General features: G+C 41.8%; 7 protein-coding genes and 2 non-coding genes across 17 annotated transcripts; 4 read left to right on the forward strand and 5 right to left on the reverse strand.

The window, feature by feature from the left end:
• Positions 1-8,497: 8,497 nt before the first annotated feature.
• On the reverse strand, positions 8,498-43,305 carry PPIL4 (peptidylprolyl isomerase like 4). 2 transcript variants are annotated; one of them, XM_066247918.1, is made up of 13 exons: positions 43,162-43,305; positions 39,155-39,222; positions 39,009-39,073; positions 38,643-38,760; positions 37,834-37,976; positions 36,532-36,628; positions 35,656-35,772; positions 30,931-31,055; positions 28,283-28,349; positions 24,697-24,808; positions 20,427-20,523; positions 15,594-15,741; positions 8,498-8,960 (listed from the first exon to the last, which is right to left on the reverse strand). In XM_066247918.1, exons 1-13 carry the CDS (start codon positions 43,229-43,231, stop codon positions 8,697-8,699), a joined length of 1,491 nt encoding a protein of 496 aa, XP_066104015.1. In that variant the 5' UTR covers positions 43,232-43,305; the 3' UTR covers positions 8,498-8,696. The 2 variants fall into 2 exon arrangements, with proteins under 2 accessions (XP_066104015.1, XP_066104014.1); XM_066247917.1 differs by lacking the exon at positions 43,162-43,305 and adding an exon at positions 43,022-43,138.
• On the forward strand, positions 22,874-22,948 carry TRNAL-UAG (transfer RNA leucine (anticodon UAG)). The gene has a single exon. It is a non-coding gene; the product is annotated as a tRNA-Leu (tRNA).
• A 914-nt stretch (positions 43,306-44,219) lies between the features above and the next one.
• On the forward strand, positions 44,220-64,303 carry GINM1 (glycosylated integral membrane protein 1). 2 transcript variants are annotated; one of them, XM_066248585.1, is made up of 8 exons: positions 44,220-44,377; positions 51,749-51,808; positions 51,961-52,057; positions 55,349-55,500; positions 56,012-56,168; positions 56,723-56,856; positions 58,241-58,404; positions 63,977-64,303. In XM_066248585.1, the coding sequence occupies exons 1-8, from the start codon at positions 44,261-44,263 to the stop codon at positions 64,086-64,088; spliced, it is 993 nt and encodes a 330-aa protein (XP_066104682.1). In that variant the 5' UTR covers positions 44,220-44,260; the 3' UTR covers positions 64,089-64,303. The 2 variants fall into 2 exon arrangements, with proteins under 2 accessions (XP_066104682.1, XP_066104683.1); XM_066248586.1 differs by lacking the exon at positions 63,977-64,303 and adding an exon at positions 63,759-63,862.
• Positions 64,304-66,478: 2,175 nt separating this feature from the next.
• Positions 66,479-105,370, reverse strand: KATNA1 (katanin catalytic subunit A1). Its single transcript, XM_066248584.1, has 11 exons — positions 105,122-105,370; positions 91,142-91,316; positions 90,113-90,270; positions 85,247-85,427; positions 76,214-76,335; positions 74,509-74,614; positions 73,083-73,241; positions 69,899-70,025; positions 68,558-68,692; positions 68,132-68,258; positions 66,479-66,745 (listed from the first exon to the last, which is right to left on the reverse strand). Exons 2-11 carry the CDS (start codon positions 91,301-91,303, stop codon positions 66,547-66,549), a joined length of 1,476 nt encoding a protein of 491 aa, XP_066104681.1. The 5' UTR covers positions 91,304-91,316; positions 105,122-105,370; the 3' UTR covers positions 66,479-66,546.
• On the reverse strand, positions 98,416-98,491 carry TRNAS-GGA (transfer RNA serine (anticodon GGA)). Its single transcript has one exon. It is a non-coding gene; the product is annotated as a tRNA-Ser (tRNA).
• Positions 105,371-111,376: 6,006 nt separating the features above from the next.
• LATS1 (large tumor suppressor kinase 1) lies at positions 111,377-160,791 on the reverse strand. Of its 3 annotated transcripts, none has more exons than XM_066247739.1 (9): positions 160,206-160,791; positions 154,148-154,285; positions 150,093-150,579; positions 142,346-142,493; positions 132,224-133,734; positions 129,686-130,268; positions 116,780-116,962; positions 116,509-116,615; positions 111,377-114,483 (listed from the first exon to the last, which is right to left on the reverse strand). In XM_066247739.1, the coding sequence occupies exons 3-9, from the start codon at positions 150,432-150,434 to the stop codon at positions 113,974-113,976; spliced, it is 3,384 nt and encodes a 1,127-aa protein (XP_066103836.1). In that variant the 5' UTR covers positions 150,435-150,579; positions 154,148-154,285; positions 160,206-160,791; the 3' UTR covers positions 111,377-113,973. The 3 variants fall into 3 exon arrangements, with proteins under 3 accessions (XP_066103836.1, XP_066103837.1, XP_066103835.1); XM_066247740.1 differs by lacking the exon at positions 154,148-154,285 and adding an exon at positions 154,863-154,939; XM_066247738.1 differs by lacking the exon at positions 154,148-154,285.
• An 8,137-nt stretch (positions 160,792-168,928) lies between these two features.
• On the reverse strand, positions 168,929-190,158 carry NUP43 (nucleoporin 43). 2 transcript variants are annotated; one of them, XR_010727669.1, is made up of 10 exons: positions 190,075-190,158; positions 187,906-188,099; positions 187,450-187,572; positions 186,082-186,159; positions 183,052-183,232; positions 182,326-182,461; positions 180,986-181,137; positions 176,221-176,343; positions 172,003-172,972; positions 168,929-171,574 (listed from the first exon to the last, which is right to left on the reverse strand). XR_010727669.1 is itself a non-coding variant. In XM_066248044.1 (9 exons), exons 2-9 carry the CDS (start codon positions 188,023-188,025, stop codon positions 172,743-172,745), a joined length of 1,143 nt encoding a protein of 380 aa, XP_066104141.1. In that variant the 5' UTR covers positions 188,026-188,099; positions 190,075-190,158; the 3' UTR covers positions 168,929-172,742. The 2 variants fall into 2 exon arrangements, 1 of the variants encoding a protein (XP_066104141.1); XM_066248044.1 differs by having other exon boundaries at positions 168,929-172,972.
• Positions 190,159-190,235: 77 nt separating this feature from the next.
• Positions 190,236-239,455, forward strand: PCMT1 (protein-L-isoaspartate (D-aspartate) O-methyltransferase). Of its 4 annotated transcripts, none has more exons than XM_066248049.1 (9): positions 190,236-190,342; positions 204,847-204,951; positions 206,531-206,562; positions 215,299-215,403; positions 217,621-217,741; positions 220,619-220,704; positions 224,508-224,677; positions 236,899-237,042; positions 238,664-239,455. In XM_066248049.1, exons 1-9 carry the CDS (start codon positions 190,291-190,293, stop codon positions 238,674-238,676), a joined length of 828 nt encoding a protein of 275 aa, XP_066104146.1. In that variant the 5' UTR covers positions 190,236-190,290; the 3' UTR covers positions 238,677-239,455. The 4 variants fall into 4 exon arrangements, with proteins under 4 accessions (XP_066104146.1, XP_066104142.1, XP_066104145.1 ...); XM_066248045.1 differs by having other exon boundaries at positions 190,289-190,534; XM_066248048.1 differs by lacking the exon at positions 236,899-237,042 and having other exon boundaries at positions 190,289-190,534; positions 224,508-224,724.
• Positions 228,272-230,309, forward strand: LOC136316289 (ornithine decarboxylase). Its single transcript, XM_066248260.1, has one exon. It carries the CDS (start codon positions 228,590-228,592, stop codon positions 229,973-229,975), a length of 1,386 nt encoding a protein of 461 aa, XP_066104357.1. The 5' UTR covers positions 228,272-228,589; the 3' UTR covers positions 229,976-230,309.
• Positions 239,456-245,772: the final 6,317 nt, after the last annotated feature.

The following is a 245,772-nucleotide window of genomic DNA, read 5'->3' on the forward strand; positions in this document are numbered from 1 at the left end:
TGGGTTATACAGCAGATTGACCTATATGAAGAAAGACTGGTGAATGGAATACCGACCTCAATACTCTTACAGTGTGTGTGGTAAAATTCAAAGGCAATTCCCCCCAAACAAAAAAAGATGGGAGAAGGATGGAATATCCTTTTAACGTTTTGTTAGAAAGAAAAATTGAGGCAGAAAAAAGAACCAAAAAGAATACATCCAAATATATCAGTAAACAATTAGGACTAAATCCCTCAATTAAAGTTAAGATTAGGTTTAAAAATAATCCAGCTATATGTGGTTTCTGAGACACACTAAAACCTAAGGACCAATATAAAATTTTAAAAATAGTAAATAATCTACCAGATATACCATAAGCAACTTCATGTCACTAAGTTAAAAACTTCAATGAAAATGACAAATTCCCCCCAAAGTGCAATCACAAAAATGACTAAACACTTGAAACAGAAAGGCTAATTTTTCTATACTCATTGAAATCTAATCAACAGCTTAATTTCCTCACAAAGGAAAGGCAAGTTTAGATAATTTTATAGGCAAGCTCTAACCAATTTTCAAGGAACTAGTAATTTAAATATTTTTATTCTTTCAAGATAATAGGGGGGAAAAAGAGAGACAGAACACTCACTTATTCCAATACCTGGACATCAAAACTAGACAAGAGCAACACATAAAAAAAGAAAAATTCAGGCCAAATTCACCACTGTACCAAAAAGTTTAGCCAGCCAGCACTAAAAGACCACGACCACTCCAAAGAAGTGTGTGTGTATGTGTGTGTGTGTGTATATTATTTTTTATTTTTTGCTTTATTGATTTTATAGAGAGAAGAAGGGGGAGAGAGAGAGACAGGAACATCAATCTCTTTCTCTATGTGCCCTGACCAGGGATCGAACCATCAACCTCTGTGCTTTGGGACGCTTTAAACAACCAAGGTATCCAGCTAGGGTGAGAAGTGTATACATATTTTTTAAAATAAATTTTAAAAAAAGAATAGAGAAAAACAATTACTACTTGTAGATATTATCCATGTAAAAGACCCCCATACACACACACACACACACACACACACACTGCAGTTCTTACTTCAGCAAATATTAAAATTGGAATGATATAAAAATGATTAGTATGGCTTTGCACAGGATGTTACACACATTTTTATTTTTGCAACCCTTCAGTAAATCTAAAACTATCTTGAAATAAATCGTTGAAAAAATATGTGTCACTTTTTAGGTCAAGAAACAGAAAATCATGTTTTTAAAAGATACTGTATATAACAGAACATTAGGATAAGAAAACCAGGAATAAATTTAACAAAAAAGTTCAAAAGCTTTATAAGAAAAGTTCTAAGAATGCAAAGAACTAAATAGAGGGATATGCTATCTTTATGAACAGGAAAACTCAAAATTATGATTTTTTTTTCACCTACAAAATGATCTACTGTTTAAATGCAAAGCCAATTAAAGTCCCAACTGAATTCTTTAGAAAACCTGAGACGTTGTTTCCAAAACTGCTGAGAACAAAAGGCGACGTCATTCCTACAGAAGCAGGCGGGAGACTTGCTTAAATACTCTCTATAAAGCTACAGAAATGTAGATGTTTGGTTTTGGTGGCAGGATAAACAATAAACCAATGAAAGAGAGTCGGTGAAATAAGACCCACACATATCTGGAAACTTATATGACAGAAATGTAACTGTAGTTCAACAAGGAATAGATGCATCATTCATTAGTGGGTTTTGGACAGCTGGACATATCCACCTGTAAAAGAAAGCAAATTTGGATCCTGGTATCACACCATACACACACACATACAATTCAATGTGGGTTAAAGATTTAAATGTAAAAAACAAAGCTTTATTTATAACTTTAGGAATATAGAATATCTTTATTAAGGATTCCTTAAAGTACAAAAGGCACAAAACACACAGAGAAAGGCTAATAACTTTGACATTAAACTTAAGACTAGACATTTCTACCTAAAATACAAAACCTAATTCTAATTACACACCCAGTCAGTCCTAACTTCCAGTCTACAGGAAATAGGTTAGAGCAGTGGTCCCCAACCTTTTTTGGGCCACGGACCGGTTTAATGTCAGAAAATATTTTCACGGACCGGCCTTTAGGGTGGGACGGATAAATGTATCACGTGACCGAGACAAGTGTCAAGAGTGAGTCTTAGACAGATGTAACAGAGGGAATCTGGTCATTTTTAAAAAATAAAACATCATTCAGACTTAAATATAAATAAAACAGAAATAATGTAAGTTATTTATTCTTTCTCTATGGACCGGTACCAAATGGCCCACAGACCAGTACCGGTCCGCAGCCCGGGGGTTAGGGACCACTGGGTTAGAGGACACCATAATGATACAATCAAATAATTCTAGAATGTGGAACATTTTACAACTTGCCTGAACTCTTCAAAACATTTTAAAAACGGGAGGTAGAGATAGGATGGGTAAGAAAGTCTTCTAGATTAAGAGGCCCTGGCAGGTTGGCTCAGTGGTAGAGCGTCGGCCTGGCGTGCGGAAGTCCCGGGTTCGATTCCCCGCCAGGGCACATAAGAGAAGCGCCCATCTGCTCCTCCACCCCTCCCCCTCTCCTTCCTCTCTGTCTCTCTTCCCCTCCCGCAGCAAGGCTCCATTGGAGCAAAGATGGCCCGGGCGCTGGGGATGGCTCTGTGGCCTCTGCCTCAGGCGCTAGAGTGGCTCTGGTCGCGACAGAGCGACGCCCCGGAGGGGCAGAGCATCGCCCCCTGGTGGGCAGAGCGTCGCCCCCTGGTGGGCGTGCCGGGTGGATCCTGGTCGGGTGCATGCAGGAGTCTGTCTGACTGTCTCTCCCCGTTTCCAGTTTCAGAAAAATACAAAAAAAAAAAAAAAGAAAGTCTTCCAGATTAAGAGAATAAACTGAAAACATGCAGTGTATAAACCTGATTGAGTTTGGATTTAAATCAACAAACCAACACCTTCAAGTGATGACACAATAAGGGATATTTGAATATAGACTATACATTATGGGGTTATTGTTCATTTTTTCAAGTTTGATTGTATTGTGGTTATATAGGACACTTGCTTTGTAAGTAATGCATGGTGAAATACTGAGAGGTGAAATGCCAACTTTCAAATTGTTCAACAACAAAATGTTATTAGCCGATACAGCTGGGTGGAAGGCATGTGGATGTCATGTTGTTTGTGTGTTTCTATAAATGTGTAACACTCTTCATATTGAAAAGTTGAGCAGACACTAGTGGGAAGAGCCCACATGAAGGAGGCACCACACCAGTCCAGGCCTGGGACACTAAATGGCTAACAAAATTTTTTAAATGTATAATCTCTGAGAATAAAACTGATCTTGACTGCAACACCCTTCCCCAAATGGTCTTGTTCTTTTAAGGTTTTGTTTCATCTTAACTATTGGAAGCCTAGATTTTTTTTCTTTGACTTAAAGTACTCATGATTTCATTGAGTTTAAACACACTGTTGGAAGCAGGATGGTAACCTATTGGTTCTCAGTTCCTTAATTTTTCTTGTGTGTGTGACAGAGAGAGAGAGAGAGAGATAGGGACAGACAGGAAGAGAGAAATGAGAAGCATCAATTCTTCATTGCAGCACCCTAGTTGTTCATTGATTGATTTCTCATATGTGCCTTGAGTGGGGGGTTACAGACTGAGTGACCCCTTGCTCAAGCCAGTGACCTTGGGTTCAAGCTGGTGAGCCTTGCTCAAATCAGATGAGCCCTCACTCAAGCTGGTAACCTTGAGGTTTCGAACCTGGGTCCTCCACGTCCTAGTCCGATGCTCTATCCATAGCGCCACTGCCTGGTCAAGGCCTCTCAGTTCCTTGATTTTTTTAAAAAAAATTTTTATTCACCCCCAACTAGATAGGCTGCTCTCTAAAACTTGCTTAACTCCTGTATATACAAAAATTACACATCCAGTCTGAAGCTGTTAGCCATAAATGATCTCAGAGAAAAGTGTAAGGGATAAATGGAACAAAATTAATATTGATAAATAGTGGTAACTGTTAAACTTGAGTGACGGTTACATGGGGACACAATATATTATTCTCTCTACCTCTGTGTAGTTTGAAAATTGTAATAAAAGATTCAACAACAAAAAAATTGAGCAAAATTTAAAACTTGTGCTCTGCCACAGGCATCAAAATAGGTGAAAAAATAAGCTACCAAATGAAAGTTTGCTACATCTAATAGTAAAAATATCCACAATCTATATTTTAAAAATAAAACTTAAGTCCTTAAAGAAATCTATGACAACTTAACATATAATGGGCAAAAGACATGAGAAAAGTGTGCCCCAGAGAGCAACGGGAATGAAGATAACATATATGAAAAGGTGCTCAAACGCGTTAGCGTCCAGGAAATGTGAATGAGACTTCTACTCTTGCCAAAATGGATTAACAGCAGTGGGATCTACCCTCCCCCAAACCTGTATAATAGACAGACAACAAAGTTTTTCAGACACTGGACAATAGCCAGAGCAGGATTGTTACTCTTAAAATAAGAAAGAAAATTAAAAAAACAAAAACAAAAAGAATGCAAGTTCTGCAATTGCCCGAGCTGACTGCATGGTTTCCAGGCTGTAGCGCTAGGATAAGAACTTGAATCTAGGCCTGACCTGTGGTGGCGCAGTGGGTAAAGTGTCGACCTGGAAATGCTGAGGTCGCCGGTTCGAAACCCTGGGCTTGCCTGGTCAAGGCACATATGGGAGTTGATGCTTCCAGCTCCTCCCCCCTTCTCTCTCTCTGTCTCTCTCTCCTCTCTCTCCTTCTCTCTCTCCTCTCTAAAAATGAATAAATAAAATTAATTAAAAAAAAGAACTTGAATCTAAAGAGTCTGCAGTCTCCCGGGGCAGAGAACTCAGGAGACCCAAGGTAAAGTCAGTAGGGCACAGCACTGAAGAAGAGAGAGCTCTAGAGGGAGAGGCCGGATCCACAGAGGGTTCCCCCGAGTCTTAGCTGAAGAACAGTCAGTGCATGCGTGTGAGGACACTATCCAAGGGTGGGAAAGAGCCACCAGGTAAGAACGGGTGCTACAGTTTAGGAGTTCTTATTGGGTTTAGAATATTTTCATTACCAACAGCCAGAGAGAAGACATCTCATTGGAGACCAGGCATAGGAAGGTTCCTTAGAAGGATATACTTAACCAGAGGCCAAATTAACCCTAGTTAAAGGCTGTTCTGCTCCTACCTCATAAAGCTTAAAAGAAAGCTTTGAAAAGATCAAACTGCTTTCATGTAACTTATGTCCCAGAACAAAGCTCAACATATTTAAAGAAATATAAAAAAACTCCAGCACCCAAAAACGTAAAATTGAAAAATTACCCGGTATGCAAAGAAGAAAACGACAACCCAGTAACGAGGGTGGAAAAATCAACCAACAGAAACAAAATAGAAGTGACACCAACGACAGGATGGTCAAGAACACTAAAACAGCTATTATAAATAAACTCTAGTTGCTCAGAAAAGAAAAAGAAACCCAGAAAAATATAACAGCATGTTAAGGAAAGACATGATAGATAGAAAAGACCAAAATGAAACTTCTAAAGATTAGAAAGATAATGTCTGAGGTAAAAAATACACTGAATGGGCTCTGGCCGGTTGGCTCAGCGGTAGAGCGTCGGCCTAGCGTGCGGAGGACCTGGGTTCGATTCCCGGCCAGGGCACACAGGAGAAGCGCCCATTTGCTTCTCCACCCCTCCGCCGCGCCTTCCTCTCTGTCTCTCTCTTCCCCTCCTGCAGCCAAGGCTCCATTGGAGCAAAGATGGCCCGGGCGCTGGGGATGGCTCTGTGGCCTCTGCCCCAGGCGCTAGAGTGGCTCTGGTCGCAACATGGCAACACCCAGGAGGGTCGCAAAATGGCGACGCCCAGGATGGGCAGAGCATCGCCCCCTGGTGGGCAGAGCGTCGCCCCCTGGTGGGCGTGCCGGGTGGATCCCGGTCGGGCGCATGCGGGAGTCTGTCTGACTGTCTCTCCCTGTTTCCAGCTTCAGAAAAATGCAAAAAAAAAAAAAAAAAAATACACTGAATGGGGCCCAGGCCAGGTAGCTCAATTGATTAGAGCAGGGGTCCCCAAACTTTTTATACAGGGGGCCAGTTCACTGTCCTTCAGACCACTGGAGGGCCGGACTATAAAAAAAACTATGAACAAATCCCTATGCACACTGCATATATTTTAAAGTAAAAAAACAAAATGGGAACAAATACAATATTTAAAATGAACAAGTAAATTTAAATCAACAAACTGACCAGTATTTCAATGGGAACTATGGGCCTGCTTTTGGCTAATGAGATGGTCAATGTGCTTCTCTCTCTGACCACCAATGAAAGAGGTGCCCCTTCCGGAACTGCGGAGGGGGGCCGGATAAATGGCCTCAGGGGGCCGCATGCGGCCCACAGGCCATAGTTTGGGGATGCTCGGATTAGAGCATCATCTTGACAAACCAAAGTTGCAGGTTCGGTTCCTGGTCAGGGCATATACAAGATTGGTTTGGCAAACCATGCCATCCCAATAAATTAAACATAAATGAAAAACAAAAGAAAAAGAATCAACTAATGAATGCATAAATAAATGGAATGACAAATAGATATTTCTCTCTTCTCTAAAATCAATTTAAATTTTTTATTTTTTGTGGCAGAGACAGACAGAGTCAGAGACACAGATAGCGACATATAGAGACAGACAGGAAGGGAGAGAGATGAGAAACATCAATTCTTTGTTGCGGTTCCTTAGTTATTCATTGATTTCTCATTCGTGCCTTGATGGGGGGGGGGGAGCTACAGCAGACCGAGTGACTCTGTGCTCGAGCCAGCAACCTTGGGTCCAAGCTGGTGAGCTTTGCTCAAACCAGATAAGCCCGCGTTCAAGCTGGCGACCTCGGGGTTTCAAACCTGGGTCCTCTCTATCCCAGTCCGATGCTCTATCTACTGAGCCACCGTCTGGTCAGGCTAAAAATATTTTTAAAAATTAAAAATATACTGAATTGGATTAACAGGAGATTAGATATATCAGAAGAAAAGGTTAATGAACTTGAGGACATAACAATAAAAACTTTCCAGTTTGGCATACAATGCGAAAAAAAAACTGAAAAACAAAACAAAACAAAAAAACCCACCCCAGATTGTGAGATAATTTAACGTGGCATAACACACAAATGGAGTCCCGGAGGGAAAGGAGTGAGAGGAGGGAAGCTAAAAAAAATAACTGAATAAATAATAGCCCCAAACTTTCCAAATCTGATGAACCATAAAACCACAGGTAAATAACCCCAGCAAAAGAAACATGAAAAACACTACACCAAGCACTTCATGATCAAATTGCTTAAAAATCAAAAACTCAAAAGCAGCCAGAGAAAAAGAACACGTTACATATAGAAGAACAAAGATAAGAATAACGGTCTTCTTGCTGGAAACCACAATAAGATACCACTTAACATGCACTAGACTGGCCAAATTAAAAAGTGTTGGCGATAACGTGAGACAAAGGGACCTCATGCAGTACTGGCAGGGTGTACACTGCAGTGTCACTGGCATTATCCTGTAAAATGAAGACATCCGTACCCCATGACCAAGCAATATCACTTCCTGACATACAGTGTCCGTAGCAGCATTGTTTGCTTTAGCAAAAACAAAACAAGGCCACATGTCCATCCAAGAAGAACGGATAAACTGGTCTATTCATAAAACTATATAGCAATAAAAATAAGTGACTCTCAAAAATAAGCACTAAGTTGGCCCTGGCCGGTTGGCTCAGCGGTAGAGCATCGGCCTGTCCCGGCCAGGGCACATGGGAGAGGCACTCATTTGCTTCTCCACCCTCCCCCCCTTCCTCTCTGTCTCTCTCTTCCCCTCCCACAGCCAAGGCTCCATTGGAGCAAAGATGGCCCGGGCGCTGGGGATGGCTCCTTGGCCTCTGCCCTAGGCGCTAGAGTGGCTCTGGTCGCGACGGAGTGACGCCCCAGAGGGGCAGAGCATCGCCCGCTGGTGGGCAGAGCGTCGCCCCCTGGTGGGCGTGCCGGGTGGATCCCGGTCGGGCGCATGCGGGAGTCTGTCTGACTGTCTCTCCCCGTTTCCAGCTTCAGAAAAATACAAAAAAAAATAAAATAAAATAATAAGCACTAAGTTGAAAAGAGCAAGTTACAGAAGTGAGCATATATTATGCCATTTATATAAAATTCAAAAACATAAAAAACTTAACACTTCACTTAGGGATACATGTTATAAAACTATAACAAGCGAGAGAATAACAAACACAAAATTCCTAATAATAATTACTTGAAAAGAAGAGGGCGCAGACTGAACTTCTGAAATGCAGGTAATATTCATTTCATAAGCTGGATGATGCGTACACAGATATTATTTTTTATATCTCATATATATGTGCTTTTGTAGCTAGGATATACTGCATTTTTAAAAAGTGGAAAATGTGAAAGATTTGAAAAATGAAGACTACTATTTATGTATAACAATACAATCAGTATAAAAACGTATACAAAGAAAATGTCCAATTCTTTATTGTCTTTCTCTGCCCTATACAATCAATGAGTATTAATCTAAAAGGGGCACTTTTAGAATGTGGAAAAAAAGCAAGCAGAGTTTTTAACTGCTTTGACACAAAATCTGAACATCTATTACACTAAGTTGGACAAAGGTAAATATTTGAGCCACTTAGATCTGAATCTTCCTCTTTCATCTGTACTTAGATTTTTCTTTATCTTTGGATTTCCTGGGACTCCTGCTTCGGTCTCTCTTTTTACTCTTTTCTCTTTCGTAAGGATCTGTTTGGTATTTGGATTTGTGACTATTACTATAGCGGCCATCCCGTTCCCGTTCCCGTTCTCGAGATCGGCTACGACTTCGGTTTTGTGGTCGGTCTTTCTTGTCACTCTTTTGTTTCTCCCGACAGCTTTCTTCTTCTTCATAGTGACCAAACCCCATTTCTCTGTAGATATCCTGTTCAAAGAATAGAGAGAGAATTACAAGTGAATCCATAAAAATTAATTCCAAGTAATAAAACTTAGGCAAGTCCATCATTAGCAAGCAATTGTAACGGCTCAAATTTGAACATTACCACTAATGCCAGAAATCTTGTACATGAAGAAGCAAATATAACTCAGAAAAAGATATGACCATTTTTCTTATCGATCTCATTGCTTTGTATCTACTATTTCAGCTGAACTGAAGAATGAGATCCAAAAACAAGGAACTAAAATCGCCCAGTTGAAATCAGAACAGGTATTTAGAGCAAAATTGCAATACCAGGAGTTCTGGTTTCCACCACCCCCTTCGCCACTCCTCCCAAACGTGGACCCACCACTGAGCTGAAAACTTTCCACAAAAATCCTATTAAGAAGACATCATTTAAATAACAAAACCAGAAGAGATTTTAGACAAGTCATTCTAAAAAGAAAACAGATACTGCATTCTTTGGTCTGAGTGAATTAAAGTGTTTTATAACATCTCTTCTCCAAATCTTCAAATAAAATTTCCTTGTTTAGACTAGGTTAATATGTTTGTATCAAAATCATTAAAAAAAAAATCATTATTTGCATATTTCTTTTTTTTTACTTTTTTGCTGCAAGGTTCTCCCTCCCCCCCCTTTTTTTAAGAGATTTTATTTATTGATTCTACAGAGAGGGGAGGGGGAAGCGAGAAGTATGAACTCATAGTTGCTTTACTTTGGATGTTCAATGACTGCTTGATGTATGTGCCTTGACCGGGCAAGCCCAGGGTTTTGAACCAGCAACCTCAGCATTCCAGGTCAATGCTTTATCCACTGCACCACCACAGGTCCGGGGGCCTGAGTGACGCCACGTGAGAACAGACCCTCAGTCCGGGGCCTGGGTGACACTATAGGAGAACAGACCCTCAGTCCAGGGGCCTGGGTGACGCCACGTGAGAACAGACCCTCAGTCCGGGGCCTGGGTGACGCCACGTGAGAACAGACCCTCAGTCCGGGGCCTGGGTGACGCCACGTGAGAACAGACCCTCAGTCCGGGGCCTGGGTGACGCCACGTGAGAACAGACCCTCAGTCCGGGGCCTGGGTGACGCCACGTGAGAACAGACCCTCAGTCCGGGGCCTGGGTGACGCCACGTGAGAACAGACCCTCAGTCCGGGGCCTGGGTGACGCCACGTGAGAACAGACCCTCAGTCCGGGGGCCTGGGTGACGCCATGTGAGAAGAGACCCTCAGTCCGGGGCCTGGGTGACGCCACGTGAGAACAGACCCTCAGTCCGGGGCCTGGGTGACGCCACGTGAGAACAGACCCTCAGTCCAGGGCCTGGGTGACACTATATGAGAACAGACCCTCAGTCCGGGGCCTGGGTGACACTATAGGAGAACAGACCCTCAGTCCAGGGGCCTGGGTGACGCTATAGGAGAACAGACCCTCAGTCCGGGGCCTGGATGACGCTATATGAGAACAGACCCTCAGTCCGGGGCCTGGGTGATCCTATATAAGGATAGCCTTCAGTCCAGGCTGGCACAGGGCTCAGTACCTTCAGAGCACAATATCATCCTCATTCTAGAAATAAGAAAACTGGAACTCGAAAGAGCTCTGGCCTTTGGGACTAAGTCAAAGAATTAGTTAAATCTAAGTCACTAAATTAACATTTAAGGATGAAATGACAGCAAAAATAGAGTCCCAAATGACAAGACCACTGAACACCAATGAAACCGCAGAGGACCGATGACCAGCACGAGCACACCTCAGCCAGGCAGCCCACGGAGAGGACTCACTTCCTGTCACCTCAGTAAAGCCAAACCTCAGCGACATAGAAACCACCTTGGGAATTAAGACCTGAGGTGGAAAAATTAAATAGAGAAGTTTTTGAATAGAACAGTAAGACAGTCACTCAATAAAAAACAAGGAACTTGAAGATATAAAACATTCTTAGGAAACAGGCTGACTAAACAAAATGCCAACAAATAGAAAAACTTTAGCTATACCCGAAAATGACCTAATATTGAAAATTCCCTTTAACGATTGTGTTTTTGAGACCAAATCAAAAGGATAAAAATCAGAATAATAGAAAAAATGTGGGCCCACTGAGATCTTAACTATGAATGCTGTTTTATTATAAAGAAAAGTAAGAGAAAATTAGTATAGTTATATTATTAAATGAAAGTATAGAAAAAGACATTTGCTTTACTCACAGACAACAGATTGGTGGTTATCACAGGGGTACGGGCCAGGGGGCAAAATGGGTAAAGGGGCCAAATGTATGGTGATGAATGGAACCTAGACTTTGGATGGTGAGCTCACTATAGTGTGCACAGACGTCAAATTATAATGTTATACACCTGACACTTATATACCAGTTTCATACCTATTCAGTGCAGATCGATGTGGGCTCACGCACAGATTTTTTAGGGCTCCTTAGGTAGCTATCCCGTATAGCCTCTACAGACTCGTCACTGACTGATGGCCTACCAGAACGGGGTTTCTCCACCAAACTGCCGGTTTCCTTCCACTGCTTATCCCACCGAGTAATGTTATTCCTATGTGGTGGCGCTTCATTATAAATGCGCCAATATTCATGTTGCATTTTGGTCACGGATTTGAATTTAGCGAGTCACAGAACACACTGAACGTTCCTCTGTACCATCCACATCTCAACTGGCATGGCTGTGGGCTGCTCTGCTGTATACACAGTGTTACATCATCATCTGCGCATGCGCATATGCTGCCACATCATCCTACAGAAACTGGGAGGATTTTCCTTCTATTTGGTGCAGATTTCACATTTCTATCATCTTTTGTTGCTTTCCTGTGACCGGTCAAAAGTGTACCATGACTTTACGGACACACTGTATAATGTTATTTACCAACATTACTTCAGTAAAAATACCCATTTGCTTTAATACACTTTGAGAGGAGAAATAAAGTTTGGAGATTATTAAATAGAATTTAAAAATTTTATAGTCACTTAAAATTCTCTAAAAAATACGAACAGTATCCCCCCAAAATATCACTTAATGCTTTTTACTCTGTGCCAAACAAGGCTATTTGCAACTCTAAAGTTTTAAGTAAGCAAACAACAGGAAAGACGTTTTCATAAAAAGGGGAGGAAACAAGAGACTTAAAATGCAGCCAGTTGGGACTGTCTTTAAACCTCTCATCTCAGACACACACGCACACGTCAAGCCTAGATGCAGTGACGGTCCCTGTACAAGTGCTGGCTGGTGAGCTGCAGCTGAAGGACACATGGGGGCGGGGGGAGTGAAGGGTTTTTAGTGGAAAACAAAATATTCATAGAACCGTGATAATAGCAACCATTAAAAAGCTAAATTTATAAGAGACTACAGACATTGGAGGGAGATGTTCCTATCAGGTCACTAGAGTATTACACTATGGGCCAAACTGAAGCCTGAGTTTAAGCGGCGCCTGCGCTAGTTTGCAGCTGCGTCAGACTGCGGGCCAGCGCCTCACTCATTCGCTTTCACTTTCTCTGTTGTGAACCGGGGACAGCAGTGTCGACCTCACTGTGCAGACTCTGCAGGTGTTAGCTATTACTGATTCATGTGTGGGTCACTCAAAAAACTGACACAAGTGTCACCTAAAACTGAGATCAGAGCACGAGGGACGGCAAGCTTTCAATAGCTGACAGGCTGTGGACAATAGCAAGGAGCAGGAAAATATGCCATCCAGAAAACAGGAGGCTAAGAATATATATAAAATAGTACTGGCTAAAATTATTTAAGTGAACAATAAATCATAAAATATATGAAATGGTTAATTAACTACAGGGGGGAAAAAAGAAGGTGGAGACAACAGGAATACACACTTGGTTCTCTGTACATATCATTCTGTAGCTTTTATTTTGGAATCACAGAAATGGTTTTTAAAAAATGATTTTTAAAACTACAAAACAAAAAAATTTTAAGCAATCCTTAAACAACAAAAAGAAATTAACTGGGCCCTGGCCGGTTGGCTCAGCGGTAGAGCATCGGCCTGGCGTGCGGGGGACCTGGGTTCGATTCCCGGCCAGGGCACATAGGAGAAGCGCCCATTTGCTTCTCCACCCCCACCCCCTCCTTCCTCTCTGTCTCTCTCTTCCCCTCCCGTAGCCAAGGCTCCATTGGAGCAAAGATGGCCCGGGCGCTGGGGATGACTCCTTGGCCTCTGCCCCAGGCGCTAGAGTGGCTCTGGTCGCAACACAGCGACGCCCCAGAGGGGTAGAGCATTGCCCCCTGGTGGGCAGAGCGTAGCCCCTGGTGGGCGTGCCGGGTGGATCCCGGTCTGGCGCATGCGGGAGTCTGTCTGACTGTCTCTCCCCATTTCCAGCTTTAGAAAAATACAAAAAAAGAAAAAAAAGAAATTAACTGAAATATTAACCCAATTAATGGCATTACCACAGAAAGTACTCTAATTCACTTAAAATACAGTAATGTGACTGTAATAGTGAAAGCAGTAACAAAGGCAGTTTGGAAAATGATTGCACACACATTTTTTGTTCACTTAGTCTGAATAACAGGCCTGGGCAATAAGTGTTATCTCAATGTCACGGAGGAGGAAACTGGCTCAGAAAGCTGAGGTCACATCGGAGACTAGCAGGGTGGAAATGGAAGCCCGGCTCCCTGACAGCACACTCTTCCCTTCGCCCACCTGCTGCACCTGTCCCCTGGTGTCTCTGATATCCTCACTGCCCCGGCTCCTTGTCACCTCTGCCTACTGACTCTCCTCCTCCGCCCGCGCCCAGTTCAAATGTCTTCGTGTGGTGACACAGAAGCAAGGAGCTGTAATGTGGTGTAACCTGGTTTTCATTTAACTGAGAGCCAAAGTGCAGCCTGGGAATGCTTCTAATCATAATCAACTTTCGGGAATTTTTACTACTATTGTCTTATAAAACGTATCGTTCAAAACGCCTGCGGGACGATCAAGCTAATTATGAGTGCCCCTTTCCTACATACAACCCAGCAGGGATCAAGGCTGTACAGGTCTCAGCCTATGAGCGCCGCTCTCCTACACACCGCACAGCAGGGATCAAGGCTGTACAGGTCCCAGTCGATGAGCGCCGCTCTCCTACACACCGCACAGCAGGGATCAAGGCTGTACGGGTCCCAGCCTATGAGCGCCGCTCTCCTACACACCGCACAGCAGGGATCAAGGCTGTACAGGTCCCAGCCTATGAGCACCGCTCTCCTATACACCACACAGCAGGGATCAAGGCTGTACGGGTCCCAGCCTATGAGCGCCGCTCTCCTACACACCGCACAGCAGGGATCAAGGCTGTACGGGTCCCAGCCGATGAGCGCCGCTCTCCTACACACCGCACAGCAGGGATCAAGGCTGTACAGGTCCCAGCCTATGAGCGCCGCTCTCCTACACACCGCACAGCAGGGATCAAGGCTGTACAGGTCCCAGCCGATGAGCACCGCTCTCCTACACACCGCACAGCAGGGATCAAGGCTGTACGGGTCCCAGCCTATGAGCACCGCTCTCCTACACACCGCACAGCAGGGATCAAGGCTGTACGGGTCCCAGCCGATGAGCGCCGCTCTCCTACACACCGCACAAGAGGGATCAAGGCTGTACAGGTCCCAGCCGATGAGCGCCGCTCTCCTACACACCGCACAGCAGGGATCAAGGCTGTACGGGTCCCAGCCGATGAGCGCCGCTCTCCTACACACCGCACAGCAGGGATCAAGGCTGTACCGGTCCCAGCCTATGAGCACCGCTCTCCTACACACCGCACAGCAGGGATCAAGGCTGTACAGGTCCCAGCCGATGAGCGCCGCTCTCCTACACACCGCACAGCAGGGATCAAGGCTGTACAGGTCCTAGCCCCTCAGGAGCTCTATGTGCTATACACACACTTGGAGATGAAACGGTGAGCGGAAGACCTGCGTTAGCATAACCACACCGGTTTCTGACAGGGACAGATGAGTGCCCACAGGTGGCACGGAGACCACTTGCCTCACAATGTGATCTATATTCTTGAAAATTAAAATTCATTACCCCAGTGAAACCATTCTACATTTCAGACTTAGAACATGCCCATCATTAGGATGTAATTTACAAAGGGATAAAATATTTCTCTGCACAGCTGAGACTGGACATTAGAAGTACCTGATTGGGGGGGGGCAGGGAGTAAAAGGCACAAATATACAGTGATGGAAAATTTGGATGATGGACACACAATACAATCAACAGTCCAAACGCTATAGAAATGTTTACCTGAAACCTATGTACTACTTTTTTTTTTTTTTTTTTAAGTGAGAGACAGGAAGGGAAAGAGATGAGAAGCATCAACATGTAGTTGCAGCACCTTAGTTATTCACTGATTGCTTTCTAGATTTGTGCCTTGACCAGGGGGCTCCAACTGAGCCAGTGACCCCTTGCTTAAGCCAGCAACCTGGGGGTCATGTCTATGATTCCACGCTCAAGCCTGCAACCCTGAGCTCAAGCTGGTGAGCCCACACTCAAGCTGGAGACCTCGGGGTTTCAAACCTGGGTCCTCAGCGTACCAGGTTGATGCTCTATCTACTGCACCACCACCTGGTCAGGCACCTATGTACTACTCTACTTGATCAATTTCACCCCATTAAATTTAATATCTAAATAAAAAGAAAAAAGAAGTACCTGATTAGTATTTTTGATTGGCATGTAGTCCTCATCTTCTTTTTCTTCAGAGCAATGATGGGTTTTCTTCTTGTGCTTTTTACTTGTGTGTGAGTGACTTGATTTCGAGTCTTCTGCCTGCTCTTCTAGTATAAGATCATATTTTGCACTATAGCAGCTAGTTAAGGACAAACGTGAGAACTAACACTGGTAGTACATCAAAACCTAAGAATCTGGTAAACAAAGGAAGCCAAGAAATTAAAGGTAACTTTTCAAAGCAAGAGCATCTTACAAGCATACTTTATTTCTAAAACAAAATGGACTCACATTTTTTTCCATTACATAGTCAGAAAAAATGGAAAGGCCCCTGTTTTGAATATAGGCAGTTAACTATTGGTAAGTGGGTATAAAACATAGAGGGGAGAAAAACTATATCCACAAATGAAAATATAAGGAGCTAAAAAATAAGAAACATTTATTTGTCAATAATGAAATAAAACTTAAATTTGGAAAATGAGGCGCAGGGTTTAACTAGAAAAAATTAAGACAATACAAACGCCAATGCCAGAAAAGCTATATAAGATAAAAGGTACATACATGTGACTCTTGTTCGAAAGAAAAAATTAGTTCATCCCTGTATGAAGAATTTAGCTATGTCTATCAATAGTTACTTTTAAATTCAAATAAGAATTTATTAAAAATTAACGTTAAATGAATAAAGCTATATGTAATAGGATTATTTTAATTATAAACTGGGAACAAAATATTATATATATTTATTCATTTATATTCTAGTACTTCAACATCATATATTATTTTATAAAGGAAGTTATTAACAATGATAAATGAATGCTATAAAAAACCCTGGGAAGGTGTTTATGAAAACCTAAAAGTGAAAATAGCTTGAAGCAAAAGTCAAATACACCATGTGGTGATTATAAATTTACAAAACTTTACAGAAGATGAAAGCTGGAAAGAAACAAGGAGGAAAAATATCACTTGTCAACATGGTAAAATGATGAGTGAATTTTAAAAACTTCACATAAATGTTATAAAAACTGTCATAATGTTTTAATTCAGAGATAAAGATTTTTTTCTAATATAAATGAACTAACCCATGTCTAAGAATAAGATAAAATGTAAAACTACCACAACCTCTGCTGAAAATAATCTCAATCTCTAAGAGACTTTGAGGAAGGCTGGCACAGTGGTTTTCAGCGGAAAGCCTATGCAGAAGCCGAGCGTGCCATGCTGTTTTGGTGACACGTGGGCTAGAGTAATCGCAGACACACTTCCCTCAGGGCCCGAGTTTCACGTCTGTTTTCACGCCACAGTCCGTGCTTTCCTCAGGGTGACTCACGTCTGCCTACGATCAACCAGGAGCACTGCACCTTGTCCCTTTCTATAAGACGGCCAGTCAGCCGCGACCACCCCATGAGTCCTCCATTGTCCTGACCTCTTTTCTCCTCTATACAATCTCAGTGTCCAGAGAACCTTCTGGGTCTTCTTTTTCAGATACAGATTCGACAGCCCTTGCTTATGATTTCACCTTAGTGTGTTGCCTTTCACATGCTTTGCCCTCTGTCCAAAACGCTTTAGAGGTGTTTTTCAAAATGCTGATCATATCCATCAATGGAGGGCCAAGTCCATTTAGTGGGCCACCGTCAGCATTTTTTAAGAGTAGAGAATAGAAAACAGAGTGCATGGCACCTAAGAAAAATACTATGACATACTTGTTTCAATTATGTGTACGTGTGAATGATTCCACTTGGGTTGTGCTGGGGCGACATAAACTAAATCTTAAATGACAGCTCTCAGTAAACAGCACCCACCCCAGCTCTCCTATTTGCCATATTCAAGTTGCAGCATTAATGTAACTTTTTCTACTCTTACTTCAGGGTCTTCCCTGATCCTTCACCTCTATTAAAGACCCTATATCCCACAAATGAACTTCTTTGCAACACTCTCTAGATTTATTTAATTCATGGTAATTATTTGTTCTTCTCGCCACCCCCTGCAACTCCAACAATTAAACGTAAGCAGGAGCTATGTTTCACTGCTAAACTAAATACGTAATAGATGCCAAACAAGTATCTGCTGATTGTGATGCTTCCAAGACACCTGTCTACCTCTTCTTCCTCATTTATCCAGTCTCCTACTCACCACTACAACCAGCACTTCCAGAAGATGTCAAATCTCTACGAAACCATTTGAATTAAACACAGTAGTGTGATCTCCCCGACCTCCTCCCCCAATTTCTTCTTCAAGGTCTAGTCTAGTCGAGTTAAACTTGTTTCCACTTATACTTCCATGTTTTAATCTTCTTATTAGCAGTCTACAATTACAGCAAATTTGTTTTCTCTCAAGATCCATAAAGTATGTCCCCACCATGCCTTTTTAACCAACCAAAGACAATTTATCTGCACATTAGATTATCCTCTGAATCCCCTTTCCTTGCCAGAGTAACAAAGAAACATACTATTATATAATATGATGTGGAAAGAAATATATATTTACCTTACATACATAAACACGTTCCTTTTAAAAAAAAAACGTTGATTTTAGAGAAAGAGGAAGGGGGGTAGGGGAAGATGGGGAGGAGGAAGAGAGAAAGAGAGAGAGAGGTGGGAGAGAGAGAGAGAGAGAGAGAGAGAAACATTGTTTTGTTGTTCCATTTATTTATGCACACATTGATTGACTCTTGCATGTGCCCTGACCAGGGATCAAACCTGTAACCTTGGTTTACACTCTAACCACCTGAATACCAGCCAGGGCTATAAACACATGTTCTATCCCTCTATTATTTCCCAAGATCATACAGTCTGTACCAATATAAAACCTATTAATTACCCAGAACATAAGGACTATCTTACTGGGTCAGACTCATGAATTTCTTTTTTCTTGTTCAACAGGCTGCTCAAGAGTAATTAAAAGTGGTTTATACCAGGACATGTCTGTCTTTTCCATCAACTTCAAGACACTAAAGCAGGCACTGTTCAATATTGGCTACATGTGATTGTTTAAATTTAAATTAAACAAAATTTTTAATTCAGTTTCTCAGTACATTTCACGTGGCCAGTCAACACACGTATCAGTAGCTATACAAGACAATAGAGATATAATAGATTTCCATCACTGCATTGAACAGTACTGGGCTAGAGAGTTATTCTCAAACATGCCTAGTTTCCCTTCTTCATTCTTAGTAATCCATCACCTTGAATTTAAAACACTGTAACACTTCACACTCTTTCTGCTCAGCCTAGATTACTTCTGTGGGGGAAAAGTACAGAGTATCCTTCAACTTGATACACTACGACTACAGGTCCTTTTATCTGTCCTGCACGCTCCCTTTCTTCCAGCTACATCACTAGTGGTTCTCCTAAATCGAATTTTTTTTTTTTTTTTCATTTTTTCTGAAGCTGGAAATGGGGAGAGACAGTCAGACAGACTCCCGCATGCGCCTGACCCGGATCCACCCGGCACGCCCACCAGGGGTGACGCTCTGCCCACCAGGGGGCGATAATCTGCCCATCCTGGGCGTCGCCATGTTGCAACCAGAGCCACTCTAGCGCCTGGGGCAGAGGCCACAGAGCCATCCCCAGCGCCCGGGCCATCTTTGCTCCAATGGAGCCTTGGCTGCGGGAGGAGAAGAGAGAGACAGAGAGGAAAGCGCGGCGGAGGGGTGGAGAAGCAAATGGGCGCTTCTCCTGTGTGCCCTGGCCGGGAATCGAACCCGGATCCTCCGCACGCTAGTCCGACGCTCTACCGCTGAGCCAACCGGCCAGGGCCCTAAATCGAATTTTAAAGATTTGGTAAGTAAATTTCAAGTGTATTCCACCCACATTTTATGATTTTAAGATGTGAATCATACCCCCTCCGATGTTCATCTTTTTCAGACCCAATCTTAGTTCATGGTTCAGTCTGTTTGCAAGGGAAAGCCTCCCTCCGCCGATTCCATCGCACACTGCGGGTTCCACCCACTCTAACACCGGACAATGCTTTCTGGACTGCAGGCAGACAACACATTTTTTGAAAGTGAGCATTAACAGGTCAACCTGATAATCATCTTTCCCTGATGACTACTTGGAAGAGAAATGTCTACACAGTATGGCAAAAGAGAATCCCTAGAATACCAAAAGAAACTAGAAACAAATAAACCATTTACAGAAAGAACCATAAAAGAAATTAGCTTTGCAATATGTGGAGTGATAGATTTATAATGAGAACAGCAATGAAAAACTAAAATGATATAATATGAACAGTGCATTTCATTGCTTCTTACTTATCTCAACCTAAATAAAACGGTTAAGTCAATGCATTTCTTTAATCCCAAAAAAGTCAACTCCTACACACAATAGAAGCCCAACAAATACTTGTTGCTAGACAATTTCACCCTGGTCAGATAGTTCTGTTGGTTAGAGCGCCATCCCGAAGTATAGAGGATGCTGGTTTGATCCCTGGTCAGGGCACATACAAGAACAGATCTGTTCCTCTCTCTCCCTCTTCCCCCACCCCTCATCTTACTAAAATCAGTAATAAAGAGAAAAAAAATTAAAGCATTACACAGAGAATATGAATCTTACCTAAGATCTGAGAATAAGTGTTAACGTCAACCTAAGAATAGAGAGGGAAAAGTACGCTAAAAAGTTATTTCAACCCTAACTCTGCCCATATAATGGAGAATATACTGAAAAAACATACAAAAGAGATAAACATAAACTAAATGACTCCTTCACAAACCATCTGGCTCCAGAAACTTCTTCTACAGCCTTTGTGACTTTTTATAGCACATCACACAGTACTCGATACAGAGCGGACGGTCAACACACATCAACTGCTTGTGGTGAAGGATACTCCTGTTTGGGCTTTACTTTGTCTTTCAGAACCAAGTTAGATGGTTTATCCTGTTCCTTTTCATACTCCTTGAAATCACTCTTCGTATATTTTCCACCTATTTATTTAAAAAAAATAACTTAGTCAAAAAACTGATTAACAAGAACAAAAATTACTTTCTAAGAGGTATAATGTATAGGAGCTACTTTATAAATGGCATATATATATCAGTGGATACAAAAAGGCTGGAGAACAAAAGAACCATAATAATTCATTCTCCATCACTATTCTAACTTAGCTATATGCCGCCACCTAATGAAATAAGTGAATATTACAGCACCACACTTTCAGTCCTGAAAGACACCGTGCAGACACTCACTGGAAAACGAGGCAGTGTGTAAGAGCCACTGCGTCCACGAGAACACGAGGTCCAAAGAAAGCTAAAGGTTTGGGCCCGAAGTCTGAGATCTGAGGGGCTTACAAGTTTGGAAGAAGTGAGGCTTTAAAGACGTGGGATCTGTCAAAAGAGCCACTGCTCCAAATCTCAGCAGGGCACCGAGCAGACAAGGGACAGAGGATGTGTGAAGTTCACTGTGAGATGCAAGATGGCTGGTGAGAGTACCAAAGATAAAGTCTCTGCTTTGAAATTCTGGCTTCACAGCACCTTTATTCCTCCTGGGTGCCAAGAATAAAATCAACAACCCTTTCAGAAAAACAGGACCTACTGTTAAATCTTGACCAGCCTACAGTGGCAGAGCCAGTCTCCTACCAGATGAGGATCCGGCTCCTATCCATGACCCAGACCTGCTGGCCACCCTGCCTTTCCTGTCCCCTCAACCACCACAAGTCAATGGTGCTAGAGAGAGGGCTTCCTACAGAAGGGGCCAAGATTGAAGGCACAAGTAAACTGGAATAACATAGAGCGATGTTTTGACTGTAAATCCTATATACACCTTCACTGTCATCAGGATCTTTAAACAAAGGAGAAAACAAAAAAGGAGGGGAGAGTAAAGCATCAAAAACAACATGAATCCACTTGGTAATTCCAGAGGCTCCTGAGACAGAAATGGCCAGTAGATAATATTTGATATAACTCTGAAATAGACAACTTTAAGAGTTAAAATTCAGATACATAACTAACAAACAAGTATCATTTCATCACTGAAAAAGACTGGCCACATCAGGAGTTTCACTATGGATGAGGCAGTTATGGTAAAATAAAAAGAGCAATGGATTAAAAAGTGAGACATTCTATACTCATATCCTGACTCTACTGAGAGGTCTAGGTAAGACACTTGATTTCTCTGAAATTCATTCTCACTTATAAACTAAAAATAATACGAACATTTCACAGAGCTGTTGGAATTATTAAGGAAGGTTACAAGGGAAAGTATTTAGCACTGTGAATGGCACACAGTATACATTCAATTTATTAAATGTGCATCCATAATATATAAAACTATCTCAAAATTAACTGAGACTAACAGAAAACTATACGTTTATAATCATATGTGCAACTAAAGCATCTGTCATCTATGTAATATTTCACTTCAGAAAAAGAAACATGAAGAAATTCATTTAAAAGTCATCTAGTCAATCAGCTACATAGAAACTTCTTAGGAAGGCAGTGCCATTTCTTCAGTGAGTGGGTAAGTTAGGAAGAAAATAGAATTGAGGGCCTGCTCAAATTATCAGTTTATGGGACCCTGGATAAATCACCTCACAAGATTATATATACCTCAAGTTTCTTTTCTGTAATAAAGAATTATAATACTTGTTTCATATATAACCCAAATGAAAGAATTAAATTAGCTCGGGGTGTGGGGAGGGAAAAGCACACAGAAGACCTAGCTGGCAGTTCTGTTGTTCCAGAATACACTGGATTAGGCCAACATCTATAGTTCCTGAATATCTTATTTGATTCTTTCATTCACAAAGCTGAAATATCACGTGAAAAACACACCATCTTCATGCCTCAATTTAATTTTCACAAATCACTCAAAATAGACAGGGGTGTACAATATTTTAGTAGTAGGAAGGCTTCATGGGAGAAGCTAATAGTACCAGGAACCCCGATCCAAGTCACTCTTTCCTACCAAGGAGAGCATGGCTTCCATCGGGCATGCTTTGCCTATTCCAGTCCTTAATAATTTTGTTTTCTTGAATTCCCATAAGGTAACACACCCATCAAACAATTCAGCAGGTTATTCCCAAGTAGTGCTATTTCTTTCTTACAAAATAAAATAAAAAAATTAAATTAAATATAAAATAAAATTAAAATTAAAAATCATGGGAAATAAAGAAAAAGAAAAGTGTTATAGAAAAAAAGTAATCCTAGAATTCTTAGTAAAATTTAGCATTGGCATGATAAATAACTGCCAAAATGAACTCATTCACACACACCACAACTTTTATCCACTCAAAGTAAAATCCTGGAAAAATACTGCATCAAAAATCAAAGCCCCTAGGCCCTGGCTGGTTGGCTCAGTGGTAGAGCGTCACCTAGCGTGCGGAGGACCCGGGTTCGATTCCCGGCCAGGGCACATAGGAGAAGCGCCCATTTGCTTCTCCACCCCTCCGCCGTGCCTTCCTCTCTGTCTCTCTCTTCCCCTCCCGCAGCCAAGGCTCCATTGGAGCAAAGATGGCCCGGGCGCTGGGGATGGCTCTGTGGCCTCTGCCCCAGGCGCTAGAGTGGCTCTGGTCGCAACATGGCGACGCCCAGGATGGGCAGAGCATCGCCCCCTGGTGGGCAGAGCGTCGCCCCCTGGTGGGTGTGCCGGGTGGATCCCGGTCGGGCGCATGCGGGAGTCTGTCTGACTGTCTCTCCCTGTTTCCAGCTTCAGAAAAATGCAAAAAAATAAAAATAAAATAAAATAAAGAAAAAAAAAATAATCAAAGCCCCTAAAAAAAAAAAAAATCAAAGCCCCTTGTTATTCCAGCATACCACAGGTTCAATCTTAAGTCTGACATGCCAAATTTACTTGACATATATAGATACAGACATGTATGTGTATATGTAGAATGTCGTATGTACAGGGGTAATATAAAGTATACAGAATAAAAGATTAGAAACTTGGCTGCCCACTAGTAGGACTGGTGCAATAAAATATGTTACATACGTTCAACAGAATACTGCAGTGACTGAAGGAATAGGCTGCCATTTTATACTCAGATTTGAACTGATCTCTTAGATACGTTAAATGAAAAATGCAGCATATAGAAACAGTACATATAGTCTGCATCCTTTTGTGTTTTCCTTTTCTAAAAGAGAAAATTGTATATACAGAAAATGCATATTTCTTCCCATTTCTTTTTTTTTAGTGAGAGAGAAAGAGAGAGAAAGGGAAAGAGAGATGAGAAGCATCAAGTCATAGGTCACTTTAGTTGTTCACTGATCACTTCTCATATGTGCCACAGGGGGTTGGGGGGTGACTCCAGCAGAGCCAGCAACCCCTTGCTCAAGCCAATGACCTTGTGCTTCAAGCCAGCAAACTTTCAGCTCAAGCCAGCAACTATGGGACATTATCCTTCACTCAAGCTGGCAACCTCGGGGTTTCAAATCTGGGACTTTGGCATCCCAGGTGGATGCTCTATAAACTGTGCCACCACTGGTCAGGCTATTTCTTTCCATTTTAAAAGAGAAAATGACATATATACATACACACACACACACACACACACACACACACACACATACACACACCATATATAAAATATATACAGGGAGACATGAAATGAAAAATAATTCTAAACATAAAAATAAATGCATATATATGTATGTATATCTATTCAAAGACTGTACGTTAAAGGTTATAAAAGAAACCAGTAACAGTAGTTCTGGGGGAGAAAAATGGGTAGATGAGGGGCAGGAGTGGAAGAAAGACTTTTTTTCCATGACAGTTTCATGAACATTCTCAATTTTGGACCACATGACAACTAAAACAAAATTTAGGCAAAAAATATTGAATTTGCATCAGGATGAACTAAACCATCACAAACATCATAATTACTTTGGAAAAATGTTATGTCTGCATGGATAATTTTAAATAATTGATAATATAACCAAACATAGGAAATATATTAATCATTAGTTTAAAATACACACACACACACACCCCAATCTCAGATTCCAGATAACAGCTATATAAAGTCATAAATAGAAGCAGTTATATCAAAAAGCATTCTCCTAATTAACAGCATTAAATCAAAGGAGACACACACACACACACACACACACACACACAGCAAAATACAGAACACAGAACAGAAACAAACAAATAAAACAACATACCTTTTCCTTTCCATTTAACCTTTGCCACAGACTGGCTAAAATCCACATGTATTCTTCTGTCATCTATAAGTACATTGTCCATTTTGAAGAATGCTTTCTCACAATCTTCTTCCTGATAATAGTTATAAAAACTTAAGCCTAATCTTTATGAAAAAGATTTCTGCAGCTAGAACAAATATTGAAAATACAAAAAGTTTGTTGTTATTAAAACAAAGATTTGAAAGCTTATTATGCACCAAATGGTGTTAAATGCTTTGTACCTCTTACCTCAATTAACTCTCGTAACAACTGTATGTGGCATTATCTATTATTTTCTTAAATTTTCTCAAAGAGAAAAGAGAAGTTCAGAAAGGTATACAAGCTGCTCAAGGCCACAAAATTGGCAAAGGTGAAGCCAAGGTTTGAACCAAGCCAGTCTGACTGCAATGGACATACATACACTTAACAATCATAACAGACAAGTCCATAATCCCTCTTAATCAACACCCACAAATATTCTGAAAATTGAAAGTTGTTTTATAATTTTGGTGTTAAAACCCATTTGACAGCAAAACATGACTTAATGGGAGGCCGTGGCCTTAAGTTATCCCACTTTGTATTCATTTGTTTCAGTGAAGAAATATTTTTGTGACTGATTATGGAATGCTGACCCAGAAGAGTACTCTGTAATTGCATGAAGAGTATTACGTAATTTGTACGCGCACGTGCACACACACACAGAATACCATATGTCAATGAAAATGAACAGAAAAAGTTAACAGAAGCTACATGCAGTAACAAGTATAAATCTTACAAATAGAGGCAATGAAGCTAGATACAAAAATACACCTACATGTGTTTACATTTATACAAGTTAAAATTAGACAAAACCAATGTATGATGTCAGAAGTAGCAGTGATGGAGAAATTATCTGAGGGGACACAAAGAGGGCTTCTGGGGTCCTAATAATTTTTTCCTGCTAATATTTTATTTCTTGACCTAGGTGATGGTTCACATGGATTTATTAACTGTGGTAACTTGTCAAGCTCTTTACTCATGATTTATATATTTTCTGTATGTCTTTTTTTGTTTTTAAAGTTTGTTTTTTTATATTTATTTATTTATTTATTTATTACAGAGACAGAGAGTGAGTCAGAGAGAGAGAGAGACAGGCACAGACAGACAGGAACAGAGAGAGATGAGAAGCATCAATCATTAGTTTTTCATTGCGACACCTTAGTTGTTCATTGATTGCTTTCTCATATGTGCCTTGACCGCGGGCTTTCAGCAGACCGAGTAACCCCTTGCTGGAGCCAGCGACCTTGGGTTCAAGCTGGTGGGCTTTTCCTCAAACCAGATGAGCCCTCACTCAAGCTGGCAATCTCGGGGTCTTGAACCCGGGTCCTCTGCATCCCAGTCTGACGCTCCATCCACTGCGTCACCGCCTGGTCAGGCTATTTTCTGTATGTCTTTTACTCTTTAGTTTAAAAACTTTTTGGACCAGATTACCCAAAACATATAGAATTTGCCACACATGCAAAAAATACAGACTAAATGATTAGCACGTACAGAGAGGCTACCGGCCATGAAAATGATGAATCAGAATGATGTAGGCTTAGTCTGATTTTCACATAATAATAAAGGTCACAAACAATCCATCTCAGAAACTGAAATGCTGAACAAAAAACTCACAGATTCTATAAAGTTGAACTGAACTACCTATTCATGGAAAACGGTGTACCTGCAGAAGACTGGGACACACAGGCAGTCAATGTGCTCTCTATAGTCTATGTGCTATAAAACAAATGAAATCATAATAACATAGCCTATGGTGTCAACGATGGACTGACACTGTCAGGGTTATAAGAAGTAGTCAGAGGCCCTGGCCGGTTGGCTCAGCGGTGGAGCGTCGGCCTGGCGTGCGGGGAACCCGGGTTCGATTCCTGGCCGGGGCACATAGGAGAGGTGCCCATTTGCTTCTCCACCCCCCCCCCTTCCTCTCTGTCTCTCTCTTCTCTTCCCGCAGCCGGGGCTCCATTGGAGCAGGGATGGCCCGGGCGCTGGGGATGGCTCCTTGGCCTCTGCCCCGGGCGCTGGAGTGGCTCTGGTTGCGGTGGAGCGACGCCCTGGAGGGGCAGAGCGTTGACCCCTGGTGGGCAGAGCATCGCCCCCTGGTGGGCGAGCCGGGTGGATCCTGGTCGGGCGCATGCGGGAGTCTGACTGTCTCTCCCTGTTTCCAGCTTCGGAAAGACACACACACACACACACACACAAAAAAAAAAAAAAAAAAAAAAGAAGTAGTCAGAGCAGACCAAAGGCAGAGATGCCCTTCTGGTACCCCTGACAGTATCTAGGTAAAATTTGTTAGGTATCTGCTTCCCAACTCTCCATTATTCATCTTGTAGACTTAGGGTTTATTACACTGAAATATAAAGGGGGTTCAATGAATAACTATACTTTGAGCTAGAATGAGCTACTACTAGACACACATTAGTCCAAAGCTCCATAAAGCAACAGCATAGACTAGCACAGTGGCAAAAAGCAATGTGAACTGAATCAGACATATGTAAATTCAAATCCCAACTATGATATTCACAAAGTGCATAACTTTAAATGTCACAATACTGCTATGTGCCTTACTTTACTTATTTGGAAAAGGAGGACGGTACCTATTTCACAGAGTTGTGAAGATTAAACGTGTGTCAATTAACCTAATGCCTGGCTTAAAGAAAGTTATTTGAGTAAAACTATCATTATTATTTTAGACCAAAAGGTACCATCTAATCCAATACTCAAGTTTTACTTATAAGGAAATTAATGCCTGGAAAGAGGAGTTCTAAACTGCTAAATGTCGTATAGTAGCTCGTCAGTGACAAAGCTCAGATTGATTGCTATCTAGAACTTAACACCCAGTACAGTTCTCTTTCCTTTCTCAGTTATATGTATCTAACACTGAGAAATCACTTATAGAATGTGAAGGACTTTACCTAAAACTTTAAAGTTTTAAAGATAAGGCCCTGGCCAGTTGGCTCAGTGGTAGAGCATTGGCCCAGAGTGCAGATGTCCTGGGTTCGATTCCTGGTCAGGGCACACAGGACAGGCAAACATCTGCTTCTTCACTCCTCCCCCTCCCCTCTCTTTCTCTTCCCTTCCTACAGCCATGGATCAATTGGTTCAAGAGCATCACCCCAGGCACTGAGGATGGCTCTGTGGAGCCTCCGCCACAGGTGCTAAAAATGGCTCAGCTGTAAGTGGTCCCAGATGGGCAGAGCATCGACCCCAGATGGGGGTTGCCGGGTGGATCCTGGTCAGGGGGGCATGTGGGAGTCTGTCTCTCTATCTCCCTTCCTCTCACTTGGAAAAGAATAAATAAAAAAATGTTTTGAAGATACATGAACATAGATGTAAAGGTACATATATTAACACCCAAAGAGATGTTAAATTTATCCCCTATATGACTATAATAAAGATTTTCCGTTGGTGCCTAGAAAATGGCACAGTAAGTTTCTAATCTTAGAGACTAGAAAAAGTGCTATAATTACCACATTTTAAAACCATATGAGAACAAGAACAATATCAAACTTAATGGATCTATACTATGACCTACCTTTTCAAATTCAATAAAAGCATAACAGAGGGATTCTCCTGTCTTCCAATCTCGAATAACTTCACAACTAAAAGAATGTTTGGAAAAAATGATTACAATAAAATAAATTCTCACTCTTCAAAGGTGAAGAACAAAACAAGACAGTTATTAAAAGGCAAAGTTAAACTCACAGAACTCTATTTTCCCATATTTCTTCAATAACAATTTAAAAAAAAAAAAAAAATAGTTCACCGGTCTAGTAATTCTATTATCTAATTCTACTTTAAATGCCCAATATAGGCCTACAATCCTAAACTCCTGAAGCACTGAAGGAAAAATAAGATAAAAATATTTAATTTTCCTGTGGCAAAAGTAAACTACTGTTAAAATTTTTTTTAATTATAATTCACTTCTACTCCCTAAATGTAGATAAATTATAGTCTATCTAATAATATTGTTATTATTTATGTATGTGCACATTCATACATACACATGTTTAGTAAGTCTATGCTTTGGAGTTTTTGAATTTTAATATAACCCAAGCTCATCGATTTAACCCCATAAGTGTAGCTATTCTATAGAACTAATCCATGTAACAACCAAGAGAAAGGGCCAATAAGGTGGAGTAGAACTGCCTGGCTTTTCCTCACGTGTCCTGTCTCATCTTACACTAAATGAAACAGGAAAATAAAACACTGGGGGGAAAAGGAAAGGTAATCACATTACAGCATATGGTTCAACTGTTACAGTATTTATATATACATTAAAATGCAAATACTGAATAATGGCCTAACTAAAATTATGACATTACCAAAGAAGTAAAAGGAAACAATGAACACAGGAGGTTAGTAACAGAAGGACAATCCTCACCTTCCTTAGCAGGAAGTCAGCATATAATGTCTAAAATTGAAAAATAAAACGTAGCAGTATAGGAATAGTTTTTATAAATATAATATATTGTAAATGAGTGAAGAAATAAAATTGAATAGTTGTTTCCAAAAAGATTTTTCTTGGCCCTGGCCGGTTGGCTCAGCGGTAGAGCATCGGCCTGGCGGGCGGGGGACCCGGGTTCGATTCCCGGCCAGGGTACATAGGAGAAGCGCCCATCTGCTTCTCCACCCCCCCCTCCTTCCTCTCTGTCTCTCTCTTCCTCTCCCACAGCCGAGGCTCCATTGGAGCAAAGATGGCCCGGGCGCTGGGGATGGCTCCTTGGCCTCTGCCCAAGGCGCTAGAGTGGCTCTGGTCGCGGCAGAGCGACGCCCTGGAAGGGCAGAGCATCGCCCCTGGTGGGCGTGCCGGGTGGATCCCGGTCGGGCGCATGTGGGAGTCTGTCTGACTGTCTCTCTCCGGTTCCAGCTTCAGAAAAATACAAAAACAAAACAAAACAAAAAGATTTTTCTTTCAACAGGAATAATCAAGAATGGCTTTATGAAAAAAAATTCTAGCCCTGGCCGGTTGGCTCAGTGGTAAAGCGTTGGCCTGGCGTGTAGGAGTCCTGGGTTCGATTCCCGGCCAGGGCACGCAGGAGAAGTGCCCATCTGCTTCTCCACCCCTCCCCCTCTCCTTCCTCTCTGTCTCTCTCTTCCCCTCCCGCAGCCAAGCCTCCACTGGAGCAAAGTTGGTCTGGGCACTGAGGATGGCTCCATGGTCTCTGCCTCAGACACTAGAATGGCTCTGGTTGCGACAGAGCAATGCCCCAGATGGGCAGAGCACCGCCCCCTGGTGGGCATGCCGGGTGGATCGCGGTCGGGCGCATGCGCGAGTCTGTCTGACTGCCTCCCGTTTCTAGCTTAGAATAAAAAAAAACAAAAAAGAAAAGAAAAAAATTTTAAACATAAAAAAGTACTTTTTAAGTAATTATAAAATATTACTCTTTCTTACAGAAATATAAGCAAGCTTCATAGACTTTTGCATTAATAATGAAGAGAAAATTAGTCAAAAGAAAAATTTGGGAAAACTTACATTCAAATTAATCTTGATATAGATTACTGGTATTTTTAGGAAGAACGTAAATACAATAAATATTTTCATCATTAAAGAAAGGTATTGAGCCTGACCGGGCGGTGGCGCAGTGGATAAAGTGTCAGACTGGGATGCAAAAGACCCAGGTTCGAGACCCCAACGTCACCAGCTTGAGCGCGGGCTTATCTGGTTTGAGCAAAGCTCACCAGCTTGAGCCCAAGGTCGCTGGCTCCAGCAAGGGGTTACTCGGTCTGCTGAAAGCCCGCAGTCAAGGCACATATGAGAAAGCAATCAACGCGCAACGAAAAACTAATGATTGATGCTTCTCATCTCTCCGTTCCTGTCTGTCTGTCCCTATCTATCCCTCTCTCTGACTCTGTCTCTGTAAAAAAAAAAAGAAAAAAAAAAGAACGGTATTGAGAATACTAAAGAACTAGATTTAAACTGTTCCATTCACCTCCAGTGAAAATATGTTGAAAGTGGGAGAATCATTCAATTACATATACATAATATGCATATATTTTTATAAGTACTTATACACATATACATACATATTTTCCTTCCCTACTGTCCCAAAGACTCATCTGTAAAATTCACACCAGTATAAAAATCACCTAGAGTTCATAAATTCATCAGAAATATGTCATTAGAAAACCATAAATTAATACTTAGTTTTCCTAAAATCTTTCACTAATTCTAGAGATTACCTTCTTATTGGCCCAAATCTTGAGAATATTATTTCCAGATCCTCATCTGTGGTCACTGGATTCAATTTACACACAAAGAGCACATTTTCTGGAGGTTTGATATCTGCATCAGGTAGGTCTCCCACCTAAATTACAAATAAACAAAAATACAAATCAATTTCTTTAGTTTCCATTCTAAATACCCTATCCAAGCCCAAAATGCTGATTTCCCTAAAACATCTAAACTTACATTATGCACTGCAGGCTCAGGAAAAGAAATCTAAATACGACCTCAAAATTCATTAGGAATAACTCTTAACACAACAATCCCTTTTGTGAAAGTGAAATTCAAGAAGGTTAAATAATAACTTGCCCTTAGCCACACAATAATAAGCAATTTGAGTTGGGATTTGAACCCAAATTTATCTGGGTTTTTATCTTCACTTTTTCCCCCCCTACTTGATATACTAAAACCAGAATTTATGTAAAGCATATCTAAATTATGAAGCATACAAGTAAAAAACATCTGTGACGACAACAACTAGCTTAAGAACTAGTGTCCCCTGATCTCATTATCCCCCGCCTCTCAGCAGAAATAACAGATGTCCTGTTTCTTGGTTTTCCTTCTGGCCATTCCTTTGCACATCTCGAGAGTTTTACAGGTAGGTACGTCATTCCAAGCCCTAAAAATACTATCTTATTGAATCTAGCCATCTGCTTTAGCAATGACCAATTCTTTCCATATTATCATTCAATACGGAAGAGAACAATTCCGGACAGTGTTTCTAGTTTTTTATTCTCCCCTCACTATCATCCACTTGAGTCAACTGCACAGTCAACCACTGCATTGAGCAGAGATACCACTTCCGATGGAAGAAGCAGTGAGGGTAACAGAGAAAACCATGATGGTGTTCGTTCCACTGCAGGAAAACTATTTCCCATGGCCTTTGTAGATGGAGAAAAACGATATTCTTTTACACGTATATTCAAAACCCTCAGAGTAGATTTCTGGTAAGATTGTCACATGAAATATCTCCTCTTCAATAACTAAAAGAAATCTTGAAAATCAGAAACAGTAAGAAGAAACAATGCCAGTGAGACCTGCTCAGCGTCTCTGAAACCTATTAAAAAACAATAACCTATGTCCAGCAAGTATCACAGCACATACGGGGAAAGCAAATCAGTACAATTCCCAAGAGCACCTACAATAGCAGAAATACCACAGCTAAAGGAAGTACAAATGAGAAATAGTTAATGACGTAGAAAACAACTCATTATACTACCTGTCAAAGATAACAAAATAACTTAAAATACTCTTAACAGCTATGAAGTTCAAAACATTAGTCAATAATGCAAAACACTAATTGAATTGTCATTATATTACACACAAATACACTAAGAGAAACCAATGTTCTTAGAAAACAGAAGATAAAACCTGCTAATAGTGAGAACCAAAAGGGACACAGGATCATCTACTAGAATGGTTCAAATCCAAAACATGAACAAGACCACACGCTGGACAGGATGTAGAGTAAAAATGGTACAGCCATTTAGAGACAACTTGGCAATTTCTTACAAAGCTAAACCACACAACCCAGAACTGCGCTGGTAGTTACCCAAATGAATTAAAAACTTATGCCTATACAAAATTCTACACACAAATGTTTATAGCAGCCTTATTCATACTTGCTAATCAGTATTTTAATAGGGGAATGAACGTACTTCACTACGTTATTTAACAATCAAAAGAGATGAGTTACCAAGGTAGCCAAAGACATGGAGGAACTCTAAATGCATATCGCTCAATGAGAGAAGCCGGTCTGAAAGGCCACATGCTGTACAATTCCAATCACATGACACTCTGAAACAGGCAAAAAACCTGCAGACAGTACAAAGAATCAGGGCTGACAAGGGTTGCGGGGCGGTAAGAGCGAAGTGGAGCACTGATTTGGGGGCAATGAAACTGTTCTGTGTGATACCATAAGGGTAGACACATGCCATGTCAAAGTCCACAGAGTGTACAACACAAAGAGTTAACCCTACCATAAATTATGGACTTAAGTTAATAATAATGTGTTGTATAGTAACATATAAGCTCCACAAAGGCAAATCTTTGTTTTGTTGTTTTTACTGATGTATCTAATTAAACACAATCACCCTTCTGGGCTTGACAGCTTTGGAAAGCTGGATTGTGGGGTGGGAGGAGCTATAAAGGATATTACTGAAATAACTGACAAAATTGGAATATGAGGCCCTGGCCGGTTGGCTCAGCGGTAGAGCGTCGGCCTAGCGTGCGGAGGACCCAGGTTCGATTCCGGCCAGGGCACACAGGAGAAGCGCCCATTTGCTTCTCCACCCCTCCGCCGCGCTTTCCTCTCTGTCTCTCTCTTCCCCTCCCGCAGCCAAGGCTCCATTGGAGCAAAGATGGCCCGGGCGCTGGGGATGGCTCTGTGGCCTCTGCCTCAGGCGCTAGAGTGGCTCTGGTCGCAACATGGCGACCCCCAGGATGGGCAGAGCATCGCCCCCTGGTGGGCAGAGCTTCGCCCCATGGTGGGCGTGCTGGGTGATCCCGGTCGGGCGCATGCGGGAGTCTGTCTGACTGTCTCTCCCTGTTTCCAGCTTCAGAAAAATGCAAAAAAAAAAAAAAAAAAAAAAAAAAAAATTGGAATATGAACTGCAATTTGTATTACTTTTAAATTTCCTGATTTTAATAACTATACGGTGAATGTGTAGAATAACACTGCTACTCTTAGGAAATACTTAATGATGTAGGAGGTCAAGAGAATGATGTTTGCAACCTCATTTCTTTTTTTTTTTTTTTTTGTATTTTTCCGAAGCTGGAAACGGAGAGGCAGTCAGAAAGACTCCCACATGCGCCTGACCGGGATCCACCCAGCATGCCCACCAGGGGGCGATGCTCTGCCCATCCGGGGCATCGCTCTGTTGTGACCAGAGCCATTCTAGCACCTGAGGCACAGGTCATGGAGCCATCCTTAGCGCCCGGGCCAACTTTGCTTCAATGGAGCCTTGGCTGCGGGAGGGGAAGAGAGAGACAGAGAGGAGAGAGGGAGGGGTGGAGAAGCAGATGGGCGCTTCTCCTGTGTGCACTGGCCGGGAATTGAACCTGGCACTTCCTCACGCCAGGCCGACGCTCTACCACTGAGCCAACCGGCCAGGGCTGCAACCTCATTTCAAATGGCCCAGAAAAAATAATATGTGCATGTACATGTACAATCAGTGACAGAGGGAGGGTGGATGGAGAGAGAGAAGAGACAGACAAGAGGGAGAGGAGAGAGAATGAGAGATCAAGCATATGTGGCAAAGTTAAAAACTGGTAAGTCTGGGTAAAAGGTAGACAGCTTTCTGCACTCTTTTTTATAAGTTTTCCATAAATTTAAAATTATCTGCAAATAAACAGTTTTAAAACTACACTGGCCCATTTTCTTCTGGCATAAACTTCTTTTACTTTTGCTGTTGTAAACTCAGATGACAATCTAACGTTCTTTCCCTATTATGTCATTTGTTGCAAGGCTGTTGCTCAAGGACTTTTGAGGTTCAATGATTTTCTTAGAATTTGTCTTGAGGTTGATTGTTCTGAGTCAATGTTCCCTGATACACAGTGTGCTCATTAAAATGTGCATTTTAATTTTAAGTAAAATATTCCTGAATTGTAGTCTTTAATATCCATTCCTTCAGACTGGTGATGCAATATGTATTTTAAAACAAGACTGTAAATCTGAAAATTCCAGTATATAAAATGATGATAATAAAAACTTAATTATCACCTATCCATTCAAATATTTATTGATGATCTACTATGTAAATGGTATACCTAGTCCACAAAAATAAGAAATGGGAAAAATGTCCTGCGGGTCATCTAATAATCTACTTAATAATCTACTGTTCCACAAATGACTTCATATTATTAGTAATACAGAGGAGGACTATGTTTTTGAGAATTCAATTCTATCCAGGTTTATTTTATCCTGTAACTACTATTCTACTATTTAATCTCAACAACACTTGAGTTGTACAAAGAATAACTCATTAATATAGATAAAATTTTGTCCAAGAAACACTTTAAAAATGATTAGTATAACAAATGAAGTCCATTTAATATTTGTAAGGCGGATCTCCACTTTCCTTTTTTTTTCTCTTCTTTTGTATTTGTATTTTCCTGAAGTGAGAAGCAGGGAGGCAGAGAGACTCCGGCATGTGCCCAACCAGGATCCACCAGGCATGCTTACCAGGGGGCGATGCTCTGCCCATCTGGGGCGTTGCTCCATTGCAATCTGAGCCATTTAAGTGCCTGAGGTGGAGGGCATGGAGCTATCCTCACCCTCCAAGCCAACTTTGCTCCTGAGCCTTGGCTGCAGGAGGGGAAGAAAGAGACAGAGAGAAAGGAGAGGGGGAAGGATGGAGAAGCAGATGGGCACTTCTGTGTGCCCTGGTCAGGAATCAAATCTGGGACTTCCACACACTGGGCCAACACTCTACCGCTGAGCCAACTGGCCAGGGCTCTACTTTCCATTTTTAAAGAAGGTGGTTGGAATAGTAGAATCAAACTTGTTTACTTTTACACATGCTATTATGTCATACAAAATTTAATCCAGAAAAAAAACTCTTAGCTAAATTTTTGTATTAATATTTTAAAGCTATCAAAAAGCCAGAAATAAATGAACAGTAAATATGTATTAAATACTGTATAGCACTGAACAATTATTTGAACAAAGATAATTATCTTACCATTTCTAATAGAATAGCTTGGGTTTTGGCCTCTTTTTCTGCCTTTATTTCTTCTACTTCTTCAGCTGATCTTCCTTTGAAATCATCGATTTCTTCATCTGCTCCTATTCGACCACTCTGTAAGGCAGAAGTTACTCATATATATATGCAAAGGATAGAAAAATCTGAAAAATATGAAACATTATACTTTATTCTTGGTTCCAGCAAATATATTAGAACAGAATAACTTCATTTGTTTCATATGTGAAATTTACAAACTTCTGAAAATTTATTTAAATTAATTGATAATATTAGACTAGTCTTCTAGTTTACTGTTAAATCAAAAAATCATTTATATAGAAACTATCTGGTATCCAATTAAGTGCTGAAGGCAGAAGATAAGTGATCTTAGAAATTAAGCACCAAATCCAATTATAAAGATAAATTTAGCTTTAAGGAAGTCTCGTAAGCAGAAATTTATACTTTAAAATATCTGAGGAAAAAGTCTGCAGTGTTCCACAGAAATTTCTGGGTTCTAGCCTGGCTTCAGAATATCCCCCAATTGAAAAATTCCCTTAAAAATATTTTGAGCTTTTAGATAAACCATGCAGAGTTACAAGATAAGAAAAACATTTCCCCAAAATGTTCGTGTAAGCTTCCAGGGCTAAGGCTTTTTGGTGGAGTAGAAAATGAAGAAAGGACATTATAATGGGAAATAAAAAGACAGCTAGAAGAACGAATATCTCCATAGAAAAGTAAAAGAATTCTAAACTTATCCTAGGATAATATATCAAGCAAGACAGTCATCCTGAAGAAATGTTTTAATAAGCTAAAAAGCTAAAGCTATGCAAAGCATTAATATGCACGTATATTCCATCACAAATGGACTCAACTTACATCTAGTTGCTCCTTAGTAGGTTCTGGTGATCGATCAGGAATTAATAAATCCGGAGGGTCATCAAATGGATCATCTAAAATTACTGTATGATTAATCCTTACAAAATAAACCCAAGTCAAATGTTACACATACGTTATTTCAGAATCTATGTTTTACTTTTTATAAATATAATAAATGTCTTATGTATGTCTAAAGCCAAAAAACCATAAGGTCCTATTGCACAAAGATGTTACTAGCATACACCATCACAAATAGTGTTACTATTTTTGGTTGTTTGATATTACTCTGCATTACTATAAAATAGTATACAGTAATGTCTAAAGCTTAGTACTTTTGCCATATTTCTCAATAATCTGCATTTTAAAAAACTCAAGACAGCCCTGGCCGGTTGGCTCAGCGGTAGAGCTTCGGCCTAGCGTGCGGAGGACCCGGGTTCGATTCCCGGCCAGGGCACACAGGAGAAGCGCCCATTTGCTTCTCCACCCCTCCGCCGCACTTTCCTCTCTGTCTCTCTCTTCCCCTCCCGCAGCCGAGGCTCCATTGGAGCAAAGATGGCCCGGGCGCTGGGGATGGCTCCTTGGCCTCTGCCCCAGGCGCTAGAGTGGCTCTGGTCGCAATATGGCGACGCCCAGGATGGGCAGAGCATCGCCCCCTGGTGGGCAGAGCGTCGCCCCTGGTGGGCGTACCGGGTGGATCCCGGTCGGGCGCATGCGGGAGTCTGTCTGACTGTCTCTCCCTGTTTCCAGCTTCAGAAAAATGAAAAAACAAACAAACAAAAAAAAAAAAACTCAAGACAATTCCTTCCAACATAAGCAATTATAAATACTTAGTACAAGTATAAAAACATAAAAGTTCTCTTTTATTACAAAGATTCTTTTTTTTTTTTTTTTTAGTGAGAGAGAGAGAGGGACAGATAGGGAGAGAGATAAGAAGCATCAATTCTTTGTTGCAGCACCTTAGTTGTTCATTGATTGCTTTCTCATATGTGCCTTGACTGGGGAATTACAGCAGAGTGAGTGACCCCTTGCTCAAGCCAGCGACATTGGGCTTCAAGTCAGCAACCCTACACTCAAGCCAGCGACCTTGGGGTTTCGAACCTCGGTCCTCTGCGTCCCAGTCCGATGCTCTATCCACTGCGCCACCGCCTGGTCAGGCTATTAAAAAGACTCTTATAGTCTTGTACTAATTTATGCTTTGGAATTATCCAAAAAATAGTCTTACACATGCCATCACTGCTACTATCTCAAATATCACAGTATCAAATTATTCTAGTACATTCAAATAGCAAATTGTAACCATACCTGATATCTTGATATGGTACAAATTCCTTGTCAACAAAGGTCTCATTGATTTTCTTAACTATGTCCATGCCTTCCGTCACCTCACCAAACACGGTATGAACACCATCAAGGTAATCTAGATTTTCCCCTGTAGTAATAAGAAACTGTAAAGAAAAACACAGAACACAAATATATACATATACTATATATAATTCAAACTGAAATTATAGACTGACAAAATATACACAAAAGACTACATTAACTGCATGGATTCTTACCCACTTGTTTCTAGTACTAAGTAAAAAGTACAAAGCTTATATATAAGATGTCAATATGTATACACCTTCGCCTGATTGTTTAAAATACTTGGACAAGGCAAGGCTCAGATTCTTCACATGTAAATTGTGAGGGGAAATAAAGCATCTTCTCCAAATGGAGTTCCAGTGAGCATTAAACAAGACAATGAATGAAAAGTGCTCAGCATGGCCTGTTTTGAAATAAGTAATAAATACAGAAAAGGAAGAGGCCACAGTGTGAACACTGGTGATCCATGAATGGTAAAATTGGGGATGATGCTATTTTCTTTATTCGTACTTTTCAGTGTTTTCTAAATTCCTCACAATGGGCATGCCTTACATTTAAAAGAACAAAATATTATTTTGCTTTTTTTTGTGCTGTCATATAATTTTTGAAAAAAACTGCATTTTTTATCTTCTAACAAATACCTTTGATTGAAATTTTCTCCTTACTGGATAATTTTAAAAGATAACCTTGTGGGGTCCTTACAGTCCTTCATTTTAAAGCAAAACTCATCTCACCCACTTTCTAACCTGAGATCCATGCTGATCACTGCCATTGTTCACCATGGACACAGTGCCTTTCTTCTTGTGCTTAATTCTGGGCACTTTCTCTGCCTCGAAAAAGCTTGCTTGATCACCATACAGTTGACTGAAAATACATATAAGGTTATAAAATATAAGTGTTCTCAACATGAAATACAAAAGTACTAACAACATATAGGGTTACCATTTCTTTATAGAACTACCAGTATGATTTAAAATATTTCCTTCTTATGCTGTAGACATTTAGGAAACTTAGAAACAATCTAATTTGCATATTTTAAAATGCAGATTGAAATACACTCGTTAACATTGCTAAGAAGCAATTTTATTTTTACTCATTTAAAAATAACTTACCCAAAAACAGACTCTCCTCCACGGCCAGTCCCTGTAGGATCCCCAGTTTGTATGATAAAATCCCTCTATAATATATAGGATACTTTATTAATACACAGAATTTGCTATCCAATAACAAAGGACATGACTAGTATCCACTGACTCACCTGTACATTGTGAATAAGGCAATAATTGTAATATTTTATTTTGCACAACTTCAGGAAGTTCAAGCAGGCTGAAAGAAAACAAATAATAAATCTATTACAGTAGTTCACAAATAGATTTTTAAGCAAGTACAAGCAATAAATTTAATTTCTAAATTACCATAAAAACCTCCCCCAAATGGTCAAATATCCAAAGCTATAAAAGGCAATGAGCATAAAAAGGGCAATATATTAAGCAATCATTTATTGATTGATTGATTTTATAAAAGAATAAAAGGAAAATTAGTTACAATACTAGCCATGCCTGAAAATACCATTTCTGCCACTTAAATAGTAAAATGGTAAAATGTAGGTTAAAAAATGTCACAAAAGTTCAAAAGAGAGACTGTTTCCGGCTGGAGAAATTGGAAGACCTCATGGAGGCTTAAAATGAACATTAAAAGAACTGGACTGGCAGAGACTAGAGAATGTACAACATGTATAATGTAACTTTTTACAAATGGTACAAAAAATGTATGACTTTGTTGGGGAATACCAACAATTAGGAGAATGTTGCATGTGCGCAGAAGTAGGGGGTAGATGGGAAATCTCTTTATCTTGCCCTCAGTTTTGCTATAATCCTTAAACTGCTCAAAAAAATAGTCTTAATTTTTAAAAAGGGAGGTGGAGAACCTATAGATTACAGATTAAAAAAATTTAAGAGATATATCAACCAATATAATACATGGCCCTTTTCTGGATCCTAACTTAAATTACCAAATAATTTTAAATGTATATGAGACATAAGAAAAATACAAATGATACTAAGGAAATTTGCTAATTTTTTCAGATATAATGATTTATGGTTATGTTGTCTTTTTAAAGTATCTTTTAAGACACAAACTGAACTAATTACAGATTAAATAAATCCCACATTAAGAATTTATTATAAAACATCCAGTGGAGGTGGGAGTAGAAATAAAAAAAAATATTATTTTTTTTTTAGTGAGTCAGAGACAGGCAGATAGGAAGAGAGAAAGATGAGAAGCATCAACTAACTCATAGTTGAGGTACCTTAGTTGTTCAATGATTGCTTTCTCATATGTGCCTTGACTGGGGGGCTCCAGCTGAGCCAGTGACCCCTTGCTCAAGCCAGAGACCTTGGGTTCAAGCCAGTGAACCTGCGTTCAAGCCAGTGACCTCAGGGTTTTGAACCTGGGTCCTAAGCATCCCAGGCTGACACTCTATCCACTGAGCCACTGCCTCGTCAGGCTGTTGGTGTGTATTGAGAGCTATTAAATGAAGCTGGTCATTGGCACATGAGGGTTCATTGAAATATTTCTATGTCTGTATGTCTTAAATTCTCTATAATAGAAAGGGAAAAAGGAAAGAAAAAGAAGGGAGAGAAGGAGGGAAGAAAAAAGGAAAACAAATATGGATGTTTACTATGGATTGGCAAGTAGTTATTCAAATAAACACATATCCAATCACTTGCTTCAAATACACACAAACAGGGTGGGCTTATGTTTTTAATGTTCCAAGGTATCTTTCGAGAACCCATGCTTATCTGTTCTGCCTGTGTTAATTAGGTGGGATAACCCTATCTCCCCTTTAGTTGCTCACAGCCTGGGGAAAGAGGCCCACTCCTCTGCCAGGTGCTGCTCCATGTGAAGAGTGGTGATCAAACTCCAAGGAAAGCAAAACCAAAAGATGAAAAACACAATTCCCTATCTCCTGGATCCCGCTGTCCTTACAGCCAAGCTGACCCTAGTAATATGAGACAATCAATGATTTTCTTTCAGCTGTTTGAGTTGAGTTTATATCACTTGTACAAAAAGTCCTAATACAACACATATCGACTAATCATTAGTCAATATAATAAATCTTCAGTGTGTGTCCTCAAAGTGTTAAGTATTGCACAAGGTGCTCATTATTAAGGCACGGTGCCTGCTCTCTTGGGAATCTATATTCTTGAGAGGAGACAAGACTTGCAAATAACTCCAGGACAACAGATAAAAGTCTTAACAAAATACATGTTGTGTAATTTATAAAAGACCTGAGACAGAGCAGAAGAAACAGATCTAACTCTGCTTGGGGACAATGGACATAGTGGAGATACTGCTTGACCTGAGATTTTACTTATTTTTTTGTGTGTGACAGAAACAGAGAGGGACAGAGAGAGGAACAGACAGGAAGGGAGAGAGATGAGAAGCACCAATTCTTCGCTGGGGCACCTTAGATGTTCATTGATTGCTTGCTCATATGTGCCTTGACCGGGGGATTACAGCAGAGTGAGTGACCCCTTGCTCAAGCCAGTGATCTTGGGCTCAAGCTGGTGAGCTATGCTCAAATCAGATGAGCTCACGCTTAAACCATAGACCTGGGAGTTTCGAACCTGGGTCCTCTGTGTCCCAGTCCTATGCTCTATCCACTGCGCCACCGCCTGGTCAGGCTGAGATTTATTTATTTATTTATTTATTTATTTATTTATTTTACTTATAAGCAAGAATTCTGCAAAAGGACAGCAGTGGAGAGAACCGTAGGGTAGAGCTGGGGTCGGGAACCTTTTTGGCTGAGAGAGTCATGAATGCCACATATTTTAAAATGTAATTCCATGAGAGCCATACAACGACCCGTGTATGTTAGGCATTATCCAATAAAAATTTGGTGTTGGTCCCGGAGGACAGCTTTGATTGGCTCCAGCTACCCACAACCATGAACATGAGCGGTAGGAAATGAATGGATTGTAATACATGAGAATGTTTTATATTTTTAACATTATTATTATTTTTATTAAAGATTTGTCTGCGAGCCAGATGCAGCCATCAAAAGAGCCACATCTGGCTTGTGAGCCATAGGTTCCCGACCCCTGGGGTAGAGGCAACAGCATGAAAAAGGCATGGGTATAGGGTTGGGTATTTAGTGTTGGGAATGGGGAGACAGCAGAGTGTGAGAGGTGTATGCAGTAGAAGGCACTCATTGTACAATACTGTGGTTTGTTCCATCCCCTTTGGTAGACTACCTTCCGTGAGGGCATGCCTCTGGTTTTAACCTCTCCTGGCCTCCAGATTGTCCCTATTCTAACACATTCTCCACATTGCTGCTTGTTATCTTCCTAAAACAAGTTTGCCATTCCTCAATCCTGTTTTTAGAACCTTCAAATACTCTGGTCATCTGTAGGGCACATAAGACTATTCAGAATCTACCATATACAACCAGACTCGCAGTCTGCCATTCCATGCCACATACCATTCCTTCAAGCCACGCCGAGCTACCTGCTGTTTCCAGAAGATTAAGCAAACTCAAAGGAAATCCTCATTTCCATTCATCTTTGAAAGAGCTAGTTCAAGTGTCTGGCATTCTTTGCTAGCTTCGCTTCTTCCCGCCCCCAACTAAGAAGAATTCGTCCTTCCTCTGGTTTCCATAGAAATTTGTTTTCTTTTATGACACTTAAAAAAGTTAAATGGGTTCCAGTGTAGATTTCCCCCAATGAAAACTCAGACACCTCCCCTCGCCCCCGGGGCAAGGTGCCTATCCCAGGGCCTGGCAAAGTCTCGCCTAGCAGGCGATCAATGAGTGAGTGCTAAGGCTCCGTGCACACCTCCGGCCAGCCCTTCCTCCATCCAGGCGGGATGCCCACACTCACCCAAGCACATCCTCTCTACGTTCATCGAGACTTACTGATGGATTACACACCATGGAATCCTGGTTGTGCTCCTGGGTCATCAGTAAAGCGCTCTAAAGCCACTAAAGCTTTGTGGACACTGTATACTGCTGTCAGGCATAACACACTAACACACACATAGACATTTAACACCGCAGGCACCCGCCACTCGATGCGCCAGCACTCAGTAAGGGAGAAGGGCTGCTCCACACAAAAACTTTTCTAACCAAGGCCCGCTAATAAGAGCTGGGTGGCCGGCACAGCAGCCCAGACGCGCGAACCAGCCGACGTCGGGGACTGGGAGGCGAAGGCAGAGTGGAGAAAGGACATGGCCGCCCCGGCGAGAGGTGAGCGCGGCAGGCCTCACCGCGCGGCCGCTCCTCCGTGTACAAGTCGATGACGATGTCGCCCAGCGTGGTCTCCAGCAGAACCGCCATAGCGTCCTCCCCTCCTCCGCAACAAGTCCTGGGGGTGACAGGCGGTGTCCGTCGCGGTCCACGCTCTGCGTCACCCTCGGCGCGACGCTTTATTACGTCATCCCTTCGGCGACACCGCCCTCTTCCGGGTTGCAAAGTAAGGTCGGCCTGAGTTCCTACGAGTACCGCTCGCAGCGCGGCTTTTTTGAAAATTCTGATACAACCTCCCAGACTCGTGCGGAATCCTATCTCCCTAAGGACCTCCTAACCCTGCCCAGATAATTCAGTTGGTTAGAGCGCCCTGCCAATGTGCCAGGTGGACTGGCTTCCAGTTTAGTGTTGTTCCCATGACGCCTTCAGAGATCTGCTGCAAGTTGAACACTTAATGTGTGATTGATCCTCACAACCTTGGCACAATAAATCACTTTGGAAACTTTAAAACTACCAATGCCGGGCAGCTGCCCAGACTAATTAAGACAGAAACTCGGCGACCCCCCCCCCCCCGAAAACCCCAGAATCAGTCATTTTTAAAACTGCCCAGGCAATTCTAATGGTGAGAACTGCCTATTTAATATAATTACTCCTCTAAACGTGATATATCGTATTTTTAATGTATAATAGTGTTCTGCTATATTGCCATTCTTTTCACTTTATAGACATAGGTTAATATATACACATAGAGATATAATAGCTATGTGCATATGTACATATACTAATTTTCATATAATGGCAATGAACACGCTCACATTCGTTTATGGGGAAATTCTCCAATCAGAGCGCGAGTCTAGAGACGAAATCGAACCCTCTGACTTGACTCCACCCCTCGATAGTGCGCAGCGACGCGCGTGCGCTGTCCACTCTTCCCAGAGCCCCAGGCCTCAGCTAAACTGACGCCTACCGAAGCCCGCCTCTTCCTCGCCCCCACCCCCACCTCCCAGACCCGCCCCCAAACGGCCTTGCTCCGTTGTGACCACGCCCCCTGGCACGCCCCGCCCCTTGAGTAGGCCCCGCCCTCCTCCAGCCGCCGTCCGTGCCGCTGGCCAGTCCAAGATGGAGGGCGCTCTTCTGGCGCCTCTCGCCCTCCGTCTGCTCTTGCTCGCGGCGCTACCAGCGGCAGGATGGCTGGAGACCGGTACTCCTGAGCCGCAGACGCCCGGAGCCCCGAAGGTAGGGCAGGGCAGGCGCGGCTCGGCTGTTTCTCAGTCCGGATTCTCCGGGGAGGCCAGGGCTGTGGGATCGCGGCGTCCGCACCGACATATTTTACCTCTGGCCCGCAGGCCGTGGGCTGGGGTTCGGACCCCGAAAGGAGGAGGGGGGAGAAGCACCTAAGGAAATTGGGGGGCTTGGGAGGGGCAGCAGGCGAGCGAACGGAGCTCTTGAATGTGCGCTTAAGCCTCGCGACTTGAAACTTAGAGATTCTTACGCAATCCAAACTGTTGCCATTCTGGTGGGGTTTCGCCGTCGAAAGTACGCGATCACCAGTGGTCTCAGCCCTTGTGACGGCTCCTGCCTCGGGCACAGCCGGGCTCTGGGCACGGCTGTGTTGATGTGCTCGGGCAAGGGGGAGTTGCGCAGTAAGGGGGCGCGCCACAGCGCACCCCGACCACTGTTGACCTCGACCCGCGGCGGGAGGGGTTGGTTGCCTTCCCCGCGCGTGCGGGGCTCCGGGGTGCGCGCCGGGTCGCTGGGGCCGCAGAACCGGAGATAAAGATCCGACACGCAGCCTGATACGTCCCTTTGGCAGGTGATGTTATGGAGGTGGTCCTTGGAGCCTGGTGGGACCAGCCGCACCACTGTCCCTGGGAACCTGGTAGAGACGCTCCAAAACGACGCCGTGGGGGTGGGGCCAGCAGTCTGTTCCTGGAGCTTCTGAGCTCGGCTCCAGTGTGAGGACCTAAGTGCATCCTTGTTATTAAAGGGTGTTGGGTTCTCATCATTTTTGCCGTAGGGTCGTGCTGAGCTAAGCCAGTATTTGAATATATGGTATGGAGAAGTTTTCCCAGAACGTAAAGAAACGATATAGGTAACCCTTTTCTTACTGGTCACTACTTGAATGCTCTAAATTCAGGGATGACTGACACTATGTATTTCACTTTTTTACTTTCAATTAATTTTTTAGAGTTATGACATTACTCTCCCTGAGTACAAAAATAACAAGCATATCTCAGTTTCAGTTCTGCTGAGTCGTTTCAAGAAGCCACAGTAATGCAGGCCCAAAGGAACCACTTTACATCTTAATTTATATGTGGACCACAGTTGCAACTGGTCAAAAATATGAATATAATGGACAAGCACCAAGAGACCAAATAAAAATGAAATAATGCCTAAAGATCAAATAAGATTGTTTTGCCCCTTTCCAAAGTTTAGAGTCATTATATAGTCACTTATGAGCCCAAGAGATATTCGAGTCTGTCCAGTAATCTAAGAAAAATGTCTTTTGACTACAAATTGAAAATACACCGGACCTGGCGCCTGGCTGAATGGATCGAGTGTGGGCTGGGTGTGTGGATGTCCCAGGTTCTGTTCCCGGTCAGGGCACACAGGAGAAGGGACCATCTGCTTCTTTCCCCCTTCTCTTCTACCCCTCCTGCAGCAGTGGCTGGATTGCGTCATGTATGCCCAAGGCGCTGAGGATAGCTCCCATGGTCCAAGGGGCATCAGCCTCAGGCACTAAAATTAGCTAGAAACTCAAACTTCATCAGCCCCAGATGGTGGTTGCCTGGTGGATCCGGGTTGGGTACAAGTGGGAGTCCACATCTCCACTCCTCTCACCTGAAAAAAAAAAAAAAAAGAAAATACACTACATTGTGGGCTATTATTGAGTTCATCTTTTCAATTCTTTTTTACCCCTTAATTCCACAATTAAAATGTTTAATTCAGCCCTGGCCGGTTGGCTCAGCGGTAGAGCGTCGGCCTGGCGTGCGGGGGACCTGGGTTCGATTCCTGGCCAGGGCACATAGGAGAAGCGCCCATTTGCTTCCCCCCCCCCCTCCTTCCTCTCTCTCTTTTCCCCTACCGCAGCCGAGGCTCCCTTGGAGCAAGGATGGCCCGGGCGCTGGGGATGGCTCCTTGGCCTCTGCCCCAGGCACTAGAGTGGCTCTGGTCGCGGCAGAGCGACACCCCCGGAGGGGCAGAGCGTTGCCCCTGGTGGGCGTGCCAGGTGGATCCCGGTCAGGTGCATGCGGGAGTCTGTCTGACTGTCTCTCCCCGTTTCCAGCTTCAGAAAAATACAAAAAAAGAAAATGTTTAATCTAAACTCAGAATTTTATAGATGAGCAGCTAGCAGGAGATCTCATTCCATGGAAATATTTATAATGGAAGCTGACGCCTATTGACCTAAACGTTTTCAGTATTTTATTGTAAAAAATTTCTAATGTACAAAACATTTGAAAAACTTTTACAGTGGTCACCCATATTAGCTAGGTGTTAACAGTTCAGTAAACCTTTGTGCAGTGATGGTGTGTGGTCTGTTCTCTCCATGACAGTAGCCACTGAACTACTGGGGTTATTGAGTATTTGAAATGTCAGTGAGACTGAGATACTGAGTTTTACATTTCTTTACTTATTTAATTTTAATTAAATAAATTAAACCCACTTGTGATTAGTGGGTACTATATTGAATTGTGCAAACTTGGACTGTCATTAAGGTTTTAGAATATTTACTTTATCACGTGTCTGCTCATGTTTATTTTGGTATCCAGCCTGACCTAAGTGTAAGAAAACTTGAAGTCATTTCCCCTCAGTGACTCAGATTTACTGGATTATAAACATTTTTGTTTTGTTTACATATGCAATTGTTAGAATTTGAAGTTAACATAAGTTATAAAACATTTTCTAGCACATTCTTCTAATACTAAAATACTTCACCGGTGAGAAGTATGCAGAAGACAATTTTTTCTTATATGTGTTAATATTTATTTCCTATATTTCCCTCAGAATCAGTCATTTTTAAAACGAGTTATCTTATTACTTTGGTCCTTAGGAAGCTGCTGTGTCCCTGATGGGCATCTTGTGAGTGAAGAAATTAGAGGAAGAGTTGAAAATGGGTGGGGAGAAATTTCAGTTCTGCCACCCACTTTCTAAGTATACCACCCTGGCTGGGAAACCTGAACTTCCGGCTCAGTTAAGTTCTGAGGAAGAATAACAAATATCACCTAGCTCTGAACTTTGGATCAGGAGTCAGTAAGGGATTAGAATCTCTTCTGAAATGAAATCATTCAGAAGAACCAAAAAGAATTGAACTTTGTTCTTTGGAAAATACAATATGCTAGTGTCTGTTAATTGTTGTTTTTTTACAAACCCCATATATACTAGGTAAGTGATATATGTAAGTGCAGTAAATTATTAACAGTATAGTATATATTCATTACTGAAAGGTAGAAGCTATAAAATAGTTTCTTAGAGTATCATACAGACTGACCTGTGGTGGCACAGTGGATAAAGCGTTGACCTGGAATGCTGAGGTCACCAGTTCGAAAGCCTGGGTTTGCCTATTGAGGCTCATATGGGAGCTGATGCTTCCTGCTCCTCCCCCCTTCTCTCTCTCCCCCCTCTCTTTCTAAAAATGAATAAATTTTAAAAAATTTAAAAAAAGTTTTAAATTTAAAAAGAACATCATATTGGGAGGGTTATCTCTGGGCTGTAAGAAGATAATAGTCTACAGTTAACAGATCCTATAGTTTGAAAAGAGAAATTTTGGATGGAATTTGTATGTACACAAAACAAATATAGCCACCAACTTGATGGTTTATTGAATATTTGTTGTAGAGATGAGCATATTGGTTCTAGATTTGGGTGGGATAGGAGAAAGCCAGTCTGGTTCTGAGGAATCTCTAGTGCAGAAGCTTCCTAGACTCCTATGGGAGTTGGGACATGTACCGAAATCAGCCTAGATGTATGGTATGGGCCTTACATGTTAGAATCCTGTTCTGCTATTGTAATCAATTCAACCTCATAAAATCACTTCAGCTTTATCCTCTTATTTGTTGTAAATACAGAAAGGATTGGGGATAGTCACAGCACTAATATAATTGTTTATTACTTTGATGTTTATGAGTAATTTTCTTATTTTCAAAGTTAAGAATACCCCAAGTAAAAGTATTTGAGACTATTGTTTTTATTATAGAATAGCAATAGGAATGAACTTAGAGAAGAATTTTATTTACAAATGAGAAATTGTAATTCCCATGACCAGTGGTGAATACTTCTTAAAATCTGACTTTCTTTTCTATGGAAAGCATGTTAATATACTTAAATATCGGAGTAGACTGGCTGCAGTATATCTAGGGAAGCACTAAAACTGGGCACCACACATATTTGTTCACAGACACCACCACAGGTCAGGCTATTCCAAAAATTTATATAGAACTACAAAAGACCCCGAAGAGCCACAGTAATCCTGAGAAAGAACCAATCTGGATGAGTCACACTACCAAGATATTACACTGTACTACAAGGCCAGAGTAATCAAAACAGCATGGCACTGGCATAAAAATGGGCATATAGATCAATGGATCAGAATAGAGGCCCAGAGGCCCTGGCTGGTTGGCTCAGCGGTAGAGCGTTGGCCTGACGTGCAGGGGACCCGGGTTCGATTCCCGGCCAGGGCACATAGGAGAAGCGCCCATTTGCTTCTCCACCCCCCCTCCTTCCTCTCTGTCTCTCTCTTCCCCTCCTGCAGCCAAGGCTCCATTGGAGCAAAGATGGCCCGGGCGCTGGGGATGACTCCTTGACCTCTGCCCCGGGCGCTAGAGTGGCGCTGGTCGAGGCAGAGCGATGCCCCGGAGGGGCAGAGCATCGCCCCTGGTGGGTGTGCTGGGTGGATCCTGGTCGGGCGCATGCGGGAGTCTGTCTGACTGTCTCTCCCCGTTCCCAGCTTCAGAAAAATACAAAAAAAAAAAAAAGAAGAAAAAAAAAGAATAGAGGCCCAGAAATAAACCCATATTTTTAATGTATGACAGAGGAAACAAGACTATTCAATGGGATAAAGATAATCTATTCAATAAATGGTATTGTGAAAATGACAGATATGTGCAGAAAAATGAAATGAGTGAGACCACCTTCTTACACCTCACACAAAAATAACCTCGAAATGGATTAAAGTCTTAAATGTTAGATTCGGCCCTGGCCAGTTGGCTCAGTGGTAGAGCGTCGGCCTGGCGTTCGGGAGTTCCGGATTTGATTCCGGCCAGGGCACACAGGAGAAGCGCCCATCTGCTTCTCCACTTCTCCCCCTCTCCTTCCTCTCTGTCTCTCTCTTCCCCTCCCCCAGCCAAGACTCCATTGGAGCAAAGTTGGCCCCAGCGTTGAGGATGGCTCTATGGCCTCTGCCTCAGGCGCTAGAATGGCTCTGGTTGCAGCAGAGCATCGCCCCCTGGTGGGCATGCCAGGTGGATCCCGGTTGGGCGCATGTGGGAGTCTGACTGCCTCCCCGTTTCCAGCTTCGGAAAAATACAAAAAAAAAATGTTAGATTCAAAACCATAAAATATTTAGAAGAAAACATAGGCAGTAAAATCTCGGACATTTCTCACAATATTTTTTTCTGATATATTGCCTTCAGCAATGGAAAAAAAGAGAAATGAAACTACATCAAACTGAAAAGTTTTTGCACTGTAAATGAAACAGCAAAATGAAAAGACCACCACTTAATGGGAGAACACATTCACCATTGATACATCTGATAGGAGACAGGGATGTTCACTTTCACCACTCTCCATTCAGAATTTATAAAGAACTTTTTATAAAACTCAACACCAAAACAAAAAAAAAAACAGTCCAATTAAAAAATGAGCAAAGGACCTGAATAGACACTTCTCCAAAGAGGATGTAAGTTGGCCAATAGACATGAAAACATGCTCAGTGCTACTAATCATTAGAGAAATGCAAATTAAAACTACATGAGACATCACCTCACACCTGTCAGAATGGTTGTCCTCAATAAATCAACAAGTATTGACAAAGATGTGGAGAAAAAGGAACCCTCCTGCACTATTTGTGGGAATGCAGATTGGTGCAGCCACTGTGGAAAGCAATGTGGAATTACCACAAAAATTTAAAAATGGAACTGCCTTATGAGCCAGCAATTCTACTTCTAGGAATATATTCAAAGAAACCCAAAACACTAATTTGAAGGACTATACATATCCCTATATTCATTGCAGCATTATTTACAATAGCCAAGAGTTGTAAGCCTCCCAGGTACCTGTAAGTACAGGGGTCGGGAGCCTTTTTGGCTGAGAGAGTCATGAACGCCACATATTTTAAAATGTAATTCTGCGAGAGCCATACAACGACCCATGTATATTACGCATTATCCAATAAAAATTTGGTGTTTTCCTGGAGGACAGCTGTGATTGGCTCTAGCCACCCGCAACCATGAACATGAGCGATAGGAAATAAATGGATTGTAATACATGAAAATGTTTTATATTTTTAACGTTATTTTTTTATTAAAGATTTGTCTGCGAGCCATATGCAGCCATAAAAAGAGCCACATCTAGCTCACTAGCCATTGGTTCCTGACCCCTGTGTTAGCGGATAAATGGATAAAAAGCTGTGGTACATTTACACAATGAAATACTACTTGGATGTAAAAAAAGAGAAGGAAATCTAACGTTTTTTGACAGCATAGATGGACCTGGAGAGTACTATGCTGATATAAGCCAGGCGGAGAAAGACAAGTACCACAAGATTTCACTTGCATGTGGAATCTAATGAAAAAAATAACAAAACGGAAACAGACTCAAAAATAAAGAGATAGCTGTCAGTTGGTGGGGTTGAGGACTGGATGGAAAAGGTGAATGGATTAAGCAAAAACAAAACACAGAAACAGACAATAGTATGTGGTGATTACCAGTGGGAAAGGGGGGTAGAGGCAGGTAGAAGAGAGTAAAGGGAGATAAATGGGATGGAAGGAGACTTGACTTTGGGTGGTGAACACACAAAACAAGATACAGATGATGTATTAGAGAATTATACACCTGAAACCTACGTAAGTTTCTTAAATTTTTTTTATTTATTTATTTATTTTTTTAGTTGTTTACAGAGGCAGAGATAGACAGGGACAGACAGGAATGGAGAGAGATGAGAAGCATCAATCATCAGTTTCTCATTGCGCGTTGCGACTTCTTAGTTGTTCATTGATTGCTTTCTCACATGTGCCTTGACCGCGGGCCTTCAGCAGACTGAGTAACCCCCTGCTGGAGCCAGCGACCTTGGGTCCAAGCTGGTGAGCTCTTTGCTCAAGCCAGATGAGCCCGCACTCAAGCTGGCGACCTCGGGGTCTCGAACCTGGGTCCTTCCGCATCCCAGTCCGACGCTCTATCCACTGCGCCATCACCTGGTCAGGCAACGTAAGTTTCTTAACCAATGTCACTCCAATACAGCAAAAAATTAAATGAGTTATTTAAAATGTTCTTTTAATGTTATCATAAGTGATAATCACTTATCATATAAATATAATTGAAGAGGAAAAAGACCTGAGTTATTTTCAACTTGTGGAATATATACCTCTCCAATTTATAAATATGTTTTTGCAGGACAGCATCAGAATTAATGTAACGACCCTGGAAGATGATGGGGAGGTATCTACAGAACAGGTTTGTCTTGCTTGATTTTTAGTATATCACTTAGCTAAGTATTATGCAGCCTACTTTATTTTACCTGCACATCTACTTTAGTTAGATAATGTTTTTTTGATATGAAGAATTGTCATTTATAAACCATAATGAATATGCTGCTTTATTTTAAGGTTGTTCTTAACATAACCTATGAGAGTGGACAGGTATATGTAAATGACTTCCCTGTAAATAGTGGTGTAACCCGAATAAGCTGTCAGACTTTGATAGGTGAGTACCACTAAATTATTTTCATAATTTTTCTGTTTTAAATAATACTAAGTAAAAGTAGCAAAATAAAAATAAGTAAAAACCAGTTCTTTGATGTTATATGTTTCCATTTTAAATTAATAATATGCATCATTACTAATGTACTTAAAACTGTTTCTAGTTTGCATTGGTTATTCCTGGCATATTCGCATTTTTTCTTTCATGAAATTGGCATTGATGGAACTGCATTTTTAGTAGGGTGCTAGCATGTAAAAATTTGCATAGAGGTGGTAAATGGAGATTTACAAGCAAGAGTGAAATCGTGAGTAAATGCTTATCACAGTTGTGAAAAAGAAAAATGAACTGTCTCGATTTTTTAGTTTTCACTTTCTTTTACCCCTGTGCCTGTATAAAGCTTTTCTTTTTAAAGCTTTTAAAGTCTTGAGTTGTTTAAAAATAAGTGAAAGTGTTAGATTAGAATGTGCCATATTATTAGAATGAAATAATATGAGAAATATCCATGGTACCTATTTTAATGTATGCATTTAAGGAGTATATTTTTATTTAATATAGTAGTATATTGGCCCTGGCCGGTTGGCTCAGTGGTAGAGCATCGGCCTGGCGTGTGGGGGACCCGGGTTCGATTCCCGGCCAGGGCACATAGGAGAAGCGCCCATTTGCTTCTCCACCCCTCCCCCTCCTTCCTCTCTGTCTCTCTCTTCCCCTCCCGCAGCCAAGGCTTCATTGGAGCAAAGATGGCCCGGGTGCTGGGGATGGCTCCTTGGCCTCTGCCCCAGGCGCTAGAGTGGCTCTGGTCGTGACAGAGCGATGCCCCAGAGGGGCAGAGCATCGCCCCCTGGTGGGCAGAGCGTAGCCCCTGGTGGGCGTGCCGGGTGGATCCCGGTTGGGTGCATGCGGGAGTCTGTCTGACTGTCTCTCCTTGTTTCCAGCTTAAAAAAAAAAAAAAGAAGTATATGTTCACTGAGAACCTATACTTGATTCAGTTCATAGTGTTTTCTAATTATTTTTTGTGATAGTTTCTTTTTCTGTGAGTCATTCATAAGTAGATTGTTTAATTTCTAAATATTGTGGGTTTTTTCATCATTCTCTTTAATCTGGTTGGTTTTTATATTATTTTACTGTTCTTTTAATGGTTACCCTTGAGATCAATAAACTAGTACTTTTGTCATTTCCCAAATAATGCAAGAACCTTAAAACACTTAAACTCAATTTATTCCATTTTTGTTTTTGTGTTTTTATTGTCATACATTTTTGCTGGATATGGAAGCATAGTTTAGCTCATCAAAGACTGACTTCCATTGTCTTCTCACTTCCATAGTTTCTTTTGAGCATTAGTGTCAGTGTCATCGCTTCATTGAGAACAGTATTATTTTTCTGGGGTTTTAAACTTTTTTCTGGTTGTATTTAAGACTTTTTGTCTTTGATTTTTAGTAGTTTTACTATGATGTAGCCAGGTGTGGGGTTCTTTAATCTGTGACTTGATGTCTTTGATCAGTTTGGGGCCGTTTGGGCCATTATCTTTTCAACAAATGAAACAGCAAAGTCAAGAAGGAACAGTTTTGTGAAAACTTAGGATGACCTAAAAATCCAAGTTACTTGGTTCTCAATAGATATATCTGTACCCGTTTTAAAAATGACAAAAATTGGTCCATATCCCCTACAGATTTTGATATACTAAGATTGAGGTGAGGCTCTGGCATCTATACTGATCCCAGATGTTTCTGATGTATAGTTAGAATTTAGAACTAGACCAGGTATTTGAACATCGATATTTTTTTTTATTTATTCGTTCATTTATTTATTTATTTAGACAGAGATAGAGTCAGAGAGAAGGACAGATGGGGACAGGCAGACAGGAAGGGAGAGAGATGAGAAGCATCAGTTCTTCATTGCACCACCTTAGTTGTTCATTGCTTTCTCATATGTGCCTTGACTGGGGAGCTATAGCAGAGGGAGTTACTCCTTGCTCAAGCCAGCTATCTTTGGGCTCAAGCTGATGACCATCGGGTTATGTTTATGATCCCACGCTCAAACCAGCAACCCTGCACTCAAGCTGGTAAGCCTGTGCTCAAGCCGGATGAGCCCATGCTCAAGCCGGCAACCTCGTGGTTTCGAACCTGGGTCCTCTGCATCCCAGCCCAACGCTCTACCCACTGCGCCACTGCGTGGTCAGGCTGAACATGGCTATTTACTTTAAATTGTTTATAATTGCAGATGGAATCACTATTTAACAAAAGTTGTAGAACAATAAGCTTGATGCGTGTTCCCAGGGAACTCAGCCTAGTTGAGGAGGCGGATTTATAAGTAAAGAACAACACTGTAAGAAACTTAGTGCTTTAAAAAACAGAAGAGGCATGAACTCAGCATTTTAAGGATACAGGAGCTAAAATGGCCTAAACTGGAGTTTTTTAAAAATGTGTTCAAGGGAGACTGAGTAGTTAGAGCATCTTACATAAAGAGAATAGCCCTGTAAAGGCACAGAGTCAGTTTAAGCCACTGGGTCTGCATTCAGAATGTCCCATCTAGGTTGCTTTTTGGCAGATAATCCTCAGACAATAACATTTGAGGGACAGAAATTAAGTGTTCCTTTGAAGCAGTTTTGTTGGTATCTGTTGATTTGTTCTTTTCTGTAGCACTTTCTGCCTTAGTAAGGTTGTCATGAGCTCTGTAAACCAGCTCCTGCTGCCACACCCCATACACCCCATATTCAGTGGGGGGGGGGGGTTTCTTAGCTAGAGAGGAACACGACCAGTCGCTCATCTTACTCCATCATCCATTAGTACAGAGTAATTACAGGGCTTTTCCACTCTCTTCTCCATTCCTGGCCTCTTCAACAGAAACAGATCACTTACTAGGGAAAGGATTGGGCAAAAACCTCATTGTCCTTATTGTTTGGGCCCCAGCTATCACTGCATTTTGTGGAGGGATGCATGGATGGGTGGATGATGTGCTTACTTTGCTAAAACATAACATTGACTGTGTCTTCTAACCTGCTTTGTAAATAGTTAGGAAAGATGTTTGTTGGTTAGGAAAAATGTCGCTAGTGTGATGTTTCATACAAAATCTAATGACCATAGAGCAGCCTTCCCTTTTCAAATGACTGTAAGCCTTGTAATGATTTGTCAAGTTGTCTTTGTTTTCATAAATCTGAAACATCAATAAGGTTATAAGATGAAGAGAGCCTAAGAAATTGATTTACAACGGTCTCGTTCCCATGTCATCTGAATAATCAAATTCAGTAACAGATTTGGTAGCATTTTGTTGTTCAAAATTGTCACTCTTTTTATATAGTGAGGAATGAAAGTCCAGAAAATTTGAAGGAAAAAGAATATTTTGGAATTGTCAGTGTAAGAATTTTAGTTCGTGAATGGCCTATGACATCTGGTTCCAGTTTGCAACTAATTGTCATTCAAGAAGAGGTAGTAGCGATTGATGGAAAACAAGTAAGATAATATGCTTATTAACTAGGAATTAAGTTATAAAGATTTTTGCTAGTTATGCATGTGTTCAATTATTTTTTTATGTATTTCTGATGCAGTCTAAATGTATCCAGTCGTTTAGAATTTTTAATTTGTTTTAGCATATACTTATTTAGCATCTTAAGTCTTAAATTTTTAAAAAAATGATAATATTTATAATGTTTATATCACTTTATAAACATTATGAACATCATTAAACAGCAAGGGAGTGAAGGGCTTGAATTTGGTTGATAGCTGTGCCACTGTTTCCTCCGGCTAAGTCTAAGTAAGGGGCGTGGAACTGAGAGTGAGCTTAATAGTGAGTGCTACAGAAATATGAAAATCACAAATTAAATGCTTCAGAGTGGGGAGGAAATAAAAAGGAATTGTGTAAACCCAACAAAGTTTTAGTTACAGAAATCAGGGGGAATTAGTTATAAATTCTTATGGGGTTGTATCATTATTTAAAGAGAGTAATTGCTTATATTTTTTATAGGCTCAACAGGAGGATGTTACTGAAATTGATATTTTAATTAAGAACCAGGGAATACTCAGACATTCAAACTACACACTGCCTTTGGAAAAAAGTATGCTCTACTCCATTTCCCGAGATGATGACATCTTAGTTACCCTTCCCAACCTTTCCAGAAAAGGTACATTAAAAGGCCATTACTTAAAGTATTAAGGAAATTATTTCTTTAATTCGTAGCTTTATAATCAGAGTTAATAGGTTCAGAATAAGCTTCTTGCAAAAATGCTTTATAGCATGTATTACTTTATATATCCATTTGAGGACTTTAGGAATCTATTTTAAGTCTTACTAGAATATTATTAATGCTGATTGCAAAGGGACATTTTGCTGTGGTTATCTAGTTGGAGTAATCATCATAAAACATGTAATAAGAATATTGTTCATTTAGGCTCATTTAAAGGAAGAAGTGTTCGTTTTTCTCAATGAAACAGACCTTTAAAAATCTGACTATATGATAGAACCATAGCTGCTGTAGTTTCTTTTTGACGGTCTCAGTTTACGGCTCCTTTCTGGCATTTAAACCAGAATAATATAATCAAATATGCCTATTTTGTTCTCCCAGGAAAGATTTATGTTCTTGCTGTCCCGAATGTTACCCGTGCAGCAACCTTAGGCCTGATAGGGAAAACACCAGCATGTGCCTAGCATTTTGGTAACGTGGCTCTTCCTCTGCAGGGGAAAGTGCTAGTTCACTGCAGACCACCAGCCAGTATCTGATCAGGAATGTGGAAACCACTGTAGATGAGGATGCTTTACCTGGCAAATTACCTGAGACTCCTCTCAGAGCAGAGACTCCATCTTCATATAAGGTAAATTGGGTATTTTGGGTTAGCTTTCTCTACATTACAGACATTTATAGTTATTGAGAAGAGATAACTGCATTAAAATGAGACGGGAACCATGTGGATTGGAACGAGGACACTGTTAATAATGAACTCAAGATCGTTTTGATGTGATATTTTTAGGTATTTCTGTTTTCCTTTTTCAAGTTTTTTAAGTAATAATATAGTCAGATTCTGATGATCAGAGCACTGGATTTCATTTTGTTTGGGATTTTCAGTTCCTGAATCTTTCTCACATTCCCATTCATCTTTTTTTATGACTCCTACCTTGCGTGTACACACACACACACACACACACACACACACACTCGGTGCCTTCGGGATCTTGTACAATGACTAAGCACACTTGGGCACGAGTGCACCTTCTGGAGTCAGACTGCCTAGGTTTTCATTCTGGTTCTGCCTGCCCCTTACTAGTTGTGTGATCTTGGACTAGTGCCTAGTCTCCTTTCTTTATGTGTACAGTGGGACACCCACGTACGTAGTCTGTAAAGTGGGGCCTGTCTGATGCCGTTAAGATCACTAAATGGGTACAGACAAATGGCACCTAAGTACTCCCATATTACAAATGACATTATATTGCTGATTGGGAGATATTCAGGGTTCCGAGAGAGTATCCTGTTGTCTCTGTATACATTAGCTAGTCCGTTTACTCAAGATGATTTCCATCCAAGTGAGCATGGTCTGTGGTTCGTCTCGGCGTTCCAGAGCTGGCTCCTGGAAGCAGTGCCCACTGAAGACTGGGATTGCTGGGAAACCCAGGTCACTGTTTGCTGCCCGAACTCTAGCACCTGCACCTGCTCACCTCACTTCCCTCAGAGCCAGGCGGCCCGAGAACAGGCTGCCTTCCCAGCCCAGGCCGCCAGGGCTGCCTCGGTCTCTCCTCTCGTCCTTAATATGGAAGCATGTGTGTACACAGCAAATTCCCCGTGTGCTCCACGAGCTAATACTGTGCTTCCTTTTTCTCCTGTCTTTAGCTACTGGAAACAGAGGTTGACCCTGGTCTATTTTGTGTCAAGTAGACTAACTTAACCTTTTGTCATTAGCAATTCTTTTCACTTGGTTTATATATTTAGATAACAGTATAAATAATTGTAAAGGGTAGTATTATTTCTGTGCCTGTGTTGTTAGAACATTAATTTTTAAAATTGTAAATAACTTTATTGAGGTACATTTTAAAACCAAATGCACACATTAAAACAAACAGGAAGGTTCTGACAAGTGTAGACATCCACGTAGCCACTGCCACAGTCAAGGTATGGTAGTTATCACCCCAAAACGCGAATATAATTTTTAAAGTTTCTTAGAGCTCAGATGAAACTTGTATATTTAATTAAAATGTCTTTTTTAGGTGATGTGTCAGTGGATGGAAGAGTTCAGGAAAGATCTGTGTAGGTTCTGGAACAGTGTTTTCCCAGTATTCTTTATGTTTTTGGACGTCATGGTGGTTGGAATTATAGGAGCAGCTGTGGTAATATCCGTCTTAAAGGTGCTTTTCCCAGTTTTTGAATACAAGTAAGTATTTTTACTTTTGAAACATTAGTATTTTTAATGGTTAAAAACTGAGTTGTATTTACTGGGTTTTTCTCTTACTTTGATATTTTTCAGTTACAGTTGACAGTATTATAGTTTCAGGTGTGTACAGCATAGTGGCTACATAGTTATATAACTTGCAGCGTGATCCCTGATAAGTCTAGTACCTGCCTGACACCATACATAGTTATTACACTATGATTGATGATGTTCCCTGTGCTGTACTTCACATCCCTGTAACTACCAATGTGTACTTCTTACTCCCTTCATCTCTTTCACTTATCCCTCAAATCCCCCTCCCATCTGGCAACTATCAGTTTGTTCTCTGTATCTAAGTTTGTTTCTGTTTTTTTAGATTCCACATATAAGTGAAGTCATCTGGTATTTGTCTTTCTCTGTCTGATCTATTTCACTTAGCACTATACCCTCTAGGACTAGGTCCATACATGCTGTTGCATATGGTAAGAGTTCATTCTTTTTTATGGCTGAATAATATTCCATTTTGTATATACATGTACCTACCACATCTTCTTCATCTATTTGTCTATTGATGGACAGTCACTTACTGTATTTTTTGCTCCATAAGACGCACCTAGGGTTTTTTTGTGTTTTTTTTTACAGAGACAGAGAGAGAGTCAGAGAGAGGGATAGACAGGGACAGATAGACAGGAACGGAGAGATAAGAAGCATCAATCATTAGTTTTCTTGTTGCGCATTGTGACACCTCAGTTGTTCATTGATTGCTTTCTCATATGTGCCTTGACCACAGGCCTTCAGCAGACCGAGTAACCCCTTGCTCGAGCCAGCAACCTTGGGCTCAAGCTGGTGAGCTTTTGCTCAAACCAGATGAGCCCGCACTCAAGCTGGAGACCTCAGAGTCTTGAACCTGGGTCCTCTGCATCCCAGTCCGATGCTCTATCCACTGCGCCATCGCCTGGTCAGGCACACCTAGGGTTTTAGGGAGGAAAATAAGAAAAAAAGTATTCTGAACTAAATGGTATGTTAAAATATTTAATAAAATACTGTAATTTTCGCTTCATAAGACGCACAGGCATTTTCCCCTCCACTTTTTTGGGGGGAGGTGCGTCTTATGGAGCGAAAAGTACAGTAGGTTGCTTCCGTACCATGGATATTGTAAATAATGTTGCAGTGAACACAGGCATGTATATATCTTTTTGAATTAGTGTTTTAAATTTCTTTGGATAAATACCCAGAGATGGGATTGCTGGGTCATATGGTAGCTCTGTTTTTTATTTTTGAGGACTCTCCATTACTGTTTTCTATAGTAACTGGAACAATTGTCAATCTCACCAGCAGTGCATAAGGATTCCCTTTTCTTTACAAGCCCCCAATATTTCTTTGTTCATTTGTTGATGATAGCCATTCTGTCAGGTGTGAGGTAATAGCTCATTTTGCATTTCTCTGATTAGTGACGTTGAGGATCTTTTCATATGCTGATCAGCCATACGTGAATGTCCTCTTTGAAGAAATATCTATTTATGTCTTCTGCACATTTTTTAATGGGAGTGTTTGGGTTTGGGGGTTTTATTTCTTTACTTTTTGGTGTTAAGTGAGTACTTCATGTATTTTGGATATTAACCCCTTGTGAGATGGATCATTGGCCCGCATCTTCTCTCATTCAGTAGGGTGCCTTTCCACTTTGTTGATGGTTTCCTTTGCCGTACAAAGGCTTTTGGGTTTGATGTAGTGCCATTTGTTCATTTTTTTCTTTCATTCCCCTTGTCCAAGAAGACATATCCCAAAAAAATATTACTAAGAGAGTTATCAAAGAGTTTACTGCCTATGTTTTTTTCTAGGAGTTTTATGGTTTCAGGCCTTATATTTAAGTCTTTAACCTGTTCTGAGTTTATTCTTAAATTTGTTGTAAGAAAGTGCAGCCTAGTTTCATTTTTTTGCATGTATATGTCCAATTGTCCCAACACCATTTATTGAAGAGACTGTCTTTACCCCACTGTATAGTCTTGCCTCCTTTGTCAAATACTAATGGAGCAGATAGCCATGGCTCTATTTCTGGACTCAAATTACTGTATTTTAGAGTAGAAAATATAAAAATGAGGAAGTGTAAGACAGGTGGGAGGACAAATAATGTTTCCTTTTTTTTCTATCCCATCTTCCAACTTTAGCAAAATTAAAAGACATTTATTGTATACCTATTATGATCAAGTACTTATCTTGGGGATTCAAATGTGAATAAGACAAACTATTCTCTAAGAACTTAAAGTCATTAGCAAGAGGACGGAAACATCTGTAATGGAAAATGCTATGTATATAATGAGAAATTAAACAAAAGGGCTTCACGATGTATGTTCAACTCCAAGTAATAATTTAAAATGAAACTAATTTTAGAAGAATAACAAGATATTCACTGCAGCATTGCTTATAAACAGAAAACAAACAGCAAAAGAGGAACCCTCTTATCACTCAGGAGTGGTAATGAAAGCAGGGGTAGAGAGACTGACTTTTCACTTTTCCTCCTTGTGTACTGCTTGATTTTTTTAGATCATAAATTATTTTATAAACTTAAAAATGAATTTATTGTTAGCTCTTTGCACATTAAATAGTCATTTTGGTTGTCTTAAAGATCAATCATCTTGCAAGCAAAGTGCCTGCCGAATAAAGAAATACTAGTGTTCCTTCCACCTTTCAGTTTGGGTTTCCCCTGAAGAGTTCACATTTTCCATTTCTTTCTAATAATGAATATTTTGTAACTTGACAGTTTCTTCCTTTTTCATTTGGCTGCCAAGTAGCTTAGAATTTTTTTTAAACTTTATTATGCAAAGCTACATAGAAAACACCATCGTAAAATATTTTTATTCTTTTACCAAATACTTTATTTGTCATAGGCTCCTCTCTGGGAAAAGATGCGATCTAAAATTAAAACCAAAATTTCAATATGCTTTAACAATGGCCAAGATTACTTTTCGGTAGTTAAAGATTTCATCAATACAGAAATGTAGAGAGCACTTCAGTGAAAGCACCTCTCCATCTCCGTTCTTTCATTCTTGTACTAAACATGATCATCAGCTGTCTGGCCGCACATCTTTATCTACACTGTGTTGATGTAAATGTATGCTAATTATAATTGTTTATCAGCCTAGACTCTTAACTCTCCGCAGATTGATTTATTCACTTATGACGAGGTTCCCAAACTTTCTGGTTTGTAGCAGCACTCTTAGTGTGCCAGTTATTTTTCCCTGGTTCCCTACCTTGAAGGAAAATGAAGAACTTACTAGTGGATGTGCGTGCTGTACACTACACTGTACTCCTATCTTGGGGTCAGACTGGATACTGCCAACTTTATTTCCTGTTCGACTCTAGTTTTTATCACAATAACTGCCAAAAATCTAGCTTTTCAAAGAGGGCTTCATTGAAAGCGGTGGGTAGTGCAATCTTAATGTTGAAACTGCACTATTATTATTACACATGCAGTCTTGAAAACTTAAAATATTCTGTGGTGTCTCTGAGTGTGCTTTCCACACCAGGCTCGCAGCGCATTTGGTAACCACAGGCTTAAGCTCTCTTCCCATCTCACATATGGGCTTACTTATTCTCTTTAGAGCTGCACAGTGTTCCAGTGTGCTAGTCTGTGCCAGTGTAACCATTCCTCTATCAGACATCTAGGTAATTTCCAATTTCATGTTATTTCCAGTGATGCTGTGGTGTAAATACACTTCTATCCCCTTGCACATGTGTATTTATGTGGACTAGATTCCCAAAAATGAAATCCTGAGTGGAAGGGTGTATGTATTTAACATCTCAACACCTGGTAGTAATCTTTTTATTGCTGTGTAAACAAAAAATAATCTCATTTCAATTTGCATTTTTTAATAGCATCTTTGCTGGTCTAGATCTATAAGTCTGGCATCTTTGTGCCAGTCAGCTATGTATATTTCTTCTGTGACAGGCCTATTGATAGCATTTGTCCATTTTTCAATTGCATTGCCTTCTGTAGTCATTAATATGTGGGGGCTTCTTTGTCTTTTATACATCCATAATATGTATTGCAGAAACAACGCTTGTTGTTTTTTCAATCCAAGATTATTTTTTGCCTTTTGCTCTTGGTATGGTGTCCCATATCATACAGAGGTGTTAAATTGAGGGTCAAAGCACTTCGTGTTTTTCAGTTATGGCTTTTGGGGTTTTAATTTTCCTAAGTACACCTTTTTCATCTTAAAATTATGTGTTTTCTTAAAGCTTACTTTTTACCATCACTTTTGTGTATAGTTTAAGCTAGAGTTCTGGTTTTGTTTTCCAAACAAGCCATTGTTCCGTAGTAACTTGCCCAGTGACTTGGAATATTACCTTATTATGAACTATATTCCCATATTCATTAATCTTGTTTCTGGACTCTTCTTCCACTGGTCTATTTATTCGTCTGCCAGTGTCATGGTTTTAATTATTATAATGTTTTAGTAAATCTTTAATAGCTAGTTAGGGCAGCTGTCTCTTTTCCTCACTGTTCTTTCTAAAGAATTCTTGCAGTTTCTCCCCTGTGAACTTTACAGTGCGTTTATTTGTACAAACTGATTGCTGTTGGTGGTTTGATTGGGACTACACTGAACTTGCAGTACTGGGTCTTGAAACCAATGCACAGCTCTCCTCTCTGGTCAGAGACATTAGTAACAAAAGGAGAAATGCTGTCTAAAGACCTGAGGTTGCAGCCTAACCCCTGGTGACGCAGCGGATAAAGCATCAACCTGGTACACTGAGGTCACTGGTTCGAAACCCTGGGCTTGCCTCGTCAAGGCACATATGGGAGTTGATGCTTCCTGCTTCTCCCCTCCATTCCCCTCTAAAACAAGTAAGTTTTTAAAAAGAATTGATTTTTAATTTTTTTTATCAAGTAAGAGGCAGAGAGGCGGACAAACTACTGCATGAGCCCCAACAGGGATCTACCTGGCAACCCCTGTCTGGGCTGATGTGCTGCCCATCTGGGGCCACAACAGGCCACTTTAGTGCCTGAAGTGAGGCTATGGAGCCATCCTCGGTGCCCGGGCCAACTTGCTCCAGTTGAGCCTTGGCTGTAGGAGCAGAAGAGAGAGGGTGGGGGGAGAAGCAGATTGCCCTGACCAGGAATCGAACCCGGGACTTCGACACGCCAGGCCAACGCTCTACTGCGGAGTCAACTGGCCAAGGCAAAAGAATTATTTTCAATAAAAAGATCTAAGGTTGCATTCAAGTGGTGAATACTGTTTAGAAAGCTGCTTGGACCTAGTTTTTTGTTTTGTTTTGTTTTGCCTAACCTGTGCAAATCTAGGGCTCTAACTCTCCGCTTTCAGAGATCTATTCTTACCTTATCCTTTCCTTTCCTACAGTACCAAGTAAGGAACTTCCTCTTAGACTTTTCTATTCCCCCAGTTAGTTTGCTTAAAGTGAACTTTGGACTCAGAGTTTGTACAGCCATTATAAACTACATAAAATGAAGCCAATCACCTAACTCCAGGTATATGTTTAATTATAACCTTGAAGTAGCCCTATCTTGCTACCAAACTATAGACAAAGGAAATGTTTAATTTTAATTTTTATATTTCAGAGGAATTCTTCAGTTGGACAAAGTTAATGTTATACCTGTGAAAGCTGAAAACTTATATACAGATGGTCCTGAGAAAACAGCAGAAAACCTTGAAGATAAAACATGTATTTAAAACATCATCTCAAATCGTGGACTCTGAATTAGTGTTTTGGCTCTAAATCTGCCACTTGAATGTTTCTTTAAATCATTTAGAATCAGTTTACACACTAGAGAAATTGCTCAACTCCTAAAACTTGACCTTTAAGATGTCAAGTTAAAAAGTTCACCGTATTCCATAACAGGGCTGGCTATTCAGATGATGAAATGTTAAGGAAATTTTAAACAAAATGGAAGAGAAGACATGTGAAGAAACTTTGAAATTACCAAAAAGGAAAAAAAGGGCAAGACAAAATGCCGTGTGCCAATACTTTCCAAGGTGCCTTTGTTAAGGAAATGACACCCACTGAATTACTATAATATATAAGACTGTATGAAAAGCACTTTATGAAATTCTAATTTAAAAGCTCAAGAACTTAACACTTATTTTTATATTCAGTAAAATGTGCCTTTATACTAAGTGTGTGACTCGGTATAAAAATCACTGAAGTGGATCATGATCTGATTTGATCCTGTACCAAGACCACTTACCTTGAATGTGTCAGGATCTAAAAAGAATAGTGACATGTTCTCACTCTAAAATAAACATTTTTTTGAGGAAAAAAAAATAGTCTTTTTGGTATAAAAACTTTGCCCAAATGAGAATTACTTCTATAGAATAGTTCCTTTTACATACACTGGCTAAAACAGGCTCAAGTCCGTTCATAGGCCCATCAGTCTCACGGAATCAGATTGTACCTTTTCTTGTGGTTCTTAGTATAGTGCTATTTATCTGACAGTGTTTGGTCTTACCTTTTTTTTTAACCATTATCCATATTGACTTATATTTTACAGAGTGATCTATGTATAATATTTATCTCTACTCCATTTGAAAGATACTTTCTATTGTTTTTTTTCCTGTTGTTTTATTAATAACTTTTTATTGCAACCCATCATTTTAAACACATTATACAAGAAAATAATGACGCCTTTTAAAACCACTATATTTAGGCTAACCAGGTATGAATGTGGAGGAAGGATGGCAGGCAGTAAAGGACTGATGCTCCACTTTGCCTGGCTGTTTTAATAAGGAGCAGCAGCCCTGTGAAGTACACTATATATTATAGAATAAAAGGACTTTATAATTTGGATCCTTAAGTCACCCAGCTAGTTACACCTTTTCTTTATGTCCTCTCTCCCTCTTTAAGTTGCTAGAAATCACCAATTCTAGCCAGAATGATGACAGGGTCTTACTCCATCCATTAAGCGTGAGCTTGTAGATTCTGGCGAGAACGCCGGACGCTGCGTGGCCGGCTGGGAGCGTGCAGGCTCGGCAGACCGCGGGTGGCCGCCCTGCCTCTTCCCCTCACCAGTGAGACTTGCCTACCATGGCAAGGCGCTCAGTCTTCCTGATGCTCTGTTTTCTATAGTTGGGATGACACATTTTTTTTTAAACAAGTAATCATAAATCTTATCTAAAATATCATTAACTTGTATTTCATTTATTTTACTTACACCATCAACTGTTAATAGTACTTAGTACCCATGAGTGAATGGTTTCATTCGAGTACAGTGAGCAGCACCGGCTTAGAAGTATCCACTTGGCCTGCAGTGCAGCCTCTATCCCTATGTAGGCAGAATCAAGTCGGGCAAGGTTGCCTACGGATATATGTATTTTCCATTTTAGAAGCACAGTAAAGTGAAGGATCTCCTAGGAAATGGAGGGAAGCTACCCTAACACAAGGCAGGCAGGATGGCACTCAGGGCACGTTTCAGTTGGCTACCTGTGTAAAGATGTTCGGGCATTATCAGTTTTCCAGCAACACGCAAGAGCTAGAGCCAGTCTTACTCGTAGCAGAAACAGCAGCCGCAGACAGTAGAGCAGGGGTCCCCAAACTACAGCCCGCGGGCCACATGCGGCCCCCTGCGGCCATTTATCTGGCCCCCGCTGCACTTCCGGAAGGGGCACCTCTTTCATTGGTGGTCAGTGAGAGGAGCATAGTTCCCATTGAAATATTGGTCAGTTTGTTGATTGAAATTTACTTGTTCTTTTATTTTAAATATTGTATTTGTTCCCGTTTTGTTTTTTTACTTTAAAATAAGATATGTGCAGTGTGCATAGGGATTTGTCATAGTTTTTTTTATAGTCTGGCCCTCCAATGGTCTGAGGGTCAGTGAACTGGCCCCCTGTGTAAAAAGTTTGGGGACCCCTGCAGTAGAGGATGCTGTACTTAGAAGTGCACATGAAGACACTTTCCAAACTGAGCAACAGCATTTGTGTTGCAACAGTCATGGTAAGTGAAAAAGCAGGTAATACTGAAGGAAAACAAATTGCTTGCAACTTTAAAAAAACTGCCTTTATTCAGAATTGTACAGTTGCTTTTTTTATCTTACCATTAAGAAAGTTTAAAAAAATATAGCACTCAGTGCAATGAAATACTACATTTAATTAGTCAAACACTTAAGGCAGGTTTCTCCCAGTTTCCGTGTGACAACTAGCACGACCCAAACTCTACTATCCATTTCTCGTATCTTTCAATGTCTGCAGCAGATACTGACTTCGAGACCTTTTTTAAAGCCATTTCAAAATCTTCCATAGTTGTAGGCATGTGCATCTCTTCCCTTGAAAGATTTCGGATTTCCTCTGGGGTCAGCCCTTCAATACGTCTTCTCATTGCCATCAAGGATGCATCCCTAGGTTTTAAATGAAAGAAAAACCCACAGAATGATATTCTGACGGAATGAAAACCTGCGAGCTAGAACATCACATCTTTCCTACATGTGTAGGAAAAGCCAACGGATCAAGTTAGGTGGTTTCTCCTTTCCCCTCTGTACTTAATGCTATTTTTAAGGGGAAACTTCAGATTTAGGGGCCTCTTTCCTTTCACCAAGTTTTACTCTTAATAGCAGCCATCATATGTGCAAAAGGGCAGCAACATACGGCTGCTTTATACATACACACGTTTTCACGAACCCTCACATGAAACAGCCCGACACGAGAGGCTTGCTTCTGAGATGGGGAAACTAATGCTGTCAAGCCCCAGCTAAGGTGCTGAGCTAATACTTAGATTAGGACAAAATGTACCAACCAATTATTGCTTTTCCCATCACATTTAAGACATTTTCACTGAAAATGAGATTGTACTTGAGTGTGCCAAATCAATTTATTTCACAATTATATTTCCTACATAACAGTATATTGAATAAATGCACAAACATTGTTTTAATCCAAAACAATTATTATTTTTCTATTTTATACCCGTTCTAACATTAGTTTCTTGAACTTACAGTTTTCAAATGAACTGCAGACTCTCCACTGACATATAAGATCACTAAATTGCCTGACCGGGCAGTGGCGCAGTGGACAGAGCATTGGACTGGGATGCGGAGGACCCAGGTTCGAGATCCCGAGGTCGCCAGCTTGAGTGCGGGCTCATCTGGTTTGAACAAAGCTCACCAGCTTGGACCCAAGGTCGCTGGCTCGAGCAAGGGGTCACTCGGTCTGCTAAAGGTCCACGGTCAAGGCACATATGAGAAAGCAATCAATGAACAACTAAGGTGTCACAACGAAAAACTAATGATTGATGCTTCTCATCTCTCTCTGTTCCTGTCTGTCCCTCTCTATTCCTCTCTGTCACTGTAAAAAAAAAAAAAAAAAAAAAAGATCACTAAATACCAGAACTTGTGTCTTTGTAAAGAGACTTCATATTACAAATTTAGCTTGATCAGGATGTGACGCAGTGGATAGAGGTTTGAAACCCCGACGTCCCAGGCTTGAGCACGGGCTTATCTGGCTTGAGCGTAGGATCATACATATGATCCCATAGTCACTGGCTTGAGCCCAAAGTCGCTGGCTTGAGCAAGGGGTCACTCGGTCTGCTGTAGCCCCCTGGTCAAGGCACATATGAGAAAGCAGTCAATGAACAACTAAGGTGCCACAACAAAGAACTGATGTTTCTCATCTCTCTTCCTGTCAGCCTGTCTGTCCCTGTCTATCTCTCTGTCTCTGTCAGCAAAAAAAAAGACTTCATATTATAAGTTTAGACCCATAAGAACCTATGCTTAGGAAAAAATTCATACCTGCACACATTGGTAATGTCCGCACCTGAATAACCTTCCATGTTTTCTGCTATACTTGCAAGGTCAACATCATCAGCCAGTTCCAGCTCACGTAGACTTATTCGTAAGAGCTCCTCCCTGCCTTTTGCTAATGGTAGGAACAAATTTAAAAACATAAGCTCCAACACAAACACAAGTATTTTCTTTCAGCTCCACTCTGTGAGAAGTGGTTTTCCGACCCTTAAGAGCTCATTTGCTTAGAAATCTCCGAGCCATCCCTTACTGGAGTTTAGGGTTATGTCATGGCTTTCAGGGTCTGGAGTCAGCCAGGCCGGCTAGTGTAAGGAAAGACATTCTGTTTGTCTCTCCAAGGAAAGTTAAAACCAAATCTCAAAGTTTCTAAGCAAAATAACAACGAGCTTTCTGACAAGATTCACATGAGTATACCTGATGGTAATGGAATATAGATTCTTTTTTCAAGACGTCGTCTTAGAGCCTCGTCAATATCCCAGGGGAAATTAGTAGCCGCCAGAACCATGACCATTTTGGAAGGGTCATCGTTTTCAGAAGCACCTCCAACACCTAAAAGTAGGACAAGGAGACAGAAAAAGATAATAACATACAAAATAAAGCTCGACCACTTAAAAGTCATCAAATATTTAGCACAACATCATCAGTTAATATAATCATCAAGCCTCCCTAAGACTTCTAAAACTGGCATATAGGTGAACTTGTGTTCCAAGAAAATGAGTATGCAAAAACTGTGACTCAGATTTAATGAAAAGACCAGCTCAACTCAACTACATACCAATTTTTTTTTTTGGACAAACAGAGCGAGTCAGAGGGATAGACAGGGACAGACAGACAGGAATGGAGAGAGATGAGAAGCATCAATTTTTCGTTGTGGCACTTGAGTTCCACTTATTGCTTTCTCATATGTGCCTTGACCGTGGGGCTACAGCAGAGCGAGTGACCCCTTACTTAAGCCAGCGACCTTGGGTCCAAGCTGGTGAGCTTTGCTCAAACAGATGAGCCTGCGCTCAAGCTGGCAACCTCGGGGTCTCGAACCCGGGTCCTCCACATCCCAGTCCAACACTCTATCCATTGCGCCACCGCCTGGTCAGGCTACATACCAATTTTTAAAATTTGTCAAAAGCGCCCTGGCCGGTTGGCTCAGTGGTAGGGCATCGGCCTGGCGTGCAGGAGTCCCAGGTTCAATTCCCAGTCAGGGCACACAGGAAAAGCGCCCATCTGCTTCTCTACCCCTCCCCCTCACCTTCCTCTCTGTCTCTCTTCCCCTCCCGCAGCCAAGGCTCCATTGGAGCAAAGTTTCCCTGGGCGCTGGGGATGGCTCTGTGGCCTCTGCCTCAGGCGCTAGAATGGCTCTGGATGCAACAGAGCGACGCCCCAGATGGGCAGAGCGTCGTCGCCAACTGGTGGGCATGCCGGGTGGATCCCGGTCAGGCGCATGCGGAAGTCTGTCTGACTGCCTCCCCATTTCCAACTTCAGAAAAAAATACAAAAAATAAAAATAAAATTTGTCAAAAGCATACATACCCTCTCTAAGGCTAATTTATATTCATTTATTTCAATTTCATGGCTAAAAATAAGAGATCAGCATATGTGCCAAAGGTGCCCTGCGAATGGCCATTATTTCTGGGATGAACTTCAGTGCACCCGATGTAATGCTGTCTGCCTCCAGCACCCACTCGCCAGCCACTCTAGCCACCAGGAGCTGGGGGTCAGCGGAGCGGGGCGTGGCCAGCTCATGCCTGTGCACGTGCCTACCATCCATCTGAACCAGCAGCTCGGCCTTCACCCTTCTGCTTGCTTCGTGCTCTTCAGAAGTCCCTCTGCGACTACAAATGGAATCGATCTCATCAATAAATATGGTGGCTGGAGAATAAAATCGGGCCTAAAGGAAGAAACCATGCAACACGAGGTTTTTATTTCATTTAAAAACAATCTCTAGTTGAGCACCCAGAGGAGTGTGCCCCCCAGGGCATCTGTCCCTACTGCCCTAATATTGGGGAGAGGACAGAACTAAAATATAGTCTCTAGTACAGACTTATCATATACCTACGTATTATACGGCAGTGTTTTACATTCAGTACTCTTAACTGTATATATATTGACTTATGAGAAATACAGGATTATCCTGTGTTTTACAAAAATGTGAATAAATGATGGGAAACCACTTACAGATAATAAATGTTCTCAACTTATAGAAAAAAATTCATTAGGGAGAACCATTATCTTAAATAAAATCATAGATTCCCTCTAAGATACTCTAAGTAAATTGCCATTTTTCATTTGACAAACAGTTTTTTATCCTCTTAAGTAGTCAACTAGGAGAGTGAATTTCTAGGGTTTTTTTTTAGATAAAATTCACATAATAAAATTTACCATTTAAACCACATTAAATTGTACAATTCACAATTTAAATTATTATAATGACAATGTGTAATCATCACCATTATCAAATTTCAGGGAAAAAAATATATTAGATTTTATTTACTGATTTTTTTGAGAAAGGGGGATGGGAGGGAGAGAGAGAGAAAGAGAAGGAGAGTGAGAAGGGGGGGGGGGAGCAGGAAGCGACTACTCTATAGCAGTTACTTCCTGTATGTGCCCTGACGGGTAAGCCCAGCGACTTGAACCAGCAGCCTAGTGTCCCATCCAGGTCAATGCTTTCCCACTGCACCACCACAGGTCAGGCGATTGCAGAATATTTTCATCGCCTCAAAAAGATAACTTATTTTTCCCTCTCCCAACCCCTAGCACTCGCTAATTTACTTTCTGTCTCTATGCTATGGATTTCCCCATTCTGGACATTTCAAATTTTCAAATAAATGAATCATACAATATGTTGCCTTTTGTGTCTAGTTTCTTTCACTTAGCATAATGTTTTCAGTGTTCATCTGTTCTGTAGCAAATACTTCAGTTATTTTTATAGCTGAAAAATATCTCCCAAGTTTGTTTTTTGTACCTTAAATGTATTTCTTCCTCAAACCAAAGAAAAGACTGGTCCATTAGATAACAGATCTAGTCAAGTATTAACCTAGTAAATATCTGTGTAAGACTCAACAGCACACCCTTTCTAAGAAGTTTGAAGAAAGCAATTTATTACAGTAACTAAAAAAGTTTATTGCTAATCACTTTTTAAATGAAATATCCAAAATTATAGAATCACTGCACAAGAAAGTTAGAACCTAAATGATGACAAAGATTTCTCAATACAGAACTTGAGTGAACAAACAGCAATTTAAAGGTTTTTCTAAATATAAAAGTCCACAATGGCAAGGGAACATTATAGATGTGAACACAAATTGTACTGGGTCTATTGATTTTTCTAGACCATGAGGTTAGAATCTAGTATTCTTTAAGAGGCATTCAGCTGTTAAAAGTACTGTGCCTCCAAAGTATGGATTTAGTTTTAGTCTGTTCACTTGGAAAATCGTACTATATTTAAATCTCACATCCTTTCTAATTGAAACTTTGAATCCCAAGTCATCAATTCCTTCCAAAGGGATAATTTCATTTTTAATAAAGCAGCAGGAAAGAAAAAAGTCATCTAAGAACATTTTCAATTGAAATACTAGATAGAAACCATCTACCTACACTGAGAAAATTAAATTTCAACCTGTTGCCACACTATGTAAAAACTACTAGACTATTCTCCCCAAATTCGGAGGGCATGCAGAATAACTGACTTAAATCGGAGGCTATGTGGCACATATAAAATCGGCTTTGAGTGACCTGAGAAAGTACTATCGAGAGACTTGGAGTGGGAGTGAGCACCCATTGTTCTGCCGCCTTCTGGCAAGAGACTCTCTTTCACTCCTATTCCACACTTAGGAAGAGGCCAACCCTAGGACTCCCACGGGTATGACTCCATGGCCACTCAGATCACTCGAATTCTTAAGACCGAATGATAAGTTCAGGAGTGGGCATGAGACTCAAGACAGGCCGAACATCAATCCCTGGGATGCTGTTGGGACAAGCAGGAAACGAGGGCGAGTTTGTTTGGTATTACTCTGATGGCAGTAAAAGTCAGGCCTACGCCTCCGATGGCTATGTTAGGTACCATGTGGAACTGCTGTAACAGAGGCAAGCAGCCAAGTCAGAAACATTTCGGAGGACATCTGAATGGCAGGACCCTGGCTAGGCCTAAAAACCTAAAACGTAATTTGTGAAAATTCCCAGTTATCTGACCCAATGTATTATTATTTTTGTTTAAACTCATTTGTTTAGGTTCCTGACACTTGAAAGTTCTTGACAATACAACAGAAATTATACAGTTAAATCAAGTCTTTGTATTTGTTACCATCTCATATTAAAAATCCTGGACATTTTAAAGTAACATTTAAGTGGCCTTATTTTAAAACAAAGGCCATGAGATTTGCTCATCTTGAGTGATTCTGGGAGGTTAAGGGCAGGCAATCAAGAGAGGCAGACATCTATAGTCAATCTGAATACTAGAAGTTGTTAAATTACATTTCTCCTACGTATTAGTGGGAATAGAAGAACATAAAGTAAGGAGCAAAGAACTTAAGCCAAAGACTGGGTCGTTAAACTCAGGTAGTTGGTACAGCTCACAGATGGCAGGTGATCTAAGATCTACACTACGTATGATTTTTACCTTTTTGCATTATTGTTATCATTCTGCCTTTACCACATTGTAACTCAGCCTACTAATTTTAAAACAATCTCAAATTCCTATAGCAGATTAGTACGGCAGATGCCACAATGTGAGCATGCCCATAAGCTAACAGAGATGGCTCTTCCTCCAGAGGTAAGGGAACAAAGAACTACTCAAGTTATTCATATTAGTAAAGGATTCTAGATGCAAGGGCACAGGGGTATACTCTGGGCACAATGACATTCCACCTAGCTATTCTACGCAATGGAGACAGTTACAACTCACTTCCTCCCCTTTTAGAGACAGTCATTAGAGTTGCCTCAGACTCACCATTTCAAACAGAAGACGAACAAGCTTTTCAGACTCTCCTCTGTATTTAGAAGTCAGGGTTGATGAAGAGACATTGAAGAATGTCGTCTTGCATTCCGTAGCTACTGCTTTAGCAAGGAGGGTCTTTCCTGTGCCAGGTGGGCCAACCATCAGCACTCCCTGTTGGAAATGTAACCGTATAAATGAAGGATTTATCTGCCACTGTTGTAATTCACAAGATTCCATTAGTAAGAATCACTTTTCAAACAACGTAAAATATTAAGGCAAATAGAAAGGTAAACAGAAGGATACTTTATTGCAAACCCATTACAAAAGTAGAATAATGACATTAAAATTTCAACTCAGAGATAAGAAAAAATGTAATCAATATTATAACACTGATATTACAATACCATACCCAAACACAGATGTCATTAGTATCTGGATGTATTTCCTGCTAGTCTTTTTTGTTCAAATAAATTATTTTTTTTACGTATTTTTACTCAAAGAATATCTATAATTTTATATCTTGCTTATCACCTAACATTTAGAGACTTAAAATTAATACCATCAGCACATTTTCCAAATCCAAGAGAGTTTTTTAAAGTCTTCCCTTTAGATCAGCCTTTGACTTTAAAGTCTTCATTAGATGCAGATATGTCTCATTTCTGAAGAAAAATATCTGCATTAGATGCAAATGTCTTAATTTCTTTTTTCCTTTTTTTTTTTTTTAGCAATTCACTTTTAATTTTTAATTTTTCTGAAGTGAGAAGCAGGGAGGCAGAGACAGACTCCCACATGCGCCTGACCAGGATCCACCCAGCATTCCCACCAGGGGGCGAAGCTCTGCCCATCTGGGGCGTTGCTCTGTTGCAACCAGAGCCATTCTAGCGCCTGAGGCGGAGGCCATAGAGCCATCCTCAGCGCCTGGGCAAACTTTGTTCCAATGGAGCCTTGGCTGCGGGAGAAGAAGAGACAGACAAAAAGGAGAGGGAGGGGTGGAGAAGCAGATGGGCGCTTCTCCTGTGTGCCCTGGCCAGGAATTGAATCCCAGGACTTCCACACGCTGATGCTCTACTACTGAGCCAACTGGCCAGAGCCAAAATGTCTTAATTTCTTAAGAACAGGATACAAGTTTGCAACATGACACATAAAATGGAGTGTGTATGCATTAGGCAACTAGTTCACATTTGCAAATACAAGCTTACTCTAAATCTGTGTGTCCAACCTTCCATGGTAATATTGTACTTATTTCTTATTCTGGAAACCTTGAAATAGTTTTTGGTCTAAACAAAATTCTAAATAACACAACAGATACATTTTAACTTAAAATTTCTTTACCGATTCTACTACTTGATCCTCTCACTTCCCCTAATACAAATGAATATTGATGTTCCATAGCAATGAACTTGCCATTCACTTAATGTCATAATAGCAATAAACTTACTTTCCATGGTCTCCTAATGCCCTTAAAGAATTCTGGCATCCACATTGGTAACACCACAGCTTCCTTAAGCAACTTTTTAGCTTCTACCAAATCAGCAATATCATCCCTGAAAAAGAAAATATTTTATCAGCCACCTCTTAGGTTATACACTGAACTCTACGTCGTTCTTCTTGAGAACCACTGCACATGATCTGACGCAGCTGACAGAAGCCTCTCCCTCAGCACTAGTGACCTAAGTGACTGCAATGAGGCCACACCAGCTGGTACATAGAAAGCACAATCTGTACTTTGCTTCTGTCAGTGATGAGTCTCAGCCTGGCGAATGAGAACAGGTCTACAGGCCCACTAAAGTATTATGCCATCTCATTTTAAAACCCTGCTCTTGCCTGACCTGTGGTGGCGCAGTGGGATAAAGCACCGACCTGGAACACTGAGGTTCCCGGTTCGAAACCTTGGGCTTGCCTGGTCAAGGCACATATGGGAGTTGATGCTTCCTGCTCCTCCCCCTTCTCTCTCTCTCTCTCTCTAAAAATCAATAAATAAAATATTTAAAAAAAAAAAAAAAAAAAAAAAACAAACCCTGCTCTTAATAATGATGCTTATTCCATAAACTCCATGATCTAAAAACAATGAGACCATTAAAAAATAATAAAGAATAAAAAGGGCATAAAGCTGGGACAGGTTTCAACACTGCTGCTTTGCCCCCAACCCTATGAAGAGGTAGACATCAAAGTTAAAGAGTATCACTGAGATTGCTATGAAGTCATCTCCAACCACAAGATTACCATTACCACCACCTCCACCACCACCACTGCACACAGAGTATTTTTTTTTAAGTGAGAGGAGGGGAGATAGACTCCTGCATGCACCCCAACCAGGATCCACCTGGCAATCGCATCTGGGGCTGATGCTCACTTGAATCAGTTGAGCTATTTTTAGCACCTGAGGCCAACGCTTGAACCAATCTAGCCACTGGTTGCTGGAGGGGAAGAAGGAGAGAAGGTTGAGAAGAAGGAGGAGAAAAGCAGATGGTTGCTTCTTTTGTGTGCCCTGACCAGGAATCGAACCCTGGGATGTCCATATGCCGGGTTGATGCTCTATTCACTGAGCCACTGGCCAGGGCTACGCATAATATTTTTATGAAAATATATATTTACTGTATAAATATCAAATACCAAGAAATTTTTTAAACATTCCCTAAAACCATACTTAAAAATAATAAAGTTTTAACAAAAAATATATACAACAGAACAAAACTTTATGGGAAAGGGAATTTTTATGACTCGTGATAGGTTATAGTACTTTGATTAGATATAGTATTAATAAAGTTAGAACCACTGCTCTAAATAGGAAATAGAAGCAGCAAAAACTGGATAAACATATAGGTAACAAGCAGCACACAGGTGTAAGAGTCACTGCCATTTCACCATTGGATGTCTCAAAAAGATGAAATTTCTGTGATCTTATTCTCATTCTGTATTAAGATTTTTTATTTAATAAAAATTATCTTATTATTATTTACTTTAAATTAAAAAGTCTCAGACAAAAAATTGGCACAGCCTGAACCGAAGTGGAGTGTTGCTCTGTATGTCACACTGCTTGCACGTTCTCTGGCTCATCCCCAAGGACTGACCTTCAGTGCATGTCCACAATCGCTTCAACTTCTATCCCAAAAGCCACAACCGCACCCATTATTATAACTTACCATCGAATATTGGGATTCTGAGAAATTATATCTCTTTCCAAAGCTTCTACTAAGTCCTTATCATATCCAGTACTATCAAATTTATTTGTCTCTGGTTCTGGAACTGCAGCAGGTGATTTGTTCTACATCAGGAAGAAAAACAAGAACTTGTAATTGACTCAAAAATTCTATTTTGGGCCCTGGCCGGTTGGCTCAGCGGTAGAGCGTCGGCCTGGTGTGCGGGGGGACCCGGGTTCGATTCCCGGCCAGGGCACATAGGAGAAGCGCCCATTTGCTTCTCCACCCCCCTCCCCTCCTTCCTCTCTTGTCTCTCTCTTCCCCTCCCGCAGCCAAGGCTCCATTAGAGCAAGGATGGCCCAGGCGCTGGGGATGGCTCCTTGGCCTCTGCCCCAGGCGCTAGAGTGGCTCTGGTCCCCGCAGAGTGACGCCCTGGAGGGGCGGAGCATCACCCCCTGGTGGGCAGAGCATCGCCCCTGGTGGGCGTGCCGAGTGGATCCCGGTTGGGCGCATGCAGGAGTCTGTCTGTCTCTCTCCGTTTCCAGCTTCAGAAAAATACAAAAAAAAAAAAAAATTCTATTTTGGCCTGACCAGGCGGTGGCGCAGTAGATAGAGCGTCGGACTGGGACTCAGAAGGACCCAGGTTCGAGACCCCAAGCTTTCCAACTTGAGCGCGAGTTCATCTGGTTTGAGAAAAGAGCTCACCAGCTTGGACGCAAGGTCGCTGGTTACTCGGTCTGCTGAAGGCCCGCGGTCAAGGCATATATGAGAAAGCAATCAATGAACAACTAAGGTGTCAAAATGAAAAACTGATGATTGATGCTTCTCATCTCTCTCCGTTCCTGTCTGTCTGTCCCCCTCTCTGACTCTCTCTCTATCCCTGTAAAAAAAAAAAAAAAAAATCTATTTTGTTTCTGTGAGTCAGAAATGAAGTGGAGAAGTGGACGCAAGTGATATTTTTTCAAAAGCTAATATAATAGTACAAATAAGGGCCGAATCAAAGACTATCAGTCATCCTTGTACACCTACATCAGAATTTCATACTTTTCAGTTTTACACAAAAGGTATGACAAAGGTGTTAAAAATATGCATATAAACTGATGAGAATTAAAAATTAATACTGAGATTAACTGTGGTCACCAGTGACCATCAGATCGGTGCGACACCTCAAAGCTTCCGAGGAAATAACACAGACGGATAATTTAAGACTGTGGCTCAGCCTTTAAGCATCTACTGTCCTCATCAATGCTCCTAAAACATCCCTCTTCACTATTCCCACCCACCCTCCAAAGGAGACATCTCAGTGTGGGCGAGATCCCCTCTCATCCTCTGAGATGACAATCACGAGGGCCGCAGACCCCACACTATATACTAATGTACTCCAGGGCACAATGGCAAAAGCAGGGCACTGGAGAAGACCTGCCATTTCTGGGGAAAGCACGGCACCATCTGCTGGACACTGGATGAACTACCAGCCTGAAGCAGTTCCCAGGTTCTGCATGGAGGCTGCTACACTCCTTTCAGAAATGCCCTATTTTGGGAAGGTAGGTTTTTGGCAGTTGCTGTGATCAAAGATACAGTAGGAAAAACCAGTGTGGAAGAGGTATAGAGTAGAATGTCCACCCGGACTTCAAGGTCTGAGAAACTCTACCATGTCCAACAGATGTTGTTAAGACATAAAGTTCTTTGAACCTAATCTCTTCATAAATGAATAGGTATTCTTTTTGCTCTAGAGGCTCTCTGAAAAAAATTACTGAAACACTCACAAATTTTATGAGCCATGAAAATTTATGAAGTTCTGCAGTAGCGTAAATAATCATTTACTGAACCTTATATACCAGGATCATTAAACCAACTCCATGATATTTTTTTGCCCAACCTGATTATCTGTCAATGCTGTCTAGACTTAACCAATATTTATGATATTCAATGTCTTATACTATGATCAAATGAGTATCTGCCTCACAATTTACAGACTATGCCTATCCAATACTAACATAAAGGTACAAAGAAGGAATTGTTTAACATTTGGAAGAGGAGAAGGTTATCTTATCTTCTAAGTATTTATGAAGTTGTTATTCATTCCCAGATAGTCTGTGCTAGTGGCTGTGAGGGTGGAAAGAAGGCACTGTCCCTGACTACTGGAAATGTACACTGTAAGCCCAGAAGGCACAGGTAGAAAGTGCTTTCTTTTCTCCCACCGAACACAGTGCTGAGGCCATGTTTGCAGACAAAGCAAAACTAAGCTAGGCAGACGGAGAAACAATTCTAAAATAGGTCAGGAAAGAGAAGTTATGGAATTTCAAATGTTGACATTTTTAATAGGATTTCACTGAGTTAGCTGAACTAGTATAATTTCCTTTAAGTTCACTTTGACACAGTAAGTTGCTCTAAATGAAAATACTAACAGCTACTGAGAGGGGAAAGAAAGTGGCAGAGAGGTGAAAAAGAATGTCGATTCCTTTTTGATACACAAAATAAAGTTGAAGATGCACCAAGTAACCAGGGGATAAGTCCCTGGGTTTACACCAGTTGTTTTTTTTGTTTTGTTTTTTGTATTTTTCTGAAGTTGGAAACGGGGAGGCAGTCAGACAGACTCCCGCATGCGCTGAACTGGGATCCACCAGGCATGCCCACCAGGGGGCGATGCTCTGCCCATCTGGGGCGTCGCTCTGTTGCAACCAGAGCCAGTCTAGCACCTGAGGCAGAGGCCACAGAGCCATCCTCAGCAACCCGGGCCAACTTTGCTCCAATGGAGCCTTGGCTGCGGGAGGGGAAGAGAGAGACAGAGAGGAAGGAGAGGGGAAGGGTGGAGAAGCAGATGGGCGCTTCTCCTGTGTGCCCTGGCCGGGAATCGAACCCAGGACTCCTGCACGCCAGGCCGATGCTCTACCACTGAGCCAACCGGCCAGGGCCTACACCAGTTGTTTTAAAGCTGGCAAAATTATAAACACAAAATCCAAATCCACTGTTTCAATTAAAAGTTAACTGATCTGGAGAGGGCCTGGCAGCTCGGTACTGTTCTCACATACTTCGCCTTGTGCAGCTCTTCCATCTGGCTGGCCCTGAGCCATATCCTTGATAATAAACCAGAAACCTGGTAAGTGAACTGTTTTCCTGAGCTCTGAGAGCTGCTCTAGTGAATTATCAGGCCCAAGGAGAGACTCCTGACAACCTCCAGTTTATACCAGTTGGTCAGAAGCACAGCTGACAACTGGACTAGCGATTGGCATCTGATAAGGGAGCAGTCCTATGGGGCTGAGCCCTCAACGTGTGGAATGGGATGCTAACTCCAGGTGGACAACTGTCAAAATGGAGTTACACTGTGGCACCCAGCTGGTGACAGACTATTTGCCTGGCATGGGAAAAACCCTACATACTTATAGAACGGTTCTCCTTTACAGAGAGTAAATCCTTAATGGGTACAGAATTTCAGTTTGGCAAAAATTTAAATGTTCTGTGGGTGGATGGTTGTGATAGTTCCACAACGTGAATGTATTCAACTGCACTGAACTACACACTTAAAATGATTTAAATGGTAAGTTTTATGTTACATATATTTTAACCGTAATGTTAAAAAATAATTTTTAAGCCTGACCAGGTGGTGGCGCAGTGGCTAGAGCGTCGGACTGGGATGCGGAAGGACCCAGGTTCGAGACCCCGAGGTCGCCAGCTTGAGCGCGGGCTCATCTAGCTTGAGCAAAGAGCTCACCAGCTTGGACCCAAGGTCGCTGGCTCCAGCAGGGGGTTACTCGGTCTGCTGAAGGCACGCGGTCAAGGCACATGTGAGAAAGCAATCAATGAACAACTAAGAAGTCGCAACGAGCAACGAGAAACTGATGATTGATGCTTCTCATCTCTCTCCGTTCCTGTCTGTCTGTCCCTGTCTATCTCTGCCTCTGTAAAAAAAAAAATAATAATAATAATAATAATTTTTAAAAAGTTAATTGTATTTTTATACACTAGCAATGACTATGCGGACACCAAAATTAAAAATACAGTACTAAATACTTACAATCACTTAAAGGAATGAAATAGTTATGAAATCTTTTTATTAATTTTAATGGGGTGACTAGTTATGAAATCTAACAAACATATGTAAGAATTGTATTCTGAAAACTACACAATGAGGATGAGAATTCAAAGGCCTAAATATATGGAGATTAAATAAAACACATGTTCACGGCCTGACCTGTGATGGATGGTGCAGGAGATACGAGCGTCAACCTGGGATGCAGAGGTCCCAGGTTCAGAACCCTGCGGTCGGCCTGACCTGTGGCGGCACAGTGGATAGAAAGCATTGATCTGAAATGCTGAGGTCGCCAGTTCAAAATCCTGGGCTTGCCTGGTCAAGGCACATATAGGAGTGGATGCTTCCTGCTCCTCCCCCCTTCTCTCTCTCTCTCAAATGAATAAATAAAGTCTTTAAAAAAACACACACACACACACACAAAAAAAACCCTGAGGTTGCCAGCTTGAGTACAAGGTTGCCAGCTTGAGAGTGGGATCATAGGTACGTACCCAAAGGTCACTGGCTTAAAGCCCAAGGTGACTGGCTTAAGCAAGGGGTCACTGGCTTAGTTAGAGTCCCCTCACCCCCATCAAGGTACATATGAGAAGCAATCAGTAAACAACTAAAGTGCCACAACTATGATTGATGGATTGATGCTTCTCCTCTCTCTCCCTTCCTGTGTCTCTCTAAAAAAAAAAAAAAAAAAAAAAAAAAAAAAAGGAAGGGAGAGAGGGAGGGAGAAAGGAAGGAAAGGAAGGTGGGAATGAGGGAAGGAGGGAAGAAGGGAGGGAGGGAGTTGGTACTTAAACACAGGTCACCTGAATCCAATGCCCATACTTATAATCACCAAGCTGTATTTTTTAGTTTATATTATCCTGCCTTAGCAAGCAGATATTAATTTCTCTTGGACAACTGATCTCTTGATTACAGTACTTTAGATTCCATACACCATTTCTCAGGGTATAAAAGCATCGATATAAAATGGAAAAGGTTTGGCCCTGGCCGGTTGGCTCAGCGGAAGAGCATCGGCCTGGCGTGCAGGAGTCCCAGGTTCAATTCCCGGCCAGGGCACACAGGAGAAGCGCTCATCTGCTTCTCCACCCATCCCCCTCTCTGTCTCTCTCTTCCCCTCCCGCAGCCGAGGCTCCATTGGAGCAAAGATGGCCTGGGCACTGAGGATGGCTCTGTGGCCTCTGCCTCAGGCACTAGAGTGGCTCTGGATGCAACAGAGCGACGCCCCAGATGGGCAGAGCATCGCCCCCTGGTGGGCGTGCCGGGTGGATCCCGGTCAGGCGCATGTGGGAGTCTGTCTGACTGCCTCCCCGTTTTCAACTTTGGAAAAATAAAAAAAAAAAAAATTTTTTTTTTTTTTTAATGGAAAAGGTTTAGGACACTGAGCTGAGTTCCACACATCATAGATGGTTATAAAGCCTGTAACTCCACTCCTAGATGATGGGCCAGGGAAACTGGTACTGATATTACTCCGTAAGGCCAGACTCATCAGTCACCTTCCCCACACCTTCCCTTGTTTCAGAAACTAAAACAGGACTCCTGCTGCTGAAAGTGCAGGAGTGTAAGACTCAGAACTATCTGGCACGAGGGACTTACGGGAACTGACTGTCCAGATGTATAAGAGCAACGCCATCCAGAAATGGGGAGGAGGGGAATAAGGCAGATGGCGCCAAAGCAAGAGACAGATGAACATCTGTATCTTTGTCAACAAGGAAGGCTGTGTTTAAAGGTTTGGCTTTGCTGGTTACTAGATGAGGTTCTCATGCAGAATTGCAAAGTCTGATTGTAAATCTAGGAGAAACGACGAAGTAGAAGCTGATGTGAGGTTTGAAAGGAGTAGATGAACAGCACTGGGGCTTTACATTTTGCTGTACAGTTTCACTTTGCCCAGGTGGTGTGGAGGGGCCCTTCCGGCCCAACTAGCCAAACAAGTTACCCTGCACTTTATTATATCACAGCCTTGGGCAGAGGAGGGCGGAGAGGGGGGAGCAGTGAGTACAGAAACTAAGCACTGAGATTCCCATATGCTTCTTATTACAACAGAGAACAAGCTCTCAAAAAAATATTAATTGGCACTAAAATCTTGGTTTGTAAATCTCATTCCTCACTAATAGGAACCAGAGGGAAATAGCAGATGAGCCTGGAACAGCCTATTGTGCCAGAAAATAAGGAAGTGCTCAGAGAATGACGAGTACATGTCAAAAAGACGTAGAATCCAGTTTCAGGGGTCTCCCACTCTGCAAATCTTGGATAATTTAAGCATCAAATAACAATAGTAACATTATAATTCACTGCCTAAAGTAAGAATCCGTTGAGTCCATACTGACCTAATTAAAGGGAGAGAAGACAAAGCTCTTCCTTAAAGTGAAGTACATTATTTAACGTAGAAAAAATAACAGCATTAAAAAAATCAAGATTCACAAGCATCATAATAAGTGATTCAGGCTTGACCTGTGGTGGCGCAGTGGATAAAGCGTCGACCTGGAAATGCTGAGGTCGCCGGTTCAAAATCCTGGGCTTGCCTGGTCAAAGTACATATGGGAGTTGATGCTTCCAGCTCCTCCCCCCCTTCTCTGTCTCTGTCTCTTCTCTCTCTCTCTCCCTCTCCTCTCTAAAATGGAAAAAAAAAAAAAAAGAATAAGTGATTCAGACAAGAATCACCAGATGTGCCTGACCATGTGGAGGTGCAGTGTACAGCATCAGAATGGGACATGGAGGACCTAGGTTTGAGACCCCAAGGTCACCAGCTTGAGCGCAGGCTCATCTGGTTTGAGCAAGGCTCGCCAGCTTGAGTCCAGGATCGCTGGCTTGAGCAGGAGGTCGCTGGGTCTCCTGTGGCCCCTCGGGTCAAGGCACATATGAGAAAGCAATCAATGAGGAACTAATGTGCTGCCACAAATAATTGATGCTTCTCATCTCTCTCCCTTCCTGTCTGTCTGTCCTTATCTGTCTCTCTGTCACTAAATAAATAAATAAATAAATAACTGGATGCTAGAACAACTAGATGAAATTTTGATGAGAAATAGGATACTTGCATGTCTCAAAATATCTTCCCACAAATTATTATACAGGGAAAAAGAGGAAGTTTATAATGGAGACACCTGGCAGACATTACCCTAACCAACTAATCCAATTTATCATAAATAATAAAACAAACACACACCCTGGCCCTCCTTACATACTACACGGAGAAGATTAAAGCTTCACTCTGGGGTCTCACTGCGAAAAATGCACAGCCTTGATCTAATCATGAGGAGACCTCAGAACAACCCAAATTGAGAGAGATTCTACAAAACAATTGGCCAGGCCATAAAAGACAAAGGCTGAGAAAATGTTCACATTACAACAGACTAAAGGAACACAAGAACCAAATGCAACATGATTCTATACTGGATCCTGGCACAGGGCTGAAAAAGCTGTAACGACATTAGATAACTGCACAAATTTTATTAAGTTCTGTGATTTAGATAACAGTACTGTATTAATATAAAATTTATCACATTTTCTAACTGTAGTATGTTTAAGTAAAAGAATGTCCTACTACACAGGAAATCCGCTAAAGTATTTAAGGGTAAAAGGACATAATACCCACAACTTATTCTCAATGCTTCAGGAAACACAGGGCACAAAGACAGTAAATATTAAAGCAAAAGGGGCAAATATTAGTAATTAGTAAAAATTAGTAAAGAATATACAGAATGCTTTTACTATACCATTTCTACAATTTATTTGAAAGTCTAAAATTATATCAAGATATAAAATTACAAAACCAACCAAAATATTGGTTAAATAGTAAGTGGCAAAAATCCTAGCTTAGGTGGACCATAACTAAAATTTTATTATAGTTTGGCAGTTTTTTGGGTTTTTTCCTTGTGGCAGAGACAGAGAGAGTCAAAGAGAGGGACGGACAGACAGACAGGAAGGGAGAGAGATGAGAAGCATCAATTCTTTGTTGTGGCTCCTCAATTGTTCAGCGATTAATCTCCCACATGTGCCCTGACCAGGGGGCTAAAGCAGACCGAGTGACCCATTGCTCGAGCCAGCGATCTTGGGCTCAAGCTGGTGAGCCTCGCTCAAACCAAATGAGCCCGCGCTCAAGCTGGTGACCTCGGGGTCCCAAAACTGGGTCCTCCGCATCCTAGTCCGACGCTCTATCCACTGCGCCACCACCTGGGTCAGGCAGTTTGGCAGTTTTTGGCTTTTTTTAATGAGAGAGAGAAAGAGGAACAGACAGAGAAGAAGGGAGAGAGATGAGAAGCATCAATTCTTTGTTGCAGCACCTTGGTTGTTCATTGATTGCTTTCTCGTATGTGCCTTGATGGGGGGGGGGGCTGCAGCCAAGCCAGTGACCTCTTACTCAAGCCAACAACCATGGGGTCATGTCTATGATCCCACACTTAAGCCAGCAACCCTACGCTCAAGCTGGTAAGCTTGCATTCAAGATGTTGACCTCGGGATTTGAACCTGAGTCTTCTGTATCCCAGGCCGACACTCTATCCATTGTGCCACCACCTGGTCAGGCAGTTTGGCAGTTTTTATGACTAAAATTATTAAAATCTGTACAGTCTTCTTCTTCTTCTTCTTTTTTTTTCATTTTTCTGAAGTGAGAAGCCGAGAGGCAGGCAGACAGACTTCTGCATGCACACGACCGGGATCCACCCAGCATACCAACCAGGGGGTGATGCTCTGCCCATCTGGGGCATTGCTCCATTGCAGCTGGATCCATTCTAGTGCCTGAGGCGGAGGCCATGGAGCCATCTCAGCACTCAGGCCAACTTTTTGCTCCAGTGGAGCCTTGGCTGCGGGAGGGGAAGAGAGAGACAGAGAGGAAGGAGAGGGGGAAGGGTGGAGAAGCAGATGGGCGCTTCTCCTGTGTGTCCCGGATGGGAACCAAACCTGGGACTTCCACACGTCAAGCCAATGCTCTACTGCTGAGCCAACCGGCCAGGGCCACAGTCTTTACTTTTAAGTTAGTAAATAACTTTTCATTTATGAAAATCAGTAACATTTACCTTTTCCTCTCTTCCTTTATTCTGTTCCTTCTTTTCCCGACAACGAACAGCTTTCCCTCTGTCATTGTGAAGATTGTATGAAGAGGGACGGTGAACTCGGACAGTTGTACTTGGACGATTACTGTGTGGTTTAGGGTCACTGTTTTGAGAAGACTGGCGTTTTCTAGGACCTGGTGAGGGTCTAATCAAACACAACACCATTAAAATCATAACCCCTGGAGTTGGTCCAAATACAGATGAACACAAATAGTGTGTAAGAGTCTATAAATTGAAGAAGTGAAGGCAGTAACTGAACATGAGCTAGGGCTGAATAAACTTAAAGCCACTGAAATCTAGCAGCTAACATTTAACATAGCTGTGTGTGATGATTTAATGAGAGGAATAGAATGCAGGACAGCTATATGGCAGAGGCCAGTGACTGTCACCTCTCCTTAGAAAGAAAATTAGCAGTTGTGTATCAAGGAGGAACTGAGGAATTAATCTGAGTCTTGGAAACTAAAAAGAAAGCAGTCATCAGAGAAGAGAGTATTAATCAGAATACAGTGCAGATGTAGAATTCACATTTATCCACTACTATCCATGCAACTGAGTACCATTTTATTTAGAATGTATCACAGTTCTCATGCTTTAATTCACAAAAGTTAAACCATTTTCCCATTACAAATCTGATCTATGCACTAGCTATAGACAAAGTGCTTTGCATTTACACATATCACCTCCTTTCCTTTTTATTTCTGTGGCAGGATTCAGACCTCTCAAGTATTTTTCAGGCTCTTACTATGCTGCTAGACTTGGTTGGAGCCATTAAAATACACAATAAGAGGTAGAGGAGTTCTATCCTCAAATACCTCAAGTAGGGTTAAGAAAGAAGACGAGCCTGATAAGGCAGTGACGCAGTGGATAAAGCATCGGCCCGCGATGCTGAGGAGACAGGTTCAAAACTCTAAGGTCATTGGCTCGAGTGTGGGATCATAGACATGACCCCATGGTTGCTGGCTTTAAGTCCAAGGTCACTGACGTGAGCAAGGGGTCACTGGCTTGGATATAGCCCCCTAGTCAAGGCACACATAAGAAAGCAATCAATGAACAACTAAGGTGCTGCAATGAAGAACTGATGCTTCTCATCTCTCTCCCTTCCCGTCTGTCTGTCCCTCTCTCTCTCTCTCTGAAAAATAAAAAAGATATGCAAAACGAAGTGGTATATACTTGAAGGTGTAAAACAAACATGGTGCTATGGCAATGGCCTTGTGAAGATCAAATAAATTAGGTCTGGAAACACAGGAGTTCAGTTTGAAACCCTGGGCTTGCCCAGTCAAGGCACATACAGGAAACAACTGTGAGTTGATGCTTCTCGCTTCTCTCCCCACTTTCTCTCTCTTTCTCTCCTCTCTCTAAAAATCAACAAATAAAATCTAAAAAATTTAAATTAAAAAAAACACAAAGAAGTTGAACTAAGCAAGAGGGTGCAACTGTAGACTAGAAAATCAACAACAACAACAAAAATTAAAATGAGCTTACTCTATCTAAAGGAACACAGAGGTACGAAATATAGTGTGTCCATAAAGTCATGGTGCACTTTTGACCGGTCACAGGAAAGCAACAAAAGACAATAGAAATGTGAAATCTGCACCAAATAAAAGGAAAACCCTCCCAGTTTCTGTAGGATGATGTGGCAGCATGTGCGCATGTGCAGATGATGCCGTAACACCATGTATACAGCGGAGTAGCCCACAGACATGCCAGTCGAGATGTGGATGGCAGAGAGGAAAGTTCTGTGTGTTCTGTGGCTCGCTAAGTTCGAATCTGTGACCAAAGTGCAACGTGAATATCAGCGCGTTTATAACAAAGCGCCACCACATAGGAATAACATTACTCGGTGGGATAAGCAGTTGAAGGAAACCGGCAGTTTGGTGGAGAAACCCCGTTCTGATAGGCCATCAGTCAGTGATGAGTCTGTAGAGGCCATACGGGATAGCTTCCTAAGGAGCCCTAAAAAATCTGTGTGTGAGCCCACATCAAACTGCACTGAATAGGTATGAAACAGGGAGGGTTTTCCTTTTATTTGGTGCAGATTTCACAGTTCTATCATCTTTTGTTACTTTCCTGTGACCAGTCAAAAGTGCACCATGACTTTACGGACACACTGTATAAAGATAATGATGAGCATTAAGAGATGATATTGAACAGTAAGTGGTTTAGTAAGTAGACGATCTGAACCCCAGTTTAAGAGGCGTGGCTTTTAGCTAGCTAAGTGCCACTAAAAAGGTTTTAGAAAGATCAGTCTAATACTTAACAAGATACACTGATGAAGAAAACACAGAAAGCAGGGAATATTTGTAGGTTAGAAGTGTTATCGAGGCACCAGATGAGGGCCCAACTTAAGTCAGTAACAATAAAGAGTCCAAGAGACACAGGGCTAGACAGTCCTAGACGTGGAAAGTTGAGAATGAGAATCTGGGAGAATGATAAAGCCAAACCAATGTGCACACAGAACAATGAGGGTTCAATTTCAGATTTACAAACCTGGATAGCCAAGTGGACACACTCCTTTAAGACATGCGTTTATTTTTCCCTCACTAAAATAATAACAGAAAATAAGACACTAAAATATAATAAAGTATAATTTTTTTTGCCTGAGTTAATCCCCTATGGCCTCTTTTCTGATTGCCTTTCATTTAAACAAAATTGGAACCATTATATACACATACACATACACTCATATTTTTCTCTACTTATATCATGAGGCACTTCCTCACTCCTTAGAGGGGAGAAAAGGAGAGACTAATACTGGCGGACCTTCCCCAATGACGGAAGGTCATGTGCTCCATAATGCAGTCTATCTTCACGGCTATCTAAATGCGTAATCTAAATAGTACCTTCAAGCTGACCAGGTGGTGGCGCAGTGGACAGAGTGTCAGACTGGGATGTGGAGGACCCAGGTTCGGGACCCCGAGGTCGCCAGCTTGAGCGCGGGTTCATCTGGTTTGAGCAAAGCTCACCAGCTTGGACCCAAGGTCGCTGGCTTGAGCAAGGGGTCACTCAGTCTGCTGTAGCCCACCCTCCCTCGGTCAAGGCACATATGAGAAATCAATCAATGAACAATTAAGGAGCCGCAACGAAGAATTGATGTTTCACATCTCTTTCCCTTCCTTTCTGTCTGTCCCTATTTGTCCCTCTCTCTGACTCTCTTTGTCTCTGCAACAACAAAAAAAAGAAATAGTACCTTCAAGAAATGCTTGCAAAAATACTGAAGTCAACTAAATTTTTACATTTTTAATGAGTGTCTCCAGGAAATTGCTATGTATGCTAGAGTTTGAGAATGGCTGGTATGGCAGAACGTCAACTTTGTAGTCAAATATATGAGTTCAAATCATAGCTCCACCAGTTACCAGCTTTGTAATAATGGAGAAAACTTATGTAACCTCACCTATCTTATCTGAAATATAATAGAAAATATAACATTTGGAAAGCTTATTCTGAGAAATAAATAAAATAACACGTGTAGTCTATGACACTGCTGAAAATGTGAGTCCTCACAATGATAATGTCAAACTGAAAAACACTTGAGCAACGACTTCTTTCTTTTTTTTTCATTTATTTATTTTGTGACAGAGAGAGTCAAAGAGAGGGACAGACAAGAAGGGAGAGAGATGGGAGAGAGATGAAAAGCATCAATTCTTTGTTGAGGCACTTTAGTTGTTTGTTGATTGCTTTCTCATATGTGCTTTTGGAGGGGGGTCTACAGCAGACTGGGTGACCCCTTGCTCGAGCCAGCAACCTTGGGCTCAAGCTGGTGAGCCTTGCTCAAACCAGATGAGCCCACGCTCAAGCTGGCGACCTCAGGGTCTCAAATCTGGGTCCTCTGCATCCCAGTCCGATGCTCTATCCACTGTGCAACCGCCTGGTCAAGAGAGCAATGTCTAAATGGAAGGTTCTCAAACTGGTTAGGGGGACAAGGAACCTGCAAGTTATAAATGCTTTTGTAGAATGCTATGATACATTCATATATTTAACCCACAATACAGACTATGTGAGGAAACTGGATAAGTGACAGCCACCTGCACACTTGCCAGCTAAAAAAATAGGCAGTGAAAGGAATCACTAGAGCAGGGGTCTCAAACTCGCGGTCCACCGAACAATTTTGTGCGGCCCGCAGACTAATCCACGGGCTTACTTAATTTTATCCAAAATATTTTGAACTTCGTGGATTAGTCTGCGGGCCACACAAAATTGTTTGGCGGGCCGCGAGTTTGAGACCCCTGCACTAGAGGCTCTTTAGAGCACTTCAGTAAATATCACTTTCACTAATTGTCCACTTCCTAGCACCATGTAATAGGAAGCTGGAAAAAAAATGTCAGAGAAACCTAAAGTTGAGGACATTTTATCTTTTTTTTTCCTGTGAATTAAAAAGTCAATTTTTCAATCTAGTAGTATAGCTTGATGATCAGCAGTATTCTGCTACAGCTTGTTGGAGAACCAGTTTTCATCTTGACTCCTGCACTTTACAAGAAAAATCTTAAGCTTAGAAAGGTTACATGATTTTCCCACAACTACTGAGAGTGGCCAAGATAGTGGCCAAGATAGAGCTAGAGCCCAGACAGTCAATTCCCAGCCCCATGCTCCTTCCACAAGGTAACGGTGTCTCTGCCACTTAAACTCACTGCACAAAAGCATATTTTGGCTTATTCCCACCAAAATGTAATTTACTGAAATGGCTCATAGTCATATAATACACAATTTAAGAGTTATAAAAGCCAATCAGTAAAAAACCCCTCCTATCCCTGTCTCTCGGCACCAGTTCCTCTCGGATATGACCTGTCTGTCAGCGTCCTGTGCTGGCCTGGGTCTCGAAAGGTCTCCACTTACCTTCGTTCAACAGGGACGGGCATGGACCAGACTTCGCCCTCAGAAGCTGGAAGCTCATGTTGTGCAGCTTTCAACGGAGTGCTGTCTAGTTTAAAGCTCTCTAGTGTTTTCATGATATCTTTCACGTGTTTAGCTTCCACATTTATTTCCTGCCAAACCTGGAAAGGCGAATACAGCTCTCTAACTTTTTATAGCTAACAAATCACTGCCAAGATTAAACTAGGGCTATTTATTAGAGATGTCAGAAACCTCCATTTTGACATCAGATATCCAGTAAATTACAAGATACTGTGTTGAAATTTTAATAATGGTTCATTAATTCTTTGTTTTCAATTTCAAAATTAATTCTGATAAAATGAATTAAATATTCTGGCTAATTAAACCATATTACTGACTTACGGTTCTTATTCAGATTGCATAACCAATTGAAAAGTTAGCTGTAACTTTAAAGTTTGATAAAAAATAATACTTTTGCAAGTTTCACTTTGCTGGGTTTTTTATGCTATTTGACTTTTTAAATGCTGTTAAGAATCCACTAATTTCATAACTCACTAGTGGATTGCAGTTTGAAAAATATGGCTTCAGAATATAAAAGGCTCCATTCACAAACAACCAAGATATTCTTTAAAAGCAATCTTGACTCTCTCTCTATATATATATGTATATTTATATGTAAATCTGGGGGCTTGCTGGGAGGATCCCAGTCAAGGTGCATGCAGGAGTCTGTTTCTCTGCCTCCCCGCCTCTCACTTAATAATAAAAAAAAAATTAAATTTAAAAATATTCAGAATAAAAAGTCATTAGATCCTAACAGAATAATTGAGTAAAACTGATAATAGTGATAGTGAATATATACTATTACTAATATAATAAATCAAGTTTCAAAAAAAAAATCAAGTTTCAAGTAACATATACAAATCCATGTAATAAATAATACATTCTCAATGTGTAACTGCAAAAAGCATTGACAATCTATTGACATTTTCTAAGTACTGAAAGCATTTAAAATACACAGATGACGCTTCTCACCTGTTGCCATTTCTGCTGGAGGTACGTGTCTTTGACTGAGTACAGGTATTTGTTCATTTGGTCAAGAACTCCCTGATAATAGACCATCGCGGAGTCATAGTTTCCAAGCAACGCATATTCACGAGCCAATTTTACATTCTCACTAATCATAAGAAGACTCATGCTCAATTGTAAGCTAAAAAGAAAGGAAAAAGAAACATTTCATATTATATGTTTATTAAACATAAGTACTTCAAAGAGTTTTTCTAAAGTCTGTATACTTTCTAGGGCTCCTCCAGAAGCTCCTAAGCACACACACATTGCAACCTTCCATCCTATATGTTTGCTCATACTAGTTCCAACCCACCAGAGTTTCTCAGTTCCCCAAGCCAAACTCTACCTATGCGGCAAAGCCCAGCTCGGATGGCATTTGTTCCAGTGGGCCTACCTCGGAACTTCTCAGTTCAAAATGAACTCTCCCCCTTCTCAAGTCCCCTGGCACTTCCCTGGGACTCCACTTCAAGGCCCTTGTCTACTCTGAGTTACAGGTTACCTATACAGGTCTCATCTCTACTAAAGGAAGTTCTCTGAGAGTAGGATTTGCATCTGAAAAGTGTGTCTGAGACTGTATGTATCCTCAGTGTACGGCATATAAGTCTTACTGAATATCTGCAGAACTGGAGAATGTTAGATACCATTTTTGGTTTTTTTTTAAATTTATTTATTTTTATTCATTTTAGAGAGGAGAGAGAAAGAGAGAGAGACAGAGAGGGAGAGAGAGGAGAGAGAGACAGAGAGAGAAGGTGGGGAGGAGCTGGAAGCATCCACTCCCATATGTGCCTTGACCAGGCAAGCCCAGGGTTTCGAACCAGTGACCTCAGCATTTCCAGGTCGATGCTTTATCCACTGCGCCACCACAAGTCAGGTCCATTTGGGGGTATTTTTAAGAGTTTATTTATTGATTTTAGAGAGAGGAGAGAGAAAGAGAAGGGAGGAGCAGGAAGTAATAGTTCCAAGTCAGGAAGATCTGAGTGCTTTTTCTTTTTAAAGATTTTATTAATTTTAGGGAGGGGGGGTAAGCAGGAAGCATCAATCTGCAGTAGTTGCTTTTTGTATGTGCCTTGACGGGTCAAGCCCCGGGTTTCAAACCAGCAGGCTCCGCATTCCAGGTTGACGCTTTATCCACTGTGCCACCACAGGTCACAGAGATCTGTGTGCTCTTGAGAGGGCAATGATTTAGATTCAGGTTGTGGCTTTGGGGAAATAAAACCATAAAACAAATTTGAAAAGTGGTGAAAGAACTGCTGAGAGTACTTAGCAATTTGTGTGATGTTGGAAATGAATGAAGTCCCAAGCATGGGCACTAAAAAATGAAAGAATCATGAAAGATCACAGGAAAACTGAGCAGAAATAGAGGAAAATAAGATCATCGTTTTTTACTCCTTTTGTGTGTCAGTGGGATATCCAAATAGGTGTGTCTCATAGATGAACAGAGATAACTTCTCTGCCTGGGGCGGGGGTCTCTCTCCCTAGCTTAATCTCATCTAGCCAGAGGTGTTTTGTAAAACTGGAAGATGTACTTCCAGACATCTTCCTCCCCCACCCTATTATGGTTAAGGCCATGCAAAAAAACTTAAGGCTAAGAGAGCCTGCAATGGCTCTTACATGTTGGATATTTAAATTCTTTACTCTGGGATGAAGTTTTCTGTGGAAAAATATGCCAAGCAAATATTCTGGGTTTAATTTAATGTATAATGTTTAGCAGATGGACAGGACAAAGAGGATGATGGCAGGCCAACCAGAAATATCCATCAGATTCACTATGTGTTACCTATAGATTCACTATGTGTTAGATATAAGACTAGAAAGATATCCTGTCAAATAGATAAGGGAAAGTAATGATAGCCATACAGCCTGGAATCAGATTACAGGAAGCAACATTAGTAGGAAATGCTGGTGGGTGGTGTTGGGCAGTGTTGGGCAGATAAAATATATTATGCTCAATTTGTTAAAGATGGCACTGCCCACGTGGAAGTCTGTTGCCCAGATAATATCATTAGTTGCCCTTCCTGCTTGGGATGGGTGTGATCGTATTAATGTGTGTTGGGGAAGGCTTTCACGCCAAAAGGTTTTAAAAAGAAGGGTGATTGCATTCTAGGAAGAGGGCAGAGAGCAGGGAGGAGAGCAGAGAAAGGCCATGTTGAGGCCAGGAGAAGCAACCAAGATGGCAGAATGCTGAAAGAAAAGCCAGTTTGTGCAGAGTTTGTGCAGAGAGAAGGAGATGGGGAACAGAGGTGAATAAGGCTGGTGAGCTAGAAACTTTTTTTTTTTCATTTTTCTGAAGCTGGAAACAGGGAGAGACAGTCAGACAGACTCCCGCATGCGCCCGACCGGGATCCACCTGGCACGCCCACCAGGGGCGGTGCTCTGCCCCCCAGGGGGCGATGCTCTGCCCATCCTGGGCGTCGCCATGTTGCAACCAGAGCCACTCTAGCGCCTGAGGCAGAGGCCACAGAGCCATGCCCAGTGCCCGGGCCATCTTTGCTCCAATGGAGCCTTGGCTGCGGGAGGGGAAGAGAGAGACAGAGAGGAAAGCGCAGCGGAGGGGTGGAGAAGCAAATGGGCGCTTCTCCTATGTGCCCTGGCCGGGAATCGAACCCAGGTCCTCCGCATGCTAGGCCGACGCTCTACCGCTGAGCAAACCGGCCAGGGCTGAGCTAGAAACTTTTGATTCTAGGAAACTCGGATAAGTCAGTGGCTTTAGGAGCCCTGAATGGAAAGGGAAGTGTTTTCTCACTATGTGTATTTCTTGCCCGCCAATTGCAAGCTAGGATTAAAGGTAATGGTCCACCAGTTCTTGGCTCCGTTGTTTCATTACCCACTGTCCAAATCTAATGTGAACCTGCATGGGCCAGGCGGTTGTGATGGTGGCCGTGGCTACTGGCCATACAGGCAGATAAGATACATTATGCTCACTTTGTTAAAGATGGCACTGCACACCTGGAAGCCCGTCGCCCAGGTGATTGCTTGGGATGGGCGTGATTGCATTAATGTGTGTTGGGGGAGGGCTTTCGCACCAAAAGGTTTTAAAGGAAGAGAGATCACGTTGTTCTGGGAGAAGAGGGATTACATTCTAAGAGGAGCCCATGCTGCAGGAGAGTAGAGAAGGGCCACGTGGAGGAGAGGAGAAGCAGTCAAGATGGCGGAGTGCTGAAAGAGAAGCAAGTTAGTGCAGAGTTTGTGCAGAGAGAAGGAGATGGGGAACAGAGTTGAATAAGGCTGGTGAGGTAGACACCTTTGATTCTAGGAAATTCAGATAAGTCAGTAGCTTTGTGAGCACTGAATGAGTGGGTTTTGGAGCCCAATGTGTGTTTTTACATGCCCTCCAGGTGCAAGCTAGGATTAAAGGTAATGGCCCACCAGGTCTTGGCTCTGTTGTTTCATTACCGTCTGTCCGAATCTAATGCGAACCTGCATGGGCCAGGAGGCTGTGATGGTGGCTGTGGCTACTGGCTTTACGGTGGGTAGCTAAAAACAAGCACTGTTACACTAGAGCAGATGAGAGTGAGTGCTCGGATCCTTAGGACAGAGATTAGAGAGGTGGGATCTCAACATCAGCTGGAGAAATAGGGATATCAAAATCACACCAGCCACCACAGGCTTCTATCCTTTGCCAATCTTTGGTCATTCTCATTCTATAACCAGCTGAAGGTATAACTATTGCTCCTTTACCCAGTCAGACTTGACTAATGCATGTCATATATTAGATCTTAGGATATACACTAAGATCTCCAAACCCAGACATCTTTAATCTCAGTTACAAGGTTCAATTCCTAAATATAAGGCAATACAGGATTCCAAAATAGCTGCTGGTTCTCGTCCTGAAAACCAATCCTAAAAGAACCACAGTTACTTTACAGGAAGTTGATGGACCCCAGAATCAAACATAAAATTCTGAGAAACAATGGAAATGACAGATGGTGATTGGATTTTTGTGTCTGGGAGAGCCAAGGCAGCCCACAGGTAAACAAGGTCAGGTGAGCGTTTTCTAGCTGTACCTTTTTTGCTTCCACTGTCCTGGTCAATCCTTGCTCACTCTTGTAAGTGCAGCCTGAACTCTTTTCTTTTTCCCTTACTGCCACAAAGTTTAGCCTGACCAGGCAGTGGCACAGTGGATAGAGTGTTGGACTGGGATGCAGGGGGCCCAGGTTAGAAACCCCGAGGTCACCGGCTTGCGCGCCGGCTCATCTGGTTTGAGCAAGGCTCACCAGCTTGGATCCAAGGTCGCTGGCTTGGGCAAGGGGTCACTGGCTCTGCTGAAGCCCTCCCCCCCACTCAAGGCACATATGAGAAAGCATAATGAACAACTAAGGTGTTACAATGAAGACTGATGCTTCTCATCTCTCTCCCTGTCTCTCTAAAAAAAAAAAAAGGAAAGCCCTGGCCAGTTGGCTCAGCGGTAGAGCGTCGGCCTGGCGTGTGGGGGACCTGGGTTCGATTCCCGGCCAGGGCACATAGGAGAAGCGCCCATTTGCTTCTCCACCCCCCCTCCTTCCTCTCTGTCTCTCTTTTCCCCTCCCGCAGCCAAGGCTCCATTGGAGCAAAGATGGCCCGGGCGCTGGGGATGGCTCCTTGGTCTCTGCCCCAGGCGCTAGAGTGGCTCTGGTCGCAGCAGAGCGACACCCCGGAGGGGCAGAGCATCGCCCCCTGGTGGGCAGAGCATTGCCCCCTGGTGGGCAGAGCATTGCCCCTGGTGGGCGTGCCAGGTGGATCCCAGTCGGGTGCATGCGGGAGTCTGTCTGACTGTCTCTCCCCATTTCAAGCTTCAGAAAAATACAAAAAAAAAAAAAGGAAAAAAAAAATTTAATACAAGACCCTCCTTTTAAAACCTCCAGGTCCAGAAGGTTTTTTTTTAAAAGCATTTCCTTTTTGTGTGTGTGTGTGTGACAGAGAGAGAGAGAGAGACAGACAGGAACAGATGGACAGACAGACAGGAAGGAAGCAAGGGAGAGAGAAGAGAAGCATCAATTCTTTGTTGAGGCTCCTTAGTGGTTTATTGATTGCTTTCTCATAAGTGCCTTGACTGGGGGGCTACAGCAGACCGAGTGACCCTTTGCTCAAGTCAGTGACCTTGGGCTCAAACTGGTGAGCCTTGCTCAAACCAGATGAGCCCGTGCTCAAGCTGGCGACCTCGGGGTTTCGAACCCAAGTCCTCCATGTCCCAGTCTGAAGCTCTTTCCATTGCACCACCACCTGGTCAGGTCAGAGGGTTTTTTATGGGTGTATTTTACCCACCTTTTAAGTAGAAGATAATTCCAATCACATAAAAGGCCCTCATTCCAACAGTCTAGAGGACCTGAATCCTGCCAAGCACTTTGTGCCGGGAGTATGAAAGCAGACTCCCCTCAGCTGCGCCTTGAAAAGACTGCAGCCCTGAGACCTGGAGTACAACCTGTGAAGAACCCTACATCAGAGGACACAGCTAAGCCAGGCCCAGAGCCTGAGCAAAGAAACCATGAGTAATAAATGTTTGTTGTTTTAATCACTAAGTTTTAGGATAATTTGCTACAAAGCAATACAGTTATGAACTAAAATATGTAAGTAACTCAAGACTGGGCATGTGAGATCCAAAACAAAAAGAATTCCATGACCAAAGTAACTCTCTGGAGTCACTTTGATAATATTCTATCAGGGATCACGGCTCTCTACTATTGTACAATACTTACTGATATATCTGCAGCGCCCAGAGCCATGTTTGGCATGCAGCAGACATTCATTAATCTTTCTTTCTTTCTTTTTTTTTTTTTTTTTTACAGAGACAGAGAGTCAGAGAGAGGGATAGATAGGGACAGACAGACAGGAATAGAGAGACATGAGAAGCATCAATCATTAGTTTTTCGTTGACACCTTATTTGTTCATTGATTGCTTTCTCATATGTGCCTTGATCCCGGGCCTTTGGCTGACTGAGTAACCCCCTGCTCAAGCCAGCGACCTTGGGTCCAAGCTGGTGAGCTTTGCTCAAACCAGATGAGCCCATGCTCAAGCTGGTGACCTCGGGGTCTCGAACCTGGGTCCTCTGCATCCCAGTCTGACGCTCTATCCACTGTGCCACCACCTGGTCAAGCTCAATTAATCTTTAAATGAACGAATACTGCCAAGTTTTTTGTTTTTGTTTTTTGTCTTTGTTTTTTTTACAGGACAGAGAGAGTAAGGGATAGATAGGGACAGACAGACAGGAACGGAGAGAGACGAGAAGCATCAATCATCAGTTTCTCGTTGCGACACCTTAGCTGTTCATTGATTGTTTTCTCATATGTGCCTTGACCACGGGCCTTCAGCAGACCGAGTAACCCCTTGCTTGAGCCAGTGACCTTGGGTCCAAGCTGGTGAGCTTTGTTCAAACCAGATGAGCCCATGCTCAAGCAGGCAACCTCAGGGTCTCGAACCTGGGTCCTCCTCATCCCAGTCCAACGCTCTATCCACTGCGCCACCACCTGATCAGGCTGCCAAGTTTTTGTCTTTACTGAGATTTCTTACCTTTGTCCTGTTCCTGACCCTCAGCACTCACATTCGTGGATCCTCAACTCATCACTCCCAGAGCTGTGTGATTGCCCCTGCTCTGAAATTACACATGCCCTATTGTGACACCTAGTCTGGGCAACAGTTTTAGAAGAGGATAGCTGGCTGGCCTGTGGTGGCGCAGTGGATGGAGCATCAACCTGAGACGCAGAGGTTGCATGACGGTTTGAAACTCTGGGTCTGCTGGCTAAGGCCCATACAACAAACATTGAATGAACAACTAAAGTGAAGCAATTATGAGTTGATACTTCTTGCTCCCCTCTCTGTATAAAAGCAATAAATAAAATCCTTGAGGAGAAATGAACGAAGACGAGGCCAGCTGCACAGAATACAGTGAGTAGATCTGGATGAGCCTGGTTATCAGGCCTCCCACATCTTTTCTTTCCCTTCCTCTTTTTCTTTCTTTCTTTTTTTCTTTCTTTCTTTATTTAATTTTTCTGAAGCTGGAAACGGGGAGAGACAGTCAGACAGACTTCCGCATGCGCCCGACCGGGATCCACCCGGCACGCCCACCAGGGGGCGACGCTCTGCCCCTCCGGGGCCTCGCTCTGTCGCAACCAGAGCCATTCTAGCGCCTGAGGCAGAGGCCAAGGAGCCATCCCCAGGACCCAGGCCATCTTTGCTCCAATGGAGCCTCGGCTGCGGGAGGGGAAGAGAGAGACAGAGAGGAAGGAGAGGGGGAGGGGTGGAGAAGCAGATGGGCGCTTCTCCTGTGTGCCCTGGCCGGGAATCGAACCCGGGACTTCCGCACTCCAGGCCGACGCTCTACCACTGAGCCAATCGGCCAGGGCCCTTCCTCTTTTTCTTAATAGACTTTCTCCTGATCTTTCTTCCCTTTCCCCAATTAAAAAAAAAAATCTAAATGTTACTTTAATATGAGTGGTTCTTTTTTTTAACATTTTTTTTTTTAAGATTTTATTTATTCATTATAGAGAGGGGAGAGAGAGAGAGAGAGAAGGGGGGAGGAGCAGGAAGCATCAATTCCCATATGTGCCTTGACCAGGCAAGCCCAGGGTTTTGAACCGGCAACCTCAGCGTTTCCAGGTTGCCGCTTTATCCACTGCTCCACCACAGGTCAGGCATGAGTGGTTCTTTTTTTTGAGGGCCGTGATTCAATGGCCTAAAGCACAAAAAAAAATCACTCCAGGCCTTCTTTGAAGGTTCTCTGTGTTACAAATACTTCTTCCTAGTCAGATAAAATTCTTTAGGAGCTAATGAATTCATTTTTCCTAACAAACATGTAAAGTCACTCCAAAGTCACATTAACAAATGACCTGAAAAGTTCCTGGTTATCATAGAAACATGTGATTACTGAAAATAGTTATCAAAACATGCTTGGGCCTGACCTGTGTTGGCGCAGTGGATAAAGCATCAACCTGAAATGCTGAGGTTGCCGGTTCAATACCCTGCACTTGCCTGGTCTAAAGTACATATGGGAGTCGAAGCTTCCTGCTCCTCCCCCCCTTTCTCTCTCTCTCTCTCTCTAAAATGAATAAATAAAAATTTTTTTAAAAAAAACACGCTTGGATGACTAAATGTTAGACAAAAATTTTTTCCTATTCTTTTTGTAGTCTCTAAGCCAAAGACATCATTCTTTTCAAATGAATGTCAACAGAGTAAAAATTTTTTTTGTATTTTTCTGAAGTTGGAAACAGGGAGGCAGTCAGACAGACTCCCACATGCGCCCGACTGGGATCCACCCAGCATGCCCACCAGGGGGCGATGCTTTGACCATCTGGGGCATCACTCTGTTGCAACCAGAGCCATTCTAGCTCCTGAGGCAGCGGCCATAGAGCCATCCTCAGCGCCCAGGCCAACTTTGCTCCAATGGAGCCTTGGCTGCGGGAGGGGAAGAGAGAGACAGAGAGGAAGGAGAGGGGGAGGCGTGGAGAAGCAGATGAGCGCTTCTCCTGTATGCTCTGGCAGGAAATCGAACCCAGTACTCCTGCATGCCAGGCCGGCGCTCTACCACTGAGCCAACCGGCCAGGGCCTCAATAGAGTAAATTTATGAGATGCTCTAACTTTCAAGAACATATCTTTATCATTGTTAAAATACCACTGCAGGAGGACAGAAAGAAACTGGGTCTACCCAGCACCAAATCTGGCAATATTTAAAGAAATGAATATATTTCAGAAAAAGCCTAGAGACCATATTTTAACCACTACAAACTTTAACACTAACTCTGGGTTCAAATAATAAAAGATGTATAAAAAGACTGTCCAAAAATTTAGACTCTTGTGTTATAAAGGTTATTAAAGAAAAAACCTTATGTAGCAATGCCTGCTTTATCTCACAGTAAACTTTTTCTTTATATTATTCTATCAGAACCACCCTTTTGCTTATATGGCCTGAGTATTTATGATTTAGCTAATGACTAAATCCTTTTTTTTATTTTAAGCAAAAGAGAGAGAGGAACAGAAAGGAAGGGTGAGAGATGAGAAGCATCAACTCATAGTTGTGGCACCTTAGTTGTTCATTGATTAAATCCATTTTTTAAAACTAAATAAGATGCACCATGAAATTTTAATTAAAGTAAGAGTCAAATAGCCTGACCAGGCAGTGGCGCAGTGGATAGAGCATCAGACTGGGACACAGAGGACCCAGGTTCAAAATCCTGAGGTTGCCGGCTTGAGCATGGGCTCATCCTGCTTGAGCGTAGGGTGGCTGACTTACGGTGGTATCATAGACATGACCCCATGGTTGCTGGCTTGAGCCCAAGGTCACTGGCTTGAGCAAGGAATCACTCTCTCTGCTGTAGCCCCCAGTCAAGGCACATATGAGAAAGCAATCACTGAACAACTAAGGTGCCACAATGAAGAATTGATGCTTCTCATCTCTCTCCCTTCCTGTCTGTCTCTCCCTGTCACAAAAAAAAAAAAAAAAAAAAAAAAAAGTCAAATACCACAAATTTTCTAGCAAACAATATTTGATGTGGTATGGTATTTCCATGAAGAGTCTTAAAGTGTCCTTTTCTTCTCTAAGATTAGGGAAAAGGAGTGATCAAAGACACTGAAAATTTTTGGACTGGGACGCACTACCTCTCCTTGCTGTAAACCATCTCAGGTCTGTACCTCCCAGAGTTTCCCGCCCATTTTTGACCCAAGGTGCCTCTTCTACAACGAAATCATTTCCCTCTTGCTTCCTCAAAACACCTGACAGCAGTGCCTTAAGGAAACTCCCCCAAACCTGAGCCTGAGGGGACAATGGACTTCTCCAGACACAATGATTTCCTCTAATATGCCATCAAGCCTATGGATACTGGAGCCTTCTATCATATTAGACTAAATGGAACCTTGAGGCTTCTCCCTGGAGCGGGCATTCCCAGTTTCATAAAATACAGTGTCCAACTCTCTTCCCTCTCTTTCCCCACCAATATCTACCTTTCTGAAAACATGAAGACAACAAGCATTACTGGACAGGCACCAGAAACCAGAAAGCTTATAGCTCACCAGGATCAAGGGGAAGAATGTTACAGTAATATAATGTTATAGTAATTAAATATATAGAAATGTAGGGAAAAAAAAGACACTAAAAAACAACAGGCAACAAATCCAAATATTTGAATTTTAAGATTCCTCTTCTCTTTCAAAACAACACAGAGCCTTTCCTATTTCACACCTAAAAAGGATACTTTACCCACTTAATTTGTAAAGGAACCTTAGCCAGAATTCCACTTACATTGCAGTTTTTACCATTAATGTGCATTGGTCATTCATTCAAGAAATACTTACTGAGCACCTACTGAATTGCAAGGAATTACACTGAAGACAAAATAAGACAGAATGAGACCTTGAAATCCTGGTAGTTTAGTAAAAAGAATATAATTTTATTTATTCTAGGTGTATTTTTCTTTGCTTAGTAACAGTAAACAAGCATAGATGATTAAACACAAGCTAAAAAATCAGCATCAATGTTAAAAATATCTGCAAAACTGATGTTTTAAAATAAAAACAGCCTGACCTGTGGTGGCACAGTGGATAAAGCGCCGACCTGGAAATGCTGAGGTCACTGGTTTGAAACCCTGGGCTTGCCTGGTCAAGGCATATATGGGAGTTGATGCTTCCAGCTCCTCCCCCCTTCTCTCTCTCTGTCTCTCCTCTCTCTCTCTCTCTCTCTGTCTCTCCCTCTCCTCTCTAAAATGAATAAGTAAATAAATTAATTAAAAAAATAAAATAAAATAAAAACAGATGAAGCTCAATCATGCATTTTCCTAAGGCATTTCAGTAAACAAGATGAGTGTAATTTTAAAAATGTCAATACAATATTAAGCAATTTTAAAAGTATTCATTTCTAGGATACAAAAGCAACCATATGCTAATTTACAGTCAGTCACTGATGATTATGAATAAGCAGTGACTGACTTGTGACCAATTACAGCATGGAATACATTTTTCTTACCCTTAAAATTATATGATAAATACACAAGAAGCACAAAAAAGTTATCTTTTTATAAAAATAGCACCAAAAAACAGCCTGCCCAGAAAAAGAATACAAATATTTGATATGTATTTAGTAAATTTTTATATTTACCCTAAACAATGCAAAAACAAATCTGTGAATATAACAATTTAAATGTAATTTAAAAGCCATATCAATAACGACCACATGTTGGGCAGATAAAATATATTATGCTCACTTTGTTAAAAATAGTGCTGCCCACATGGAGGCTATCACCCAGGTGATATTATTTATTTATTTATATTTTTATTTTTTTACTTTTTCCGAAGCTGGAAACCGGGAGAGACAGTCAGAGAGACTCCCGCATGCCCCCGACTGACCGGGATCCACATGGCACGCCCACCAGGGGGCGACGCTCTGCCCACCAGGGGGCGACACTCTGCCCACCAGGGGGCGATGCTCTGCCCCCCCCCCCCAGAGTCGCTCTGCCGCGACCAGAGCCACTCTAGCGCCTGGGGCAGAGGCCAAGGAGCCATCCCCAGCGCCCGGGTCATCTTTGCTCCAATGGAGCCTTGGCTGCGGGAGGGGAAGAGAGAGACAGAGAGGAAGGAGGGGAGGGGGTAGAGAAGCAAATGGGCGTTTCTCTTATGTGCCCTGGCTGGGAATCAAACCCGAGTCCCCCGCACGCCAGGCCGACGCTCTACCGCTGAGCCAACCGGCCAGGGCCACCCAGGTGATATTAATGTGTGTTGGGGGTGGGCTGTGGGCAGGTAGGATCCTTGAAGCCTGGGGCTTGGTTTTGGGATTAAGCCTTCCCCACCCTTTTTGATGTGGGGTGGTACAATCCCATCATGCCCCAGATAAGTGACTTTGTATTAGAGACTTCCCTATTTTGTATATTGGATTAAAGGTTTTGATTTCTACACTATAAAGTGGGGACAGAATGGGAGCTTGGGCTCTTAGCTCCTGAGATTATCATTAGAGGAGAGAGCAGAGCAGAGAGCAGAAGGAAGCCATGTGGAGTAGGCCAGGAGAAGCAGCCAAGATGGCGGAGTGCTGAGTGAGAAGCCAGTTTGTGCAGAGTTTGTGCAGAGAGAAGGAAGGAGATGGGGAACAGAGGTGAATAAGTCTGGTGAGCTAGAAACCTTTGATTCTAGGAAACTCGGATAAGTCAGTAGCTTTGTGAGCACTGAATGTGAGTGGGTTTTGGAGCCCAGTGTGTGTTTTACTTGCCCACCGGGTGCAAGCTAGAATTAAAGATGACAGCCCATCAGTTTTTGGCTCCGTTGTTTCTTTACCAACTGTCCGAATCCAATGCGAACCTGCATGGGCCAGGCTGCTGGGATAGTGGCCCTGGCTCCTAGCTTTACACCACAGCAAAATCTATTTAGCATGTTATTAACATTGACTGTTTTGATCTGATACACTATCTTTTTTTTTTTTTTTTTTTTTTGTATTTTTCTGAAGTTGGAAACGGGGAGGCAGTCAGACAGACTCCCGCATGCCCCTGACCGGGATCCACCCCGGCATGCCCACCAGGGGGCGATGCTCTGCCCATCTAAGGGGTCGCTCTGCTGCAACTAGAGCCATTCTAGCGCCTGAGGCAGAGGCCATAGAGCCATCCTCAGTGCCCAGGCCAACTTTGCTCCAATGGAGCTTTGGCTGCGGGAGGGGAAGACAGAGACAGAGAGGAAGGAGAGGGGGAGGGGTGGAGAAGCAGATGGGCGCTTCTCCTGTGTGCCCTGGCGGGGAATCAAACCCAGGACTCCTGCACTCCAGGCCGACGCTCTACCACTGAGCCAACCAGCCAGGGCCTGATACACTATCTTTTTAACAAGTCAAGTAGCTAAGAAAAAACATTGCTGTAAACAGAAATTCAATAATGCTAACACAGTAAATGCTATGATTCTCTAGTCCTGAGCATTGTCAGAATTGTAATACCAATTTCAAAATAAAATACAGAATCCATTGTTGACTACACAGTATGTCTAGTACATGCTTCTTGAATAACTGATGACATAAAGGAACTTTATATAATTTTTCCTTGTCTAGGAATGTTAAAAAGTTGATGGGCACTGCCTTTTTTTAAAGGCATAATACAGGCCACAAGTTATTAATATTTATACAAGGAAAAGAATATTGCCCCTTCTTTGTGAAAACTGTCTGATTACAGACAATAGGGCTGCAAAATGACACATTTATGAACAATGCAAGAATCGTTCTTGACACAGTGTTCTGTCATTGTTACAATGTGGCAGAGATCTACCGCAACACGTTCTAAAACATTAAGGAATGTTTCCAGCAGTGACTAAAGGTGTGATTTCAAAGACATAAATGAGTGCTTTCAAAAAAGAAGGGTGCTACACTATGCTGCTAGAAGTTAGTAACTGATAGAAAAGTGGCACTTCGCAGTGAAAAGAGAAAAGTACCATAGGTTCAATAAGGGCTTGAGATTACGCACCGTAAAGCACTTACAGATCTCTATTCACCTCTAACTTCGTCACCATATACTATATGAAACAAATGTTACGAGACACAAATTTTATAAAGAGTAGCAGCTCTAAACAAAAAGCGGCTTTGACCTTCCTCCGCTCCGAATAAACTAAATAAGAGACAAGATCCTCAACAATCGCACATACCAACAATCACACACACCTATTCGGAGTTTTTCCGGGTGAGGATTTCGGGGGCGGGAGCGTGGACGGATGCGGGAGAGGATCCGTCAAAAAGAAAAGAATAAAAACATGTTTTATTGACTGGAAACGTCTCTAATGACACAGGCCTAGAGATGGGATCCGCGGGAGCTCCCCAAAGTCTCCGCCTGAACAGGATTCCTCGGGTGAGGGGACCGTCGCCTAAGCCACAGGTGTCAACAACAGCAAGGACCTAAGACCTCCGCGCAGGCACGGGCAGGCTGCCGGCGGGATGCGCAGCGGTCTCGTCCCGCAGGCCCCGGCGTCCCTCACCGACTCGGTCGTGGGGGTCGGGGATCCCCGCAGCACAAGGCAAGCGAACACTCACCTGTGGAGGCCCAGGCTCCTCGTTAACCGCCCACCGTCAGGTAGAGGGACAGCGCGGAGCGGAGCTCCGGGGCAAGGGGGGCCCTGCCCCGCTCCAACCACCCTGCTCTGCGCTCGCCGTCCTAGCGGTGCCGCGTCCAACAGGAACCTGCCCCCTGAGAAGCTTCAGCTAACAGAGAATTTAAAGGAAAACTCGCCAAGGCCACTTCCGGTGCCGGAGGTTGCCTCGGCCACTCCAGCGCGCACGCGGAGAAACGACCGGGAGCGAGGACGCCGGGCGGCGTGCGCGCGCCGGACGCGGGAGTAGGTGTGGCCGACAGAGGCGGGTCGGGCAGGTTTGCGCCTGCGCAGTGCGCACCCCTACCCCTGGAGGGTGTGGCCCTCAATTGGAATGGAAATTATTTAGACTAGTACCATCGGGTACCTCACTATCACTTTCAATTTTCTTTTTAAAGATTTTTTTTATTTACTCATTTTAGAGAGGGGAGAAAGAGAAGAGAAGCAGGAAGCATCAACTCCCATATGTGCCTTGACCGAGCAAGCCCACGTCCTCGAACCGGTGACCTCCGCATTCCAGGTCGTCGCTTTATCCATGGCGCCACTACAGGACAGGCTATCACTTTCAATTTTTAAAATTTATTGATTTTTGAGAGTGGGGGGAAGACAGAGAAATTGATTTGTTGTTCTACTCACTCACGCGTTCATTGGTTGATGCTTGCATGTGCGGAGACCTTAGCGTTCAGGAGGACCTAACTGAACAGCTCCGCCAGGGCCTTACCTTGTGTTTAAAGTTGTTAGCTTACTCTCCTGTCCATTTGATTTTCACCACGTTCTTCAGAAGTTAGGAAGTCAGAGTCTGTTTTACAGGTGAGTGTCAAGGGTCAAACAATTCGTTTATGACAAAATCTGTTTTGGAACCAAATACTCAGAATTTGGTGTTTGTCACGACATAACATGGATCAAATAGCGAGTGGGTCAACAAAAATATTCCAATATGCTGCTGGTGACATTTTTTTTTTTTCTGGTCGCTTTTAGACAACCAGACAACAAATTAAATCATGCTGTTTTAAGATTTACAGATACATACTCGACAATACTTTGCTTCTTTCGCTATCAGTCTTCAACCTGTACCTTCACCTATAGAAGGAAAAGAGGTATTTGATACATTTTCCTTTAGAGTACATAATAATTAAAAATCCAATTTTAAGGCATCCCAGAAATTTAACAGACTTAAAGGCAAATTCCATCTCCAAATATTTATTGAGCAACTACTATGGCTAGACACTTCTAGGCATTGGGTATAGAATAGTCAGCAAAATACAACATTTTATGGAGCTTGAAGTTTTGTAAAACTGTCAACTAAGTAGAAAATAATAGTTTTACTATAATAGATATGATCTTTATTGTAATGGAATACATTACATTATAATTAGTATATCTTTTTGAAATAAAAAGCAATTGAACCCTGGCCAGGTAGCTCAACTGGTTGGTTAGAGCAGGGGTCCCCAAACTATGGCCCACAGGCCGCATGTGGCCCCCTGAGGCCATTTATCCGGCCCTGCTGCAATTCCGGAAGGGGCAACTCTTTCACTGGTGGTCAGTATGAGGAGCACAGGATGCGGATGCCTTGCTCATGTATAATACTACTTCCGATGATGCGGGACGCACGCCTCACGGCTCTGGAAGCGTGTCATATCACTTGTTACAGCTAGCAGTGACAAATATGGAACCAGATATTGACCATCTCATTAGCCAAAAGCAGGCCCATAGTTCCCATTAAAATACTGGTCAGTTTGTTGATTTAAATTTACTTGTTCTTTATTTTAAATATTGTATTTGTTCCCATTTTGTTTTTTTACTTTAAAATAAGATATGTGCACTGTACATAGAGATTTGTTCATAGTTTTTTTTATAGTCCAGCCCTCCAATGGTCTGAGGGACAGTGAACTGGCCCCTGTGTAAAAAGTTTGGGGACCACTGGGTTAGAGCATCCTCCAGACAATGCCAAGGTTGTGGGTTCGATCTCGTCAGGGCATATAGAAGAATCAACCAGTGAATACATAAATAAGTGTAACAACAAATCCATTCATTTATGCATTCATTGATATTTCTCTCCCTTTCTTCTCTCTCTCTCTAAAATCAATAAATTTTTTTTCTTCATTTATTTATTTTTTTTTACAGGAACAGAGAGAGAGTCAGAGAGAGGGATAGATAGGGACAGACAGACAGGAACGGAGAGAGATGAGAAGCATCAGTGATCAGTTTTTCATTGTAACACCTTAGTTATTCATTGATTGCTTTCTCATATGTGCCTTGACCTTGGGCCTTCAGCAGACTGAGTAACCCCTAGCTGGAGCCAGTGACGTTGGGTCCAAGCTGGTGAGCTTTTTGCTCAAGCCAGATGAGCCCACGCTCAAGCTGGGGACCTTGAGGTCTCAAACCTGGGTCCTCCGCATTCCAGTCCGATGCTCTATCCACTGCGCCACCGCCTGGTCAGGCTAAAATCAATAAATTTTTAAAAATCAGGAAAATAAAGATGAGAGTATCAATCTAACAACAATCCCATTGAAATACTGGTCAGTTGGTTGATTTAAATTTACTTGTTCTTTATTTTAAATATTGTATTTGTTCCCGTTTTGTTTTTTTTTACTTTAAAATAAGATCTGTGCAGTGCGCATAGGGATTTGTTCATAGTTTTTTTTATAGTCTGGCCCTCCAATGGTCTGAGGGACAGTGAACTGGCCCCCTGTGTAAAAAGTTTGGGGACCCTTACTGTAAGGCATATATGATAATCAATGAACAACTAAAGTGAAGCAACTATGAGTAGATACTTCTTGTTCCACCCTCCACCCCCATAAAATCAATAAATATTTAAAACATAGCCTGACCAGGCAATGGCGCAGTGGATAGAGCATCAAACTGGGATGTGGAGGAGCCAGGTTCGAGACCCCAAGGTCGCCAGCTTGAGCATGGGCTCATCTGGTTTGAGCAAAGCTCACCAGCTTGGACCCAAGGTCACTGGCTTGAGCAAGAGTTTATTCGGTCTGCTGAAGGCCCTCGGTCTGCTAAAGGCCCACGGTCAAGGCACATATGAGAAAGCAATGAACAACTAAGGTGTCGCAACGAATGATTGATGCTTTTCATCTTTCTCCGTTCCTGTCTGTCTGTCCCTATCTATCCCTCTCTGACTCCGTCTCTGTGTAAAAAAAAAAAAATTAAAATAATGCAAATTTCCATAAAATCAATACTGTAAATAATATCTTACCAAATATAATTTTACAACGGAGTGCAAACAAGATAAAAAGAATGATGGTGGCCCTGGCCGGTTGGCTCAGTGGTAGAGCATCAGCCTGGCGTGCAGGAGTCCTGGGTTCGATTCCCGGCCAGGGCACACAGGAGAAGCGCCCATCTGCTTCTCCACCCCTCCCCCTCTCCTTCCTCTCTTTCTCTTCCCCTCCCGCAGCCGAGGCTCCATTGGAGCAAAGATGGCCTGGGTGCTGAGGATGGCTCTGTGGCCTCTGCCTCAGGCGCTAGAGTGGCTCTGGTTGTAACAGAGCGATGCCCCAGATGGGCAGAGCATCGCCCCCTGGTGGGCGTGCCGGGTGGATCCCGGTCGGGCACATGTGGGAGTCTGACTGCCTCACCGTTTCCAGCTCCAGAAAAATGGAAAAAAAAAAAAAAAAAAAAAAAAAGAATGATGGTAATGCTTGAAGTAAAAACAAAAACAAACCTGACCAGGCAGTGGTACAGTGGATAGAGTGTTGGACTGGGATACAGAGGACCCAGGTTCAAGACCCTGAGGTCGCGACCCAGGTTCAAGACCCTGAGGTCGCCAGCTTGCGCGCAGGCTCATCTGGTTTGAGCAAAAGCTCACCGGCTTGGCCTGACCTGTGGTGGCACAGTGGGATAAAGCATCGACCTGGAACGCTGAGGTCGCCGGTTCGAAACCCTGCACTTGCCCAGTTAAGGCACATATGGGAGTTGATGCTTCCTGTTCCTCCCCCTTCTCTAAAGTGAATGAATGAATGAATGAATGAATAAATAAATAAATAAATAAAAACTAAAAAAAAAAAAGATTAAAAAAAAGAAAAGCTCACCGGCTTGGAGATAAGGTTGCTGGCTCGAGCATGGAGATACTCGGACTGCTGAAGGCCCATGGTCAAGGCACATATGAAAAAGCAATCAATGAACAACTAAGATGTTGCAACGCGCAAGGAAAAACTAATGATTGATGCTTCTCATTTCTCTGTTCCTGTCTGTCTGTCCCTGTCTATCCCTCTGACTCTCTAATAATAAATAAATAAAAGAAACAAAAAAAACCTAAACACTTGTTCTTCTATGTAAAGTTGATTTAAAGATGTTAACATCAACATAAATATATTTTGTCTGGTAGGGGCTCATATAATAAAGGCTTATAAAAACAGATTAGCCAACAACTTCACATTTTAAAAACCATAAATTGGGACTCAAATGATGCTAAATACAGAGATTAATAATTAAAAAGGTTTAAATCTGTGCTGATCTGAGAGAAGCCTTTAACATGGAATATTTATTGTACTTTTGTTGCAGAACATGAAAATATTTTACTGGGTTTTACTAATAGTTCAATTTGCCTTAGCCTAACTAGGTATTATTATTAGTTATATAATTTAATGTCAATGCATCAAATTTTTAGTTGTAAATTTTTTGAGAATAAGATTAAAATAAACTTTTGAATAAAAATACCAACATACTGAAGTGGAGTAAAAATCAGCTTTTCACACAAAATTGAAAGATTTGAATTTTCCTTTTTTTTATTATCCCAGCAAATGTTACACTAGATAAAATGATTGAGAAAATACAAATAGATTCATTAAAAACACAGGCTGATTATTCATACCTACTACATTCAAAAATATGGAAAACAATTTAGTTTTATTGCAAAGCTGTAATTCCTTTCCTAACAAAGCATTATATTATAAAATTGTAGTGTTGTATTGATTCCATTTTAATACAAAACAACTTATATACACAATATAATATAAAAGTAAACTGTGGTATAGTGCCTTCCACAAAGGGATATATTAAGGGGCTTTACAATTATACCAATATATTGACCCAAATTATTATTTTTTTTAGATTAAAACAAACAGGCTGAATGTTTCACTTTAAATACAAAAGGCTTTTTATTTTTGTTTATTAATTTCTAAAGTACCTTAGGTAACAGCAGCAGCAATATCTAAAAATCCTCCCACTGTATTTTCTAATTTCTAACATCTTATTAAATCAGAATAAAACATTTCCACTCACAGTTTTGCACTTTGCAACAGCAGAAGGTAATCACTTTTTTTAAAAAGTCAATCTCAAAGTGACTTCTTAGTCATACATTCTATAGTTTCTATTACAAATAAGGTAGGAAAGATACAGCAATAGGGCCTGCCTTCGGACATCACTGGACAATACATAACAGTATCTACAATTACATAATTATAGAACACATTTTATAAATACTATTGATAATGCATAAAAAGGTAAGTGTAACAAAGACAGTAAGTTTTTAATGAGTGGGAAAATTTTTTAAAAAGAAAACATGTATAACCAATGTTTTCATTCCACTTCCATTGAAGGCATATAGATTTTTGATGTTCTTATCTTTTTGGTCAGGAAGCACCAGATTCTATTCTGAAAGAACTGGATATAGTTTGGGAATAAGTTGCTAATAAGTATGTCCAAACTATTAAAACTATAGCTACTAAAGGCTTGTACACAGCTTCAGATAAAAACAAACAGCTTATACTGTCAGAGGAAATTTCAAAAGAATACAAAATTTGTAGTGTCTGTTACATCTGAGAATTAAGGGCCACACAGATTTTGTGGGGAGCAAGAGGGAGGAGACAGCACCTTAGTTTTCCTACAACATAAATGTAACAAAGTTGGTTTTGTACTATATTGCACCACAGTGCACAAGTAAAACAACTGCATGGAAATTTAAATGTGACTGAGAAAGTCCAAGAGCAAGAGGGATGTCTTAAAATTTTGAGTACTCAGCTAAAATTTTTTGAACTAATTTGTTTTGCATAGAATTTTATAGAACCAATCAAGGGTTCCACGAAGTGAAGACTATAATCTCATAGTGTATTTTCTTACAATCCTCTCATTAGAAAGCCTTCGGAAATATTTCTTTCTGAAGCTTGTAGAGCCAAACATGTCAGTACCCTCAAAATGCTGTGTTTAAAATAACGTAGTGCTGTACCAGCAAGAGAGACATTCATAGGAATATCTTATGTGCCATCTTATCACATGGTACAGACCTTTTCCATCACAAATTAGTATTTAGTATTTACTGTAATATATCAGTGTTCTTACAGAAGTCCTTAAGCAAGTTTATGATAGGTTTCAACTTGTCCAATAACCCCTAAAACTGCATAATTTTATGTGTACTTGTTGATACCCATTTTCTGGGAAGAGAGTCCACAGATTTCATTCAATTTTCTTTTATTTATTTATTTATTTATTTATTTATTTATTTATTTATTCATTTTAGAGAGGAGAGGGAGAGACAGAGAGAGAGAAGGGGGGAGGAGCTGGAAGCATCAACTCCCATATGTGCCTTGACCAGGCAAGCCCAGGGTTTCGAACCGGAGACCTTAGCATTTCCAGGTCAACGCTTTATCCACTGCGCCACCACAGGTCAGGCTTCATTCAATTTTCAAAAGGATCAATGATCCCTAAAGACCCCCATTACACAGTGGGTTGTACAATGGTTTATAAACTGAGCTCCAAGAGGGCTGCCTATCAAGGGCAAGCATTGTAAGCTCATAAATCTTTGCCCTCCCCAATGCAACTGGGACAGCTTTGACTTAATTTTACTTATATATATGATTTCTATTAGCTTTCATGTAAAGAACACTGAAAGTCTGAAGATCACTAAAATTATGTCTCTTTCCATAACTAGTTTTGATAAGGTTCCTTATCACTGGAGCTTAAGAAAAAGAAAATACAGACTTTACTAATGTAAGAATAGAGCCCTTTCCCCCATCTTTAAAGATAAACTAAATGTATTTTGGTATAAGACCACAAGTCTCCATGAAACCTAAGACTATATGATAATAGGAATGCCGAAAAACATATTATTTAACCTTTTGACTAAGACCACTATGTAACTTTCCCTAATTACTAATGGCCACCTTAATTAAGAGTTAAATAATAATTTTGTCATCAATCAATCTGCCCATAGGTAAAACATTGCCAAATAGCCAGATTTTCCTTTGCCAATAAACAATCCATATATGCAGCACAGTTCTGAAAGAGGAAGCCTGTAACATTATTGTCATAAAAATTTCACAATATAGAAAAAGTACTATTCTAGTGAGCACCCACAAATAATTTCTAATACAAGTTTCACACAAAACTGAAAAAAGTCTCTCTGCTTAGGATTGTGAAAATCATTTTTAAAATCTGAAGTAAGCCTGACCTGTGGTGGTGCAGTGAATAAAGCATTCACCTAGAATGCTGAGGTCGCTGGTTTAAGACCCTGGCTGGGCTTTTCTGGTCAAGGCATATATGGGAGTTGATGCTTCCGGATCCTCCCCCCTTCTCTCTTCTCCTCTCTAAAATAAATAAATCTTAAAAAAAAAAAATCTGAAGTAAAAACAGAAAAGTCTTAGCTTTTAGTTTAAAATTTTTTGATTCATGGCAGCTTTGTTCCCCTTTAAAAGTGGAAGCAGCACAAACAGCAAATGGTGGAATTTTTAGTAAATAGATACAAAACATACAAGTAGTTAGTAAGATAAAAGGAAGAGCCCTCCTGGCTTGATGTCAATATGTATTCACAAATATGGTCAGGCTTCTCCAGCAAGGTAATGTCTTTTCCAAGATAACCAGATAGATTGCAGAAGAATATGCTTCTGTTAGTGGTTTTAATTTCAATAGCAAACTATTTTCTGAATATAAAGAAGGAGACCTAAAAAGTCTTCTCAGAGTGGCAATCAAAGATCTACAGAAATCTCCAAAACAAGTATCAAGAAAAACAAATTCAAGGACTAAAATTCTGTGAAATAACTTTTTGACAGTAATCATGTATAACACATCAACCCAAATAAAAAAATTTTTTAAAATGTTAAAAAAAACCAAAACACCTGGAAGCAGCATTAAAAATACCAATATGGAAAGAAAAATGGTAGTGCTTTGCTTCTTTTAATGCCAATAATTCTTGAGAAACAAATGCTAGATTAAATATTCCACAGAAGGAAAAAGGAGAAAAAGCTTATCTATTTTTCCCTTCTGATAAACATATCCTGTTTCAACCCTGTCAACCCTGTACTTTTTAGTTCCAAAACGTGAATTACAGAGATTATCATTAGCCTAGGAACACTCGCCACCACGATGGCTTCATTTCTACAGCTTATTTTGTAGCGAAAACAAGGTTATGGGAAAAGGGGTAAAAGCTTTGTAAGTGTTGGTGTATTTCATATTTGGTTAAAGCAAGATAAAACAAACTGTCTTTCCAAAAAAATTTCAAAAACTCTTTTGTCTTTTAAAATTATTTAGCATATGTACAAATAGATAACTAAGGCTTCTCCTTTTGAACAAAGCACTATTTTTTTTATTTTCAGTACTTTAAGTACCAAGAATTGACTATAATATTCAGTTCATAATTTACTTTATAACAATTTTTTCTAAATTACTGATTAAAAAGGCTGGAATAAATTAACATTTTAAAAGAATTTTCCATAATTTAGGAACATAAAATACTGTGCATAGAGCACACACACTCAACTCTGCTGCATTTGCATAATTTTACTCTCAGAGCCTCAAAAACCCCTACATTGCAGGCCTTTTTGCAAATCCTCATTACAATTATTGCCCAGTGTGTTAAACATACACTAGATCACGATTTTTTATCTCTGAGCCTGTGTGCTGGTCATCTTCATCTGACCGCTGATCTGAGCCTTGTGAATTAATATATTCATATTCAATAGGCTTTGGATAATTATACGGGTAGCCATTGTCATCAAAAAACCTCCTGAAGGTAAATTCATAGAATGCATGTTCAGGGTGCTTCCCATTTCTATACCATCCGTTAAGAGTGTCATTTAAATTTTCTTCCTCATTATCATCACTCCATAACTTATCAGGATCAACAGGATCAAAATTTGATGTATCTGTTGGGTGTGTGATTTTAGGAATGTATGAAGCAGACTGTTGTCTCAGGTCACTGGAGAAATCAATGGTTTTAAAGAACGGGTGAGCTTTTATTTCATCAGCACCATTCTTGCCCAAGCGGTCTTCTGGTCCTCGGCAGAGTTTAATGATAAGGTCAGAGGCTTCAGGACTCAGTTTAGCTTGCGGTGGAATGTGAAGAGATGTTTGCCAGTTGATAACCTTTAAAGAAGATTTTTAAAAATTTTGAGGGAAAAGATAAATAAGACAACCAAAATTTTCTCCCAAGTTTTATACCAAAACAACTTCCCAAACTACTTGTAAATTTTAAAAAATGAATTGCATGGTAATTCACCTTCCTTACATTTATTTATTTTCTTAAGTGAGAGGAGGGAAGATAGTGTGACAGACTCTGGCTTGTGCCCTGACTTGGGTCCACCTGGCAACCTCCCTCTTGGGGCAATGCTTGAATAAACTGAGCTATTTTTAGCACCTAAGGCTGCTGTGCTGGGACCAGCAGAGCTATCCTCAGCGCCCAGGGCTATGCTCAAAGCAATCGAGTTACTGACTGTGGGAGAAGAAGAGGGAGAAAGTGGGGGAGAGGAGCAGATGGTTGCTTCTCATGTGTACCCTGAACCGCAATCAAACCCGAGACAACCGCACGCTGAGCCAACGCTCTACCACTGAGCTAACAGGCCAGGGCTCCTTGCACTTTCTTGAGCTCAGGGAGAAAAGCATTCAATTTTTCACATATATACACACACTTATATACATATATAGTAAATGAAGATAAAATAAAAGACACTTTTAGACAAACAAATTTGACACTTTTAGAGAAACAAACTTGAGAGAACGCATTATCAGTCATCCTGTAGTAAAAGAAATTCTAAAGGAAATTTTGTTAAGTAATGATTAAATGCAATGACAAAGTAGTTACAACTTGGTGGAGAGCATTAAAGAACAGATAATTTCTCAAAACAATCTCAAAGAATGGTTAAAAACAATCAGAACAACAACAGAAACAGATCAGGAGTTACCCAGGCGTCTGAAACGGGAGGGCTGGAAGAAGGAAGAAGAAGGACAGCTAGTGGTGCCTGAAACCATGCACGGTCCTGGCTTCTCCTATACAGACATATCTTTCTATTTAAAGGAAGCCCTTTAAGGCTGCTTTTTTGTTTTTTTTTTTCTGAAGCTGGTAACGGGTAGAGACAGCCAGACAGACTCCCGCATGCGCCCGACCGGGATCCACCCGGTACGCCCACCAGGGGCGACGCTCTGCCCTTCCAGGGTGTTGCTCCGCTGCGACCAGAGCCACTCTAGCGCCTGGGGCAGAGGCCAAGTAGCCATCCCCAGCACCCGGGCCATCCCCGCTCCAATGGAGCCCTGGCTGCGGGAGGGGAAGAGAGAGACAGAGAGGAAGGGGGGGGGGGAAGCAAATGGGTGCCTCTCCCACGTGCCCTGGCCGGGAATCGAACCCGGGTCCCCCGCACACCAGGCCGACGCTCTACCGCTGAGCCAACCAGCCAGGGCCTAAGGCTGCTCTTTAACATACGTGAATCACCAGCATCACTGCTCTTGCATTGGGGGCCCTTATTAAGAAAAATAAGGGTTATGTGAATGTAAGCACTGAGATACAACTGTGGGTCTGATAACTGAAACGACTAAGTGGCTAACAGGTGGGTAGCAAATGCAGCCTGGATAGGCTTGCCAAAGAGATGATTTATGTTCCAGGTGGAACAGAACAGGACGGCACAAAATTTTATTATGCTCCTCAGAATTGGGTACAATTCAAAACTTATAATTTGTTTATTTCTGAAATTTTCCATTTAACATGTTCAGACAACAGTTGACTGCAGGCAACTGAAACCGCAGAAAGTAAAACAGCAGATAAAGAGGAACTACTGTATAGATGTTTGCTTGTAGTTTGGGACTAGAATGTCCATGAAAAGAAACAAACTCAGGAGCCAACAGGTGACAGACTGAGAGTAAATTGAAATAAATCTTCAAAAGGTATGAAAGAGTTCTACGAGAATGAAATACGAGTCTAGTTTATGAGAGAGGGAGAATATAAGTGTGGTGATAGGATGATGGAGATCAGAATTCAAGCATGGGATCTTAGTGGGCTCCTATATCCTTACAAGTTCATTCTTTAATTCCAGAATAAGATGCTCTATGTAAAGAACTAATAAACACCTACAGTGTAAAGAACTTTGTGACAATTTTTCTGGTATGGATTCTATACCTTACCTTCATTTGTGTTTCTAATGGTGTTTGTGCCAAGAAAGGAGGTTGTCCCACCAACATTTCAAAAAGAATTACACCAACACTCCACCAGTCACATAACTGTGTATAACCTAAAATAAGATACCAAAATTGTTATTTATAAGCCCTTTTTAAAAGTGCCCAGAATTACTGCAATCAAAATGAATGTTAAATCACAAATTTCTAATGAACACTTTTAATAAGGCCTATTCTAAGGAAGTATTAGTTGGAGATTATTTATAAAACAAACGTTTACCTGTTCGTAACAACACTTCAGGTGCAATATAATTGGGAGTCCCAACCAAAGAATGTGCTAGGCATCGCTGGTGCTGGCGTGCAGCTCTCCGTTCCAGTGGCTTCAGTCTATCTCCGCACCGACAGTTAGAGGGGTCACCCCATTCGTTACTGAAATCCATGCTATCTTGCCGTGGATGGTCACCTGTAAATTAAATAAAAAAATAAAAAAATAATAAAGGCAACAAGAACAGGAGTAAACCTACAGTCTGTTTAATTTTTTGACATCATGGTTTAGTTAACAATTCTCCCCTTATAACAAGCTAAGATACAATGTATACCAAGCCACTGATAATGTCCATATAACTGGAGCAATAGGACAAGTTTTATAATAAGAACCCAAGACTCAATAATGCATTCAATGTGAAATGATGACAAAGTTAGGAGTAGGTAGGATTAAGAATCTGTATTCACACTGCTTCCCATTACTACTCTGGACAAAGTTTCAAAAAAAATTACATCAGTGTTTCACTCATTCCATAATGACAATGATAAGTAAGAAAGTCAGGGTTTTTCTCGCAGGCAGCTTCTCTGCAGGGGAGAAACAAAACAGATACATATATGAGACACAGCGATGTAGCCCACGTTGAGAATCTACTGGGGTGATGTGACACACTGAGGTGACATTTGTGAAAAGCGAATGGGAATCAACCATTTGAAAAGCAGGCAAGGCATTCTATGCAGAAGCACACTAGTAACAGAAGACCAGTGTGATTAGAAAAGAGGAGAATGGTAGGAAATGGAGTGGGAGCCAGTGCACATGAGTTTGTGAGCAAAACATGGTTTACTTTTCACTCCAAGAATAGTGGAAGATCCTGAGAATTTGAAGCAAGAAAATGACAAGACTTGATTTATGATTAAACAGATTATAAGGGAGGGCAAGAGTGAAAAAAGACTAGTTAAGAGGCTGTGAGGATTAAGCTTGGATGGAGAAATGCAAACAGATCTAGGATATATTTAGAGGTGAAGTAAGGAAAAATTATTACTATTTTGTGCATGCGCGTATGTATGCAACAGACGAGTGAGAGATGAGAATTATCAACTTATAGTTGCATCACTTTTTAGTTGTTCGTGGATTGCTTCTCATCCCTGCCTTGACAGAAGCCTAGCCAATGACCCCTTGCTCAAGCCAGTGACCTTGGGCTTCAAGCTAGAGACCTTAGGGCTCAAGACAACAACCATGGGATCATATCTATGACCCCATACTGAAGCTGGCACACCTGCGCTCAAGCCAGCAATCTTGGGGTGTCAAAAGTGGGCCGCACTGTGCCACCACAGGTCAGGCAGCAGAACTTATTGATGGATTCAATGTAGAGGGTATGAGGAAAAAGAATCAAGGATAGCTAGGTGGGTGATGGTGGTATAATTTATGAAACTGGGGAAGACTGGATGGGGAACAAATAAGAAGGGGGAGAAATGAAGAGTTGTTTACTGGTCATGTTAAGTTTGAGAAGCCTATTAGAAATCCACAAATCCACGTGAAAGGGAGAGGCCATATATGGAGAGGGAGATTGAAAGTCACTGACATAGGGGTGGTATTTAAATGACTAGATGAAATCACCCAGAAATATATCTAAAATTAACCTAGTGGTAATAATTATCTGGGATGTTTGATTAAAATACAATTTCTACCCTCCAGTGAAGATTTTTCAATCGGTATACTAGAATAGAGCCTAAAAATCATATTTTTTAAAAGAATCCCAAGAGGAGTTCCAAGATGGCCACAGAGTACATAGATGCTCCAACGCCCACTTCCAGAACCAAGATGGATTACAACTTAAATCTGAAAACACTCATCACAAAACACAAACTTTGGACTAAACTAAGAGGATTCTACAGCCAAGGAACCCACACTGAAACTGGTAGGAAAGGTGGAGACGCAGAAAGGGCTGCCCCACTCCCGGGAGTGAGCAGCAGCAGGGAGAGACTTTCGAGACCAGGAGGCCTGTCCAGGGAGGTGTAGGTCCTTATCCCCAAAACCAGAATCCCAGCCGAGAGCCCTGGAGCCTGGAAGGGGCTAAAAGACTATATTTGGCTGAGAAAAAAGCCTAGACACAGTTTGAGAACAGGAGGCAGGACTCTCAGATCCAGGCTCCGTATTAAAGGAACTGCATGGAAACCCTTGCTCACAGCCACTTTCCTGGAGCTCCAGGAAGACATCCTAACACCTGGGTTGAGTCACTCCCCAAATTTAAAGTGAACATTTTTCCTAAGAACAGCATCACCAGCCGAGGAAAGAAAGTGCCCCATCCAACTGAGACTCCTCTACCCTAGCTAGAACAAGGGCACTTAGAGCCAGGTGCCATAATAGGGACACAAATGGGGAGTGCAGAGATCTAAACTACCTCCGCCTCCCCACACCGCTGAGTGCTCTGAGTGCTCGCCAGGGGCAGGCAAGTGGGAAGCAGCAGGGCGCCACTGAGGAAATTCGAGAACTGGGAACCGCTGGGGAAGTCCGGGTTCACACACAGCCCTCCTCGCTCAGTGGCCCGCCCTTGGCAGGGGCAGAGGCCCCAGTATCAGTGGAGGGGGAATGTGGGGGAGGGGCGCGCCCTCATCAGTGACTCCAGGGGAAAGGGAGACCCAAGCATCAGCAGAGGGGGAACCCACGGGAGCGTGCTAGCTTGTCAGCGAGGGCGAAAGTCAAGGTGGCTTGCAAACCTGCCGGGGCGGGCCCTCGGGAGTGATCCCAGCGGGTGAAGGTCCCAACATCAGTGGAGGAGGTACAAACAAGAGCATGCAAGCCCCTCAACGAGGGCAGAAGTCAAAGCGGTGTGCAAACCTGCGGGGAGCGGAGGGGGGGCGCGCCCTCGGCAGTGATCCCAGCGGGGCGGAGGCCCGAGCATCAGCGGAAGGGGAACACAGGGGATTGCGAGAGCCCATCAGCGAGGGCGGAAGTCAAGGCGGTGTGCAAACCTGCAGGGGGGGGGGGGGCCGCGCCCTCGGCAGTGATCCCAGCGGGGTGGAGGCCCGAGCGTCAGCGGAAGGGGAACGCAGGGGATTGCGTGAGCCCATCAGCGAGGGCGGAAGTCAAGGCGGGGCGCAAACCTGCGGGGGAGGGTGGGCAGAGGGTGGGGAGGCGCCCCTCGGTAGTGATCCCAGCTGGACGGAGGCCGGAGCATGAGTGGAAGAGGAACAGGAGCATGCAAGCCTGTCAGCGAGGGCGGAAGTCAAGGCAGTGCACAAACCTGCGGGGTGGGGGGGGAATGGGGGGACCGCCCTCGGCAGTGATTCCAGCGGGGGCAGAGGCCCGAGCGTGAGCGGAAGGGGAACGCAGGGGAGTGGTGAGCCCATCAGCGAGGGCGGAAGTCAAGGCGGTGCACAAACCTGTGGGGGGGGGGGGCGGCGCGCCCCCGGCACTGATCCCAGCGGGGGCAGAGGACCCAGCGTGAGCGGAAGAGGAACGCAGGGGAGTGGTGAGCCCATCAACGAGGGCGGAAGTCAAGACGGTGCGCAAACCTGCGGGGGGTGTGCCCTCAGCACTGATCCCAGGGGGGCGGAGGACCCAGCGTGAGCGGAAGAGGAAGAGGAACGCAGGGGAGTGGTGAGCCCATCAACGAGGGCGGAAGTCAAGACGGTGCGCAAACCGGGGGGTGTGCCCTCAGCACTGATCCCAGGGGGGCGGAGGACCCAGCGTGAGCGGAAGAGGAAGAGGAACACGGGGGAGTGGTGAGCCCATCAACGAGGGCGGAAGTCAAGACGGTGCGCAAACCGGGGGGGTGTGCCCTCAGCACTGATCCCAGGGGGGCGGAGGACCCAGCGTGAGCGGAAGAGGAAGAGGAACACGGGGGAGTGGTGAGCCCATCAACGAGGGCGGAATTCAAGGTGGTGCGCAAACCTGCGGGGGGGGGGGGGGGGGGGGCCGCCCTCGGCAGTGATCCCAGCAGGGGGCGGAGGACCCAGCGTGAGCGGAAGAGGAACACGGAGGAGTGGTGAGCCCATCACCGAGGGCGGAAGTCAAGGTGGTGCGCAAACCTGCGGGGGGGGGGGGGGGGGGGGGGGCGCCCTCGGCACTGATCCCAGCGGGGGCGGAGGACCCAGCGTGAGCCGAAGAGGAACACGGGGGAGTGGTGAGCCCATCACCGAGGGCGGAAGTCAAGGTGGTGCGCAAACCTGGGGGGGGGGGGGGGGGGCGCCCTCGGCACTGATCCCAGCGGGGGCGGAGGACCCAGCGTGAGCCGAAGAGGAACACGGGGGAGTGGTGAGCCCATCAACGAGGGCGGAAGTCAAGGTGGTGCGCAAACCTGGGGGGGGGGGGGGGCTGCGCCTTCGGCAGTGATCCCAGCAGGGGGCGGAGGACCCAGCGTGAGCGGAAGAGGAACACGGGGGAGTGGTGAGCCCATCAACGAGGGCGGAAGTCAAGGCGGTGCGCAAACCTGGGGGGGGGGGGTGCGCCCTCGGCAGTGATCCCAGCAGGGGGCGGAGGACCTCAGCGGAAGAGAAACAGGAGCATGCAAGCCCGTCAGAGAGGGCGGAAGTCAAGGCGGTGCGCAAACCTGCGGGGCGGAGGGTGGGGGGGAGGCGTGCCCTCGGCAGTGATCCCAGCGGGGCAGAGAACCCAGCGTCAGTAGAAGGGGAATGCAGGGGAGTGCGTGAGCCCATCAGCGAGGGCGGAAGTCAAGGCGTGCACAAACCTGTGGGGGAGGGGTGGGCTCAGCGGTGATCCCAGCGGGGGCGGAGACCCGAGCTCAGCAAAGAGGACAGCGGGGGAGCTTGCAAGCCCATCAATGATGGCGGAAGTCAAGGCGGCATGCAAACCTGCGGGGGCAGGGGGTGGGGAGGTGCACCCTCACAGATGATCCCAGCGGGGGCAGGGGCGTTGGTGCGAGCCTCAGCAGAGGGGGAACGCATGAGAGTGCGTGAGCCCGTCAGCCAAGCGGAAGTCGAGGCCGCGCAAACCTGCCCGAGGGGGGGAGCCAATGGCTGAAGTCAAGGCCCTGCACAAACCTGCGGGAGAGGGGCGGGGTGGGGGCTCAGTGGTGGCGGAGGTCCGAGCATCAGCAAAGAGGGACCACTGGGGAGCATGCAAGCCTGTCAGTGAGGGCGGAAGTCAAGGTGGCACACCCTCTGTGGTGATGGGGGGGAGGGGGCGGAGGACCAAGCGTCAGCGGAGGGTGAACGTGAACGCACGGGAGTGCGAGAGTCCGTCAGCGAGGGTAGAAGTCGAGGCGGTGTGCAAACCTGCAAGGGGATTGGGTGGAAAGGGCGCGCCCTTGGCTGTGATCCCAGCAGGGACAGAAACCCAAGTGTCAATGGAGGAGGAATGAACAGGAGTGCGAGAGCCCATCAATGAGGGCGGAAGTCGCTGGGGACGGCAAACCTGGAGGACGGCGTGCTGTCAGTGGAGGGGGGGGGGGGCACGGAGGCCTGAGCCTCAGCAGAGGGGGAATGCACGGGAGGGAGCCAGCTCTCCAGCAAGAGCATTAGTCCCACGGGCTGCTCTGGGGATCCAGCCAGCGGGCACACCCACTCAGAGTGCCGTGCCCTCAGCAGCACTGAAAGCAGGGGCATCCTTGATAGTGATCCGAGCAGACGTACCAGGTGGCTGCTGAGGTCTGAGATTACCAAGACAGCCCCAGCAGTGGTCCGATGTTCTGAACGGGGGTAGAAGCAGGGGCAGATGTCCAAGCCCATGAGCAAAAGTGCCCGTGGCACACACCAGCTCTCAGAGGCAATGCAGGCTGGGGTAGCCACGGAAGCAGTCCAAATGGGCCCGCGGGCACGTGCGAGCCCTATTAGAGCTGTGGTGAAGGCAGGCTGGTGCCAGCAACACCTGAGCCCAAAAGCCCCAGGCAACAGCGGAGGTGGCCAGGCAGAACACAGAACAGGAGCGCATGGGCCACGCCCAATGGACCCTATGACTACACCCAACTGAGTGCTGAAAAAGAACAACAAAAAAAAGATAATAAAATGTCTGGACAGAATGACACCTGAGGCTAAGGAGTAAGCCACATCGAATACCATACCTAATCAGTGAATTACAGTACTGAGCCCTAATCAGTGAATTCTGTTGCCAGCAATAAGAGGCAACAGAAGACGGATTTTAGGGGAACTTGAACTTTTAAAGGAATGTCTCCCAAGCCAAGAGTAGATAAAAGCAAGCCTAGGAGTGTAGCTGATATTTACAACGGGTACCTGGATCCAGCAGAGGCAGCCACAAGACCTGGATTACGGGTAGCTCCCAAAGGTGAATAAGAACCAGTCATTGGCAGTGAACCCCACTGATCTGTGCCAGGCCCGGGCCACGGTAGTCCAGGGCAACACAGACAAAATGGGAAGACAGAGAAGTTAAATCCAAATGAATCAACAAGAAAAACACCCAGAAAATGAACTGAAATGGAAATAAGCAAACGACAGAATGCAGAATTTAAAATGATTAGAATGCTGAAAGATCTTAGAACAATGCACACAATGAGCACATAAAGAAATAAGCATCACAAAGGACACTGAAATAATAAAGAAGAACCAGTCAGAAACGACAAATACAATATTAGAAACGAACACTACACTAGAAGCAATTAAAAGCAGGCTGGATGAAGCAGAAGATCAAATCAGTGATTTAGAAGATAAATGAAAACACAGAGGCAGAGTAGCAAAAAGAAAAGAGGCTAAAAAAATCTGAGGAAACTCTAAAAGAGCTCTGTGACAATCTAAAAAGAAACAACATATGTATCACAGGTGTGCCTGAAGGGATAGAGACCTTGTTCAATCAAATCATAGCTGAAAACTTCCCTAAAATGATGCAGGAAAAAAGTCACACAAGTTCAAGCAGCACAGAGAGTTCCATTAAAGAGAAACCCAAAGAAATCTATACCAAGACATATCATAATTAAAATACCAAAGCTAAGAGATAAGAGAAAATATTAAAAGCTGCTAGAGAAAAAAAGACTACCACCTACAAAGGAACCCCCAAAAGGATGACATCCAACTTCGAAACAGAAACACTTGAGGCCAGAAGGGCATGGCAAGAAATATTTAAAGTAATTCAAACAGCCTACAATGAAGACTACTTTATCCAGCAAGGCTATCATTTGAAATCGAAGGAGAAATAAAAAGCTTCCCAGACAAAAAGAATCTCAAGGAATTCATAACAACTGAACCAATGCTACAAGAAATATTAAGGGGCCTGTTGTAAACAGAACAAAGGAAAAAAGAATATAGTAAAAGAGGAATATAGCTGTAAAGAATAAAATGGCAATAAACAACTACATATCAATAATAATCTTAAATGTAAATGGATTAAATGATCCAATCAAAAGACAGGGTAGCTGTGTGGATAAGAAAACAGAACCCATACATATGCTGTCTACAAGAGATACACCTCAAAACAAAAGATACACATAGACTGAAGGTAAAAGGATGGAAAAAAATATTTCAGAAAATAGAAATGAAAAAAAGCTGGGGTAGCAATACTTATATCAGACAAAATGGACTTTAAAACAAAGGCTATAGTAAGAGATAAAGGTCACAACATAATGATAAAGGGAGCAATCCAACAGGAAGATATAACCATTATAAATATCTACGCACCTAATATTTGAGCACCTAAATATATAAAGCAGAATTTGATGGAGATAAAGAGCAAGATCAACAGCAATATTATAATAGTAGGGGATTTTAATACCTCACTAACATTACTAGATAGATCCTCAAGAAAGAAAATCAACAAAGAAACAGCAGACTTGAAGGACACACTAGATCAACTGGATTTAATATATATCTTCAGAACCTTTCTCCCAAAACAGCAGAATATACATTCTCTTCTAGTGCACATGGTACATTCTCTAAGATAGACCACATGTTAGGGCACAAAAGCGGTCTCAACAAATTTAAGAAGATTGAAATCATGTAAAGCATTTTCTCTGATCACACTGCCATGAAACTAGAAATCAACCACAACAGAAAAACTGAAAAATACTCAAACACATGGAAACTAATAGCATGTTATTAACTAACTAATGGGTTAATAATGAGATAAAAGAAGAAAAATAATTCCTGGAAGCAAATGATAAAGAGCATACAACAACTCAAAATTTATATGAGACACAGCAAAAGCAGTAATGACAGAAAAGTTCATAGCACTACAGACATACCTTAAGAAGCTAGAAAAAGCTCAAATAAACAACCTAACCCTGCATCTAAAAGAACTAGAAAAAGAACAGCAAGTAAAGCCCAGAGGTAGTAGAAGGAAAGAAATAATAAAGATCAGAGCAGAAATAAATGACATAGAGGCTAAAGAAACAATACAGAGAATCAATCAAACCAAGAGCTGGTTCTTTGAAAGGATAAACAAAATTGATGAACCTTTAACCAGACTCACCAAGAAAAAAAGAGAGGAGACTCAAATAAATAAAATTAGAAATGAGAGTGGAGAAAGAACTGACACAACAGAAATACAAAATATTGTAAGAAAATACTATGAAGAATTGTATGCCCAAAAATTAAACAACCAAGGTGAAATGGCCAAATTTCTTGAAACATAATCTTTCAAAAATCAATCTGGATGATTCAGAAAACCTAAACAGACCGATTAGAACAAATGACATTGAAACAGCTATAAAAAAAACTCAATCAAATGAAATTCCTGTGCCAGATGGCTTCACTGAAGAATTCTACCCAATATTCAAAGAACTAACTCTTATCCTTCTCAAGCTATTTCAAAAAATTCAAGAGGAAGGAAGACTTCCAAGCTCCTTTTATGAGGCGAGCATAATTCTGATTCCAAAAGCAGGCAAAGACAACACAAAGAAAGAAAATTATAGGCCAATATCTCTGATGAATTTGGATGCTAAAATCCTCAACAAAATATTAGCAAACCAGATCCAACAATACATGAAAAACATCATACACCATGATCACGTGGGATTTATTCTGGGGAGGCAAGGATGGTACAATATTTGTAAATCAATCAATGTGATTCATCACATAAACAAAAGGAAGGAGAAAAACCACATGATAATGTCAATAGATGCAGAAAAAGCAAAAGCATTGATCTGGAATGCTGAGGTTGCTGGTTCAAAACCCTGGGCTTGCCTGGTCAAGGCACATATGGGAGTTGAAGCTTCCTGCTCCTCCCCCCCTTCTCTCTCTCTCCCCCCTCTAAAAAATGAATAAATAAAAATAATTAAAAAAAAAAAAGCATTTGATAAAATCCAGCACCCATTTATGATCAAAATTCTCAGCAAAGTAGAAATACAGGGAACATACCTCAACGTGATAAAGGCCATTTATGAGAAACCCGCAGCCAACATCATAATTAATGGGCAAAAATGAAAAGCAATCCCCTTAAGATCAGAAACAAGGCAGGGGTGCTTCTTTTCACCACTCTTTTTTTTTTTATTAAAGATTTTATTTATTCATTATGGGGGGGGGGAGCAGGAAGCATCAACTCCCATATGTGCCTTGACCAGGCAAGCCCAGGGTTTTTTTGAACCAGCAACCTCAGCGTTTCCAGGTTGACACTTTATCCACTGCACCACCACAGGTCCGGCCATCCACTCTTATTCAACATAGTACTAGAAGTTCTAGCTACAGCAATCAGACAAGAAGAAGAAATAAAAGGCATCCAAATTGGAAAGGAATTAGTAAAACTACCATTATTTGCAGATGGTATGATACTGTATATAGAAAACCCAAAAGTCTCAGTAAAAAACTACTGGACCTGATAAATTAATTTGGCAAGGTGGCAGGGTATAAAATTAATACACAGAAATCAGAGGCATTTTTATACACCAACAATGAACAGTCAGAAAGAGAAATTAAAGAAACAATCCCCTTCACTATTGCAAAAAAAATAATAAAATACTTAGAAGTAAATTTAACCAAGGAGATTAAAGCCTTGTACCCGGAAAATTATAAAACCTTGATAAAAGGAATCAAGGAAGAGACAAACAAGTGGAAGCATATATTGTGTTATGGATAGGAAGAATAAACATCATTAAAATGTCTATAGGCCCTGGCTGGTTGGCTAATGGTAGAGCGTCGGCCTGGCGTGCGGAAGTCCTGGGTTCGATTCCCAGCCAGGGCACACAGGAGAGGCGCCCATTTGCCTCTCCATCGCTCCCCCTCTCCTTCCTCTTTGTCTCTCTCTTCCCCTCCCGCAGCCAAGGCTCCATTGGAGCAAAAGATGACCCGGGAGCAGGGGATGGCTCCTTGGCCTCTCCCCGAGGCGCTAGAGTGGCTCTGGTCGCAACAGAACAACGCCCCGGATGGGCAGAGCATCACTCCCTGGTGGGCGTGCCAGGTGAATCCCGGTTGGGCGCATGCGGGAGTCTGACTGCCTCCCGGTTTCCAGCTTCAGAAAAGTACAAAAAATAAATAAATTTTTATTACCCAAAGGAATTTATAAATTCAATGCAATAACTATTAAAATACTAATGGCATACTTCAAAGATACAGAACACATATTCCAAAAATTTATATAAAATCAAAGAACACAAATAGCCTCAGCAATCTTGAAAAAGAAGAATAAAGTGGGAGGTATCACACTTCCTGATATCAAGTTATACTACAAGGCCACTGTACGCAAAACAGCTTGGTACTGGCATAAGAACAGGCATATAGATCAATGGAACAGAACAGAGAACCCAGAAATAAACCCACACCTTTATGGACAACTGATATTTGACAAAGGAGGTAAGAGCATACAGTAGAGTAAAGACAGTCTCTTTAACAAATGGTGTTGGGAAAATTGGACAGCTACCTGCAAAAAAAATGAAACTAGACCACCAACTTACACCATTCAAAAATATAAACTAAAAATGGATAAAAGACTTAAATGTAAGTTGTGAAACCATAAGCATCTTAGAAGAAAACATAGGCAGTAAGCTCACCGACATCTCTCGCAGCAATATATTTATCTCCATAGGCAAGTGAAATAAAAGACAGAATAAACAAATGGGACTATATCAAAATAAAAGGCTTTTGTACAGCTAAAGACAATATGAACAGAATAAGAAGACAAACCACACAACGGGAGAACACATTCGACAATATGTCTGATAAAGGGTTAATAACCAAAATTTATAAAGAACTTGTAAAACTTAACACCAGGAAGACAAACAATCCAATCAAAAAAAGAAATCAATAGACACCTCTCCAAAGAAGACATACAGATGGTCAATAGATGAAAAAATGTTCAACATCACTAATCATTCGAGAAATGCAAATTAAAACCACGAGATACCACCTCACACCGGTCAGAATGGCGCTAATCAACAAAACAACACACAGAATAAGTGCTGGCGAGGATGTGGAGAAGGGGGAACCCTCCTGCACTGCTGGTGGGAATGCAGACTGGTGCAGCCACTGTGGAAAACAGTATGGCGATTCCTCAAAAAATTAAAAATGGAACTGCCTTTAGACCCAGCTCTCCCACTTTTAGGAATATATCCCAGGAACACCATATCACTGATTCAAAAAAAGAAATGCACCCCCATGTTTATGGCAGCATTGTTCACAATAGCAAAGATCTGGAAACAGCCCAAGTGTCCGTCAGTGGACCAGTGGATTAAAAAGCTGTGGTACATATTCACAATGGAATACTATGGGGCCATGAAAAAGGATATATTAACTTTTGCAACAACATGGATGGACCTGGAAACTATTATGTTAAGTGAAATAAGCCAGGCAGAGAAAGAAAAATATATGACCTCACTCATTTGAGGAATCCAAGGAACAGTGTGAACTGAGGAACGGAATTAAACCTTAAGGGAAGGGGGAGGGAACTTTTGGGGGAGGAGCAAGGGATTGTTGAGGGGAATACGGGGGAGGGGGATGCATTTGGGGGGACACTAGAATCTATGTAAACACAATAAATTAAAAAGAATCCCAAGTAATTCAAGTGAATCTGTAGGTATTACATTACATTAACATTAAGCTGAACATTAAAGTAGGTTCGGGTGTCTCAGTTTTATCCGTTTATTGTCAATCTACTCGTGTTCACAGAAGTACAGAAGGCTAACACTACTTACCTCAGAGGATTGCTGTAAGCATTAAATTAAAATATATGTAAAGTACCTAGTCATAGTAAGTATTCAACAAATGTCAGATTGACTTACACTTCCATTAGAGCTTGAAGGGATCTTGGTAGGCACTGTGGTGTAGTAGAAATAACATGGGCCCTGTAATCAGACAAATCTGGGTTCAAAGCCTAGCCCTTACACTTATTTTCTGTCTGACCTTGGGCAAGTTACTTCATCTAACTAAGCCTTCATTTCTTTATCCTGCCTTATAATGATGTGAGGATTTAAAAGAACCATGTGCATAATGCTGAAGGTTTAAATAAGTTGTGTAGTAGTCCTACAATGGAATCCTAAATAACAGTGAAAATAAATGTTATATACAATTAACACAGAGGAACCTCAAACATAGAAGTCAACATAAAAGAATACATATAGAATGATTACATTTAAATAAAGCTTTTAGAGTAAACAAAATGAAATAATATATTGTTTAGGGTTACATAAATATGTGGTGAAAATACAGAGAAAAGAATTACAAAGTTTTAATATAATGGTTACTTCTACAGAAGATGGGGAAGTGATTAAGAGTTTCAAATGTACTGATAATCTAGTTTTTAAGCTAAATGGTGGGAATGGGGTTTCAATTATTTTTAAAATGGTATCTGTCACAGTTCAACATAACAAAACATAGTGGTTACCTCAAAAATGTGAATTGTATTTAGAGATAATTGACCCTAACACACTCATTTTTTACATCTAAAATGTCTGAAGGATTCACCCATGCTTATCCAACAGTGAAGATATGACCCAGGACTTCTGGGTCCCATCCAGTGATAATACCATCTTATTATTTTATTGCATTAATAAATCATATTAACATGTGTAAATATTTTGATTTTACTCACCACTCTGATAGTACTTAGAATCATGTGTCCATCTGAAGCCAGTGCAGAGGCCGAAGTCAGTCAATTTAATATGACCATCACGATCAATCAAAATGTTATCAGGTTTAATATCTCTATGAATAAAACCCATTTTATGAACACTTTCAACTGCACAGGTAAGTTCTGCTATGTAGAATCGTGCCAGATTTTCTGGAAAGATGCCCATTCTAATTAGTAGGCTCATCATGTCACCCCCAGGAATGTAGTCCATTACAAAGTATAAATTGTCCTTATCTTGGAATGAATAATATAGACGAACTACCCATTCATTGTCAGCTTCGGCCAGGATATCTCTCTCAGCTTTAACATGAGCAACCTGATTTCGAAGCAGAACATCTTTCTTTCGAAGAGTTTTTGTTGCATACAATGCCTTAGTATCTACTTTTCTTGCTAGACAGACTTCACCAAAGGCTCCTATTCCTAGTGTCTTTATCTTCACAAACATAGACTTGTCCATTTTAGCCCTTTTAAGACGGATGTAATTAGATTCTTTTTGGCAAAGCATCTTTCTCATTTGATCCTGGGCATCTTGAGATAATCCAACCTAGGCAAATAAGGTAAATATTATATGAGAAATTATCTTCTATACAGAATATTAAGAAATAGCTTGGAAAAAAAATCAGGCATTTATTTAAAGGTTAAATGCATAATCACTTTTAATAAAGCATGTTAGAAATCTAAAGTATATATTTCAGAGAAAATCATCAAAAGTGCAGCTTAAGAGATAGTTAATAGGATATACAAGGTGAGTATATATGCAGATTCTGCTGTGAAGAGTAAGGAGAAGATGATACCAACCATCAGCTTTCTACTCCTCTCTAATGCACTCAAAAAACGTTCCCAGTGTGCAATAACCAAACATCTGTTAACATGCACCCTCATCCATCCCTCCATGCACGTTCATCCCAAATTACATAATTAGATTGCCTTCATTATATGCTGCTTTGTAAAATACCTCGTTTCAAATATTCTTCCTCCCATTTTAGCCTTTATGAAAAGAAATTCTTTCATTCCAAGTTCATTTATTCTAAAAAACTGATATATTAAGAACAGAAGACTATCTTCTCTAAACTAAAGACTCATTAATAGTCTTTCCTTTTATTTTTCTCAAGGCATTAGAATAAGTGTAGGACTTGCAGCCATCATTAACACAAAATGCAGTTTTTCCTACCTTATTTAAAAGGGACAACTTGTGTGTTTACATGGTATCTTTTAGGTATCTTGGAACATTTCAAAGAATAGTTGATATGACTTAGGAAGATACCAAAACACAGATAAAAACTAAAACCAAATTCTAAGTAGATACGAAATTCCTGGATTTAGATGGAAGGAACAGTTTATTTTTAGCTGCCTAGTAACTAATTTAAGGGTTTAAATACAATAGGAATTTAATTTGAAAAGTAAAATTCAATTCTAGAAATGCAAGACTAGTTAATATATAGCAACCTCATGCTTCTGTTAGGATGCGCACTTGCATACAAAATCTTTTGAGAAGGGTGGCATGCCAGACTTAGGGTAGAACTGTTTCTCTTAAAATCTTACTTGCCTACACAGTAATGGAGGCTACAGAAGTCAGCAAAGCTTCCAACACCATAAAAGTTTAAATCAGCTATTAGTGAAAGTGAAGAGGAAAAAGGAAAAATAAACTAAGAAAATACATACAGACAGACTTTAGTAAGAAATCCTAAGAGCTAAAATATGGATAAGGTCATACAGATTATCATGATATTTATCTAACAAAATTCACTTTATAGCAGGAATAACAATATTGTGATATCAGATTTAGAGAAATAATTTTAAAAGAACAGCTTTTGTAAGTTGGGAGAGGAAATATCATTACAAATTTAAGCCTCTTGGAATTTGAGCAACAGATTTAAGATTAGGAGTCAAACTTCTAAACTATAAAAATGTTATAAAAATAATAATGATAAGAGTACCAGCACACTATCTAGTGAAGAGACCTATATGAAATCACAACAGAGATCAAACTTATTCTGATCTCTGTTTTAGTGGACTTTGATTTAATAATTTCAGCACTTTTCTAGTACATTATAAAAATGAAACTACATGGGTAAATAACTGAAGGAAGATGTCTTTGACACTTTGAAATAAGACCAACCTGACAAACTCACAAGTTCAAAACTACTAAGTAAATATAAATGTTTTAAGAGGAGACCCAGATAATCTAGCTCATTTAAAAATGTTGTAACATGTAAAACCTAAAAAATAACCCTGTTCCAATTTCCACATAAAGGGATTATGTACAGCTCAACTGTAAATTATATTTTTCTTAATTAGAAGAACTTTATTACAGGAAATTCTGAGTAAATCTTAAAATATTAAAATAAAATGCGATAAAATAATGTTTACTGACTTTTAAGTAATTGATAATATATTTAGCTACAAAAAGAAAGAAAAATACTGGACCACAATATTTTAAAATAAACACCAAGCACACAGATGATCAAGTATAAAAATGGACATTTTAAAAGGTTTTACCCGCATCATTTCATTCTCTAATTGTTTTTTACGATTTAGACGTTGCTGATGAGATTTGAGGACATTTTCTACATGTTGCTCCATAAAGAATTTAAATGCCTGAGGAGAGTAACTTTGAATACGAGATTCCCTTCGCTCTTCATCTTTCTTGTTTTTCCTAACGGTGATAGGTGAAGTTGTGATCTGTTTCTTTTCTTTATCCCCACTATCAACATTTTCATAACTTTTTTCAACCTCATCTTCCTTCAGCAAGTTCAGCTGATCCTCCTTGTTGGATTTACTGACTGATTCATACGGAGGAACAGATGGGTTTTGGTGCAGCAGATGCTTTGGATAAGGCGGGGGTGGACCTTGATAGTTTGGAGCTTCAGCAACAGGCAGCATAACGGTCACATTTGAAGTGGTACTCTCAGAGAAAGGACCGGGCGGAACAGTTTGAATTGGCTGTGGTATCCAAGAAGGGTGAGTAGGTGCTAAAGCAGTCTGCAGCTCTGGTTTCAATACACGTATGCTTTTCACAGGTTGCTGGATCGGAGCTGGTGTAATAGCAGTGACAGTTGTAGCTGAAGGCTGGGAATTAGTGGAATGACTTGTTCTATTTCCTAACGGGTTATTAAAAGAATTTGACCTGACTGGTATGTTAGGCTGCCATGTAGGGATTTCATGCCCAGTGCTTGGGGACGACTGGGCTGGAGCTGAAGACGACTGAGGCCAAGTGGTCTGCAGTCCAGGCACACTAATGTTATAAAGATCCATATTATGGCTGTTTCTATTTGGCACCATCATAGACTGAGGAAGATTCCCATTTGCATATGACGAAGAAGCAGCAGGTCCCCCTGTCTGTAAAGCAGAGGGGCTCTGTCCATTAGCTGGGCTCAGAGGGTACGGAGGGGGTGGCTGCCGATTCACAGCACCAGCAGGGACATTTTGGTGCATCATAAAATCAGTCTGACCACTACCATTCTGAATCCCAGGTCTCCCTGGTTGGAAGTTAAATTTGTTAGAACTCTGCATGATGATGGGTTGTCTTCCAACAGGAACAGAACTAATGCCTCTCTGTCCCTGATTAGGGGGATTCATTGGGGATGTGTTCAAAGGTGGTGGAGGATAGCCCTCCTGCCAGGCTCCAGGTGGGACAGGAGAGATCCGGGAGATGACATAGTCCATATTCCCAGAATAGCGCTTTGTTTGGGAGCTGGGTTCCCACGAAGGGGGTGGTGGAGTTGTACCTCTTGGAGGAGGAGTCTGACCTCTGGGAGGTGGTGGAGGAGTGACACTCCTTACTTGAGGAGGTGGGGGGGGGTTCACTCTCTGTCCGTTGCTAGGGTGAGCTTGAGCAAATGCTGGTATACCGGAGCCTGACAAAGGTTTTCCTACGTCTGCCTGCGAACTGGGGCTTTCAGAACGGTAGGTGGCACCATCGCCTAGTGGAGGGCCATGTCTCTGAGGAACCAAGGATTCCTTCGAGCCTTTCCAGCTTTGTCTGCGGTGAACTGACTGCTGCACATTTCCTATGATCGGAAAACAGAGAACAAAAAAAAACAAACCATTTTAACTTTATTTTTGAAAATTTTAACTTGGAATTATGACACTTCTGAACGATAATTCTCCTTCAAGAATTCTAAAAATCAAATTTCAGTGGTTTTATTTTACCTTTCATTTTTTAATGAAAAAAATATTTATTGATTTGAGAAAGATGGAGTGAGAAACACCAATCTGTTGTTCCACTTATTTATGCATTCACTGGTCGATTCCTGTACGTGCCCTGACCGAGGATTAGACCTGCATCCTTGGAGTATCAGATGACACCCGAACCAACTGAGCTACCCAGCCAGGGCTCATCATTTTACCTTTTTAAATTTTACTTATTTTTGACTTAGTAATAGTCTCATAACTCAAAATTCAAAAGGTACAAAAGAATACCCACCTCTTTCCCTTGGCCAACCAGTTACCTTCCTTTAAGGCATCCAATCTCATCAGTAAAATGTTTTAGGGGTACACAAATAAGTAGTATATATATGTATGTATACTGTTGTGCCTTGCTCTTTTCATTAAAAAAATTGAAGATTCTGCATCAGTTTCCTCACTTTAAAAAAATGCTATCACATTTTTCACTGTACGGACATGCTCAAATTAATTTAATCACTTCCCCTACTGATGAATGGTAGGATTGTTTCTAGTCTTTCGCTTTACAGAAAAAAGCAATGAAGAAATCTGTACATATTTCATTTCATACATATATTAAGTAGATAAATTATTAGAAGTGGCATTAGTGAGCCAAACGTGTCCACTTGTAATTTTGATAAATACAAGAATTTTAAATACATTTAAATATGGTTTTTAAAACAAAAAGGACAGCAAGGCATAATCAGCTGAACACTAATTAAAGTATCGATTTTACAGACTTTATTTTTTAAAAAAATTTTTTTTTTAATTTTATTTATTCATTTTTAGAGAGGAGAGAGAGAGACAGAGAGGGAGAGAGAGGAGAGACAGAGAGAGAGAGAGGAGGGGGGAGGAGCTGGAAGCATCAACTCCCATATGTGCCTTGACCAGGGTTTCGAACCGGCGACCTCAGCATTTCCAGGTCGACGCTTTATCCACTGCGCCACCACAGGTCAGGCTTACAGACTCTTTAATGGAATTCCCAAATAAATGAAATAGGCAAGAAAATATATAATACAAGAGAAAAGTACTTAAAATAATCTAGACATCTGGAAAAAGATATGCAATACATTATATATATAAAATACATTTGTATAAAAAACAGTAATATATATTAATACATTCCAGAAAAATGAAACATTTAAATGTTAAAGAAGAAGCCATACAAATACTAAGAAAAAGCAAGCGATCATTCAATATATTGGGGTACCTCTGTAGGTCTTCCCAAGCATGACAAATGTAGAGAACATACAGTAAAATACCAACAGACCTAAACACATAAAACAGTACCATCAAAATAAAACAAACAAAAAACGAATATACACAATTTTGAAAAGTTATCATTCTGGGAGAACACACAACCAGAATGCTGAGGTTGCCAGTCTGAAACCTGAAGGTCCTGGCTTGGGTGGTGGGTTGTCCACACGATCCCAATGGTCATGATTTTGAGCCCAACGGTCGCTGGCTTGAGTAAGGGGACACTGGTAACGGCCCCAGTTAAAGCACATACTGGACACTCAAGGTGAAAGCAAACACAAGTTGATGCTTCTCACTCTCTCAGAAGCAAGTAATGCACAACTACAATGAAAACAACTGAGTTGATGCTTCTCACCCTCTCTCTCTTCTTGGCCCTCTTTAAAAAAGACAAAAAAAAAGACACTAAAACCCTAGAGTAGATTGCCATGCCTGTTCTGTACCTTCCATAAAGCTGTTATCCCATCTCTCAAATGCTGCCACAATTGCCCTCTAGACATGCTCTGCAATTTAACCAGAAAATGCTCCTATATCACTAACCTCTTCCAAGCTTTCCCACCACCTCCTTATAGCTAGAGCTGGTTACCTTCTGCTGATGCTACTTTCCTTTCAGCCCTTTGCAATTATCTTTAAAAATAAATCCGCTAAAATGTGGGATTCTACCTCTTTGCTATTTATATTTTCAGATCATTGCTTTCCTTCATGCTCTTTTTATTTTATTTTATTTTATTTTATTTTATTTTATTTTATTTTATTTTATTTTACAGGGACAGAGAAAGAGTCAGAGAGAGGGATAGACAGGGACAGATAGACAGGAATGGAGAGAGGTGAGAAACATCAATCATCAGTTTTTTGTTGCGACACCTTAGTTGTTCACTGATTGCTTTCTCATATGTGCCTTGACCGTGGGGCTACAGCAGACCGAGTAACCCCTTGCTCGAGCCAGTGACCTTGGGTCCAAGCTGGTGAGCTTTTGCTCAAACCAGATGAGCCCATGCTCAAGCTGGTGACCTCGGGGTCTCGAACCTGGGTCCTTTGCATCCCAGTCCGACCCTCTATCCACTGCACCACCGCCTGGTCAGTCCTTCATGCTCTTTTTAAAAAGCCAGCTCTTATAGGAAACTCATGCTATCTGGGAGGCCATGTTCATTTCTCTTATTTAATGAACTCTTCCTTGTTTGCCCTCAATCACCCATAATTTTGATCTCCCCTAAGCCTTTCCAACATTCTGTAATTTCAACATCTAAAGGACAAACCATCCATAACCCTCACCTCCCAGTTTCTCCATTCCACCTCAAATATCACTCCCAGGATCACATTTCTAATTCTGAGACCATCATGTCTGCTTCTTTTTCAAAATAACTGGCTTATACCTTAGACAATTCCTCTTTCTCGTGTTCAACTACTCCTACTGCAAATGTTCTTTAACCTCATCATTAATCCTCATTCTTCTTTATTGCACACTTTAAACAATTTAAATCCATGGTACATCCCTCCTTCCCTCCCTGTATTTCCTTTCTCCTCTCCTCATTTCTACGTATTCATCAAACATTTTTTGAGTACTTATATGCCACACACTGTCCTAAGCTATCCAAGTGCACTGGAGAACAGGATTATATCCCTGAAAGGATGAGGGGAGAGGTGGAGGAGGGGTGAGAGGGGGTAGATAGTGAAGGAGGGAAACCTGACTTGGGACGATGAACACACAATGTAATCTATATATAATGTATTATAGAATTGTACATCTGAAACATGTATAATTTTGTCTGCTACCATACTACCCTGAATGCGCCCGATTTAGTCTGAAACCCGTATAATTTTGTTAACCAATGTCACTCCAATAAATTCAATAAAAATATTTTTTTTCAAAAAAGATAATAACCCTGGCTCCATGGAACCTACATTCTTAAAGGGAGAAGACAATTAACAAGTAAATAAATAAGATAACATCCAGGCATGATAATGCCATATGAGGGAAATAAAAACAGTGTCAATGACAGAGAGTAACAGGTGGATAGAAAGGGATGAGCCAGTGGTCATAAAAAGCTTCAAGGACATGACATATGAGCAAAAGTCCTGAGATGGGAGCTTGGTATTTTCCCAGAACAAAAAAAGACAGTATGTCTGGAGAGCAGTAAGTGAGGAGAATAATGGTACTAGATGAAGTCTGAGAATAATGAAGCCATGGAGAGGGGTTTGCAAGGAATGAGAAGTCACTAAATGCAGAGAAAGAAGATGCTGATTAAGGATTTAAATTAGCTGTTCAACAATATTCTGAACTCCCTTTATCTATCTTCTTTTGTACTGGTTTATGAAAACCCCAGTTATGGATGATTCCTGCTAGAGAAGGTGATGTAAGGAGCAGATTGATTCCATCATAATTCATGATCCACATCATCAAATAAATGGCTTCAGAACTACCAGGAAATCCTACTGTTTTCTTCGGTCTCCACTAAGACTATTGCCAGTCTCCTCAGATTGCCTGCCCATTCTTCACCCTCACTCTTAGCAGATGACCTGATTTCCTACTTCAGAGACAACTGAAAGCATCAGAAAGGAATTCCCGTATCTTCCTACATAACCCAGAACCATTTCCCCTGTTAGAACAAAATGATTGTTTCCCTTCCTGTATAAGCTAATATAATAATCTCTCATCCTGTGCTTTGAATCCTTTCTTCTCCTAGCTTCTCAAGAACCTTACTTAATCCTTCTCTCTTGACTATTTAATTTCATTCTTACTTAACTGGAGTCTTGTAATTCATCTTTTAAATTTGCCTTCTCTTCTGTTAAAAAAAAAATAAGGCTCTCCCTTCACTCCCTGTATAGACTACTTCCTTTGAGTGTTATTTGGTGCTGGTCCACAAACTGATAACTGGCCCATTGGAGATAAGTATGGAAGGTGAATAAAAATTTAGAGACTTACAGAAATTAGACAAAATAATTTTATGCCTATTAAAATGTGACAATGAAATATTTGGACTTATATTTGGTGCGTCATTTAAAATACTAATTTTCCTATTAATTCACCATTATTGTATTTTATAAAATTACTAATTTATAAAATTACTAATAAAATAAAAATTAACAAAAATAAAAAGACCCTCTAATTTATAAAATTACTAATACAATAAAAATTAACAAAAATAAAAAGACCCTCTAATTTATAAAATTACTCATACAATGAAAATTAACTAAAATAAAAGGACCCTCATCACAGATAACACTGCTTTTGCTAAGATCTTCACGCTATCGTCACAGAAAAACTTCTCAAGGAACTGTCTATACTTGATTTCTTAAATACATCCATTTATTCAACTCACACCAATCTGAATTACGCTCCTGTGACTGAAGAAAAACAATTAGTTCATGTGTTAAGGGCTGAATTGTGTCCCCCTAAAATTCAGGAAGTTCTAACTCCCAGTATCTCAGAATGTGACTGTATTTGAAGACAGGGCCGTTAAACAGGTTAATTAAGGTTAAATAAGGTCATCGGGTAAGACTTAAGCAAATATGACTCAGGTCCTTATAAGAGGAGGGAATGTGGACACAAAGGAAGGCACCAGACACATGTGCACGCAGAGGGCTGACTGTGTGAGGACCCAGCGAGAAGGTGGTCATCTGCAAGCCATGGAGAGAGAAACCAAATCTGCTGTCTTCTTGATCTCAGACTCCTGGCCTCCAGAACTGTGAGAACAACTGTTATTTAGGCCGCCCAGTCTGTGGTGTTTGTGGAAACAGCTCTGGCAAACTAATGGATCCATCACTCAAGCGAACAGGCATTCCCTAGTTCTCGCCCACACCAACCTGTCTTCCCCTCCAGCCCTCCCCTAACGTTCTCTCCAGCGGGCTTTCAAGACGCCAGACACCCTACTGGTTTTAACTGCCTTTTTGGTTAAATTTTCTGTCTTCTTTGCAGACTTACCCTTTCCTATCAATTATGAAGCAATATGCTTGGTTCTAGTCCATCTTGTACCTATTTCATATGCAAGGCTAATATAAGAACTATATATAGCCTGACCAGGTGGTGGCGCAGTGGATAGAGCGTCGGACTGGGATGTGGAAGGACCCAGGTTCGAGACCCCGAGGTCGCCAGCTTGAGTGCGGGCTCATCTGGCTTGGGCAAAGAGCTCACCAGCTTAGACCCAAAGTCGCTGGCTCCAGCAGGGTTACTCGGTCTGCTAAAGGCCCGCGGTCAAGGCACATGTGAGAAAGCAATCAATGAACAACTAAGAAGTCGCAACGCGCAACGAGAAACTGATGATTGATGCTTCTCATCTCTCTCCATTCCTGTCTGTATGTCCCTGTCTATCTCTGCCTCTGTAATAAAAAAAAAAAAAAGAACTATATATAACTAGCTGGCTTCCTATTTGATATCTTCACTTGGACAACTCAATGAGCCACACTCAAGTTTAAGTCAACAACTAGACTTATGATCTTTCTACACCAAAACCTGTTCTTTCAGTATTCTTCCATAATGTGGTGTATCACCATCCCTCTATTTTTTACACCAAGCCTAAGAGGCATCCCTCTCCAGTCTCATCACCTACATGTAGTCTTCGCCGAGTCTTTGTTAATTTTGCTCTTCCCATCTCTCTTAATGCATTCACTCTTCTCCACTGCCACCACTCCAGTGCAGATCCCCTTCATTTCCTGTGGACTCCTGTATCTTGTTATCGAGTCCATCCAGATACCATGCCTTGCTCTCTCTAAGCTGTTCTTCATCTCCTACAGCCACCTTTTAAAAAATATAAATCTAATCTTGTCATCACCCTGCCTGAACTGTCTCCAGAACTCCCTGCTCCTCTCAGGACAGACCGCCCTGCATGGTCAGGTCTCGTCCTATCTCCTACTTCTGTTTGCAGTGCTCTAGCCACTTTCAGTACCTCAGCACTTGCCAAACAGGCAATGAGTAAGGACACTCTTCCTCACTAAACCCATTCCCTGGTCTTTCTTCAGGTATCAGCTCTACTATTAGTCTCACAGGAAGATTTTCTCTCATCTCTCTAAGTCAAAAAATCCCTCTATTATATGAATTCATAGTATCATGTAACTCTCCCTTCTTCGTTCACACAAGCTACATGTATTTATCTGAGTATTTTATCTTCCTTTCTAGAATGTCAGTTTCACAAAAGGTCAAAAACTGTATAGCCAATGCCCAGCAAATTGCCTGAAACAGTAGTTGATGAATAAAACTTTAATGAAAGGTAAAAAGGAATAAGGCCTCTTATAATAATAAAAAAAGGACAAACAGAAGATTAACAAAGAATTAAAATGCCAATTTAAAAATAACCTATAAACAAATGTTCAACTTCACCAATGATCAAAGAAATGTGAATCTAAAATAAGACAGTATTGCCCTGGCCGGCTGGCTCAGTGGTAGAGCGTCAGCCTGGTGTGTGGAAGTTCTGGGTTCGATTCCCAGACAGGGTACACAGGAGAAGTGCCCATCTGCTTCTCCACCCTTTCCCTTCTCCTTTCTCTCTGTCGCTCTCTTCCTCTCCTGCAGCCAAGGCTCCACTGGAGCAAAGTTGGCCCAGGTGCTGAGGATGGTGGCTCCATGGCCTCCACCTCAGGCACCAGAATGACTCCGGTTGCAAGGGAACAGGGGCCCCAGATGGGCAGAGCATTACACCCTAGTGGGCATGCCGGGTGGATCCCAGTTTGCTGCATGCAGGAGTCTGTCTCTCTGCCTCTCCACTTCTCACTTCAGAAAAATACAAAAATAAAAAATAAAATAAGACAGTAGTTTTATAGCCATTACATATACAAAAACGGTACTAACTAGGATTTACAAATATAGGCATTCTCATATTAAACTGATTAGGAGAATATAGGTTGGTAACACTTTCCTGACAGCAGAATCTAAAACAAACCTTAAGTTTTTGCAAGTCTTTAAAAATTTAACAAAATCACCAGGAATATACAAATACCTACTTAGGCAAAAGGGCATTTACAGAAAGGCTATCTATAATGGCAAATAGAAGGAAACAAGACAAAGTTAAAAAGTGAGAGCATGGTTAAATAAAGTACGTGATAAATCTATTTTAATGCAGCTATTAAAATCATTCCATTTAATAATAAGGAAAGTTATATTAAGTGAATGAAATAGGTTACAGTATCACCCGTTTTTCTGCTTAAACAAAAGAACTAAAATATACATATCACACACACACACACACACACAATGGACTACTATTCAGCCATAAGAAACAATGACACAATATCATTTACAACAACATAAATGGACCATGATGATATTATACTGAATGAAATAAATCAGAAAAAGCTAAAAACTGTATGATTCCACACATATAGGTGGGATACAAACTTGAAACACATGGCCATAGATAAGAGTGCAGTGGTTTCCAAGGGAGAAGTAGAAGAGGGGGTGGGAGAGGTGGGGGAGGGTGTAAAGAGGGACAAATATAAAGTGACGGAGGATGACTTGACTTTGGGTGATGGGTATGCAACATGATCGACAGTTCAGATGATGCGGAGGAGTCTGCCCAGAATCTATGTACTCTTGTTGACCAATGTCGCCCTGTTAAATTTAATTTTCTAAATAAAGAAAGAAACAAACAACCATGTACCAAACCACTCATGTTTCACACAGGAAAAAAGACTGAGAAAAACAAAAATCTTCTGAGTATTAATAATGTCTTCTTTTTGCTCATTACTGTCTAAATCAGGGGTCCCCAAACTTTTTACACAGGGGGCCACTTCACTGTCCCTCAGACCGCTGGAGGGCCGCCACATACAGTGCTCCTCTCACTGACCACCAATGAAAGAGGTGCCCCTTCTGGAAGTGTGGGGGGGGGTCGTGGCGGATAAATGGCCTCAGGGGGCCGCATGCGCTGGCAGTTTGGGGACTCCTGGGCTCTAAACATTCTAAAATAAACATGTTTTACTTATAAAAAGAAAAATTAGTCTGAATGATATTTGTGGTTAAAAAGAAGTATTTCAGTTGCAAGATAACCAATCAAGTAGTTCTCAGTGCAGACTGCTGCCTATGAGAATTACCTAGGGAGCTTTGGGCCATCCTCTCCTTTATCCTGGTGCAGTGTAACACTGTCACATTATTATCCTAATCTGAGACTTTTACTTATTGTGATGCTTTTAACAACTTCTAAAGATCTGAGATATACTTATATTTTAAAACAATGCTATAAAATAAGAGAGTAAGGGAGAAGTTTGATAAATCACCTGGTTTCAAGCTGGCATTAATCGGTCTGGCAGCCGCTGTAACCATCTGTTCCCGCCGAGGATCTTGGTAACTCATTTTACTAATGAATTCAATTGCAGCTTCGATACTTCTGTTATTAGTTTTCTGAAGAGCTTGTATAACCATCTCCTGATATAAAATTTGAAAACAAATTTAAATCTTATAATTAATAAGAGGGAAAGAACACTATGAGTTCCACTAAAAAAATTCCATATAGGAAGAAAAAGGCCCCAAACCATACTATCCATGTCTTGTAGGTAGAACTACTGTAAAAATCCATACATTCTCTAGTTACTAGAGAAAACAAAACAAACCTTCAACTCAACTGTTTAATATTCTCACCTCTATGTCACATATTATCTTTTGCTTCTAGGATTAGCTTCTTCCAGATACATGAAGTTTCACATACTCAAAACTTCACAGCAATACAATTCTGATTATTTTTCATTTTTAGTTTAATTTTTACATGAACAGAGACTATTATATTGTTAAAACAGTATCATTAAAAATGCTGAAAACTGGCCCTGGCCAGTTGGCTCAGTGGTAGAGCGTCAGCCTGGCGTGCGGGAGTCCCGGGTTCGATTCCTGGCCAGGGCACACAGGAGAAGTGCCCATCTGCTTCTCCACCCCTCCCCCTCTCCTTCCTCTCTGTCTCTCTCTTCCCCTCCTGCAGCCAAGGTTCCACTGGAGCAAAGTTGGCCCGGGCACTGAGGATGGCTCTGTGGCCTCTGCCTCAGGCGCTAGAATGGCTCTGGATGCAACAGAGTGACGCCCCAGATGGGCAGAACATTGCCCCCTGGTGGGCATGCCGGGTGGGTCCCGGTCGGGCGCATGCGGGAGTCTGTAGTCTGTCTGACTGCCTCCCCGTTTCCAGCTTCGGAAAAATGCAAAAAAAAAAAACAAAAAACTGAAAACCACAGTTTTGTATTGTTAAAACTTTAAAAAAATAATTTTTAGTGAATTTATTCGGATGACATTGGTTAATAAGATTATACAGGTTTCAAGTGCACAATTCTACAGTGCATCATCTGTATGCTGCACTGTGTGCTCACCACCCCAAGTCAAGTCTCCTCCACCACCATCTGTCCGCCTCGCCCTTCCGCTCCTCCCCCACCCCTTTCCCTCCTGCAATCAACCTCCACACTGCTGTCTGTGTAGATCAGTTTTTTTTCTTTGCTTAATACCTTTGCTTTTTTCACCCAGACCTCAACCCCCATTCTTTCTGACAGCTGTCAGTCTGTTCTCCAAATCTGTGAGTCTGTTTCCATTTTGTTTTTTGGTTTATTTTGTTCATTAGATTCCACATATGACTGAAATCATACAGTACTTGTCTTTCTTTGACTGGTTTATTTCACTGATATTAAAGCATTTTATTTAGCACCTTTGCCACTGTGTTTACTAGTAAAAAAACTATGTAGTTCCGTTTCTCTCCTCCCTGAGCTTACATTTTCAGAGAACTTTATTTACAAGGACATAAATATAAGACAAATGATAGAGGAAAAACCTGTAGGTTATACATGATTATGTGATGAAGGCTTTAAGAAGCTAGAGGTATGGTGGAAAAAGTGTGAAACCAAACAGAACTGACTTTGAGTTCCAGCAGCCCCACATTACTAAGCTTTTGCTTTTCCGGCTCAGAAACAAAAATAGACTCCTGATTGTAGATTTATGTATCCCACTTGAAAACTATGGGAACTCTGAAAAGTTCTTTGACATTTCAGAGCTTACTTTCTTCACTGTAACAGACATACAGACTTGATGTGAGGACAAGACATGAAAACATGTAAAAGCACATAAGCACAGTGCTGGGAGCTTAGACGTGAGCTGTCTTCCCTGTTCTGCTCCTTGTCCTTTATGTTATTATGTAAACATAAATTACGATACACAAACATACAGAAAGCATACCAATATGCATTCTTCAAGCAGCAGGCCACTTGTCCTAGAGGAATTTAGTATTTCAAACTATTTTTAAGTGAGGAAGGGCTGTAGTAAGACTAATGGGTGAACAGGCTGATAAATGATACCCCTAAGTGAAAAAGACTGGAGCAGTGTGAGATCAACTCAAAATGGTTGTGGCAGAGACTTGTTGCCTTCTCAAGATCCATTTTCCCTTTTTGGAAAAAGTTACTGAGTAGGTAGAAGTTTTCCCTATAGCTACACTGGCCACATATTTCTGCCCAAAGGTAAGAATGTTGCTTTCCCTGCTTTAGGTACTGGTCCCTTCTATGTCTTGTTTCCTAGACAATAGATATGCTATCTATTCCACTGCATGTGGGCACCAAGAAGGAAAATTCCAGAAACTAGCAAGAGTCATTGGTTCTGAAATTTTTAAGAGACTAAACCAATGCTAGCTATATAAATTGAGTCACTATTTTGTTTCAAGTATTATTTGGATTTCTGTTATAGCAACCAAACCCAATCTTTAACTAATACAAGGTACTGTATTGGTCACTTTTTTAGCCAATCAGAATTTGCAAATTTGTAGCAAAATATAAAGGAATTAGTAAATCTCACTTTATGCACAAATTTAAAATAACAGGCCTGACCTGTGGTGGCGCAGTGGATAAAGTGTCGACCTGGAAATGCTGAGGTTGCTGGTTTGAAACCCTGGGCTTGCCTGGTCAAGGTACATATGGGAGTTAATGCTTCCTGCTCCCCCCCCCCCCCCCGTCTCTCTCCTCTCTCTCTCTCTCTCTTTCTCTGTCTCTCTCTCTCCTCTCTAAAATGAATAAATAAAATTAAAAAAAAAAATTTAAATAACATAAACCAACCCAAATTAAAAATTCATCAGGGAGCGCTTAACTTTAGAACTGGTTAAGTCAAGTGCACTGTAACTGTATTTATGCTATTATCACACAGCACTGCCAAATTAGTTGCTGAGAAAATTGGCACCCACCCATCTTTTCAATATTGTGAGAGCCATATTCTGGTAAAATGCACTGGAATTTCAGCCTGTGATGCTAGTGATAATTATGCTGGCTTTTATTTTTTAATATATAGGTTGTGGCAAAAGTAGATTTACAGTTGTTCATATGAAAAATACAATAATAAAATAAGAATAAACTCCGTGTTTTCATGTACTCTCAACTGTAAATCTGTTTTGCCCCACTCTATATATGTTAAAATATTTTTATATTAGTAACAATATCAGCCAAATGCTCCCTAAGTGGGGTGCTTTAGTCAGTGTGGAAAAGAGCACCCTCAAATCAGTAACTTTGGAACAGAAGTCTCATGTGACAAGAAAACACATAACTGTATTTTTGATTTTCATGCCTAAAAGCAAAAATATGCTGCAAGGATTATAATTTTATGTGTCCCAAGAATACATCAATCTTATTTAACATTTGTTCCTTTGATTAAATCAATCTTGAAATATTTGAGGGTTTTTTAAATTTTACACAGCACCAGAAACACCTTCTCAAAAAACTGCAACTGCCTGACCAGGAGGTGGCACAATGGGTAGAGCATTGGCTTGGGATGCTGAGGACCTAGGTTAAACCCTGAGGTAAAAAACAAACAAAAAACAAACAAAAAAACCCCTGAGGTCACACCTTGGGTGCGGGCTCATCCAGCTGGAATGCAGGGTCATTGGCTTAAGCGTGGGATCACAGATAAGACCCCATGGTCACTGGCTTGAAGCCCAAGGTCGTTGGCTTGAAGCCCAAGGTCACTGGCTTGAAGCCCAAGGTTGCTGGCTTGAAGCCCAGGGTCGCTGGTTTGAGCAAGGGGTCACTGGCTTGGCTGGAGCCCCCTGGTCAAGGCACATATGAACAACTAAAACTGCAACAAAGAATTGATGCTTCTCATATCTCTTCCTTCCTGTCTGTCCCCCATTCCCTTCTCTCACTAAAAAAAAAAAAAAAAAAAAAAAGGCAACAAACTGCAACTGCCTTAACCTGGCATAGCAAATAGATCAGAGCCTATGAAATGATAAAAATAATTAAGTGACAACTGAGTAAGAACTTGGAAGTACCAAGTTGGGATTTTTTTTTTTTTAATTTTTTTATTTATTTATTTATTCATTTTTAGAGAGGAGAGAGACGAGAGAGAGACAGAGAGAGAGAAGAGGGGAGGAGCAGGAAGCATCAACTCCCATATGTGCCTTGACCAGGCAAGCCCAGGGTTTCAAACCGGCAACCTCAGCATTTCCAGGTCGACGCTTTATCCACTGCGCCACCACAGGTCAGGCCCAAGTTGGGATTTTTTAAATTTAAATTTTATTTTATTGGTGACAGAGTCAGAGAGAGGGACAGATAGAGATAGACAGACAGGAAGGGAGAAAGATGAGAAGCATCAATTCTTCATTGTGGCACCTTAGTTTCTCACTGATTGCTTTCTCATATGTGCCTTGACCAGAGGGTTACAGCAGACCGAGTGACCCCTTGCTCAAGCTAGCAACCTTGGGCTCAAGCTGGTGAGCTTTGCTCAAACCAGATGAGCCTGCGTTCAAGCTGGCAACCTTGGGGTTTTGAACCTGGGTCCTCCAGATCCCAGTCTGATGCTCTATCCACTGTACCACCGCCTGGTCAGGCCCAAGTTGGGATCTTGAATTCTGCACTGTAATAGAAAGTTGTCAGAATTAGTGATTCAAAGAGGTAATAGAAGTAAACTGCTGTATTCTTTACATCACCATGGGTATAAATAATACCATACCTTCATTATTTGGACAATTGAGGACTGATGAACGTCTAAATGCTTTCAGTAAAACAACCTTGCTTAAGGGGTTAATATAAGGTGACAACTTTGAAATGTGTGATTGTAATAGAGCTAACATATCTTTGTAATGCAAAGCAATTATATTGCCAACAGATAAAAGAATAGGGCATTGACCAATGTCTTAAATGTCTTAAAATTATCTACATTAGAAAGAATTTTAAGTTCTTTAAAGGTATGGAACATGTTTGGTATGACTCACTATCCAGATTGATGGATTCACACATAAACACAAATGTATCTACAGCAGTTAAGTTATCTTACCTGCCTGACCAGGCGGTGGCGCAGTGGATAGAGCATCGGACTGGGACACAGAGGACTCAAAATCAAGACCCCCAAGGGCACCAGCTTGAGTGCGGGCTTATCTATCTGGTTTGAGCAAAGCTCACCAGCTTGAGCCCAAGGTCGCTGGCTCGAGCAAGGGGTCACTTGGTCTGCTGTAGCCCCTCCCCGTTAAGGTACATATGAGAAAGCAATCAATGAACTAAGGTGCCGCAACAAGGAATTGATGCTTCTCATCTCTCCCTTCTGGTCTGTCTGTCCCTATCTGTCCCTCTCTCTCTGTCAACAACAACAAAAAAAAGTTATCTTACCTAACACATTACCACTTAAGAACCTTTATATCCATGTTGGGTGGTGTGTGTGTGTGTGTGTGTGTGTGTGTGTGTGTGAGAGAGAGAGAGAGAGAGAGCGAGAGAGACAGGGAGACAGAGGGCAACAGAGAGAGGGACAGACAGGAAGGAAGGGAGAGTGATGAGAAGCATCAATTCTTCGTTGCGGCACCTTAGTTGTTCATTGATTGCTTTCTCATATGTGCTTTGACCGGGAGGCTACAGCAGACCGAGTGACTCCTTGCTCAAGCCAGCGACCTTGGGCTCAAGCTGGTGAGCCTTGCTCAAACCAGATGAGCCCGTGCTCAAACTGGCGACCTTGGGGTTTTGAACCTGGGTCCCCTGCATCCCAGTCTGATGCTCTATCCACTGCACCACTGCCTGGTCCGGCTCCATGTGATTTTCTAAACTCTTGCTAGCAATATATAAAAAGAATAAGCCTGACCTGTGGTGGCACAGTGGATAAAGCATCAACCTGGAAATGCTGAGGTCGCTGATTCAAAACCCTGGGTTTGCCTGGTCAAGGCACATATGGGAGTTGATGCTTTCTGCTCCTCCCCCCTTCTCTCTCTCCCCTCTCTATAATGAATAAATAAAATCTTTAAAAAAATAAATAAATAAAAAGAATAAGAGCTGTGTCTTTACTCTTTGTCTTATGGCTAAGAGATTAGAGAGAAAGAACAGTGCTCTGGACTCCATTAAGCCATTTCTTGAACCCTCCAACTATTAAACAGGAAAACATCCCAGGCCCTCTCCTCTCCTTTTGCTCTATTTACAAACTCAGTATTTTTACAATATTTATACATAAAAATGATAGGAAATAGTACTAATCAAGTGGATGAATAGGTCAGAAAAAATAATCTTTTTTCTTCTAAATCTCCCTTATCAAATTCTTTACTTATCTCTATAATGCAAACTTAGATTCTCATTTTTAAAATTAAATATAGCAATAACTGAAAATGTGGTCACCAAAATATTAACAATAGAGAAAGAATTTTAAGGGTATTTTTGTATTATGGAACTAAATGTGATTTTCAGTTCTTCATATGTGTTGGGCAAATGAGTTTGTAAAATTTCTATTTTTTGCATTTGCTCACTTTTAATGTTAAAAAATGGCGCTGGGCAGTGCCAGGTATGTGACCCAAGCAATTGCAAATAACCTTCCTGCTTGGGAAGGGCCATTGTCTTGCTAATGTCTGCTAGAGGAGAGGGTTTCTTGCCAGAAAGTATTGAAAAAGAAGAGAGGAGGAGAAGGAGAAGGAAGCCATGGTTTTGCAAAGTTTGTGCAGAGAGAAGGAGATAGGAAACAGAGGAGAGGGCTTTTGTGAGCTCCGCTGAGACTGGGGGGGCCTTTGTGTCTAGGAAAAACCAGAGAAGATTCTCCTGGTTGTGCAACCGGAGAACGTGAGCATGTGTCAATGGCTTCGGAAGCCCTGTGTGTTTGCTCATAGGCCGGTGCGAGTCTTGAATAAAGGAATGGCCCACCAGTTTTTGGCTCTACTGTTTTTTGACCATCTGTCCGAATTCAATGAGCACCTGCATGTGCATGGCCACAATGGCCGCAGCTACTGGCCATACAATATGCTTTAATTTTTAACAGGAAATAGATATGACTTTTATAATCAGGAGAAAAGATTCTATAATTTTAAAAGAAAATGTAATTAATGCTTGATTATTCACATTTAACTATATTTTCCATAGTCAATTTTTATCTAAAAAGATTTCTGCCACCTAAAATGTTCATATAAAGTATATGATCATGGAAAATAAACTGTATTGATAACCTAAATAACAAAATTTATTAATAACAAAATGTGATTAAATAAATATGCTGTGAAAAACTTTTTAATGAGTTCTGAAAGTAAATATTTAAGCCTTGCCAAAATTAACATGAACAGAAATTTCATTAAAATAAAACTATGAAATTCTTGAAGACTGATCAACCTGTAAATTTGTAGTTTGTGTGAATTCAGCACTTGGACCTGAGTGGTGTGACTACAACTGCTTGACGAAATCCCTGATTCTAGCTCCTGCTCTGGGACACAGATCACTTACCTGGCAGGGCCTCAGGCCTCAGGCCTGCCGGTTCTGCCCCAGCCCCCCCCCCCCCCCTCCCCAGAGCTCCTAGCGCACTCACACTGCGGCCCTGCCCGCCCTCCCCAGGGCTTTCTTCAGCTGCACTTCCTAACCCACGGCCTAACCTTTTAAATCCCAGAAGCCAGAGAAAACAAAATAATAATTATTTTATTTTAACAATTACTAGAATTGTGAACACTCTTTGCTGATAGAATATACAAATATGTATACATTATATTTAGAAACCATTTAGGCAGGAGGTCACCAAAAATATGTAATATGACACAGAGTAAGAAAAATCCTGTCTTTTGTTTTTAAAAGTTCTTACCTCATCAAATCCAGCAGCCTGCAAATCTTGAAGCATCTGTTGATTAACCTCTGAAGTGCTCCGACTTGTTTCATTTGCAAATGGTTGTAGCGAGTTTCGAATTTCCAGCAAGGCTTTATGATGAGTCCCAAATTTGGGTGGATTTCTGACTTGTCGAGGATCTTCAATTGACATTTTACTCAGGTTATGCTCAGCCTTGGCGGCATCCGATGGTTTGGATAAATTCCTAAGGGATTCCCGAATTTCTTGCAGCATTTGCCGACTACTGCCAGTGTAGTTACTGGCAGGAAAGGTCTTAGGCCTCATTTGTCTATATCCTTCTGGCTTTTCACTTCTCTTCATGAAAACATCTATATATATAACCCACACAAAGGACTTTAAGAGAGCCACTTGATAGATTCAGTCTTCTCTAGAGCAAAACTGAAAAAGATCCTCTGCAGAAGTCCCCAGGAATGTTTAGAGTTCTTTACAATTGAAATAATTAACCCTAAAAAAACATAAAAAGAAATAAAAGCTATAAAGTGATTAACTGATAAAGCAGTATCATGAATTAGGGGGTAAAATCCAGATTTAGGAGGCAGAGACCTAGGCTATATATCTAGTTCAGGATCCATTATGGATTACTGTATGATAAGAACAAGTTACATAACCTCTCCGTGCCTATTTCTTACTCTATAAAATTATCTAAACTAGTGGTTATGATAAAAAATAATTTTAAGAGTGCTGTAGTAAGTATCAAAGTATATAAAATAAAAGGGGTTACTGAGTAAAAAATTCAATGGGCAAACTCATATCAACTTCACCAGTTTCAATTTTAGATTTCCCCAATTGTAGACTGGGACTCTAGCGACAGTACACTTACTAACAATTGGATGGGGAGTGGAACACTTGAAACCACGTCAACAATAAATTAAAAGCTTAAATTAAGAAAACAAACAAAGGCCCTGGCCAGTTGGCTCAGTAGTAGAGCGTCGGCCTGGCGTGCAGGAGTCCCAGGTTCAATTCTCGGCTGGGGCACACGGGAGAAGTGCCCATCTGCTTCTCCACCCCTCCCCTACTCCTTCCTCTCTGTCTCTCTCTTCCCCTCCCGCAGCCGAGGCTCCACTGGAGCAGGGTTGGCCAGGATGCTGAGGATGGCTCCATGGCCTCTGCCTCAGGTGCTAGAATGGCTCTGGTTACAACAGAGCGCGCCCCAGATGAGCAGAGCATCAACCCCTGGTGGGCGTGCCAGGTGGATGCCGGGTTGATCCTGGTTGGGCGCATGCCGGAGTCTGTCTGACTGCCTCCCGTTTCCAACTTAGATAAAAAAAAAAAAAAAGAAAAGAAAGAAAACAAAACAAAAACAACAGGATTGGGAAAGGACCTCTAAACCAAACTGTCTAATTTCTCACTGAATACATGAATATCTTCTACAACACACCAGAAGAATAGTCATCTAAAATCTACTGACATGTCTCCACTGATAGGGAAATCACTAACTGAAGAAAGCCATCCAAGTTGGGATCTACAAAAATTGTTAGAAATATATTCTTTATTTGGAGAATCATGAAATCTGACTTGGCCTGTTGCAAGCCTGCCACAAGCCAGTGCTACACAACTTTGCCTACATTCTTACAAACCATCCGAACAGCTCTGTGCAGTGGGTTTACTCTCTCTCCTTTGTAAGAAAACAAGTTCAGAGAGTCTGGGTAAAAGAGTTTGTAAGTGGTATCACTGGGATGTGAAACACCGCTAATTACCCTCTACTGAGAGCCTATTTCTATTCTCATTAGATGTAATCACCACTCATGTTACATGAAGATGTCTATAGACAGACAGACATAGTTACCTCCTTGTCACTAAGGCCTCAGTCCTGTTATGTCCTCAAAGACCCTTTCTCTAGTCACCTAAATACTCTGTTTTATTGTTCTGGATAGTAGTTACTACTATCTAAAATTACCTTACTAGTTTACTTGTTCATTGTCTCCCCTCACTGAAATAAAGCTCTTTAAGAGTAAAAAGAATCTTATTTGTCTCTCTTAACCATTGTCTACCTACACCTACATCAGAGCCTGGCACAGAGTGCATGCTCAATAAATATACATGTTGAACAAATGAAATAAACACGTGTCCCCTAAACACCATTAGCTCTTCCCTAATTCTAATCATATACTCTAGTTTGTCAAAAAAGTGCACAGGACTTACAATGGAAAAAACAAAGGCCCTGGCCGGTTGGCTCAGCGGTAGAGCGTCGGCCTGGCGTGCGGGGGACCCGGGTTCGATTCCTGGCCAGGGCACATAGGAGAAGCGTCCATTTGCTTCTCCAACCCCCTCCTTCCTCTCTGTCTCTCTCTTCCCCTCCCGCAGCCAAGGCTCCATTGGAGCAAAGATGGCCCGGGCGCTGGGGATGGCTCCTTGGCCTCTGCCCCAGGCGCTAGAGTGGCTCTGGTCGGCAGAGCGACGCCCCCTGATGGGCAGAGCTTCGCCCCTGGTGGGTGTGCCGGGTGGATCCCGGTCGGGTACATGCGGGAGTCTGACTGTCTCTCCCCAGTTTCCAGCTTCAGAAAAATTAAAAAAAAAAAAAAAAAAAAGAAAAAAAATTATTCAAGTACTTGTTCTGTTAATTATTAGCAATGTGGCAATGTGAACTTGGGCATTTACAGGTAATTCCCCTCAAAAACTGTATGCTAAGGAATAAAATGGTTGGAGTAACAAGGATTACGATGAACAATGTAATACAATTAAAGGAATATATACACAAGTTTTTAATATGTAGAATGTTCCTTGCAATACCAAGTATAACAGCAAAAGATGACCTCAATCTAGATGCTCATCAGTAACTATTCAAGTAATTCACATTACATCTATATATGTGGTGAAGATGTTAAAAAGAATCGATGCTGTTCTATCTAAATGTTCTGACATGAATAGATGCCCATAATGTATTCCTAAGCAAAAAAAGGCCAAGTTTTAAAATCAACTATGTATAAAATCAAGTCATTTATAAATTTTTAATAATTTTTTTTTAGATTTTATTGTTTTAGAGAGAGAGGAGAGAGAGAGAAGAGGGAGGAGCAGGAAACATCAACTCTCATATGGGCCTTGACCAGTCAAGTCCAGGGTTTTGAACAGACAACCTCAGAATCCCAGGTCGACGTTTTATCCACTGCGCCACCATAGGTCAGGCTAAAATCAAGCCATTTATATTCTAAAATTAGATTATAGTGATGTAGAACTTGTAAATATACTACAACCTACCTAATTGTAACTGTATACTTTAAATGAGTAAACTTCATGCCACACATCTATATGTTAGAGCTGTTAAAAATAATCCCTTTTTATTTTTTTGAATTATATTTATGAGTACTCATTATACATATAGATGTGTATCTGTAGCAGGCCTGAAACAGGATGAAGACCTAAGGCAAACCACTAAAAAGGCCGTTTTCTGATGACTTAACCTCAATAATCACTACTTTTACGGTACAATTGCTACATTAGTTATGAATCAATCAAAATTCTACTTGGCAGTGTACATTTCACCATTTTGTAAAAATAAAAACGATACAGCCTGACCAGGTGGTGGCGCAGTGGATAAAACGTCAGACTGAGATGCAGAGGACCCAGGTTTGAGAGTCCGAGGTCACCAGCTTGAGCGTGGGCTCATCTGGTTTGAGGAAAAGCTCACCAGCTTGAACCCAAGGTTGCTGGTTCCAGCAAGGGGTTACTTGGCCTGCTGAAGGCCTGCGGTCAAGGAACATATGAGAAAGCAATCAATGAACAACTAAGGTGTTGCAACGCGCAATGAAAAACTGGTGACTGATGCTTCTCATCTCTCTCCGTTCCTGTCTGTCTGTCCCTGTCTATCCCTCTCTCTGACTCACTCTCTGTCTCTGTAAAAAATAAATTAATTAAAAAAAAATTTTTTAAATGGAGGAAAAAAAAAGATACAGTCTGTCACTGTGTTGCTGAAAATTACACATATTCTCTCTACAGAATAACCTGATCTACTGGTAATTACTTCACAAATGAAATTAGGTCTGATATCTCGTGCTTCTAAGATGGAGTTGCCTGACCTGTGGACGTGCAGTGGATAAAGTGTTGATCTGGAACGCGGAAGTCGACGGTTCGGATTCCTGGGCTTGTCTGGTCAAGGCACATACGGGAGTTGATGTTTCCTGCTTCTCCCCTCTCTGTCTCTTTCTCTCCCCTCTCTAAAATGAATAAATAAAATCTTTTAAAAAAAGAAGAAATATGGATTCTGGCTTGATGGTGGTCATGCAGTGTATAGAGCAGAGACCTGGAATGCTGAGTTCCTAGGTTCAAACCCTCCAGGTTGCCAGCTTGAGCATAGGCTCACCAGCTTGAGCACTGGCTTGCTGGCTTGAGCCCAAAGGTTGTGGGCTTGAAGCCCAACATCACTGGCTTGAGCCCAAGGTCACTGGCTTGAAGCCAAAGGTCACTGGCTTGAACTGAAGCCCAAAGATCGCTGGCTTGAGCCCAAGGTCACTGGTTTGACCAACGGGCACTGGCTTGCCTGGGGTCTCCTGTCAAGGCACGTACAAGCAACAATCAACTAAAGTGAAGCAACTACAAGTTGATGCTTCTCTCTTTCCTCCCTCTCACTCTTTCTCTCCCTTTCTGTCTCTATCTCAATATCAATTCAAAAAAAAGAAAAAACACTCTAAAAGAGAAAAAAGAAAATGGTTCCTAATGATAAACAATTTTTTCCTAAGCCTTTCCAAAATATTAATAGCTAATAAATTTTTCAAGGTTTAACATTTAGCTCACCTTCCAAAGAGAGAATATTCCCTCAAAGCTCAATCTGTGGTCAAGGATGATAATGAAAAAAGATCCACCAGACGTTCCTGCAGAATAATGACCACAGGTCACAGAGAACAACGGGTGAAGGGAGTTCCTCCCTTTAGAGTTGAATAACGATCCAATCTAGGAATCTCTCCTGCCTCCAGAGCTGGTTGCTTTCACAAGATATGTCTATAAAGATTTCGAAATTATTATACGTCAGGGATTGCTATCTCTCATTCTTCTCTTTCTCTAATGCAAGTGTTATTATGGCCTTCTCATCCTTGTTCTATCATTGTGTACTGTGGTGAGTGATTAGGGGAACAGAAAACAAGAGCAAAGGTAACCTCAAAAGTCTCTGGACCAAGAGGAGCCCTATCAGGACCTGATGAAGATAACTATGGTATATATGGACCACAGGACCAATAAATCTAGCTACTTCTGCTTAGGGCCCAATATTATAGCAAAAAAACAAAACAAAACACAACCATACATTACTATGAATGTCTTTCCACAACAGTAAGTACAGTATTTTCTTGATTCTAAGATGCATCCTTTTCTACATTCTAGTATTTCTAAAGTTAAGTATATCTTAAAAAGCATTAATAAAAAGAACCTGTCAGCTACAAAGCAGAGAAGCTCTGATGCAGCAGACAATAGCACATAGCCAACTTGACCACGAGTAAAAGGTGAAATTTCCTTGTCACTTCAATTATATTATTTTTTTAAACTGTTTATTGTATTGATTTTAGAGAGAGAGGAAGGGAGAGAGGGAAAAACAGAAATATCGATCTGCTCCTGTATGTGCCCTGACCGGGGATAGAACTGGCAACCTCTGTGCTTCAGGATGATGCTCTAACCAACCGACCTATCCAGCCAGGGCCAATTGTATTATTTTCATTGGCAGCACCATGTATGGTAGACTCTGAACCTTTAATTAATGTTCGGAATGTTACTAAGATATAGCATTACAAATTCAGAAACTGCCTGTCATGCAACAGGCAATGAAATTAAAGGCATAAACAACTGCAAAATTTAGGCAAGATTACAGAATTTTCAAAGGTGAGAAACGCTCTTAGGAAGTACAATCACTTAAACATGAAATATGTGTCAAAACATACTATCTTCAGGCCCTGGCTAAGTAGCTCAGTTGGTCAGTGTCATCCTGATCCAACAAGCTTGCGGGTTCGATCCTTGCACATACAAGGCACATATAAGAATCAATCAATGAATCATAAATAAGTGGAACAACACACTGATCTCTTTCTCACTCAAATCAATCAATAAATAAAAAATTTTAAAAACTTATTGTCAAGACCCTTAGCTGGGAAGCTTGGTTAGAGCATCATCTGATACGCCAAGGTTGCAGGTTCAATCCCCGGTCAGGGCACATACAGGAATCAACCAATGAATTCACGGATGTTTTCCATTTTACTATGCTTCATAGCTTACATTTATAACATATTCCTTGTACATATTAAAATTAGTTAATAAAAAAAAACACTACATCAAACATTCTTGTGCACACACAACTGCGAACTTCCCTGAAGATAAATTCCTAGAGCCTGACCAAGAGGTGGTGCAGTGGAGAGAGCACTGGTCTAGGACACAGAGGACCCAGGTTCAAAACCCCGAGGTCACTGGCTTGAGCGCAGGCTCATCCGACTTGAGCACGGGTTCACCAGTTTGCTGGCTTAAGTGAGGGCTCACAGACATGGTCACTGGCTTGAGGCCAAGGTGGCCGGCTTGAGCAAGGGGTCACTGGCTCTCTTGGAGCCCCTAGTCAAGGCACATATGAGAAAGCAATCAATGAACAACTAAGATGCTGCAACAAAAAATTGAGGCTTCTTATCTCTCTCTCTTCCTGTCTGTCTGTCCCTTTTGGTCCTTCTCTATGTCTCTCTTGATAAAAAAAAAAAAAAAAAAAAAAAAGGTAAATTCCCAGAAGTAAAATTGCTGGGTCTAAAAGAATGCATACTTAAAATTCTCATACTTACTGTCAGACTACCTTCCAGAAAGGTGTACTAAATTTACAATCCCTCCAACAAGGTATGGTCAACACTGGCACTAACAAATCTTAGAAATCTTTGATAATGACATGTGAATATCCAATTTAATAATAGGTAGAGAATTTTGAAAGAACTCTTCAAATGAGTCTTTCTAATAAATAGTTCTGATCATGTCACTCCCTCCTCAGAATCTTCAGGGATTCCTTTAACTTAGCAATTAAAGTAAGAGCTCTGGAGTAAAACTCCAGGGTCGGAATCCCAGTGCCACCACTAATGAGCTGGCCTCAGTTCCTTCATCCTCAAATGAGGAAAATGATTATTCTATTTAATAGGGCGATTTTGATCATTAAATAAGTATAATAGATGTCAAACGTTTAGAATAAGTGACTGATTTAGTAAATGCTAGTTATCTATTTCTTTCTGATATCTTAACCAGACTCCCTCACCCCACCCATCTTTTCCTCTAGTCAGGCTCTCAGCTGACTATCCTGCACTTGGTCTATTTTCATGTCCTTACACATCCTGTTGTTCTACATGGGAGATCCCCTGCCAGACTTCTTCTTGTAGAGAAGTCAGACCCAACCTCTAAGATGCCATTCAAAGGCCTCCTTCATGAAGCTTTCATTGAACTGCCAGTTGTTAACCTTCTCCTCTGAAATCTAAATTCACTTTGCATTTGTTTTTACCGATTCTTATACTTATTTTTTCTACAGAATTCATAAAGCATAGGTGTTTCATATATACATACATATATATTGAAAACTGTGTATATACGGATATATATATATATGTGTGTATATATACATAATCTTCCCCTCCCCCTAGATGAGTTAACTGATCCAGAGAAGGGAAGTGGCCTGCTGAGGTTCATTCGGCCAGCTGCAGACCATGCAGGGAATGGGCTCCACACATCCGGAACCAGCCCAGTGCTGTTCTCATCATACTCACATCTGTTTTTTAATTGATTTTAAAAGAGAAAGAGGGAGGGAGGGAGAGACACAGAGAGAGACAGAGACATTGATTTGTTGTTCCACCGATTCATGCACTCATTGGCTGATTCCCCTGACCAGGGATCGGACTTGCAACGTTGGTGTATTGGGTTGACGCTCTAACCAACTGTACTACGTAGTCAGGGTCATACCTACGTATGAGTTTCCTAAAGGCAGGGATTAGACTTACTCGTTCTTTGAAAGGACATTTAAATTGGTTAGACTGAATAGACAAAACGTCCATTTCTTTATAAATTCAGACCATCATCAAATATATAAATATCAATAAATCCAAACATATATTATTGATAACTTGTCCAACTTAGAATGTTACTTTGGGTTGAAATAGATTTATAAAAAAAGATGGCCAATCTCAATGGTCCAACCAAATCAGTTATGAGAATAGCAATAGTCATATGTACTGTCTCTTTCTTAGCAGCAGGGTCTTCGCTGTTTACACAGCAATACTCAAGAATCTTTGCATATTTTTTTCAATTTGCTTTCTAAGAATTAACTAGTCTAAAGTGAATACAATCACTATATTTCATGTTCCTGTTGAAAAATAACTGCCACTTCTATTTGATAAAAATGTTGCTCAGCCTGACCAGGCGGTGGCACAGTGGATAGAGCGTCAGACTGGGATGCCGAAGACCCAGGTTCAAGACCCCAAGGTCGCCAGCTTGAGCGCGGGCTCATCTGGTTTGAGCACAAGCTCACCAGCTTGGACCCAAGGTCACTGGCTCAAGCAAGGGGTTACTCGGTCTGCTGACGGCCCACAATTAAGACACATATGAGAAAGTAATCAATGAACAACTAAGGTGTTGCAATGCGCAACAAAAAAGTAATGATTGATGCTTCTTATATCTCTCTGTTCCTGTCTGTCTGTCCCTATCTATCCCTCTCTCTGACTCTCTCTCTCTGTAAAAAGTTAAAAATTAAAAAAATAATAAAAATGTTACTCAATGACTAACTTTTGGGGTCTACAAAATTTCCTCACTAAATTAACATTTAGAATGAAAACTAAATAACCAGAATTGGAACAGTTCCAAGGCTACATTAAAAATAAAAACTCAATCTATAGAATGAAATCCAGATAATAAAATATAATGGTACTTTACTTGCTTTCAGGGTGGCAAGGTATATTCAATAAATATTCAGGCATGGAAAGACTGCACCTTTCCCAGAATGTACTGTGGTCTAGTTTCTTGCAGTAGCAGCTGATCAGAGGAACACAATGCTACTTCTTTTCCTGGTAAATCAAATTCCTCCACTGCCGCAGGGGATGAACTAGCCCATTTTACCTGTCTGTCAACTTATTAAAGAAAAGAAATTAACTTAGTTAAATCACAAATGTGGTTATCTTAGCAGAGTACACTCATTCTAATTATAATAAGTAATTATATTCCTACCTCCTCAGGGAGAAAATTTGATAAAAATTTTAAACTTCCTAAATAATCCACAAAGGCAAACAAGCTTTATGATCCCGGGGATTCAACTCTCTCAAAATGGCCTGATAACAGTATTATCTGCGTGTGCAATTATACTATTTCTCACTAAGTTTATGAATAATTTGTACACGATGACATCTTGTAAGCCATATGGATCAACAAACATTAAACTTAGTTTCCTTACAAAATAACTTTCAGTTGGAGAAGTCAGTGAATGGGGTTAAATCAAGTCACCAGAGAGTCATTCTTCAAGATACAAGTTCTTGAAGTCATAATAAACCATGTTCCCTTGATTTTCTTTACTGCAATCTTTGTATTTTTATGTACTCTCCCTCCATAAAGGTCACTCCATCTCTCCTACCCCTTCCAACTATGAACAGTAATCTAACATTTCAGTGAACTAGAAATAGAAATTCCCGAGATTTCTTCAAGGTATAACCAGGATAGGGTCCCTCCTGGATGCAAAGAACAGTAGCTCTTTCAGTGTAATAGCCCTTCAGAAACCCCTTTCGCTTTCTTTCCTAAGCGCCGCTGAGCCGTGCGTGTTGCGGGCACGAGTGGATTGGGAGACAGTAGCCGCCAAGGCCTCCAGCAAAGCGGGCTCTTCCCAGCCTAACCTGCACCTCAAAGGCCGCAAAGCCTGGGGCTCTTCCTCCCGCTCCGGGCGCGGCCAACCCTCGCTTCCCCAAGGCAGGGCTCAGCTCCGGTCCATGAAGCCAAGCAAGTCAGGCCCGCACCGGACCGGACCGGGCCAGCCCGCCCGCCTGCAGCAGCCCCTGGAGCCCCGCCAGCGGGGATGGGCGTGGGCCCCGGCGGCCGCCGCCCCGCCGACTCCGGCTCGGAAGGAGAGGGTGCGCCCCACCCGCCACGCCAGCCCGGACCTACCTGCGAGGAAGTGCGGGGCTCCTGGACAGCGGCCACGAACTGGAAAGCGGGCGCCGGGCGGCCGGAACCCCTTCCAGGGACCCCAAGTAGCCCCGGAGGAGGGGGCAGGGCAGGGGGACACACCTGGGGCTGCCAGGGGCCAGCGCGGCCCGTCGCGAGGGTCGCGGGGACCTGGCTCTCCCCTTAGCACCAAGCCGTTGCCACCATCGCCGCCATTTTGCCTTCCACTCGGTGTCGCCGCGGCCGCACTCCGCCGCAGGTTTCCCGGATGTGAGCATTTCCCGGCGTCGCTTGCGCGGGGGCCGGGGACTGGGGGCTTCAGCCCGCCCGGCGCCTGGGAGAGCGCCGCCTCCGGCCTCTCTCCGTCGCCCGGGGCCCGCTCTTCCGCATGCTCGCCAGCGTCGCCTCGCGTCGCCCCCGCCCAGCGCTGTCCCAGACTCGCCCCAGTTCGTGGGAGTAAGGTCTCGCCGCCCCAGCCCACGCATTGACTTCAGCCTCACTTTTTTCAGTTAAGCTTTTTCTATGGACCGGGATATAGAGTCAAGATGTGCATCTCGAGGAGCTTAATTCTCAGGAGGGAACAAATGATTTCTCTCTGAAACCTGGCTGTAGACATCAGGATGGGGGATTTCTCTAGGCTTTGAAATAAAATTATTTTTGCTTAGCTCTCCTCTCCCCAGTAAATCGGCGAGGTTAAGTATTATCCAAAGCGGCCATTTAATATAATCTTGAACCAAGAAAGATGAATAGAGATTTTTATGTCAGCCAAATTGATCGATGAGAAAGGCATTATTGCCGCAACTGGAATAACGGTGATGACCAGAGAGGTTATAATTTTTGTTAAATTAAATTGGAAATTTGGGATGGAATCATTGGGTGTTTGATGTTTGAAAGTACCACCCACTCTTTGTAGAGGCCTTTGCCACTTCAGCTTCTTGAAAATGTATTCAGTTGGTATCCCCCTTTGTCATTTTTCTACTAGTCTACTAAGATTTTTAAAAAATATTTTATTTATTCATTTTAAAGAGGAGGGGGGAGGGGGGAGGAGCAGGAAGCATCAACTCCCATATGTGCCCTGACCAGGCAGGCCCAGGGTTTCAAACTGGAGACTCAACATTCCAGGTGGATGCTTTATCCACTGCACCACCACAGGCCAGGCAAGATTTTTTTTTTTTTTGATTAAAGATTTTCTTTCTTTGCCTGACCAGACGGTGGTGCAGTCGATGGAGCATTGGACTGGGATGCGGAGGACCCAGGTTTGAGACCATGAGGTCGCCAGCTTGAGTGCAGGCTCATCTGGTTTGAGCAAGGCTCACCAGCTTGAGCCCAAGGTCACTGGCTGGAGCAAGGGGTCACTCGGTCTGCTGAAGTCCCCGGGGTCAAGGCACATATAAGAAATCAATGAACAACTAAGGAACTGCAACAAAGAGCTGATGTTTCTCATCTCTCTCCCTTCATGTCTGTCTGTCCCTATCTGTCCCTGTGACTCTCTCTGCCACACACACAAAAAAAAAACCCACAAAAAAACACAAACAAAAACTTTTTTTTTAGCGAGATAGCATCAACTCATAGTTGCGGCCCCCTAGTTGTTCATTGATTACTTCTCATATGTACCTTGACTGGGGACTCCAGCAGAGCCAGTGACCCCTTGCTCAAGCCAGCGATCTTGGACTCAAGCCATTGACCCTACATTCGAGCTGGTGAGACTATGCTCAAGCTGGCAAATTCAGCCGTTTGAGCCTGAGTCCTCAGTGTGCCAGGTTGATGCTCTTATCCAGAGCACCGCCACCAGACAGGCTGATAGACTTCTTTTTCTGATGTTAGTTATTGGTTACTACATCCAGAAGTTCAAATGTGAAAACCTCTGTTAAAAGATTACATTCTGGCCCTGGCCGGTTGGCTCAGCGGTGGAGCGTCGGCCTGGCATGCGGGGGACCCGGGTTCGATTCCCGGCCAGGGCACATAGGAGAAGCGCCCATTTGCTTCTCCACTCCCCCCTCCTTCCTCTCTGTCTCTCTCTTCCCCTCCCGCAGCCAAGGCTCCATTGGAGCAAAGATGGCCCGGACGCTGGGGATGGCTCCTTGGCCTCTGCCCCAGGCGCTAGAGTGGCTCTAGTCCTGGCAGAGCGATGCCCAGGATGGGCAGAGCATCGCCCCCTGGTGGGCAGAGCGTCACCCCTGGTGGGCGTGCCAGGTGGATCCCGGTCCAGCACATGCGGGAGTCTGTCTCTCCCCGTTTCCAGCTTCAGAAAAATGCAAAAAAAAAAAAAAAAAAGATTACATTCTGGCCCTGGCTGGTTGGCTCAGAGGTACAGCGTCAGCCCAGCATGTGGAAGTCCCGGGTTCGATTTCCAGCCAGGGCACACAGGAGAAGCACCCATCTGCTTCTCCATTCTTCCCCCTCTCCTTCCTCTCTGTGTCTCTCTTCCCCTCCTGCAGCCAAGGTTCCATTGGAGCAAAGTTGGCCCGGGGAACTGAGGACGGCTCCGTGGCCTCCACCTCAGGTGCCAGAATGTCTTGTGGTAACTGAGCAAAGGCCCAGATGGGCGGAACATCACCCCTGGTGGATGTTGGTGGACATCCACATGCTGGGTGGATCCTGGTCTGGCGCTTATGATAGTCTGTCTGACTTCCTTCTTGTTTCTCACTTCAGGAAAAAAATAAAATAAAATAAAGATTACATTCTGCTCTGGCCGGGTGGCTTGATTGCTTACCGTTAGAGCAGTGGTTCTCAACCTTTCTAATGCCGAACCTCGCAATACAGTTTCTCATGTTGCGGTGACCCCAAACCAAAAAATAATTTTGGTGGCTACTTCATAACTGTAATTTTGCTCTAGTTATTATTCGGAATGTAAATACCTGATATGCATTATGTATTTTCCGATGGCTTTAGGCGACCCGCCGGGGTTGCAACCCAGAGGTTAAGAACCGCTGCGTTAGAGCATCATCCAGAAGCACAGAGGTTGCCGGTTCGATACCCAGTCAGGGCACATACAGGGACAGAACAATGTTCCTGCCTCTGTCTTTCTCCCCCTCTCTCAATAAAATCAAGTTTTAAAAAAGATCATATTCTAAGAGCACTTGGTTGAAAGTCTATGTTCTATGAACACAGTTTGTACAAGGTAGAGGATTTGACTCAAGATGAGTGATTTAATGGCCCTAGTTTTTATTTTCTTCAACTTTATTTTCTTAATCAAGTAACCTGTAGAGTCCCTTTCAGTCTCAAAACCGTATTATATGAATCTCATGTATTCTCAGGCCTGCTTCCCCTTTCCAGAAGGAATATGTATATATTTGGAAGAAAGACCATAGTATCCAGTCACTTATGTCACCAACACATAGAAATTCTTCCCTTAAGTTTCTCAATTCTCTCAGTATAAAGGTAAGTTATCTCCATAGATTACTGTCTATAGCAGTGGTAGTCAACCTGGACCATACCGCCCACTAGTGGGTGTTCCAGCTTTCATGGTTGGCGGTAGCGGAGCAACCAAAGTATAAATAAAAAGATTTAACTCTAGTAAGTTGTTTTATAAAGATTTATTCTGCCCTGGCCGGTTGGCTCAGCGGTAGAGCGTTGGCCTGGCATGCAGGGGACCCGGGTTCGATTCCCGGCCAGGGCACACAGGAGAAGCGCCCATTTGCTTCTCCACCCCACCCCCTCCTTCCTCTCTGTCTCTCTCTTCCCCTCCCGCAGCCAAGGCTCCACTGGAGCAAAGATGGCCCGGGTGCTGGGGATGTCTCCTTGGCCTCTGCCCCAGGCGCTAGAGTGGCTCTGGTCGCGGCAGAGTGACGCCCTGGAGGGGCAGAGCATCGCCCCCTGGTGGGCAGAGTGTCGCCCCTGGTGGGCGTGCCGGGTGGATCCTGGTCAGGCGCATGCGGCAGTCTGTCTGACTGTCTCTCCCCGTTTCCAGCTTCAGAAAAATACAAAAAAAAAATAAACCAAAAAAAAAAAAAGATTTATTCTGCGAAAATCCGACATAAAGTACTTAGTAATTATTATTATATGCTTTTAACTTGCTGTAACTCTGCTTTATAAATTTTATAAAGTTACTTCCCTACTTTATAAATCACCATTACTGTGGAACCAGTGAGTGGTTAGAAAATTTTACTAAGAGATACACAAAAGTGGGCGGTAGGCATAAAAAGGTTGACTACCCCTGGTCTATAGCAAAGTTCCTTGATAATCCAAGGAGCTGGGTGAATTGCTCTATGACTAGGTGGTTGACTCCCATTAAGTGGGGAGACAGAAGGGCAGGGACAGACAGTAGGAGTGATCTGGAGGGAACCTCCAAGATTAAAAATGGCGGAAACTGCAGGTGGGGGTGAAGGTGGATGTGAAAGACCAGGAAAATGTCTACAAGGGGTGCTAGCCATCTGAGAGTAGCCGTACCTGCCATTCATTTGAAGGTCTTTGTATCACTGAGGGAAAATCCTTGATCCAGCTTCAGTTTACTCAACCTTTCTATGCCTCATGCAAGTGGCTATTATTGTCTTCTACCTCTATGAGGGCAGAGAATCTATATAAATTATTTGGAATTCTAATCAGATTTGTCTCCTCCCCCATTTATTGATATCAATGTGTACTCGTGGATATTTATTTTATACTTTGGATTTTTGTTTTGTTTTTTCTTTTTTATAAAGATTTTATTTATTCATTTTGGAGGGGGGGAGAGAGAGGGGGGGGAGAGGGAGACGGGGGGGGGGGGAGCAAGAAGCATCAACTTCCCTATGTGCCTTGACCAGTCAAGCCCAGGGTTCTGATCCGGCGACCTCAGCATTTCCAGGTCGACGCTTTATCCACTGCGCCACCACAGGCCAGGCTATACTTTGGATATTTTATTTTGTTGAGCAAACTGCTCCAACCTTGGCTATTGGGAGCTTTTCCAGTTGGCTTCTGTGTCTCTTAGAACTTCCTTACTCTGCCACAAGATGTTGCAAGCAATCTCATGTATCTTCAACCCCTCCATGGAGCCCTGATTCCTTTTATTGGAGAATGATATTAGAAACCAAATCTGAGGGCCAGGTATGCTTAATGCTACTCGGGTATCATTTCTTTTTTTCCTTTTTTTAAATTTTTATTTATTTATTTATTTTTTACAGAGACAGAGAATGAGTCAGAGAGAGGGATAGACAGGGATAGACAGACAGGAACGGAGAGAGATGAGAAGCATCAATCATTAGTTTTTCATTGCGCATTGCAACACCTTAGTTGTTCATTGATTGCTTTCTCATATGTGCCTTGACCACGGGCCTTCAGCAGACCGAGGAACCCCTTGCTGGAGCCAGCGACCTTGGGTTCAAGCTGGTGAGTTTTTCCTCAAACCAGATGAGCCCGCACTCAAGCTGGTGACCTTGGGGTCTTGAACCCGGGTCCTCTGCATCCCAGTCCGACGCTCCATCCACTGCGCCACCGCCTGATCAGGCATCAGGTATCATTTCTTATATGACCTCTCTGGCAGAGATTTTAAAATAAGTTCATTCCATACTATGTGCACAGGTAAAAATCTTTTTGCATTTGTTACAGCTATTATTTCACAGTCTAGTTTTAATTTAGTTTCAAATATCCATGGCCTACACAATTGTTTTGACAGTAAATGTTTTGTTGGGGTGGGTGGGTGTGTGTGTGTGTTTTGACGAGATAGTCAGGAAGGGGGAGAGATGGTAAGCATCAACTTGAGGTTGTGGCACCTTAGTTGTTCATTGATTGCTTCTCATAAATGTCTTGACCAGAGCCAGTGACCCCTTGCTGAAACCAGTGACCATAGACTAAAGCCAGCGACCCTGGGCTCAAGCCAGAAACCATGGGATGTTGATGATCCCACACTCAAGCCGTCAACCCTGTGCTCAAGTTGGTGAGCCTGTGCTCAAGCTAGCAAGCTCAGGGTTTCGAGCCTAGGACCTCAGCATCCCAGGTCAACACTCTATCCACTGTCACCACCGGCCAGGCGTCAGTGCGTTTCTGATGGCTTTGTTAGGTTGGTCAGCTACTGTCCCTTAAAGTTGTCATTTATGACAATTTGGAACTTAACATGAGTTTATTTTTAATTAAATATTTTATGCTATGCGATCAGCTAGATTCTAGGCTTTCTTCTCCTTTCTCACCACGCCCATCCCCCTTCATGGTTTCTTTCCTCTAGGTATCTCTGATATAGTGAATGTTGTTGGGAATTTTTTTTTTTTTTTTTCATTTTTCTGAAGCTGAAAACAGGGAGAGACAGTCAGACTCCCGCATGCGCCCGACCGGGATCCACCCGGCACGCCCACCAGGAGCGACGCTCTGCCCACCAGGGGGCGATGCTCTGCCCATCCTGGGCGTCGCCATATTGCGACCAGAGCCACTCTACGCCTGGGGCAGAGGCCAAGGAGCCATCCTCAGCAGCCCGGGCCATCTTTGCTCCAATGGAGCCTTGGCTGTGGGAGGGGAAGAGAGAGACAGAGAGGAAAGCACGGCGGAGGGGTGGAGAAGCAAATGGGCGCTTCTCCTGTGTGCCCTGGCCGGGAATCGAACCGGGTCCTCCGCACGCTAGGCCGACGCTCTACCGCTGAGCCAACCGGCCAGGGTGGGAATTTTTTTTTTTTAATTTTATTTGGACAATTTTAACAGGGTAACATTGATCAATTAGAGTACATAAAGTCAGAGAAAACATCTCCAGATCATTTTGACATTTGATTATATTGTATACCCATCACCCAAAGTCAAATTGTCCTGCCCTGGCCGGTTGGCTCAGCGGGTAGAGCGTCGGCCTAGCGTGCGGAGGACCCGGGTTCAATTCCCGGCCAGGGCACACAGGAGAAGCGCCCATTTGCTTCTCCACCCCTCCGCCGCGCCTTCCTCTCTGTCTCTCTCTTCCCCTCCTGCAGCCAAGGCTCCATTGGAGCAAAGATGGCCCCGGCGCTGGGGTTGGCTCTGTGGCCTCTGCCACAGGCGCTAGAGTGGCTCTGGTCGCAACATGGCGACGCCCAGGATGGGCAGAGCATCGCCCCTTGGTGGGCAGAGCGTCGCCCCATGGTGGGCGTGCCGGGTGGATCCCGGTCGGGCGCATGCAGGAGTCTGTCTGACTATCTCTCCCTGTTTCCAGCTTCAGAAAAATGCAAAAAAAAAAAAAAAAAAAAAAATTGTCCTCCATCACCTTCTATCTGGTTTTCTTTGTGCCCCTCCCCTGTCCCCACCCAGGAATTACTTTAATGCTAAGATGATTGCAGTCCAGGATGTAGCTGTTAGTCATTCTATAATACATTGCCATGTAAACTGAGTCGTGGTTCAGGTGATGCCAATGAAATAGTTTAAATAGCTTTTGTCATATGTTGGATCACCCTAGGTTTCATCTGTAAAATAAGAGCACTGCTATTGCTCTACACTAGCTTAATTAGTTTGAGCTAGATAGTACATTGATACCATAAGCTTAAATGATACAAACGACATATACAGTAGTGAACTTGGTTTGCTTCCTTTTTTAAATTTTTTAAATTTATTTATTCATTTTAGAGAGGAGTGAGACAGAGAGAGAGAGAGAGAGAGAGAGAGAAGGGGAGGAGGAGCTGGAAGCATCAACTCCCATATGTGCCTCGACCAGGCAAGCCCAGGGTTTCAAACCGGCGACCTAAGCATTTCCAGGTCGACACTTGATCCACTGCACCACCACAGGTCAGGCTGGTTTGCTTCTTGAAAAATGGATTAAAAAGATATTTCTACAATACTACAAAACAAAGCGTTATTCACAAAAGACAGGAATTTTTCAATTATGCCACATAGTTGATAGGATCATAGCTATAGCACAGATGTTTTCTCACAATAGTCTCGTGAAGAGAAATGGGGCAGAATGCCAACCAATAGGGTTGGTTTATAAGTATTTCAGTGATTACAGCCATAAACCAATGATTCATGTCACTGCTAATTGAGAGGACACTATTAGTGGACCTAAGTAATTCAGTCCATTTAAGCTATTTCCTAACCAATCGGATGAGGAATAGAAAGCATGCAATGCTGAAAATAATCTGCTTCTCAAGAAAAGATTCAGAAGTGACTGTTAATTCTGTTGTATGCTGAAATAAAACTTGTCTTCTTAGAACAAGGACAGACCTACAGTAAAGATCAAAATCATCTGCATTCTGGCCAGGTACCTGGTTAGTCTGCACATACCAATACGCCAAGGTTGCAGGCTCAATCCCCAGGTCAGGGCACATACAGGAATCAATCACTAAATGCATAAATAAGTGGAACAAGTCTATGTTTCTCTTTATCTCTCTAAAATCAATATATTAAAAAAATTTAAGTTATTATTTTAAAAATTATATGCATTAACTCAATATTGGAAGTATGGTGTAGGAGTATCATGTCTGAAAACTTAGGAGTTTATGTTCAACTAGTCAGCAGTCTATTGGAATAATTCTGAACAAATGTCAGTATTATTAAAATAAACTAAGACAGCGTCACAAAAGAGTACTGTACTCAAAGTCAGGATAAGATACGTATCATACTCTCAAGTGAAGACAGCACCTGGAGAGTGTTCATTTCGGAAGCCCGGAAGCCACCTTTTACAGGTAGCCTTTGGGAAATGGGAGTATTTTTAAAGGGGAAACAAGATTGTGAACTCAGTTCAGTTTGTACTGTGTCAGAGCTTACTATGGATCAGACATTATATTAAATACCGTCAATGTAACACTGAGACATGGGCTCTCCTCTTAAGCTTTTGGTCCAGCAGAGGGAGTCAGGCTACTTAACATACTACTCTAAGCACAATGTAAGCTCTGCACAATGGGCTTTTGAAAGAGTACAATTTAGCCCCGATTGTCAGAGGCCAGCGAAGGCTTTCTGGAGAAAATGACACCTCAAAGGAGTCCAAAGGGTAAGCAGGATTTAGCCAAGTAGGGCAAGAAAGGCTGGAAAGGGAACCTCGCCCACAAGAAACCATTGAAGGGATAGATTAAGAAGTTTTACCCCAAAGAAGATACAATATATGGTTTTGAATATGAAAGGAATTAAATTTTGTGGCTCTTAAGAAGATAAATGGCAGCATATTTCCATCAGTATATGAAAACTCATTTACTTAGAGAAACTTTATGGTAAAGTACCCCAACATAATGCAAATTCAATAAAGGACCAGCAATGGGCTGTCTCAGCAGGTGCACAGGATCATTTTATTAAACCACAAAAACATTATTCTACCTTTACTTAAAGGACCATTTTGAGTCCCACTCACACAAAAACCATGCCATCATGCAGAATCAACCAGTGCTGTCCAAATGCGAGGCTGCACAGTATATTTTCAAATGTATGGATGAAAAATTGTTGGGAATGTTGTGGAAGGGATGATTAAATTTAGGTTGAAGATGCCCTTCAAGGTGCCTTCCACCTCTGAGATCCCGCGGCTCTCAAAAAGCCTATTTGATAGTTTCATGAATAAAGGCCGTGGCAATGAGCAAATTCATATATTAGGGTTTTACCTATACTACATAAAGCTTATATTTATTAAATGTATTTAATGTGACACTATTCAAATGTACTTTTCACACATGGTTATAAACACCCTTAAATCAAAACCAAGCTTCAAACTTAAAACTGTTTGTATACATTCATTGCTCCTGGAAACTGGGAAGGGTGCTAACATGCATTAGAACATCAAACTTTTCAACAGATAATGCAGATGAAAGCAGAGGCACAGGCTTGCCATTCGCCATACGTGGAAAATGTGCCACCAGGGACCAAGGGTCTTCCACTCAGAGCAAGGCTGTGAGCCGCTAACTAATAGGAGGGGCTTCCAGTGGGTGAAGAGAGCGACGCTGTAGCTTAGGCTGCAGCAAGACATTCAGACAAAGGGACATACAAAGTCAGAGTAAAATTCACAGCTATGTTTACATTATTGGACTCATGAGTTTACTGGTAGGGAATGTACAGCTATAAATATGTGCATTTCAGTTTTACAAAATAAATTATACATATTGATGAATAAAAAAAGACTTGTTTGAGATTATAAATTCTTAAATTTTTCTTTTGACTACGTTTTCCTATAATGAATTACTTTTGTAATAACAAAATCTTAAAAATTGGTCCCAGTAATAAAACTATAAACAGATTAAAAATTACTGGCCCTGGCCGGTTGGCTCAGTGGAAGAGTGTCGGCCTAGTGTGCAGAAGTCCCGGGTTCGATTCCCGGCCAGGGCACATAGGAGAAGCGCCCATCTGCTTCTCCACCCCTCCCCCTCTCCTTCTTCTCTGTCTCTCTCTTCCCCTCCTGCAGTGGAGGCTCCATTGGAGCAGAGATGGCCCGGGCGCTGGGGATGGCTCTGGTGGCGACAGAGCGACACCCTGGAGGGGCAGAGCATCGCCCCCTGGTGGGCAGAGCATCGCCCCTGGTGGGTGTGCCGGGTGGATCCCGATCAGGCACATGCGGGAGTCTGTCTGACTGTCTCTCCCGGTTTCCAGCTTCGGAAAAACACACACACACACACACACACACACACACACAAATTACTATCAGTGACATTTTTCCTTCTGATAATTTGGAATTCAAAGTTACTAATTGTCTTTAATGAAAGATGTATTTTTGAGCCAAATACAGTATATACAAAAAAGTAGGTGCATAGAAATAAAAAAAAAAACAAACAAAAAAACACCCAAGATAAGGTAGCAAAAAAAATTTTAAGATAAAAAAAAAAAAATTGAAGATAGCCCTGGCTGGGTAGCTGGGTTGGTTAGAGTCACCCCAATACACCAAGATTACAGACTCAATTCCCAGTCAGGGCACTGAGTGCATAAACAAGTGGAACAACAAATCAATGTTTGTCTCTCAAATCAATTTTTTTAAAAATTGAAAATATTAGAAGAGAAAAGCAAAACTACCATAATTATACTATTATTAGAATGATAAAGTAAAGGAATACACACTTCAATTATATAATAGATTTGTCATTAAGGTCTTAATAATGCATTTAATCTAACAAACTGGCAAGACAATGTAATACCATCTAAAACACTATAGTAGGTCATCATTAATATTTCAGGTAAGGCTAAAGATGGCAAAATTCTTACTTTTACCACATGGTCACACTAGTTTCATCCATGTTACCTAGCAGATTTTTGCTTGAAAGTCAGCTCACTTATCAATATGAAATTCTATTTCATTGCACGCTCTCCATTTCAAAAAATTTTCGACTACACTGTAAAATTAAACAAAAGCAAAAATCCTTAGGAAAAACATATTTTTCTTTGTTCAAGAAAAATAAGTTGGATATGTACAGTTGTGATAGAGTTCCATTCAAGCGTATTCTAATAAAGGAACCTGTCAAAACATTTTCACCTTTAAAAAATTTCTCAGATTTTTGTTCTACTCAATTCTTTCTGGAAAACTTTATTAAAATTATTAAGGAGCCCTGGCCGGTTGGCTCAGCGGTAGAGCGTCGGCCTAGCGTGCGGAGGACCCGGGTTCGATTCCCGGCCAGGGCACACAGGAGAAGCACCCATTTGCTTCTCCACCCCTCCGCTGCGCTTTCCTCTCTGTCTCTCTCTTCCCCTCCCGCAGCCAAGGCTCCATTGGAGCAAAGATGGCCCGGGCGCTGGGGATGGCTCTGTGGCCTCTGCCCCAGGCGCTAGAGTGGCTCTGGTCGCAACATGGCGACGCCCAGGATAGGCAGAGCATCGCCCCCTGGTGGGCAGAGCGTCGCCCCTGGTGGGCGTGCCGGGAGGATCCCGGTCGGGCGCATGCGGGAGTCTGTCTGTCTCTCCCTGTTTCCAGCTTCAGAAAAATGAAAAAAAAAAAAATAATAATAAATAAATAAATAAATAAAATTATTAAGGAAACAAAATGTGGAAGGATTGAAGAAACTATTTGCAAAATGAATAAATATTAACACTAGTTTATGCCACATACTGTTGATAAAAAAAAAACAGGAACCCATTGGTGATTTGAGTCTCCTAACACTCGAAATGAGGGCAGCTTCCAGAACAGTCCGCGTGAAGGCAGTGTATTCATCAACACAAGGGGACCTCTGACATTCTTCCACATGTTCCAGTTCTTCTGCCATCAGTCACCTATCAGATTCTGCATCTGCTAGGGCAGTGGTAGTCAACCTGGTCCCTACCGCCCACTAGTGGGCATTCCAGCTTTCATGGTGGGCGGTAGAAGAACCAAAGTATAAATAAAAAGATAGATTTAACTATAGTAAGTTGTTTTATAAAGATTTATTCTGCCAAACTTAGCAAAAATCCAACATAAAGTACTTGGTAAGTTGCTGTAACTCTGCTTTATAAATTTTATAAACTAAAGTTACTTCCCTACTTTATAAATCACCATTACTGTGGAACCAATGGGCGGTTAGAAAATTTTACTACTAACAGAGATACAAAAGTGAGCGGTAGGTATAAAAAGGTTGACTACCCCTGTGTTAGGGGATTATCCAACTAATAAAATCCAAAACTAGGCATTGCCACGAACAATTATTGATGCTACCCCTGCAAATTTCACAATTTTCAATAAAAAAAATTTGTAAAGTTGGAATTGGAAAGGCTAACTGTACCTGAAATCTTATAATTATAGCATCTTCATGAAAAAAGTTGTCTAGTAACATAAATTGCTTCTGCATCAGTTCCACAAACAAGACAAGGACCTAAAACATCCAAAGTGTTCACAGACAAAGTCCTGTTGGGAAGCAAGCTTGTGATCTCAATACGGTCTTTCGCAGGATCAGTGCTGAGCCAGGAGCTGACAAGAGACTGGTGAGCATTAGCCTGGTTACTAATGCTATGAGACAAAAAAGTACTGTTTCTTCCTCCTAGGAGAAAAAAAAGGGTGAGGGGATCTTTCAGGACTAATTGTGTATTACTCAACATCCAAAATTCTACTGATATATGTAAAAGGCAATGACTTAAACTTGTTTAATTCTCAAATAACAGGCTGATTACTCCATTATCACACACACCAACCACCATTTTTGACCAAAGGCTTATTCAGTGACCTTCCTCAAATTTCCATGGGATACTATAGATAACAAACTTGAAGTCTTCAGGCAAAGCAAAAGTCTTCTTTTGACCCTGTCTCTGTGTTCATTCTTTAAGGGACAGTGTCAGAAAGGTAGCAAAACAGCCAAAAGAAAGGTAGAATAGATATGGGGGGTGGGAGGGAATCACATAGTTAACTTGTCTTACGTTGTTTTTAATCCTTTATTTTACGTAACTGCTCTTAAAAGCAGAATTTTAGCACACTACCAGATTATAAACTTTTATCTCTAACAGTGCTCTGCATTTAACTGAGAAGTGAGGCACAAGTAGTGTATTTCAGCTTACGCCAGTATTTGAAATTTCCTTTCCTCTCAACTTTCTGCCAAATCAAAGAAAGACATATTTCATGTATTCATAAAATGGCTGAGTATGCGCCAGGCTCTGTGCCTAAGTGCTGGGAATACAAGACGAAGTCCCTCGTGTCTTCTAGATTAATGACTAGTGAGGTTTAAATCTGGATGACTCTTGAAAGCCCAGCTCAACTTCTTTCTCTGTACTTTTGAAGGTAACAGCAGTTCATGCTTCTCTCCTCCTTCGGGAACCCTCAGCACTGTATGTATCACTAACTTACTAGTTACATTTATTTATTTTATTTATTTTTAACAGAGACAGAGAGAGAGTCAGAGAGAGGGATAGACAGGGACAGACAGACAGGAATGGAGAGATGAGAAGCATCAATCATTAGTTTTTCATTGCACATTGCGACACCTTAGTTGTTCATTGATTGCTTTCTCTTATGTGCCTTGACTGCGGGCCTTCAGCAGACAGAGTAACCCCTTGCTCAAGCCAGCAACCTTGGGTCCAAGCTGGTGAGCTTTTGCTCAAACCAGATAAACCCTTCAAGTTGGCGACCTCGGGGTCTCAAACCTGGGTCCTCGGCATCCCAGTTTGACACTCTATCCACTGCGCCACTGCCTGATCAGGCACATTTCTTAGATTTAACTTTTCATGCTCCTTTGTAACTAAATTGTTTCTTTTTTTTTTATTTAAGATTTTATTTATCCATTTTTATTGGAGAGAGAGAGAGGGAGAGAGAGAGAGAGAGAGGAAAGAGACAGAGAAAACAGGGAGGAGCAGGAAGCATCAACTCCCATATGTGCCTTGACCAGGCAAGCCCAGGGTTTTGAACCGGCAACCTCAGCATTGCAGGTCGACACTTTATCCACTGCGCCACCACAGGTCAGGCTAAATTGTTTCTTTAATAGGCTACACAGGTTATATTTGCTTCACTCTTTTCACAGTGTCTAATAACTGTGCCTTGTAATACCAGACACAAAAGATAGTAAATGGTTTTATTTCTAGTCTCACAAAAGTTCTTCAAACAGTAAAGTTTCTAATGTTAGATAGTGGCGGTAGGAGAGGAAGGATGTAAAAAACCAAGTACTTAGTACTTAGTTAATCCTTAAACAAAATTACTACTTTCTCCATAAATAAAGTTAGAATAACATGTTCCATGCTCTACACAATCCATTCTTCACAATTTTTTCTGGGGAAGTTTTATATTTCCTGTTTGTTTTTCTTCCTTTACTGCTCCTATATTCTACATTACTCTTGAATATGTGAAATTAACATCTGAACAACTGTGGGATGTTTCCTACCTGGTCTCCCTGTTTCCACTTTTACCATCCTTCTCCCCACAGGCCATTTTCCATATAGCAGCTAGAGTGACTAAAGTGATTCTTCGGGAACATGAGTCCGACCACACCACTCCTCTACTCAAAATTCTCCATATGGCTTTCTATCACACTTAAAATCTGAAGTCCTCATCATACAAAGCCCTGCTTCTCAGCTGCCTCTCCTTATCGCCCACCACTCCCCACCTGGCTCACTGAGCTGCAGCCACCCCAGCCTCTGCGTTGTCCTCTGCCCATTTCCGGTCGCTAGTGTCTGCAGTGTCCTGTGCCTGGAACGCTTTCCCGGGCCTCACGCTCCACTCGGGCCTCCACTCCTCACACAGGGCACCCTTCCCCCTTAACTCCCCGTCCCTCACCTTCAGAGAGAGTGTGTTTGGCCCAGCTCTTTTCCTGTCTGCTCTGTCCTCTTTCCTGCTGTTCCGTGCTCTACCATGTCGCATGGGGACAAACTCTAATTCCCTCGTCATCTGCCTGCCAGGCAGCCCTGCCAACGGGAGTTACTACTGCGGGTGAATGGAAGGGGGGTAAGGGGAGAAGCTCCCAGTTTCTAGCAACACTGGCAGTAATTCCAGCCTGGCTGAGTGGCATTGTCTCTGCGGATCCAGAACTACCTCCAACGGCACTTCCACCATGGCAGCAGCAGAGGTATGGACGGTATTTTATTTCCGGGCCTTCCTCTTCCTTCCTCGCCGCTCTTCCAGCACGTGTGAAACCAATTCCTTCTAAACCAGGGGTACTTGGCTTTTCTGGCAGGACCTTCACTGAAACATTACCTATTTATTTACTGTTTGCTACAATTCTTGTTTGATGTGTGCAGAGGATTTTAGTTCTGCTCACTGTTGTAGGTTCCGACACCTAGGAGAATGCTTAGCATATGGTAGGCACTGGATAAACATTTGCTGAATGAAAGAAAAAAATGAACTTTGGAACAACAGACAAATTCAATAACAGGAAGCTTGGAAAATGCCCAAAACAAAATACCCCTTGATGATAAGTGTATGGCTCTGGGCTGACCTTCACTTACCTTTCTTTAATCAGGAGACAAGGCCTTTTAGTCTGAACAGAAACCTGGACCTTAATACTTAAAGATCAACTCTTGTCTTGCCACACACCCTTGGCAATGCAATATAAAAGAGCTGTCACACCTATCCTATGGCCAGAGGCGCCGGGGAAGAACTTACAAAGAAGAGCCCAGCTACCCAGTCAGCCAGCCTATAGCGTTCCAGTCATCAGCAACGGAGCGGTAAGTAGCTGGCGGATTCCAAGCCCTCCGATATTAGAATTTACCCCGAGGAGAATGACAACGTCTGAGACAAATGAGAATTTCTAATTTGGTATTTAAAAGTATAATAAAATTACTACACACAAGAATCATTAAAACTTTTTACCTTGCTGAAAGAGTGATGGCTTTTCAGGCACGTCTGTGGAGGCGTCCCAATGCCAAAGGGACCCGTCCTCGGAACAGGTGAACAGATGGTCTGGGTTGGATGGGTGAAAGTGAACCTCCCACACTGAAAGGTAAGAACCAAGTTTACCCTGTGCAGGTCAGCTAACAAACATTAAAACCCTATCTCACCTGCCTGACCAGGCAGTGGTACAGTGGATAGAGCGTCGGATTGGGATGCGGAAGGACCCAGGTTCGAGACCCCGAGGTCACCAGCTTGAGCACAGGTTCATCTGGTTTGAGCACAATCTCACCAGCTTGGACCCAAGGTCGCTGGTTTGAGCAAGGGATTACTCGGTCTGCTGAAGGCCCGCGGTCAAGGCACATATGAGAAAGCAATCAATGAACAACTAAGTGTCGCAACGAAAAACTGATGATTGATGCTTCTCATCTCATTCCATTCCTGTCTGTCTGTCCCTATCTCTGACTCTCTGTCTCTGTAAAAAAAACACACACACACAAAAAAAACCTCTCCTGACCTGTGGTTTCCCACTCCAGCCACCTCCTGTCTCTTTCTCTCCTCTTTCTAAAATCAATAAAGAAAATCTTTAAAAAAAAAACACCTATAGCCTGACCAGGTGGTGGCGCAGTGGATGGAGCACCAGACTGGGGTATGAAGGACCCAAGTTCAAAACCCTGAGATTGCTGGGTTTTGAGCACAGGCTCATCTGGTTTGAGTAAGGCTCACCAGCTTGAGCCCAAGGTCGCTGTCTTGAGCAAGGGGTCACTCAGTCTGCTGGGGCCCTCTGGTCAAGGCACATATGAGAAAGCAGTTAATGAACAACTAAGGAACCGTAGAATTGATGCTTCTCATTTCTCTCTTCCTGTCTATCTGTTCCTCTGTCTCTATCACAAAAAACAAAACAAAACAAAAAAACAAAAAACAAAAAACAAAACGCTATCTCTAGGCATCATCTTCCATTAATCTCTATTACATGTCTTCAAACCCAAGTCTGTGATAAAATTCAAACTTCAGAATTAAAGAAAAGACATACTATCAATCTCCAAATGGCTATAACATGTAGGTAGAATAAAGAAGCCAAGTTCTTCTACATATTTATTGGGGCCAGTGAAAGAATAAAAACAAATGCTAATCATCTGACCTATTAAGTTTTTTTAATGTAAAAGTATGACAATGGGATAATTCTGAAAAAATCTTTTTAAAAATTGGTTTAAGACCCGTTATTTTCAGTTCCTGTGTCATTAATGTATGCAGTTGTATTACTGGAAAAACAGAGAGAGGAGACAGGAAAAGTAATATACAAATAAAATTCTAAGAGGCAGAGTCCAATTTGGCTCATCCCAGGGCTCTGGATACTTCTGTTCTGTATCACAGAAATAGCAACTGGCTCCTTGCTAGCAAACCAAGCCCTGGAAATGCTCCAAGAATCCAGGGTCCAGTTTCAGATGGAGGGATTTAAGAAGCCAGTTTGGGACTGAGGACTACTCAAGCTCTAAACTTTAAGGGAGCATTATGTGACAACAGACACCGGGGAACCAATGACTGGCCAGGGTGCCTTAGGAAGTCCTCTGCAGCATGCAGATGAAACAGGCCGTCTGTGAGCCAGGGTTTTGTGATTCTGGGTGAGGAGACCTTAAAGAGGCAGCATACAAAGTGTCCAGGGTGTAACATCCAAAGTGCAAGGCATATGCTGCAAGCTGGCAATTTTCATTCTGACAGTTACAATTAAACATCATATCACAAAACATAAAAAGGTCACCTTCCTTAGGAGTGGCACCCGGTCACCAGTCCTTTCATGGGAGATACAATGAAATCAAATATGTTGTAAAGTATACTTTATCTTTGCATAACCCATGAAACATTTCATCCTAACTAAATGATAACTTTGTGGCTAGAGCTGCTGGCTGAATTTCAATATGCCCTAAAATTCACTACGTTAAACATACTTCTAAATATTGGAATTTGGAGGAGGGGCAGTATTCATTCTCTCTGAGCACAGGGAGCCAGATAATCTGATGGAACAACGTGCAGGAAAGGAGTGTGTTGGGAGAGTCCTTTAATAGAGTGCCTTTGCACTGTTTCATCTGGGGCTGTGTGAGAAGAGAGCTGACGGGCTGTAACCCTCCTACCACTGGGTTAGCCAACATCAGGCTCTACGAGGGCACACTCTATTCCATTTTATTCACTTATTTTCCTGAGCATAGCTGTAAATGAAAGAGGAAAAAACTGTAGGCCTTTTTAATTTTTTTTGCTTTACCTTAAATATAATCTTAAAAGTCACTTATCTTTCCAAGGTAATAATGAGAAACTTATTCAACAGAAGTGGCAGTACTGGTACAATGTTGCTCTTTTGTACTTTTTTTTTTCTTTCTTTTTTTTTTTTTGTATTTTTCTGAAGCTGGAAACGGGGAGAGACAGTCAGACAGACTCCCGCATGCGCCCGACCGGGATCCACCCGGCACGCCCACCAGGGGCGATGCTCTGCCCACCAGGGGGGCGATGCTCTGCCCCTCCGGGGCATCGCTCTGCCGCGACCAGAGCCACTCTAGCGCCTGGGGCAGAGGCCGAGGAGCCATCCCCAGCGCCCGGGCCATCTTTGCTCCAATGGAGCCTTGGCTGCGGGAGGGGAAGAGAGAGACAGAGAGGAAGGAGGGGGGGTGGAGAAGCAAATGGGCGCTTCTCCTATGTGCCCTGGCCGGGAATCGAACCCGGGTCCCCCGCACACCAGGCCGACGCTCTACCACTGAGCCAACCAGCCAGGGCCGCTCTTTTGTACTTTTATTCAAGGATTTACACAAACTTCTCTTAACTCAGAATTTAAAACTATAACCCACTGTCATGATAACATATAATAAAAAATTTCTGTCCAGCTTATCAGAAGACAAACAAAAAGACAAGAACCTATACCTAATATTCTTTTATTTTATTTTATTTTATTTTTTTGTATCTTTCTGAAGCTGGAAACGGGGAGAGACAGTCAGACAGACTCCCGCATGCACCCGACCGGGATCCACCCGGCACGCCCACCAGGGGGCGACGCTCTGCCCCTCCAGGGCATCGCTCTGTTGCAACCAGAGCCACTCTAGCGCCTGGGGCAGAGGCCAAGGAGCCATCCCCATCGCCCGGGCCATCTTTGCTCCAATGGAGCTTTGGCTGTGGGAGGGGAAGAGAGAGACAGAGAGGAAGGAGAGGGGGAGGGGTGGAGAAGCAGATGGGCACTTCTCCTGTGTGCCTTGGCCGGGAATCGAACCTGGGACTTCTGCACACCAGGCCAACGCTCTACCACTAAGCCAACCGACCAGGGCCTTTTTTAATTTTTTTAAAAAATTTATTCAGTTTTTAGAGAGGAGAGAGGGTGAGAGAGAGAGAGAGAAGAGGGAGGAGCAGGAAGCATCAACTCCCACATGTGCCCCAACCAGACAAGTGCAGGGTTCGAACCAGTGACCTCAGCGTTCCAGGTCGATGCTTTTACCCACTGTGCCACCACAGGGCAGGCCTAATATTCTTGTTAAAAGAAAAAAAAAAGGCAAAATAGCAAACTAAAGAACACATAGATTATAAAATATAAGGTCTACCAGAAAGTTCTGTCCATTTCTTTTTTTTTTTTTTTTTTTAATTTTATTTATTCATTTTATAGAGGAGAGAGAGAGAGAGGAGAGAGAGGCAGGGGGGAGGAGCTGGAAGCATCAACTCCCATATGTGCCTTGACCAGGCAAGCCCAGGGTTTCGAACCGGTGACCTCAGCATTTCCAGGTTGACGCTTTATCCACTGTGCCACCACAGGTCAGGCAAGTTCTGTCCATTTCTATCATAAGTTTCAACACGTAAGCACGTTTATTTGGCGCATGTGTGCCTCTCTATTTTTATCTCTTAATGTATACATACTGACGTAGCAAATTAACTAAAACAAAGTTGATTCACATTAGTCTTATGTGTGAAGCGATAGTGTACCCATGGCTACTGATAAAGTTCATTTACGCCACTGTATTGTATACAAATTTCGACAAGGAAGAAATGCTACAGAAGCATGTCAAAATTTATTGAAAGTGTTTGGTGAAGGTACAGTTTCTGATAGGACATGCAGAAGATGGTTCGAAAAATTCAAAACAGGTGATTTCGACCTTTCTGATAAGCAACGTTCTGGGCAACCATCTTTGATGGATGACGATGTTGTTAAGACCATGTTGGAGCAAGATTCTTTTCTGACAACATCGGAGATTGCAGAAAGGCTTAATTCAGCTCAGCAAACCATTTCGGACCATATTCGGAAGATAGGATTGGTGTGGAAATATATTATTTAATAAAGTTTACTGACGGTAAGAAAAAGTTGTATTTTGTTTTATTCCAAAACGGACAGAACTTTCCGGTAGACCTTATATTAAAAATAAGCCTCCATTTGCATGAGCAAAGGGCATTCCCACACAATGGGTACGGCCATATAAACTGATTATTTTTATGTAGAACAATCTGACATGTATCAGCACAGTTTTAAAATTAAGCAAACATTTTGGCTCATTAATTCTACTTCTAAAAAATTATCCTATGAAAATAAGTCATAAAGATGAACATAGCAGGCTAAACACTGCAGTTTTGGATATAATAATGAAACATGTTAAAGAATTTAAATGTCAAATAAAAAGGAATGTTAATTATTATGAGTTTATACAATTCAGTCAAAAGCCATGCTACTTATAATTTGTCACATTAACTCACCCAATAAAAACTTCCACATCTCTGTAATACTTACTTTCAGCTTCGTGAGCCTTCAGCAGAGACACAGGCATAGTACCTTGTCTAACATCCCAAATACTCAACATTCCATCCTGGCCACCAGTGGCCACAACATGCTGCTGGTTGGGATGTCTATCAACACAGTGGAGTGGCACCCGGTCACCAGTCCTTCCATGGGAGATACAATGAAATCAAATATGTTGCAAAGCATACTTTATCTTTGCATAACCCATGAAACGTTTCATCCTACTAACTGAATGATAACTTTGTGGCTAAAGCTGCTGGCTGAACTTAAATATGTCCTAAAATTCACTACATTAAATATACTTCTAATAGTAGAGTTTTGGGGGGGGGGGGCGGCATTCATTCTCTCAAGGCATAGGGAGCAAGATAATCTGAGGGTATACTGTGCAGAATACATTTCCATTTCCTGGCTTTTAAAAAAACATTATGTATCAACTAAAGAGTATATTCTTTACTCCTACCTTATTTAATGCTTACTTTATGTAATTTTTTTCAGCTTGACACATTTTATTGACACATTCTATTTTTTTCTTTTTTATTCTTACCCTAACCTGAATCCTAACTCTATTTTCTTGTTAAAGAAGAGTACGTTTCTGCTCAAAAAATTTTTTTAATTTTATCTTCCCCAATTGTAGCTAGAGTTTATTATACCACTAGTTTTTTGTTTTGTTTTGTTTTGTATTTTTCTGAAGTTGGAAATGGGAAGGCAGTCAGACAGACTCCCATATGCACCCGACCGGGATCCACCCGCCATGCCCACCAGGGGGCGATGCTCTGCCCATCTGGGGCGTTACTCTGTTGCGACCAGAGCCATTCTAGCCCCTGGGGCAGAGGCCAAGGAGCCATCCTCAGCGCCCGGGCCTACCCTGCTCCAGTGGAGCCTCGGCTGCGGGAGAGGAAGAGAGAGACAGAGAGGAAGGAGAGGGGGAGGGGTGGAGAAGCAGATGGGCGCTTCTCCTGTGTGCTCTGGCCGGGAATCAAACCCGGGACTCCTGCACACCAGGCCGACACTCTACCACTGAGCCAACCGGCCAGGGCCTTATACCACTATTAACAGAATCATTTGATGACCAAAATTAAGTTCCCCGTTAAATAATATAAACTTCAAAAAGATTAAAAGCTTTGAATCAAGACAGCAAATATTTACCAAATGCAGCATGGTAGTATCAAATTATACTTATTATATTTAATATTTAAGTTAGGATAAGATATAAATGGAGATTATTCTCTTAAAATGCAAGTCAAATACAATATGGTTTAAGGTCAACTGCTATAAATAATTGAACAAATTAATTTTGCATTACACTATTGAAATTATAAAACAAAACTCACAGTGATAATATCTGAGAGGGCTCATTTCCTTGTTGTCTGAAATCCCATATTTTTAACTGTCCAATTGAATTTACTGTAAGGATCTCAGGAGTGCGAAGGAAGGTGACTGCGTGGAGGGTACTGCTATCCGCATTGTCTACAAAGTAAGAAAACAGTAGTACATGCTGATGGCTCCCCTGTGCTATGAAAACCTTCAACTGCATTGCTTCTTCACTGAACTATTACAAGTGAAATTTTAAGTAGGTCAGGGGTTGTTTTTGTTTTGTTTTGTTTGATTTTAAAGAAAGAATAAGGAAAAGAGAGACAAACAGAAACATCAATCTGTTTCTGTACGTACCCAGAGCCGTGATCAAACCAGAAACCCTTGCATATAGGGACAGCACTCTAACAAACAGAGCTATCCATCTAAGGCTAAAGAGGTCACAGTTTAATTTCTATAAAAAATGTACAGTTATATACATGTTAAAATGAACTCTCTTTGACAGGAAAATTAACTGCCACATGCTCCTCAATTCTTATTCAATAGACCACTCCAGACAAAAGAAAGTTTCTCTCTCCTCTGTAGTCACTCAGTCACACATGCTTTTTCAACATACTGTCCTGATCAAGGGATTCTGCTTTGTGTATTTCCGTATCTTTCAAATACCTAGCATTGTATCTACTTAGCACATGGTAAGTGCTCAATTTTTATGTAATAGATGAAGAAAATATAATGCTTTTTCTTACCTATAGTTCTCACAGCTTCCTTGTGATCAACCCTGAAGAGATTTATTCGACCGTCTTCTCCGACAGTGACGATCTCCGGGCTGCTGCACACCACCCCTGTGCAGGGGGCACCGCTACAGGCCGGGCTGCCGGGCCCCGTGTGGTAGTGAGCCGCTGCCCACTGCTGGCTCACCGACAGTGTCTACGTGTCAGAAATGAGGATCTCATCAAGCAAGCAGAGGTCTAAAAAACTAGCACTTTCCCCAACTGAAGTGTTTTAAAATTGTTTCAAACCCTTCTAGAAAAAGAACAACTCTCTCCTTTTTCCTTTGTATTTTCAAATACAAAAGTCTAGAACCTACTTCCATCGAAGCTATGTGTACACTGGAGTAGATTTGAAAGGAACACTGTTCAAAAATATCCCAAACTTACCTGAGATTTAAAAAATCAGATAGTTGTGTGTTCAAAAGCAACTTTAAATTCTTAAGTAAATTAATAATGATAACAAAAGTACAAGAAAAAATATCAAAATTCTTAGGGGAACTATCCTACATCTAAGAAATAAAGCTATACAGTTTTCTAAATGACTTCATTAAGAAAAACACTTAAACCTGACTGATGGTGGCACAGTAGATAGTAGATAGAGCATCCACCCAGAATGCTGAGGTCGCCAATTGGAACCCGAGGTCATCGACTCTGTGTGAGGTCTCATCTGCACAGGGTCACTGCCTTGAGCGAGGGATCATTCACACGATCCCAAAGATCGCCAACTTGAGCCCAAAGGTCCCTGGCATAAAAAGCTCAAGGTCAAGCCAAGGCTTGACCAAGGGGACACTGGCTTGGCCCCAGTCAGGACACAATCAAAGCACAACTAAAGTGAAAGCAACTAAGAGCTGGTGCTTCTCACTCTCTCTCCCTTCTTGTCTGTGTGTCAATCTCTTTTTCTCAAAGAAAAACTTTAAAAAAAATTTTATTTTTTATTTTTTTATTTTATTTTTTTGGTATTTTTCTGAAGCTGGAAACGGGGAGAGACAGTCAGACAGACTCCCGCATGCGCCCGACCAGGATCCACCCGGCACGCCCACCAGGGGGCGACGCTCTGCCCACCAGGGGGTGATGCTCTGCCCCTCCGGGGCATCGCTCTGTTGTGACCAGAGCCACTCTAGCGCCTGGGGCAGAGGCCAAGGAGCCATCCCCAGTGCCCGGGCCATCTTTTTGCTCCAATGGAGCCTCGGCTGCGGGAGGGGAAGAGAGAGAGAGGAAGGAGGAGGGGTGGAGAAGCAGATGGGCGCTTCTCCTGTGTGCCCTGGCCGGGAATCGAACCCGGGACTTCTGCATGCCAGGCCGACGCTCTACCACTGAGCCAACCGGCCAGGGCAAAAAGTTTTTTTATTTATTGATTGATTTTAGCAAGAGAGGAAGGAAGGGAGGGAGAGAGGGAGAGGGAGGAAAAGAGGGAGAGGGAGATAGATAGATAGAGAGAGAGAGACAGGAACCCTGATCTGTTCCTGTATGTGCCATGACTGGGGACTGAACCAGCAACTTCTGTGCTCCAGGACAATGCTCTAACCAACAGAGCCATCTGGTCAGGGCTCAAAGAAAAACACACTTAGAAGCAAGGTGAGCTTTATTAATTCCGAAATCTGAATGAGCACTTTCTTATAGCAACTTAAAACTGTAACTCAAGTGAGGCTATTGTAAAGGACTGCCCTCACCACTATGCTCTAAAGGTCAGCACTCTTGGGCTTTGTGTCCTGAAGCACACAAGAAAGGCGTGCCCTGGCTGCATAGCTCAGTTGGTTAGAACTTCATCCCCATATACCCATGTTGTAGATTTGATCTCCCATCAGAGCACATACCAATGAATACATAAATAAGTGATACAATAATCAATGTTTCTCTCTCTCTCCCTTCCTCTCTAAAATCAATAAATTTAAAATTTAAAAAGGTATTGAAAAAATGTCAATGGTGATGGAAGGAGACTTGGGGTGGTGAACACACAATACAATCTACAGATGATGTAGAAATGTACCTCTGAAACTTACTAATTTTATTAAACAATGTCACCCCAGTCTGACCTATGGTGGCACAGTGGATAAAGTATTGATCTGGAACGCTGAGGTTTCAAACCCTAGTCTTACCTGGTTAAGGCACATACAGGAAGCAACTACTATATATGTGATGTTTCCTGTTTCTTTCCTCACCCCTTTCTCTCTACTCTCTCTAAAAAATGAGTAAAAATAAAATCTTAAAAAAAAAAGATTAAACAATGTCACCCCAATAACTTAAAGAAAAATTTTTAAAAATGTCTTCATACATAGCATCCTTTCTTCTATTTAAAACCAAGATTCTAGCCACAGAAGCAAAATAGCCATTCCTGTTCTCTTTCGTACATCTGAGCTAGAAGGTGCTCTTACTTCAAAGGCCAGAATAGGGACTGAAACAAGAGAGTTATAGAAAATATAACTTGTTAGAATATTATATTGTTATGTCTAAGTTAATAGAATTTAAGATATATCCAATTTCAATAAAATTCAAAAAAATAAATATGCAAACATGGTTCTAGAATTAACAGTAACTAAAAGATGGGTAATAGAACCTGACCAGGTGGTGGCGCAGTGGATAGAGCGTCAGACTGGGAGGTCGCCAGCTTGAGCGTGGGCTCATCTGGTTTGACCAAGGCTTGCTAGCTTGAGCCTAAGGTTGCTGGCTCAAGCAAGGGGTCATTCAGTCTGCTGAAGTGCCCCCCCCCTCAAGGCACATATGAGAAAGCAATCTATGAACAACTAAGATGCTGCAAAGAATCAATGCCTCTCATCTCTCTCCCTTCCAGTCTGTCTATCCCTATCTGTCTCTCTGACTCTGTCTCTCTCTCTCTCTCTCTCTCACACACACACACACACACACACACACGATTATATAACAATATTTTTCCCCTCCACATTTTGAGATTATAAAATTTTATTATTTGTGTTGTTATTGTCAGTCTTCTTTAAGCCTTCCTAAAAATAATTAAAATATAAATTCAATTTTCAAACAAAATTTCTTTACCTGGTTATTCGGATGGTGAAGGAAAACTGTTACACATCCTGTTGATGAAGCAGCTATAATTCTTTCCTGGTCAAAAAACTAAGTAGAAAATTCCTGCTTGTTACTAATTCAGAAATATCAGAAGGGAGAGAGCGTATTCCTTTAACTTAAATAGCAATAACATGTTTAAAATGCAAACAGTCTATAAATGCTAAGCAAATAAAACATAATAATAGATCTGAAAGTCAAAACTGCTATACAAATAAGTGTATTTGCAAACAATTTCTCCTTAATCTCTTTCATCTATAATTGACTTAATTAATTTTAGACCACTACTAAAAAGCTTTAGAAAAGGACCATTCCCAGGGTGAGACAACTTTTAGAAAATACAAAAATGGTGAAGTCACACAGACCAGGACTTGAAAACCTCATTCCAAGCCCAAGGTGGATGGCTCCGTGGATAGAGCAATGCGGGTGTGCCAGGGTCCACGCCCACCCTCAGGGCACACAGGAGAAACAATCAATGAGTGCAGAACTAAGTGGATCAACAACTTGATGGTTCTCTCTCTCCCCTCCAAATCAATAGAAAAACAAATAAATAAAAAAACCCACGAAAACTTAATTCTTCTCCCACCACTTACTAGTTGGTAGGTTTGAGACCTTAGCCAAGTTAAACTGTCTAAGCCTAGGTAAACCTTTACAAGAGGAGAACTAATCCCTACTTAGGGGGTTGTGAGAATTCAGTGAGCAAAAATAGTGAATTCCCTTTCAGGGTTTTCCTCCCATAGTATGTGCTCCAAAGATCTTAGTGCCCGTTTTCTACATTGATAAAACAGGTAGCAACAGTTGGTGTACCTGTATGTAATGAGAATTAAATTAATTTATGGAAAGTTCCCACAACAGAGTTTGGCACACGGTAGACAGTCAATTAATTTTTTTAAGAAAAACTAAGATTCCGGTTCGAAACCCTGGGCTTGCCTGGTCAAGGCACATATGGGAGTTGATGCTTCCTGCTCCTCCCCCCTATCTCTCTCTCCTCTCTCTGTCTTTCTCTCTCCCTCTCTCTCTCCTCTCTAAAATGAATAAAACAAAACAAAACTAAGAGACTGCTTCTCATCTCTCTCTCTCTTCCTGTATCATTCTCTCTAAAAAAAAAACAAAAAAAAAGTAAGAAAAACTAAGATTAAAAAACTAGGATTAAATCCCCTACCCCAGTCTTGATTCTGCCATTAACTGGCTATATGTCTGAAAGCCATAACGATACTGTATAGAGAACTCAGTTTCCTGTAAACCTGAGGTGAGACTAGAAACTTTAAGGTCCTTTACATCTCTAAATTTATTCCTCTCCGTTTTTAAAAAAGTTAGCTTTTGTATATCACACAGACTTACTTGTAAGTCCATAACATCACCACAGTGCTTGGTACTGCACAATAACTGATGGTCTCCTTCAAACCCTCCGTCAGAGTCCACGTTCCCCAAATCTCCAATAGACCACAATGAAATACAATTTTCCTGTAAAGCACCAAGTTTTACTTTGAGATGAAATATATGTTAACCGTTAGAAAATTAAAATGTCTGTCGCCTTCAAGCTACCTTGCTTCAAAAGCATCTCAGAATAATGGTGATAGTACGGTTATAGGTTAAAGCACAACGAGACTCGAGGCTCAGGTACAGCATCGAGGGCTTGGAGGTAAAGGGCAATAGAGCCCGAGACCGGGACTCGGGGGACGGAAAAGGCGCAAGGAGCTAGAAGGCCAGAGAACTCGCGCGCGGGCGGGCGCCCAGGGGCGCGGCTCTGGGAGGGATGGAGGAGGCAGGGACGCTCCGGCCTGGGAGCAGGGGTACCTCATCGTCCCAAGAGCCGGTGGCAAAGGTCTCCGCGGCCTGTAGACTCCCCGAAGGTACCGGTCGCCAGCGGGTTTTGCTGATTTTCTGAGACACAAACTTAGCATAGATTTCCTCCATGCCGAAATCGTCCACAGTAACTACAGCAAGAAGCACAGCGCGCGCCTCTCAAGCCCACTCCTTCCCGCAGAGCCCTGATTGGATAGATTTTATGAAGTCGACGGTGGCTGCGGAGAGACAATTCTCTGCCGCCGTCAGCGCGGGCAGCACCGGCACCAAATCTAGGACGTAGGGATGCCCTTCCTCTTCGAGAAACTGATGAGCAGAGGCAAACAACAGTGTACGAGTCCTTATACTGTACAATCTGCTCCCAATCTGCAAAATCAGTATAGGAACTCTAACACGATACATTTATGCAATAATTATGCAATATAAATCAAATTTAAGGAGTAAAATCAAAACAAAAATAATATAAGAGAAACCACCTAAATCAAATTGAAGGAGTAAAAAAACCCCCCAAAAACAATATAAGAGAAACCACCTAGCAGCCGCACCTAAGTATTAAGGTTTGCGTTTCACAGCTCATAGAAAAGAGTCCAAATCCTTAAATCCTCACCGAAGTACAGCCCATTAATGCACCAACTTACTATTCTAAACCACCCGCTCTCCGTCTCCCAAAGAAATCCTTTGCTTCAAGGTTAACACACACTGTCAGAGCCTGGAGAATTCTGGAGACTCCAGTTCTAGTTTTGACAACCATTGCCTAACTGAGTAACCTTCCTCAATTCATTTATGTATTTAATTAAGAATGGGTGTAATATGTAACGTTTACAGTCCAGGAATCCGTGTTGTAGGTTCTTTCTGTGTTTTTGATTACACTTATAATGCCACTTTCTTCCTCTCTTCTCAGAATCCTACCCATCCCTCCAGCACCAGTTCCTTCCCATATCTTTTCCTGATTACTCTAGCTCATGATCTAAATAAACATAGCACTTGATATTTATAATAGCACTGAAATTTTGCTCTCTGTTGCTAGTTTTCTTTTGATGCAGACCCTCAATTATATTGAAAATCCTATTACACACAAGAGGTATGACTTACTAATATTTTTTTTAATTACATATGCTATTGATAAAGGAGTGTTAGTTGTCAACTTTAGAGAGCTATCAGGTCTTATTGAGGATTGAGTTAAATGAAAGTCCATCAGGAAATTATAGAGAGATGAAATAGAAAGTCCCCAAACTAACAATTTTATTCATAATATTGAAGAACACTGTTTTGAGTGCGATTTCATTTACGGCCGTAGAATCCCAGAAAACAGGTCATGTATATTTTGGATTGGAAGTAGGCTGAGTAGCACATATGACAAAATCCCCTGAGAACCAGAATGTGAAAATTGCAGCTGACGCAGTAGCATAGATGTTTTGACATAGCTCTTTCTTTCTTAAAAGTTTATCGGGCTAAGTGACGACTGGATTGTGTCAGTCTTAGTTCTGATCAGGAGTCAGCAAGTTGGACGCGACAGGCATGTTCCCTTTCAGCTTCTCATTCATTGTCTTGTACAGCCGACAGCAATAGGCTGGGGTCCATCTAGTCTAACGGTAGAACTTGGGAGGCTTAATTTGCTGAAAACGCACCCTTGTGTTGGGGGAATAACACACTCGACATAGGATACAGTGGTATTTTCAAGCATTTGCATCGTTCTAACAAGTAAAGCATTCCCCAGAAGCCTTCCCTCTACCAGCCCATGTCTTGGTGTTTTCCCACTCTGAATCTGTGCTCGAGTTGAGAACAAACCAGGGTATCAAAAGTCTCTGCTACCCAAACACTGATGTACTTGTCACAAAGCCAGAAGCTGGAAAACTCGGGTTAGAGAAGGCCTTTGCCCTTCTGTGCTTCTACTAAGATCATTCAGGCTCCACCATAGGGAGCTCTGATTCTAACTGTCCCAATTATTAGTCAACAGGGTTGGGTGAGGCAGGACGGAGGAAGCCCACCATCTAACAATCTGGACAGCTATAGGAGCAGACCTGCCGCTCGCAACAGCTGACCCATCGGCGACTGCGGAGCCACCCGCTGCGGCGGAACCAGACCGACCCCGCCATCCCGCCACAGCGCTGGGTGACCAGAGCCGCAGACAGGCACACGACCGACCGCGCCGGGACCCACCGCGTCGGGGCCTGGGCGCAGGGCGAACCCAGCAAGAAGGCGGTGTGCAGCCGAGGCCTCAAGAAGAGACACGGGGTGGCGGCGGCGCTGACTACCTAGCCTCCCGCGCGTTCCCGGCAGCCATAGCAGCCACCTACACTGGCAGCCGGGTTCCAGGCCACCCCCGCCTCCGGCCCCACCCAACCGCACCCGAGGCCGCGCGGCGTCGTAGAGCGCATGCGTGCCGCGGGGGATGCCGGGAGCGCGAGTGGCGGCAGCGGTGGCGACGGTAGTCACAGCGGCGGCAACGGCGGGGACGCGAGCGGGGCGGTGACCGTGTGGGAGGTGGTCTCACTCTTGGGGAAGCTGCTGGGCACCGTCGCCGCGCTGAAGGTGGTTCTGTACTTGCTCCGGGTGTGCTTAGCGATGGCCTGGAAATCCGGCGGCGCCAGCCACTCGGAGCTAATCCACAATCTCCGCAGTAAGTGCCACCCCTGCCGGGTGTGGGACAAGTGGGGCAGGCCAGGCCTGGACCAGGTCTCCCCGAGCCATCCGGAACGTTCTGTGTACCGCGCCGGAGCCGCTGGGGGGCTTCGGCGCAGGGTTGCACCAGTAGTCCCGAACGACATGCGCTTGCGATCGCGTACCCGGGGACCTGTCACTCATCGGTGACATGAAGTGGAAGGGGAGAGGAAGAGCTCGCTGTCGCTGCCGGTGGGGCAAGAGCCGACTTCTCCCCGGGAGCCGGGGGTGGGGGGGAAGGGGCGCGGTGCAGGTGGTGGGGCTGTCACTGAGTTCGCCCGCTGATCGTTCGGAACCGGCGGGCGAGGGGCGTGCACTCGGGGTGGGGAGCTGTTGGCCAGGCCCTAGCTGGGCACTGCCGAGGGATCTCCACCCTGTCCCCTCGCGTCTTCTCACCTTCCTCCTCCATAATCGACCTCTCTCCAAGCTCTCTCTCTTATCCTTACTCCCCCGCCCTCCGTTTTTTCCTCTGGAGGGAGATGCCACCCTCTGATACTGGCGAGAAGAGGGAGGGGAAGATGAGAATATTGTCATTGCGGATGCTGGGAGAAATTTCTGGGGCGGCTGTCCAGTGGAAAGCTTCGTGGGGGGCGGAGGAAGAAATAATCGGGAGATGCTCTTGCTGAGACACTTGTTTTTCAGGAACCTTTAGAGATCCTGGGATACACAAACTATTGTGGACTGTTCTAACTTCTTTCAGGACTACCATATGCTGTAAAAGCCTTATATGGAAGTTTCTTTATATCTTTTTCTTTAGTTATTGTATTTCTTTCTCTGATGGTAATTTTAGGGTGGGACGAGTGCTGTGTCACTTACTTTTTATAAATCGAGATGTATTATGGCCGTCTGGTCGGTAGACTGGGAAGACTGCAGTCTGTATGTAATATGCTCACTCTGGTCATAATGTATATATTTCACTCTCTTTGCCACTAACTTGCAAATAATCATATCCTCACACGTAGTATTTTTATAGGTTAGTTAGCTTTTCATGTGTTTGTCATGTTTCCTAATTCAACTTGTAACCTGTGAGACGTTTTTAAAAAAGTATCTGAATCTGCTCGAAGAACTTAATACTTCTTAATATAATACTTCGTTCATTTTTTTGGACATAAATTCTAATTAAATGTACATTATACCCTTGGATTTATGCTAGGAATACCAAATGAGTGCGAAATAAATAACACTGTTTGGCACATGTTTAGGACTTAAGAGTAGTCATTTGACTTTTTTTAAAAAAAACAACATTTAAAACTTAGAGCCCTTGTGGGGTAGCTAGCTCAGTGGTTCGAGTGTCTTCTGCATAGCCAGTGCTGTTTCATCCCAGGTCAGGGCACATACAAGAATCAGCCAATAAGTACATGAATAGGTAGAGCAACAAATCGATATTTCTCTCTTCCTTCCTCTCTCTAAAGTCAGTAAACAACAACGAAAAAAAAATTTTTTAACTTGGAAATTGTAGTCTCTGTTTAGTAATGAAGAATGTTTAGGTTTTAAAATTCTGTCAAGCATTGTCATTACTCATTTTGTGAAAGGATATTTGGAAGGGGACAATTACATGCTGAGGCAATATTAAGGTGACTAAAGTTCCCTATGGATTATCCATAAGCTCAATATGTTGTAAATATTTTTTGTAAAACTTCTTAAAATGACCTGCTTGCTATTGCAATGTACACATCTGAAACATTCTGTACACAAATTGTGATTAAGTAATTTTCCACCAGTAAGTTATCTTAGTAGACACTTGGCTGTGGCAGTTTGTAATCAATCAGGCTTTTAACGTCTCTCCTTTTTGGGCCAAATTTGTAGTAAGCCAAGACTAGATCTTTTCCCAGTGGTTTTATAATCACTTTAATATATTGCATTACTATTCCTAGCGGAAATTTCTGAGGATGTTTTCTATCAGCAGATTTGATAAGAAATATTTAACATACATGTTGATATATCAGATATTTAGTTTTATATTAGTTCTATGGTAAGAGGAAATTAGAGTATTGTAATAGCTTAGCCTTTTTTGTAACACTTGTGCAACTTTAGTTTCAACTTCTTGCTGAAGTAATTCTAGCTCATAGATTTCATTCTTTTTAAAATGCAATGCAGATCTTTTAAAAGATTTTTATTGATTGATTTTTAAAGAAAGAGGGAGGGAGATCATAGTTGATTCATTTTAGTTGTTCAATGATTGCTTCTTGTATGTGCCTTGACCTGGCAAGCCTGGGTTTTAAACCAATGACCGGTGTTCCAGGTTGATGCTCTGTCCACTGCGCCACCACAGGCTAGGCAAGATTTAATTTTTATATATTAGTTTATTATAGAACTATCTGTTCATGTAAAATTTTCATTTGGCACAAAATTTGAAAATTTTCTTTCTTTTTCATGGTTATTTCACTATTTTATATTCTTCCTAACTTAAAGGCTTCTAAATAAATCTTTAGCCTGACCTGTGGTCAGTGGATAAAGGGCAGTGGATAAAGGCGCAGTGGATAAAGCCTCGACCTAGAAATGCTGAGGTCGCCGGTTCGAAACCCTGGGCTTACCTGGTCAAGGCACATATGGGAGTTGATGCTTCCAGCTCCTTCCCCCTGTCTCTCTCTCCTCTCTCTCTCTCTCTCTGACTCTCTCTCTCTCCTCTCTAAAAAATGAATAAATAATAAAAAAAAATAATTAAAAAATAAATAAATTATAAAAAAAAAATAAATAAATCTTTAGAAAAAGATTAAAATGTGATTATGTGTTTAGGAAGTTTTTGAAAAGGGATCTGCAAACCGGTAGAGGAAAAAAATTACAGTGTTAATTTTTTTTTTCTTTTTTTTTAATTTTTTAAAAATTTTTTTTTTATATATTCATTTTATTTTATTTTATTTTATTTTTTGCATTTTTTTTTTCTGAAGCTGGAAACAGGGAGAGACAGTCAGACAGACTCCCGCATGCGCCCGGCCGGGATCCACCCGGCACGCCCACCAGGGGCAACGCTCTGTCCACCAGGGGGCGATGTTCTGCCCATCCTGGGCGTCGCCATGTTGCGACCAGAGCCACTCTAGCGCCTGGGGCAGAGGCCACAGAGCCATCCCCAGCGCCCGGGCCATCTTTGCTCCAATGGAGCCTTGGCTGCGGGAGGGGAAGAGAGAGACAGAGAGGAAGGCGCGGCGGAGGGGTGGAGAAGCAAATGGGCGCTTCTCCTATGTGCCCTGGCCGGGAATCGAACCCGGGTCCTCCGCACGCTAGGCCGACGCTCTACCGCTGAGCCAACCGGCCAGGGCCTATATATTCATTTTAGAGAGGAGAGAGAGAGGGAGAGAGAGACAGAGACGGGGGGAGGAGCTGGAAGCATCAACTCCCGTATGTGCCTTGACCAGGCAAGCCCAGGGTTTCGAACCAGCGACCTTAGCATTTCCAGGTCGACGCTTTATCCACTGCGCCACCACAGGTCAGGCAAATTTTTTTTTTTTTTTTTTAAGAAATGAAGTTCATGTCTGACCAGGCAGTGGCACAATGGATAGAGTGTCAGACTGGGAAGCACAGGACCCAGGTTCGAAATCCTGAGGTCCCCAGCTTGAGCCCAGAGGTCACTAGCTTGAGCCCAAAGTTGCTGGTTTGAGCAAGGGGTCACCTGCTCTGCTGTAGCCCCCCACCCCCATCAGGACACGTATGAGAAAGTAATCAATGATCAACTAAGGAGCCGCAATGAAGAATTGATGCTTCTCATCTCTGTCTCTTCCTGTCTGTCCCTGTCTGTCATCTCTGTCTCTCTCTCCGTCTCTGTGACACACACACACACACACAAAATGAAGTTCATGATTGATTTTGTTTTAATATTATAATTGAAAATACTGAATTTTTCTTTCATAAACATACTATAATTGAAACATAATTGTGTATGAGTTTATAGTTGATATACCATTTTTAGATTATTTTAGACTGTAATAGTATATCTTATAATATCTCATAAGTTATGTTGTGATGACAGCTACTCTTAACTAGTTTAGAAAGTGGTCTAGAACTTAAGCATACTTCACAATCTCCTGGATCGTCTGGAGAGCTTGTTAAAAACCATTTAAGACAGATTCTCAGGCTCTCAAGAACTTGTATAGTTGACCCTTGAACAGCACGTGTTTAAATTTCAAGGGTTGACTTATAAATGGATTTTTTTCAATAAATATACAGGCATCCCTTCCTGTCACTGATTTGAAACAGTATTTTCCATTTGCTGTTGGAATCGGAGAATGCAGAGGGCTGACTGTATTGCATTGTCCATTTTATATTAAAGGACCTGAGCAAAGCATCCTTGGATTTTGGTGTCTGATGGGGTTTCTGGAATTAATTCTTCACGGATGCTGAGGGACAGCTGTAGCTAAGTTTTGAGGAAGCCAAAAACTATCCGTAGGTTTTTAACTGGAGGGGGGCCCTAACTGGCCATTGCTGAAGGGTCAGCTGTATTTTTTTTTTGACAGAGACAGAGAGTCAGAGAGAGGGACAGCTAGGGACAGACAAGAAGGGAGAGAGATGAGAAGCATCAATTCTTCACTGCAGCACCTTAGTTCAGTAATTACTTTCTCATATGTGCCTTGACTGGGGAGCTACAGCAGAGTAAGAGACCCCTTGCTCAAGCCAGCAGCAACCTTGGGCTCAGGCCAGCTACCATGGGGTCACACGCCCAAGCCAGTGACCCCACTCTCAAGCTGGTGAGCCCATGGTCAAGCCAGATGAGCCCACACTCAAGCCAGCGACCTCGGGGTTTCAAACCTGCATCCTCCGCATCCCCAGTCCAACGCTATATCCACTGCGCCACTACCTGGTCAGGCTAACGATTGTTCTTTTTTTTTTTTTTTTTTTTTTTTTTTTACAGGGACAGAGAGAGAGTCATCGAGAGGGATAGATAGGGACAGGCAGACAGGAATGGAGAGAGATGAGATGAGAAGTATCAATCATCAGTTTTTTCGTTGCGACACCTTAGTTGTTCATTGATTGCTTTCTCATATGTGCCTTGACAGCGGGCCTTCAGCAGACCAAGTAACCCCTTGCTTGAGCCAGCGACCTTGGGTCCAAGCTGGTGAGCTTTTTGCTCAAGCCAGAGGAGCCCGCCCTCAAATGGTGACCTCTGGGTCTCAAACCTGGGTCCTCAGCATCCCAGTCTGACACTCTAGCCACTGCGCCACCGCCTGGTCAGGCCGATTGTTCTTTTACCTCAAAAAATTCAGTCCACTGTCCTAACATGTTAGTTACTTCTACTTACATATATTTCCTTTGCATCATTGATCATGTTATTTTATGCATCTAATGCAGGGGTCCCCAAACTTTTTACACAGGGGGCCAGTTCACTGTCCCTCAGACTGTTGGAGGGCCAGACTATTAAAAAAACTATGAACAAATCTCTATGCACACTGCACATATCTTATTTTAAAGTAAAAAAACAAAACGGGAACAAATACAATATTTAAAATAAAGAACAAGTAAATTTAAATCAATAAACTGACCAGTATTTCAATGGAAACTATGGGTCTGCTTTTGGCTAATGAGATGGTCAATGTGCTCCTCTCACTGATCACCAATGAAAGAGGTGCCCCTTCCGGAAGTGCAGCAGGGCCAGATAAATGGCCTCAGGGGGCCGCATGCAGCCCGCGGGCCATAGTTTGGGGACCCCTGATTTAATGTATATAAAATTTTTCAGTCAACTGATATTTGACTGTCTACTATATGCCAGGCACTAGGGATATGGCAGTTAACAAATCAAACATCCATTCTCTCTTGTACCTTACTTCTAATGGGTGTAGACAAATAAAATGTATGTCACATGACAAGTGATAAAAGGAAGGAGGATAGGGAGTGTGGGGTATTAGGTTCACAGTTGTAGGGGAGGAGGCCTCACTAAAGTGTCATTTGAGCAAAGATTTGGTGGCAGGGAAGAAATTCAAGCCATGCAGATAGAGCTGGGTGAGGAGCATTCCAGGCAGAGAAAATAGCAAGTGCTAGATTTGGATTCAGGGTGTGGGAGAAAGAATGGAGTCAACGATACGTCACCAAGGTTTTAGGCCTGGGCAGCTTGGAGTGACTAGCCATTTTCTTAGTTGGAAATAATAGTGAGTGAGCAGCAGCAATCTGTGTGTGCGTGGGGAGAGGGTATGTGCAACAAAGTGTAGGAGAGCAGTTTATTTTGGGGCTGTTAGTTAGGTTTCAGATGTATATAAGACATTTAAGTGGATACCTTTAGTAGATATTTGAATATGTAAGAATTATGATAATTTGTTCCTTTTTTATTTCTGCAAGTAAGTTGAAATTATTTTAAAATTCTGGAGCTTTTTGTTAGCCACTAGTATCATAACTATGGAAAAGAGAATATTCTATTACTTTTATCATGTGCATCCAAGGGCCCAAATATAACCAGCTGATAAAATTCTAAGGGACTATTTTCAGAATTTGGGGCTTCATTTAGAATATGAAATATACCTTCATATTTTAACTTATTTAAAATCAGTATTAGGGGTACATAGTACAAAGTAAACTTATAGTGCATTGACTACAACTTAATATATATGATTGTGGGGGGATTTTTAATATCAGTGTGTGCTTTAAATTAATTAAAATTAAGTGAAGTTTTAAAATGAGCCACACTAACCACATTATAAGAGCTGAGCAGCCACATGAGGCTAGTGGCTTGTCTGGTGGACAGTGCAGACGTAGAACGTTTTCATGGTCATAAGAAGTACTGTTGAACAACACTAGATCTAGGTACTACATTGTATTGCATTCTATTTAATGTGATCTTAGTTGCATTGTGCTGATCATGTATTTTTGTTAGTAATTCATTTAGCTCAGGCCAGTACGCTTTACGAGTAGCAGTTAAACACCAAAGATTATCAAACAAGGGTGATCAAGATGACAAAGGTGTCAGCATTTTCTGTAATGATTTGATGGTTTGAGGTTGTTTGGTATAGCAATGAGAGAGCGCTAGTGTTTAAATATTTGAAGAAATGTCATGTAGTAGAGGGTCAAACCGGGACAAATGGGAGGCAGATTTTGGCTCATTATAATAAGTATTCACAAAGCTATCCTGACAATCGAAGAGTTGGCTTTGAAAAATAGTTTTCTGTTACTGGATATCTTAAAGCAAAGAATGGTTGATCATTTCGCTATAAGGAATATTGTGGAAGAGATTTGTCATCAGCTTTGACTTTACACTAGATCTCTAAAGATGCTTCTAAAACCAAGATTCTGTAATTGTACTTGCATCATGGATTGTATGAAATCACTTGTGTGTGTGTATTTTAGGAGAGAACCGCAGAAGTTATCTATATTTTAGAGTTTCCTATAATATTTTATTTTGTGAGGATTCCAAGGGTTGCTTCCATTCTTCTGTTCTCCCAGATCAAAAATCTTAGTCATTGATTCTTTCAGATTGTCATCACATTAACTCAATACAGTAAGTCCTCACTTAACATCAGTTATATTGATAGGTTCTTGGAAACTGAGACTAAGTAAAGCAACACATATCGACACCAGTTCCAACGTAGACAGATATAAACAAGAATTATATTCCATATTTCTGCTCACTTAAACATCACCGAACTTCTAAATGAAGACCCCAAAACTTCTGTATTACACACTGAGATAAATACGAGCTATACATATATTAAGATTAATAAAAACAAGATCATTATTTTCCAACCTGCTTCTTCCAATTCAGGGTCCTGGGTGGCTAGAGCCTCTCCTGGCAGCTCAGGAGCAAGGCAGGACCCCACCCTGGACAAGACGCCCTTCCCTCACAGGGCGCGTGCACACCCACGCTCACAAAGCCTGGGACAAGGTAGACATGCCAGTGAACCGAATGTGCACATCTTTGGATGTGGGGGGAGGAGGAGGACCGGGGGAAACCATGATATGTGGGCAGAATGTGCAAACTCCAGACCTTGGAGTCAGCAGGAATCAATTTTTTTTCTTATCAACATTACAATGAAATGCTGTTGAACGAAATGACAGTATTCAAGGACCTGTTGTAGTTCCTACAGGTGGCCTTTTATAGCCATCCCTTTCACTATTTTCATTGATACTCTCCTAGCCTAGGTTCTTGGTGATACAGCTCCAGTGTCTGGTTGGTCGTCATGCTTTCAGCTGTCCTCCCCTCAGGTCCTTTCTACAGATTATACTGATGTTCCTAGTGTACTGCTCTCTGTTACGTCACTTTTCTGCCCAGCCTTCTTACCACTTTCTGTATCAGTTGCATATTTGAGGCAACATTATAATTATTTAATTAGGATCCTGGCTCCCTAGGATGCAGGAAGGTTAGGTATGGGTGGTTCTAAAGCTGTTCACTATTTCAGAAGGCCTGATGGTAATTGCATGTTTACTCATAATTAAGTCTGTACACGCGGAGTGAAACATTAAATTACTTTGCTGTTTGCCAGAAATATTTCAGGGCACTGGCAGTTGTAAAGTTCAGATAACCCAAAATGGGAAAATTATTTAGTATCTTAGTAAATGTAGCTTGGTTTAGTAGGCATCTTTCCTATTTTTTTTTCTTTTTTTTCCAAGTGACAGGAGTGGAGGTAGAGAGACAGACTCCTACATGGCCTGGACCAGGATCCACCTGGCAACCCCTGTCTGTGACCAGTACTCGCAACTGAGCTATTTTTTGTGCCTGAAGTGAGGCTCCATGGAGCCATCCTCCGTGCCTATGGCCCATGCGCTCAAACCAATCGAGCCACCGCTGGGTGGAACAGATGGGCGCTGTAGACTAAGAAAGCAGCCAAAGGCCTGACCTGTGGTGGCGCAGTGGATAAAGCGTCGACCTGGAAATGCTGAGGTCACCGGTTCGAAACCCTGGGCTTGCCTGGTCAAGGCACATTTGGGAGTTGATGCTTCCAGCTCCTCCCCCCTTCTCTCTCTCTGTCTCTCTCTCTCCCTCACTCTCTCTCCTCTCTAAAAAAAAAAAAAAAAAGAAAGCAGCCAAAGAAACTCATGAGTATGATAGAAATACATTAATATCTGGTATAAAGGAAATAACTTCTTTAATTTACTTAGATTTTTAGAATGTGCCTGGAGCAATATGTTTGATTTTTTAAAAGATTTTATTTATTGATTTTACAGAGGGTGGGTATCAAGAAGTGTTAACTCATAGTTGCTTCGCTTTAGTTCAGGGGTCTCAAACTCACGGGCCGCATGCGGCCCGCCGAACAATTTTGTGCAGCCCGCAGACTAATCCATGAAGTTCAAAATATTTTGGATAAAATTAAGTAAGCCTAGGGGCCTACTTGTATTTTTCATTTCTCTAGCATCCTAGCTAGATATTAGCTTAGTTAACAGCAGTTGTGATGCGAACTACAGTTTCTGGTCGTTTTGTGACACTGAGTAAACTGCATGTACGATTGTGCTTGTTGTACTGATTTTTTTTTGTTTTCAACTGCAGTGAGAAAAGTGTTGCGTAACAGTTGCCTTTTGTAGACCTAGTGCGGCCCGCCAAACGGCTGTGATCTTGCTCTGCGGCCCACATGCTGAGTTGAGTTTGAGACCCCTGCTTTAGTTGTTCATTGCTTGCCGTCTTTCACGCCTTGACCAGGCAAGCCCAGGGTTTCGAACCAGCAACCTCAGCATTCCAGGTCAAAACTTTATCCACTGTGCCACCACAGGTCAGGTTGTTTGATTTTAGATCTTACACTTCAAGTATACATCTAGAGAAGAATGAGTTATTGAATATGAGGATGGTTTTAATAACTAATAAATAATTGGAATTATTGAATGAGGCTGGTTAACCTGAAAAAGATAAAGCTTGAAGTGGTTGTGATATGTCTTAAGATGTATCATATAAAAAAGTTTGCCTGGAGGCCCTCTCCGGTTGGCTCAGTGGTAGAGCATCAGCCGGCATATGAAAGTCCCGGGTTCAATTCCTGGCCAGGGCATATAGGAGAAGCGCCCATCTGCTTCTCCACCCCTCTCCCTCTCTTTTCTCTCTGTCTCCTCCTCCCACAGCCAAGGCTCTGTTGGAGCAGTGTTGGCCCTGGGCACTGAGGAGGACGGCTCCATGACCTCCACCTCAGGCGCTAGAGTGACTTCACAGATGGGCAGAGCATTGCCCTCTAGTGGGCTTGCCAGGTGGATCCCATTCGGGAGCATGTGGGAATCTGTCTCTGCCTCCCCGTTTCTCACTTCAGAAAAATACAAAAAAAAAAAAAAAAGCTATGGCTGGATAGAAAATTCAGTATATTATTTGTGGTTTCAGAGAGAGAACAGCACTAAGGGTTCATGCAAGTGAGTTATAAAACAGGGAGATTTCATCTTAACAGGGAAGTAAGTGTTCTGATAATTACAGTGGTTGGACTCCTCAAGTTAGAGTAGTGGAACTCTTCAAGTAGAGGTCTTGGTGCTGATTTATGAAGTTAGACTTGATGGTTTCTAAGGCCCCTGTGACCTGGAGAGTCCTTGAATCAATTCCTTGGAATTTGATTTGACTTCAGGGTAAATGAATCACTCAAGAATTATCTTGGGCATGACCTGTGGGGGTGCAGTGGATAAAGCGTCAACCTGGGACACAGAGGTCACTGGTTTGAAACCCCAGGCTTACCTGGTCAAGGGACATATGCTTCCTGCTCCTCCCACCTTCTCTCTCTCTCTCTACTCTCCAAAAATGAATAAATAAAATCTTTTTTTTTTTAAAGGAATGATCTTGAGTAATTAGTAGAAGTCACTAAGCTATTTGAACGTATTAGTAGCAATACTTTACTTGCTTTCTGCTAAGTTATCTTAGAATATGGTTTTAAATATTGGATTCTGTTTCATCAGCTGAAATGGTTTTTTTTCCCCTTCTGTTTCCTTTTTACAGTAGCTTTGAAAGGAGTTTTTTTTCCCCCCCCTATTTTTACAGTCCAAGAGCACCTTTTGTCGGTATGATGACTTGCAGTTTTGTTTTGTTTTTTAGATTTTTTCATTTATTCATTTTAGAGGTGAGAGAGAGAGAGAGAAATGGTGGAGCAGGAAGCATCAACTCCCATACCAGGCAAGCCCAGGGTTTTGAACCAGCATTCTCAGCATTCCAGGTAGATGCTTTATCCCGGGGTCGGGAACCTATGGCTCGCGAGCTAGATGTGGCTCTTTTGATGGCTGCATCTGGCTCGCAGACAAATCTTTAATAAAAAAAATAATAACATTAAAAATATAAAACATTCTCATGTATTACAATCCATTCATTTCCTACCGCTCATGTTCATGGTTGCGGGTGGCTGGAGCCAATTATAGCGGTTCTCCCGGACAACACCAAATTTTTATTGGATAATGCGTAACATACCCGGGTAGTTGTATGGCTATCACGAATTGCATTTTAAAATATGTGGCGTTCAGCCCTGGACAGTTGGCTCAGTGGTATAGCGTTGGCCTGGTGTGCAGGAGTCCCGGGTTCAATTCCCGGCCAGGGCACACAGGAGAAGCTCCCATCTGCTTCTCCACCCCTCCCCCTCTCCTTCCTCTCTGTCTCTCTCTTCCCCTCCTGCAGCCAAGGCTCCACTGGAGCAAAGTTTGCCCGGGCGCTGAGGATGGCTCTGTGGCCTCTGCCTCAGGTGCTAGAATGGCTCTGGTTGCAACAGAGCAATGCCCTGGATAAGCAGAGCATCGCCCCCTGGTGGGCATGCCGGGTGGATCCTGGTTGGGCACATGCGGGAGTCTGTCTGACTGCCTCCCCGTTTCCAGCTTTGGAAAAATACAAAACAAACAAAAAAAAAATGTGGCCTTCATGGCTCTCTCAGCCAAAAAGGTTCCTGACCCCTGCTTTATCCACTGCGCCACCACAGGCCAGGCCAACTTGCAGTTTCTTTAGTGGGTGATGGATGGTATTGATGGTAGAGGGGGAAAGGGGGTGGGGAGTTGGCTATCTTGTTGCTCTTATGTTTCTGCAGGATCTTTCATTTTCTTTCTTTCACTTCATTGCCACTTCAAGAGGCAGCATCCTGCCTGACGGGGCAATGGTGCAGTGGATAGAGCGTCCGACTGGGATGCGGAAGGACCCGGTTCGAGACCTCAAGGTCTCCAGCTTGAGCGCGGGCTCATCTGGTTTGAGCAAAAGCTCACCAGCGTGGACCCAAGGTTGCTGGCTTGAGCAAGGGGTTACTTGATCTGCTGAAGGCCCGCAGTCAAGGCACATATGAGAAAGCAATCAATGAACAACTAAGGTGTCGCAATGCTCAACGAAGAACTAATGATTGATGCTTCTCATCTCTTCATTCCTGTCTGTCTGTCCCTGTCTATCCCCCTCTCTGTCTCTGAAAAATAAATAAATAAATAAATAAATAAATAAATAGTTAAAAAAAAAAAGAGGCAGCAACCTTTCCGTTTTATCTGTTGTCCCCCAAAATAGTGCTGCTTCTGGTTGCCACCTTTAGTTCTACTAATTCTTTTAACTGCTTTTCTAAAGTCTAATTCTGTACTATATCATTCATCCATTTAAACTGTAAAATTTATTGGTTTTTAGCTAAGCCTGTTTGGGTTAAAAAGTTTTATTTCTGAATTGTTAAAGTCAAGATGACACATTTAATCTTACAGATTTTATATCTGAGTTCAGGAACTATGCTGTCTGTTTATTTTATAATCCGAAGCTACAGCATTGTGTCTGGTATGTTTAGACAGTTATTAAACATATTGACTGAGTTAATAAGGGCTTTATTGGAAAATTAACAGTATACATGGTACAGTGAAGGTTATTAAATTTACATACTATATTTAAGCTTAAAGAATTGAGAGTTGGGGGAGGCAAATATATACATTACAGGGGGTTCTCAGGTTATGACAGTCTTGACATATGACATTTCGAGGTTAACGACGCTCACTTTCATAAAAACTTAAAAATAACTGAGACATGAGTATTTCGGCTTACGCCATTAGTGTTGTACTTATGGACTTCATGGGCGAACTAGCGTTGGTTGTATGTAGCAGAAGAATATGAAATATTCTTTTTCTGTGGCTTAGTTGTGTTTTTATGTTCTAGATTATGATTTTACAACTGTGTTAGGATAGGTAAGTGATTTAGGCTAGGGTGTGTTTCAATTTATACCAAAATTTGGGTTACATCACTGTTGTAGGAACGGAACTGTCATAACCCGAGGAACCCCTGTATTGACCTTGTTGTATTTTTTGAAGAATTTGTTCTTTTGGGCTCTGTCAGTTAATCTGCTTGATTTTCATCCAGCTCTGTGGTAGTTCCTTGTCCTAACCTTTGAAGGCTCCACTTCCTTTGCATATCTCTTTTTTTTTTTTTTTTGTATTTTTCTGAAGCTGGAAACGGGGAGAGACAGTCAGACAGACTCCCGCATGCGCCCTACTGGGATCCACCCGGCACGCCCACCAGGGGCGATGCTCTGCCCACCAGGGGGCGATGCTCTGCCCCTCCGGGGCGTCGCTCTGCCGCAACCAGAGCCACACTAGCGCCTGGGGCAGAGGCCAAGGAGCCATCCCCAGCGCCCGGGCCATCTTTGCTCCAATGGAGCCTTGGCTGCAGGAGGGGAAGAGAGAGACAGAGAGGAAGGGGGGGGGGGTGGAGAAGCAAATGGGCGCTTCTCCTATGTGCCCTGGCCGGGAATCGAACCCGGGTCCCCTGCACGCCAGGTCGACGCTCTACCGCTGAGGCAACCGGCCAGGGCCTGCATATCTCTTAAATGCTTACATTTGTTTTTCTTCTCTGTGTGACCTTTTCTGGCCACTTTAGCTCACTGCCATTGCTTCAGTTGCCATCTGTCTAACTAGAAATCCATTTCTCTATCCTAGAGCCCCAGTTCCGTATGTTCAGCTGACTACTGAATATCTCCATTTGTGTGGTATATGGCCCCTGAGTAAATCAGTTATCCTTTTCCTCCTTAACTCTGAGCCTTTTCTGGGATTTCTCAACTCAATATATGACACCTCACCATTACCCCGCCACTGCCAGCATCCTCATCACCACCATCACCACCACCACCTTCTCTTCTAAATCTAGTCAGGTATATACAGGGCTGGGCAAAAGTAGGTTTACAGTTAGGAGTTTGCTAAACAGTTTATTCTTGTATTATTATTAATTCATTATTGTATTATTTTCCATATGAACACCTGGAAACCTGCTTATGCTCCACCCTAGTCCCTACCAAATATAATACAAATCCTTCTACTTTTCTTAATTCTTATTGTCATCATTAAAGAACAGGTTGCAATTATCCAGGCTATTGAAACAACTTCTACCCAACCTGTACAGTGCAGCCAAAGTAATGATTCTCAAATACATCTGATCATTTTATTCCCTGCTTAAAATATTTGCCTCATTCATTTCAGAAAATGGAATCATCAAGACAGACAAAGTATTTGAAGTAATGCTGGCTACTGACCGCTCCCATTATGCAAAATGTAACCCTTATATGGATTCTCCACAATCAATAGGTAAGCTTGGAGTTCTGAAAATGTCACAATTTTTACTCATTTATTCTGTAATTTTTGTAAGTATAAAATAAACTGGGACACACATATTTGTTACCTTGCTGTTTTGAATTTTGTGCCTTTTTAATAAAATGTTATATGTATATGAAGCATTTTTCCTATTTTCTCAAATATATAATATACTGTGTATAAAGAATTTTTAAAACAGTGTTTCTTAACATATATTTTTAATGAAAATTTACAGTTTAAGCTGAGTGCTGAGTCTTTTTTAGGAGCCTTAAGGTTGTTTTTTTCTCTTGGCATCCATTTTAAAAATCAATCCTGAAGGAAATAAGTGTGCTTAAGTTATTACTGACGTCTGCTTCACTCACCCTGAACTTTTTGCCTTGTGCTTGATTTTAGAAAGTTCCATACTTAACTCCTTCTCCTGAAGCAGGTTTTGCTGAACTGCTGAGCCTTGGCAGCGGGCGCCTTTGAGGCTTCGAGCGCCTCGGGATTGTGTCGGCCAGCTGCCACGCTTTCCTCTTTTGGAGCACGGTGACAGTCAGCAGAGGAGATCCTGGGGAGCTTCTGAACCCCGAAGGCACCTGCTACCACCGCTCAGTGAAAACTGCTTCAGGTGCAGAAGCAGGTAAATAAGTTTTGAGAAAGCAACCCTGAAAGAAAAAAAAAAGGAAAACTTACAAATAAGATTGTGTGACTTTTCACCAGGTGATAGTATAAAGAATACATTCAAGTGGTTTATTAGTCTCTTAAACTACTTTGTTGCTGGCTGCTCTGTTTTTCTTTAAGTTGCTAGAAATATGAAGCAGTTTAATTTTGTAAATAGAGGCCCTGGCCGGTTGGCTCAGTGGTAGAGCGTCGGCCTGGTGTGCAGGAGTCCCGGGTTTGATTCCCGGCCAGGGCACACAGGAGAAGCGCCCATCTGCTTCTCCACTCCTCCCCCGTTCCTTCCTCTCTGTCTCTCTCTTCCCCTCCTGCAGCCAAGGCTCCACTGGAGCAGAGTTGGCCCGGGCGCTGAGGATGGCTCTGTGGCCTCTGCCTCAGGTGCTAGAATGGCTCTGGTTGCGACAGAGCGATGCCCCGGATGGGCAGAGCATCACCTGCTGGTGGGCATGCTGGGTGGATCCCGGTCGGGCACATGTGGGAGTCTGTCTGACTGCCTCCCTGTTTCCAGCTTCGGAAAAATACAAAAAAAAAAAAGTTAATTTTGCAAATAGATTGTGTACCTATTACATGAAACTTTATTTTCTTTTTATAAATCCAAAGTGAAAACAAGTCATAAGTTTACCAGCTCAGTTTATTGAAGTTCTTCCTTTCTCAGCCAACTGTGCAGGAAAAGAAATCTTTAAATATAGTGGTCGTTGTAGTAGATGAGCATGTAGCCTTCGGCATGATTGGATTTCCTAGTTTTAACTGCTGCATGACATTAAAGTACAAAATAAATGTTCTATTTTCTTGCAGTCATAAAAGTGAAAAATATTATGAAGAGTAATTTATGGATGTTAGGGAAGGAATGACATGGAGTATTTGGTATGTTTTTACGGCTGAGTGTATCAGTAGTTTTCTTCTTCTTTTGCAGGTTTTCAAGCAACAATCAGTGCTCCACACATGGTAAGTTAACTTTGCTCATTTGGGTACTAATGGGTCACATTTTCCCTTAAAGATCATTTTCTTTAGTAAAAATGGTTTAAAGAAAATTTTAAACTTTTAGTTATATAGAAGGAGCTCTTCTTGGTAAAAACTATCATTAAAGTTTTTGGTGGTTTGGCCCTGGCCGGTTGGCTCAGCGGTAGAGTGTCGGCCTGGCGTGTGGGGGACCCGGGTTCGATTCCCGTCCAGGGCACATGGGAGAAGCGCCCATTTGCTTCTCCAACCCCAGCCCCTCCTTCCTCTCTGTCTCTCTCTTCCCCTCCTGCAGCCAGGGCTCCATTGGAGCAAAGATGGCCCGGGCGCTGGGGATGGCTCCTTGGCCTCTGCCCCAGGCGCTAGAGTGGCTCTGGTCGCCGCAGAGCCTCGCCCCTGGTGGGCATGCCGGGAGTCTGTCTGACTGTCTCTCCCCGTTTCCAGCTTCAGAAAAATACAAAAAAAAGAGTTTTTGGTGGTTGCCATTAGTATCTAATCATGTCAAATCTGGATATAAAAGGTTATTTAGTGATGACTTAATTAAGGGAGTATATTTTAAACAACGGACATATTATAGAAATCTCAAATTGAATATTCAGATCTTATTTGGAAAATTCATTAGGGACTGGTGAAATATAGCAGCTCTGAAGCTGTATGACATTTAGAAGGACCTGTTTTAAGTTATCTAGCATTTTTAATCTGTTAGGAATTGTCTTGGGTTTTAAATGTCAGTTGTTTGAATGTGTATTCTGTTGGTTTTGGTTAAAAAAAAAGCTCTTCTGAGTACAAGTATTTCAGGTTGGAGAAGCTCCTATTTAAACTTAGAGCCTTCTTTGTACTAAAACAGGTTCTACACATACATTCACAGTGAACTGATAGTTACACTGGAAGAAAAATATAGGAAAACTATGTATAAACATTGAATAGAAATGCCTTTTTAAAACATGACAAAAGACTAAGAAGCCATTCAGAAAAACCTGACAGTAAAAAAAAATACCTGAGTGTGCTCTGCTCTCGGGAGGACGCCTGTGCCTGTCTCCCCCCCTTTCCTGGGGCTCTGGAGTGTGCTGAACCTCTCCCGCCCTCCTGCTCCCCCCCCCCTTTCCTGGGGGCTCTGGAGTGCTCCGAGCCTCTCCCGCCCTCCTGCTCCCCCGGGGGCGTCCCCTTCGCCTTTCCTGCCCCGAGCTCCCAGGGCCCTTCCTCTGCGTCTGGAACCTGTTTCCTGAGCCCACGCAGCCCAGCGGGCTCACTTCCGCCACCTCTGCAACTTTCTAAATAAACTTTTTCTTATAATTTGGAAAAAATATCCTGACATATTTTGCAACATAAAAATTTAGGATTTCTGAAAAATTATGTGATAGACAAATTTAAAAGAAGAAAAACTGAGGAAAATGTTTGTGATACATAAGACAGCATAGGTCAAATTCCCATATATTTGTATATATGTGTACAGGTATATCCTACAAATTGATAAATACAAGACTAGTAAGCCCAAAGGAAAATAGGCAAAGTATAAGAATAATAGTTCATAAAAAAAGAAATATAAATGACTTTGGCATTTAAACAAATGAAAAGATGTCATCTTCACTTATGATTAATAAATTGCCAATTAGCACTACTGTTAAATAACATTTTTCAACCACTGGATAGGTAATCAGAAATTAAAAAGTTTGATACCTTGTTATAGAGGGATCATTTAGTAAGTTATATAAATGTCTAACCACTATGCTATATGCCCAAAATTAATAAAATATTGAAATCAACTATAATTGAAAAATTAAAACATTTTTAAGTTTGGGGGAAACTGGCAGTCACATACTTTTTTTTGGTGAGAGAGTACATTGATAGTGTTATTGAAGCAATTTGGCAATATCTATAAAATGGGAAATATACATTAGACTTTCCAGTTTCATTTCAAGACATTTATCCCATAGTATATTTATACAAGTGCAAAATGATTGAAAGACAATCATTGGCATATTATTTAAAATAACAAAAAAGTTATAGTAATCACTAATTGTTTACGAATAGAGGATGTTAACAAATCATAGTATATATATATATATCTGTACAGTGAAATACTGTGAAACTTCTGAATGAAGAAGCTCTATGAGTATCAATATGGCAAGATCTTCAGGACACATTAAGTATAAAATAACAGTGCAGAAGTATATTTAGAGTCTTCTTTTATATACAAAATCAACTGTACACAGATATGGACACACGTGTTTTCCTACAGGTGTTAAAGCTAAAAGATATTTATTTCTTCGGTGGCAGGGAATTAGATGACGTATTATGGAGGAGGGGCAGAAGTGGAGGGGAGACCTGCTTTTTACTCCGTACCTTCTGTATGCTGTCAGCATTTTTCCGTCTCCTTTTTAAAAACACACCCACAAACAAACAAACATGGGTATGCATTACCTATTCAAAGAAATTAATGATTTTTTAAAAAGTTATAGTCTTTAAGATTCTTTCAGGCACTTTGAATTACTACTTAAAATGAAAGATTGATGCATTTTTTTAAACAAAAATGAATAGTTTTATTAGGATTTAATTCACATACTATAATTCACCCATATAAAATATGCAATTCTGTGGTTTTTAGTCTATTCCAGAGTGGTGCAACCATCACCACTGTGTATAGTCATTTCAGAACATTCTCATCCCCTCAGAAAGGAACTCTGAACCCATTAGCAGTCCATCCTCATCCCACATTCTTCCCAAGTCCTGGCAACTACTAATCTGCCTTTTGTTTCTCTGTCTACCCTAGACGTTTCACAGAGATAGAATTATACAACACATAGCCTTCTGTGACTAGCTTTTGATATTCTGCACAATATTTCCAATGTTAATCTATGTTGAAGCATGCATTACACTTCATTTCTTTTTATTACTGAATAATATTACATTGTAAGGATAGACCACGTTTTGTTTATTCATTTGTCAGATGATGGACATTTGGGCGGTTCCTACTTTCTATCTCCTATGATTAATGCTACTTTGAATATTAACGTACAGGTTTTTGTGTGTGCATATATTTCAGTTTTCTTTGGTATATTTCTAGGAATTGCTGGGTTATGTGGTAATTCTGTGTTTACCATTTTTTTATAATTTTTTTAAATTTTTATTTATTTATTTATTTTTACAGAGACAGAGAGAGAGTCAGAGGGATAGACAGGGACAGACAGACAGGAATGGAGATAGATGAGAAGCATCAATCATTAGTTTTTCGTTGCATATTGCAACTTCTTAGTTGTTCATTGATTGCTTTCTCATATGTGCCTTGACTGGGGGCCTTCAGCAGACTGAGTAACCCCTTGCTGGAGCCAGCAACCCTGGGTCCAAGCTGGTGAGCTTTTGCTCAAACCAGATGATCCCACGCTCAAGCTGGCGACCTCGGGGTCTCAAATCTGCGTCCTTCCACATCCCAGTCCAACGCTCTATCCACTGTGCCACCGCCTGGTCAGGCTGTGTTTACCATTTTGAAGAACTGTCAAACTGTTCCCCAGTCTGCAGCACCATTTTACCACCCATCCTACCAGCATTGTATGAGGGTTTCAAGTTCTCTGCTTCTTGTCAACACTTGTTATTGTATGTTTTATTTATTTTATTCATCCTGGTAGCTGTGAAGTGGTATTTCATTGTGGTTTGATTTGCATTTCCCTAATGATAATGATGCAGAGCATCTTTTCATATGCTTGTTGACCATTTGTATAGCTCCTTTGGAGAAATGTCTGCTCAAATCCCTTTCCATTTCTTTTTTTTTGTATTTTTCTGAAGTTGGAAACGGGGAGGCAGAGACAGACTTCCGCATGCACCCGACCGGGATCCTCCTGGCACGCCCACCAGGGGGCGATGCTCTGCCCATCTGGGGCGTTGCTCTGTCGCAACCAGAGCCATTCCAGTGCCTGAGGCAGAGGCCTTAGAGCCATCCCCAGCGCCTGGGCCAACTTTGCTCCTATGGAGCCTTGGCTGCCGGATGGGAAGAGAGAGACAGAGGAAAGAGAGGGGGATGGGTGGAGAAGCAGATGGGCGCTTCTCCTGTGTGCCCTGGCCGGGAATCGAACCCGGGATTCCTGCACACCAGGCCGACGCTCTACCACTGAGCCAATCTACCAGGGCCCCTTTCCATTTCTTACTTGGATTATTTGCCTGTTAATTGTTGAAATGGATGCATTAAAATTTTTTATAGTGATGTAATGTATATAGCTTACAGTTTATCATCTTAACCATTTATTTTATCTTATTTACTTGTCTTTATTGAATTTATTGGGGTGACACTGGTTAACAAAATTATATAGGTTTCAGGTGTACAATTTTATAATACATCATCTGTATGTATTACATTGTGTGTTCTCCACCCCTATCTTAACCATTTTTCAAGTGTACGGGTCCAGGGATGTTAAGTACGGTGACATTTCTGTGCAGTCTCCAGAACTCTTCATCTTGAAAAAATAAAATGCTGTACCCATTTCAAAATAATTCCCCATTTCCCAGTCCAGACAGCCATCATTTATTTTTTGGGGTTAGAGATTTTATTTATTGATTTTAAAGAGAGGAGAGAGAGAGAAGTGGGGGAGGAGCGAGAAACATCAACTCCTAGTTGCTTTGTGGTTGCTTCTCATATGTGCCTTGACTGGGCAAGCCCAGGGTATTGAACCACTGACCTCAGCATTCCAGGTCGGCGCTTTATCTACTTCGCTACCACAGGCCAGGCATGAATTACATTTTCTGTCTCTATGAATTTGACTACCCTCAGTAGCTCATAAGTAGAATCATAAGTCTTTGTTTTTCATGACTAGTTTGTTTCACGGAACATAACATCCTCAAGGTTTATTCATGTCATAGCTTGTATCAGAATTTCCTTCCAGTCAGGATGAATTCTTAATCACTTACATTTTCTGAGTAACCTATGTTTCTTAATAAAGAAAGCGTGTATATGTATGTGTGTATATGTAGTCACACAGTACATCTATATGTGTGTAAGCATATACGAATGATAATTATATGGTGTCCTTTGGTTGCTGACCAAGGATTTAGTAGAATAAAATTGTATTATATGGGCAAGCAGTTGTGATCATTTATTGTGTAGATCTTAAAAGTATTAAAAGAGAAACAAAGTGAGGAGCAAAGAGAAATAGCAGATGCATGCTGAAGTATTTAGGAGTGAAGTATCATGATAACTACAGCCTGTTTTTATTTTTATGTTATTTAAAAAAATCTCCCATTGATTTGCAAGAGAGAAAGAGAGAGAGGAGGGGTGATGGGGGAGAGAGACAGAGAGAGAAGCATTAACTCGTTTTACTTAGTTCCATGTTTCCTGTACATGCCCTAGCTAGGGGTTGAATCCGTGACCCCTAGCACACTGGGTTGATGCTTTTTTTTTTTTTTTTTTGTATTTTTCCGAAGCCAGAAATGGGGAGGCAGTCAGACAGACTCCCGCATGTGCCCAACCGGGATCCACCCGGCACGCCCACCAGGGGCGATGCTCTGCTGCAACCAGAGCCACTCTAGCGCCTGAGGCAGAGGCCATAGAGCCATCCTCAGTGCTCGGGCCAACTTTGCTCCAATGGAGCCTTGGCTGCGGGAGGGGAAGAGAGAGACAGAGAGGAAGGAGAGGGGGAGGGGTGGAGAAGCAGATGGGCGCTTCTCCTGTGTGCTCTGGCCAGGAATTGAACCTGGGACTTCTGCATGCCAGGCCGACGCTCTACCACTGAGCCAACCGGCCAGGGTGGGTTGATGCTTTATCCACTGAATCACCCAGCCAAAGCCTCTATAACCTGTTTTCAGATGGTTTGGTAAAATAGTATTGGACAATATAAACAGTTGATGACTCTATCTGAGGAGAAGAATGTGTTCATTGTATTTCCAGTTTTTCGGTAGGTATGAAAATTTTCATAATTATAAACATAAACTTTAAAAACCAAAAAAAAAGCCCTGGCTGGTTTGCTCAGTGGTAGAGCATTGGCCTGGCATGTGGATGTCCCAGCTTCAATTGCTGGTTAGAGCACACAGGAGAAGCGACCATCTCCTTCTCCACCCCTCCCCCTCCCCCTTCTCTCTCTCTCTCTCTCTCTCTCTCTCTCTCTTTCTCTCCCCTTCTCCCCCTCCTGCCTCATGGCTTGATTGGTTTGTAGGGACTTGGTCTCCAGCACTGAGGATGGTTCCCAGGCCTCTGCCTGCAGTGCTAAAAATAGCTTGGTTGCCAAGCAACAGAGCAACAGACCTAGATGGGCAGACCATCACCCGTAGGGGGCTTATGGGTGGCTCCTAGGCCTGGTGCATGTGGGGTCTGTCTCTCTGCTTCCTTTCCTCTCACATAATAATTATAATAAGCTGCCCTGACCAAGGTTGGCGCAATGGATAGAACATCAACCTGGAACGCTGAGGTCCCAGGTTTGAAACCTGGAGGTCTCTGGCTTGAGCATGGGCCCATCTGCCTTGAGCACAGGCTTGCCAACTTGAGCGTGGTATTGCTGTCTTGAGTCCAAAGGTTGCTGGCTTGAGTCCAAAGTGGCTTAAGTAAGGGGTCACTGGCTCAGGTCAAGGTATGTATGAGAAGCAATTAATGAACAACTAAAGTGCTACAACTACCAGTTGATGCTTCTCATCTCTTCCCTTCCTCTCTGTCTGTCCATCTCTCTCCCTCTCTCTCCTTTCTTGTGTGCGTGCTAAAAAAATAAAAGAGGACATTCTTTCAATGATCATAGTGCAGTTATCAAAATCAGGAAATTGTGCTAATTTCCTGTGCTAATATTTTAGCACAATACTGTTAGCCAACTTACAGACCTTATTTAGATTTTATTAATTGCTCTACTAAATACCTTTTTTAGGAAAAGAATATTGCAGATCATGAATTTCATTCGATTGCTGTGTCTTTTAGTCTCCTTTAGTCTGGACAAGTTCCTCAATCTTTTCTTTTATGGACTTGAAGATGTTTATGAATACAGGCCAATTATTTTAAAGGATGTCTCAATTCAGGTTTATCTGCTGTGTTCTCACGATTAGATATGGGCTGTGCATTTTTGCCTGGAATATTCCAGAGTGATATATGTTAGCTCGTGTCATGTGCTGTGATGTGTCCTGTCCCCTTGGTGATGTGAACTTGGACCATCCGATTAAGGTGCTGTCAACTAGGTTTCTCTACTGAGAAGTTCCTTTCTGAACCCCACTGTACAGTTGTAGTTTGCCCTTTTATAGTAAGGGTCCTGGGCAAACACTTTGAGATTGTGTAAATAAATACACTGTTGTTACTCCTCAAGTGATAATCTCTGGCTATAGCATTCACTTACAATTTTTGCTGGAGTCATTTATTTGTTACTGAAATGGTTTGCCAAGTGATTTTCTAAGTTTATCGTTTTTTCTATGTTTATTAGTTGGGAACAGTTTCCCCTTAGTCTCTGTTTATGTATCGTTGTATGTACATTATTTATTTATTTTCACTGTGGATTCATGGACGTGTATTTTTATCAACCAGGATCTAGTAGTGAATGTTTTATTGCTGCAGAATCATATTCAAAATTTTAGGAGACATGCCAGGTCAGCTTTTGAAATAACGTTATTTAGTTCTGTCCTCATATGTTAGAAAAGCTCTGGAATGTAAGTTTATAAAGAAGCTCCAGCAGACTGGGCTTTATTTCTTGCTTTGGTACAAAGCGTAACCATTATGATTTTATTGGATTTATAATTTATATATCCTGTGAACATAAAATTATATGTCCTTTGGCCTGCTCAATTCCACTTGTAGGAATTTATCCTATAGATATACTTTAAAAGATGACCAGGTTTTTGGGCCTGTATTCATAAACATCTTCAAGTCTATTATCCTACAGATGTACCTTTTAAGATGATTTTATCTATTTTTTTATAGGAGATTGGAACTAACTTAAATATCTCTCATTAGGGATGTTTGTTATTATAATACATCCATACAAGGATATATTCCTCAGCCATAAAAAATAAATGAACAGGTTGGTTAAGTATTGATAAGAAAGTTTCTTCAGGATATAATAAAGCAGTGGTCCCCAATCCCCGAGCCGTGGACCGGTACCGGTCCGCAGAGAAAGAATAAATAACTTACATTATTTCCGTTTTATTTATATTTAAGTCTGAATGATATTTTATTTTTAAAAAATGACCAGATTCCCTCTGTTACATCCGTCTAAGACTCACTCTTGACGCTGTCTTGGTCACGTGATACATTTATTCGTCCCACCCTAAAGGCTGGTCGTGAAAATATTTTCTGACAGTAAACCGGTCCGTGGCCCAAAAAAGGTTGGGGACCACTGTAATAAAGGAAAGAATATCTATGCATTTGCTTATATATGTATGGAGTGGATATGTTCGCAAGGAATCACAAGAAACTGGTCATCGTTGCCATTAGGGAGTGACAGTGGTTGGGGAAGGGGCTGGCTGGAAGAGGGGTGGGGTAGACTTTTCTCTGTAAATCCTTTTGTAACTTTTGATTCGGAATGAATTAACTTTTAAAAATTCACACACTGGAGATAAAAAATTACTGAAACATTTTAACTAAATGTAAGAATCTAATCAAACTGAGGATTTTCTTATGTATTTCCTGTGTAAGATATAAGTACTATACGTTTTCATTGTCTTGGTAGGTGACAAGAGTAACACTGGTGTGAAGTTAGCAATCTTCTTTATATGCCATGGTATATATATTTTATAGTCTTAAAAAAACACATTTGCTTCTGTTTCTCTTGGCAGCATGCATATGCACTAGAACTTCTATATGATCAGCTGCACGAAGGGGCCAAAGCTCTTGATGTAGGATCTGGAAGTGGAATCCTTACTGCATGTTTTGCACGTATGGTAAGACCTTTATTTTTCATTCTGGCCCCAACAACAGTGTAGTTTACGTGTCTTATATATGATTTGGCTCTATGTATATAGATTTTTCAGTAGCTGTTTCTGAAGGTTTTTTTTTTTTTAATTTTACCAAGATAACAGTTGAAATATATATCACTAGGATTTTTTGTTGTTAGAAATGACAGGACATTCTATCTAAACTGGCAGAACTAAAGGGGAATTTGTTTGGTTTATGTAATGGAAACATCTGAAGGTGCATCTGGCTTCTCGTGTGGCTGGATTCGGAAGATCAGATGTTATTATCGACAGTGGGTTTCTCTGTGGCTTTTGTTTTGGCTTTGCTTTCTCCACATGTAGGCTTTTCTCTTGTCATCTTTTAGAAAAAGATGGTAGCCAGTAGCTCCCAGGCTATATTCTTCCAAGTTCTCATCTGGCAGAAAAGAGTAGAGTCTGCTATCTAAAGACTCCTGCAGGTTTGTTAGGAATGAGGGTGGACATTCCTCTACATTAAGAAAAGTGCTCTGAGGAAAGGCTTGTTAGTTGTACTTCAGTGTCTGCCAGCGGGGCTTATTTGGTTAAGTCACGGGAGCGAACGTGTGGAGGCCCCACAAGCACCTGGAGGACAGAGAGCTTCATCTGTGCTCAGATAATCACATCGAGGTGATTAGGAACAATCTTGTCTCTGGAGGCCAGGTTGGAAGGTTTGGTTTAGTTAAGTTGGGATTTATGCAGTCATCTTGGACTAGAATCCATTTAACTTGCTATGAAGATATAATCAGCACACCACTAGCATGCAAGTTCCAGTTTCGTCTTTCTCCTTGACGTATCTTAAGCATCCAGAACAGTGTCCGGTATATAATAAAGATTCAGAGAGTTCTTGTTCAGTACTTTTTGCTTATTTTGTAAAAGTGAAGCCCTCACTAATGTGATGTTAGGGCCTTTTTTCCCAAAGCTTAGAAACAATATTTAGTGAAATATTTTCTATACTTGACATATTTATGGTTTCAGAGGAAATTTTATTTTTAAAAAGTCATTAAATTTCTGAGATATCTTTTTTTAAATGATGGTAATTTAAATTAATGTTTTTCATACATACATATAGTACATGCTAGTGTTCTAAATGCTTTTTCTATATTCTCTTACTTAATCCTCACATCATTTATAAGATATGTACCTTTCACTCCTCATTTTATACCTAAGGAACCTGATTCATAAAATAACTTGCCAAGGTTATACAGTTATAAGCAAGCAATGAAACTTAGATGTGAACCCAGATAGTCTGACATCAAAGTCGTTATTGTTTTAAAATTTTCTACAATATTTACATTTTTACATCTTTATGTATTTTATACTTTACACAAAATGGCAGTAGAATCAGGTGTAGGAATCTCTATAAAATTATTTAAATCCTTATAAAATGTTATTATGTAACATTTTTATATTTCAAGTCACACTTCTAGGTTTAAGTTAAGTAAAAACCATTACATTAACTATCATTTAATATTGGCAGTTAAGTCTTCCATCAGGGTCCTTTATTTCTGAAAAATGGTAACATTTCTTTTAGTATTACAAGTTTTTATAATTTATTCTAGCTTTACAATTACTGAAATATAATTATGCATTTGGCCCTGGCCGGTTGGCTCAGCGGTAGAGCGTCGGCCTGGCGTGCAGGGGACCCGGGTTCGATTCCCGGCCAGGGCACATAGAAGCGCCCATTTGCTTCTCCACCCCCCCCCCCCCTTCCTTTCTGTCTCTCTCTTCTCCTCCCTCAGCCAAGGCTCCATTGGAGCAAAGATGGCCCGGGCGCTGGGGATGGCTCTTTGGCCTCTGCCCCAGGCGCTAGAGTGGCTCTGGTCGCGGCAGAGCGACGCCCCGGAGGGGCAGAGCATCGCCCCCTGGTGGGCAGAGCATCGCCCCTGGTGGGCGTGCCGGGTGGATCCGGGTCAGGCGCATGCGGGAGTCTGTCTGACTGTCTCTCCCCGTTTCCAGCTTCAAAAAAAGAAAATAATAATAATAATAATTATGCATTTGCGGGTTATAGTTGAGAAAGTTATATTTGGTAAATAATTTATAGTAAGCCTATTGTCATCTAATTGGCAGCTTAAGCTGTTTGTCTTCCTCTCTCAGTGCAGAATATGATTTTACATAAGGAAGCACTTTAATGACACTTTAGAAAGACATATTTAGACCAGTGAGCTATTGAATTATTTTCCTTTCCAGGTTGGACCTAGTGGAAAAGTCGTAGGAATTGACCACATTAAAGAGCTAGTAGATGACTCAGTAAATAATGTCAGAAAGGATGATCCGCTGCTGTTGTCTTCAGGGAGAGTGCAGCTGGTTGGTGAGTATCAGAAAACTTAAAAAATTCAAGTAATACTCAGAGTTAATTACAGTATTTTAAACCATTCTCTTTTAAGCACTAAGTAAGGAAAACAGTTACTTGAAAGTTTTATGCTAGTTCTACCTTGACCATGGCTGACGTGACTGTTAACTATTTCAGAAAATGCCCTTGTTGAGGTCGTTCTCCGTTGCTTTTTAAGAATACTAAAGTAGCCTGACCAGGCGGTGGCACAGTGGATAGAGCGTCGGACTGGGAGGCCGAGGACGCAGGTTCGAGACCCCGAAGTCGCCAGCTTGAGCACAGGCTCATCTGGTTTGAGCAAGGCTCACCAGCTTGGACCCAAGGTCGCTGGCTCAAGCAAGGGGTTACTCGGTCTGCTGAAGGCCCGCAGTCAAGGCACATATGAGAAAGCAATCAATGAACAACTAAGGTGTCGCAATGTGCAACGAAAAACTAATGATGGATGCTTCTCATCTCTCCGTTTCTGTCTGTCCCTATCTATCCCTCTCCCTGGCTCTCTCTCTCTGTCTCTGTAAAAAAAAAGAAAAAGAAAAAAGAAAGAAGACTAAAGTAACAAGTGTTTACTATAAAAAATAACAGTGCAGAGACGTGTAAGATAAAAAAGAAAGCTCTCCTTTTCCCTTTTAGGTTTTTTAGACATATAAATATATGGGTGACTGAATTGCACAGTTTTCTTTAACTCATACTATACATGTTGTCCTGTAGTTTGCTTTTCTCCGTTCAGCAGTATAGAATGGACATATTTCCAGAGGAGCACATTTTGTGTTATTGTGAACCATAAAAAACATTAGAAATGCATAAAACATAAATGTGAAGCTTATTAATTATCTGTTTAATCTCCACATTGATAAAAAAAATAGAACATTAGCCTTGGCCGTGTGGCTCAGGGAATCGAGTGTCACCCTGTGCGCCGAGGTTGTGGATTCAGTCCCCGGTCAGGGCACACATGAGTAGCAACCCATGAGTGCACAGCTAAGTGGAACAACCAAGTGTATCAATGAGTTGATGCCTCTCTCTCTGTCTCTCTCTCTCTCTTCTTCTCTCTCTTTCTTTTCTCTCCTCCCTCCCTTTCCCTCCCTCTCCTTTCCTTTCTTGCAAATCAATGGAAAATTTTTTTAAAAAAAGAAAGAAATGGAACTTTGTCAGTACCTTGGAAGTCCTCAGCTTCCTTTTTTCCTCATCGTACTCCGTCCCTTCTCCCTGTTGGTAGCCAGTGTCATTACTTCTGTGCATTTACTACCTAATTGTACTTCCAAAGTGATGCTTAATTTACCTTTGAACTTGAGATAAATGGAACCGTGCAGTATGTGATGAATGACTTTTTCACTCGATGTTATAAATTTCACCTGTCTTTTTGCATACAGTTTGTTTTTATTGCTGGACAGCATTCCACATTTGTTCATTTACTGTAAATGGGCATTTTGGCTTGTTTCTAATTTGGAGATACTTACCAGGCTGCTGTGAACATATGTGTACATAGTCCAGATTCATACAAGGTGGGGCAAAGGTAGGTTAACTGCTGTTCATATGAAAGGTAATACAATAATTAATAAATAATAATATAAGAATACACGAACTGTGTTTTGCATATTCATATAGTTGTAACCGTACATTTGCCCCATCCTGTACATACACTTATTAACCAGCGCTCATTATATAGGCCCACAGGCTTACCGTACTGCAGAGCTGGTTTGTAAAGTGATTGAACCAGTTACATTCCCATCAGCAATGTTTCAGGGTTCCTATTGCTCTACATCTCTACGAATACTTGGTCTTACTAGGTTTTTCTTTCTGCCCACTGAGTGAGTGTATAGCAGTATCTCTTTGTGGTTTTAATTTTGTGTTTTCTTATTAACCAGTAAGGTTGAATACTTTTTTATTTATTTAATTTTCTTTCTTTCTTTCTTTCTTTCTTTCTTTATTTATTTATTTATTTATTTATTGTGACAGAGACAGATAGAGGAATGGATAGGGACAGACAGACAGAAAGGGAGAGAGATGAGAAGCATCAATTCTTCGTTGTGGCACCTTAGTTGTTCATTGATTGCTTTCTCATATGTGCCTGACGGGGGTGGGGAGGGCTACAGCAGATCGAATGACCCCTTGCTCAAGCCAGCGAACTTGGGCTCAAGCTAGTGAGCTGTGTTCAATCAGATGAGCCCATGTTCAGGCTAGCGACCTCAGGGTTTCAAACCTGGGTCCTCCGCGTCCCAGTCCAACACTCTATCCACTGCACCACCACCTGGTCAGGCTGAACACTTTTTAAAATATGTTTGGCCATTTGGATTTCCTCTTTTGTGGAATGTCTGTTCAGATATTGGGTTGTTTACATTTTTCTTCAATTTGTAGGACTTATAGAGACTAGTTCATTTTCTCTCTTTTTTTTTTATTTAGACAAATTTAACAGAGTGACATTGGTCAATCAGAGTACACAGACTTAGAGAAAACATCCATTGTCTCTGTGCATATTCTAAACCCCTTCTCCCACTCTGTGGCGGGCCTTTTCATTCTTATATTAGTATGTTTTTTGATAAATAGAAATACTTAATTTTAATGTAGCCAAACTTACCAGTTTTTTCCAGTCCTGTGTCCTGCTTAAGGCTACGCTGAAGTCATGGAAATAATTCTTCTATATTATTTTCAGAAGCTGTATTGTTTTAGCTTTTCACATTTAGGTCTTTGATTTTCCTGACATTGATTTTTGTGCATGTATGAAGCGGGGGTCCAAGCTCATATTTTTCCATATGAATATTCAGTTGTCCCAGCATCATTTATTTTAAAAGACTGTCCTTTCTGCTGTATAATTTTCACACGAGGTATCTGGACAGGTATTGAAAGCCTGATTTTCCCTTCCAGTGGGGGATGGAAGAATGGGCTATGCGGAAGAGGCCCCGTACGACGCCATCCACGTGGGCGCCGCGGCCCCCGTCGTGCCTCAGGCAGTGAGTTATTCTTGTCTGTGTTTGTGTGCTCTAGTCAACCGAAATGCTCAGAGCTCTAGAGAAATGACTTCTAGATGATGTTCAAGATATCAGACTTTTATATCGTGTGTTCTCAGTTATGGTTAGTAAGAAATGTTTTCCATATGCAAACAGTTATATAAATGACATAAGATTACTAAACCCCAGCTCATGTCTGTGTTTTGAAGCAGCATTTGATCTAGCAGAGAACTAGTCTGCCAATGGAATTGGGAACATCCCTCTGGAGTTCAGGATGTGGTAATCACTTGGTGTTTTATTAAATACCAGAATATGCCTGGGAAAGACCAGGAAGTACTTGTCATACATTTCACCCTCACAGAGCTTAGATTCTAGAAGAGATGTGTCATACATATAACAGGGAAATTAGTGATGTGATATCAGATCATTAGCATAGGATATATATTGAATGAAAAAGAAAATCTTTCTGTAGGAGTTTAAGGTAGCAAAAGAATTTTGGAGAGTGGTCAAGGGGGCTTCATACAGGAATAGAACTTGAACTGATCTTCAGAGCAGGAGACTTTGCATTGCTGCAGTGAGAGGGAAGGATATTCCAATATTGTATATTATAGTCAAGGACATATTTAAATACAAAATTGATTTTTCATTTTGTAAGACTGGTAAACTATGTCATCCCTTAAAATCCTTGGTTAAGGTCACTAGAATCTTAGATTTCTATTGCCTGTGAGTTTTACAGAGTTCTTGGCCAGTGACACTTTCTCTTCTGCCCAGTCTCATCCACTCCCCAACCTAGGAGGGGTTCTTCTGTATGTTTAGATCCGCTATGAGAAGCTGAAAGTTGGGGAGTTGATTCTGATCATTGACTTGCTACTTACTGGCTAAATGAGTTTGGGAAAATTACTTTTTGTGTCTGCCTCTGTTATTTTTTTTTAAGACTAAACTAATGGTTTTAACACATTTTAATTAAAGTATTAACATGGTGTAAGAAGGTATACAAGTCATAAAGAACTCAAATAATTTTTATATGAATACATGATCAGTTTTCTTTTTTTTTTTTTAATCAAAAAAAGATTGGCAGTCTAGTACAAACAATTAAAATCTGAAATAGAACTGTGTTTCAATGAAGGGGCTTGGGTCAGGACTCGCTTTCTCCAGTAAGACCCTGAGACGATCCTGAGGACATTTCTCACTCTAGCTCAGTATTACAGTATTTTTAACATAGAAGCACATGTAAGTATTATAGGGTCTCTTATACATGCCAAAGGGGCCTTCCAGTTTTAACAAAACAGAGTCAAGATGTTAATGTTCCTCTTGGATGTCACCTCCAAACAACTAGAAACGGAAACCCAAACTATGTTCAGCTATCTAGGGATTAGACCTGCAGTCCTGAACTCAGTAGTGTGTGAAGATGGCAAGCAGGTGGAGTAACAGTTGACTCTGGAGGGTGGAGGAGTGAAACCAGAAAGACCGCAGAGGGTACTAGCAGCGCAGAAGCAGTTTGCCCTGCAGACCTCTGGAAAGGCTTCGAAATGGGAGGAGGCATCGGGACCCGGAAAATCAGAGATGAGGCCTGGGGCTGCAGAGAGGCGCTGTGCCTTGAAATTCTTATAAGAAACAATTAGCCCTAAGTCCTAAGTAAGGAAATTTCCAAGAGCTGAAGGACATGATTCTGTAGTTTCAAAAGATCTGTTGAGTGTCCAGTACAATGAATTTAAAAAAAAAATAGAAAAAAAGAATCACAATATCACCATGAAATTTCAGAATATCAAGAACAAAGAGAAGATTTTAAAAGTTTCCAGAAAAACAAAAAGGGTAGTCTGTTAAGGGTTGCTAATCGGAAAGGCATCCGACTACAGAATAGCAGCATTAGAATCAACAGGGCAGGGAAATGAACCGACACAGATCTCGACTGAAAATTCTGTACCCACACATCTTGCCAAGTATGTAGAATGGAGAGTTTTAGACTTGCTAGTCTCAGCTGCTCTTTTTTAAACTATTCTGTGCACTACATCTAGACTAGAGGCTGAACTTGGGATCTGACCAGGTGGCCAGGCTGCCCTGCAGGATTGATTATCAAGGAGGAGACGCAGCATTTGCTGGGAGAGCCAGTTCCCAGCATTAAAAAGCAGAGCCAGATGAGAGCAGCATGTGATCATTGCTGGCCTCCAGGGTCCCCCTTAGACTTGAACTATTCAACTTGAACAATTCCTTTCACAAGAAGACCCAATGGCAGCACTGAAAGTACATTTCATGACCAAAATTTATCCTAATGTAGACAAGTTGGAAAGAACATGTTTACATGTTTTGAAAGATAAGTGGGCCCCAGTACTGCAGATTCTCACCATTGAGCCCTCCATAGCAGATGCTGCATGGAGCAGTGCAAGCCCCAGCCCTAGGAACAGCTAGACGTGGGCGAGGCTGTGTGCCATGAATATTATTTAAGTCAGTTGTCATCAGTTGTGCATCACTTCTGTTCTGCCAAGACTTCTTCTGTTTTTGTTTACATTTAATGGACACGTCTCGGAAACATGACAGGATAGAAGCCAGACCTCTTCAGCCCTTGGTGACTACATGCAGTTAGCACATCCATGTCTTGTCCCGCTTCCGTTACAGGCATGCGCAGTGACTAGAAGTACCACCAGGTTGTGCAGTGTGTAGGGGCAGTGGTCCCTTGCTGCCTTTGTTCATTTCCCCAGCGTGGTTTCAGTAGAAACCACTGGGAATGAGGGGGACGGGCCGGGTAGCTGCAGTGTTTTCCTTTATTTTTTTTTTTGAAGGGCGAGACAGTTTAATTTTTTGGGCTCCTTTCTCCCTTACGGTCATCTAATTGCACTGGTTTAAAACAGCTAACCAGTTCTTTAGAATATACTCTCAAGCAAAGTTTAACTTTATTTAGAGGCTGTAGATGGATACACTCGATTGAACCAAAATGGGAACATTAAACAAACATCACAGCCCTCACTAATAACATTGTGACTTTACTGTAGGATTCTTCTTTCAAGGAAAAGCTTGTGACCATTTTAAATGGCTTGTCTTAAAACTGTAAATCTTACATTTTAGTAAAATAGTTTTTATTTTAAAAGAATAATAATAAATAAAAAATATTCCATGCACTGTTTCATACAATACTTCTGGAAGAATTACTTTAATAATATCAGCTAAAAAAAATGATATTAGCTAAAAATAAGGGGGGAGAGAGACTCTGGCCCTACCTTCCTTCATCATGGTGGCAGCATCCCTAAATTCAGTTATAAAACTGCGAATCCCTTATCTTTGGTCAAGTGATGCCCTAAATTCTACAATGACAGGGATTCCTTGCCTAATTTCTACATTTCTCTCCAAACCACAGAGTGCAAAACAAGCAGATGGGCATTGGAATTTCTGGCTTAGGCTTGGCCTTTCCAATAGGGTAGTTCTACATATGTGTTCAGTTCAGACGTTTGAGCACTGCAGTGCAGCAGGTCCTATGTAGATGCTAGGGGCACAAGGCTGAGTAAGACAGTCATTGTGAGAGAATTTATGGTTTAGCTGGAGAGGTAGATATGAGTAAGACACAGTCCCTTTCATCAAATAACTTGTCGTTTAGGAGGAGAGGTAGATAAGTAAATGACTAAGTGGGAATTGAGTGATGATAAGGTTAACAAAGTATGTGTCTACCAAATAAAGCATATTGTACTTTATCCCTGTGGACACTGAAGGCTGTTTATGGAGATGTAAAAGGACTATTAATATAAAATTTACAATTTGGTTTGTGTGTGTGTGTGTGTGTGTGTGTGTGTGTGTGATTTTCTTGTTTTTTCTTTTAGCTAATAGACCAGTTAAAGCCTGGTGGAAGATTGATATTGCCAGTCGGTCCTGCAGGTGGAAATCAGATGCTGGAGCAGTATGACAAGCTACAAGATGGCAGTGTCAAAATGAAACCTCTGATGGGAGTGATATACGTGCCTTTAACAGATAAAGAAAAGCAGTGGTCCAGGTGGAAGTGATTTTATCTTCTGCTCTTTCTTCTTCCACACATGCAAGGTGAAAGGGTGTGGATTTTAAGACATTAGACTGCGAGAGCTGCTTTTTTGGTTATCGCCTTTTCGCTTTCCATCTCACCATCAGAAATTCACTACATTAAAAATGTAGACAAATTTTGCATAGTCTGCCCTTCTTTTGGTTTGACTCACATCTTTGGGAAAGGGAAGGTGAGACTTGGTTGGCACAAAGGCATTTTTTAAAGAGGCTTTCAGCCACAGTTTTAGTACTAAGGAGATTTTATCGTCAGCCACTCTTGTTTCTGTATTTACCAGTCATTTCTATAGCCGCTATATGGTCACAAAGCAAAGGCTTTGGTGAGAGGAGAAGGGACCATCATTCTGAGTCCTGTTTATTCTGTTATAGCAGTGTCATAAAGAGAAAGAAGGGAAAAGGTATTCTTGTCCCAGTCTTCCAAAGTGTGAGAGTCCGAGAGAGGACATTCTCCCTTTCAGCTTGATTACTTTTCCTGTCACGTTCACAGATGTCTGACAGCCTGTGCCTGTTTATCCTGAGCTGTTGTTTCAGAGCCATTCTGACAGATAAACTGCGTGCCGTTCTTATGGGACGGCCCAGCCGTTTTCAGGGGAGTCGATAAGCTCGGAGTGCCCAGGTCTCACAAACCCATCCAAAGGTCCAGCAGCATGCAGCTCAGTCTTCACAGCATGGTTCATCGTGGTGCCCACTTGTTCATCTCAGCATAACTGAATAGTTTGTTTAAAACCAAGACTTCTTCCCCTCTTTCTTTCCCCTACTTCCTCCCATGGGGAGGAGTGTGACCAGTAAGTGAAAGTGACCTTAGCTAAGACCACTTGGATTAAATGCCAAAATAAGAAAGGCTTTACAGTTTCCTTATTTTAGAATCTGTTTTTATTTGACAGAGGATTTTAATATAACTATTTTCTTAATAAGTAACATGCTGATTATAAGTTTGATAGCTCTCCATTTTGTTTTTGAATGAGTGTTAAGTTGCAAAAATGGTAATGAATGTAACTCAGTTTGTTAAAAACTAAGTTACTTTTCACTAAATTTTGATTGGCCATTTCTTGATATCTTACTAGGAATTGCAGTTTATTCTTCACCTAATGTAGTTACAAAGTTATTTTCTTTGAATTCTAATCTGGAGCTCAGCCACTTTAAAAAATATTAAAAAGCTATCTGTTTAGTTAGAATCAGATAGTTATTAACAACTAATTACAACCTTCCTTCACTTTGTTTCTAGTGTAGTTATACTATTGCATAATTGTATTGTATAAAGCACAGAAATTTTATATCATGTAAGAGTTCAGATTTCTATTGATAAGTTTTACATTTATATTTATTTTTGTTTTTAGCGAGAGACAGAGACAAAGACACGAAGGGAGAAAGATAAGAAGCATTAACTCATAGTTGTTCTAAAGTGAGAACAACTCACTTTAGTTGTTCATAGATTGCTTCTCATATGTGCCTTGACTGGGGACTCCAGCCAAGCCAGTGACTTTGGGCTTTAAGCCAGTGACCTTTGGGCTCAAGCCAGTGACCATGGTGTCATATCTGTGATCCCACTCTCAAGCCGGTGACCCCTCACTCAAGCTGGATGAGCCCGCGCTCAAGCCCTCAACCTTGGGGTTTTGAATCTGGGTCCTCAGCACCCCAGGTCGATGCTCTGTGCCACCACATGGTCACGCCATTTTTCTTTTTATATACAATAAATATTAGTATTGAACATTCTACCTATAATTTAATGAAAAATGTATTTTGTTTTGATAATCAGAGGTGGACATTTAATGAAGCTCTTGAAACTTAAGTTTCAGGGCCTCTATTTGCCTAGGGTCCTCCTGGCCTTAGACCTAACATTATATGAAGTCTTGTTTTCAGTTTTCCTTTTTCCCTCTTTGTAAAGAGGTCCCCTTTCACCCTCATTGTATAAGCTTTAGGCCTCCACAACACCTGTATCCACCCCTGATAAAACTAAGCTATTTATATTAAATTTAAATAATTTTTAAATTACATATAATTATTCAGTCAGTTACCAAATATTTCAAATGTATATATACTCGTTTTTCTTTTTGGTCTTCAGTGTTTTAAAACACTGAGGAATTTTATATGTATGCATCTTTGGAAACCCTTCTCTTATACTAGAAGGACTAATTTTTTTTATTGTAAATTTTCTGTTTAAGTACATTTTCCTACCTCCAGAGATGTAGTTTTAATTACAAAGATAATCAGTTACTTAATTGTAAATCTTCAATTTAGAAGAATATGTTTAAAAAATATAAAGGTGAAACAAAATGGGAAAAAAGACTGCTATATTAAAAATAATTTGTACTGTTAAATTTACTGGAAAATAGGATATTTGAGTGAGTACAACATCAACAGTTAACGCTATTTATATTTGTGTTCATAAAATACAAGTCAGGGTCCAGGCAAAAAACAAAGTATTCTGCTAAGATTTTGAATTAATTAAAGGGACTATTCAGAGAAATACGGGAAATATTATGGGAACCAGTACAGGAAGTTGACATGCCCAGAGAGTCCAAGGTAATTAGTGGTTAAATATTTCTCAGTTTGAGACCTTCTGAATTCATTAATTCACTAGGTGTCTGTCTGTTGCCCCTTCTGCCAGGCACTGTGCTGGTTCAGGAGAACACAGCTGTGAAGTTGAAACTGACCATTCTTGTACAACTTACAGCCATGTGAGAGAGCCAGAAAACTGCTATGACAGAAGCAGAGGCAGCTACAGGCGGACTGTTTTTGTTTTGTTTTTTTACAAAGTGAAGGCTTGTGGCAACCTTGGGTCCAGCAGGTCTATCAGTGCCATTTTTCCAACAGCATTTGCTCACTTTGTGTCTCTTTGTCACATTTCAGTAATTCTAGAAATATTCCAACCTTTTTTTATTATTACTATATGTGTTACGGTGTTCTGTGATCAGTGGTTTTTGATGTTGCTATCGTAATTGTTGTGGGGTGCCATTAGCCATGTCCACATAAAATGGTTAACTTCATCACTGTTGCGTGTCTCTCCCTCTCTTTGAGACACATGAATATATGAATATTTAAATTAGGCCAATGAATAGCCCTACAGTCACCTCTGAATGTTTTCAAGTGAAAGGAAGAGTTGCCTGTCTCAGTTTATATCAAAAGCTAGAAATGGTCAAGTTTATGAGGAAAGCATGTCAAAAGCTGGGATAGGCTAAAAGCTAGGCTTCTTGTGCTAACAGTCAAGTTGTGAATGCAAAGGAAACGTTCTTCAAGGAAACTAAGAGTGCTACTCCAGGAAACACCAACGATGAGAAAGTAACACAACATATTGCTGTTACGGAGCAAGTTTTAGTGGTCTGTATATACAACAGCCACAACATTCTCGTAAGCCAGAGCCTGATCCAGGGGGAGCTGCTAACTCTTCAGTTCTCTGAAGGCTCAGAGAGGTGAGGGAGCTGCACAAGTGGGACACGAGTAGATGTTGGTTTATGAGGCTTAAGGAGAGAAGCCATCTCCGTAACATAAAAGTGCGAGCTGAAGCAGCCAGTGTTATCCAGACGATCTAGCTGGGATCATTAATGAAGGTGGCGGTCAGTCCGCTCAGCCTCCGCCGCCGCCCCTCTGCCAGCGCTGCGGCGCCACCTCGGGCCGGCGGTCCTCCGCGGGAGGCAGCGAGGCGGCGGGCGGGCGGCCGACGGGGGCGGCCGGCGGTCCTACGCGCTCGGTTGCGGCGGCGTCCTCATGGGGTCGGCGTGAGGCGCCCTTGCGCGCGGAGGACACTTCTGCTGCCCGGAGAGAGCAAGCACCCATCTTCCACAGGACTTGGAATTCTTGGAGGACTGCCTTTGTGAAAAGCTGGCAATCATTTCTTTAAATCCATCTTAGTTTTCCTGAACAGCCAGAAACCATGAACAGCTTCAGTAATGAAGAGTTTGACTGCCTTTTCCTTGATGAAGGCTTTACTGCCAAGGACATTTTAGACCAAAAAATTAACGAAGTTTCTTCTTCCGATGATAAGGATGCCTTCTATGTTGCGGACCTGGGAGACATCCTAAAGAAACATCTGAAATGGTTAAAAGCTCTTCCTCGGATCACCCCCTTTTATGCGGTCAAATGCAATGACAGCAGGACCATAGTGAAGACCCTCGCTGCCATCGGGACAGGGTTCGACTGTGCCAGCAAGACTGAAATACAATTGGTGCAGAGTCTTGGGGTGCCTCCAGAGAGGATTATCTATGCAAATCCATGTAAACAAGTGTCTCAGATTAAATATGCTGCCAATAATGGAGTCCGGATGATGACTTTCGATAGTGAAGTCGAGCTGATGAAAGTTGCCAGGGCACACCCAAAGGCAAAGTTGGTTTTGCGGATTGCCACCGATGATTCCAAAGCAGTCTGTCGTCTCAGTGTTAAATTTGGTGCCACTCTCAAAACTAGCAGGCTTCTTTTGGAACGGGCAAAAGAGCTAAATATTGATGTCATCGGTGTCAGCTTCCACGTGGGAAGTGGCTGTACTGACCCTGAGACCTTTGTGCAGGCCATCTCGGATGCCCGCTGTGTCTTTGACATGGGGGCTGAGGTTGGTTTCAACATGTATCTGCTTGATATTGGTGGTGGCTTTCCTGGATCTGAGGATGTAAAGCTTAAATTTGAAGAGATCGCCAGTGTCATCAACCCAGCCCTGGACAAGTACTTTCCGTCAGACTCAGGAGTGACAGTCATTGCCGAGCCAGGCAGATACTATGTCGCATCAGCCTTCACACTTGCAGTTAACATCATTGCCAAAAAGTTGGTGTTAAAGGAGCAAACAGGCTCTGATGATGAGGAGGAGTCGAACGAGAAAACCTTTATGTATTACGTGAATGATGGCGTGTATGGGTCGTTTAATTGCATCCTCTATGATCATGCCCACGTGAAACCCCTTCTGCAGAAGAGGCCCAAACCGGATGAGAGGTATTACTCGTCCAGCATATGGGGACCGACCTGTGACGGCCTGGACCGCATCGTCGAGCGCTGTGGCTTGCCTGAGATGCACGTGGGGGACTGGATGCTCTTTGAGAACATGGGGGCTTACACCGTGGCTGCCGCTTCCACCTTCAATGGCTTCCAGAGGCCAACCATCCACTACGTGATGTCAGGACCCATGTGGCAACTGATGCAGCAAGTCCAGAAGCAGGACGGCGGCCCCGGTATGGAGGAGCAGGACATTGGTGCTCTGCCCGTGTCCTGCGCCTGGGAGAGTGGGATCAAGCGCCACCCGGCGGCCTGTGCCTCAGCCCGCATCAATGTGTAGAGGCTGTTCCCGTAGCTGTCACTGTGTGGAGCTTGAATTAAGGGATTCGGAGGCACCATTTAACTTAATTATTGCTAGTTTTGAAATGTCATAAGTAGGGTGGGCACAGATGGAACAGTATGGAAGGCTAGGAGACCGGGGTCACACTTATCCGTGTTCCTATGGAAACTATTTGAATATTTGTTTTATATGGATTTTTATTCAATTTTCAAACATGCTACTAAAGAGTGCCCCTCAGCTGCCGAGCAAGCATTTGTAGCTTGTACGTGGGCAGAATGGGCCAGAAGCTCCGTGTTGTGACCTGTTTTAAAAATAAAGTACCTTGAAAACTAAAAAAAAAAAAAATGAAGGTGGCTACACCAAACAACAGATTTCAGTGTGGACCAAACAGCCTGCCTTATACTGGAAGAAGATGCCACCTCAGACTTTTGTAGTGGGAGAGGAGAAATCAGTGCTTCACTTTGGAGGTTCAAAGGACAGGCTGACTCTTGTTAGGGGCGAATGCAGCTGGTGACTAAGGTGAAGCCAGTGCTCATTTACCATTCAGAAAACCCTAGGGCCCTTAAGAATTATTCTAAATCTACTCTGCCTGTGCTCTATAAATGGAACAACAAAGTCTGGATGGCAGCATCTCTGTTTACAACATGGTTACTGAATATTTTAAGTCTACTGTTGAGACCCTGCTCAGAAAAAGATTCCTTTCAAAATACTACTGCCTCTGGTCACTCAAGTGCTGTGATGAAGACGTACAAGATTAATATTGTCTCCTGTCTGTTAACATAACATCCATTCTGGAGCCCATGGATTAAGGAGTAATTTTGACTTTCAAGTCTTATTATTTAAGAAATTCATTTTGTAAAGATAATAGCTGCCGTAGATAGTGATTCCTCTGCTAGATCTGGGCAAAGTGAGTTGAAAATCTGGAAACGATTCCCCATTCCAGATGCCATTGAGAACATTCATAATTCATGAGAAGAGGTCAGAATGTCCACATAAGCAGGAATTTGGAAGAAATTGATCCAACGCTTGTGAATGACTTTGAGGGGTTCATGGTTTCACTGGAGGAAGTAACTGCATGTGTGGTGGGAACAGCAGCAGAACCAGAACTGGAAGTGGAGCCTGAAGCGGGATTGAGCTGCTGCCGTCTTGTGATGGAACGAGAGTGGATTAGGAGTTGCTTCTTATGGACGGACAAGCGAAGACGGGTTTCTTGAGATGGAATCTACTCCTGGTGAAGATGCTGTGAAGGTTGTTGAAGTGACAACAAAGGACATAGACTAGTATATAAACTTGGTTGAGAAAGTAGTAGCAGGGATGAAGAGGACCGACTCCAATTTTGAAAGCAGTTCTGTGGGCCGAAGGCAATCAAACAGCATCACATGCTACCGGGAAATTGTTCATGGGAAGAAGAGTCAGTTGACATGGCAGACTTCATTGTTCTTTTAAGAAGTTGCCACAGCCACCACCATGACCAGTCAGCAACCATCAACACTGAGGGAAGACCTATCAGCAAAAAGATCGTGACCCACTGAAGGCTCGGTGATGGTTAGCAATTCTGAGCAATAATGTTTTTAAGTTAAGGTATGTACACTGTTTTTAAGAATTTTTTTTTTTTTTTTTTTTTACAGAGGCAGAGATAGACAGGGACAGACAGAGATGAGAAGCATCAATCATCAGTTTCTCGCTGCGCGTTGCGACTTCTTAGTTGTTCATTGATTGCTTTCTCACATGTGCCTTGACCGTGGGCCTTCAGCAGACCGAGTAACCCCCTGCTGGAGCCAGCGACCCTGGGTCCAAGCTGGTGAGCTCTCTGCTCAAGCCAGATGAGCCCGCGCTCAAGCCGGTGACCTCGGGGTCTCGAACCTGGGTCCGTCCGCATCCCAGTCCAACGCTCCATCCACAGCGCCACCACCTGGTCAGGCTGTACACTGTTTTTAGATATAATGCTACTACTGTACACTCAACAGACCACAGTATAAACAGAACACAGGCACTGGGGACACAGAAGTTCACGTGACTCACTTCACTGTGAGTTGTCTGGACCCAAACCTGCACTATCTCCAAGGTGTCTCTGTAGTGCAGCGCTTTTCAACTTTTTTCATTTCATAGCATGTGCAAACTAGTTACTAAAATTCTGTGGCACACCGAGAAATGTTTTGCTGATCTGACAGAAAAAAGTAGGGAAAATTTTGATTCATTCATACCAGACAACTATTGTTATGTTGGCTGTTGTAATTTTTTAAAAATGTTATAATTGATTTGAGAGAGAGGAAAAGAAACTGGATTTGTTGTTTCACTTATGCACTCTTTTGTTGATTCTTGTATGTGCCCTGACCGGGGGGATATTGGGACGATGCTCTAACCAACTGGGCTACCTGGCCCCATCTGTTGTCCTTTTTTTATTTGAGGATTTAAGGGAAAAGAGGTCAGTGCAATTCTTGCTGCACACAGCTTGAAAACCACTGCTGTGGAGGGAGTGTGTTTCAACTCTGCCTTGAGGGCGGTAGAGAGCAGCTGAGGTGTTGAAGCCAGGCCGTGATCAGAATCACAGTTAGAAAGAGAGCTGGCTGTGCTGCAGAGTAGACTGAAAGGGGCAAAACTAGTCAGTATCAGGAGGTAGGTGGTGGTAGCAAGTCAGGGGAGCTGTGGTGGCCCGAGATAGGGCAGTGGTGCTAAGACACAATGTGGCTACATTTAAGAGTCCCGTACAGTTTTCCAAGGGCCCAGCTCACCTTTGGGACTCATCATCTGAAAAGCTCCTTAGTTTCTTTCCAGGCTACATGACTTCTGTTCCCTCACTCTCTTTGGGATTGTTTAGCAGTCCTTTCCAGTGCTTTCTGATGAACCCTACAGCTGGTTGCTGTGCTCTGAGCGCGTGAGGTCGAGCATGTGCCAAGGAGATGCGATAGAAACAATTTTATTTATTTTTATTCATTTTAGAGAGGAGAGGGAGAGACAGAGGAGAGACAGAAGGGGGGGAGGAGCTGGAAGCATCAACTCCCATATGTGCCTTGACCAGGCAAGCCCAGGGTTTCGAACCGGTGACCTCAGCATTTCCAGGTCAATGCTTTATCCACTGCGCCACCACAGGTCAGGCACGATAGAAACAATTTTGAAAGGAACTGGTAGGCATGTCAAATTCTGCCAAATTAAGCCAAAACCCAAATGTCGATTTACGACATACTTCTTATACTTGAGGAAGTGTCACCTTTAATTTGGGGGATGAATAAAAGGAGAGAATGCAGCTGTGTAGGCTGTAGACCTAGGATTTGTGGTTTATGTTCATGGCTAAGGATGTGTAATTAGTTTGTTAGTTCCTTCATAAACTCCATACTTGAAAAAAGTTTATTTTACGTAAGTATATTTATTTTATGTATTAAAAACAATACTTTGTTAATCTTCTGGTAAGTTGTTTTTAATAACCACATGAGTCAGTGGAATACGTTAACTCTGGTTTGCAGAACTAAGGCGTGTTTCAGGGCCCTGCTCCATGAGCACTTGATCTGTTTCCGTGAAGCGCCCTGCATGCGTGAGGAGGTGTTCCCAATCAGCTGGGCACTTCTAGGATTGACAGTATAGGTCCTAGAGTAGCCAATTGAGCATGTGTTCCAAGTTGTTCTATATGATCCCTTTTAACCTTCTTTACATATGTTACAGCATTATGACATATTTGCATCTTCAAAGGCTGGGATATATTCTGTTGCTTTGAAATTTTTTCTTTTTTTTTTTTTTTATCTTTCATCATGCTTTGTACAAAGCCTTCATTACCTCAGAAAGCCTATTAACTTTCTAACATGCATGGATTTTAATTGTTTTATGATAGTACATCCATTGTTTATAAAGAATATGTAATATTAAATGTTAGAATGTATAATACTAAATGTTAGTAGCTTAGTTATTAACTAATTACATTATGTATAATTATGTATTTTATAACAATAAATATATACAACTATTAACCTAATGAAAATAGCACATATATGACAATTTTAAAGAGACTTTCTAGAAATTTAGGGTATGCTACTTTTCTTTTAGATTTTATTTATTGATTTTATAGAGAAAGGAGAGAGGGTGGTAGTTACTCAAAGTTGTTTCACTTAATTGTTCGTTGCTTGCTTCTTGCTTGTCATATGTGCTTTAACCTGGCAAGCCCAGGGTTTCGAACCGGCAACCTCAGTGTTCCAGGTAGAGTCTGTTATCCACTGTGCCACCACAGGCCAGGCAAGGGTATGCTACTTTTCTTTCCATTTATTTCTTTATTTATTTATTTGCTTACTAATTTTTTTTATTTTTTTTGTGTGTGTATTTTTCTGAAGCTGGAAACGGGGAGAGACAGTCAGACAGACTCCCGCATGCACCCGACCAGTTTCCACCTGGCACGCCCACCAGGGGGCGACGCTCTGCCCACCAGGGGGCAATGCTCTGCCCCTCCGGGGCGTCGCTCTGCCGTGACCAGAGCCACTCTAGCACCTGGGGCAGGGGCCAAGGAGCCATTCCCAGCGCCCGGGCCATCTTTGCTCCAATGGAGCCTTGGCTGCAGGAGGGGAAGAGAGAGAGAGGAAGGAGAGGGAGAGGGGTAAAGAAGCAGATGGGCGCTTCTCCTGTGTGCCCTGGCCGGGAATTATAGAGAAAGGAGAGAGGGTGGTATTAAACTATATAAGCAGGAACCCGGGACTGCTGCACGCCAGGCCGACGCTCTACCACTGAGCCAACCGGCCAGGGCTACTTACTTATTTTTGAGAGAGGGGGAATGAGAAAGATAAGCATTAACTCATAGTTGCTGCACTTTAGTTATTCATTGATTGCTTCTCACAAGTGCCTTGACCTGGGGGCTCCAGCTGAGCCAGTGACCTTGGACTTCAAGCCAGTAACCTTGGGATCATGTTGATGATCCCACACTCAAGCTTGGAACTTTGCACTCAAGCTGGAGAGCCTGCACTCAAGCCCGATGAACCCACACTCAAAGTGGCAACCTCGGGGTTTCAAACATGGGACTTTAGGGCCTTGGAACCCTGGTCAGCAAACTGCAGCTCATGAGCCACATGTGGCTCTTTGGCCCCTTGAGTGTGGCTCTTCCACAAAATACCACGTGGGGTGCTACCTCAATAAGGAATGTACCTACCTATATAGTTTAAGCTTAAAAAATTTGGCTCTTAAAAGAAATTTCAATCGTTGTACTGTTGATATTTGGCTCTGTTGACTAATGAGTTTGCCAACCACTGCCCTAGACTGATATTCTATCCATTGTGCCACCACGGGTTGGGCCGGGGTATACTACTTTTTATTGTTAATGCTTATCTATGTAAGTCAGACTAAAGATCTGATGATGTAGAGTTTGAAATTAGGAAAAATTAATAACTTGAAAGGTATACAGATTTTGGAGTGTTAGGGTATGATATAGTTATACCTGCACAGGCGGCAGGTTTTTGGTTTCTTTGGTACCCAAATGTTAAAATTCAGGTCCATAAACTTAATTTTTTTTAATTTTAGTGCTGTACATTTCCTTCTATTTGTTTTTAAAAATACTGTTAGTGAGCTCTGTCTGGATAACTGTTAGAGCGTCATCCCAAAGTGCAGAGGCTGCCGGTTCGATCCCTGGTCAGGGCACATAACAGGAAACGATCTACGTTCCTGTAACTCTCTCCCTCCCTCTCCCTCCCCTCTTCCTCTCTCTGTAACATCAATAAATAAGAACTTTTTAAATACTGTTTCTGACACCAAAGTAATGCATGTGCATCATAAAAGTAGAAAAAAGTACAAAGAATCAATCACCCATAATTCCAGAATCCAGGGATAACCATTATTAATATTTTGGTAATTTTTAACTCTTATCCATAGGTCTATGTACATCTTTTTTATAATCTTGAGATCATATAGTAGCATTATTTTGTATTCTTTTTTTATTGCATCAAATGACATCAGCATTGTTCCCATCATTAAACATTTTTTTACAATATATTTTTCTGGTTTTATTGAGATGTAATTGACCTACAGCACTGTATTAGTTTTAAGTATACAAAATAATTTGATATATGTTCATATTGCAAAATGATTACAGTAAGTTTAGTTTTATGATTTAAAGTCCTATGTTCAAGTCTAATCCATGTTCAGTTGAATTTTTTGTGTGTGGTGGAAGAAAGGGGTTTAGTTTCATTCTTTTGCATGTGGCTATTCAGTTTTCCCAGAATATTTTTTGAAGACATTATTGTTTCCCTATTGTGTATTTTTGGCTTTTTAATTAATTAACCATATATGTGTGGGTATATTCTGAGCTTTCTATTCTGTTCCATTCATCTGTTTTTATGCTAATACTATATACTGTTGTGATCACTGTAGCTTTGTAATGTAGTTTGAAATCAAGAAGTGTGATATCTCCAGTATGATGTTCTTCTAATATTATTGCTCTGGGGTCTTTGTGGTTTCTATACAACATTTAGTAGTATTTGTTTTATTTGTGTGAAAAATGCTGTTGGAACTATGGTAGGGATTGCATTGAATCAGTAGATTGCTTTGGGTGGTACGGATATTTTAACAATACTAATTCTTCCAATCCATGAGCACAGAATATAATTTCATTTATTTGTGTCTTTTAAATGTCTTTTATTAATGTCTCATAGTTTTCAGAGTATAGCTCTTTGACCTCATTTGGTTAAATTTATTCCTTGGTATTCTGTTCTTTTTGATGCGATTGTAAATGGGGATGTTAATTTCTTTTTCTGTTCATTGGTGTATAGAAATACAAATTATTTTTATATTGATTTTGTATCCTGCAACTTGACTGAATTATTCTACTTTTTTTTGTGTGTGGAGGCTTTGGGGTTTTCTATATATAATATATCATCTGCAAAAAGAGACAGTTTTATTTCTTCTTTTCCGATTTTGATGCCTTTTATTTCTTTTTCTTGCCTAATTGCTCTGGCTAGGATTTCCAGTACTATGTTGAATAAAAGTGGCAAGAGTGGGCATCCTTGTCTTGTTCCTGATCTTAGAGGAAAAGCTTTCAGCTTTTCACCGTTGAGTATGATGTTAGCTGTGGGCTTATCATATATGGCCTTTATTATTTTGAGGTACGTTCCCTCTATACCCAATTTGTTGAGTTTTTTTTCTTTAAAAATTTTTTTTCTAAATGGAGAGGATATTTGGGAATGTTGCACTGTGTTGTTGGACAATAGGATATTTATTTACAATATCCTTAATGCCTTGCAACAGGTAAATAAAATGTGGTAAATTGTTTAAAAGACAATAAACAGTATCTTCAATTCATATATCAAAAGCACAAGTGAATTGAATTTATGAATGTACTTTGCAAGTGCCCATATTTTAATGCTTGTATGATTTTAAGGAAAAGTTACCCTATGAGAAATATAGTACTTAAATTATTTAGAAGAACATATTAAGTGGGAACAGAATTGATGATTTATTATTTAAAAGGTAATCCAGTACTGAAGCTTATGGGAGAAGTCATTTTTAAAATATTTTCTTACACAATTTACAGAATTCAATTAAAAAAAAACATTATCTCTTAATTTACCACTTACCTGGGAAATTTTAGCTCTTTATTTACCTCCCTTACAAATTTATTTTTAAAACTTTTTTTTTATTCATTTTAGAAAGGGGGGTGGAGAGAGAGAGAGGAGAGAGAGAAGGGGGGGGAGGAGCAGGAAGCATCAACTCCCATATGTGCCTTGACCAGGCAAACCCAGGGTTTCGAACCGGCGACCTCAGCATTTCCAGGTCGACGCTTTATCCACTGCACCACCACAAGTCAGGCCTATTTTTAAAACTTTTAATTACCAATAGGTTATCAGAATAGTACGAAGAACTCCTGGCTCTCTTCATCCAGAGTTACCAATTATTAACATTTTTCTATATTTACTTTCTTATTCCTTCCCTCTATAAATATCCATATATGTAATATTTTTTCCTGAATCATTTGAGATTTGTTGCAAACATCAAACGTTTTCACCCCTAAAGTACTTGAATGTTTAACAATGTTTTTGCCACTCGAGAGTACCCTCAGATATGAGGCAGGAAGGCTTGTCTGGTAGCTTTATTGTTTTACTTTTAACAGCTTTATTGAGGTACAATTTACGTACCATACCATACCCTGTACTTTAGAGTGCATTTTTATTCCTTCCTTCCTCTGACCGGCCGTTGCTGGTACAGTGCCACACCGGGCTGACAATCAGCTGACAGGTGTGCATATGATACCTCTGGGTCATGTTTTTTTCTCATCTGGGTTGAGATTGACACGCTCAACATTTGCTAACTAAGCAAAAGGCTAAATTTTTGTCCAGTTTTGTGAATGTAACTGTAAAACTTTATTTGAACTCTTAAATACTCCAGTTGTCATCTTACAACAAATAGTATTAACAAGATCCTAGATCTAAAACTAATTTCTCTGAATTTTTGGGCCTGAAGTAAGAAAGTTATCTTTTGAATTAAAAAGTAGAGAATGCAGGCCCTTTCGTTTCATACTTCATTCTGGATTGGCATGAGAGCTGTCTGAAATGGCTGGTTTCCATTATTGCTTGGACTTGGGACTGTCTGCTCTGTTTTGTTGTTTTTATAATATATTGCTTGGAATCTGTGTATTTTTACTGATTTAATAGTTGTATCTAAACCATTTTAAAGCCAGGTTTTGCAGTCTGTAACTCCTGCTTACATATTTCTCTCTTTTTCCCCCAGGGACGAACTGTAAAAGCAACATCAGCTTGACCAGTATATAATTACAGTGGATTGCTCATCTCAGTTCTCAAAGCTTTTGAAAACCAACAGCATCACAGCTTGTTTTGGACTTTGTTACACTATTATTTTCAGCATGAAAACGTGTGATTTTGTAGGGATTCTAATTCTTCAAAGAGGCACAAAAGCCAAATTGGTAGAGGAAGGATGCAAAGTATATACATTTGTTATTACTTTAACATACCCACATTTTACTTAAAAATATTAAATGAAGGGGTTCTGCAAAATGAAAAACTTAGTTTGTGAATTGATTTGGAGGAGTGGATTTTCTTTTCTTAGACACTTAATTCTGTCCTGATATTAATTTTTGAGATTGCTTTTGTGCATCAAATAACACCACCATTCACGAGATTCTTGATTTTTGGATGTCTGTTAGATGCTACTAAGAAAATAGAGATGAGCTTCCTTTCTAAACCTTTTGATGTGGTGTCATAGAATAGCATGTTATAGATACAATCAGCTGCTTTGTTATCTTAAAACTAAGCAATTGTAAATATTAAAATTTAAGAAGATGGCAGGTGATGTCCCTTAACACTCAGTTCAGATTGGACATAACTGACATAGTTCTTTCTCTCTGTAAAAATTATAGACTTGTAGCTCAGTACTATTTCTTCTGTTTCTATTAATAATTTGCTGCTGATAACGTAATGAATTTAACATACTGTGTAAGCTGTATCCTAGTCACTGAACAGTTTATGCAGTGCTGCTTTGCCAAATAAAGTTAAAAGTAAGAGACATTGGTGGTGTTTGAATGTAGAACAGCAGGTCCACCAGATACAGAGTGCTGACTAAAATAACAAAAAAATTCTCTGATGCTCCATTTTGTGACGTGCGTAGGTTAATTCAACTGTACGTTTGTAGCATGAGTGTGACTGTTTGTTGAGGACAAGGACTACATACACCTATTTTTCTTTGCCTCACACAGGGCTTGTTCTCTTGTAGATAGATGTACATACAGTAAATGCAGAATGTGTGAGCAGATGAATGAACTGACAGTGTCACAAAAGAGCTGGCTGACAATAAATAAAACCCATCTCTCACCTATAGAGGATTTATTCAATATTAATATAATGATTGTAATTGGGTTTCTGAGAAATCGGTTGCACCTTGGAGTCTTGTTTAAATGTGGTTTTATACCTTTTATAGTGGGATCTTAGTTTCTCCAGGGTTCTAGAACTCAAAGCAACATGCACTCCAGGCTAGCAGAGCTAATGCTCCCAGCAAAGCCCTTCCGTCTGCTGTGCACACTGTCTGTATGATTCTGGCCTGTAGATGCTTAACTGAGGGTGCAAGGTACATCTCCCCTACTTCTCAATGTCTTAAACATTACTTATTTTTAAATGGTTTTAAAAAATTTGCATACATCTTTTCACTAGTGTCTCTTTTGGGGCAAATTCTGAGACACAGGAAACTAGCATTAGTCAGTGGCCAAAACTTAAAAGTTTCAGTTTTCTATCATTGGCTTCAGTTTGCTATGGTTGATATTGTTTCTAGACCTAGGCCATGAACCCGTTGGTCCAGGAATCAGTGTTATGTGAGTTACTTTCAAAGGTTAAGTATTCCTTAGGACTTAAATTAATTCTTAAACTTATCCACTAGTCTGTAACCTTTATAGCCATTGCCAGCATTTTATTATATGGAAATCTCTATGTTAGGTCTTGGCATAGAAAAAGGCCCTCATTTGCAGAGAGTCTACAGTCTTATGGAGGGGACAATTAATAAATCTCATTAGACAAAGTGCCACCTTTACACTTCTGTGAATTAAAATTTTTAAATATTTTAAATGGATTTTAACAAAGCCTCAGTAAATGCGTAGAGATGGAAATAATGAATTTTAACTAGGCCTAAGAGCTTTTCTCTCTAAGTTGAATTTATGGGTTGGTCAGAGATAAGAAATTTCTTTAGTCTTTGTATTCATAATTTCTAAAATATTTCAGCATTTCATTTCTCCTTATAAAAGTGATCCCTTTTCATAATATAAAAATTAACAATGAAAATATTTTTTAAACTTCCAGCCTAGTGAAATTCTATTGAAACAAAGCCTTTTTTTTATAAATTAAAGGCCTAATCTAATTCAGTGGGACTCTTGAATCTATGTAAGCACAATAAATTAAAATCAATAAAAAAGATAAAGGCCTAATCTAGCTCTCAAGAACTAAAATTAAGAATCCCAGCATCTAATAAGAGTTTCAACATTTTTCCTAGCCAGCATTAGAAAAAAGTGGAAAAAAAAGTGACATTTGGGCAAAAATATACTATTTATTTGATTATAATGTACCTATACTAAAACATCATAAAATTTTAATATTCTTCCTATCCACAAACAGTGTATGTTTCCATTTATTAGCATCTTCTTTGATTTCTTCAATGTCTTATAATTTTCCAAGTACAGGTCTTTTACCTCGTTGGCTAAATATATCCTTAGGTGTGTGTGTGTGTGTACAGTATATGTGTATTTATTAGTGCAGTTTTAAGTGGGATTTCATTTCTTAGTTTCCCTTTCTAATAGCTCATTATAGATGTATGAGATACAACTGATTTCTGAATATTTATTTTGTATCCTGATACTTTACTGAATTCACTAATCAGTTCTAGTTTTTTAGTTTTCTATGTATAGTATCATATTGTCTGCAAATGACAGTTTTACCTCTTCCTTTCCAATGTGGATGCTTTTATTTCTTGTCTGATTGCTGTGGCTAGGGCTTCCCACAGTTGAGTAAGAATGATGAAAGTAGATATCCTCTTGTTCCTGATCTTAAGGGAAATGCTTTTAATTTTTTCCCATTGAATATGATGTTACTGTGGATTTGTCATATTTGGCCTTTATATGTTGATATCCGTTCCCTCCATTCCCACTTTGCTGACAGTTTTTATTATAAGCTGATGCTGGACTTTGCCAAATGCTTTTCTGCATCTGTTGATATGGTCATATGATTTTTATCCCTTTGGTTATGCAGTGTACCATGTTAATTGATTTGTAGATGTTGAATGACCCTTGTATCCCAGAAGTAAATACCATTTGATCATGGTGTATGATTTTTTAATGTATTGCTGAATTTGGTTTGCTAATATTTTGTTGAAGATTTTTGCATCAATGTGCATTAGGGATACTGGCCTACAATTTTCTTTCTTTGTAATGTCTTTATTTGCTTAGACATACTTAGACCTAAATAAAGGAAATGTAGGAGAAGACTCAGTTCTAATCATTCAGTCCATTCCTGTACACATTTAGCTTTGGGGTATCTAACCTTATTTTTATCCTTGATGGTTTCATAATTAGCAAAAGAATCAGCACAATTCTTTCCTCATAAAATGAACTTGAGTGTCTTTCCTCCTCTTGAATTTTTTATAATGGTTTGAGAATAGGTATTAGTTCTTTGAATGGTAAAATTCATCTCTAAACTGTTGGTCTAGAACTTTTGTTTATTGGGAGTTTGATTACTGCTTCAATTTTGTTGGTGGTTATTGGTCTGTTCAGATTTTCTGTTTCCTCTTAATTCAGTCTTGGGAGCTTGTATGTTTCTAGGATTTTATTTATTTGGGTTCTCTTTTCCTTGATGAGTCTGATTAAAGGTTTATCAATCTTGTTTATCTTTTCAAAGAACCAGATCTTGGTTTCATTGATTTTTTTGTATTTTTTTTTGTTTCATTTATTTCTGCTCTAATTCTTAATTATTTCTTCCTTCTATTCATGTTGGATTTTGTTTTTCTTTTTCCTTTAGGTGTAAGGTTAGAATGTTAATTTGAAATTTTTCTTGTTTCTTGAGGTAGGCCATATATATTGCTATGAATTTCCCCTTAGGACTGCTCTGTGTCCCATGGATTTTGGGTTGTGTTTCCACTTTCATTCGTCTCCAGGTAGCTTTTGATTTCTTTCTTGTTCTTATTGCTAACCCATTCATTAACCCATGTTTAGTAACATGTTACTTAGCCTCCATATGTTTGTGTTTTCAGTATTTTTCTTGTAATTGATTTCTAGTTTCATAGTATTGTAGTCAGAGAAGATGCCTGAAATGATTTCAATCTTCTTGAATTTATAAAGCCTTGTTTTATGGCCTAATATGTGGTCTATCCTGGAAAATGTTCCGTGTACACTTGAAAAATGTATACTCTGCAGTGTTGGGGTATAATGCTCTAAGAGTATCAATTAAATCCACATGTTCTAATGTGTCATTTAAGGCCACTCTTTTTTGTTGGTTTTTTGGAAGAAATACATTTTAAAAGTTCATATACTCAACACAATTTTCCTTAAGCTTTTTGGTAAAAATTTAAATAATTTTTGTATTCAAATTTGTTTTGAGAAGGTCCCCAAGTTTTGAGATGACTTTATAAGATCTCTGAGTGATTATATAAGTTGATCTCTTTCCATTTTACAGTGTGGTGGCATACAAGATTAAAATACTGATAGGATCTGAGAGTTAAACTAAGGCAGGAAGACCTACTTAGACCTAAATAAAGGAAATGTAGGAGAAGGCTCAGTTCTAATCATTCAGTCCATTCCTGAACACATTTAGCTTTGGGGTATCTAACCTTATTTTTATCCTTGATGGTTTCATAATTAGCAAAAGAATTTATAAATGCTCACCATTAAAATAGCTGAAACTGGAAGATGCTTTCATCTTTAGAATATGACAGTAGAGTAGTGCAAAAAAGCTGAAAAAAAAACAGGGCCTATACTAAGAATAAGTCAGCCAGCTCAGTTGCTAAAGGAGCCAGGGAGATGAGAACATCGGTGAACAGCAACTGCAAATTAAGCTTTTCCCTCTTTGAATTTGGCTTGGGTAGTTTTTTATAAGAAATTCTCATTCAATTTTGATTTAAGCCAACAGTTGTAGAAAACCTAGAGTCTAGAAGAAAATAGGAGTAATTTTGCTAGGAACAAACCTAGTAGTGTAATTCCCAAGGAAGCAAAACCAAAACATGAAATAGTTCGGGACAGTATAATTTAACAGTGACCCCGAGTTACAGAATCCCAGGCTCAGATGCTTCTGTGACACATCATTAATACGACTGTTGATGAAACAGGTGCGGAAAAGGATAGAGCCTGTGTTCCGGGGCACACCGCACTAGAGTATGTGTTTATACAGGGTAAGCCCAGTGACTCCACCTACAAGGCCAGTCTTGAAAAGCAAAGCTGAGGCTCAAGTAGAAATACGCACCCTCGTGTTCATGTTGTGGGAAAATACGGCCAAGTACTGCATGAATAACCAGCATTGACTGAAACGAGCTGTTGGCTGGTGTGAAAGGGAATGGTGGAGCATGTCACAGATTTGAAAAGTCGAACGGAGAAAGATGGAAAAATTCTATTGTTTCTTATGGAGGAGAACATTTGATACTTGGGTGACTTAAAACAAAAGTGCTTTGTGAAGCCTGACCAGGCGGTGGCGCAGTGGACAGAGCGTCAGACTGGGATGCGGAGGACCCAGGTTCGAGACCCTGAGGTCGCCAGCTTGAGCGCGGGCTTATCTGGTTTGAGCAAAAAGCTCACCAGCTTGGACCCAAGGTTGCTGGCTTGAGCAAGGGGTTACTCGGTCTGCTGAAGGCCTGTGGTCAAGGCACATATGAGAAAGCAATCAATGAACAACTAAGGTGTGGCAACGCACAATGAAAAACTAATAATTGATGCTTCTCATCTCTCCATTCCTGTCTGTCTGTCCCTATCTATCCCTCTCTCTGACTCTCTCTCTGTCCCTGTAAAAAAAAAAAAAAAATGCTTGTGGAAGGAAGAGTAGCTGCAGTCTACTCGTACTAAGGATTGAAAGAAAAAAGTTAAATTTTCAGAAAGATGGTTTCAGTGGGCCTTTTCTCAGGAAAAAGTGTGAAACACAAGAACATGTTTGAGAGGTAAATTGTGGGCTTTTCCTTTAAATTATTTTTAAATTGTCTTAGGTATAGAACTCCTTCAATCACATAATCAACAGGAGAGTTGACTTTAAAAATTCCTGTTCCTCAGCGGTAGAGCGTCGGCCTAGCGTGCGGAGGACCCGGGTTCGATTCCCGGCCAGGGCACACAGGAGAAGCGCCCATTTGCTTCTCCATCCCTCCGCCGCGCTTTCCTCTCTGTCTCTCTCTTCCCCTCCCGCAGCCAAGGCTCCATTGGAGCAAAGATGGCCCGGGCGCTGGGGATGGCTCTGTGGCCTCTGCACCAGGCGCTAGAGTGGCTCTGGTCGCAACATGGCGACACCCAGGATGGGCAGAGCATCGCCCCCTGGTGGGCAGAGCGTCGCCCCTGGTGGGCGTGCCGGGTGGATCCCGGTCGGGCGCATGCGGGAGTCTGTCTTGACTGTCTCTCCCTGTTTCCAGCTTCAGAAAAATGGAAAAGAAAAAAAAAAAAAAATTCCTGTTCAAGCCTGACCGAAGGTGGCACAGTGGATAGAGTGTTGACCTAGCCCAGGTTCAAAACCCCGAGGTGGCTGGCTTGAGCGTGGGATCATCGACATGACCCCATGGTCACTGGCGTTAAGTGCAAGGTCGCTGGCTTGAACAGGGGGTCACTGGTTCGGCTGGAACCTCCCCCTCCTGGTCAAGACATGTATGAGAAGCAATCAATGAACAACTAAAGTGCTGCAACTACGAGTTGATGCTTCTCATCTCTCTCCCTTCCTGTCCATATATCTCTTGCTAAAAAAAGAAGAAAAAGTCCTATTTAGTCATCTGAATGTAAACATTTTAAAGATCTTGATTCTGCTTCTCTAATCCTTCCCTCTTTGTAAAATAGAGTTGGTATGATTAAGTAAGATGCCATAAATACTGGCAACTTATGACTATATTAAAAGGTTGTAAAGGCTTAAGAATAAAAGATTATTAAAGGACCGTTGTACACGGGACATCTTTTCTCAGGTATTTCAACACAACAATATTAAATTGCATTTAATTTCTTCATGTATAAAAGACGTGCTGAAAGACAGGCCTCAAGAGTTGTCATTTTATTGGGTATGACATCCACAGAAAAGGGCATAGCATCACAGAAAGAACAGACATCTTAAATTCAGTCACACAGTCATTCTTCTTGCCCTTGGGGAGAAATTTAAATCTTTGCTCAATTCTAAACT

Source organism: Saccopteryx bilineata, chromosome 12 (genome assembly GCF_036850765.1).
Source record: "Saccopteryx bilineata isolate mSacBil1 chromosome 12, mSacBil1_pri_phased_curated, whole genome shotgun sequence".
Classification (NCBI taxonomy): Eukaryota; Metazoa; Chordata; class Mammalia; order Chiroptera; family Emballonuridae; genus Saccopteryx; species Saccopteryx bilineata.

What these genes read in the sequence shown, in the direction of transcription:
- PPIL4 (XM_066247917.1), bottom strand. Translation starts at nt 43,124, where the DNA reads ATGTCCTTTCTCCACTCTGCCTTCGCCTCCCAGTCCCCGACGTCGGCT. An exon ending in GCCTTATTCACAATGTACAG is followed by an intron (nt 39,074 to 39,154) that starts GTGAGTCAGTGG and finishes TATATATTATAG; the next exon opens with AGGGATTTTATCATACAAAC. An exon ending in CTACTAAGGAGCAACTAGAT is followed by an intron (nt 35,773 to 36,531) that starts GTAAGTTGAGTC and finishes TCTGCCTTACAG; the next exon opens with AGTGGTCGAATAGGAGCAGA.
- LATS1 (XM_066247738.1), bottom strand. Translation starts at nt 150,434, where the DNA reads ATGAAGAGAAGTGAAAAGCCAGAAGGATATAGACAAATGAGGCCTAAG. An exon ending in AGGCTGCTGGATTTGATGAG is followed by an intron (nt 142,494 to 150,092) that starts GTAAGAACTTTT and finishes ATTTTATATCAG; the next exon opens with GAGATGGTTATACAAGCTCT. An exon ending in TAATGCCAGCTTGAAACCAG is followed by an intron (nt 133,735 to 142,345) that starts GTGATTTATCAA and finishes TTCCGATCATAG; the next exon opens with GAAATGTGCAGCAGTCAGTT.
- GINM1 (XM_066248585.1), top strand. Translation starts at nt 44,261, where the DNA reads ATGGAGGGCGCTCTTCTGGCGCCTCTCGCCCTCCGTCTGCTCTTGCTC. An exon ending in AGACTCCATCTTCATATAAG is followed by an intron (nt 56,857 to 58,240) that starts GTAAATTGGGTA and finishes TGTCTTTTTTAG; the next exon opens with GTGATGTGTCAGTGGATGGA. An exon ending in TTCCCAGTTTTTGAATACAA is followed by an intron (nt 58,405 to 63,976) that starts GTAAGTATTTTT and finishes TTTATATTTCAG; the next exon opens with AGGAATTCTTCAGTTGGACA.
- NUP43 (XM_066248044.1), bottom strand. Translation starts at nt 188,025, where the DNA reads ATGGAGGAAATCTATGCTAAGTTTGTGTCTCAGAAAATCAGCAAAACC. An exon ending in CCCTCTCAGATATTATCACT is followed by an intron (nt 181,138 to 182,325) that starts GTGAGTTTTGTT and finishes CTCCCATGGAAG; the next exon opens with GACTGGTGACCGGGTGCCAC. An exon ending in GCCATCACTCTTTCAGCAAG is followed by an intron (nt 172,973 to 176,220) that starts GTAAAAAGTTTT and finishes TTTTTCTCCTAG; the next exon opens with GAGGAAGAAACAGTACTTTT.
- LOC136316289 (XM_066248260.1), top strand. Translation starts at nt 228,590, where the DNA reads ATGAACAGCTTCAGTAATGAAGAGTTTGACTGCCTTTTCCTTGATGAA.
- PCMT1 (XM_066248045.1), top strand. Translation starts at nt 190,291, where the DNA reads ATGCGTGCCGCGGGGGATGCCGGGAGCGCGAGTGGCGGCAGCGGTGGC. An exon ending in GCTAATCCACAATCTCCGCA is followed by an intron (nt 190,535 to 204,846) that starts GTAAGTGCCACC and finishes CATTCATTTCAG; the next exon opens with AAAATGGAATCATCAAGACA. An exon ending in GGATTCTCCACAATCAATAG is followed by an intron (nt 204,952 to 206,530) that starts GTAAGCTTGGAG and finishes CTTCTTTTGCAG; the next exon opens with GTTTTCAAGCAACAATCAGT.
- KATNA1 (XM_066248584.1), bottom strand. Translation starts at nt 91,303, where the DNA reads ATGAGTCTTCTTATGATTAGTGAGAATGTAAAATTGGCTCGTGAATAT. An exon ending in CCCGTCCCTGTTGAACGAAG is followed by an intron (nt 85,428 to 90,112) that starts GTAAGTGGAGAC and finishes GTGTTTGATTAG; the next exon opens with ACCCTCACCAGGTCCTAGAA. An exon ending in CTATATTCCATTACCATCAG is followed by an intron (nt 68,259 to 68,557) that starts GTATACTCATGT and finishes TCCTACCATTAG; the next exon opens with CAAAAGGCAGGGAGGAGCTC.